Here is a 288,358-nt window from a genome sequence, read left to right as displayed (position 1 = left end):
AAAGAATCGGGTTTCGACAAAAATCGTGGAATAAATGTTTCTCTTTGAGAAGGATGTTTATCACTTTTGCAGAGATTAAAACGATATTTTTTCGATAGAATGCTAAAGCTCGTTGTCAAATCATAAAGGCGCGGGAAATATGGGATAAATGATAGGTCTCTTAAGAAAATCTATGCAGCTACTGGGGCTTCCGTTGATTGGCATAAAAGGAAATCTTTACCGGAAGGGGAAAGTCACAAAACTTGACAACTTTTAAAGACGATTCATTTTTGTATGACTGAAGGACGAATGAAGTCATACGTACAGACAATAAAGCCAGTATAAGCTGATATTCACAGCACTCTCTATCGTTAATATTAGTAACAACATAACAGAAGGACAGTCCTTTGCTGGCGTTTGAGACTGAGTCTAAAAATAATCTCATCAATTAAAAATCTCAACAGAATTGAAATTAATACACTTCAGGGTTTTTTCTGGCTTACACAATGTTTTTTACCTCGATTGATAAATTTGTACACCTTGACAAAGTTCTAAAATGCATAGTTCTTTCCTAACAGTCTTAGAGCAATGGTAGAATAAACACTTCTACCACAGCAGGTAAGACGTAGAATATAAATTCCCGGTTTAAGATCCACGTATTTTTCATTCCCATATATGGTAATATAACTTTCCATTCCACACCAATCTCAGTCTCCCTCTATCCGGTAATCGATTCCCAAGCTTGCCGTCCTCTCACCACAATTTGTGTTATTGCTGTGCATGTCCCGTAACTTGTCACGTGTGCGTTACGTCATCAAAACTGTTATAAGCATTCATTGTTTAAAGGGAGGCAGTCGTCGGAACTGCGCTCAAAGGTCGCTAAGGGACCCCTATGACTGATGTAAATACTGTATCCAAGGTACGATGGCGATTGATGAAAGTTATAACATGTTTGTCATAATGTACATCATAAAATTTAGATGTTGCAGCTATGTTGACATGATGCATCTATATTGCATGAAATACATTGTTTGTGAACAAGAAAATCGCACATGCGCAGTTCCGACGACCGTGCTCTGCATCATTGTGTAAACTCAGGGTTATCATCTGATCTTTATCTTTATTAATACTTTTGAAGTTCCAATCATGATTAATGCATCTCTGGAAATGTTTTAAATATGTGTTTTCTATGATCAACGGCAGGTTCTTTGTCCTCCCCATACATAATAGAGAAATAACCAGTATTTGGTGTGTCAACACAGTTTGTATATCCGTAACTTGATATTGACGATCTGTTTAGATTCTAAGAGTACTTACAGTGCACGTCACATCCATATGCACACTCTATGCTCAGTGTTTCAACGTGGAGTAAAGCAAGAAAATGTGGTAGAAACAAGACGAATATACGACCAAAAGCCAAAGTCACGTGACTTGAGCCGCAATTTACTTCTAACTGAAGTGTTCTGCTTTCAAATACACCAAGATCAAATTTTTGTCACTTTGTATTACGATTACTATGTGGAATTCACGTCACCCAGAAAAAATACGCCATGTCTTTTATCTGATAGGTTAATTGTTTAGGATACCCAGAAAAAATACGCCATGTCTTTTATCTGATAGGTTAATTGTTTAGGATGCCACTTCAGTAGCAAACTTTAAGCAAAACAACAAGAGTCTGTCAGAGTATGAGAAAGTTTCAGCGACTTGTGTGCATTGTTTTGATATTTTTTCATGACGAAGTTGACACGTTTTTAATGGAACACTTGGGTAACCATGTGACTGATCGATAAAAATATTTTGTTTCTCATCTGACGTATCTTGTTTGCCTGTAGATAGCCGAAGCTGAGGCTTGTCACCATGGAAACGGCACCTTGTCCTGCAGTGCGTGTATCTGCAACGACTTCAGATACGGTAGTAACTGTCAATGCAGCAGAGATGATGACGGCCCAGAAGATTTGTCTGTCTGCATACTGTAAGTTTGATGGAAATACTGTATTCATGTCCCACCAACAACGGTATCTTGACAGCCGGGTGATTAATGTACTTTCTCACTCTCACACAAACACATGTACTTACACATGCGTGCGCGCGCGCACACACACACACACGCACACACACACATACACACACACATACACACACGAATACACTCATATCAACTACATGTCTATATTGAAGTTTTCAAAACACAAAGAAATGTATTGAACATTTCATACGAATTGCTTGGTCATCGCTCGTTATTCTTTTCTACAAGGGGCAACACGACGGGAACCCAAGGCCTTGTGTGTTCAGGACGCGGCAGATGTTTATGCGGGGAATGTGTCTGTGGACCCGGGGTGAGTCAGATTAAAATTTTTTGTCGGGGGATAGGTCTCTTTACTTGAGTTTACCCTCTTGAATTTTTTTCAGAACAAATGAAAGGATGAATACATATTTTATCTTTCAAGAAACTTTAATTCTGGTATATACTTACACACGGGCGTAGTAGGTACAGGTATGGTGCGAATGTATGTATGTATGTATGTATGTATGTATGTATGTATGTATGTATGTGCCTACGCATACATGTATGCATGGATGGATGGATGTAACTGCATCTTTTCACTCTTTTCTTCCAATTGTCCTACCATCAATCTACGTTACTTGCCTTTCAGCCGAGAGATCAGATATTCTCCGGACCATTCTGTGAATGTGACGACACATCCTGTGACAGATCTGGTGGCTTAGTCTGTGGAGGTAATTTATGTCAATTAAAATTCCCCAATTTTTGCTACAACGCATAAACTCATCCTTGGAATTTCAGGCCAACTTACGATCAATTGTTGTGTCTTCCCGACACGTCTTTCGTATACGTACACACACAAAAAAGACCGACTTGATTTCTAGTGAGTACATTTTTACTTGGATATGTGTCTCAAAGCACGGTAACTCTACCCCTAGGGTTGAGTAACCGTGCTCAAAGGTAACGAATTCATTAATTCCGTGTACGTTGGTCCTTTCGAAAGGTCCTAGCCGTGGTGAATGTATATGCGACGAGATTCTCCACAAGAGCGTATGTCGATGTCGAGACGGTTGGATAGGGGCGGCTTGTGACTGCCCGGCGACCAATATAGCCTGCATCGCGTCAACCGGGGTAAGTAATGATGCGCGTACAGTACCGCGAATATACTCTTATCCATATCAAATGATAAAAAGTGTGAATACTTTGTGGGATCACTCAGTCAAATTTCTACATATATAGAAACACAAGATGTGAGCAGTATTCAAATTTCTTGACATGCCATTTGCAAATTTTTACTGCATTCTCCAGTCACGTGTCCATGATTTGGCCAACGAGCAAAAAGGATTACAAGCGACCATGTCGATTCTTCTCATCGTTTTTATATCATATCTTTCTTTCTTCCCCCTTCTCCCAAATGTAAATTCATCCGGTAGATAGCCGATTTAAAATTTCTACGATCTTCTCACAGGAGGAATGTAATGGTGTCGGATATTGTGATTGCGGTCTCTGCAAATGCAACTCCTCGATATCATTGTACTTTGGACCGACCTGCGAAGACTGCCCGATCGAAAAGGTCAGTGATCACGTGATTTGCATCAATTTTTGCAGTGTGGGGAATTCTTGGTTTTCTTCCCTTTCTGTACTCATAATTTAGACATATTTTAGTCTTGTAAGCTCGCAAATAGGGAAAAATGTTTCATGTAATATGTATGCTGAATGACGGGACGGATGGCGTAGAGCGCCCTCAAACCCAACTTTCTGCTCAGTTCTGGTGTAAACTGGGTAGTCACAAGACCATTCATCATAAGAAAACAGAATGACTTTCATATGATCAGGTGTGTAAAACTTCACAATTCCTTTTTCCAAGCTTTGAAAGTTGACGACATGCTTATTTTGCTGTTGTTTTTTTTAATTTTTCATCCCTGGAAACTTCTTTGGATGGCGTTCTAGGCTAAGGAAGGAGTCTGCGAGGTGAACAGATGTAAAAACAGCAAAGCTTGCGTGCAGTGCAAAGCATACGAGTCCGGGAATTTGACCAGAGAAGAGTGCGACGAATGTCCTTATCCCGTCATTATGGTCGAAGAAATTGAAAGGGGTAAGTGTTAATCGAGAAGGCGACCCACTTTCACCATTGTTATTTATTCTTGTTTTGGAAACACTTTTACATTCAATTAGAGAAAACCAGCAAATTATAGGTATCAAAATTGCAAGCTTGGAGATAAAAGAATCTGCATTTGCTGATGACATGACATGTTTTCTCAGTGATGAAACTTCGGTACATATTCTTTTTGTCATCCTAAAAGTTTTCATAGGGTTTCTGGTTTAAAGTTAATATTGATAAGACTGAAGCTGTTTGGCTTGGAAAATGGAGACATAGAACGGATAGGGCGTTTGGGGTCAAATGGCCCACCTCCACTATCAAGATTGTTGGGATTCATTTTTCAAATGATGAAAAATTAGCACAGCATCAGAATGTAGAAACTCCCATTGCGAACCTGAAGAGTACCTTAAATATCTGGAAAGGAAGGAATTTGACTATCATTGGGAAGATTCAGGTGATTAAGTCTTTAGCAATTTCTAAACTGATGTATGTCCTTTCACATGGAATCTTTCCCAGTGAAGCTATAAATAGAGTTCATAGAATAATTTACAATTTCCTTTGGAATGGGCATGATAGAGTTGGGAGGAATATAATGGTAGGGGAGGTGGCCAGGGAGGCCTACTAAAATGCCTGATTTATCAGTGATGAAAAAAGTACATAGAATTTTATTGATTAAACGCTTGCTAAATGTGGAGTTTAAACACCCTTGGAAACATTTTGTCTTTAAAAATCTAGAAAAATCGGAGGAAATCTTTTATTTAAGTGTAATTTCTGTACTAATCTTTTACCAGTTAGATTGTCCAGTTTTGTGAAAGAATGTCTGGATATTTGGTCAGAAGTCAATCACACTTCAGACAATGCCGATCAGATAATATGGAATAACAGAAACATTCTGATAGGAGGTCATTCTGTTTATTACAAAGACCTCTCGGTAGTTGGTATAAATTATATTTCAGACCTGTTTACAGGTTATATGCGAGTGCCGTGGATGGAACTCCATCGGAGAGGTCTGAATTTAAATCATAAATTAAAGTGGTTGGGTTTGACACTTTCAATTCCTGATGATCTCAAAAATCGAAATGTTTCTCAATCTTCTAATGAAGTCTGTATTTCTGTAAATAACAATACTTTCATTTTGGAATCCTTGACAAAAAAGTGTTTGAAGAAAAACATTATTGATGTAATTGTTGATGTACCAAAAAGTCAGGCAACTTTAGAAAAAGCTACAAACATGCTTGACTTAAAGTGGAAAAAAATGTATGAGCTTATATATAAATTAGCGATTGATAGTAAGTCTAGAGCTTTCCAATTTAAGTTACTCCACAATATTCTGTATACAAATCAACAGTTGAATAAGTTTAATCCACAGAAGTTCACAACTCCATATTGTACTTTGTGTGATGATGAAATAGAGTCTCTTGAACATTTATTTTATTCTTGTAAATGTACTATTGCCCTCTGGAGAGATTTACTTTTATTTTTGGGAGACCGCTTAAACTAAAGCAACCATCTTCTAAACTGTGCATGATTTTTGGTGATCCTAAAGAAAAAAATTATTGTCAATTTCATTGCTTTGCAAGTGCGTATCTAGATATACAGATGTAAGTTAAATAACCTGTCTTTAGACATCACAAGTTTTATTATACAGCTTAAAAATGTACACGAAATAGAAAGAAAGATTGCAACAGCGAACGATAAAATTGCTGTACATATTGGTAAATGGTCATCCCTAATACCTTATGTAACAAAATGATGCTTCCTAAATATTTTGTACTGGAAATGTTGAAATGTGTAATTGTCCTTTGTATTTAATGTATTTGATTGTTGTTGTTCTATCCAAATAAAAATTTTGAAAAAAAAAAAAAAGTGTTAATCGAGAAAACAAAATGGACTCGGAGACGTTTCTTTAAAGTGGGATCTTTTATTGCCGCGTGAGAACACTTAAGAGCATACTGTCAATAAAATACTCGAAATCTTCATTCTATAGGCATAGTGTTCTCTTGTAATAACATTCACAAGCTGTGTTCGAACGTCCATCACTGATTACAATGTCGATATAGATTTACGACATGAACCGCGAAGTGTACCATTCACTTCTCACATTATTATCTGCCTAGACTGACCGCTGAAATATCATTTAACATTGTTTTGAAAATAACTTTGGTGAAGTAAAAGACAACAATTGAAATAACTAATCCTCCAGTGCATCTTACGTAATCAACATTGACATTGACTTAGGTATATGTTCTGAATTGTCCTTTTGCAGAAAATATCGAGGTATGTCGTTACCAGGACGACGATGACTGTATATTCGAATTCATTCACTGGCAACTGGAGAACGGTTCTCACGTCCTTTATGTAGACGAAGACAAAGGTAGGCCATCTTTGGTGTCTTATCCGCAGAGTAACAGTGCGAAGCACGCGTACAACTGTGTCCTCCTATTAATTGACGCATAACAGATTGTGAAGTACTGTAAGTTCAAAAAAATTGAAATCTTCCCAGTGCCTTTGTGGCTAATTCGGCGCCAACGTGTGGTTAATTTTAGAACAATTTAGGTTCTATTGAATCTTGATTGTGACTCTCGATAAAAGAACGTGAAAGTTAGAAAATAGAATTAAAATTAACATTAACAAGAAAATATCATAAATGACAAAATTTTGACGCGTCCACTTTTTATCGTTTGATATTTCAGTGTGTCCAGTGGCTGTAAATCCGTTGTTCATCGTTCTCGGTGTCATATTGGGCATTTTATTCATCGGGTTGGCTCTGCTCCTGATCTGGAAGATACTGACTACGATTCACGACAGCCGAGAATTTGCCAAGTTTGAACAGGAGAAGATGGAAGCCAAGTGGGATGCGGTGAGTATTTAAACGCATGCGCAGTAAGCTCTTGCCTTTTGGTGGAAATAGTCCGGAGTTAGTAAAGGGCTTTTAACTTTTCCCCTGTTGATTTGACGGCATTTCACGAGAATTCCACGAAGGACGTTGAAGTACATGGACATCATGAGAATAGATCAGAAATTTCTTGTTCAGAACACTTTCTTGAGCCCTGGTTACGCTTTTACTCGCTAAAAGCTGTACGTGCCTAGTATGCTTAATCGAGCTTGGTCAGGAGATCTGATCAGACTGATCACACATTGAATGCCCAACTCCGTTAATATCTATACACGGGCGATTTTTCAAATTTCTGATATGCAATTTTACCATACTCATTAATGTAGAATGCCGCTCGGGGACAGATATTCGGACTCTAAATTTACAATTCTTTTCTGATCTGCCACTTGTGAGGCTCATTTTAAAGCTCTTGGAGTGAGAAACATTTTTGTCCTTTTAGGTTTTAGAAAAAAAAAATTTACCTTTCCCTATAAAATTAACAAAGGTATCGTGGCTATAACTATGAACTGATTTTTATTGTTGATTTGGTAAGAGAATTCTTGAAAGTTCCATTCAGGAAAGTTTGAGCAAAAGTTTAAGTCTTTCGATGAGCGTACTACCTTAAACACCAAAACATTACAACTTGTTGATTGTGTACCTTTATTTTAACAGTCACTAACAGCAGAAAACACTCATATTTGAACACAGAAATAAATTGATAACAGAATAAATAAGCTAGTCAAAAAAGATAGAAAATATTAAATAAAGTTTGATCTATTCTAGCAAAATTCAGACTACATTCGAGAAGTTAAAGAAATACTGCTATGTGATGAGTGACGTGGTGCATTGTTTTTGACACCATGAAATATATTCGATGTTAGAACTAATTATCCCTTCCACTGCTTCAATTTCAGGAAGAAAATCCGATTTACAAGCATGCAACATCAACATTTAAGAATCCAACATACACGGGGTCGTTATTCGCATCTGGGGCAGGGGGAGATGGGTTCGTTGGGGGTGCTGGTGGTGGCGGTAGTGGTAAAATTGGTTTAAGTAGTGCTGGTGGTGGTAGTGCTGGGTATGGAGGAGCTGGCGGGTATGGAGGTAGTGGTGGGTACGGAGGAGGTGGTGGTGGTGGTGGTGGCGGAACCGTCAGCCGTAGCTACGCTTACAGCAGTAGTACCATGGCCGATGGTTATGGCGGCGGTTACGGCGGAGGGGGTACAGTCGGCCGCAGTTATGGAGGAGGAGGCGGCGGCGGTGGCGGCGGCGGCGGCGGTGGTGGTATTATGGTCGATGGAAGTTACGGAGGTGGTACAGTTGGTCGCGGCTACGGGGGCGGCAGCGTTGGTGATGGGTACAGCAGCACGACTGTTACTCATAACTATGGCGGAGGAGGAGGAGGCGGCGGCGGTGGATCAGTTGGGGAGAGCTACTCCTACAACACGGTTAGCAGTAGCTATGGTGGCGGTGGCATGAGCCCGGGCCAGGGAGGTGGCACTCTAACCCGCAGTCCCGGAGGGGGCACACTGACCCGCAGTGCAGGAGGCGGATCGGTTGGTCACGGAGGCGGAACGCTGAGCCGCGGTCAGGGAGGAGGAACTCTCAGCCGGAGTCACGGAACCGGTACTCTTGGTCGCACTTACGCACCCGGCACCGTCGGAGAGAGCTACATGCACACCATGTCCGGTCACGGAGGGGCCGACGGAACAGGCTGCGCTGAATGTGCTGCCGCTGCGGCCGGCACTGGCGGGGGACAGCCTTACTCACAAACCACAACGTACACCTACAACGATGGAAATACAACATACACGCAGTACTCGACTAATTACGTGCAACATTTCGATTAAGCAGTATCTGCGACATCTATAACAGTTCAAGTTCATTCTAAAAGACGCATGTGGCAATGATGTGAAAGCAAAGATACCGTCTACAACAAAATACGCCATATGTGATGCGTTGAAGTTCAATGGCGTCATTCTTTGGACATTTCATATGAAAACAAAACTGCCAATAATGTGACTTCCAACTGTTTTGAAAATACTCTGTCTAGCTGCTAGTGTTCAGATTAAAGTAACTTTGTTCCGAAGGACATTGACATTTTAGAGTTAAACATCAAATCGATATGGCGAATCTTGATTCAGCGTAAAACGATAAGGGTCAAATGTTTCGATTGCAACAGACGTTGCAGCAGACAAAAAAAATCAGATAGGCGTAAGGTATAGAATTTTAAAATAAAAGCCGTGAAAATTCTAAACTTGTAAATACTGTAAGATTATCACAACGTGCACCATCTTCTGGCTAGAAATAACTTTAGATTAAGTCAGAAAGAGACTAAAACATAGCTATCTCGGTAACCAATATAATGAATCGAACACTGGGCACTACCGTTCTCACCAAGTTAACTCCAGTAACTATGAATGTATTTATCGTGCATATTTTTTAAAAACAGTTTCGTACGGGACGGACCATAAGATATCGGAAGTGGTCAGAATATCGAATTTTGCGTTCAAAACTTTGACAATATTTTTCACTTCGTTTGCATGACATTTATATCCCCCCTTCCCTCCCCCGTTTCCACCGAAAAGAAATATCCATATCTTTAGGCGATTTTAATGTCAAAAAAGCTACCGAGCTACCTGGATGCAAATGTTTTAGTAACTCTTTTCTGCATTTTTTAACTTGTTGGCCCACCTATTCCACGGATTCAATGGTCGACCACTAATCATAAATATACCGTGAAACCTATATACTTCTGTTAACTCGGTACCTTAAATCAATGAATGGTACTACGTGTTAGAATTATTTAGACCCCCACTCCCCCTCCTTCGGGTAGAATGCGCCTCCGGTACAGACATTCGACTCTCAAATTTGTACAATTCATTTTCTGGTCTATCACGTGTGGGGGATTCATTTTAAAGCCCTTGAAGTAAGAAATACATTTCCCCTCTTAGTTTTCCGAAAATGGAAAATTTTATTTTCCCATAGAGTTAACACAGGGATGGCGGACATTTTAAATTTGAAATATAGGTAAATGCCATATAATTTGTTTCTTTAGCACACGGTCCCTAAGTACCTTGAGACCCCTGATTTTTATTCTTGATTTTGGTAAGAGTATGGTTGAATGTTTCATCAGGAAAACACAAGTTTAAGTCACTTTCGAGACCCGTACTACCGTAAGGGGACTTACCGAGAAGGTCGAGGAAAACTCAACCTAGGTTTCCCTGATTTCAGGGGGCATGCTCTCTTGACAGACAACCTGTCAAAAGACGTGGCATTTTTCATACGTGCCCACGGGCTCGTAAGAGGATAAATCCAAATTTTCAGCCTGTCACCATGAAATAAGGATTATCCTTCATGTACATTTAAAGTTAGTCTAATCACCTAGGTATTGATGTATAATATCGTTTTCAAAAAACTTTTCACACTTAGTGTTATGTATTTGTAGTGTTTCGGAAAACGTTGTATATGACTTCATAACGAGAAAATTTTGATACTGCTTTGAACACTTTTTCACTTTTGTATCTCATAATAACACATATCTTTATACCGGAGAAATAACTTTCTTGATTTTACGGATGTTTACGGCATTTAACTTTCAATCCGTTACATTAATTCATAACAGAGCACGAATACTAAAAAGACAGATTTCATTTTTTTTTTATATTTTCATTTTTACCAAATTTTTCGATATATATTTTATTCCCGGTGCAGCATTCGTCGTTTAACGCAAGCCTCGAATTGAAAAATGCTATTTGTAACTGTCACAGCGTGGCTAGTTTTGCCATGGTTACGCCATGCAAAATATCAAGAGAGATTCATGCCATGTGACGACAAATCGTATTTGAAATTAACAATAAAATAAATTCACTCGTCACAATAAATCTACAATCGCAAACGTGTTGCGATGACACATAAGTGTTTACATAATACAAAGATAAGATCTAAAAGTGTTACAGATTTTTGCTATAAAACATCAGACACTATAAAACATCGAAAATAAATGGAGAAATTAATGAATGTCGTCTGATAAATAATTTGCAAGGCATAGCATGACCAGTTGTCTTTTTCCTTTATAAGTATGTGTATTTTCTATGATTTCTTCACACCGTGGTTCAGAATGCGCAGCAGTCATGCGTGCCTCAGTTTCACAGAAATGTATTTTAGCTTAATTTTTCCCGATAATTTCACCACGCCTATGTCCATTCAAATTTTGTTAATTCATATATTTTTCTAAGTAATAGTTGTTGGCATTGAAGACAAATACGATCCTACATACATGTACTTTGATTAATGGTGAAGCTAATTAAGATGCATTAAGTTTTGCTCAAGTAGCTTAGATCATGTTTTATAAAAGAATCAGATTAGGTTATAAATATTTAAATGTAAGATATTTCAACATTCGTTCACTTTTAAGTGGAATGTTGAGTTTGTATCTGTTCTGTAAGTTAGTGAGTCGTTTAAAGGTAATTTCAAATTGCACATGAAGTATTTAACTTACTGATAACTGATTTTATGGTTCGAACAGAACGCTAAGACAATTTATAATTTTATGGGTGATATAGTTGTGTCATAAAAATCTTAAGAACAATAGGATTTTGTGATTTATTGTTCCAGGTATAGTGTATTAAAAGTCTGAACCTGTCACACTTTGATGTTATTTATGCCAAAATCTTTTGCGAGAGATTGTGAGAGCGTTTTATTGTGGTCATTAATTTGAAGATTAAGGATTCCCTAGCCTGCTCTCGGTATATGTAATGGTCTGCAATAGAAATGACGGTATGGATAACGTTGAAATGTTCCCAAATTAGCGGTACGGGCAGGGGTTGTGTCGCGTGGAGTAGGAACAAATTTGTAAGATGACGTAGGTGTGGTCTGTGGAATTGAAGGGCAGACTAAATCAAGGGCAGAAGACATCGATGCCATTCATTCTTTGTCATATTAATTAGTATAGAATTATCACAAGGAAAGTACAGCTTCTTTATTACACTTAAGCTTGTCACTAATTTTTTCTCGAAGGTATCATTTCTGCTTTAAAATTTACATACTGTTGTAATTTGCTTTGTAACCTTTTTATGGTGCTGTGTTGGTTACAAAATAGTAAAACATGTCACTCTTCCCTAACTCATGACGTAACTCCTTTTTTGATAATCATTTAACATTTTATGTTAATAAAAGTAATACGCTCTCATAAATCGCTATCTGTCTGTCGGTCTATCTGTCTGTTTGTCGATATGATCGCGATGTGGTTTGCCAATAAAGCTACATTCTCATCACATAGAAATATGAACGTTAGCTTATAAAACGACGGAACCAATTTCCATTTTTTTGTCTTTTTCGCTGAGGTGAACTTTACCATGTCGAAATCACTGCGTACTGAGCACCATTGGTAAGCCCGGCGCATATGTCGCGGCAGATCACGCAAACACTATGCCTCAACTCGGGAGCCTCTTAGCAACCTCTATAAGCCGTAGAACAAATTAGCATAACATTTGATACTTTCGATCGCTGAACAGATTGAGGTGGACGATATTTGGTCTCTTTTATTTCTTTGAACATTGGATCGTACAGAGAAAACAGATGGTGTAGATTTACTTTATGTCATTATGACATCAATTTTGGATTAATCTGATTGACCAAAGGCGTAACTACTGTCGCTTTCAGCGTTGCAAGAGTTTTTTAATGGCATTGAACCAACACAGTGATATTGGTGAGATGAAATAACTAACTGGATAGCGTGGAGGAGCAGACACCATATAGTCATCATGTATACGCCAATCATAGGTTACGGAAACCCGGTAACATGTTGGAAGATATATTTTGCATGTTTGTGACATGGACTATAGAAGTAAGTGTATTGAGTCGTGGAAATGAATGTTTTGAAAAGGGAGTTATTCGACTTTTGAAAACGGTATTACGAAAGGACGCCAAATGCTTTTGTCCTCATCGTATATCCAGAGTTCCATAAAAAAGACTACACAAATATCACAACAGTTTGACACGCGTCACTGTAGCACAGTGGCAGTGTCCGATGTTGTCATGTATCTATAGCAGTATAAGCGTACTGAGTACTTTTGTGAAAATGCTTTCGTCGTTCTGAAGAAGTGTCGTCTGTTTAAGCCTATGCACGAAAATTGCTAACAGTGGCCTGCCAGAATATAAAGAAGACCCGATGAACCCCAAATATGTACTTTTCATCTCTCCTTTGATTGTGTACTGAAGTGGGAAGGAAATCTTCGGTGTGCATTTGTTAATTTGATTGCGTCGACTTGCAGAGGAACATCGAAACCATGACCCTCGCTCCCTCAGATGTGGCGGAATCTGCATGTGGCGTGCCCGTCGACCAAGAAATGAGATATCAGTGTGTGATGTGCGACATATTGCGAGGTGGGTTTTTAACTTCGGCGAAAATCGCGTCCGGTCGTGCACAAATGAATGATTCTGTGCTTGTTGGTATAATACGCCTGTCAGTTGACTAGACATCACCATGCCGGAATTATCTGGATCAGACAAACGGAATTATTTCAACAACAGTTCCTCAATCAACTTAACGTTCGATTGATTTTTGCGGCCGAGTATGCAGGTGTTGCATTTTGTCAAAATTTTTCTTAAAACAACATTTCAAAAAAAAGACATCTATTTGTATCTTTTCAGGAAAAGACGCATAATCGAGTCAACAGTTAGGGAAGATTTCAGAACGCATTGAATCACGCGAAAGGATTAATTGCGATAATTTTGTCCGACGTACCAATCGTGTCACACATCGCAACTTGCCAAGAATGGTTCCTTTCGCGATATTTTTTTACTCGACCCGAAGTTCACCCAGCGACACCACAGGAGAGCCACGCAAGGAAATATACAACGCCTGTTGACGAACACGCGACAAAGGTATCACCATTGCATACAATAGAGAAAGAGAAACAATTACATCAGCACAAACGCAGTATAACTAACCTGTCACCGCGATTTCAAGTGAGTCACCAATCCGTCCGAATCTAATCAATCTGTCCTCACACGTCAAACCGTTAGGATATGGATGGATTGGCGGCGACAGATTTCATGCCCTCACAATAATGCATGTCCGCCCATGTGGTGTTGTTTTACAGTTGCATCGTAGCGTAGCAATAGATTGATTGATCGCCAGCCCCATATGTTGCACCTAGCTGACAAAAGACTTCTTATCGGAGCAACAAATACTAATCTGTCTGGTAAATTTGCCAAACATATTTCTATTGATCAATTTTCTGTTGCCAGAATTTTTAGACGTCATAATTTCGTAGTCCAAGGGAGAAATTGACGATGGATGGTTGTTGCACTACGTTGGTTGGGTTCTAGAAGACAATGTTGCCGGCTCGGCTCGTAAGAGGCTTCAAATTGTTTCTTTTACTTTGTATTTCTTCACTGTTTCTTGTCCTTTTCTCGGAAGTGGTTAGCAAGAAGACGACACTAAATCAGAGACAACTGACCTTATTGGATATTGACAATAATTACGCCGAGTTTGTCACCGTAAGGGACGCGTTGCAGAATAAAAGCAGCGTTTTTGAAAAGAGAGCAGCTGCGGTGTCGGCACCCATGTTGGCCAACACGACTGAAAAGCGGCAGTTTCCATACAAATATTTCGTGAATTGTTCACAGAAATGCCGCGATTTCCGTGAAAACGAGATTCTTCTCATGGTTGTAGTCACGTCAGCCGTTGGAAATGCGCTCCTCAGGCAAGCAATCAGAGAGACCTGGGCGTCAGACTCAACTATCAGCGGTTACAGGGTCCTGACGGTGTTCCTATTGGCCCGGAGTAATGACACTGACCTTGAAAAATCAGTCGCCTTGGAAACCCACCAGTACAATGACGTCATCATTGGAGACTTTGTGGACAGCTACAGAAATCTGACCATAAAGACACTTATGATCTTCAAATGGATCATCGAGTTCTGTCCTCAGACAACCTTCGTCATGAAGGCGGACGACAACAGTTACGTCAATTTGAAAAACGTCGCCCGGTATCTTCTCGGAGGACGCAGAAAGAACTTCGTCAGCGGACTGATCAAAGTTCAAGGCTCTGTCGATCGGAAGCCCAGCAGCAAATGGTACCTACCAAAAGAGTTATACCCAGAGAAAAACTACCCTCCGTATCCGGACGGTCCCGGCTACGTCATGTCGACAGACGTTGCCAGGAGATTGTACAATATTTCTTTTTATGTTGATTATTTGCCAATAGAGGACATATACGTCGGCATCTGCTTGAAGAAGCTTGGCATTAATCCTATCATGGACAGAAATGTCTTCAACGCATACTCCCCTCGATCGTACGCGAAGCTCAGCGAGCTTACGATTAAACATCCCGTCAGAGTCCATGAAATGTACATCATATGGGAATATCTGAAAAAACTTCAACGCTAAACAATACGGGTTTTTCAATTGGGTTCGAACTCACAACATATGGCAGCCAGTCACCTGGCGGAGAAGCAACAGACAGAACCACTCGGCCATATCCCGACTCTCTCAAAAAAGTGGTTCAATAACCGAGCTAAGTTATTCAATTTTTCTGACTGCGACCATTATTCAACACCGCTGTAGAGTGCGTGCAACACTCGCATTTACACACTCGCTATCACACATCGCACACAAACTTTATTGCAACAAGCATTGCTCACGATCTAAATTTTTAGTGAAAACAGAATCGCAACACTGTCTCTGTAAAAAGGTTAATAATTGAGCAGGTTACCAAGTGTATTGAGCAAGTTCACTTTCAACGACCGACAAAGTAGGTTTTTATGTGTGCCATAATTTTATAAGAAGCACAAAAGCCGAAAAAAATATGTACTTTACGAGAGGAGGAAAGTGAGAGCGGTATGACCACACACACACACACACACACACACACAACACAACGCACACACACACACACACACACACACACTCTCTCTCTCTCTCTCTCTCTCTCTCTCTCTCTCTCTCTCTCTCTCTCTCTCTCTCTCTCTCTCTCTCTCTCTCTCCCCCCAGGTGCACAGTTGTAATTTGTGAATTTCAAGGCGCGAATTGTCTTTACAGACATTCGTAGAGGTGCTAAATTTTATGCCTTATTTTGAGAACTACATAAGTGACTTTGATGCTAATTGTTGAGGAGAACTTTAAATGCATTTTCTTGCAAAAGCAATGTTCAATTTTGCCTGTTTCTGATTTTTTGAAATGTAACACCCACCGAGTTACCGTTGCTTGTTTGATACCAGTAATTACATCATAATGTCCAACCAATGTAATAATCTTGGCATTTTATTGATGATAAACACGAATAAGGTCCACTGTGGGGCTGAAGCGTTTGTATATCAGTTCTGAGACATCCCATAACAACTGTATTTCAAACTTGGCAAAAGAAACAGAAATTTTGTATTTATACATACATTGACGGAAGTTCTTGTTGGATAACGCACGAAGCTGAATAAAATTTTTGTTATATTTCTCAATGAACGATGTAGAGGAAGGACAATCTAGCTTAGATTTATGCGTGACTGTAGGCTGATAAAAATGATGGGCACTTCTGATTTAGGAAAGTTGACTTATGTCATATTGAAACATTCATTGAGTAGATATACATATCAAGAAAGACGGACATGCCGACAGGTAATCGGTCAAACAAAGAAAAAGCTGACAGAAACACCTAGACATTTCTAGATGATGATGATGATGATGATGATGATGATGATGATGATGATGATGACGACGACGACGATGGTGGTAGTAGTGGCTGTGATATCCATAGTGTTAATCATTCTGATGAACCGTAAATGGTTAATTAAATTTTAAAACAGTGGCACAACAAAATGAGAAACTTGAGAGAATTGCGATGCACAAAGAGACCGATACCCCACTCCACCTCTTTCAGATAAGAGCACCTATATTTTACAATCACCCTCAGTTTTTTTATATGTTGCTGCAGTAATATTCACTTTTCTGCTGACCTGACGAGCAAGCTGGAGGTATGTGTCTTCGTAAACGCCACAATGGTGATTCGGGTTTTTTTTTAATATTCATCTGTTTGCAACTTTTTTTTCTAGTATTAAACCGTTAACTCATCGGTTTCGCTGTTCTGTCTGCCACAGGCGCTGACATATTTCTGTTACGGTGATATGGTTTTGATCGCAAGATGTTTGGTATTATTTTATTCAAACACGATTGGAACTAATTTGGGATAATTAGATTTTCATATTATTCAAATTTCTTAAAATTGTCAGGTGCCCTATAACTGAATGTCTCAATATTACAAATTACTCATAAAACCAAGTGCGTAACGTAAAAAGAAAAGCAGATGAGCTTACATTTGTAGATTTTAAAGACATTACTTCATCATCCAATTATCCCAAATTAGTTCCAATCGTGCTTTCAACAAAAGATTTTTTAATAATCGAGCAATGGCAAACACTCGGATTGACAATTGGAATCCAGTCAACGTAAGTGACAACATGGTCCAGGCTTAACACAAATACGTACGTATCAACACCTGATCTGAATTTTGATTCTTTTATTGCCGTCAACAATGAATTTATAACCACAGAAAAATGCATAATGTAATTGCATTGCTGCAGCAATGATTAATAAAGGCAATTTGGAACTAAGAAAATACCTACAATAGGCAGCAAATCAAGTCTGCCTCTATTAATTTATACTTAAATTGTTTGTTAACACCTTGTAGCGTTCAATGACAGGTATGCCATTTATGTAAATGGTTTACAATTCACTTCGTAAACTAATGTCTCCTTTATCAAAGGCACTTATTTGATGAGGTAATCTTGAAAACATTCATTGTAAATAAAACATCATCCTAGTAGAGAGCCAAACAACTATATTCTGTGTGTGAGATTCGAGGTATGGTAAGTCAACCAATCTCTTTCGTAAGGTTTCACGATAATGACTATTACAGTAGGCTTCTCAAATGACAAAAAGAATGCGATTTTGTTATGTCCACTATACCCATACCTTCATCATAATCCGTATTGATTCAATTCTCAACGATGGATCGAAACACGTGTATGTTAAAAGTACATGCACCAGGACCCTTGTAAAACACTGGAAATACTAGTACCTGCAACGCCCTCAATAAGGGTTGAGGAAATGAGTTTCTTCGCACCAGCTCTCACGCAACAAACTGAATAATGGACCTATCTTGTCTTCTGACGCGCCAACCGTAGCCCGCGGCTGGCAACTGACGTCATCACATTGTCCATGATGTCACTGATATACATATAAAGGGATAACCCTGCAGATATTTGCATTAGAGAAATAAATTACTTAAAGTGGTATATGGCATGTGAAATTCAAAATGGCCCCGGCTCCTGCATACCTATGGAACAATAAGTTATTTTGATTCTAGTGAAATTTGCAACTTTTAACACGAGTCCACAGAAACCCTTTACCACAAGAGAAACAAAAAACGATTTACGAAAATCTGTTCCATAGATCATTGTGCCTTAATTTTTGCATTTGTCGACATCACACTTGAACCACAAACATTGATAATATTTGAAGACGGAACTCGTACAGTTTGCTTTCATGAAATTAAGGTTATATCGCCCTCTGTGGACGCTTCAGGGAAATTACTTTACTCAGAAGCTTTTCTGCAGACTGGCACCAGCACAGGGAACCCAAAAATCTGGTGGTTGTTTGTATTGTTGTTTATGTTTATATTAGTCGTGTTGTTGTTGTTGTTGACCAATAAAATTCAACGAACATATCTATCGTGTTATTGTTGTTGTTTCAAACGTAATGTAGATGTCATAAGAAACAATCTAAGGGCGCTATCATTATTGACCCAATGCAACTCTCTCCAAACGTACACTGCTCTGTCTAATTGTAGGCAGAGTGTGTACTAATATAACATTAACTACGATACAAACAACAACATCCAGACTTCTGGGTTTCCTCTGGCACCATTTGCATTCATTTTCACTTTGAATTAATCTTTGAAAGATTTCTGCCTCGTCCATGATAACCTCGATACTTTTCTGAGCTCCGTGGCCTTCTGCCACTCTATAAAGCAATTAGCATTTTTATCTGCATAATGTATCAAAAACCACACACCTGAGCGGGCCTGATTGTGTGCCGTCTGTTTACGAGCTCATCAACGAGGACGCTAACAGCTACAACGTCACAATAAGGTTTTACTCATGCTTCAGATTTTTATGCGTTTTCACTGATTCTTCTCTACCACAGAGTCGTCCAGAATTTCAGGGAAATTTCCCATGCAACTTTTCTATTTACAATTTTTAAATTATTCACATTGATACACTGGGAGTTCTGGATATAAGCATGTGTACAAATTATTTTTTATTGATGATAATATCCGCTAATATGCAAAAACTGACAGATTCCACTGTGAGACACTCTCTCGATCTCCACACATACAAATTTATTTTTCAGCCTATAAGATGCCCACGACTATGACATAAGCATCACATTGAAAACTTTATTTTCCATGGGTATTAACAACAGAAATGTAAAATTCACTGAAGTCTCTCAAATCTATATGGCTGTACAAATATTTCAAATTGCAAAGTATTTATAATAACATGACCCTTTAGTGACTTTTTTAAAACATCTTATTTTAATACCTATTGTGAATATTTAACAATTCAATGTGCAGGTAGCACAGAAATCAAATAAAAGTTGGCGGGCTTTTCAAAGAAGTTGGCTATTCAAAGGTCTGCTGAATTTTCTAGTTTGAAACTGGAGTAGCATCAGTATCACTCAGCTAGGGAGTCAAGAAACTAATCAGCACACACATTTTGCATACCTTGTTTCTTTCGGACTACCTAGAATTGACACAATAACAAGGGAAAAAGTCATGAACTTGGGTTTCTGAAGGTGAAATTCAGAAGCTACCACATTTTTATCAGTTTCATACAATCTGCACATAGTAGAGTGGTCACATATTGACTATTGGCATTACGGTAGAAAATGCCTCGGGACAGATATTCAGACTCTCAAACTTTTACGATTCTTTTCTGATCTACCACTTGCGAGGGTTCATTTTAAAGCTCTTGGTGTAAGAAAACTTTTCACCGGCTTAGTTTTTCGAAAGTTGAAAATTTTATTTTGTTCAACAGAGTTTAAACAGGAAAGAGGCCATTTTGAATTTTAAATATCAGTAGATCGTGGATAATTTGTTTCTCTAGTACCAAAATTTGCATGGTGACCCCTGATTTTTGTTCTTGATTTGGAAGAGAATTGTTGAAATATTCCTTGAGGAAAGTTTGAACAAAAGTTGAAGTCTTTCACTTTTGAGGCACATTCTAGTATGCGCCTCAAAAGTGAAAGATGTCAGCTCAAACTTTCCTCAAGGAATATTTCAACCATTCTCTTGCCACAGAGAGAATAAACATGATGGGTACTAGAGAAAAAAAATTGCTAAATATTTACCAAAATTGGAAATTCAAAACGGCCACCATTCCTGTGTTACTCGTAATGGGAAAATAAAATTTTTCTCACTCCAAGAGCTTTAAAATGAGTCCTCACAAGTGGTAGAGTCTACCTTAACCCTTTCATCACCATGGTTTATCCCAAAACCATTGTAATCAATGGTGAGTGTGGACCCGTTTACAGGGAATTGGGGGTGAACAGGTTAAAATAAGACCAGAAATGTCTTGAAAAATATTTGGGTCAAAATATCTGTCTCTGAGGCACATCCTACCTTTAAAATAAGACTTTCAAAATGTTACAAAAAAATACCGCAATTATACGGTGTCGCTCAAATTTGATCAGAATTGGTACATACCAAAGATCAACAATAAGTGTTATTTCTATCTGTTCAGTGCAGGAAAATTATACGTTGATGTTATGACAATTTCTGTACAGTACAACCAGAAAAAAGACAAGAAATATTTAAACCAGAAAATTAAGAATGACAAAAGTAAATAAGGTCTGAACCTTAAGGTACTGAAGGTCAACTTTAGCAACATGCATAGCAGAGAATCTTTCTACCATGGATGTACAAAAATAGACATCCATGGTTTCAGCAGATCTGTTAATATGTCACAGTTCATAAACAATGACAGGAAATGACCAATTAGCTGTTTCAGTTACTGCTACCACTCCCAAACATAATAGGTACCCTACATACAAATAGGTTAAAGGTCAAAATCCTCTTATTCAGATGTGTGGGCTGATTCAGTTCACTGCCACCACTCCTGCACACTTGCAGTATTTCCCTTTTTCCTACCTCATTTGCACATTTTTGACACTGATGTGTTCATTTGAACAAATTCACATCTCAACCCCTACATCTACCTGTACACCAAATACTGAGACGGTAGCTTTGGCGGTATGGGAGCCTTTGTGTGTGACGGACATACATCCCCACATACATACCCACAAATATACAGACATACAGACGCCACTCAGACTCATCATATAAGCTCTTTTTTGTTTTTATATATAAAACCAAATGTGAGCTAAATAGTAACGCTGATAAGATGACGTAAAGCACAAAAGTATCATCGTTTATTCTTGCTAATTTTTTTTATGAATATTCTGATAAAGATATGGATATGAAAGCTGAAATGAAATATTTGCAAAAAATGTAAGGTCATGACCAAAGAAGTACAAAACAATTAAATCATATCCAAAGATCATTTCATGATTCAAATACTAAATTCAATTTCAACGCAATATACAGATATTTATTTATCAGTCTGAATAGCGATTAAAATCCGGATTTCAAGAACTTATACTTCTCCATAGACCCTTGAGGTGTCTATGACTTGTCTTGTGACTTGGGTATTTTGTCATTTTAACAAGCTCACCACGACCATAATTTGGCACATTCCATGAGGTTCAATGGGGGTGGACTGCACTACTGGGGTACATTCCATTGGGTTCAATGGGGTAGGACTGCACTATGTACAGGCAAAGGGGGAGGGGGAAGGGTTAAGTTTGAACAATTATGAGATTTTGTTGTGATATCGTGGAAAGATTTGTACAGTTTTGAAGTAACAATGGCAGACTGAAGAGGAGAAAATGGACAATATGAGAAAAACCTTGAAGACATCTCTGCTTTCCTTACAGAAAAGACCATATTCTTATCATTCTATATAGAGATGGTTCTCAAAAATGTTAGAAGTATTATTTCATTGTTTCTTTGCATTAGAATTCAAAATCACACTTGAAATCAGCAGGAATAATCATTTTTTGAATAAACAGATGAAAAACGGCTAAAAGAAATGTTTAGTTTTCAATATGTCACTGCATTTGTAAGATTTTGAAAGCATAACTTGCAGATGGAATTAATTTACAACTGTGGTGACAGAACTTGTCGACTTTGTCGTGATTTTTGATGTCCTATGACAAATTTACAGAGAGAATGACACCAAAAGCACATAGTTGTGTGATGAAACCTGTCTGAACAAAGAAAAACCTGGATACACTCAATAACTGCTTACGTTGAACGCTTTCCAAGTCTTTGTAACCTGAACACTGCGTAAAAAAACAGAATTTGCGGTTTCATACAGGCTTTGCCGTATGATAGCAAGAAATTGAATATTCACAGAGTTTCTTGTTTGTACTACACTGTAGTATTCCTGAAAAATGCAGTGTAAATCTTTGATTCTAACCAGCTGCCATGTGCCCCAATGTGGTTTTAGGCAAAATACTGACATTAAACGATATTTATGCTGTCTTTAAGAAGTGTCTGTTCATAAGATTTCTAGAATGCACAGAGGAGGATCCAATATACAATGTACAGGTAGAAGCTGACTGTGTAAAGTTAGTCTCTGTGAAGACTATTCAACATTGACTGTATTCGTGAAAGGTTCTTGATTTTGCACAGTTTTCTTGTGTAACCCTTTCTCACCACAATGGTTTGGCCCAAACCTATTGTTATCAATGGTGGTTGTGGACCAGTTTACAGGGAATCGGGGGGTGGATGCTGTGCAAAAAAATCTGAAGCTGACGGGGTTAGGTCGTGTGACCATCTGGTGTTGTCAAAAAAATCTAGACCACTTTTCAATGTAGTTACTGCAATAACGGTAAGTATGATACCTCTTCTGTCGTTTTCTTATCAACTTTAAAAACCTGTTGGTACTATTTTGGACACATGATGTGCTTTTTCGATGCAATATCTCTCCATATTCGGTACATTTCGTTGGGCGTGACCATGTGAGCGGTCATGATCCGGCGATATCGACAAAACTGATACATCTTTTTCCAGTTGTGGAATTCCGGATGTTTGACAGGGAGCACTCCGATCTGCTCCCAGCATGTTCCCATATATACATCCTCAAGGTATATGAATGGTGTATACTGAGATATCTCGTAAGTATCTTTAATTACGTCCATCGACATTACATACCCTGTTCCCGAAAGAAATGGCGGATACCTGTTTCCTGGATAGGTCTCTCGTGGCATGTACCATTTACTTTTGGGGTCTCTGATTGGTGCCCCGTTGATCAGATAACCCACCGCGAGTTTCCTGTCCGGTGCATCAATGAGAAACTTGACGATATTTTGATAGCTGACATACATGTCGTCATCAGTTTTCATGCCGAACCGTGCATGCGAGCAATAAGTTGACGCCCACTTTAACCCCATTATTGACTTCAAGGTCAAGTTTTTGTACGTGTCATCAAAGTTCTCCATGAGAATATCACCGTGCTTGTCGTTTTCCTGTTTGACCAGCGCTTGCAGATTGTCATCGTGGACGTTGGCCAGCAGGAAGACGGTTATGATTCTTTGGCCATTTATCATCGTGGGGCTGCCCCACGTATCGCGAATCGCTTGTCTCTGCTCAAAGTTTTTATGGACTGAGCTTATGAATACTAAAAGAAAAACTTCAGCCTTCGTGGTGTCAGGGTTAAAGCATTTACCAGGGTGATTAATGACAAATTTGTAATTGTGGGGCATTACAATTTTTTTGGGTTTGGTTACATTGTTGCCCATTTCCTTGTCAGGCTGAGCTAGGTTTTTGTTCGCGAACTGATCTGCGTTGGCTGGCAGTCCATTCGGATTGGCTGGCTGTCCATTCTCATTAGCATTCTGTCCATTCTGATTGGCTGGCTGTCCGCCTTCCTTGGGTGGTTGGTCACCCTGGTTGGGAGGTAGCTGTTTTTGATCCGCATCTTTGCCCTGGTTGTTGTTATTCACAGGTTGGTTTTGATTCCCTCCTGCCGAGGATTTGTCAGTCTCATTTGCATGCCTTTTAACACCTGCACTTCCTCCTTGTAATTTTGAAATCTCTATCTTTGGACGATTTGTACTCAACGTCCTGACATTCAACAGGGTTGGGTGGGTGTAATACACGTAAACAAGTATATTAATCATAGCTAAGGTACTCAGCAACATAAAGTTTGTCACAAATCTTCTTGATGGCGCCATATCAAAGGGAGTTCAGTAGATTTTTGAATGAGGATGGTTGTAAGGGGTGCAGGCGTCTCAGAAGAGAAACTTCTATAGTATAACTTCAGCGACAGAGGAGTTTGAATGACGGTGCTTCCGCTATCCTAGATCACATGATTCCGTCATGAATCCTGCAACTGTACCTGGAATGAAGAAATGGAAAACTGTCAATGCATGCACATTACATGAACCAGGACATGAGCCCCAAAAGCCAATGGTTAATTTGATCGGCTTTAGACTCGCAGGAGTTCTCTTTGTCTTAAGACCATTCTACATATTACATATATACGTACACATGTGATGTATATGACTGATGCAAAAAAAAATTCTAGAAATTCTTAAATTGCCTGATATTGTAAGACAACACACTGATTAGAAATGAATCTGAATCTGTACAATGTGGGGTCTTCCTCTACAATGCACAGTGCAAGTTAGAATTTCGCTTTCAAGAAAAATACCTGCCAAAGTTGAACGCGGTGCTAGTCAATATTTAGCAACTGACACCACGCCAAATGGTTGTGTATTCTCACTGCAACATTATCGCTCACAAAGATTTTCACAACTTCAGACTAAATACAGTATTTTTCAAGTGTTTTAAAATCTGCAAGCCAAAAGAACCGTGATACCCTGAGCAAAAGTCAGCCTTGAACTACATGTACAGTACCTACGTGGACATGTGCCATCCAATGACTAGCCCTGTAAGAAAGCTCATCTCAATGTGTACTTGGTCTACAATAACAAGGTCAATTTTTATATTGTATACTGGCATACAGTTTTATCCAGCGTCAACATACTGTGGTGAACACCTGTCTACAAGTTCTGGGTGGGCCAACCTCTATTTTTTCAAGCAATATATTCATATGTTAATAACTATACAAAAGAAGACATTTTCATAACAAGTCATCGTTGATGACACAGTCCCCGCTTGTCCATTTTGTTATAATCTTTGGTGTCTAGGTAGCTGTGGTCTAGGTCGCTGTGGAATGACATTGATGCAACGGGTGCATCAGGCCTGTGACTTGCATAATAAAGTAATCTGAGGAACGTTCAATAAATGACTCATCTCTGCCGGTAATGACCACTGAAGGAACTTTTGATTACATCACACATAACGATGCCCTCACTGCCTCTAGTGTCATGACGGCACATACTATACACATGGTTTGGTGGAATTTTCGAAATGCTATGGGATTGGGTATGTTGTTGTAATCAGCCATCAGCCATTTCGGATCATATAATGAAACAATTTAATGTGCACAAGAATGCAGCCATAGTATTTTATCTTCGTATCACGTTTGAACAAAATCAGTCCATCGAGGGACAGTGACCTATGTTTATGTTTCAAAGACATAAAAAAATCACACCAAAATTGAAATCAAATGGCTGTCTATTGACCATATGGATCATAGCACAAAATTAGTAGACATGCATATGTATGCCATAGTACTTTATCTTTGTACCAAGTCTCAACAACATTGGTTAAGGAATATTTGCATATGATTAAGCCTCAAAGACATGAAAAATCCAAAAAGACCATCGGGCAGAGATATTGGAAAAAATTTACAATCTGGCAGCCATATTGGAACATGTCACGAAGTAAATTGACATGTATGCCATAGTGCTTGATCTTTGTGCCAAGTTTGGACAAAATGGGTGTAATGACCTTTGAATTATGCTTCAAAGACATGCAAAATTCCAACAAAATGGCAGTTCTGCAGCCATATTGGATCCTATCGCAAGGTTAATTGATACATGTATATGCATGCCATAGTACGTGCTTTGCCTTTGTGCCAAGTTTGAACAAAATCGGTTCAAGGATGTTTGAGTTACGGTTCAAAGACATGAAAAAATCGCAAAAAAATGGCCACCTGTCAGCCATATTGGATCATTTCACAAAATAAATTGGTGTTCATATGAAGGGCATACTGTTTTGCTTTTGTGCCAAATTTGAACAGAATCGGTTCAAGAATGTCTGAGTTATGGTCCATAGACATGAAAAATCGCAACAAAATGGCCGCCTCACGCCCATATTGGATCGTATCGCAATATAATTTGACATGCATGTGTAGGCCATAGTGTTATGCCTTTGTGCCAAGTTTGAACAGAATCAGTTCGAGGATGTTTGAGTTATGGTTCAAAGACACGAAAAATCGCAAACAAAATGGCCGCCTCGCAGCCATATTGGATCGTATCGCAAACTAATTTGACATGCACATGTAGGACATAGTGTTATGCCTTTGTGCCAAGTTTGAACAGAATCTGTTCAAGGATGTCTGAGTTATGGTCCAAAGACATGAAAAATCGCAACAAAATGGCCGCCTCGCGCCCATATTGGATTATATCGCAAAATTATTTGACATGGATATGAAAGCCATAGTGTTTTGCCTTTGTGCCAAGTTTGAACATAATCTGCTCAAGGATGTCTGAGTTATGGTCCAAAGACATGAAAAATCGCAACAAAATGGCCGCCTCGCGGCCAAATTCGATCGTATCACAAAATAAATCGACGTGCATCTGTAGGTCATAGTGCTATGCCTTTGTGCCAAGTTTCAACGAAATTGGTTAAGCAGTGTCTGAGAAACTGTTGATGACGGACGGACGGACAGACGGACGGACGGACGGACGCACAGACGGGACCCAATCTATAAGTCCCGCCGGGGACTAACAAAATAATATGAAAATTATGTATGTAAATTAACCCATCCATCTTTTTTTTTCTCTGGAGAACACTGAAGTTCAATTGTAACCTTGGACAGAGCACTCTTCGAAATTGAGATGAACAACATCACAGACTGCACAGATGAAATCTGCTTCAGCACCATATACATGTGTGTAATGCGTTCAAGTGAAACTAGACTATTAATTGGAAAAAACAAAAGTGACAGATGGTAAAGGTCAGACAAGGTCATCTGGTATGACTAGTGGAGAAGATAAAAACAGTTCATGGCACCATTCCAAGATCATATCAGCTGTTTTTCATTAACTGGAAGTCCTCAACGACCTTGAAAGATCTCCTCATCATATGAATCTAGACATCAGTGGTAATACATAATAGGTCTTTCTGATGAAGTGTACAAGACACTGATTTTGAATAAATTTCTTATGGGAGTATGACCGATCACAAAATAACCACCAGCACCCAAACGTCTTTCTAACTTGTCTGAAACTATACGTTTAAATCTTGACATTTAAGCCTTGTATAATTAACAATGTGTTGTAAATTTTCAAAAGCTCGTGTGTGGGCAAAGCGGATATTGCTGTCGATGTCACTTATAAATTTTCAGTTCTCGTGTTCAGTAAATAGTTTGGATTCTAATTTGTGGGTGGCTGCAAATCAGTAGTATGCATTTATAAATGTCATGTGAAATCAACAAATGACAAGCAACTCTTACAAGTGCATGACTGCGGTGGTACTGTATAATAAACATGCCAATCAACACATCAATTCACAAAGTGGATTTATGATAATGTTGACACTACAGTCCACTTTTTAAATCAAATTGTCATTCCTGCTTAATACAATGAACCAACTTTGAAAACGAATTCTGGGAGGTTTTGGCATAAATTTTCATTCCATCAAACTTACTGTAACCTGTCCATCCCTTAGTTATTCACCGTAAACACAGGCCTACAATCGACCATTGATGATCATAGATTTGGGCCAAACCACAGCAGCGAAAGGGCTCAGACAACTAGTTACACTGTAATCAGCTCTCATGAAAAGTAACTACATGTACACCAGTTCTTTGAGTGCTTGGTCAACGAATTTGAAAACGACCTGAATCAAAGTTACAATGAAACGTTACAATCTAGGGGTTGAAAATTACTGACACATGTGCTTATCATGTGATGTGGTGATAATAATCTATGACAAATTTTCTGAACAATTCATATCTGTTTTTTCACAATTGACACCGTACTGTGGGTAATTCCTGGAATTTTACAGTCAATGGCAATTTGCAATTGACATAATGTTACTCTATGTTAAATAATTAAAACCTAGGGTTTCCCATGAGGAGATTTGCAGGGGGTTGGCCACCCCTCTGTTTTTTGGAGCAGTCTATCCATATGCTAATAACCACACAAAAGAATGCATTCAAGACAAAAATATGTGCAAATTATGTATTGTTATGTAAATTGGCCGCCCCTCTGTTTTTCCAAGCTGTGGAGAACACTGACACCATATGAATCACATCAATTAATTATTAACGTATAATTTTCTTTCACAATTGTTGTTCTTTGTCTCGTAATGGTGACATTCACCAGAGAAACATGGACATGATATCTTTCAGCAGATAGGACTGAAATTCTAGCCTGATCATTTGATACATCAGAATGAAATATATTGAATAGAAGCACAATGATAGCATCAAGATGTACATTTCCTATTGTTATCTTTCAATGACTCAGTGAAGTATATTGTCCAGGTTATTGACACACGGCACCACAGCACACACTGTACATCAATGTTGTCCTTATCAGCATCAGACTGACAGCCCATGACACACAGAGCATAACTGTGCAAAGGTTTGAATAACAAAGGTAGGAATACTACATGATATGCAGATTACCAAGGGGTGACCAAATTTCAATGAAAAGGTAATTTTGAAAGAATTCTCTGGATTTAATTTGTAGCATGTCAGTATTAATCATCTACAAAATAATTTCTAAAAAAATGCAATGTATGTCGCACACTGCTTAAGGCACTGATTGGTCGCCATAGTTCCCACGCATTCTGATGGAGTAAACGTAATATGTGGTGAAATAAATGAATTGCATTTCAACAGTGGTTGTCATGGCTACATCATGGTTGCCACATTCCGCCTTGGTTAGTCTAATCAAGTGTAGGAGTTGTACCTGTAGGCATATGGCAGTCTATCAGAATGCCACATCTACACAATTACAAACACATCATGAAATGCATGATAAGTGAACTCCTCAACACAAGCTACAAAGTCATGCCTTATTCAAATATGTGTTATTCATGAAACATTTGAACACATAGGCTTACAGGGACACACAATCATGACTTTAATCCTTTGAGTGCCACAGTCAATTTCGTTGCCAATATAAAATGTAACCAAGACAACATTTCAATCCATACAATTTTTCTTCAGATTTTTTTCCCAAAATTTTGATCAACACTGTGGTAAATGTAAAGTTAATTTCCATTTGGTTCAAAATTATCAAAAAATTACAGAAAAATTTCATAGAAATCTGTAAAGTGTTGCACACAAATTGTGGTAGGGGAAAATTAAAGCACTCAATATGTTAAGTAGTTCAGGCCCATCTCTACAATACCCATACAGGTACATGTGCCCAGATGTGCTCCCACAGTTAAAGACATTTCCAGATTAAATCAAATTCTTTGAAAGCTCCCTTTATCATTTGTGAACAACTTGCCTGTTATGCTGTGACTGTGGAACACGGACTTGAATCATACACAGTAGCTCTGCTGCCTCAAGTATGCTTGAATTATCGACATTTTGCATTTACCTGATAACAGACGGTTTGTATCAGGGCAGGAGATTTTACAGCTACAAGCCATATGGCTATTTCACAAACATATTACCCAATAGGTTTATCATTATTGCAGACATATTATCATATTGCAGGGGATACATATTACAAACCATCTTTTCACAATATTGTCAAATCAAACTCTCAGATTGTCGCATAAGTTCAAGAAACGAAATTCCTTTGTTTACATCAAAACCCCCTCCCCCTAGACAAAAGTTCAAAAGTGCGAAATGTTGATGCCTGTCTGAGAGTACAATGTAGCATATTGCTATAGCTACTGAAGAATATGTTTCCCCTGACCGCATAACATCGCCAAGTATTAATCAATCAAATTTGAGTACTGACCATAGCATGACACGAACGAGCTTGGAAACAGTTACAGCAAAATTTGTAAGGACAAGTGTGCAGTTTTTCTTTATTTTCGCATATGATGTAAAGAGAGCTTGTGTTCACAAAATAAAAGTGCGAAAGTGTAGTTCACTGATTGAATGGAGGTAAAAACCCCTTCGCCTTAAGGTAGAACGCACCTCGGGGACAGAAATTCGGGCTTTCAAATTTTATCAATTTTCATCTGACCTACCACTTGTGGGGGCTCATTTTGAAGCTCTCGGTGAAAGAAAAGTTTTCACAGTCTTAGTTTTTCGAAAATCGAAAACTTTATTTTTTTCCATAGAGTTAACACAGGGATGGTGGCCATTTTGGATTTCAAATATCGAGAAATCGCAAGTTATTTGTCTCTCTAGTACCAAAGTTTGCACGGTGACCCCTGATTTTTATTCTTGCTTTGGTAAGAGAATGGTTGAAAGTTTCACTGAAGAAAGTTTGAGCAAAAGTTTAAGTCTTTCACTTTCGAGGTGCATATTACCTTAAATGAACAAATTTCGCTTTATGCGACATGTGAGACGGTCCCTTAGCTCCATTAGTGTTATCTACAACTGAGACAAGTGATGGTAGCTGATAGACTTCTCGATTTTTTTGGCAAGAAAACTGGATGAGGTGTATTACAGAATACATATTGACTAGCCATACAACAGCATATGCTTGTATTCCCTTAGCCTGTGTGAGTCGCCCAAGTTTCTCTTGACCTACAGTCATCACATGTGACCTTTTGCAATCATTTCAAGTCATCTGTGACTGTAACATGTGTACGCATCAGACACATGAAATCCATCTCTATCTATAGACACATGTCTTTTTAATGGACTTTAAACAGTACAGAATTGTCCTGGACATTTACACATGGCGGTTTTCACATTTGTCTACCAATTACGGGCGACCACTGTAGCCCTATAGCAAGAGACAATCTTTTGTTGGTATACTACATGTATACATGTAGTATTCACAATTCATGGCTTCACTATGGATACAATGGGAAACCTTGATTACCAACGTTCACCACACAACTTTTATTTTAATTAGGTGCTTAATCATACATCCTGGGAGGGCCTATGGCTTGATGAAGGACAATAAGCTTGCTGAAACAAAGGCAAAGACAATCACTTTTGAAAACAGACTTAGTAGATGGGATTACCCATAATGCAACAGGATTTTTGACTCGCCCACCTTGCTTCACCAACTCTGACAGATTTCCATGTACACGTACAGAAATTCAGGAGTTAACTTCCTAACTTTTGTCAATGTAAAAGTGGGCGCCCATTTTCTCTTGTTTTTAACTCTGAATGCACTGGCAAATATTTTTTTACTCAGAAAGAAATCAGTGAACTATTCAACAACCTTGTTGACAGGTTTACAGCCCAGTAGTTCAAGGCCAGACTTTACTTTCTATGACTGGTTCACCAGATCTTGTCCTGCAACATAGCCTAGTGGTCCTGTATTTATCAAACATGGCGTAAAGTTGCAGTACCTAGCATATGTCAGTCAACTGAACCATCAGAATGTTAAATTTGCAGGTCTGGATATGAAAAGTGCTGAGGTAGTCCTTTGCCTTGAAATAAATTGATTTTCTTGTATTCTTTGTATTCCTCATTTATTGAAGGAGTTCTATTCATAACAGTCAGTTGAGACTACCATTTGCTTTGCAGTGAGCACACCACTGTATTCTGTGAACGTAGAATGTAACTTGGGATACATATTTGGACAAAAATATTTGCAATACTTTTGTGATCTACTGCTTGTACAGGCTCGTTTTGAAGCTTTTGGGGCAAATTTTCACCGTCTTACTTTTGTGAAAATGGAAAATTTAATTTTTTTGCTCTGAGAGTTAGTTAGCACAAGGGTGGCAGCCATTTTGAAGTTCAAATATTGGTAAATTTAAGGTACTGTGTTCATCAGTGCCCAAAATTCGGAATCCCAGTTTTTATTCTTGATTTTGACAGAGAATGGTTGAACGCTTTCTTGAAAGAATTTGAGCAAAAGTTCAAGTCTTTCACTTCCGAGATGCGTAAGTAAGCAGTGAACTAGTATAGACAAGTTGATTATTTCCAAAAACAGACTGGTAATATTACGTTACTGATTTTGGAACATCTCTTTTTTAAAATTCACTCAACACACAAGAAATAATCAGGCCAGAAATACATGAGAAACAGAAAGGTTAAATATTGAAATATATCAATGAATAAATAAGCTGAAGGCAAACTTTTGAAATGTGTACAGTAGGCGTGACATTCAAAAGACACTGTATGCAGACACAGGTCAATATGTGTATTGTGTAGCCAGATGCAGAGACGTGGCTGTGCCCCGTTCTACATGTTATTGATATGCTGAAGACAGCCATATGTTGCTAGATTACTTAGTTGGAGGGAAATATGGATACAGTATCCTCCCCCAGGATTTTCTGGTAGAGTGGTGGTTAATTTACATAACAATAAATATAGTTGTTATGGTAATGATTTCTATTGTTTACCAAAAATTAAATAATGGGGGCCCACCACTCTATAATTGCTCTGGGGAGAACACTGGGATAACTTGACTGCTACGTGCTATGTAATGATTGACCATTAAACATTTAGATTGAGAAAACAAAATTAGTTAAATTTTAATAAAAACCTTTACGTGTCTGGCTTTCAACTGCTATTAGGTCAAGCTGTTAATATTATTGTATCATGAAAGCCTAACATATCCCATACAACTTGCCAGATGTCCTTTCTAAGCTTTGTTTTATTAACCCTTTTCCTGCCAGGTTCATATTTCACTATCAGGTCAAGTTGGTTAAAACTACAAAACAAGTCCCATATGGTGCATTTTAACCTTGAAGATTTGAAGGACCCTGAAGACACAGACACTGTAAACATGATTTTTACAGACTACATTTTTTTGTAAAGCTGCCATAACATACCAAGCCAAGTGGTTGAAAATATGAATTTGGGTCAATACCGCTTTTCACAGACTTGGCAGATGGGGAAGTGATACTGTCTGGCAGGTAAAGGGTTAATAATCCAAGCAAACCTCTACACACCTGTCTAACCTTTAGACCACCTCGTATCTGTATCAATATTTCTAAATACTCACCTATCAACATGTGCATGAGCAGTTTTAATGAATTGCTACTTTCCCATCTAAATACTGATCTTTTCAGTAATCAAGCTCGGTTTAAAACTGACATTAGACATTTCATTTTTAGTAGTTTACCTACTTAATTTTATTTTCTTGTGTATTTTTCAGATACATTGTATAGACCTCCCTTTTTCTATGCAACTTTTCCTATGACTGTATCTATCTGTAATTGCAGTTTTGTGCTATGAGTTTGTTTTTGCAACCTCTAAATGGGACTAGATCTGGTAGGCTTTCCCAGTAAATGAATAAAAATAAATAAACATACAACTACTTTAGCAGACCTCACTATTGATATGACTCCTAAAACCACATGTACTTTCTCTGCCGTGCCTTGCGAACTTGTAAGAGTAGACAAAACATAATGATGGCAAACAAGACCTGATAATGAAAGCCTCAATTAATGTTAAAAGTCTGTGCGTCAAAGTGATCTCCTTAATACCTAGCTTTCTATATTAATTTTCAATGAATTAAACTCTTTGCAACAGTGAAGGGAACTACAGCAGCTCCTACATATATGTTCTCAATGGTGCAAACAGTCCCAGAAATCACCAGGAAGTCTCTCTGGTTTGTCTCACGGCACATTATTAATATCTTTCAAACAACATTTTCCAATCTTAACTTCATCATGAAGTTGAAACGTGCAAATTATCTTTTCACAGCATCCAGTAAAGGTAATGTTTCGAAACTGGAGTAACTGCATCAACTTTGTCACTAATGGCCATAAAATCAAGCTTGTGGGTAGTACAAATGTCATGTCTTTTAGAGACAAGCAATGACCCACTGAGTGGTCATCCTTTACTGAACTGTTCATTCTTGTATGTCCCTTGAAAGAATTAATATTTTGTGTTTGCTAAACCAAGTGTCCCTAACTGACCTATTTTCCTACAAATTATTTGGTACATGCAACTCTACAACTCTACAATTTTTTGAACATTTTCCAAACTCGCCACTTCCTTCTCAAGCAAGTGTAATTTTTTGAACAATTCAAAGTGCGAAATGAGAAGACACGTTGCTGGAAGAGGACAATTTTCAATTCACCTAACAAGTCTTTGCGTTTTTCTAAAGATGGGAGACCTGCGTAACTCAATTCTGGAATCTCTGATTGTACAAATCAGAGTGAATGAAGGGGTATCTCCGGTATTATGATACAGTTGAGCCCTAGTACCACAATGATGCTAAATAAATATACATGTACATATACACTGTACATTATACATAGGACATGTATATAGCATCATGACAATAGGATCCCTCCACAGAAGAATCTGAGAGTGAAAGAGGAAATTTTTTATCAATTTATTCATATGTAGACTGTGACAATGTTCTTTATATTTGCCTTTGAGACAGCTATATGGTGAGTGCCACATGTGGTGTTAGAGTACCCTTTCAAAATATTTGATCTCAGTTCTCGGTTGTTTTACTGGAGGGCCACATATCTTTCTTTCAAGACTTTGACTGTGTTATGCGTAACAGTACTTTGTTCATAGTCTTGCTGTGTTGTACTGTGTATGTCCTCCACAATAACTGTGTATTAGGACTTTTGATTTTTGATTTTTGGATAATGGATGAGTATGATTGCTATTAATTCATTTCTGTTGGGGGATTCTACATAACCCTTTTCTATATATGTAATACATGTACACATGTCAAGGCTGATTTGGCGGGCAGGCTGATGTTTTTCAGTTGACTTAACCACATAACAGCTGGCATTTAAATTTGACCTCTGCTAAGGGGATGATTCAACTATCCTAAAAATAGGTATGGTTTCCAACATAGACAACTGCTGGCTGCTTTGATAAAACCAAATATGCACTTGTGCTTTGTTGAGGAATTGGAATTATTTTTTGAACTTGCCCCCAAGGAAATTCCCCTCAATGAATGTAAGGCTGTTGGAATTATCAAGGCCTGGAGTACAGCTGTGCAGCAAGATACAATAAACAAACTCATTGACAAAAGTAAAACACAGAACAACAAAACTGATCTCCTGTACCAACAGTGATGTTCTGTAGCACCATGGAGCTACCAAAAGAGTAGCTCCATGGCAGCATTAAAGTAGACTTATGATAATCTTCATGGACTACAATAAACCATGGCCCATGGGGTAAACACCTTTCCTCAGCCAGTAAAATTTGGAACAGAATGCCTCAGTTCTGAAATATTATAAGACCATTCTCATCTCATATACTCTGTGGAAATTCACAAAAAAAAACTTTCCGGACGAGTTTAACCACACTCACTGTGGTTTAGATATTAAAACCATGTGAAGAAATTTTGACGGACACGATCACAGCGAGGAATAAATCGTTGACCTCGTTTGTGCTATAAATACCAAGGTCACTTTAGTTCATACACTGTGTAGCATCTCTCAAATGATCTACCGGTATACAGCTTTGCCAAGGCATGACACGTCATTAATCAGGCAGTGGAGCGAGCGACGAGTCGTTTTAATGAAAGTCAAGCTCTGGACCAAGGTGTGCGTTCACTCTGCAGTACTACGCCGGATAACAGTCCCTCCACGCTATATTTTACTTCCATTTCCTTATGATACTTGTATAGACAGTACTTGAAGAGATCCGTAAAACATCTAGCGATAACAAAAACAAGCTATGAGATCGATGGATTGAGAGCTCGAGAGATTCGCCACTCTTCTAGCTACGAAGCTGGATTATGAATATTTTATTAACGTGAACATCGATTGACAATGACAACTGTAATAGCCGACTATGACTATGACTAAGTCAGTAAAGGACAACTCGACCGCTGCCAACTCATTGCTGAGCGACGCGGAAGCCTTTAGGTATTGGCATATGAAGGTCTTTGAAAGCTAGAGCATGTGTAAGACCTAACGAGAGCACCAAGACTGTGATTTATTTATATATTTAAAATACAAGTTTACCGCTGTTTTACCCAGACAGTGCCAAACGCAACTCCAAGACTACAGAGGTACAAATGTACAAGACCTCGATGCTAAGATACACAGGGAAAACGTCGACAACTGTACGAACAAGCACAACTTTGTGTCGTTTCTTGCCAGGAGAACGTTGAAGAAAGCTATCTATGTGGTCAGTCGGGTTATTACTTCATGTTAATATTGAGATAAACACGCCGCGAAAGGTAACATTATATGCTCACCTACCTGTAAAATTGTTGTGGGTCGCTCGCCAGTTCATTTGCTTTATTAACCTCACGCAGTGTCGGCCATTTTGTCTGTATGTAAATTTATGTGGTTTCCAGCGCCCTCAACTTCTGTATTGGGTTGTGATTTCTTTCTCAAGTATTATCATAATTCATACTCAGATAGATATACCATGAGATATATCTTGCTAGTAACAATAAATGTGGAAAGTGATTTCGAATAATTTCATTTCTAGCATTTTTCATGCTAGAAAATGGGAACTAGATGTGCAACAAAAGTCAAAATTAAGGACGTATTGTATTTTTAAAAAGGAATACGGAAAAGAAATGTATTTGACAGGTTGTATGTCTCGTGCGAAGCGGTCTCTCATGGCCCAGTTTAGGACGGGCATACTCCCACTTAAAATAGAAACTGGGAGATTCAGTAATCTTGCAGTTGAACAGAGGTTATGCGAATTCTGTCCTTTTCATGTTGAAGATGAATTTCATTTTTTGTTTCAATGTACTCTGTATAAAGATTACCGTAAGTCACTTTTAGACAAGATATTGACTGATATGCCAGATTTTAATGACTTAAGCAACGATAACAAGTTATGTATACTTATGACAAAATTCTGTAATGATGTAGCAGACTACATTTATAGGGCATTTTCGAGAAGGAAAAGCACACTTTACAAATAATGTATCCTTTTTTGTCTTCAATGTGGTATTCAACGTGTCTTATAAGCCCAGCGGGCTGGATGTGGCAATAGAAAACATTCCATTGTAATTTATTTAAATGGTGAATAAGTCCACATAGGACACTTAAATAAATAAAATACAACAACAACAACAACATCACTAGAACCGATAATTTCGATCCTGAGAAAACACCGAGAAACAAAACAACGGCAAAGTCACTTGACAATCCGGACCCAGGGTGGAATTTGACAATACGGCCGGATTTTCTTAGCGGTGTTGAATATCTGATTTTATACTATAAAAGAGCGTCTACTTTTTGGACTAATTGGTCGAAATCGACAACATTTGGGTCTCATTCAATTTATGGGTATTCATAAGAAAAATATTACTATGCAATACCAACAAGTCACACAACTTTTAGCCCAAAGTTATTTTTTGGGGAAAAAAAGGTATTTAAAAATGGAGCTTCGGGAGCCTCATTGGTTCAATACTGAGTGATGCTGGCTATGATCAAGGCGAACAGTATCTTATTAAATGGAAATAAGATCAGTATTTTTCAAGAACGATCAAAGGCTGTAGGAACTACGGCATAAAAAATCGACTGCGCGGACTGAAATCGAGATCGGTGTCGCTTTGTGCGTTTTATGATCATAGGCCAGTGTTGGGACAAAGGAGAGAATTTCAGAGAAATGTTCGGACTTCCAGCATTTCCCCAGGGCTTCTTACAAGTTCTGTACAACTCACAATAGTGTGAAAATAAGCAAACGATTCAACGACTTGTTTGTCAATATTGTTGACTTTGGTGCCTGAACATTGAGGGTGTAGCATGCTATCGCAGACATGCATCGATTATCGATATCATGTTTGTGCAGATCGCAGATTGACAAATATGGGACAGAGAAAGGGACCTGTCCAAATCAAATTTGTTCTAACCACAGCCAACCGATTTTATTGAGGAAAGTATTGAAAATAGCATGTACTTTCAGTACTGCATTCACATGTCTCGCTTCACGGCCTGAAAGTGATTATTCACCACTCCAACACATTGCTTCAGTAGCCGTGGAACGTCAACAGAGAGGGCGCAATTCACAACCAACCACCCCTTTGGCCAAAATTCCGTTACCTGATCACACCATTTTTTACAATGTGACGCAGGCTCCTAGTTTTTTTTTACTTAAAGGCCTGTGTTGGCACCAGGTTGTCGCATCAGAAAATTTACCCACCAGATTACAATTTCAATGGAAAACAAAAGGCTATCACACCTCAATAATCCTCTTACAGACTAGAACAAAAACGATCCCAGGGATCATGAACAGTGCCTTTAATACTCACTTGATGGTATGGTGGCGAAATGTGAAGATGTGGATCCCAGGGTCGATTTGCTACTGTTGATCAAAATTTCACTCAACTATACAGGGAAAAAAGTCGTCGGAACTGCGCCTGTGCTAGTTTCTTGTTTACAAACAATGTCGTGCACGATATCTAGATGCACCTCATCATCATAGCAGCAACACTTAAATTGTACGATGTAGATTATGACAGAAATGTTTTAACTTGCATCAATCACAATCGTATCTTGGATACAGTGTTTACATTGGTCGTATGGGTCCCATACGTATCCCTTTAATATCCTATGGAAATTATACATATATATCATCAATATATAAAGTAGTATCATTGACAGTTTGTCTTTTACTTTTATCAAGGGTAGAAGGTAAGCGTGAATGAGCCGTTGGCGCTTTTTGAAGAAGTAATACTGTATTAAGTTACCAGAGAAATTTGTAGGATATTATTAAAATGTGTCAAATTATTGCCGAAGACACGTCTGAATGATTTATAGAAAGTTTAGCGTCAACGAGGAAAACGGGTATTTTTTGTCAAAATAGCTGATGATGATGATAAAGTGAAGTGACACTATGACAAATACAGCTGATCAGTGGACGTATCTGTGCACCGTTACCAGTTTTAATTTCTCAAAACTAACCAACCAGCAAGGTATGCACACTCCAAACAGTCACGGTGGCGGGACTCTCACTGCCGTTTCACTTCTGGGGCAGTCTGATCGATCAACCATATTAGGAGTTGTTTATTTGCATAAAAATCTACATAAATCAGTATTCAGAAGTACTTCAGCCAATCACACCACAGGATCTACGCGTCAATCGACTAATTTCCCACCCTTTGTTATGAAAATCATGACCTTTCTTTTCAAATACGGATTAGGGAACGAGCACAATTAACGGCAGGGGGGCTGGAAGAGAAAATATGTGGTGCATATATTTTTTACAGCCCCCCCCCCTAACACCAGCAAAAAGTTTAGTGGCCACCCATCACCGGCAACAAAATTGTTGTGGCCCCCCCTCCCCAAAAAAGAAAGATTACATAGGTACAAAGTTGTACACATATATATAATCCTTATAACTTTTAATATGCTTTAGTGAAAACAACATTCTTGCATTCTTGAAATAAATAATAAACAAATAAATATATAAGTAATAAACAAACAAAATAAGATATGTTCAAGCTTTACTACTTGTAACACCTACAGCTACTTTTCAGTATTGTGTTGTGCTATTTTAATCTCAAAGAATGATGAAATTACCAAATACCTTATAAACATCTACAAGTTCATTCAGTGCTGTTATAGTTGTTATAGTTGAAGCATTGATTTAGACATGAATTATTTTTAATGATGACAGTGTTCACTGCACATCTCCAAGTTAGTCTAACAAGCTCAATATTGTGCATTTCATCATACTCTGAGTAAAATAAGAACTTCAAGTGAAACACCCATGGTATATAGAATGAATGCATTGTCTTTTTAATTTCCAAAGTATGATACAGCAAAGAGTAAGAATTTTGGGACAATTTTGTCACTGAGAAGACTGAACTGAACTGCATAATTATTTTTGAGTCTGTTTGCTGGTATGCATGTTTAGCATTTCATACGGTATGTCTATGCTTTACTTCAACTGAGTATCTGTATGATGTTTTCAGATGTTGGGGAAAAATGTATAACATGACCATTGTGATTTCAATGCACTTTCCACAACCCAGTGTCTGCCTTTCTATGACTACCCATGGACTACCCACGATATTCAATGTTACTCCACTGTAATGACAGTCTGCCATTGGAATAGTCCTTCATGGGCTAACTATAAAAGACCCATTAATGCCATTTTTTCTCCTTTTTTTCAGTATTTTTTTCCTGTGTGTCCACTACGTATTCTAGTTCTTCCTATAGCATGATGAAATAACCAGTTTCAACCTAGCCTCTGTATCATTACCAACCATTATTATTGTTGACAAATGAAGTCAATTTTCAATAATAATATTGCTCATTTTACACATAACAACTGCATTGTGAGGTTTAAGACTTGGTATTTCATCATGCTACAAGAAGTTTAACAAGGAACTCCAGCTTCAACAAGGAACAAAAATGCTGAAAAATATTCTCTGTCTGTCATGGTGTAAAAAATTTTGGTGGCCCAACCCTTACCTTCCCTGGAATTTTCATGGCCCACCCCAAGAACACTCATTTTTTTTCGTGCCCCCCCCCCAATTTTCTCTTCCGGCCCCCTGCCGTTAATTGTGCTCGGTCCCTTAGAATTCCTTATCCACACCGCTGCGGTGCGAATAACATATAATATTTATATCGAATACATGACGCAAACAATGGTACAAATGCACGTCCTATTACCCCTACAAGCAGTTTTACGTCTCAAATACGCACCATGGATCGGGAAAAGAGGAATAAGAAATTTAGATTCCTTATCCGCACCGCTGCGGTGCGAATAACATCTTCCTTAAAGCGCAGTGGTCGTCGCGCTGCGCATGCTCCTGAAGGGGTCCCCCTTGTTGACAACATATCCGAGAATGCCGCATGAGGTTACGGGTTGATTATTTTGTTTGCGATATTGCCGCTGATATGGCGGCTGATTTGTCACAACCATACCAACTTATCAAATCGAACACGCAATAAAAGGTCAATTAATCTAAGTTAAATATCTGCTGAATATTGAACTGTAATTACACGCTGGATTGAGATCACATTTGATCATGATTTTCTTGAATCAGTTGAATGGGGCTAGCTCGAGCCATAGGAGCTAAACACTTACCCGTACGCGTGTATATGCCAATAGACTATCAATGACCGGGCTCTGGTCTACGACATCGCTAGCAAGGACGAGAACTTTTATTTCAAGAGGCCCAACAGGAGTACAATTGACAAAAACGCAAGCTACAGAAATCTACAGGTCGCAGAGCAATGCCCGCTGCAGCAAAAAGCATCTCTTCCGTGGTCTTCATGAACATCGGTGCCGGTGTCAAGAGATCCGGGTATGTGGCGCGCTACACTCGGCTGTGGAGAATCCAACTTCACTACGAAGTTTACCGCGTTTGGGAGTGCAAACGAGAATTCCGAGTACAGGTATCAAGTCAAGTGAAGGACCTTTCATAGGTATTCTTGTTATGTGGGGGTTAACTCATTTGAAAGAGGATTCAGACCTACCCGGCAATCAGGAGGTACAACAACGAAGTTTGCGTAGCACCGGTAGGCCTTTTATATAGCCCTGCGTACAGGTCTGTGTGTTCTCCCGACGTTATACGGCCTCCACCACAGGCCGTATAACGCCGGGAACACACAGCCCTGTACGCAGGGCTTACGGTAGGCCTACACTAGCTGGCCGTTGGATCTCTGCCATGACCGTGCACAGGATCTCTCAATACGTGCATATGTGTAGCCGTGCAATTTTCCTGCCAAATGCTGCGAAAACCCGCTCGTTTTGTCTATTGTGTCCTGTCATTTGACTATTTCTTGCCACGTATTACTAAAAGAAGTAAGAAATGGTGATCAATAGTGGGTCGTGGGCCAAGTCGTCGCGGGCCGATACGTTGTGCAGGTTGTTGTGGGACCGGATTCTTGTATATCCGTGTACGTCAACGCGGTGACCTTCTCCCTTATTGAAGCAACAGCATCTCCCGTGTCCTGCTCTGGCTTGCCGATCATGGTCTTGAGTGTAATTTTTGTGTTAGGCATTGTGCTTGTTGCTGGTCTAATATATATACAATGTTGATCATTTTAGTGATGTATTTTTACTGTGCTGTACATAGCATTGTGTACAACCAGCGTGACCACGCGCGATCAAACCCATTTGTTCACTCTTACTGCATGCAGTAAACTCAGCGACATAATGTGCAGAGTGTCTCCATGTTCGAAGCCTTACATGAGTTTATAGATAGAAATAAACCGTACTGAAGTTCGTTTCCGATCTTAATATTTTACTATTGCAAGATGTTGAGTCTTACAAGGGCATTAACAAAGTGAGGGACCGCTCCCACCTCACCCCGATTGAAGTTGAGAAGACTTATGTTTACAAACACTTATGTTTATCAACAACAAAATCGCGCACGCGCAGCGCGACGACCACTGCGCTTTAAATATTATGAGGTTATTACGAAATACCGCAAAGGATGCACGAGGACATTGGCGCAGCGTATCGCCCGACGCGAAGCGGAGGGCGATGCGCGGCGCCAATGTCCGAGTGCATCCTTTGCGGTATTTTCGTAATAACCTTATTATTATACATCTTACATTCCTGATCGGGGCATCAAAATGTCGGAGTAGTGACCGTTTTCGTGCAATGTCAACAATTTTTCTTCCGATTTTATCGCGCCAGTGTGGAACGCTACCTCGGACGCGCTTCTGCAAGTTTTGGAGTGTGTGCACTACACACATTAGTCTGGCAGAGACCCTGCGATTCGCGTTCTCCCCTGTTGGAACACGCGCGCCCTTCAGAGACGCGACGCGAATCCCAGGGTCTGGACGTTCTTGCAAGCGACCGGTCGGATTTCTGCCTGATCCGGGTACTTTATAGAACTCCACATTTCCGTTAATCAAAAAAAAATGACAAGTACCATAGCCAAATAAAATTAAAAATAAAAAATAAAAACATACCACGTATATATACGGTGGCCCAAAAACTACCTGTTCTCCGCATTCAAAGTCTGCGTCGCAATCAAATGTTTTCTCTCACATATGTCTCTGCATTCAAAGTCAGCGTCGCAATCAAATGTTTTTCTCTCACATATGTCTCTGCATTCAAAGTCTGCGTCGCAATCAATTGTTTTTCTCTCACATATGTCTCCGCATTCAAAGTCTGCGTCGCAATCAAATGTTTTTCTCTCACATAAGCTTATGTCTCCGCATTCAAAGTCTGCGTCGCAATCAATTGTTTTTCTCTCACATATGTCTCCGCATTCAAGTCTGCGTCGCAATCAAATGTTTTTCTCTCACATATGTCTCCGCATTCAAAGTCTGCGTCGCATTCAATTGTTTTTCTCTCACATATGTCTCCGCATTCAAAGTCTGCGTCGCAATCAAATGTTTTTCTCTCACATAAGCTTATGTCTCCGCATTCAAAGTCTGCGTCGCAATCAAATGTTTTTCTCTCACATATGTCTCCGCATTCAAAGTCTGCGTCGCAATCAAATGTTTTTCTCTCACATATGTCTCCGCATTCCAAGTCTGCGTCGCATTCAATTGTTTTCTCTCACATATGTCTCCGAGGTATGCCTCAGTGTACGTTATTCCGCGAAGCATAATTTCTATCGAACAGCGCTATTGACAACGACGAACATTGTATCAAGTTATTTTCAATAGATTATCGATCGAAAATTTGTTTGGACGGGCCGGGCGCTCGTGTGTTGAGGTCACGTCATAAACATTTCACAATAACCCATATATTGACTTATACACTTAAATATCAACATTGAAGGTATCCGTTGGTTTCCTGTACTGAAATTAAATCGACGACAATTTTTTTAGTTTTGGTGATACTTTTACGTACGTTTCGGCACATTTTGGCGCACCTCGGCGTAGTTTGGCGCCATAAATTGTGAACGGGGGGGGGGGGGGGCGACTACACGCGAGTGAGCGAGACAACAATGTATCAATTTCGGACAAAAGGATATCGATCGATAACGTTCACTGCACGATTACAGTGGAGACTCTACGCCCGTTCGCCTCTGTTCTGTGTTATTCTTGCAGTTTACTGGGATTTTCATAGTTAATATTCGCCAAAATTTGGTATAAATTACAACAACCTGACTGGTATTTGGTCTGTATAATTTAAGAGACGCTAACCGATTAAAATGGGTCAATATTAGACCCTGATTCTGCATATGCAAACGCTGTAAGATCGCCATTTTATTGAGGGCAAGAGCAAAAATTCAGCGATCGGAAAAATAAAATGCAACTAAAACAAGTTTCGTCGAGAAATTCAAAAAACTAAAACGACAGCAATTTTGTATATATATCAAGGAAACACCGTGCCACTTTTCACTATAATTGGTTCAGAATTGAGAAATTTGAACGAGCGATAGTTGTACGGTCTGTTCTGTACATTAAACGCAATTGTTTTCTATGGGAAATCGAGCAGAGTAGACACATCGTAAAATGAAAAATACATCTGAAAAAAACCGTTGGTTTAACTTTTTCATTTCGCTGTTATTTTTTATAATATTTGGTATGACACATATCATGAAGGGTAACTAAAACTCTATGGTTTTATTTTTTTAGTTTCCCTCTTTTTTTATGAAATGACGAGTTGAAGATCGTTTTGCTGTTGACTGTGTTTTTACTGATTTTGCATATGTCTCTTATCGCTTACGTATTTTTGGAATTTCCTTGTGAAATTCTTCCCAAAATATTATAATTGTAAGGGCAGCATATACGGGAAATAGGACCTGTTGCTCTTTCATTAATATTTAGATGTGCAGCAAGGAAATACGGCGAAATTTTCAACATGACGCGGGAGGTGAAATTGACTCTCCGAACGCGCACTCCACGTATGTGTGGCAAAAATTCGGGACGCTATATACCGTACAAAATGGGGCGCCTTTGGGCCGTAGTGCACTACGTGGAGTGCGCGTTCGGAGAGTCAATTTCACCTCCCGCGTCATGTTGAAAATTTCGCCGTATTTCCTTGCTGCACATCTAAATATTAATGAAAGAGCAACAGGTCCTATTTCCCGTATATGCTGCCCTTACAATTATAATATTTTGGGAAGAATTTCACAAGGAAATTCCAAAAATACGTAAGCGATAAGAGACATATGCAAAATCAAGTAAAAACACAGTCAACAGCAAAACGATCTTCAACTCGTCATTTCATAAAAAAAGAGGGAAACTAAAAAAAAAAAACCATAGAGTTTTAGTTACCCTTCATGATATGTGTCATACCAAATATTATAAAAAATAACAGCGAAATGAAAAAGTTAAACCAACGGTTTTTTTCAGATGTATTTTTCATTTTACGATGTGTCTACTCTGCTCGATTTCCCATAGAAAACAATTGCGTTTAATGTACAGAACAGACCGTACAACTATCGCTCGTTCAAATTTCTCAATTCTGAACCAATTATAGTGAAAAGTGGCACGGTGTTTCCTTGATATATATACAAAATTGCTGTCGTTTTAGTTTTTTGAATTTCTCGACGAAACTTGTTTTAGTTGCATTTTATTTTTCCGATCGCTGAATTTTTGCTCTTGCCCTCAATAAAATGGCGATCTTACAGCGTTTGCATATGCAGAATCAGGGTCTAATATTGACCCATTTTAATCGGTTAGCGTCTCTTAAATTATACAGACCAAATACCAGTCAGGTTGTTGTAATTTATACCAAATTTTGGCGAATATTAACTATGAAAATCCCAGTAAACTGCAAGAATAACACAGAACAGAGGCGAACGGGCGTAGAGTCTCCACTGTAATCGTGCAGTGAACGTTATCGATCGATATCCTTTTGTCCGAAATTGATACATTGTTGTCTCGCTCACTCGCGTGTAGTCCCCCCCCCCCCCCCCCCCCCCCCCCCCCCCCCCCCCCCCCCCCCCCCCCCCCCCCCCCCCCCCCCCCCCCCCCCCCCCCCCCCCCCCCCCCCCCCCCCCCCCCGTTCACAATGGCGCCAAACTACGCCGAGGTGCGCCAAAATGTGCCGAAACGTACGTAAAAGTATCACCAAAACTAAAAAAATTGTCGTCGATTTAATTTCAGTACAGGAAACCAACGGATACCTTCAATGTTGATATTTAAGTGTATAAGTCAATATATGGGTTATTGTGGAAATGTTTATGACGTGACCTCAACACACGAGCGCCCGGCCCGTCCAAACAAATTTTCGATCGATAATCTATTGAAAATAACTTGATACAATGTTCGTCGTTGTCAATAGCGCTGTTCGATAGAAATTATGCTTCGCGGAATAACGTACACTGAGGCATACCTCGGAGACATATGTGAGAGAAAAACAATTGAATGCGACGCAGACTTGGAATGCGGAGACATATGTGAGAGAAAAACATTTGATTGCGACGCAGACTTTGAATGCGGAGACATATGTGAGAGAAAAACATTTGATTGCGACGCAGACTTTGAATGCGGAGACATAAGCTTATGTGAGAGAAAAACATTTGATTGCGACGCAGACTTTGAATGCGGAGACATATGTGAGGAGAAAAACAATTGAATGCGACGCAGACTTTGAATGCGGAGACATATGTGAGAGAAAAACATTTGATTGCGACGCAGACTTTGAATGCGGAGACATATGTGAGAGAAAAACATTTGATTGCGACGCAGACTTTGAATGCGGAGAAATATGTGAGAGAAAAACAATTGATTGCGACGCAGACTTTGAATGCGGAGACATAAGCTTATGTGAGAGAAAAACATTTGATTGCGACGCAGACTTTGAATGCGGAGACATATGTGAGAGAAAAACAATTGATTGCGACGCAGACGACTTGAATGCAGAGACATATGTGAGAGAAAAACATTTGATTGCGACGCAGACTTTGAATGCAGAGACATATGTGAGAGAAAAACATTTGATTGCGACGCAGACTTTGAATGCGGAGAACAGGTAGTTTTGGGCCACCGTATATATAGGTCTACCGGCTACTAGTATATATTCTCTCCGCCCCGTTAGATAGGTGTTTCTTTTGAGGTCACTACCCTTATGAATATTCATATACTTGCAAAAACGGACAGTCGCTGTGTCTGGCAGCGCGTGCTCACAGCTGCACAGCGTAGTCTTCGAATGCAGGCCCATCGTGGGCGCGCACAAAACAAGGCACAGCGACTGTGGAGAGTCTATACACACATACGTACGTACAGAGCGCGCGCGAGACTTGTTCTGGCACTCGTCCAAGGTGTCCCTTGACAGTGGCGACGCACATAGTCGGAACGCACCAAATCGAACTTCTCTACGTGGGGGGTATGGAACGAAAAAATTCAAATTTATATCGCCGCATTCTGCAATTGAAACCATGGAGATGTTTCGCTTAGGGTCTGTCTACCCGTGTTCCGTGTGCCGTAAAAACTAAATACTATGGAAGATATCAACGTAACCTATAGGGTGGAACAGACATTTGACACAAAATTGTCCATTTTGTGAAAAAATATGGTGAAAAACAAAGTCGTCGCGTGCGTTCCTACCCTCAAAATTACTCAAACCGCCCTAAATTTTATCGTTTTACTCCGTCACCCTGTCGTCCCCAAGTTAGATTTGGCCAGTGATCGATAGCGCAGATACTAAGTTTTGAGACTACGTATTCGGTTTTTGTATTAAAGCCGTGAGACGGAAATGTTAACTTAAAATGTGCCTAAAACACCATCGACCATGACCTAGCGAGTAAATAAAGCCGCCCTCTACCGATGACCTTTGCCATCTCTGTTGTTTTTTTAGAATTTCATTTTTCATCATCATTGCCTTTTTGTTCAGAAATAATGCTTCGTATCCATTTTGTAACTTGTTATAAATGATTTTTTTCCTTTCTTTTAACAAAGTAAGCCTACGTCTGATCATTGTAACACAACCTACATGCTTTTTTTTAGGAACAAGGTGTTTTGTTTTAAGGCACATTAGCTGTATTTTAGGATGATTTTTAAATATGAAAAAAAAGTGACTAAAGCCAAAGTTCTTCCCAAAATGTGATAAAAAAGTTTCCAAATTTGGTGAAGAATGTACAACTTAGATTTTTAACAATACAAAAATTTTTGGCTTCCAAATATGGATTCGAGTAATGACAGGGAATGCAAAAGCTATCTTTGAAAATCAGATAATATATTTTGGAGAGCATTGCAAAGTGCATGTGTAGAAAAGATACAGCTAATGGGGCTTTACTGTATATTTCAGGTATTATTTGCTCTTATGTCTAGGCGCACATCCAGACATATATGGCCTTCAAAAATGATTGCAGGACTGCTGAGACTTTGGTTTAGTCATCTTGGTATTCATTTCAGATAGAATAAAATATTTCTGTGTCATGCATTTTGTAATTTATCAAAGGGTACTACACCCAGACAATTTTTGAAACACATTCAACACTTATTCCAAGCTTCCATATTGCCACAACTAAATAAAATTGCCAGACAGTCAGGAATATTGTTAAGGTCAACATTTTATTGCAAAATTAAATCAAAAAAATCAAAACATTCTTCCTGCACTTTCTGTGTCAGTTCTTTCACTGTATAGATGTTCCGTGATCTGAAAGTAGAAAACAAATGTAATGACAATACATTAAATGGGAATTATAAATAACATTTTAAGGTATGTATCCAATTAAAAAAAATACACCTTGAGCCTTCTTAATGTACATGCATAGATCACATAGAGCTCTCACATCATCAGCTGTTCCAACACCTAGTCATTTACTCTGGGGGCTGAAGGAATCGCGATTATAATCTTATTTTTTTCAGATCCCCCTTCAATACCCTAAATAATATTCAAATGCCCCCCTCTATATGATCAAAATTTTTAAAGTTCCCCCAACTATCACAATCCCACATATTTGTAAAGGATGTGTATGCAGAAAAAATCACGTATTGCGGCGTTCCGCTCACAGGTGTTCAACACTACCTGCTATTAGCACTTTGTAAAGTCATATTCCTGAGACAAGTTCTTAAATTGATTCATCTTAAAGGCATCAGTGAACTTTTTGTTTATCGGTCTAAGCCATCTTGAGTTCATCCAACTCTGTCCAGGTCAATTGTTGCTGCCATAGAGCACAAAAAAATGATGATCATCAGAGAGTAGGAAAGTTGTGAATTCTGGCTCATTGCCATGTTGTCAAAAACTGAGCACAATGACTTACCAAAAATTTGTTTCAAAAGTCCAAGACATATATGAAGTAGATGCTACTCGAAATGGACAATACTGGATGGCTAAAAAGTTCTATCAAATAAATGTTTTAATCTCTGAAATTTTGGGTGTAATAATGGCAAATTTGGTTAAAAAATAAATAAAGCCATTAGTCACATATTTTTTTCATTTAGTCCTCACTGTTCAAAGTTTTACTTTCGTATTGTTTTATGACAAGAATATGAAAATATAGAAAATCAAGCATGGTGACCTCATCTTTTTCTTTAATATTTGATTTATTCTCATATGCCACAATTCAAAAATTCACGATAACTTTTCAAGTCTCCTGGTCTTCCATATGTTGCTCCCTGGCCTATATGTTTCACTGTCATGATCGTCATTTGACCGAAACCCTTCTTCAACTACCGTGTACATCAGAGTCATAACTATCTCTGCACTGCTCAGGTATGCAGTAACAGTGAAAACTGCAGTAGCAGGGCAGAATCTGATAGTGATACTTTGATAATTTTGACAATATTTTTGTTCAGTTTATACAACTGAGTTCTTGTTCTACTCCCTACAGCATCTTGAACTGTCCAATATTCAGATTGCTATCACAGCCTGTGTATGTGTACCATGCATTTGTATCACTGACTGTCAGTCTGAACTCTAATTAAATTGTCACCAAATACATATTTGTATATACAGGTTTTGTCGACAAACTGAATATTGTGTGTTTGAGCATGCTGTAGGGAGACAGCAAGAAACTGTAGTTGATATATTACATAGAAATATTGCAGAAATCATCAACATTTGCAGCTTCTGCCCTGTGTAACTAGGCTCATTTGGCTTTTTACGACAAATCACACATGTTTAGATTTGTTTGAAATAAATGTCATGAAATGTAACAAAAATGGTTCTAGATTTTGTTAAAATATTACTAACATTACAACAATTCCATGACATAAAAATTGTATTCATTTTTCATTGAATTACCTACAAAAACTTTGAATTTGAAAATGTAAAACATAAAAGGGAACCAAAAAATGTTCAAGTTCCCCCTACAGGTGGAGCAAAATTTTCAAGTCCCCCTCCCCTCTACTACCCAGAAATTTTCGAATCCCCCCTGAATTCCTCCAGCCCCCTTAACCGTTTTTTGTGAAGGCAGCCTTACGAGTTTATGGATGTACATATTATTGACACAAGTATTTTTATCCTACACATAAACAGATGCTTTTTATATTTTAGAATGCAGCTTTTAGCATATCAAACAGAGAGCTTGTCATCAGATCTGTGTATATATTTTTTTGATGAAAAGGGAAGAAATATTATTTCTCTACACAGAATGTTGCGATGGAAACTAATGAAACTGTCAGATACGGAGGAAGATTTTTCGCTCATCCCAAAGAGATGTTCTGCAAAATAACAGTTCCGTTAAACCCTGCAATATTATTTTAGTTGCAATCGATTACCGGACATGTTGTACGGCCTCCTTGGCTCACTTCCGGTTTGTACATAGCTGAAAATAAATCGCTCTCAGAATGCCATCTGATCTTCCCCAAGTCCGATTTTGCTCCAGCACATTAAATGATGAGTAAGGATAATAAATTTACCAAAACTTTACAAATTAAACCCATGAGACGGAAATGTTAACTTCTCAAACGACGGTATTAATTTCGCAAGTTTCTGCCAGATATGTCACAACCCACCCACAGTTGACATTGAAAGTTTTTGCCGTATTTCCGAAGAAAATGTCAAATATTTGGGGAAAAGCCATCAAAACAACTGTCGGACCATCAATCTACTAGAACCAACGCACTTAAAACATATTTATCTAATTTAACGGTCAAAATTTAATGAAATTTGGAGAGCTCAGCTTACCTGATGTGTCGCCCTGTCAGTCAGCTTCGACTCGGTGGCGCCCGTCGTCTCGCCTTAGCGACGACAGAATCTGGAATAGACACGCCTAGCAACAACGGAAAAATCGCCTATGTGCGTCCGCACTGTGAAACCGTTCTACAGTGAACGCGCAGATACAGCCGCAGGGAATGGGGCGCCTTGAAACCGTGCCGTATGGAACGGGCGCGAGTTCCGTACGGCTTTTTTAGCGCACGCTAAATTCTATTGTTCTCGATGGTAGATGTATAATAATATATTTATCATGAAAATGGTCTGAAGGCAGGCTCAATAGGTCACACCAGTACCGCTGCCCCTACCCCTGGGGAAGGACATTTGTGCGACGCCCTATGGTAGAAATGGGGTATAGGGCCGACCAGATTATCGAGTATGATAGCTCTCCGCTATCTCCGTTTCAGGGTAGTAGTCGGCAGAGCAACCAAATACGATTGAATTTTTCAGTTTAAAAACTGCGAGGACTCGTCATATCAGTGACATTTCACAACAATGCTGTAAAACTGGAACTTCGATCACAAATTGATTTAGAAAGATGACAACCTTCTGAAGAATTAGAAGCAGTCAATCAAAGTTTAGATTTATAACATGAAGTTTCTGAGCTGATAGTTTCCCCAGCTGACATCTATTTCCAAAGTTTCTTTCAACCTTAACCCTTTGACCTAGCGCTGTAATTTTCTCCCGCCAAAATTTTAGTGCAAAATGTTACCAACTTTTGTGAGTTTTTCTGTAATTTTTTTATAATTTTGGACCAAATGGACATCACATTTTATTTGCTACACTTTCTTCTCAAAATTTCGGCAAAAATCTGAGAAAAATTTACTGGGGTGTATTTTATAAAGAGGACAAAAATAGACTTTGGCGCTTAAAGGGTTAAACACGAATGTTTCGAAGTCGCCATTGCCTTCAGTATAAATATCGCATAATCGTGATAGTTTCCAGTCAGCTGATATATATATTTACATTTTAAAAAAAGAACTCAAAGTTGGTCTTATGTCGATTTTTTCCCTGCTCACTCTAACAAAGAAAAATTTCACATCTTACGAAGGATTTTCTATCTTAAATTACGCTCGTATGTTAAGACATGGGACTGAGAATTTAAACATTTTTGGGTAGGCAACGTACGATCAAGTTTTAGAAAGTTCTAATCGAAATTACTTTAAAGTCGGCAAAATTGTATTTCTCAGAGTGTATTAACATAATTTTTGCAAATATTTAGATTTTGACCAAGTCACGTGACTAACAGGTAATATTTTCCTGATAAAATCACATATTGGTTGTAATGAGATATTTCAACTTCAAGACAAAAATTTATTCAAACTAAATTGCCAGTAGATATAAAGAAGCATGAAATTTAATAAAAAAACACTGAATAATTCAAAATAATTAACTTTTCCCAGCTGAAATCTTTTTCCCAAGTTTCTTTCGACCCTGATGCGAATTTTTCGAAGTCGTCATTGTCTTCAATTCGATTAAACTTGTAAACTTTTCGCAATTTTTTTCTTCAAAAACCAAAAAAATTGAGCAATATTTTTATTTCACGGACATTTTGAAATATTTAATAGATATGTCAAATTATTTTATTCAGGTCATGGTGTCTGTTATGTGTAGTGATAACTACTCTTTCAGAATATGCAGAAAAACTGACAAAAATGGGTTTACAAGTTGAAACTTTACCTTTTGTTAGTGTATGAATTTTGGCAGAAAAATGTCAACTTTCAGTCACGTGACTGTGTCTGTCAACATTTATCACAGAGTATCTGTTAAAGTATAAGAAAACAAAGAAGATGACCATATTTCAGTCAATTCGGACCATATCCCTTGAAATAATGCAGTCCGGTATGTTTTCTATCTCAAAATTAGGACCAAATGAAGTGTTATTAACTACAGAGAACTGTCATAAATCATGTCTATTTTACGCCCATTAAAGTGCCAAGAAGACATACATATATATATATGTACGGACTCTCGAATTTTTATACTACTTTACTAGTCTACCGTTCAGCTCTACAGACAGCATGGAGGTAGAGTCGCTTGTTCCTGTATGGAATTAGTAAAGTTTCAACGCTTTATTTTTGCGAAAAGCCTAAATTTAGTTTTCCCGATAGAGTTAACACGGGGATTGCGGCCATTTTGAATATTGAAGCCCCAATAGCTGTGAATTTTATGCATTATTTTCATAATTTTATGTTCAAACCAAAGTTGGTTAATGTAAATATGCTAACTGAAGGACGTGTATAGAAGTATCACTGCTCGCTGATTTGGAATGCCCACGCGTTTTGAACAGGTCAAATAATAAACAGGTGCTGCACTCGTAAAATGGCGGCCCACGGAAAATTACCAAAAAATTGTAGTATTTCGTGCACATACACATCGTGATCATCCATGATGCCATTTACTTGAATCATGGAGGGACCGTGCTTGAATGCACAACACATGATGACAAAAATTTTGTTGTCGTAAACTTTATTTTCTCTATAACGTGACTAGTTTTTGACAATTGCGGGAAATCTAAAATAATGTTAAAACTTTTGAATTTACATGCCACTTTCGACATTTATGACAGTGCTCTACTGTAACACTTTTTCAGTCTTTAATGGGTCTTATTCAAAGAAACCTCTTGGAAAACTTAGGGTACTTTGAGATCCGTTTATTACACATTCGCAGCTATTGTGGCTTAAAATATCCATACACTACGGCCCAAAGGCGCCCCATTTTGTACGGTAATAGCGTCCCGAATTTTCGCCACACATACGTGGAGTGCGCGTTCAGAGAGTCAATTTCACCTCCCGCGTCATGTTGAAAATTTCGCCGTATTTCCTCGCTGCACATCTAAATATTAATGAAAGAGCAACAGGTCCTGTTTCCTGTATATGCTGCCCTTACAATTACAATATTTTGGGAAGAATTTCACAAGGGAATTCCAAAAATACATAAGCGATAAGAGACATATTCAAAATCAAGTAAAAACACAGTCAACAGCAAAACGATCTTCAACTCGTCATTTCATAAAAATAAGAGGGAAACTCAAAAAAATAAAACCATAGAGTTTTAGTTACCCTTCATGATATATGTCATACCAAATATTATAAAAAATAACAGCGAAATGACAAAGTTAAACCAACGGTTTTTTCAGATGTATTTTTCATTTTACGATGTGTCTAATCTGCTCGATTTCCCATAGAAAACAATGGCGTTTAACGTACTGAACAGACCGTAAAACTATCGCTCGTTCAAATTTCTCAATTCTGAACCAATATTAGTGAAAAGTGGCACGGTGTTTCCTTGATATATATACAAAATTGCTGTCGTTTTAATTTTTTGAATTTCTCGACGAAACTTGTTTTAGTTGCATTTTATTTTTCCTATCGCAGAATTTTTGCTCTTGCCCTCAATAAAATGGCCATCTTACGGCGTTTGCATATGCAGAATCAGGGTCTAATATTGACCCATTTTAATCGGTTAGCGTCTCTTAAACTGTACAGACCAAATACCCGTCAGGTTGTTGTAATTAATACCAAATTTTGGCGAATATAAACTATGAAACTTCCAGTAAACTGCAAAAATAACACAGAACAGAGGCGAACGGGCGTAGAGTCTCCACTGTAATCGTGCAGTGAACGTTATCGATCGATATCCTTTTGTCCGAAATTGATACATTGTTGTCTCGCTCACTCGCGTGTAGTCCCCCGTTCACAATGGCGCCAAACTACGCCGAGGTGCGCCAAAATGTGCTGAAACGTACGTAAAAGTATCACCAAAACTGACAAAATTGTCGTCGATTTAATTTCAGTACAGGAAACCAACGGATACCTTGATGTTAAAGTGTATGAGTCAATATATGGGTTATTGTGGAAATGTTTATGACGTGACCTCAACACACGAGCGCCCGGCACAAGCGGCGCCCAAACAGATTTTCGATCGATAATCTATTGAAAATAAATTGATACAATGTTCGCCGTTGTCAATAGCGACCGGCTGAGAGCGCTGTTCGATAGAAATTATGCTTCGCGGAATACCGTACACTGACGCATACTTTTGGGCCGTAGTGATAAATTTGAGGTAATTTTTCGCCAGGTGTCAAAATTTACACGGCGGGCGTGACCCTCAATTTTTAGTTTGATTTTGAAAGAGAAGGGTTGAATGTTTCGCCACAGTCCCTCTATCGCTGAGGAAAGTTTTAGCAAAAGATAAAATCTTTCAGTTTCTTGGCGCTAACTGTGTAACCTTACTGTAGTTCTTGCAAGGGTCATATTGTTGTCTTTAGTCTGCTATTGTTATTCAGTGTGAGAAGAAAGTGTGAGAGAACATGTTAATGAGTTGCTGTTGATTTGGATTCCCTTTCTATGTTCATTTACATAACATGTAATATGAATATAATATGCATATCAATGATACGGTATTTGCATATCAATGTATTTCTAATGAGGATTATGGTATGTTTTCTTCCGAATAACGCAAATTTCAAAAGCAAGCGTTATGAGACACTTGACTGACGAGATTATGACATGATACTCTTAATTGTTTCGATAAAAGACGGCCTGACAAACTTTACCCTCAACCGATATCTACTTGGCTCGTTATTCCAGTTTTCCCTATTTTACTCTCACTGTTTGTAAAGTTTGTGAATTAGGAGTGATCCATAAAAAGGCACAAAATTCATAAGGTAATTGTGGAAGTACATTGTACTAACCTGGGAGCTCCAAGGGCATTTAAAAGCCAGGGACAGGGGCCTAGGGGTTGACCCGTTATCTCTTTGGAAATAACTCACTTGTAGGTCTTAGACTGAGGTGAGCCTCTATAGAGTGTGTGGCGCTTAGGATCCGGTCCTCCCCTCCCTTACCGTGTCTGAACAAGGCAGCGTTCGTTCACAACACCCCCTTCCCTCACACGGGACTTGGTTTTTACCCATTTTACCTTTGGATAATAAAAACAAAGGTTTCGTCAACATTTTTGAAAGAGGGCGCTAGGACAATTTTTTTAAATACTGCCTGCAGAGGACGCTATCCATAAACCAACGTGCCTGTGCAGTATAATCAGCTGATTCAGAAGTCGTCCGTAACTCTGTAAGCAAATTTTCCTACCTCACGTTATAAGGAAATTGAAGGTCAGGTTGGGCAGATTACGTTTTAAACTTTTAATAGATTTACAACAGTTTTCACCTTTTACAAATGAGATCAAACCAAGAGAGCGCACTCCAAGGGCATTTAAAAACCAGGAGTGGGTCGGTGGTAACTCACGGAAACCGGGTAGGTAGCCCTGCCTGCGTGCCTTGCTGTGTGTTCCTGGCGTCCTGCCACCACAGTGGCGTTACGCTGTGTATAACGCCGGAAACAGACAGCACGGTAGGCAGTGCTGGGTAGGTATCTTTGAGGTGGACCGTGGTGAGCCCCTTATGTGGTGCTAATAGGGTCCAGCCTCCGCATGTTATCACAATAGCAATGCCAGGGGGCAGCTAGGCGCTTCTATCGTCGCTTTGAGAAGACTCTGCTACTTCATTTTTTGTACATCCATAGTTACTTGTAGTGAAGTGTAAATGCATAATGCCATGCCATATGCATATGTCGTATAGCATTATACGTCATATTGCATTAATTTCTTCTGAGATGAGAATGTCTGAGTTGGAGCATGGATATACAAAAATAGAGTCTATTTTTTGTACATCCGTGGTTTGAGAGTGCCAGGAGCATGAGTGAGACCAGTGTGCTCTAACATGGATAATATTGTCAATCTTATTCGGATAATATCAGATAAAACGGTCCAGCTGCTTGTTATGGTCAATAGCTTCTAATATTGAAGTTGGACGATATTATCGCGTGTCAGGCATCAGCCACTTCCCAGCACTTCCTATATTAGACTGGAAATTAGAAGTTTGACGATATTACTGATATTATCCAGTAAAACGGCATTTTGGTCATTAGCCACTTCCCAAACTTACCACCATGTATTAGACTCTCAATTAGAAATTAGACTGTATTGTGTATTTTATCCAATATTATCTAATAAAACACCATGTTGGGCATCAGCCACTTCCCAACCCTTCTCTTAAAGTAACTTGGTAGTTAGACAACAATATTGATTTTATCCGATTTTATCTGATGTCGAGCATTAACGAGTTCCTGACCCTCCTATTAGACAGCATACTAGTAGACTTCTTCTAAGCATTGTTTGCAAATGTGTAATAGGAAAGTGTGATAAGTGATATACTTTCAGTCAGAAAATTTTGCCTTTATTCACAAGTTTCTCTTTTTTATTCTGCAGGATGTTGTTGCTAATAAGATACAGACTGGAACTAAACGAAATATAAGTAACCTGGTTAACGGAACCCAAATTGATGGACAAAAACTGTAACTTTTGATTATGATTTCATTAGTCCACGAAGAATAATTAGCCAATCTGGAATTCTTTTCAAAAAATTCCAGCAGATAGTTCTTTGTAATTATATTTACAGTTTTAAAAAGGATAAAATATGGGGTACAAGAAAAGGCACAAATTTTATGTTATGATATGAAAATGATGGCCTGGTAAACATGTAAGTATGCCAAGAACTTATTGTGGTCGAACAAGTCAGCAATATTCTTTTTGCCATAATTCCTGTAACGCAGAGCGAATTGCTTTCGGTAGAACATTTCGACTGAATCACTCAGCCTTCATCAGCTGTTGTGTCATTGTGAATTAGAACGATGATGTAACCGGTCCACTGACCACAGAACGGCATTGAAATCTCCTTGAATTTCCATCCCCTCATCCCTGTCTACCGAAAGCAATTCGCTGTGAGTTCCAGGAATACGGCAAAAAGGATATGATTCCAGAACAAGGAAAAAATATTTTATTCGTAGGTCAGCAGAAGTTCTACTCCGGAATGAAAAGGACACATGGTGCTCTGCAGACTCATGAGTACTCCCAAAAGATCGCATGATGTTGGAGTGATATTTGTCATGCATTTTAGCCATCAGTCTGTAAGTGTGTCATTTGTTTGTATATGTTTTGTCTCAATGTTTACTCGTATAATAGTCAGCTAGCAGCTTTAATTAGTCAATGAGATGTTATCATTTTGATAGGTTTTTGTGTTTATTGTGTTAGATAACATGTCATGGGTTGTTAGCCCTCATCATGTGTGCATACTAGACACCATATCGGTGAGGTCGTGTGAAATCAGCTGTATGTGCAGTACAGGCAACAGTGTTATCCACTTTCTTGTTGACATTTACCTTTATCACAGATACACTCATTTGAATGCCTTTCAAATAATTTTAATGTTGTTGCAATAAGGGCATTGAATAAAGCTACATGGGCAATCTATTTACAACTTTTGGTTATGTCTATGGTATGTGTGTGCCCATAGTTCAGATAATGTGTCATTGCTTTCTGTTGCGAATGCATGAACAGTTCAAAATAACTGTGGCTAGACTTGTGTTGACTGTTTATACCATACAATCAAAATCAGTTTTCTAACAGAATGAAGAACAGAATGAATGCTGGGGAAGTGCATTGATACCATGTCTGTACGGTCAGGACATAAAACACCAGTGAGGAACTTCAGTGTATAAATTACCATAGACAGTAGAGAGTACAGACAAAAGAGACTGAATAAAATAGCTTGAAAGCTATTTTGCATCTGTATAGAATATGAACCACATAGAGTGTCGGTGTCTGTGTTTGTGGGGAAGTGTGTTGCTTTTAACGGGAAAAAAGCGCAGCTTTGGGTCGAATTTTTTTTACACCATGATCTAGGGAGGCCAACTGAAATTTTGAAATGGTCAATCTGCATTTTAATTAATGTAGTTTTTTAGATTTCAATGAGAGAAGCTAAACATTTTTTTAATTTTCGAAATTGGATGAACGGTTACAATTTTATAGCTTTTTAAAAACATTCACTTTTACTCTTTCTGTAGAAAGACAATACATATAATAACAATGGGAACAATGGGACAAAAATGAAGGAGTTTTAGCTGAAATTTACAGTAAATTTGCTGTATCTTTGTTAATAAAACATCTTTTTGTACGAAATTTGGCATGGAGATAGATTTAAATGGCACACACAAATGTATCCTAAAATTACGCGATTACGATGGTGGCCATATTGGATTTATCCATGGCAACGGATGAACGACACTTAACGAGAAATGACAAAATGAAAATATTAAGCTCAAATGGCATAAGTGATATATCAAATTGAAGGTCTTTTTGAGCTGATGACACTTTTGAATAGCTCTACTGCATTAAAACTACCTACAAAAAGTATTTTATCCAAATAAAGGCTTTCAAAACATCACCACTGGGGCCATGTGGAGTTTTGACATTATTTGGTAAAGGCTTCTTCAATTTTATCAGTTTCTGAACAATTTGAAACTTAGAATTTAATTTAAGGATTATTGGTTAAAACTATGTTCCAAAATTATTGATCATCTTTAAAATTCAGGAGTAAATTGAATGAGAAGTCGATGTTTGGAGGTGCTAAAAATTGCATACTTGTCATGGTAAAGTTATCAGCAACTAAGATGGTCTCATCATACCACCTGTCAGACATGCAAATTTCCTTTGTTACAAACATTTAAAAAAATCAATACCCTTTCTTTTGCCAACACAGATGCAACTTATTCCCTTAGTTTCCTTGAAAATATTGTGTATGGCTGTCAAATATCTATGTCGACAAAATCACAAAATTGCTATCTCCTCTGTGCAAAAGGAATTGATCTTCTCATTATTCACCGTGAGAAATTAGAGAATTATGATTATCAAAACTATGGTCCCAGAATTTTGATATATGGACCGAGCTGTTCTGTGTACAGAAGAAATTTGCTCCAGTTCAATGAGTGATCTCCGTGTGTACGGATCATGGAGAATTGTGGGTAGCCTCACTTACTGTGAAGCGTGGTCAATATCTTCGTCAATAAATACGTGAGCTGTTCAAAATTTCTCATTTTTCTTGCAAAAATTCAAAGAAATAATGATAAACTGCGTACTAGAGGACGTTTCACTGAGAGTTGGTCGGGTTAGTCTCGGAAAAATCGCTCTCAATTTTTTGTCTCGGATTTGGTCATATACACTGCCCTATGTTGGTGAAGAACCTTATATCGCGAAAAGAGCGAGATCTGGGCTTTCAAATGAGTATTCGATGTAAGGGATGTTTTGATTGGCTCACCTTCAAAAATGCGTTTCAAAATCAGTGATGTAAATATTAGGTGCTGCCATGTTTCAGATCGCTTTTCCCGGTACCGTTTCTAGCTCAATTTTGCAGTTTATTCAAAAAGTAAGTAGTTCATATAAAGAAATAAAAAACATATGAGAGAATAGCTGCATTTTTAATCTCTAGCCTCATGTATTTTTTTCCACAATTTTCTTTCCGTTATCGATGTTTTTCAATTTTGAACATGACTAAGTCACTGGTGATGAGTGTCAATTCAGCACGTCCTGGGCGACCTGCTGGCCTCCCTACATGATCATTTGATAAGGTGTTCAATATCTAAATCTTCTAGCTCCCATTGGCTGTAAATACATAGCATGGGAAGAATGGAATATAGGGATTGGTTGATTTATATTATGTAAGAATTATGCATCTGGTACACCTGTGCAGATATATGTTTGTATGTACATGTAGATATATTTATGTAGGTAGGTATGCATATATGTTTATGTATTTCATGCCTCGTATATCGAACGTTGCACGCTTCATACAATTCAACGGTATGGTGACTCATTGATGACACGATGGGCCACATAGTCATCATTTTACTAAATGGTAAACCAGAACTATTTTCTTGACAACTTTAGCATGTGAAAATGATCAAATTACATGTGTTACATAGGAATTCTGGCTTTTAGACTCAATTATGCATGAAAATTTGATAAACTCATAACAGTGATTGAAATATATAAATGCGCCATGACTATGAAAATCAAACTATTTTTATAAGATATTTGTCTAATATGGAATTATATCATACGGTTGTCATTTGCAAGTAATCCAAACATTTGGAGTTAAAACTATTCAAGAGGCATGTAATGATAAAGTATATCCCTAACAAGGGACTATGTATACCCTTTACGTAGGAGACCATGTGCCCTCCTGACATAGAGCACATGGTCACCTCAGTACCCTTGGGCATATAGTCCTTTGTTTGGGATATATTTAAATAATAAAACATGACAGGGAGGGCAATGTCATGATTTGTGGCCTGCCCAAGGGATGATGATCCTGACCCAAATATTGATGATGCCCGGGCCACAGGTTAGGGTATCATCAATATTATCATAGAAATATCATCAATATTATCATAGAAATATCATGAATATTATCATAGAAATAACATAGGGATGTCAACCATTTTGAATCTCATGTTTCGGTAATTTTGTCTCTACACTCAATGTCTCTAATTTTACTTGGTGACCCCTAATTTTTATTTTAAAACAGGAATGGCAAAGTTGCCTTACGGAAAGTTTGAGCAAGAGTTGAAAGTCTTTCAATTTCAAGCCATGTATGTACTACCTTAACGCAATCAGATGGAGTGAACTTAAGTATGACGTTGTGTACTAGGGCATGCAACCACTTTGTTTGTTTTGAGAAAATTTGTTGAGAGGTGTTTTTACATGTAAATATACTTTCCTTGGATATTTTGAACAAAACTAAAATTTCAAGTGAACGAACAGTGAAAGCTATCTTAAAGTGTCGTCTTTCTGTGTTTAAAAATCCTCACTTTCATTAGCCTGTCTGCTCATTGAAACTCACCACTGGCCCTCTTCGATGCAATCATATTCATCCCCACCCCACCCCACTTTTCACCCTCCTCATCACATCATTTTACTCTCCCAAACGATATCTGCAACATCTGAATCCTACTCTGCTCTCTGAGCAAAGGTAGAAAATTTACCCCAATACCAGTATGATAAAACTTACCACACTTCAATGAAGAAACTGCTTACGAATAACTTACGTTAATAAAATGTTTTGTTGGATGCCCGTGTGTATGACCCTTTGGCTTTATGTCACACTGCAACTATGTGAAATCTGGACGACTTGGGTGGAGAGCGCACTGGTGGCGTCGGTTGTTTTGACTAGATTCAGAGAGATTTTTATCAATATTTGTCATTCAAAATGGCTGCCATATCTATGTTATAACAGGAACAGCAATTTCTGATTTTCACACAAGAGATGTCAGAAACTTTATATCCCACTGTAACTTCATTTAAACTGGATGATTTCTGTGGAGAGAAAACTTGTGGCATGGGTGGTTTTGACCAGATTCTGAGAGAACTTCACCGATCTTTGTTATTCAAAATGCCCGCCATATCCACTTCACCTCTACAAGGCAAATTTCTGAGTTTCACAAAAAGATGGCGAAAACTTAATTTGCTCACACCAGTTTAAAAATGACTTTGAACATGAAAAAGATTGTTGAAGTATTGTAAAAATTAGTCTGAAAATATGTCTCCCATGTGAATAATTCTATTTTAAAAATTAAAGTCTGAAAATATGCCTCCTATGTGAATTCTATCTTTGAGTAGAATTCCAATAGAGATGTACAGCACAATTTATACCACAAATACCACATTCATACCACAAATAATCGAAATGAAAATTCAAGTTCTTTCAGTGTAATAGATATATTTATTATAAAATAAAAGTGTTACAACAGCAACTGTCTATCTCTATGGTGATATCTTCAATGTTAACATCCGTTTGATTAGATATTGCCTGATTGGTCCAGTTAAAGATATATTTAGTGCTCTATACTGAGACATGACAAAACCATGATAAGAGTGGCTCTCACTTTGCCTTGTCAAGAATTTTGTTGCTATCTTGAGATACCAGTACATTGACAACGGTCTAATGAGTATGGAATGACAGTTTGTAATTTCAACATCTGTACCTAGTGGAAGACTATGTCAGGAGCTGAGACGTGTATTTCAACCCATTCCCCCATAGTCCAACTTTGCCGTTGAAAAAACAGCAGGGTTTTCACCACGGTCAGGACAGGGCTAAAACACATACAAGATATTTGTGTAAAACATTAAACAGATCTGCTTTTATGTTCAAATTGTCTCACTACGTTTATATTTGATGAATAATGAAGAATAATGGATATTATTAAATGAAATGTAAGTCTGGAACTGTACATATACGGTAATTGTCAGTTAATATGTCACTTGGCACGACGGCACAATCTGTTAATCACGCCACCGTAGAATACAAATGACGACGAGACAGCAATTGCCATTTCTCTGCCACACAGATTTGAAATGTACTCACTGATAGGTTTGACTCTATGCTGAAATTGTATGTGATTGACAGAATTATTCCTTCTAAGCCTGGCTTTGTATTGGTTGAACCTCAATGCAGTTGCAATTTGGCCATAGTCGGGGTGCGATGAAATGACCTCAGCAAATCTAGCAAATCTCAAAACATCTAGACTTTCATCAGCAGTCATATTGCGCTGAACTAAAACTGAAAATGCATTCCAAACACGCTGGAAAAAACATGTCTTAAACATATAAAATATCTTCACGTTTATGCTCTGAAATACAGACACAAAATGTCATTGAAAGAGTTCCAGAATAAGATGTTATCAGTAATGTATCTATTCTATGGGCCTAATTCTCACACAGTCTATCGCCAACTTTAGACCTAGATCTGTCACACAACAAGATGAAGTTTTACAATTCTAACTTAAAATTTCCCTTTATCATCGCTAAATTTCCTCAGCTTCTCCGTATATTTAGAGTCTTTATCTGGAGCCAAATATATACACAAAATGTGGATATTCTCTCCCCATTGGCTATTTCCAAAATATCTGAATGGCAAATCTTAACTTTCATCTATTCATCGATAAAAAAAAAAATGTTTGTGAAAGGAACGTCACTTCTATTTCAGAAAGAGATGAAAATGTTTGACTGGAAGCAAATGTCATCATAGACAAATTGTCTGAAGTTTTGCACTTTGATTATTCTCAATTTTTAATATTTTGACCTAGCTTACTTAACTTTTACAGAAAGGAATGTTCTAAAATTTGTACAAAAGTTATACATAATAAGAATCAAGCACCTATAAATTCAAATCTCGATAGACAATCGAATAATCTTTGATGAGCAAAGGGTCAAAATAAATGATTGAAATTTTATATATTATATGGTGTGATGTAATCAATCTTGGTTTTGTTAAGAAATGATGAATTGGTCCGAGCATTTCTGAAGACGATAGGATTCACTATCTGATGGTAATCTAGGTTTTGATAACACTGGATAAATGGTTTATTGTGACATAACTGTCTTCACAAAATCTGGAAAAAAACAGAAAACAAATGATGTAATTTTAGATTTCCAGTGAATGATTACAATCAGTTGTAATGGAATGCTGATCTTTCTGAAAAGAATGTCCTTATATCTGAACAGCCTTCTGGAAATTCTGCAACACAAATGAGGTTACAACCTACAATATTAAGTCACTTTATTATTGGTTGCCACGGGCAGCATCTCTCATCGTCATTGGTTGCTATGGACGATACTATCACGCGCTACTTGTTGTTTCTGAGAACAGCATTAGCTGAGAAGGCTACAGGTTGCTATGGCTCATGAGTAGCATCCCATCTTAAATGGGCAAACATAATCCAACGGCAATATTGGTTGGTTTGGACATGGTCATCTCAGAACACAATTCATTGCCACAAAAACAATCACCTTAAAGCCTGATACATGACCAGCTATCATATATATGTTTAAATGCATTTCGAGGCCTCCAGCCCCATTTCTTGTGTAATGTAACTCTTTGCAATGGGGCCAGAGGCCTTGAAATGCTATAAAACATATATATGATAGCTGATACATGACAGTCAAGTTCAAAGATAGGAACCCAGTACTGACCTTCGTAAACAATTTGACCTTGTGAATCTTCAAGACCAGACAACAGCTGTTCTACTTCATCGTCAGATAATCTCTCACCTGTCAAATGACAAGATACAAAATGTCAACGGAGGCTTGACAGGCAACTGTCCTTTGCAAGAATTTCACTTCAAACCAATGTTTTTTTTATCCCCAGTACTGGGGGTGGCTACAACTGGTACATCCAAGAGAATGTTGGCCTACAGGTCACAACGGTACAAAAGGTGTTATATAACATTGTAACAAAGTACTTGTAAATAAAATCAGACTGTTTTGTCTGCTGGCATGAATGCATAAATAAAACTTGAGAGCACTGCCATCACAAAATGCTGGCTAAATTGCAGAGAAATAACATTAACATAACTACTGGTCAATTCCATGATCGGGAAAAATCATTGCGTTTTCTATATTAACCCTTCGAGTGCTGTAATTTTTCCCACCAAAATTTTTGTGCATCAGTTTCCCAATTGTATGAATTTTTCTGTAAATTTTTAGATAATTTTGGATCAAATGGACACAACTTTCCATTGGCTACAGTTTTTGATCAAAATTTTTGGGAAAATCTGAAAAAAATTTTCAAGACCTGAAAAAAATTGTGTCACATTTTAGAAATGTGACAAAAATTGACTTTGGCACTTTTAATCAAGATGACCATTCTTTTGTTATGCTCTCAGTTTGAGATATCCAATTGACTAGCCATAGCTTTGTCAAGCAACTAGACCCCCTAGGATTATGTTCATTTGTAAAATTTCTTCAGCACTGGCCCAGTGTTCTCCAGTCTTAAGATTTTTCACAAATCTGTACTTACCAAGAGTTGTGAGCACGTGACGAAGCTCAGCTGAATTAATGGTCCCGTTGCCATCCTTGTCAAATACACGCAATCCTTCCACAAATTCTTCAAAGCGGTGTTGGTCCTGAGGTGCCTTGGCAGCAAATTTCTGTACTATGGGCAGGAATTCTTCAAACGAGATGCGCTTATCTGTAACGAAAAAATACAGAGTTTGAGCACAGACTTGACACATTTAAAAACAGTGATTCCCAGATTCACTCTGTTGGTATGTTGGATCATATGTAAGTTAAAGCGACTGAAACATAGAACGTTTGTTTCAATCTGTGCTCTTTTTATCAAGTTGTCTAAAATAAATATACTGACTAATTTTGTCCAACAAATTCCTGACTCCTGGGCTGGCCCACTTCATATTATCAAAGGTCTTTATGCTGGATGCAAATATGTTGCATCACAAACATACTTGTATTATTGCCATAATTGAGCAAGCATTGACGAAAGAACGCTACGCTTTTGAAAGTGAAAAATTCACCTTCAGACAAACAAAATAACTTTTAAAATGTAGCTGGAAAGTGATAATTCCAAAGCAGCCCCAAAACACAACAAAAACACTTTCAAAAAAAATTTTGGTCATACTTGGCACCATCGTTCAAACATTGTTACAGAAAAACAAAACTTCATTTTTGTCAGGAAGTGAAAAGAATATCATAAATTTGTCAGTTATAATTTAAACTCCAACAGCCCTACCTCTTCCACCGAAGCTGTCGATCAATTTCTTGACCTCGGATTGTAGAGGGTTGTATCCTAGAGCACGGATCACTTCACCAACAGAGGGCGCTTCAATCTTGCCATCTCCTTTCTTGTCAAAGATGGAGAAAGTATCTCTCATTTCTGCGAAAAAAAGAGAAAGGAGAAATTTATTATTTATGTTTGTTGTTCCCTAGAGCAGAGCTTTACTCCTTATTTCAACAAAATGTATACACAGAGTTGGTAACACTTTCTGGTGTAAGGGTATTTTGCGGGAGCTATGTGAACTCTTTTGGGGAAACTACTTCATCAAATGTTGCATGAAATAGAAATTTGCAGAATTTGTAAAAAATTGCGATTTCCATACAAGTATGTTGTGAGGTATCATTTTCAGCACACATCACAATGCCAAAATTTCCTCTTTCATAAACTAAACTTCTAGGGCCCTTTGCAGCGTTAAGCCCACACACTAAAATGATCAGTGGGTAAAACAAGGTGATTATGTGTATGCTATATGACTGCTGTGAAATGTATGCTAAATATGTACTCAATTCTCCATTATACCTCTGCATGAGGGTGAACTTAAAAGGATCACTTGACAGCTGAAAGTCTAACACTGGCTTTTTCTTCACTGGTTTGCACCGGTCAACATTAATCTTCTCTCTCTCAAGAGAGCGAATTTGAAATATTTTCAGTGTCTTAGGCACAGTCAAGCACCAAACTACATTCCTAATGACCATAAGAGGATTAATCATAGGCCACCATAATGTTTTTTGCAAAGACTGGAGTAAAATTAAAATCCAGAGATGGTGCATGAAAGAAGAAATAAAATACCTGTTCCATCATTTTTATTGACCGATGTAATCCACAATGAAATCTAAATGACAATCTAACATCGGCATACACCAGGGTATAGAACAGACAGTGTCTGTACTCTGACACAGCACTCATGCACTGCATACTGTAGCCTCCTGGCCCTGTTAATTCCGATGTAGCTAATTACATGTCAAATGCACTGTGTGCTGAGATACATGGATATTTACAGTATATGTGGTTATTCTATGAGATAAAGACAGTGACAACACTATTCTCTGTTGCTCTGTACTAACATGGACTAACCTTGTTCACGCTGGAATTTTTATCCAGAGAGATTAATTTGATGAAGAGAAATAAGAGGTGTCATTTTATATTTTAATCAATTATTACTGTTTGGTTTCAATTTTCTGAATATGATAATTTTTTTTCTTTGAGATGTAAATCATTGATTGTCTCCCTGGAGATAATGCCAAGTTTAAATACACTACAGTAGTATATGAAACACAGTCCCTCTACTTATTGGTGTGTGGAGGGACTGTGATGACACTCATAATACAATCCACATTTTTTGGGGTGTTGAAACTATGCAATACCTGGCCCTACACGCTCACTAAAGTATCTCAATGTATAATTTTCCCATCTGTTCTGTATAGTACAGGAGTGTGTCTATGGACACAGGCAATGTTAGTGGGGTTCATGGAGGTAACTTTCCTACTTCAATGAGATGGGCTCTATGTCAGTCTTTAGTTGAGTTCCCTAACTGACTGCTATTGTAAATGCATTTTTACATTTTTGTGTCAAAGAAGTGTCAAAAGTGAGATTAACCAAAAAGACTGCTCTGTGACTTCAAAAGAGGGATGCAAATATGGCTTGTTTTCAACATTTTTGACAGAATATCAGTTTTCCTACATAATTTTATACCAATTTAATCCAACCTTTGAAATGAGATATGGACATAAAATTTTTACAGCCTATTAACAAGGTTACAGATAAGATTTGTACAGCACAATTTTCCTGTATTTGAAGTACTTTTTGAAAAATCACATTTTGAAATTTGAAAGAATTTTTAATAATTTTTTGATATGTAAACCCATGTAAAATCATAAAAACAAATTTATTTACAAATCATGCCGTACAAATCTTACAATTAATAGTGTCAACAAATTTGTAACTAATTTGGTAATATTAATACTATCCAATTACTATTAAATTCAAATATGTATAAAAAATATGAAAAATTAAATTTTAATATTGATTGGTGTCATATTTTATAATCATGGCTACAAATATGCAATTTTTATATTCTTTGGAGAAAGTATTATTAACTAATTTGAACTTAATATCTTGATTCTAACACTTGAAACTTGACATTTACTCTGTGAAAAGAATTGGTGCAAAAACAGCCTTTACCGCTACATTAATACAGTAAGTTAGTCGAGGCTGGCACATGTGAGGATGAGAAACATTTTTTTTCCTTTTCCCTTGCCAAAACTAGTTTGCAAAATTAATCTTCACTCATGCATTTGTAACTCAAGTTTACATTCATGACACAGAACCAAGTATATCAACCTTGCTTGAAGTATCCGTGATATACTGAAAGTAATGTTAAATGAAATATTTACTTCAAACAAATGTCGTCAGTTCCTTTGTATTTGATACTGACGTAATTGAGTCCTTGGTATGTCTTAAATTCAAACAGTTCCATTAATACCCACAGTGTTTTCATTCCATTTACTGATGCCTTTGTTCAAAGTTTACAGTGTGTGTAATTGTGGGCCTGTAATATGACACCACTGTTTGGAACTCCTGAGGAAATCACTGCAGTGTTCCCTTCGATGACCTGGCATACCCTAACCTGTTCATCCCCAAAACTCTGCAAAAAAGGTCCAAACTTATCATTGGTAACAATGGGTTTGGGTCAAACCATTGTGGTGAAAGGGGTAACCCTTTACTCACCAGACTTTGGTACATCCCTATTGTTTTTTCAATAGGGTGGCTAGACCAACTTACACAAAAAAAAGAGGGCAAAAAAAGGGTTAAAGCAAGGTGTGCCGAGGCTTAAAATTTGCACCTTAATTTTGCAGGAATGAAAATTCCAGAACTTGGCACAAGTCAAGCTGAGTACCGTTGATACAAGTCTGATCAACAAAAGTAAAACATAAATCATGTAAAAAAATTCCCGAAATCAGGTGTTTCTATTCAGACATTTTGAACTGGACACAACCATATTTTACTGACATATAGTTCACAGATGAAGAATGCTATTGGAATAAACATTGGTAAAGTGTAAAACTGATCCGCATTCTTATGGATATAAAGAATTTGTTGTGTTCTGATCATTGCCTGATGACAAATGTGTAATTAATCACTTGGTTGCATATAAGAACTTTGGGCACAGTGGGGCAAGTGTACTAAAATGGAATGAAACTGGAGTCAAATCTAAATAGACTGCAATCTGACTCTTACAAGAGGATAACAGTTCTGGTTCCTGCTCAGATGTATTTTATCTTGAGAAATAGTTTACGCTTTTGGCTCCACAGTGGTTGTCGATAACCCCAGCTTTGCACTCTGTATCATGGTTAGCTGATAAAATAACACTTTTCATGCATTGTGATTATTAAAGGAATAAAATGCTAACTAGCCATTCACGTTCACAAAATCATTTAACATATTCTTGACTTTGCAAGTTAGTTCACCCGATGAATTATGCATTTTAATAGTTGTATATACGACACATAATGAACCAACAAATTATTCAAAGCTGAGCAAATGTGGCAGCCATAGAGATATTGACCGACTGACAGCTATGATTTGACCCTGTTTGTTTCAAAGGGCACTGGTGGAGGTAAGAGTGTGATATATAAATGTGACTCTGAAACAATGAAAATTATTTCTGAACCGATTCTATGGCCTTCATTGCCTTTTTGTTTATTACTGCTGTGCTCCAATGTTTTCTAATAAATCATATTTTTGTCCTTTTATATCTAATATTATACGTTTATTGTCAGTCTATATTTATGATGCATCAAAGTTACTGCACACTGTAGCTGTATTATGACTATTTGATTAGTTTGTTTACACTAAATTTAAATGATTATAAGTTTACAAATTTACAAAAGTCAGTTTCGCTTTGGGTACGAAAGCGCAGTGTATCGAAAGCTGAAGAAATTACCAGAGGAAGTCAAAACAGCATGAGACGAATATGCCAAAGTCTACCCCGTCCTTATATAGACGAGGATCTCGTGCTGCTGGAGCTGTGGGGTGACATCAATGCAATGTAAACATCTCAAATGGCTGCCTGCACTACCGTCCAGCTACTAATAGTTGTATGCACACTACCGACAGCATTGGTTTCTGCAGGGCTTCACCGCATATCCTGCTACAACTTCCTCGCGCACAGATGGATAAATTCGGGGGATGAGATAACGCGCTTCCTTTCTGTCTGACTGATCCAATAAGCATTACAGCTTGCGGGTGGATGGCAAGCATGTGTAAGAAAGGCCATTGGGCACTCCCAGTGCTATGAGAATTGAATAAGAGGCGAATTGTTTAGAGTTGACGCTCTCAGTCTCTGAGTCACATATGCTGAGTTGACCTTCGCGAGCTGTTCTGTCGGTGTAGATATAACGGATGAAAAGCTGTGTCGGACCAGACACAAGTACTAGAAAGTTATCAGAAATTCGCAAACAAGGTGAAAATCCAAATGCCGTCGAAACTCGAATAGTCATTTTAGCGGGTAATGACATGAATAACGACCCAGCCCAGAAACTGGAGTGTGTGTATACCGAGCACTTACCGCTGATCGAGTCTTCACTGAAGTGCGACTGTAATAGGAACGAGAAACAAGACAGAATTAATCGTCATGATTTTACTTCAGATACAAATTTTCAATCAAGAGACTGAATAGTAAATACTTACCATTTTGACAGCGTTCTGTGGCGAAGAAGTTGTGGACTACTGACTGCCTTGCTGGGATGGTCTCCGTTTAAGTTACTTCCGGAAAATGACTGAATGGTAGTTTGTTGGTTATTTTCTCAAGGATGCCACACCCGTTACGCCCTCTATAGACCATCTTATCGTATTTTTTGTTTTTTTAACCTGACACTAGTAACGTGACTCATACTGATATTAAACATTGCTGGAAAAAATGATTTCTATTCTTTAAACTTACTCTTAAATACTCAAATATACCCAAGTCGAAAGAAACTTGATTCATTGGACTGTTCAAATTTTGCTGTCCCAACTTTTGACCATCAAAGTTCTACCCAGATAAAATCAAAATTGACGAAGACTTCTGTTATACTTGGTGGTAAAAATTATTAATACAATGTAAAGCGTACGATTTTTCGCGACGATAGTGCAAATTTTTTTGATTATTTTTTATTTGGGTCAAAGCTGAAAATATAACAGGAAGGCAAATTTAACAGAACAGCTGTTCTGATAATTCGATAAAATTACTTTCCCAAAAAAATGTTGAACAAACATAGAATGAACATGGACAGAAGCCAAGGGGGCAAAATTTACGTGAGGAATATATAGGTAAAGAGAGCAGCTGTCAGGGAAGCAGTTTTGAAGAGAGTAGTTCTTTTTAAGATAGTATGCGCCTTGAAAGTGAAAGACTTAAACTTTTGTTCAAACTTTCCTGAATGAAACTTTCAACTATTCTCTTATCAAATCAACGATAAAAATCGGGGTACTTCGTGCAAAGTTTGGAGCTGGCGTAACAAATTACCCGACATTTTGCGATATTTTGAAATTCAAAATGGCCGCCATTCCTGTGTTAACTCTATGAGAGGAAAGTTAAATTTTACATTTTCGAAAAGTAAGCAAATGAAAGTGTTTCTTTCTCCAAGAGCTTTAAAATGAACCCTAACAAGTGGTAGATTAGAAAAGAATTGTAAAAAAAAGAGTTTGACTATATCTTTCCCCGAGGCGCATTCCACCTTATATATAAAAAGAAGACCACAATCAATGGAGAAAAAACAGCAGACGCCAGAATATTTTGTCATTTATCCATAAAACATCAATGTCGTGTATGGCATTATATAACGTGGCGACCCCGATACTTTCCATTCGGTAACACTGACAAAAAACAAAAAATCACCCCTCTTCATATCTCTTCATATCCACCTTACATCTATCTCTTCTTCAAAATAATCAAAAAGTGACCACACTCGATTTGAACTAAAAGAAAGCGGTTTTATTTTTTATCGAAAGTAAAATGAAACACGGACACAAAAGGAGGATTTCTTGGAAAGTGCAACTTTTTACAGATTAACAATGCACAGAAACACATTGTTTTTTTTTTGTGACAGTAGCCAAGGTCCCTGTCACGTGACTACAGTTGCCATGGGAACATGAACCATTTTTTTAAATTCAGAAGTGCCTTCAGGCCAATGAGGACGAGTGATGTTATTTTGAGTGGGTCCTGGAAGGGAAATAAAATCTAAGAAAACAGAAGACAAGGAAAGAAAAGAAAAAGACTAGAAATGATGAACAAAAGGAAGTAACAGTATGCAAGATCTGAGATAAGTGACTGAGATTAAAGAATAGAAGAGAATAGAGAAATGAAGGAAAAAGATTGAAAAAAGATATTTTCTGGACGTTTTTGGTTGTCATTTCGAAAGATCAAAGAAATTGTTCTTGTTCTCATAGGCAACAAGGGCAGGTAATACCTCAGAGTACCAACGCTTTCTGTCTGTTCAAAATACAGATGTTGTGAAGTAAAGTGATAGTTCTGAAAAAAATGATACAAATCTTCTACCAGCTACTGTCAAACGTTAAATACAAAATACAAGTCACATGATGCTGTGCTCTGGTCACATGATCACATGTTTTTTGGGGGGAGCATATGATAATGAAGTGGGTTCAAAGTTCACATTGAACATCTGCTGGGCAGACACCTGTGCTTGTGAAGCAGTCAAATTGCAACTTGAAATACACTACACCTCAATCAAAGTGGTATATTGGAAGATACATAGGAAGAAATGCTATATTTCACCTTGCTTGCTAAAACCTTTTCTCAGTTGATCTTAAACATGACAGTTCAAAGGTCATCTGATATGAGTTTTCCAGACTGAGTAAGACTGTGTATTTTGTATGCAACATATTCTGCTACAGTTTTTCAGTCTAGTCAAAACTCCTAGAAATCCATGTATGATTTTTGTACACTTTCTTTCTTTGTTTTTTTATGTCACTTCACTTGCATATAAATAAAAACAAATACACATTGAGTTTTTAACGGTGAGGATGTAAAACTTGTTTTCTGGTTGCCAATGGTAAGAACTGTTGCTATGGAAACAGAGGCTTTCTTGCCATTGCTGAGGGTGTGTGTTGTTGTTGTTGTTGTTGTTGAGAATGTGGAATCCCGGAGAACTTAATTGTAGGTAGGGAGAGTCATAACGTGGTTGCACCAATCTGCGAAAACAAAGAAACAAGAAATATCCTTAGTCTGTGCCTTTAAGTGACCCAAATGCCGATTTCATCGTGCTCAATTTCCGAAAACTCAATGTGTTTTGAAACAAACATCAGATAGAATCTCACTGACTTATCTGTTTGCCTGATTGTCTTGAAGACTGGGTGAAGTAGTCAATTTCATATTTGAACTGGAGGACTTTATCATGAGAAATGAACACAATAAATGGAATTTACTATCCGTATCAAAAGGCGACGACAACACTACAGGGTTTCCAAGGATGCCTCTGCTGGTGAAAATGCAATGACGTAGGTGGTGTACATCAATGTACAAATACATTTTAAATGAGTAAAAACCTGAGGATAACTTCACCTACAGGGGAAGTATAATTTATACAAAACATGAAACTAAAATGAATCATTCAGAATGCTTTGAAGATTACATCATCAAACATCATTATTATAGCAACTGGAACTGCAGATAGTTTTAGTATCTTGTTGATAAACTTGGGGCATGAGGGGCTAGAGAAATTTGCAAATTCTTGGGTGCTTGAGTGATAAAATTGGCATATGGGTCAAAGAAGAGTATTGTAGTAAAGCATAGGTTAGAAATGTTATGACATCTGGTTGAGAAAGAGAGAGAGATGATACATATTGGTCAATAAATAAACAAATAAAATGGCACATAAATAAATCAATAAATAAGTTTAAAAACACACATAAGAGTGATGATATTTTTCAAGTGGCGGCTCCTGAAGATGACTTGTGAAGAAAAATGTTAACATAGTGGTAGAATGGCTCATGAAATAAGTGCACACAACTATACAGGATCTGTGAGTGGGTTGACCTCCGTGACCTCTGAACTATAACCTTTGCACTGACACTCAGGAAGTTTATACTGCGGCTCAGAGTGAATCCAACTGAGTAAATATCTCAGACCTAAAGTGAAATATTTTGTGCATGAAATGTACTCCGTTTTGATAAATCAAAGTTACATAAAACGACAATAAAATGGAAAAAACGATATTATTGTGAAATTGAAAAGTTAGAAAAAGAAACAACAGGTAAATATGTCATTGAGATGAACACTGGAACATCGTTTGATTAAAGAAAAGAAGATTAGTTTTAACAAAGCATGCAAAATTGTATACGTAGAAAAATATGTAAATTTTTGACGAAAATAGAAGAGAGTGTGAATCTGATTAGAGTAGTAATTTGGATGAAAAATGTGTTTAAACTGGACAAAAATTACCACTTTTTAATCATCATATGATTGTGCTTTCATGACGTGTTTTAGCCACTCTGTAAATGAAAAAAGAATTACACAGCATTGTACGTTATGATTGTAAAAAAAAAACACTAGACTCCTCACTAGGTCCCTGAAATCTGGAGAAAGGAACCAGAAACAGGGAATCTCTACAACAAAACAATTTCTACCAGTATCATTACTCTGCAAATTATTCATGGAATTCTGATAATCCTCAAAAAATATATAAAATATACGATAAAAATAATCTGATTGGCCTTACAAAGCTGTTGCATGTTAAAATATGTCAATATAATCCCAAAAGTAACAAATATGATACTAAACTAGTTTTACTAAATTCTTGAGTTTATCTGAGTTTAAAGAAAAAAAAGACATCCCAAATGGGGACAAAGTATGGATCAATAAAGCTAAGTAAGCTAGTAAACTCTGCGCCAGTGATTGATTGCTGAAAAACGTTTTACAAATAAAGTGATAGAATTCTTAACATCTTGTTTCTCATTCCTTCAATTTGAATGACAGAAAGCAACAAACACAACCTCAAACAAAGGTCGAGCAGTGTCTGAGAAGAATATTTTCTTTGAACAAAATATCGTCAAAAGTACACAATCAGTGAGTGCAATATATATGAATGAACTCAACCCTAGCAACATATGAAATATATTTCAAACTGATTTTGAAACTGACAAGATTTGACCAAACAAATATCTTGAGCAAGTTCAAGTCAATTGCTAAATTCACGATGATTTTGAACACGTCGCCTTGAAGCTACGTATGAAATATGATGCGAATGAGACAAGAGTATATTTTTGTGAAAGAGCTGTGAGCCAAAGAAATGAGAGGTATGACAAATAGCCATTCACAAAATGTAAGCATTTCTTAAGCGGAGCATCATTAATAGTCAATTTATATCAAGGTATACTTTCTGATGGAAGTCTTGGATCATATGCATGTGGTACAACATCATAATGACTGATTTATACAGAACTAGCGATATTTGCATCATTTGTTACTTTTTCACAATGGCAACAGAATATTAAAGTCAGGAAAATTGACGACCACACATATTGTTTTATGTTGTCACTTAAATTGCCTGAAATATTTATTCCATCCCTAAATGAAGCGATATTGAAGGGTTCCTAAAACAAACTAAAAAAGTTAGCGAACCAAACTGTAAAGAGTGACATATCACCAGATTTGTATTATTTGTATTATTCAGTACGTACCTTCGTAATTGACATTGCCAGCTGCATCCTCAAAGCCAGCCAACACAGCCTCGACTTCATCTTCTGTCAACCTTTCACCTGAAATCAAACGGAGAATGAGCGCCAATGATTTAATCTTTCATCAAAATACGTTATTTCTCAACTTTTGCCTTATTAATGGGATAGAAATGCGTTTAGCTTGTGCAGTGATTTATCAATTCCCTGCCTTTTCAACCTTGCTAAAGACTGTAGAGCACATTAATGCATCAATGGGCAGCGCCCCCAACGTACGTTTACTGCAGCTGTGGCAGAGGAACAAAGTTAGTGCTGGGGCTGTATGAGGGTGTACAATCTTACCCAGAGTGGTAAGTACATGTCTCAACTCAGCTGAGCTAATTTCACCGTTGTTTTCCTTGTCGAAGACTTTCAAACCCTCAAGATAGTCGTCGATTGTACCCTGATCTTTGCTCTTCGCTGCATCGTTGTACATCGGGATGAACTGTTCACAGGTAAATCGATGATCTGAGAAACGATTAAAAAAAATCAAGAATAAATATCGTCGTTCGTAACTTATCATGGTTGTCTAACGTTGAGGAAGGAAGACATGGGGGATATTTATACTCAATGGAGCAAATGTACGGTTTCATCGTTAAGGACTAGTGACCAGTCGAGGAACCACCAGGATCTCGTGAGCACAAATGATCTTGTACCAGGACAAAAAATGTAAGTGTTTATATTTTGGGCAGTAGTTAGTTGGAATAATCGTATACAAAGTCGAATTGTTCTAAATTGCTGCTTCATAAACTCTCTCTCTCTCTCTCTCTCTCTCTCTCTCTCTCTCTCTCTCTCTCTCTCTCTCTCGTTACCTTACCTCTTGGTTTGTCTTCCGTGACTTTTTTAATAGTGTCCAGGGTTGGGTTAAGATTGCAGGCGCGAAGAATGTCTCCTACTTGCTCGCATGCTACTTTATTATCTCCCTTTCTGTCGAACAAGGAGAAGGTGTCTTTTATATCTGTGATTGGGGAAAAAAGAGAACAATATGCTGATTAATCTCTAGTGATGGCGCCCTTTACGTCACGATTGTGTCAACTGACTGTCGGCAACTTTACCACTAAAAGTCCTTCTCAAAGCAACCGAATTACATAGAATAATGCCATTGTATAACGTTAATTCTCAAACATCAGGCAGCAATGTATATATAATTTGCTTGGTAAGGTTCAAAAATTCTCGTAGAAAACGATGACCACGCGGACCATTTTTCTGTGCCCAACAAATCAAAACTTGTCAAAAAAGATAAAAACGTTCATTTTGCGGGATTTTCGATTATTTTACTACAAAGATGGATCAGAACACCCAAAGACCTTGAAACCTTGGTATCAATCAGTGAAGTTACTGGCGAGATTTCAATCGAGACAAGAATATATTGCAAGACATGACCGATACGTGTATGCCACATCGCAATATTGCCCCACCGCTTCTCACTACGAGGTATTGCATAAAGTACTTCATGCAGTCCATCGCTCCCATGACTGGGATCTGATCCCATCCCATTGTGTAGACAGTTTAAGAAAGGATAAAGAAATAGCGACGAAGTCACGATTAGTTCTCTGGTATCGGAATTATTTGCTACGGAGCGTACAGGTACTAGTGATATTTTCGCAGAGAGTGTGGCAAAGCTGTGCCTGATATTCGCAATACCTCGAGATAACATTAGCCTAGCTCTGCGTGGCAGGGCTGTGTGTTACCGGTGTGGTGGGAGACCGTGCAACGCCGGTAACACACAGCCCTGCCATGCAGAGCTAGGGAGATAGACCTGCGCTGCAAGGCTTTGTGTTACTGGCGATGTGGTGGGAGGCGTGGCCGGTAACACACAGCCCAGCCATAGGCCAACCTGATATTAATAGTCTAAAATACGATATTATTTTCATAATCACTAAAAATGATAAATCGTAATTATGAAATATTAATATTGATATTGATATCATGGGCTGCCGGTCGGGCGTCCGATATACTAGGAGTATATAAATACTCCCAGTATATTGGACGCCCCGACCGGCCGCACATGTCATACATAATTCATACACATATAACCAGCGATTTTATCGAGTGCTGCTCCGCAGAAAGGAAGCTCATGCAGTCCTGATGAAATACTAACTCGGATATGTGATATCAATATTTCATAATTACCATTTATTATTGTTAATAATTATGAAATGATATCATATTTTAGACTATTTATTTACGGTTGGCCTGTGGCCCAACAACACACAGCTGGTGTTATTTAGAAAGTATTTGTTTTTTATTTCTTGATATTAAAAGAAGTGCCAAAACATCGATTTTACCCTCTGAAGGAGTTCTTGCGGCGCTTTGATGTCAACATTATGACGTTTCCATACTATACGGCACGGTTTAGGATGCGAATTTGGGGAAAATTAAAATTGTGAATAGTAAAACTGAACGACCGAAATCGAAGACACGGTATTCATTTCAAGATGGCGACTCCGATCCTTACAGCAAAAGACATGACACCAGCTCCAGACATGCAGCTTGGAAATATTCAGATAACAAACATCTGAGGAATGTGGATAATCGTTTGCGCAGAATCCCTCGTGAGAGGCGTTTTATACAGTCGATTCCTGTTTTATTTTCCCAATAACGAAAGGATGAAATACATGCACTTAATAATCACTCATATGTCCGGCTTTTAGTATGAAGTATAAGAGAAGCCCCTGAACAATTGCCGATATGTGAATGAAGACACCAGGCAACCTTCGAAAATTCTCAATGACAAATTCAAGTAACTTCTCTTTTAGATTTTCAAGCAGACAATTTCTATTACTTTTCAATTCGTGGGTTCAAGATAAAATTTATGGGTACGGAAAATACATCATCAAGTTTAAAGTGCCAGGCAAATAAGTGACCTTGCCGATTATGTATCTTTCAACGCACTTGAATGACTTTGAAGTCGGCATATCTCAATATTCTGGTACGGTGTGTCCTGGCTATGGCAGACATACATAGGTTGAAGGTTAACGGTTACTTCAAAGGTTAGTTAATCGAAACTTGTCTGGTTTTCGCCGGTGAAAGACTATCCTTTTGGAAAACTAGACCACTAGAGTTAGACCAAGGACTGAGGTCAAAAATGTCGGTGGACTTTCTCCAGCTGAATCGTCAGTCTAAACATCGTTTCTACACGATAAATTAAACTTGGAGTTTACGCTTTATCCAATTTCAACAAAAATGGCTGCTAAAATAATCTATTAAGAGTGGCAACTGATAACCTTATCGTCGACGATAAGTCACAATTAATATGTTTAAACGCATTAAATTGACCTGAATTACGATGGAAAATTTTCATCTTTATATAATTTCCCCCTGATATCTTTACATTTTGTTTAGGAATTTAAGCTTATTGATATTATTTGGAGCGCGCTTTTTTCAAGAATCAATCACACGCATCTTAGTTGAAGTTAAGATTTTGCGGTATTGAATTACAACAGTAACGAGACCACTAACCAATCATCAGTAATTTCTAGATGTGAAATGGTTGGTTTCCTGATGTCACGATACAAATTTTGGTGTTATTAGAAATTCATTGGTAATTTGGTATTATTTAGACGGCCTATTCTTATGACACTGTTTGAACTTCTTGAAATGGGATCTACCGAGGAGAGTGGATTATCATGGACATATTTGGGCATAAGTAAGAGGAGAGGCTATCTGGTCGCCAGGCCACCTAGCTCAGTGAACATTGTCAAGGTTCAGCGGCATCCCAAGTATTGGATGCCATCCAACATGGATCAAAGAGTGGAGGGGGGCTCAAATTTCAGAGAATGAAATTTTGTGTGTACAAGTAATAACCATTTACAGATGGACTACGAACATAGGTTCTGATTTACGGCCATTACGCATCAGCAATCTACAAAAACACCAAAAAATAAGGACAATAAGTTAACTACTCTTTAACCAAAATCTAGTGTGTTGCATTTAGTCCGTCTTAAGGCTACTTGCTAAGATTTATGAAGCTGATATGCTAAATAAAGACTTATGTATATTCGTATTGCTTGACATCATTATGGTGTGTTTGTGTTTTTCGGAGCCGCGCCTTTCCAGACATAGATAGTTTCGGGAAAGATGCGTTCATCGATATGTGCAAAAGTCGGGTGGGGTTATTTTCGCAGCAGATCCAACTCGTCAAAGTGGTTCTGGAGACCAGGCATCGACTTGAAAAAAGGCCAGCACGTATCAGCTGCACGGTGACAGATCGACGCATACCACGAATAGCTATCCCGAACCCGTTGTTGGAGGAAAGCTTGTCCTACTTGCACTCACATTGGGAAGCAACTCCAAAAATATTTATAATTCCAGATTCTTGACGGACAGGGTTTTGCTGGTCCATGGATGATGGTTTATCCAACAGTTTGTAGCGCGAGGGCCGAATAATAGAGGTCACAGCCAGGGTCGCTAACCTAAAAGTGAAGCCAAGAAGAGTTGTACTCAAGACTTACCGTCAAGTTCTTCAGGAGAGAGCTGAGTTGCCTGAAATATATAAAAAAAAGAAAGAATAACGCGAATGTTGGCTCATTGACTTTTTAGCAACCAGATACAAATTGTTATCGGAAAAGTAGTACTGGTGATGATATTTTTTTCTTACCATTTTTGCTGTGTGATGAGAGATCCTTCGTTCTCTGGCGGGCTAAGAGGAGTCTGCGCAAAGGATGTTGGGTTGAAATGAATTAAATGCCTGCCAAGGAATGTCTGGCATTCGTAGTGGACTCGCGTAGCCTCGTTCTGAAAAGATGAAGGAGCTGGCGGCGACACCGCAAAGCATCACGGGAGAGAGGGTTAAGCATATTCAGGCAAGTGTGCGTGTGTGTAACTCGTGCACGGCACATTGCTCACGATCCTGAGATGCAGATTAACATAGTTCCACGCGTGACGAAGATAGGCAATGGTCGTTACTGAATGAAAGTGACATTTTGTCAAGTGATATTTAGATTTTTCGGGGCATCTGTGATGAAGGTGCCTGAAAAACGCTTATCAAATGTGATCTTCATTTCAAAAAAAAGTTAAACTGAAAATATTATAATCTTATATAGACCTAATCATCATCCTAATATATCATCATCATCATCGTCATCATCATCATCATCATCATCATCATTATTGTTATCAACATCATCATCATTGTCGTCGTCAGCGTCATAATCGTCATCATCAACATATCACGGGTAGAAAAAAAACAACTTTATCAGTTTGTAAGTTTCAATACTTTGTCCTGTAAGCACTTTGCCTTTATTGTTGTACATAGGGTAAAATACACATAGTTTGTCTTTAGCGAGCACTCCAACAGTGACCGCACAACTAAAGATATTCTGTGAAAGAAGTGCATTTAAGGAGAACCAAACAGCACTCAATACTAGTATCCGTAATGGGCCTGACACAGACACTTGTATATCCATTTCAATAGTGCGGTTGTATATCTGTGACGTCACAAGTATTGCCATATGTCAGCAAATTGTCTATTCGGACAAGCGAAGGTCTCGATGGCGACAGCCTGGGTCATCTTAAAAACATCCCGGTCCTTGGAATTTTGTGCTCGTGTGTCAAAAAAAAATGGAAGGCACGATTTACTTTCTGTTATTTCTTAATTCGTGGATAAGCGTGCCCTGACAGGTGTTTTCACTGTGCCTCTGCAGAAAACTGCCTAAATTTCTGGTTGCATTTGCCGTTATGAATAAAGATAAATTGCAATACAATTTCCGCCTGTCACGTGCATGCTACTTGTCGTCCTGTAAAGTGGAGGGGACAAAGCGTTTGTTTTCATATTACAGATGAAAACCAGTTTGAAGAGCGAAAGGATGCTTTGATCAGGAAGGCTCGCTGACAGGGAGCGAATGACAAGTTTCCGAGTGTCGAAAAAGACCCCCCTCCCGTAACATTCTCACTGTTGAGACCATGCATGGCATTGCAAAAATGCAGCACAACTGGCACATGTCAGGTCATTGCCAACATCAGCGTGTAAAGATTGAATCGTTTCATTTTGATGGAAGGGGATTGCAGAATTCCCTAGAAAATGTGCCTGTGTGTGTCACTTTAGTTCAAGATTTATTCTCGGTAAGAAGATTTATCTATAGGTCTAAAGTCAGATTATGAATAATGCGCCCTTTCAGAAGAAAAAAAGACAGTATGTTCTCAAAGTCGGCGGGGAATGGAGTGGTGTTTCGAATGTGAAAAAACATAATGATATTGAGTTCCTAAATAAATGTTATTATTAATGTAAATTATATGCATGACTATTGTTTGAGAATATAAGTCAACCGATAATAAGTCATCAACGAAGGATATTCACTGTTCATAAAATCGTATACAGTATCTATGGAAACACACGTTGAGTCTAGTTGTATCTAGCAGCATGCATCTTTGATATATAACTAAAATTCTTTCAATACCGAGGAAGAAGCACAGAGATATAATTTGACAGATGTCTAACCTAACACAAACTTCAAATCCATATCTTCTTACCATGCCACATTTGCTAACACTGTTTCGACGTTTCGGCTCTTTGAAGAAAATTCTTTGTTTGCCGTCCGCGTGCTGGTAGGTTTTCAGAGAAAATTAAGAAAACAAACACAATATTAAGGCCGCGTTCAAAAAAAGTGGGGGGGGGCTGGAGGAATTCAGGGGGGATTCGAAAATTTTGGGGGTAGTCGAGGGGGGACTTGAAAGTTTTGCTCTGCCTATAGGGGGGGGACCTGAAAATATTTTGACTCCCAACATTTTGATGTCGTCCAATGGTTCAAATGTTAGTAATAATTAAACAAAATCTAAAACCGTTTTGTCATATTTTATGTCTTTAATCTTGAAAAAGTTTAAAAATGTATGAATGCCATTAAATTTTCGTAGAACAAGTTGGCCTTGTAATGGGGCAGGAGCTACAACTGTTGATAATTTTTCAATATTTCTATGCAATGTATCAAACACAGTTTCTTGGTGTCTCTCTACAGCATGCTGCTGAAAAACACAATATTCAGTTTGTCAACAAAGCCTGTTTGTCTAAATATTGGTGATAATTGAATGATGCAAATGCACGGTACACGTAGGCTGTGTTGGCAAGCTGAATACTGGATAGCTCAACATTCTGTAGGGAGTAGAACAAGAACACAATTGTATAAACTGAACAAAAATATTGTCAAAATAAAAAGTTAATACAACTACTGCCCTGCTACTACATACTGGCAGTGACAGTGATACATGTAGCTCTGACTCTGATGTAGTTTAAGAAGAGTTTCGGTCATAGGACACTCAATTGATAGTGAAACATACATCTACTTGTACACAAGATCCAGCCAGAGAGCAACACATAGAAGACTAGGGGACTAACAGTTACCATGGACTTTTGAATTCTGGCATATGAGAACAATCAAATATTAGAGAAAAAAGATGGGGTCACCATACTTGATCTTACACAAATGTACGATGAAAAGTCAGTTTTTCTAAAATCACTTAAAATCAATATATAAAACCATTCATTTCAAGTTCATGCAGTGAATAAAATTTTCACATCTCATTGTACCAATAACACAAAAGTAAAACTTTGAACAGTAAAGACTCTAATTTAAATGGAAAAATGTGTGACTAAATGGAATTTTTATTTTTTATCAAATTTGCCATTATTACAACCAAAATTTCTGAGATTAAAACATTAATTTCATGGAATATTTTAACCTTCCAGTATTGTCAATTTTGTAAAACATTTTATAAGTGGCATCTAAGTTGTATATGTCTTGTACTTTTGAAAAAAAAAATTTCGGTAGGTCACTGCATGTGCTCATTTTTTCACAATTTGGTTAAACGTAGCTAGGAATACACAATTTTCATACTCTCTCATGATTGTCATTTTGTGTGCTTTTCAGCTGGTGCCATTGAACTGGCCACAGTTGGATAAACTCAAGTCGGCTTAGACTGAAAAATCCAAAAATTTCACTGATGCATTTAAAAATGAATCAATTTAAGAACTTGCCCTAGGTATATGGCTCTACAACCTGCTGATAAGAGGTAGTGTTGAACATTTGCGTGCAGAACGACACATTACATGTTTTTTTTTACTCTGCGTGCATTCCTAATAAATATGCGGCTATATGGTAATTTGGGGGGGGGACTTGAAAATTTTTGAGGGTATTGAGGGGGGGACTTGAAAATTTTTGAGGGTATTGAGGGGGGATCTGAAAAAAAATAAGATTTCAATCGCGATTCCTCCAGCCCCCCCCCCCCCTCACCATTTTTTTTGAACGCGGCCTAACACTATTACAAATAAAAGTATTATTTTTCCACAAGAACCCAAATAAAAATTGCGCTTATGTTAATACACTTGTGTTTTTTCTGTGTTTGTTTTAATTCCCTGGCTGGCCAGTAGGTTTTTCAAAAATCCAAGGACAGCAAACAAAGAATTTCCTTCAAATGGCCTTTCTTGCTGATACACGAGTTTATTGTCCTCCCACGTGCCACGTTTGTTTCCATTATCGATCAGAATCATTCCATCGGCACGTGCCGTGCGCCAGCCACGGTCACACCGACATCGCAAAAGTACGAGCTATACCATGACATGCGAGGCCACTCAATCTGTGTAGCAAGTGCCGTGTGCCTGCAATTTGATGGGAGCGCTGACGTCACCACTCTTAAGGAGTTCATATATAGTTTGTGGCGAGCAAGATTTTTAGGAACATTAACAACAAGCATCCATATAAAACGCTGTAAAAGGTTACGAGTCGTTAGCGTACGACTAATGTGAAACTTGCTTAGTTCACCTAAACTTGCTTGAAGAAACTTTGGACCAATCCCACATAAAATTACGAGAAGGGTATCAAAATGGTACATACCGGTACTACATAGTACAACTTGCATAAATATTTATCACATTCTTATGGATATCGTGTTTTGTTTATTCCTGAGGCAAAGTCAGCTGAAACTTTCGCTGTACCTATACCGTCTACATAGCACAAACAAATGCCAAACAATAAATAAGTAGATACTTTATACTGCGCTATATCTCCTAAAAGTTCACAGTGCTGAGGATATGTAGGCTTGTAGTGTTAAAGTAGAATGCGCGGCATCGGGGACAGATATCTGGCCTTTTACGTGTTTTCAATTATTTTCTGGTCTACCACTTGTTGGCGCTCACCTTATAGCTCTTGGTGTAAGAGGAATTTTCAGTGGCTTATTTTTTTCGAAATGGATTTTTCTCCCACAGAGTTAATATATGGACGGCGTCCATTTGGAGTCAAATATCGGTATTTTTAAGGTAGTATGTGCCTCGGAAGTGAAAGATTTAAACTTTTGCCCAAACCTTCCTTAAGAATCTTTCAACCATTCTTTTTAAAAATCAATAATAAAAGTCGGGGGTCACCGTGTACATTTTGGTACTAGAGAAACAAATAACCAAAGATTTACCGATATTTAAAATTCAAAATGGCCCCATCCCTGTGTTTACTCTATAGAAAAAAAATATAATTTTCGAATTTCGAAAAACTAAACCGGTAAAAAGTTTTCTTACATCAAGAGCTTCAAAATGAACCCCAACAAGTGGTATATCAGAAAAGAATTGTAAACGTTTGAGAGTCCGAATATCTGTTCCCGATGCGCGTTCTACCTTAAGGTCATCCGTTAGTCTGCACCTAAAATTTGCACGTCGACCCCTGAGTTTTATTCTTACTAGTAGTTTGGTAAGAGCTAGAATGATCGAAAGTGTCACTCTTGGAAAGTTTGAGCAAATATTTGAGTCTATCACTTTCGAGGCGCATCAGGACGACAAAGACAATTATAATAAACGTTGACGTTGAGGTCTCAATGTCTTATACACTCAAGGGATAAAGACCCAGTCTTTCGAAGCTACTTGTGGCAACTATATCGTTTGGGAAGTACGATTTGTTGGTTGAAAACACAGTCTTCAATGTAACTTCGAGCAAGCTTAGAGAAGAAGGGAGGAAGAAGAAAGTCGACAATTTCTTAAATCCACGAACTAACCGCTGCCCTCGCAAACTGCACACTGCTCAGCAGAGTTTTGTTTCAAATTGACACTAATCTTTTGCCTACATTTGAGAGAGTTTTTCATGATGACACCAGAACGGGTTTGAGTGGAAAATGTCAGACTGGCAGAAAAATGTTTGTAGGATTATACAGTCGATACGTCTTCGTGGTCACTCTTATAGAGCGGTCACTTCCCTAGAACAGTAACAGTCCGGTAACATTTTACATGTTAAAGGCCCTCAACAGAACAGCTATCCCTCTTATGTAGTCAGTAACCTCATGTAATTGCTCCAAGTTGGTACAAAACCTTGTATAATGGTCAGCATATGCGACTCCGAATGACCTCTGTCCAAAAATGCTCAGACCCAATGAGTCTATTTGACAAATTTTACATCTGCATTACAAGCAGAAACTGAATGGATGTATTCTGATATTCAACAGACTTATGTTAGCGTTATTATTATAACAGTGTTATATTTTCCTCAATTCACCATTCAACACACCATCTACACTCCAAGTAATGCCACACCCAACCTCTGTAGTAAGGCTACCTGCATATAGTGGTCATTTTTTCTTGGTCCCTCGAGTGATCACCATACACAAGTTGGACTGTATATGTATGTTAAAATCACCGTGCCGCCGCTTTCAAATTTTCAGTCTCTATTTCTGTCGTTACTTAGCTCTCGTAAGCGGAAAAACAAATACACGAGGAAAATTGAGAAAAAATAAAATATCGCGTTAACTGCAACAGACTTTGGACGAGGCTATATAATTGTTTTTCCCAAGTTTAAGTCATACTTTATTTTTCTGTTGACAGACTTTCCCACCCATATGTCTCTCTTTTTCCACACTACAGTACCTCAAAGGACTATGGTTTGTAAAATTACTCAATTACTTCTTAAACTGGACGATCCTTAGATCGAGGGTTCGTTTTGCAGGTTTTTCTTTTTTTCCTGGAAGGTAAGTTCCTTCAATTGACCAGTAACGCACGTGTACGTGCGGCCAAGCAATTTTTTTTGCATGGCGTCATAGAGAGGGATCATAGGGCGCACTCGTGCGACAAATACATCAAGCGATACATTCGTGAATTTTGTGAAAGTGGTTCTATTTGATTACTCAAAATTCCACAGCATTCCTTAACCTTTTCAGCCATGGCCCAGTGTAGAAATCCAACTTTGCATTATAAAACGATGAAAAAAGGAACCAAAATAAATAATCAAAAGTTACAGCCTCTTGCCCTTCAATAGGCCACAGTAACCTGCCTCTTGCTCCAAACTGGGTGATAACTTCAGCGCTATTGGAATGGATCATTTTTTGTGCCAACCGCAGGCATATAAATAAACCTGTACACTTCCATAATAATTATTGTAGAGTTTGGTTTTAACGGCCACTGTTGGCGGACGTGGACCTTGTGGTTTGAACTTGATATTTGATCTTCCAGGGCTCGAAATTAGCGGTAGTCCTGCGTCCATAGACTACCAACTTTTCTCTGGGGCTACCAAAATCCATGAAATGGTAGCCCACACGGACTACCAAAGCCTGGGACCTGAAATTCAGTCAGTACTTGCCATGCCATGTCTGGTCTGTCACTTTGGGACCAGCTAATGCAGTCAAACCCAGCTTGACACAGAAAGGCCAGACTACGACTTTGTTATGCAAATTACGAAGACGACCGTGCGGCGGAACTTTGCAACAAAGTTTGGTTTCTATATCTAAACTGCCGTACTTGAATGACAGACACAGGAAATAATAGCCAATGAACGAAAATAGATATCCCTGAACTAAAATATGCAGGGGCTACCAACCATTGTCACTGGGCTCCCAACTTCAGGAAATGGTAGCCCAAGTGGACTACCTGGGAAAAAAAGTTAATTTCGAACCCCGTTGACTGTTCATGTTAGCGGTTGCGAGAGAGAGCCCTCCCGCGGATGACCAGCCATAGAGCTTTGCAAGCAGGCTCAATTCTTAATGTTAATGCATTTCACTGTGAAAATCGACACAAAAACAAACATGTTACCAAAATACTCCACAAGACTTTTGATGAATCGTGTTTCTTCTTTGCCTGACATTTTGCTCTACAGAAAAGGGGGGATCAGATCTCTCTATCATTATTGGGCAATCAATTTGCAAGGTCATGTGTATGTAGTTGTCCTAGTATGTGGAAGAACATGTGGTGCCCAAGTTCAGGAACAGACCATTTTCATCCTTGACCCAAGACGGCTTGTAGGTCAGGGCCACTGCAATGCCCACCGTAGGCTCTCTCTGTGAACATTCAATATGAACATGATGAAGAAATAACAAGAAAGGGTTTTAGCAATAGGCATGTGGACGTTGATGAAGAAGTATAAAGTGAACTTTTATTTCCTACAATAAGGCAATGGAGGATGTGTTCGGGTACGTCTGCATAACAATGCACGTTCATAGATGGTATTTTATAGGTGATATGCTCTTTCTGAACTGAAGTTCTGGCTCAGTATGACTATCACATATTTAGAAAAATCAACAGAAAGACTACTTTTTTCAGTCCATAATAATTTAATTCATTTATACATTGCACACAAAATAAATTCATGGGTATTTCCTCAGACATTCTGATGGGGAACACAGACCCTGTATGACTATTTTGCCGGTACCCTACCAGCTACTAAAACTACAGCTACTCTAAGCCACCCTACTAATTCAACGGTTTCGCAAGGTATACTTGAGGTCATTTGCAGGTCGTCTGTGGGGACTTTGGGGCGAGGTTCACATGGAAGATAGTGTTGAAAACCTGTTACATGAGTAACAGCGCCCTCAACCAGATATAAAGACGTCTAATTCACGGTCCAGTTAGGAATTTCAGTCTGGACAAAGGAGGGCGCTAATACAAAGAACAATAGCACTGAATAAATCTTATTTGTATATTAACTGGTAAATATCATTATTTTTCTTATATTTCAACATTTTGTAATTTAATGAATTTAACATCATGAAAAATGTCTGTACAAGGCAAGACTTGTCAGAGAGATTAAAAGGATGATTTAGTATTGAAAAATTTGCCTCCGCTATTACAAATAGCGCCCTCTTGAGTTCAGACTTTGATTTCCATGAGTGCATTATGGGATAGCTGGAATTCAAAGGACAAACTAACGCTCTTCAGCTCTGAGAGAAACACCCAGAAACATGAAACTAAGGACAGCGCCCTCGAGGATATTTGCATATGTATCAACTACAAGATTTTTTTTTCTGATCACAAAATTTGTACTTGCTTGCAAAAATAATCCATCCTTCAGAGTTTTAAAAATCTTTCTTTAAAGTTGTTTTTACGCTACCAAATTACAAGCTGGGAAAAATCTTGTTAATTTTGTTTGCCGTGTTTGCATACAATTGGTTTCTGGAAGTTTTCACGTACAAAGGGCTTTATTTTTCTTGACAGTACAGGAAAAAAAGAAGGACTGGTGACAGTGGTCGAAAAAAGGAATGGCACTTGACAATGAAATGTTACTTGCAACATACAAATATGCAATTAATATACATTTAACGAGCTATAGTCACTTAGAAGCCTGGTGAGTATTAATTTTTTTTTTCTTTTCACCTTCTGAGAAGATTACAAATCGACATTTCTCTAAAATACTGAAGACAAGTAAATAATTTTGAAATGCAATGGTTTTTGTGTGACAGGATACCAAAAATGTGAACAATAAAAGAAATGCTGTTAGCAATTGAATATACATATTTTCTGGGAAACCAAACAGTAATTTTTTTTTCTGACTTTCTTTTCTTTTTTTTTGGCACACACTGTACAAAACGTGAAGCAAGACCATGAAGTCAGTTGATCTGACCACACCCACTGGCAGTGTTTGTCAATTGAAAATGAAGGAAAAAAAACGGGAAAAAAAAATTATAATGGTAAAATGGTATAATTGCTGACGATATGGGACAGGACACACAACACAATAAAAATAATGTACTCTCAGTCCAAACACATTGTGACATCTACAACTGCACTGTGCCACTGTACATTCTAAGTTCTAGATACACCTACAGATACTGGCACCAGACTTCGAGATAGTCGGCTGCTGAAAATATCTGTGCAGTGATCTTTCAACCCAGGGCAAATGCTTTGGGGTCTTCACCATGGGTTGTTGCCATGGCAACTATTCTTCAAAGGCCATCACCATGGAAACCTTCCCAAATCATTTTACAATCGTGCCATGGAATTCTAATGCTAGATACATGTCAGATCAAAACACCAGCTCAGCTGGTACAAAAATGGCAGTCTATAACTCACGTAAGGTCGAATGTCGTGACCCGATGCAAAAGGTCATGACCTGGGTTCTGAAAGGTCACCGCACAGATAATAACCACCTACTACAAAATCACCACCAACACCTTTCCAATGCTCTGAAGGTTAATTAGTGTCCCACCTTCAGATTGTTGTTAGTAACAGAATGAGTGATTGCCTATTATTTGTTACCTAGATCTGTCCGATTACTTGAACAAGGAAGTTGTGAAAAAAAACAATTAAGTAGTACTTGAAAACGAATGTCAATATGACTCTTACCTTGGTTGGAATCTGAATACGAGGAATATATTCCTCTGAAGTAGGGTATATCTATCTGATTTGGGTTTGTCTGTTTCAGTTGAGGGGCGTTGGAGAGGGGAGAGAAGTTGAGGGAGGCTGGGGCAAATGAGGCATGCTTTGGCACATGTATTTTTTTGTAAGTACAGAATCAGGAATTTCATGCGTAAAGTGCTTTTCAAAAGTATAAATTCTTGTATGAATCAAAGAGCTCCCGGTATAGAACAGTGTGTGTTGAAGGTAACATAATGTAGTACGGCTGGAAAATAATGATTTTCCTTGAAGCATTGAAGATATTGGGTGGGCTCTTTGGCTAAAAATCACACATTATCAGATAAAACCTCTAAGATTTTTCACTATCGTACATCATTGGACATTTTTCGTACACCATTTGACATTTCCAGAGAGGCTCGTTTTATAGATATATGCAACTTTACAAGTCGGGTTTGTATTAAGAGCCACACAAGAAATCTTGGCTCACTGACAACATCAACACATGAAATAACTTACAGTCAAGACTGTTACTTGCTTAGAAATCACAAGCTAGGGAGCCTTCATGAATTTCATGCAACATGGGGGGTCTTTTACAGATACCTCTCCACCTAGGGAGTCATATTGACATTCTCTATCTGTTCTACCACATTTATGATATTGACTTAGTCTAAAAAACCGACAAATTGTACAAGATATTCCTTCACCGGTACCGCAACCATTTCCTAAACAATTTAACAGTGAACATGATGTGGAAGATTCCATCCCGCTTTTGAAACCCTATTAATACTTTAAAATGATATCAGTTGAATGTCTCTTTTTTGTCGCCTACGTTCCGATACTCCCCTGTATCCTGTCCAGTTGATATGTGTTCTATGTACTCATACCACCTAAGTTTACAAAGATTCTACAAACACTTGACAGTTGTCTCCCCACTATCTCTGCTATTGTCAAATAAATCAATGCTCTAAAATACTTTTTTCCCCTTCATGGGAGAGAGATATCTCTGATGAGTTTGAATGCTCAAAACACCACTGCAATAGAAATTTAATCCTACACTTCTATACTAGTTACACTGCACTTTTTTTAATAATATATCTGTGTAAACTATCACATCTTTCGTCAGGTGACAGAATTTTAAGATTTCTGAATTGTATGAACAAAATGGCCGAATAAGTCCTTCTAGAATATTGTCAATGACAGAGTTGTAGACCTTTATATTTTCAAAGCAATATTTACCAAGACTTGTTTTTTCCTTTTCTGGCAGTTTCTTGTCAGTCATTTTGCTCAAAATCTGACAACAATTTCTCATTTTTTGGACACAAACTCATTAGAGATACTTTTCCCTTGAAGGTAAACAGCTGCAGTCAGTCAGTTCCCAACATTTTACCATTTTTATTAATTTACAGGTTTTTTCCTTTGAATTCGGAAGATAAAAGAGAGGCTGGGGTTCATTGAGAGTATCAATTTGACAGGAGCGATAGAAACCGAAGAATTTTAGAAAAAAGTTTATATGAAAGAGCACAATTGGCTGAGAGAAAAACGTACCAATTTCTGTCCCGCCACGACGATTTTTATGTTTTTAGAGATTTTACCATAAGGTACAGCGTGAACGAGTGAAACGAAACCAGCAAGCCCCTTGGTTTTGTGCCGTTGCCTTTGTTTTGCAATATCTTGAAGTGAGTTGTGTATGACTTTACAGGATCAGATTAAGAAGAGACAAAAAACAAGAAATGATTTTTTTTGGATCTAACTTCAGAACAAGCAGTAATGTTCAGTGGGGAAAAAGTGTTCTCCGATCATGAGTTAAGTTTTTGTCCTGACACAGCACAACTAACACGTTGCACGATTTTTTGTAAAGTCCGTTCACTTTTTCACTTTTTTTTCTAAATCCCACCTCAAATGTTCTCTTCTTTTCCCCCGTTTTATGAATTAAATTATTCTGCTGTATAAAAATATCAGCCTATGAGGACAAGTAGGAAGGAGTCGTCCCTCGGTAATCCAACTGCTTTTCCGACAAGCGTAATGCAAATTTTGCATTGGTGTGGAGACTGCCCACTGCATTCTGGGCTGCGTCCGAAGACTCAAATATTGCCACTATGGTGTAACTTGACGTTTTGTCATCCTGGGTTTCCTCGCCGGATTTGGCTTCCTCGGATCCCTCATTGGGAATCCATCGGATCTCCGCACCTGCCTTCACCAGATCAGAAAACAAAGTCTCAGTGTCTTGTCTTGTTGTGCCTTCTGGAATGTTGTAAATTTCTATTGTGTTCCCTGTACCTGAAATGGATTTGTGGTGAAATGAACATTCAGTGCCATGCAAAGAAAACAAATGGGACAATCTATTGTGTCTTGTACAACAATACTGATGTATGAAAACAACTGAAACATCTTATATGTCCTTTTGCAAGTATAAATGTTCTTTTTAGGATGAATTGGGACCAGGAAACAAAAATAAAAGTAAATCATAGTTCATATCAAATTGAATACAACATAAACAGTGAAAAGTTAGGTATAGAGGTCACCGAAGGGACCAATAAAAAAGTGACAAATACACAGAGGTAGCCTTAAGTTTTTGGTAGAAGAATAGTTGAAGTGAATATTGGCTATGTTTTTTGGAAGGTGATACCCTTAATGTGGAGTTTGTGATAAGACTTGGCTTTTACAAAACTTCAATATCAGAAGCCTGGTAAAACCAGTATTATATCATACCAGTACATTGGCGGTGCAAATACAGTGATCTGATTGGTCGAGATGCGAAAAGAACCATGGTATATTTGCGACATACCACAGCTGGCATACCAACGAGCTCTAAGCAAGAGCAAAAATCCTTTTTTGACGTTCCATATGCTTGAATTTCAATATACTGTTATGATATAATAGTAACAAGTCATCGCTGATGACACAGTCCCCGTTCATACCATTAATTGACATGCACATACACATTACAATACAATGTCTGTGTGCCAAGTTTGCACAAAATCTGTTCAGGGATAGTTGAGTTATGATTCAAAAACATGAAAAAAACGCAAAAAAATAGCCGCCCAGTGGCAATATTGGATGGTATCGCAAAATAAATTGACGTGTATATATATGCTATAATACGTTATCTGTGTACCAACATTGAATAAAATCGGTTCAGGGATAGTGGAGTTATGATTCAAAAACATGAAAAATTGCGACAAAATGGCCGCCTGGTGGCCATATTGGATTTTATCGCGAAATAAATTGACGCGCATATGTATGTCACAGTACTTTATCCTTGCACAAAATTTGAAAAAACTCGGCTACAGAGAAACGGCTGCTGATGGACAGACGGATGGACAGACAGACGGACGGACAGATGGACAGACGGACAGACGGGCGGGACCCAATCTATAAGTCCCCGCTGGACTGCGTCCGCGGGAACTAATAAATAACACCCAGCGATGATATACCACTCAGTTTTGACAAGTTCACTTCATATATGCACTGGCTATTGCTCATGCATATATGTCGTGATCTGGTCAAAATTTTGCTATATACCATCACTGGGTGTGCTTTATTGTTTAAATATTTCAAATTGGGAACACAATTCATATAGCAATGCAAGAAACCGGTCACTATATGGATCTTGTGTTTTGCTTTCAGTATTAATATTCCTTTTCATTCAAAAGTCAGCATTGTTGACCACCATGTACAGGTATTGCTATCAAAGTAGAGCAACTAAGGCAGCTTGGACTTACTTTCAGAAGCACATATCTCTTGTAAAGCCATACTGTCCAGTGGCTGTCCTTTCCGTAGTTTTTTCGGGGCCTTTTGTGTTTTGCTTTTAGGCTGCTGCATAAGCTGTGTCTGCCTAGGACCTATCAGTCAAACACAAGACATCAATTTTGATCAGTTCAGATGGAGAAAACCCCTCACATCACATTCATTTCAACACAACACCCCCACTGCCTGTGAACTGCTCTTCAATAACCATCGATAACAATGGGTTTGGGTTAAACCATGGTTGTGAGAGGGTTGAATGAGAATGTATAACTGTAAGGATTTGAAATGCTATGAGACTGTCCACACAACTTGAAAATGGCTGAATCAAATTTCAGGATTGTAACTTTTGACAGAGGAAAACCATGTATGCCAAAGACCCTGTATGCCAAAAATGTTCTGAAACATAGCAGAACAGACACAACTTGTGGTATACTGTTTACAACTGTCTGAATTTTGCTTGTCAATTATGTGACACAAACAGACATCTACACAAAGAATGTTCTCTGTAAGAAGGTGATAATTATAGATGCTGCAAAAAAAAAGAGTGATGTTGGATAGAAAACCTTCAAGATTTGAGTTTGGGGTAGGAATTTTCTGACCCGAATATTGTCCCATCTGACAAAAACTTTTACAACAGTGAAGTAAAAATTCATAGTAAAAATACCCTAAATCAATATTAGTAGATTAAAATTTAATTCAGTCTGACTCAAAGGCACTGAAATATTTGGCAGCACATTTGGTGATTTCGTTTTTTTTATCATGTGCTGACCTTCTGTTCTCTGTTTAAAATTGCGAAGGCTCTAAAATGTTGTTAAATTCTATCGATATCAGTATCTGTTCTGGAAGGAAATAGCACTGTCTCTTTACCTTTACCCTGCTGTTGGTTGCTTCTAAGTGAAGTTTGTTGTATGCTGCCAGGACTGGGACTCTGTATAGGTGACCCTCCAGGACTGTGTTGATGGTCACCGCTGCCCATCTTGGAAATATAAACTTCTGGATTATACAGTTCCGTTGATTTTGGCGGTCGCTGGTCGACCGGGTAGTATTTCCTCTGGTGATGTTGCAGAGCTGACTGATGCTGTTGCTGCTGCTGCTGTTGTTGTTGCGGCTGTGGTGGAGTTGTAGACATGTTTGATTGGTAGGGGAGTTTGATGACGCCCTGCGGTGACTGAGCTCGTGGCTGTGCGTAGACGTAGCCAAAGCCAGGCTGGTGCTGGCTGCCGACGGCCTGCGGAGGCGTCACGGGCCGCGTCATGCTGCTGTCCTGCGGCATGTGCGGAAAGCCCGCCATGATTTGCGCAGAGTTTGGTTGCATGGGTTGGTAGTACACAGGCATCGGCACCTGAGGAGGTTGCTGGGACCCTGCTTGTTGCTGTTGCTGCTGCTGCTGCTGCTGCTGCTGTTGCGCGGCCACCGCTGCGACAGCATGTGCTGCGGCTGCAGCAGCCTGCTGTTGAGTTGATTCAAACGAGGGCTGCGGCATCATGGCCGGGTGCTGGTGCTGCTGCTGCTGCGGCGGCATCATGGGGATGCCCTGGTAAGTGTGGCCGTACTGGGACGCCGGCGGGTACGGCTGCGTGGGGCTGACCAGCTGTTGACCTTGACCTTGAGCCTGGCCTGGGTAGAGCACCGGCATCCCCGGCTGCTGCATCAGCTGCTGCGGGTTCATGTGCTGTTGCTGCATGGGTTGTGTTCCTTGGGGCTGAGTTGGTTGCTGTTGCAAGTACTGAGTTGGTGTCGCTGGACGATAGACCGGCTGTTGCATCATCATCTGTCCCTGCGGTACAGAGTACATGGTCTGCAACGTGAGAAAAGTCACAAAAACGGGAGAAGACAGAAATGAATGGAAAAGCAAAGAGAGAAATGTGACAGACTGGCAAAGCAGTTTTTCCCAATACCCTAGGCAAGATTTAGACCGAAAACCCTGAAGGCAGGAAGAAATTAGAGAGACAGTGGGACCTGGTACAAGCCACGTTAAAGTTACAGAAAGAGACTGTTGATGGGCAAAAGTTACTGATAGTAGCAAGCTTTTGAGGCACACCAGTTGAAGGGTGAGATGATGACATGCCAACAGAGCATAGGATTGGAGAAATGACAGACGTTGAAAGGAGACAACATGTAGGAAAATGTAGCAAAAGAGAGGAATTGTAAAGAATTTTACATTGAAAATTTATATGGAAAAAGTTCGGGAAAGATAGATCTTACAAAGTGTCGCACAAGAATGAAAGACAGACAGAAAGAAAAGAACGGAAGAATGACAGATAGGGACAATAAAAACACAGAAATTCTTGGTGATAAAATGCAGTTGTTTCGACTGTGCCCTCCACCTAACATATTTTTGACTTCTGAATCAATTTGAGAATTTTTTGAAATTTCCTTCGTACCAAATGTGTGATGCACTGAGAAATTATCAGTCAATAAGACAAAAACAGCTTTTGTATCCGTGTTGGATCAGAGTGGTTTGGAAAGCACACTAGTTGTGTCGTTTGTAACCTTGGTTTGAATGTGAGACTCTGAAGTGAGGGGAGTGACATTAACCTGTGGACTTGGTTGCATGTAAGGCTGCTGTGGTATCATTTGTTGTTGATGAGGAGGGTTGAACCCGGACGTCATGACGCCGCCGGGGCTCGGCCGCACGTAGGAGCCCATGTACGGCTGCTGGGACATCACCTGCTGTTGTTGGGATACCATGTCACCACTGCTCTCGGCTGACGACTCGCGACTCAAGCTCATGGTGTGCATCTGTGAGGTAATATCTGGAATACCACTGCCTTGAGAATCCTGTGTGTGTGGAAACACAGATATCACAAAGTCATTTTTTGTCTCTTCTATAAATTTAGCGAGGTGAATTTCTTTCAGATCCAGACATTTCTTTCAATTTTTGCCAAAATTTTAAACAAAAAACTGTAGCCCATGAAAAGTGATGTCAATGTGATCCAAAATTACTAAAAAATTACAGAAAAATTCATAAAAATTGGTCAAATGTTGCACTGAAATTTTGGTGGGAAAACTTATAGCACTCAAAGGTTTACAGTTTTCATTAGACATTTATTACTTACTCCTGAATAAGATCGTTGCATCTGAGCTACAAGCATACTGGAGAGCTGCTGCTGCTGTTGTTGTTGTTGTTGTTGTTGTTGTTGCTGCTGTTGCTGTTGTTGTGGCGAGTACTGTGAATACGTAGGCATAGATGTTTGTTGTGGCATCGGTTGAGTTGGAGACTGTACTGGCAGTTGATTGCTAATTGGCGGCCCCGGCTGATACACCACAGGGGTGCCATCAGGATTAAGATACGGTGTCCCTGTACAAACAAAACATAGGCACGTGATATATATAAACATGATCAATGTTTATTTTTTGAATGCCCACAAAAAAAACCTTAAAATCTATGAGTTATTTACCAACCATCATCATACAAGTCAGCTGATACGTGACAATTTTCAACATCACTTTGTCTCCATTTGTACAGACTGCAAAAGATCAATGACACTGCTACTAGGCTGTGGTATGTCCCTATTCTTTTCAATGGGGTAGGTGGACCTATTTTCAAGGGAATGGGGGTGAATGGCTTAAGAAATACACCAGTGATTCACTAAACATGATCCGTGCAATGTCACTGAAGTGCTAAATTCAGACAACTCTATTATAATAATAATTATGCATGATTGATTGAAATACAGATCCCTCACTGTGTAGCTGTGTGTCGTAGTGATGATTACAATACACCCATACAACATAGATTAACGTGATTCTGGTACAGTTGACGATTAAAATAAATGGGTCATCCATTGGGAAATACCAAAAGCTATTTTTTTAGCTGGGGCACAACACACACTGAGGCATGCTGTCTCAGAATGTCAAATATTGGGTTGTGGGCAAGATTATGTATTTCTTTAAGAAGTCACGGTTTCTTTGTGCGAAACATAGTAACCAACCCTTGACAAACAAGTTCACTTATAGGTTTGGAAACATTGGGTCACAACTACTGGGTACACTCTGAAAGCAACACGGGGTTGTTACTTTTCGGCAAAGGTCAGGGGTCAAATTTTTAATGTCAAGATCAAAGGTCAAATTCCACTTACGCAGCAAAAGACAGCTATAAAGAAATGCCGCTATGCCGTTTGAAAACAGAAGTGAAAGAATACCATCAATGACTGAAGTTTCTTCAGTGATGACATTATTCATAAATATGTCTTCAGAAAAATGTGTGAGTTAGAGTAATGTTAAACACTCAGAAACTTATTTGAGAATGTTCATTTTGGCACAAAAACATTAGGGGACGTTTCCATCTAAAAAACAGTGCATATTCAATGCACATTCACCCCTTGAAATAGGGGTTTGAAGGGGTATGGAGCTCCTAATTAAAGTAATTTGCCATCTCGTAAGCTGTTTGCAATATGTGATTAGAGAGAGCGATTAAGTGGGTGTACAGGGAAGACATCTCTGCCTTGCACACTTCACTCATACAGATAATCGTTCGCCTTGAACTTCTTTGAACATTGTACCCTAATTTTCACAGAATAGGACCTATAAATATACTACAAGCCATATGTTAGTTCAAATTAATAAAAGTAGGAACAAATTCCGATGTCCTGAAATGATAATACTGTTGTCAAGGTTTACACGAGACTGAGTTTGTGCCGCTTCACTGTACAATACCTTGGCATAAAGTAGTACCGGCCAAGCTATTGGTATCTGAAGTTGTTGACTAAGCGTTATGTAATGTCTGATTATATCTGATATAACTACTTTAGATTGCATATTATCAGTGCAGAAAGAGCCCAAAAAAGTGCACTGTTTTTTAGATGCGAGCATCCCGTCATGAGAACTTTTTTTGCCCAAACAACACACAAATAAATTAACTTTAATATGTCGAAGCTGGGGAAAAAAATCCTGTCATGATGAAAAAAACTTTTTGAACCCTTCTCCTCCTGCCACCACTGTTTTGAATATCAAACGTTTCTCACTCAATTGTGAATGTAAAACATAATAATGGATGCTCACGATGATTAAGTCAGTTCCTGACACAAAAATGAAAGAGAAAACTTTTGCTCAAACTATCCTCAAGCAATTTTCAGCTAATCTCTTTCAAAATCAAGAATAAAAATCAGAAGTCACTGTGCAAAATTTGGTACAAGAGAGACAAATTACTCAACATTTACCGATATTTGAAATTCAAAATGGCCGCCGTCCTTGCATTAACTCGATGGGGAAAAATAAATAATTCTATTTCCAAAAACTAAGACAATGAACATTTTTCTTACCCCAAGAGCTTTAAAATGAGCACTCACAAGTGGTAGATTGAAAAAGAATTGTAAAAGTTTGATAGTCCTAATATTTGTCCCCGAGCTGCACTCATACCATCTGTGCATTATGCAATACAGGACAAGAACAGAGGTAGTACCATGCTACAGTGATAGAACTTGTAATTTTACTTTTCATCACAATGAAATTTCAAACATTTATATTTCATCATGATCACTGAGCAACTTTGTCTATACTCTCTAAACTTGACCTTTCATTTCTTTAACAGAAAAATACAGGCTGCAATGCTTCAGGACAGAATGGAGGCAAAAGTGGATGAAAAGCTGGTGTTCTCTACATTGAGTTGGCTTTGTTTGTTACATCAGACAATTTTGGAGTCAGTACCCTGTGATATGGCATCTGCTGACACTGTCTATGAATGAACTCTGCCTGAAATATTGATTTTGGATATCCTCAGAGTCTTTTCAAATCCCATCTGCTCTGCAAAAGGGCTGTATCCTTCTGCATGTACATGCGCCCTCAACATGTAGGCAGAGTGTAAACTACTAAGGTGTGCTTGTTTTGCCAGCTAAGTGTTCCATTCGATGCCTAGCTTGCTGTGGAAGCCTCACTTGACTCGGCCGTTGAGGGCGCACTGGTGTGCAGCAGAGAAAAAAGAGCTTTGCAAGTGAAATGAAGGGCTGAGAAAAAGTTTAGTACGCTCTGTAAAGTGAAGTATCATTAGAAAGCCAAGTTTTCTTTATGTACACAAGTATGTTGTAAATGACATACCTGTGCCTGGATTGATTAGTATGCTGCCAGGCGGTACAGACTCTATGTTGGGAGCCGCGTACAGCACTGGGCCGCTTTGTGGGACAGCGCTGGAACTGCTGACTCCCGTTGCCATGGAAACACTCTGGGCACTTGTCCACGTGACTTGGCTGACGGGCTGAGAACTCTGATAAGTAGATTGCTGTAAAGGTTGGCCGTAGGGCTGACTAGCTTGTGGAGGGGCGGGTGCTGGGGGTGGTGGTGGAGGCGCCGGCGCCGAAATCGACGGCTGTTGCTGGATGACGGGTAGTGGACGAAATGACGGACTACCAGCACTGCGTTCTGAAGAGTCTAACCAGAGTAGAATGAAAGCAGAATGATTGGTGAATATTTGAATATTTTTTTTTGATTTCTGTTGAATCGTTCTAATTAATTGAGATTCAACAAGACTAATCAAACTTACACGCTATTGTGATGGCAAAGTCTATGAAAAGCACCTTGCCATCCATCAAGCGATGGACAATCAAACCAGTCCATGACAAGCAAAGTTCTTTCAGAGGGAAGCCTTAACCCTCGTTTCAAAATCAAATGCAACATCACACCAAATTATATGCTACAGAGTGAAACGTGCCAAAATCGCGGTGCATGTACCTTTGAGCACCATACCTCCACTTTAGTGACAAGTTTGGTTCATCCCCATTGTGTTCTATGGAGTGAATGGATTAATACACATGGAAATAGGGGTGGATGTACTAATTCCATGTACTTGCCATGGCAAGTACATGGAATTTTGTTGTTCTCCTCTGTCGTTTGGTCAAAATGGATGGACTAAGCGTTTACTCCTATAGACTGACTACAGGCAGGGAGTGCTCGAATTTTCTATGATACTCCGTACTTGAACACTTTTAGGAAGGACAAAGACAGAGAAGGTGGTTTGTGGTCATCTACAGTGCGTTTCACTTGTCATAGGCATGACTTCATGGACCGTCATACCCTTCTTGTAACCTGCTTTGGAAGTTCCCATAATGGTAAATTACCACAAGATCTTGAAGTGGCACTTAGAAGAAGAAAAGACTCTTTAATAAAAGGCATTCATTGTATCTTGTCTCATGATATCACCATGAGATTAAAGGATGTTGATACAAGCATGCTTTTGGCAAACAAATTTATGATTGTTAAGATCAGCTGAGGTACAGTGTGAATGCCGTGGTGCGGCATGCTGTAGAAAACGGTGTAATATGGTGGAGTCAGCCATTTCTCTGAAAAGAGATGATCATGCAGATAAACGCTCCATGAATACTCAGGCACAGCTCATCAAACCACAAAATGAGGAAAGAGAAAGAATCTTGTGATCGGCGACCCTAAAACACTTGATACCTCATTCATAAAAGAACATTTATCATACACTGTGATCTGAACCAAATACAGTGTTCGTACCTGTGAAAACATACACACTTCGCTTACAAGGAGAAATGCTTTTTTGACATGACACAACCCTACATAACCAAACCCACTGACACACAACCCTACATGTTGGCATCACCACTCCATCACTAGACGCATTGACAGAACTGCACATACTGACATCACCAGACCCACTGACACAACCCCATGTACTGACTTAACTATATCCATTGATACAACCACATATACTGCCATCATCAGACCCACTGACACAACCCCACATACTGACATCACCAGACCCATTAACACAACCCAACATACCAACATCACCATCTCCCCATTAAAACAACCACACATTCTAACATTAGCAGAACCTGTGATATAACCAGACATACGAACCCACCAGATTCATAGACACAACCACAAATGGTAATGTAACAGTTATGTAACAGACAAAGCCATTACTGCTGTGTTTTCTGTTGCATTATAATTAAGAAATGGTAAGTAGCAAATTGATCCTGACATTGAAATGTGGGTTCAATGTCATGGTTCATCTTCACTTATCCTCAATACACCACTATCATTGATACACTTTCACAATTATGATTAAGTGGAAATAAAGCTACACAAATATTGTGACCAAAAGAAAAATTTGCAGCTGTAAGAATAAAACGGCAACGAGAACAAACCATTCCAGTGCTAAATTCTGTAAAACTCAAAGAGCATCCCCAACCCAACCAAGAATAGAACAAAGTATATGAGTCAAGGTGTGTCCATACCCTACATGCAGCATATCAAATTAATTCCCAAAAGTTTTTGTGCTTTTCCAGATTAAATTTTCATAACGCAAGCAAAGATTTTTTTGGCATGCAAATGAAAATGCATGTGCAGAGAGTCAAATTTTAGATCTTCATCAAAAGTTCTACTTATCCTCCAGAGATTTTTTTCCTACCACAGTCAAAAACTTCATTCACTTAGGGTGTCTGTCTTCGGTTGGGCCCTTTAAGTGTGTGTGTGTTTGAAAAGAACTGCCCGTATTACCTGGGTGCTTACCAAGTTTGGTAAGTTTACTAAAGCTACCGGAACTTCCGCGACTACCGCTACTCCGACTACTGCTGCTGCTGTCCCCTCGCATTAATACTGACGAGATGCCAGTCCCGGCGAAGCTGCTAGCTTTGGTGACGGCAGGCACGGATGGACGCTCAGACCCGCTAGAATCCACGCTGCTCCACGGCCGGGGCTCGGGGCGCCAGCTGTAACACTCTTCCGAATTACTACTTCTACGACTTGACGTGCGTGTACTTTGACTACTCCTGTGGGGTTTTTTTAGAATGAAAAAGAAGCATGAGAGAGCTGAAACTAAACTGAAACAAATAATTGAGTCATCTGTTTATTATTTTCAAAAAAAATATATCTATATAAAATATATTTATATATAATCCCATGGTATTTTTCTCTGTTTGACGTCATCGTATACGAGTGTTTTTTCGCGGAGACATACAACTTCGAGCCGAAGGCGAGAAGTTGTGCGGCTCCGCGAAAAACAAGAGTATATGATGACGTCAAACAGAGAAAAAGTCCATGGGATTATATATTTAGCACATGAACAGTCTTCTTATTTTTCTTTGATGTGGATGGATCAAAAATTATTGTAACAAATTGCATGATTTTTATCGCGATTTTTTGTCTTATTTACGCGCATTACTTTCATTTAATGAGTAAAGCCGCCGGTCACCCAGGAGATGTGCAAATGTTTACAGGTATACTTTTATTCATAAATCCCATTAAGCCTAAATTTTGATACACCGAATGGTATCTCCACCAATCAGACATACGGATTTGGTCACGTGCGTGTGTCAATCATCGTCTCACGCTGAAGCGATGCCAAGGCAAGTCTGCAATCGGCGGACATAGCTTTCACCGCGCTAGCAACGGATACCATAGTATTTTGAGTTATTTAGAATATTTACAATTATAGTTATGAAGTTAATGCAACGATACGATCGAAACAGTAGTTATCATTCTTAGAGATGCTGTGGCTTTTAAAGTATCACAAGTTTACGACCTTGGCGAGCCCAAAAGATTCAGATCAATGACACACAAATTGTAAGCTTATACGCTTGTAGTGGGCACTGTCGTCACTGGTATCCGCCAGTAGCCATCTCGGTCGTCAATGCTTTCGTCTTACGGACTTTGATGTTTGCTGTGACACATATATCGCCCGTAGGTACATCCCAATTTTGTTACTTGATGGGAACTCTGTTCTGTTGTGAGTGTTGTACAAGTCAACTTTCGAAATACATCGGATTCTACAGCGCTGCACTGCGGAGTTAAGGCTAAGCTTCAAGCTCGACAGCTTACATGTATGTCTTCAATACAGCCTTACGCTGCAGGTTTGATTCCGCGGTCGAGAAAGAATGGAATAATTTGTGTGATGAAGGAAATTTATCGTTGTTTGTCGAATGACTTTATGCTTGTGCCTTCTATGTCGCTTTCCCAAAGATTATACGGTACTTATTTATTAAGTTGAACTTTCATTAAGGTGTATATTTCGGGTTTATCGCCAACCGGGATTGCCAGGTACGACGTCACTTGGTGATCGCCAGGTAGGACGACGTCCACATTGAGCCTTACGACTGGAGCTGTGATGTTACTGAGCCATTAAAACGATCATTGGTATCCTCATTCGATTCTTGGGAATAGCTAAAGCTTTAGTGACTCAAAATTTCGTTGGACATGCCTTCTATGTTTCCATATCTTGATTTATCGGGTCACCTTTTGTCAAAATGCCATGAGAGCACGGCATTGATCACGACAAGTCGGTCTGTATGGCGACGTGCATGTAAGAACGGTACCATTGCAGGAAAAATAGTTCCGGTTGATGACGTACAACAGCGGTAGTTTACAAACACTATATTCTAGTTTTTAAAGGGATACAGTCATCGGAACTGTGCCCAAAGGTCGTATGGAACCCATACGACCAATGGCAACACTGTATCCAAGGTACAATGGTGATTGATGAAAGTTAAAACATGTCTGTCATAATCTACATCGTATAATTTAAATGTTACAGCTATAATGATGTGTATCTAGATATCTAGACTTTGTTTGTAAACAAGAAACTCGCACAGGCACAGTTCCAACGACTGTTTCCCTATTACAAATTCAGAGTTTGAGATCATCTTATATGACTCTCGAAGTTAAAATGCAGAGGCTGTCACTGTATTTTTAAAAATCCTACAGGGAGGTACTTATTCATTCAACCAATTTTTTCTGGTGTGTTTATACATGTGCATGAGCTATGGCTGTCAGGAGATAAATACACTGTGTTTACACAAGAAGATATTCAAAATAGCAGATAATTCAGGATGAACGTATTTCCATTATACGAGGTACAGTATTCAGTTTACCATGAGTCCACTGTTGAATTGTTCTTGTCTGCATCATGATAATGGCATACTGAAACACTGATTAGTTAGGCTGAATTGAGTGGTAATGCACAAGCAGATGCAAATAGCACCGTTATGGCAGAGTACAGTTTCTGTCTTAACTTTGCAACAATATTTTGACAGACATAGGTTGGTATGGTAAATTAGAAACAGAGCGCCCTCGTTTGCCAAACTGGATCTCACACTTTGATTTTATACGATGGAATAGTAGATAGTTTTCTTGTATTTAAAAGTTTAAAGGGACAAAGTCGGCCATTTTTCATGAATTTTGTTTGATATGAGATACTACTTATATTGTTTGACATGTTGAAAGATACTGAATGAGTGGGTAACCATGCATATATTTGACCCAGGTTTTAGACACGATACATGAGACCATCACGAAAATGAATTAATGGTCATGACCATTAATGCATTTTCGCATGGTTTCATTTAATTTGTCTAAAACCGGGGTAGAATATATGCATGGTCACCCATTTATGCAGTATCTTTCAACATGGCAAACAATATAAGTAGTATCTTGCATTTAAATTCATTAAAAATGGCCGACTTTGTCCCTTTAATGTTTCAAGTTGCATGCCATATCAATGGTCACACAATTGATTTGTATGCGCAGTTTTCCCTTGTACACACACACTGATGAAAATTGAAAATATAATATAAATTTCTTGTACCTACCTAAGTGGTGATTCAATGGATAAGTTACTACCAGTACCCTCTTGAGATGATATTGACTGGAATAAAAATACAAAACCAGAAATCCACGATTAAAACTTTCATGCTTAACTTCAACTGTAAACGGACTCAGTTACTCATTGTATGCACTGGACTAATCATGAATGGGTGTTATGAGGGTCTGTGTGCGTGTCTTTGATTGGATTGTGCTATAAAAACTTGCACTGTCTGGAAACAATACGGTATCATCAGTGAGCGATACCCTTCCGTTGAGCTGAGCGATGTCACTGAATGGATACATTGCATAAAATCAGTCTCAGTGACTGGCTCAGTAACCTGTAACCTATAGATAACATGTGTATCTGGGTCATAATAAATGCTTTCTACTTTGATAGGATGTCTGATTATCTTTCAATACTGGATTTCAAAATAGCTAACTTAACGGGCCAGTGGCTGTATCTTTTGGTGATTTTTTCACTATTTTTGTTTTGTATGTCAACTCCTAAGTTCCTTGCTACTCCCAAAAGCATATTGAAATGCATGTTATTTAGCTTGTCAACACAGCATTTATACATGTAAAGTGCACAATTATTGCTTACTCTAGAATTGTTGTCCAGACAAGAATTCACTTGTCAACTTTTACAATGCAGTTTATGGCTGTACAGGCTGAGTAGCTAAATACTGTGTATCTCATCATGCTTTGGGGTATGGCATAAGAAACTAAAGTTGATGTACAAAAACAAAACCAGAGAAAACAATAATCAAAAGTTACAGCCACTGGCCCTTTAATTTCATTAGACAGGAAACTTATATGAATACGCCTTTGCTGGCTAATGATTTTGATTATGAGGGAATTTTTGCATACATAGACTGGAAATAGTCTGTGAACAATTTTAAGGTAGTAAGCACCTCAAAAGTGAAAGACTTAAACTTTTGCTCAAACTTTTCTCTGGGAATATTTCAACCATTATCTTTCAAAATCAAGAATAAAAATCAGGGATCACCATGCAAATTTTGGGTACTTGAGAAACAAACTACTCAATCATACCAATATTTGAAATATTCAAAATGGCTGCCGTCCCTGTGTTAACTCTACGGAGAAAAATAAATTTTCGGCTTTTCGAAAAACTAAGACAGTAGAAGTTTTTTCTTACACCCAGGGCTTTAAAATGAATCCCCACAAGTGGTAGACCAGAAAAGAATTGCAAAAGTTTGAGAGTCCAAATATCTGTCACCAAGCTTAAGGTGCATTCTGCCTTAAAACAAGGATATGTATGTATAGAGATCAACGTTGCAATCTTACATCTTGATTAAATATTCTAGCTCTCGCTTTCTCATATTCTTCTTCCCGTTCTTCGATTGATTTGCTACGCTTGTCTTCCTTCAGTCCACTCCGGTCAGGGCTCTTTCCCTGGAAAAACAGACACATGGATCAATGCTGATTACTTCTTAGTGGTTCCATAATAAACTTCAGTGCAACTGAAATATGTCTTTGAAGCTCTTGCATCCCCATTCTCTGAATACAGGTCAAACAACGCCATTGAAAACAGTGGGCTGTACCAAAATCATGATTTTATACAGATCTACCAACCCTTTCCCATCCAGCTTGATAATGACCCCTATTTCTTTTCTGAAGCAAAGCTTGATACATGCAATGGAAAATAGAGATGGACTAAAACCCCTGTCATCACCATTATTTTGCCCAAATCTATTGTTATCAAAGGTGAGTGTGGAACTGTCTACTAGTAAACTGGGGATGAACAGGTTAATAGTCATGCTGAGCTGATTTGAAAAACATACTAATGAAATTCACATGCTAACTTTTCTCAGAGAACAATCTCTTCAATTTGTTGTAATCTCTTTCAAAAAATATGGCACGATTTGTAGTACCTACAGAATGTGACTTTTATGGTTATTTAATGATTATTTAGAATTTTTTGCTTAAATATCAAAACATACATTTTACCAGATATTATTAAACAATTATTTAGATGCTTCGCATTATTGCTTGTATGTACAGCAGACACAGTTACAAGAAAAATGACCTTAATTGGTACAAATCAAATAGAATTATGGGTAATTTACTGTGCTGTGTGCCTGTAAACACTGTCTCATCCTAAACATCATCTGTCGTTTTCTTAAAGCCATTGCAAAAGCAATACAAATGAAGCTTGACAAACTACCAGCACATGTCACGACTACTGTCGACCGTAACTCATTCCATTTGCACTAAAATCTAATTGCTACATTACTGCAGCACGATGAAATCGAAGGACGCCCAATCTAAAAACTTTCACACACTTGCATGACAACAATATTGTTAAATATATCAGTACATTACAAGAATCTTCAGCTGAATTCGAGACACGAAATGTGGACGATTTTATTTCTTTGAATTTCTCTGAATTTTACGCTTACTTTTTAGAAACAGAGGAAACGCAAAAATTTGTAACACTGCTTTGTCACGAAATGTCTAGCCCTGATTCACAGATATCAAGGAAGTGGCTTCATTCATGAAATTTAACCAGACATAGCAATACCAGTGAATCCACATGCAAACAGTTCATTCAGGGGCCGGCAGGATCCCCCACAACTGCACTGTGAGGTCAATGGACTTTCTGAGTACTTTTTTTATCATCATTCAATGTTACTTGGCTGACATCAGCGCAATTACACCCTGGGGTGTCTGTTGATGATAACCCACGTTCAGACTCCTACCTCCTTGTCTTCCAGGCTGGCGCTCTCCCGTTTCAGGATCATCCTGGGTTCTTCCGGCCTTTGTTCGTGTCGTATGTGTTCCTTGAATCTCTGTTCCGGACTGGATCCCGGAAAAAAAACAAGAAAACAGAAAGAATCTTGATGCAACAGTTCATGATAAATCCAGAGGATTTATATGTCTCTCTGTCATTCAAATCTTTCGACAGAAATTGCAGACTTAATTTACCATCATAATTACAATGCCAAGCTACATGCAGATATCTACAGGCTGTGTTGAATAAAGTTGGTATTTAAACCCTTTGAGCCCCAAAGTCTATTTTTGTCCCCTTTATAAAATAAACCCCAGTTAATTTTTCTCAGATTTTTGCCAAAATTTTGAGAAAAAACTGTAGCAAATGAAATAAGATGTCCATTTGGTCCAAAATTATCGAAAAATTACGGAAAGATTCATGAAAATTGGTAAAATTTTGCACTAAAATTTTGGCAGGAGAAAATTACAGTGTTCAAAGGGGGTTTTTAGGATGGAGAAAGAAGAAAATAATGCTGAAATACAGAACAAAAGCACGGAAAGAAATTGTTGAAAAAATGTTGGTCGCTTCTAGGGAAGTGCTGAAGGAGTGTATACAACAATCAGTGTGAAATATTTGATCTCAGGTATTGACTGTAAGTTTTAGCATCCAATTCAAACTTCTCATCTGATGATAATTACAGAAATTAAACCAAGGTCTCGATAGAGAGCACATACTGTCAAACAAAGACCCTCTGTTGTTAGAATCACTGTTAAATTATTGGGTCATTGGTTGGTTGACGTGGAAATGACATGAACGTTCGGACGACTGGACTTACATTCTTGTGTTCGGTGTCTTGTTGATAACTACAGCTTTACCCGTCTGGTCGATGTTGTGATCCATGCCGAAGTATGCGGCCACCCGGTGAACTATCATCCTGTGGTACGACGTCATTGGTGGAAATTTCAACGTATGTTGACTGGAACAGACAAATAATGAAAATGACGAACTACCGCAAAGGGAGACGGAACTGACTTGCACATTTCAAAACATTTATCTTGTGGTTTTAATTTAGTACTTTTGTCGACAGAAGTAGCTGCTTAGGAGCAGCTATCATTACATACTATCAAACCTGTGTTTAACTATAACCACTAAAGGGCAAAGTGTTCACCCTTATCCTGCCAAGTTCATGTGTCACCATCAGGTCAAGTTGGTTTATTAAAACCATTGAGGCACACAACATGTTGTATTTTAAAAAAGACATCAATATTTGAAGGGCCCTAAGACTATAGATACTGTAAAATGATTTTTTACTGACTTAAAACTACTGTACTATACCATGCCAAGAAGGTGAAAATATGTGCAGGTACTGGCTCAAAATAATGCTTGTCAGTACTGACTTGGCAGTTTGAAAGGTTTGGCAAGATAAAGGTTACTGACCATGATACAAGTAATCTGACCAGACTCAAGGCATCGGCTCTTGAAGCAGCTGTTCATTATCGCTATTGGATGCATATTTTCAATATAACTTTCCTTGTTAGTTCTTTTTCTACCATTTTTTTTCTTTTTCTACCAATTTTTGTCATGCTATTTGCCAAAGAAGAATGAGTGTTTGCCGACAGATGGACAGCAATCAGGACACGAGACACAAATCCGTGCCATTCAAAGTTTTCATATCCTAGATTGAAAGACTCATTGCTTGAAGGTATTTACCATGGACAGCGCCCTCAAGCATCGAATCCTCAGTTTACCCATCTCCACATCAACAGCATACATCTGTATTCAAAGTCTAAACTATTTCAAATTACAGACTGCTACGAATGTTCCAATCACTGAGTGTAAAATCATAAATCCTCTTTCTCTTTTTTTAAATTTTCATCATAAGGTACACTGTCTATGACTTACAGAGAAATTCTATTGAAATGGTTTTGCATTCAAATTTTCCAGATCAGGTTTGCACACAGATTGGAATACCTGCAATGTACGATTCCCAATCCACATGCATTCTGCTGGCAAGCTACCGAATATTTTATTTAAGACTCAATTCCATCCCTAACAAATTTTGAGTGGGCTTTGGAATATTATATAATTGAGCTGGTCATAGACCTCTGATCAGTATTCCACTCCATTTTCGTAAGCAACATCTTTGGTAATAAAATTTGAGAAAGTTGGTACAGAAACAGCACACTCCATAGTTATGCAAATTACGTGTGTTGACCTCTCACCTTTGATCTTGTACAAAGTTCATTAAATCGTGTTCTAATTTGAACAGCATCATTCTATCCCTGGAATTTTGTAAAGTTTGAATGATAAACTCATGAACATCAACACCCGTAAAATCTGTGTATTCTTTCTCTTGACTTGATTCTGTTGAAGGTAAGAAAAAAAACAACAGACATTATTTTGGAGTCAAAGATACATGTGAATTAAGAGTCAAATGAAAAGTTGACAAGACTACCTTAACCCTTTCACCGCAATGGTTTGATCCAAACCCATTCATGTCAATGGTGAGTGCGGACCTGTTTACTGGTAATTGGGGTGAACAGGTTAAGACCCCCTCAATTTAGGGGAGTTCCCCAATAGGGTACAGATATTCATATTCTCAAATTTTTACAATTCTTTTCTGATCTACCACTTGTGGAGCTCATTTTAAAGCTCTTAGTGTAAGAAAAATTTTAACCATCTTAATTTTTTTTAAATCAAAAATTTTATTTTTCCCCATAGACTTAACACAGGGATGGCAGACAGTTGAATTTCACATATCAGTAAATGTTAGGTAATTTATTTCTCTAGTATCAAACTTTGCACGATGACCCATGATTTTAATTCTTAAGAGAATGGTTGAAAATTTCACTGAGAATATTTGAGCAAAATGTTTTAAGTCTTATACTTTCAAGGCGCGAACCACCTTAAATCACATAATCATGTTTAAAAAGTGTATTTTTTATCAACTATATCTGTCAGTATATTTCTACAGTTGATTATCAATGGTACAAACAAGACAGCAACGCCTAGTAACTCATCACCTGAGGCAAGCTTTATCCTTTGGGATTGAAAAATGTGTATTTAAGGTAGTGTGGCGCCTTGGGGAGAGATATTAAACTCTCAAATTTTTACAATATTTTTCTAGTCTACTGATTGTGTGGGTTCATTTTAAAGCCTTTGGAGTACATGCAGTCTTCACCATCATTTTTTTGAAAATTGAAAATTGAACTTTTTCCTGCAGAGTTAAAGGAGGGATGGCAGCCATTTTGAATTTCAAGTGTCGGTAAATATGAGGTAATTTGTTTCTCTAATACCTGAAATTTCACAGTAACCCCAGATTTTTACTCTTGATTTTGAAAGAGAATAGTTGAAAGTTTCTTAACAAAAATTTGAACAAAAATTTGCGTCAAAGTTTCAAGGCGTATACAACTTTAACCCTTTGACTGCTGTCATTTTTCCCACCAAAATTTCAATGAAATATTTTACCAATTTCTGTGAACTTTTTTCTAAGTTTTTTCATAATTTTGGACCAAATGGATATCACATTTCATCAGCAACAGTTTTTTATCAAAATTTGGCAAAAATCAGAAAAAAACTGACTGTGGTATATTTTATGAACTTGACAATAATAGACTTTGGTGCTCAAAGGGTTAACACTGCTCAATTTCATGCTATGGTGCTTGACCTGAAGTGCGTACATTCACTCTCTCAATGCTGTGATTGACTTTGACTTGACCTAGATCTCACTGAATCAGGTTCTTTGAAGTTGGCAGATGTTTAATTGTATAAATTGTGTGTGTGCTGCAATGCCATTTTGGCTTGTTCCTCCCCAAGGGGTGACATCACTCTGACCTAAAAAGGTGAAAGTCAAGTCTCTTCCTCAATTTCATATGAGAACTGACATGCTCTATTTCGCTATTCTGTGTAAAAGTTTAGTCAACATATAGTGATCTTAAACACTGACTTACAATGATTTTATATTAAAGCACTTCTGAGAGTGCAATTTTTGTTCTGAGAGTGAAGTGCTGGCGGCTGTAGTTTTTGGAATTTTAAACAATTTATTTAAAGACAGATGTTTGCAGTTCTATTTAATATGTGGATAATAGATGTCCATTTAACTAGTGCTGTATTGTACCACACTTTTGAGATGGTATCGATAGATTCAAAATTGATAAAGAATAAGAGGTGATGGGAATATTGGCGATGCACTACTATGACAAAGCAATCACCAGCAATGTACAGGTAGTGATCACGGATTGTATGTATTGTTATCATTATAAAATCATCTGCCCTGTATTACTCTTATAGATCTTCCGCTATAGCCTGCAACCAGTCTGCCTTCTCACTGAAAATATTTCTCAACGCTTTGAGAAAACTGTGATTTGAAATTTTCGTGAGTGACGGAATTTCCCTGAGTACAGAACGCTAGCCGCCACTTTTGATAGTATTTCAACTTTTCCTCTAGAACATGGGAACATTTTCATTTCTTCTTCTGCCTGAAGCATATCTTGCAATGCAAGGCACTAGTCTTGAAAACACAATGCACTGTATACAACATATGTCAGTTGACAACTCAAGTCAAATCTACACTACAATTCAAACACCGACCACTATGCATATACAAGGCATTTCAACATAATTTCTGGAGAGGGTCAATGAACCATTTTTTTACAAACAGGAAAAAAAATTAAGGGGCATATATCAAAAGTTACATTCAGTACAGCTTAACATCAAGGGTATATTGAATTTACTCTATGGGGACACACTCCTTGAAATCATATTCAAATCATCTAATATGGGGTGTTCACAGTATAAGTAGCCTGTTCTGGAAAAGACTGTTTTCCGACTGCTTTTAAAGTTTTCTCTGTCTAACAGTTTTAATTTCCTTCATGATTTAGTGTTTTTATAGTTTTTTATAGTTTATCAGTCCCCCTTTTTTTCTGTATGTTTTTGGTGTATGAGCTGGTTCTCGAAATATATAAATAAATAAATAAATAAATAAATAAAAATAAATAATGACTGCCAAGACTGAATAACACTGGGCCTACACCCCACTACATTACAATCAACACTATCCTAAGGGAGCATTTGGATTTTATTCCTGTAAAAGGCACCCTTAGGAAAGCACTGATTAACACCATAGGGAAGACAGGCCCGGTACAGAAAGATCCCCTGCATTTATTACAAGCATCATTGCTATGAGCTTTAATTTGTGTATATCTACAAACCTCTGGAGAGAGCGGGTTCACTCTTTGGTGTAGCTTCTCCGCTAAGTTGTGCTTGAGCTATGTTCAGAGGTGGATTGTCTCCACTCAGTTGATGTTTCAATGTGGCAGTGGCTGTACCATCGCTTGACGTGTTAAGCTGTTGACAGAGAAAAACAAAAATACGCTAGCTTCAGAAATCACTTCTCGTGACCCATCCTGAAAAACAATCCATTGACAATCAACGTACCTTTGTACAGTCAGTCATAACTTAAAAACTCTGTAAAATATGTATCAGGCGATGAAAACATGATAGAAAGTTGGTTATATACAGTGGTGTATATTCTATATAGAACACGACCAAACGTTTGGAAAGAGATACAAATCAGCCTCAAAGGATATTGCCAGGAAGTGATGACAGTATTTTTGAGAGAAGTGAGCAAACCCTGTTCCATTCCAGCATCAGGCATGACACAACCTATTGTCACAATGCAATCTCTGTTCTTCCGTCTGGATCAACATCATTTCTCATTCAATCATCGCTTGTCTGTCCAATATTTTTCATTTTAACTTTTATTTCTCACTTAAACTTTTATTTCTCTTTAAGACCGTGGCTTGATGGTGCTGATGGCTACTGTCATCTTCACATCAAGAAATAATTTGCTAAAGCTTGTTGTAACTTTGGGACAGTAGCTGCAACTTTTGATAATTTTTTCAAAGCTTTGGTTTTGAACGCCCAGCACAGTTTCTTGTTCTACTTGCAAAGCATGTTGAGATACACAGTATTCAGCTTGTCAACTCAGCCTGTACATGCATAGATTGAATTGTTATTGTTGACAAGTGAATTCTAGTCTGGACTTGAATTCAAATGTAAATAACAACAGTGCATTCTACACATATAGACGCTGTGTGGACAAGCTAAATACCGGTAGTGGGTGTTTCAATGCACCTTCCGGAGTAGAACAAGAACTTGCAACTGACATACAAAACAAAAATAGCAAAATACTCATCAAAAGTTACAGCTACTGTCCCTTTAAAGTGAAAAAGTCGGCCATTTTTCATGAATTTTGTTTGATACGAGATACTACTTATATTGTTTGAGATGTTGAAATATACTGAATGAATGGGTGACCATGCATATATTCGATCCCGGTTTTAGAAACGATACATGAAACCATGGCAAAAATGAATTAATGATCATGACCATTAATTCATTTTTGTGATGGTTTCATTTAATTTGTCTAAAACCGGGGTCAAATATTTGCATGGTCACCCATTTATTCAGTATCTTTCAACATGTCAAATAATATAAGTGGTATCTCGTATCAAACAAATTCATGAAAATGGCCGACTTTGTCCTTTAAAGTGAAACTTGTGATGTTCTTTCTATTACTTATGTTCTGTTTGCAAAATGTATTTTCTTGTTCTGTTTAATATGATGAATGTCTACTTTTCATTTGTCATTAGAGCCAGTGTGCATGTTAATGTCAATGTTACTGTTGATGTCTGAATTTTGGACTTTACAAAAATTTGTTTGAACTTGTTAATGTTGTTCTGCTGACTGAAACATGTCAAATTGTCAATCATCAGAGCTCTACTCACACTGTATGTATATATATAACATTAATATAAGTTGATGAAATAATTTTTGGTATGTACCATAAATTATCTTATTGAAGCATTCATTGTTATATTTGCAAGCAGGGAGGGAGTTGTGATCTGACAATTTAGTGTGTTTTCAGCGAGCAGAACAACATTGATAGTTGCTCAAATGAAACAAAAATAAAAGAAGTGATTTGAAAAGGTGAGCGACTGTGTCCCATTAAGAGATTTGCTTGCCACTAATCAGAACCTCAGCAGGTGAAAGATACTTGCTAGATTATGAAAAATTCAAAACCATTTGTACAGGAGTGCACATGGCCACTAGCTAGTCTGGCCTTTTTACCGTATCTTTAAATGAATTATGTCCCCTTTTTGGAAAGGGAAGCTCAGAAATCCAGGGATTTGTCAGAAGTGTGTCAATGGTCTGTTGCCACGGTTACAGCTCCACAACGACTCAACAAGACCGAACTACCATATTCATGGGTATCTTGTTTCAACTTCTCCGGCAATCAACCAGAAACTGATTTTCCATAATATGTCATTTCCAGGGGAAAAATTACGACATATAACAACCATGAAGTCATTTGCAAATAATCAAACAACACGCCTCGATATCTTATTCAGAAATTTGCTAGAGAAATATTGATGGTGAAAACGAGGACGTCGTGACATGATTCTTAAAAAGATGTCACATATCCCCTTTCTTCAAGTGACAGTCCAGCATTTATAACACTATTGAATAACCCACAGACCCTACGGCTGAACAGATTAACAGGAAATCTAAATGATTACGGATACGGTAGACTTGTCAATGCACGACAGACACGAGTTCCGCCGACATACATTGACAGTGTGAAAACTGTCTGGAAAGTGCCATGTGACACACTATCACATTTCTACACTCTATACACCTACATGTGCTTGCTTGAACTTTTTCACCAATATTTTGATGTCCTGCAAGTCAGTGCAACAAATGTTGTTATAGAGAGAGTGTGATGGATCAGAAGCCTGTACAATTCTTTTACAACAGATCAAAATAAATGGTGTACGAGGGGTATGGAAGGTTCATCAAGGTGTCTGGGAGTTTGAAACAGAGTACAGCTTTTCTGAAAAGTTTACAGTTTACTTTTGTAGTATTTTTGTGCAGAACTTTTTCTAAAGTGTTCATGGTGAATCAATTTATAGAGACCGTAAAATATAGAATGGTCACTCACATGACATGTACGAGTTTACATACAGTCAGAACACACACACACACACACACACACACACACACACACACACACACACACACACACACACACATTTTTGCACCTACCCACCCACCTGTCCATCCATCAATACAGAATGCCATTCATGATGCTAACATATACACATACATCTACACACACTGTACACAGAAAGCAAGAAATTCACAGGCAAATTACGCAATTTCTATACCAGGCCCAGAACATTCAAGATACGTGAGGCAGCTCTTCACAGAAGTTGTAATCCCAGTTAGATTTAAAAGGCTGTGTTCACAGACTTGTTGCAGGTCTGTCCGCACACAGTCATGTAATTTCTGGCTGTATCCATCGCCACAGATCTGAAACATGGCTGTACAGACAGACCTAATTCTGGTGTTCTATTTCAAGGCCTGATACAGGGTCTACATACTCGTATGATTACTGGGTGTTGATTGGCTCAACATGCTGACTCAATAATTTCCTTGACATGATACATGTATTGTGAATAATTCTGATTGTGTGTTAGCCGTTCATTTAGGAATACCATGGCAAAGTATTTTGTTGAACACACCTTTGAAGAAAAGAAGCGATGAGACGACTATCTGTCAAAGTGATGGGCATGGTGACCAAGGGGGCTGAGAAACATTAATCTGATATCTTATTTGGCCTTACGAGCAGGTCCAAGACACTGCAATGTCTTCATCGCAATGCCTTCAAGAACTCTGTTATACATTTTACATTTTATTAACCTGGAAAGCTGTGTTGTCGATAGAAGATCACTTTCCCTTCACTGTCAATGATTCAAGAAAAACTGTCACGTCAACAGGTGGGCATATTCAATGACTGTTATGCATGGAATAAATGACACAGCTGTTAAACTGTCACCAGGGGGTAACTCAAAGTCACACAAGGTCATATTACTTAACTTTGCACTTTAAATGACAGTCTGTAGTAATTAAGGAAATTAGACAAGCGTAACTCACTGTCCCTATAATTAACAATATGTTGTATTCATCGCTCTGTTTGATTTCATATGACATAGTCACGTTTCGGTTTGTACCCTTAGAGGACTGAAGGACTGTAAACACAGCATTTCTGCTATAATTGTAATAATTCATACGCCAAGACAATTTCTATATACAAGGTAATTACCGAAGTTGGTGTCTGTTCAGAAGGTGTGTTGCCATGACAGTTCTTGCTTATATAAATATCACTGCCGCGTAATATTGGACATGATCAATTTGGATTACCGGAAAGCGCTATGCATCAGCAGTTACCATTATGGAGAGCGCAAGATTATGTTTGTTTGTTGTGGTCCGAGTAACGTGCCCTTCCCTGAAAACTGGCAGTAATCTTGTTTATTGATCATGCAGTCATATTGGATTTTAAGTGATGGGAAGAATAAATGATGCGTAGTTTATGAAATGCCGGAATGAGTTTTCCGTTGGATGGTGTCCGTGTGAGGCTAGTTTGGATGTCACTGCCCTTTTGCACATTTGTCTAGACGTACAGTGTGTGTGCATGAGAACACGGCAACTTTACACGCAAATGGAATTCTAATAAGTAGAATGTGAATTTAACATCGACATGCTCAGCTGTGTGTACAGGCCTACCTTTATAACATACGGTATATCTTCAATGTGTGATATTTGCTTTTGAAAAGAATGATCAATTCATGTACACAATACATTGAAATCAAAGGTTGTTATCTTTTTTGTTTTTTAAATAATTGTGCGAACATTTCACAAATGTCACATGGGCTTTGAGTTTGCATCAACAAATTTCCAATTCTCCATCTCAAACACTTCATTCAATTCCCACCCATACAAAAAGGGTGCCGGCCATTTTCTTATTCAAACACCTACCCTGTGGAAGTTGACAAACCTTTCATGATACCGTGTGTTTGCCTGAGTACACAGGAAAGGAGGCAACAACAGAGAAGGGGGGGGTAGTGAAATAAGACAGACTTACTTGCTCTTCTCATGTCTGGTAGCAAGTGAAGGTGAGAGCAATTTACGCGGCATTGTCACACGTTGCAGGTGTTTGAAAGCAGCAATATCAGGTGTGTGCGCGGAAACAAAGAACAACGTAAACCACTCACCGATGACAATAAAGGTAAATCTGGAACTGGAGGTGGCGACGATGCATCGCGGACAGCATGACTCCGTACTAGTATTTTAAACTTAGAGTGCGATTGCGACTTCCCATTTGCTTCGTTTTCATCTAGACTACCGCCGTCACGGCTGCCTTCACGACTGCCACCGTCACGACTACCATCGCGACTGCCCTCCCTACAAGGCACGTCTCCATCATCACGTGATTCTTCCAAACGTTTGCTCTTTGATAAAAGTTTCTTTCCTTGAAATCGCGGAGGAGTTTGTTCTTTTCTGTAGTCCTTTCTACTTTCAGATTTGTCTTTGGATTTTTCCCGCCGAAATTCTTGCCTTTCTTTTCTGTGATCTAGCTTATCCTTCTCCCTTCCTTTTTCGAGCCTTTCCTTTTTATCACTGGCAGATGATGGAGATTCCTTCTTCGGTTCCGTCTTTTTCACCTCTGGTTTTGGTTTTTCCTTTTTTGTTGCACTGCTGGTACCTGATTTTTCCATGATTTAGGATCTTCTATGGTGATCGAATCAGAGAATAACTGCAATGGAAAAAAGAGGAGACGCAAGTCAGTGGCGGCCATCTTTGTCCTTCGGGCAATACCCACAATGCATCACTGACCGTTCTGCTACATGGGAATTCAAGTATTGGTATACTAATTAAATATTCATTACAGAATGAAAACTTTGGGAAAAAAGGCTTTCAGAAATACAGTTTATGCTGTATACAAATCTGCTCACCAAAAAAAAAGAAATCAAGATGACATTCATGGCATGTCGTTTTTGAAAAACTACAGGCCAACTGTAGAATGACAGTATCTTTGTCAGAATATGGCGTATCAAAGTTTCAGATGATAGCTACATCTAATGAAATTTATCATCATTACAAAAAAACAGCTTGCAACAGACATTTCAGGCCATTGCAACCAGTTTAATTGGTTCTTCAATATGAAAATGTATACAAGATGTAGAGTCATTGTTATCATAAATTGGTTTGTTCCGTATATGTACTATTAGAACCAACTTACAGTTTCTTTACGTCACACAAACACACAAACGACACACCCAGCGACTGCATGTACCACAACTAAAAGTGTCACTTCAAACAATAGCACCTGTTTGTCCATGGCTATTTTACATTTGTGGCATACATGAATCGACAGTATTGCAAAGTGTGATCTCTTTGGTCACAATCTTGTGGTACCACTGAACATCTTCTCACATTGCTCATCTTAGATATCATCCCTATTCCTGACACAACACCTGTATTTCTAACACAAGGTATCTGCTACGACTACATGGTGAAGATCAAATAACTTACACACAGTCTTAAGTCTGTCATTAGTGAAGTACCTACCATTAAGGTATTTCAGCCCTTATAAGTGAAAGACTTAAATCATTAAACATATTTCAATCATTCTATTTCAAAATCAAGAATAATGTCGGTACCAGAGAAACAAATTACACGATATTTACCGATATTTGAAATTCAGTATCGCTGCTATCCCTGCATTGTCTCGATGGGAAAAAATATGATTCTTAATTTTCAAAAAACTAAGCCGTTGAAAACTTTTTGTTTTTCATAAGCTTCAAAATGAGCTCCCATAAGTGGTATGCTGAAAGAATATTGTAAAAGTTTGAGAGTCTGAATATCTGTCCCCGACGTGCATTCTACCTTAGCTATCACGCTTGAGTTCTTTGAAATCAAACCACAGCCATTGGGCACCAACCTTCAACCCCTGCACTGCCATGGTTTGGCCCAAACCAATTGTTACCAATGGTGACTATGGACCAATTCACAGGGAATTGGGGGTGAACGGGTGAAAAGTTCAGGTAAATGCTGAATACATTTGTGGTATACCAGAGTCCCTAAAAATCTGTGGTGGCAATAGGGTTAAAATAAAATTTGCATATACTACCACTCAACGTGTGCTTGCCAATTTGCCACATCCAAAGCGCCACACAAACCTAACAAGGTGGCATACATTTAATAAGCCCAGCACACCTTTTATACAAACTGTACACATCAGGAAGTCATTGACATTTCCACAAACGTCATCATTATGCATGAAATGATGGGAAACTAGAACAAGTTACACCATTGATCCGGACAGAGCTCATCAGAGTGGGGAAGACAAGTGCTCACATAAAAATGTTTCATTCAACGCCTCCAAAGATCTTTTCATCAATGACAATTGATGAATAAAACAAGCTCATTATCATTTCGTTTCCTGTTTCGATAATCAATTACAATTGCCCAAGAATCCATATCGGAAGTTTCCCTTTAAAATGTCAAATAGTCCATTGTGTTCCAGACACGATGAAATCCACAGTGTACGCCCACCACAGGCTTCTGATGTTGCATCACACAAGTGCGTACAGGTTTCTCGGTTCCTCCGGATGACTTCATTCTGGTTTGTACAAGCGATGATGAAATTTGCATATTGTTGATCACAAATAAATGTCTTCTCTGAAATTGCCTCACCATCAGTGTGCCTCTAACTAACAGGATTAAAAACAAGTCATCGTTGATGACACAGTCCCCACTTGTTAATGGGTGCTTTGATTACAGGTCCTCAGAGAGGATAGAGTCCTCTTCATTAGGTCTGTGATAAAAATACTTTTGAATAAATTCACTTGATACATGTCTGAGTTGTAGTTCAGGACATGAAAATATCGTAATAAAATGGTCACATGGTGGCCATATTGGATCGAATCACAAAACAAATCAATGTGCATATGTATGACATAGGTCAATGTCCTTGTACCAACTTTGATTAAAATTGGTTGAAATATGCCTGAGTTATGGCTTTGTACATGAAAAAATCATAACAAAATGGCCGCACAGCAGCCATATTGGATCGTATCACAAAACAAATTTACATGCATATGTATGACATTGGTCAATCTCCTTGTACCAACTTTGAATAAATTTGCTTGATACCTGTCTGAGTTATGGTTCTGGACATGAAAAAACGTAATAAAATGGCCACACGGCGGCCATATTGGATTGTATCACAAAACAAGTCAATGTGCATGTGTATGACATAGGTCGATGTCCTTGTACCAAGTTTGAATAAAATTGGTTGAGATATGCCTGAGTTATGGCTCTGTCCATGAAAAAATCGTAACAAAATGGCCACGCGGCGGCCATATTGGATCGTATCACCAAACAAATTGATGTGCATAGCTATGACATTGGTCAATGTCCTTGTATCAACTTTGAATAAAATCTGTAGAAACATGCCTGAGTAATGGCTCTGTACATGAAAAAATCGTAATAAAATGGCCGCCTGGCAGCCATATTGGATCGTATCACAAAACAAATCGACGTGCATATGTATGACATAAGTCAATGTCCTTGTACCAATTTTGAATAAAATCGGTTGAGATATGCCTGAGTTATGGCTCTGTACATGGAAAAATCGTAACAAAATGGCCGCACGGCGGCCATATTGGATCGTATCACAAAAAGAATTGACGTGCATATCTATGAGATTGGTCAATGTCCTTGTACCAACTTTGAATAAAATCAGTTGAAACATGCCTGAATTATGGCTCTGTACATGAAAAAATCGTAATAAAAATGGCCGCCTGGCAGCCATATTGGATCGTATCACAAAACAAATCGACGTGCATCTGTATGACATATGAAGTAATCCTTGTACCAAGTTTGAATGAAATCGCTTCAGGCATCTCTGAGATATCTGCGTGAACGGACGGACGGACGCACGCACGCACGGACGGACGCACGCACGGACGCACGCACACACGCACGGACATGACCAAACCTATAAGTCCCCCCGGACGGTGTCCGTGGGGACTAAAAACTTTTGAGTGAATTTGAAAATTTGCTAATTTTTCTTGAGTCACCATGTATTATTTCCTATTCAACTCAAAATTTTCTTGCGTCACAGAGAATTTTTTTTCTGTCGTGGCGCATCATATTGGCTTAGAGGGCACACTGCTCACCACCCTATGGTGCTGGAAGGGTTACTGGACAAACGGAACTGATCACCATAACAGTGTGCAGAGAATCAATGTGTGTGTGTGTGTGTGTGTGTGTGTGTGTGTGTGTGCATGACCACATCTGTGAGTACTATGATATGAAGCTATGTGTGATCCACTGTGGCAATATGTGAAGGATGTATTCAGTACATCAACACAATAGTATTTCTTTCTGTCATGCTATGGATGTTTTATGTCAAAGTTGCTCTCGCATTGAAGAAAATGGCAGCTGAAAGCATATCTACAGATCACTGAAAAATGCACCATACATTTCTATCCAAATGGTCATTCAATTAACCCTCCTCATAGCAGCAATGGCTGTCACTGGCTCCCCCTACACACATGAAAATAAACATCAAATAACTGTTGGGACACCATGTGACCTGGTAAGGTTGAGCTGACCACTGAAGAGACAATATGCCACAATGTGGCTGGTGAAATGCAAAGTGCATGTAAACAGTTGTCAATGCCTAGAGTACAAGCTGTTTGATGATATATATTGTGCACACAGTGGGTGTGAATGTACAATTTTTATGTAAAACCTTTCTATGGATTTTGTCATGCCATAAGAAAAACACAGAACAAAGCCTGACTGCTTTACATTTTGGCATTTCTCACATTTTTTTTGCTGCATTCAGTGAGTGATACCCCTGTGTGAAAACTCTCAACACTGTTACCATGGTAACAGATGTTCCTGAAAAACCATTTCATTTCTGCTGAGATGCACAAATGTTGTTTTCTCAGGCAGTGAACCCATCTCTTAAAGAATTCTCCAGAGCAGCGACCACACAGCAGTGATGGAATCCAACACCATCACAGCTAACTGACAGCGTAGCTGACACAACAAAGATATCAAAACGCTAGCCATAAACAAACCAAAAACACTATGAAGCTTTTACAATACTGAAGTAGTCTGCACAGCTAGCCATTAAGTGTTTGCATATTTCTTTACTTGTCAAACACACTCATCTACTTGTATTTTCTGAATTGACAAAATTTATGCACTTTTCATATTTCGCTCATTAATACACAATTTATGTTATTTCCTGAATTAATTTCTAAATATTGGCAACTGTCAGATAATATTTTTCTTGGTATTTCTGTTCCATGTATCGGACATGTTTTCTTGCTTGCTTCCAATAGTATGCTGTAGTGTCACCTACAATTCTCGCCACTGCAAACAGCTTTTGACTTGTGTTGATGGGGCAAACTACAGGAAATGCATTGTGGGTAAAAAGTTGATTTCTCATCAAAGCAAGATTTTGAGATAGTGATCTTATAAGTACTTTTTGCACAAATGGCAATTATTTTCGTGGCAGAAAATTCTATTTGTTCGTGAAACTAGACAAACTCATTCATCTTTTCATCTTTTTAAGCATTTCTGGCATGAAAGTCACGTATGACCTAAAACTTTACTTTTGTTTCTGTAGTTTGATGCGTTTCACCTGTAAAAATCTGCCATATTGAAAATACTGTCTACCACTTGAAACTTTTATGACTTGCTTAGGTGGCACAATAGTATTAGGGTATGGAAAATCAAACACATTGATGCATATATACTAGCAGTTTTTTTATATCTACAAAGTACATGGCATGGTGCTTTGATGAAAATTTGAGCAAGATCGTGGCACAACTCAAAATGTTAAATTACACCAGATATTACAGGTCATCTCCTAGGAAGTAACAAATGAATAAATAATAAATAAATATTGTACCTTACTTAATATCCAATCACAGCAGAGATGGGCCAAAGGTCAGAGGTCAAAGATCACAGGTCAGGTCATTGATGGTTGAGGTCATCTTGGTTACAGTCAGCTGATGCAGAAGTTTACCCAGAAATAAGTCTCCCTGGAAATTTACTAATTTCTACCATTCTGCAATGAAACGGAGAAAAAAACATACATGAAATAATCATTCAATTTATTTTAATCATAGTGTCCTCTTCCGATTACAAGTCGCCATTCATTTCCTTCATTACCTAGCTGTATTTGAAAAGATTTATTTCCTATTATCCCTTGTAAAACTTCTAATCTTCTCGGAGTGATGTGAGTAAATAGAATGTGATACACCCAAGCAAGCTGAATGTTAAAAGCATTGAAAGTTGTCCTCCAAACGATAGCCTGTACTTCCTTCTTTCACGGTGATTTAATTCATGGAATGCTGTTCAAATTCGACACTAAATTATTTCATTAGGTTAGTGGCACTGTGTCAATTGTGCTGTAATTACCAACAAGTCATTTGCTATAACATTTATCTGATTATCTTTAAAGTAGGTAGTCTGAAGAAAGAGCGCATCCCAAAAACACTTTTTTAATGCGCTTCATCTTTATAACCCTTATCCTGACAAGTTCACAGGCCCATCATCGGGTCAAGTTGGTTAAAATCAGTGAGTCAGTTAGTCAAAACGTTTCCCGTATGTTGCATTTTAACAAAGACCTGAACATTTGACAGCCCCTGAACACCTTAGAGACTGTAAATTTGATTTTTAGTGGCCAACCTGCTGTAAGATACCATGCCAAGTATGTGAAAATACATTGAAATTTGGCTAAATATCGCTCTGCTTGCCCACTGGGTAACAACATACAGTAAATGTACCAGATGATGCAAATGTTGAAATTGGTTACAAAAAAGCCACAGATCGATTATTTGTAAAATGAAAATTACTTTTATAAGTAACAAATACACTATGGAAGTGTAAACTTGTCGCTTAAACAAAAATTTGAGAAAAAAACCGTCAAGGTGACTTTGCAAGTTGAGAATCTTGAACAGATCTAATTATTGAAACAATTATTTCACATCAGCGATGGTATGGAAGCATGACGCCAGCTCCATTACCTGACGCAATTGTTAATGGACTTGCTTCACCCGTGACATTTTCCTCAACAAGGTTCGCAAAATGTCAACACGGACGCAAAAAAAACCACTGAGTGTGTTAATTCCAAAGAAATCACGCTAATCTGTTTTCCACAAGACCTGATTACACGCTTAAATGCCAACTTTGATAGTGAACTTCTCTTCTCTTTGATTTTGAACCTGATATTTTGTCGGTAGATTGGTTTCACATATCTGTCTTGTCACACATTTTAATCTGAGTTCTTCTCATGCTTTTTAACAAGCATACGCTACTGCTGCAAGTGACCAGTCAATCTGGACAGTTTCCTGATACTTTTGTTTCCTCACAGCTTTTCGTTAATTTTTTTTTTTTTTTTGAGATTAAGTTGAATCCACTAATCCTGTAAATAAGTATTTTAAAAATACTACGCTATAACATGTTGAGAAATTGTTGGACACAATTTTATGAAGAAAACACAGTATCAATTATCTTAATTTAATTATGTTCTAAATGTTTTTTATAAAATTTCATATTTGTAACAATATTCACGACAACCTCATGAGTATTTCTTTTCCAAAGAGATATCCCAGAATGCATTGTTTAAGGAAGATTTCTTGTAGTACTTGTACCAATTTTTTTCTTAAAATTGTTTAAAAAATTTGTTTGTAACTTAATAAGAATGGTGATGAATTTATGAATCTTCGATGTGAAGTGTCATTTTTTTCCTATTTTTCTATTGCCTTTTGTGAATCACTACATTTTGGTGTAATTATTCTCCGGCAAGAATTTGTAGTACACCTTTAGACGAATTAAATTTGTAAACATATCAATACATGTATTCAGTCAAATGCTTGACACTGAACAGGTAACTTATCAGATAAAACAGAATGTGGGAAAATATTTTGATCTGCTAAAAGATTTTGAACACTTTCAACTTAAGTCAGTCTACACAGTGTGACCTTTAACCCCTAGGACGAAGAAGATAATTGCAGAGTACAAAGAAATAACTGTGTCAGTATAGCTGATGTAACCGACCGAGTTATCATTGGAACCCTGGATTGCAATACTTCATTGCAATTGTGTAATTATTAATCTGAACACTCCTTTCACTAACGAGAGTATGTACTTTATTCTGTGTTGCAACAACAATATAAGCGCCAGAAACAGTTCCCCGAGGGTGGCAATTCTTTTGTGGGAAATCTGGAGAGCGCTGAAAACAGTTCAGTTGACCCCATCACCATGGAGATAATTACTCGTCTCCTTTTGTGAGGATGTGTGCGCGACCCTTGAAAATCAAATTTTGCTGTTTGCTGATTGAAACGGCATGCTTTCAATAAACGCATGTATGTCACTTGAGAAAGGGTCAAATATTGATTGATGTTCTGAGCGGTTACCTGTACAGTAACTACCGATCAAAGGCAGCCATGGCCACAACCCTTGATAAAATTCTCACTACCCTTGGTTCTTGAACAAACACTACGACACTTTCTTCTTTTTCCCACAGTATATTGTAATACAGAGGATAAGTGTCGCACATATACCCTATTGCATACACTTTGCATTATTGATATTGACAGATACATTTAGTCCCAACTATAATGCACATATCCACAATAACTGACACAATACTCGTACACAGGCTGTCCTCTCAAGTTGAAGACTATGCACTTCTGATATACAGAAGAACAAATAAAGTATATTTTAAAAGTAAACAAAATTTATGGAAAAATTGTAGCTATCGTCTCTTCAGAATAGACTAAATTCACTATTGTTACCCTGTGGACAGAATTTACCACTTTTGGAAGTGCATATGACCTCTGTGGATGACCTAGAATATGAAAATTGACCTTGTTAATGGTTTTGTCCATCAATATTAAAATTGATAAACTGCATTCAATAGCACATTTTTTTTAAGAAAAGTACATCGGGGAAGAGAAATACGTTTGCATTTTCCGTAAGTCATAACATATATGCTGTAAATTTCTACACCGACATTGAGTTATGTTGCTGTCATACAGTGGAACCAAGAAAATCAGATGTTGACAAAAATTATTGTTTACTTTTCGTTCGCTGGAGAACTACACCTGAGCTTGTATTACATATCTGCTTTGATTAAAACACTGAACGGTACCGATATCATTTTTCTCAAAACGTCCCTGTGACCTACATTATATAATTGGAAAGCGGAGCTACAATCAAGTTTGTTCAGCTGTGTCACCATGGAAACAGGGTGATATCATAACGTAACACTAAAGAGCCTTTCTGTGATTGTACAGATTCCGCTGTGCTAACACCCAATCAGAATCTATTTTCAATGCGGCGTGTCACAGAGTCTGGAAAAGCTGGCACAGAGTCAGCTTGCCCATCTCAGGAGGTGCTGTGACCTGCTTGTAATCAATACACAAAAACACACTGAGAGGGAACTAGGTTTCTGGAACGGAACGGAATGAAGAAAAAAATGCATCCACATATATATCTGCTATCCCAGAGGCAGTTTAATATGAAGTAAATATCAGAATACACATTAGAAGTAAATACCAGAAAATACCAGCTTTTTGTTTACTTATGCTTGAAATCTTTGACAGAGAGCAATTTTGGAATATAACGGGACCCGCTTGTATACTTTCTTTGCCATGAATACAAAAAAAAATTTACTTCTTTATTTCTCAAAATCAATCATTCAATATGAAATCAGTGTTGTATGATTGTCATGTCTACTTCAGATATATATACTTATGTTTTTCTTGGGTCTACCAGCCTTCACAATATTCCAATTTATAGAAACAGCAATTTCTGAAATTCATACACTGTAAATGATCAAATCTATTCTTTTACAGACAAAAGTCAAATTTCTAGTCTTAATAATGCTGCATGAAATCAGATAGGCTCACTTGAAATGCTACCATCTGCAGGAAGCTGTTGAGTGACCTGGAATGACCTTTGCCTGGTTTGACCTTGTTTGACCTGGCAACTGTGAAAGGCTGCCCAATCCAGCTGCTTGCCAACCAAAGCATTGATTGAAAGCTACCGGCTGTTGCCGGTGTGAAGTTCGTAAAAAAAATTGAAAGTCCAAACCACAGAGATAGAGCGCAGGTGGAAATGACACTTTTAAAACCTAGAGTGGCAGGCAGTATCTGTGTTACACTTACAGAAGCTACAACTGTGTGAAACAACCTAAGAGAATGACACAGGAGCTAAAATACTGTACAGTGTCACAAGTTCTCGACAAAGGGTTACAGCAGCAATTAACTTGTTAACACACCCCCTCTTCAAGCACCCCCCCCCCAAATTATCTGTTCACCCTGTAAACAGGTCCACACTCATCATAGATAACAATGGATTTGGGTTAAACCATGATGGTGAAAGGGTTAAAATGTGGCAGACACTGAAATAATGGTTATTAAATTCATTGCACTGATTTGCAGACCTCAAAAGTCACTCAGAATATCAGGCTACAAGTTTAAAGGACCAGCTCTAAGTTACGATGATTTTTTTTCACTATTTTTGTTTTATATGTCAACTGTAAGTTCTCGTTCTACTCACGTGTTGAAGCACGAAGTATTTAGCTAAGTAACACAGTGTGTATATATGTAAAGTGCGCTGTTATTGTTTACATGTGAATCTTAGTCGAACTAAATTCCCTTGTCAACAATAACAATGCAGTCTGTACATATACAGGCTAAGTTGACAAGCTGTGTATCTCAACATGCTTTGGGGAGTAGAACAAGAAACTGTAGTAAACATTAGAAAAAAGTTGTGAAAATAACACCTAATGTTACAGCTTCTGTCCTCAAAGACCTCCAAGGTTAATCAATATTTAGTCTTCATCACAAAAAATGTTTGTATTTTTCAATTTACAATGATTTTAAATCTAAACATTTCTTTTTGAAATCACTGCTGCAATGACCACTAGTCTGCATCTTTGCAATTCAGAGAATGTTAAACCTGAGTTGGTAAAAAATGGTGTAAAAATTCACTTGTTTTGGTTTGTTTATCAATCGGCGTTCACCTTGCAGTACTTATTTACTGTTTAGGAACGGGCAAATGATTTGGGAACGATGATAAAATTACCACTAGATGCAAGATCAAAATTATCACTAGATACAAGATCTAGAAAAAAGTATTCTGTTATAATAATGCCAAGAGGAAGCTCTGTTAAAAATGACCCAGCATTTCTGGTAAGATTTTCAGGAAATGAGCTGTAATAACCCAGCCATTTGTAAAATGAAGAGAGTACGATGTTGGCGTTTGAATGTAGTTCACCTGCGGTCTACCCATTTTTGCACAGAGAGAAATGCTACATGATTGGTCGATTACAAACTGTTTACAGTTCAAATTACATGTTTGTGACTGGCTAATTATGCATTTTCAATTTTTTTTTTATGTTTAATAAAGTTAAGGAATTTCTAATTTCTTAAAGTAAACTTTCTACAAATGCTATGCTTGGCTGATTTGCCAACACCAATTTTTACTTAAATTTGAAAAAAAAGATGTCCTCTGGTTCTTGGTTACACTGTATCAGTTGTGATTGGTTGTCTGTTTAATGGTTTAAACTCACTAAATTGATCCAGAGGTGGGTTTAAATTCAGATGAAGGCTGGCAAGGCAGCAAGAAATAACAACTCTGTCTAATTTGCCAATCAATAACAGTTTAAATTTAAATTATACGTCATTCAGTCTCAAGCCTTTCTTTATATAATTAACAGCATAATCTCTTTGAAAATCCGAATAGTTCATATACTGGTAGCATTGCCTTGGTTCATATATTTAAATTTTCACACAATGCAAAAAATTTTTGGGTTTCGGATTTTTCATAAAATAGAGAGTTTTGCTTCACAGGTCAGGATAGCCCTAAATGCGCACAGAATCCGCCCCCACATTCTTGAAAAGTTCAAACATGTACTGCCAAGTCAGCACACCTGGCTCCCCTCCCACTCATTCACTATATTACCCTAAGTTTCCCCGTCACCGCCTACTCACTAACTTTCGCCTTCCTTTCTTCCTGGCTCTGCTACACCTCTGGAGATGTCTCGGAATTGGCTGATTATACACTTTTGACACTTCTCACCAGAGAGACGGCCCGCGATTGGCCGCCCTCTCACTTTATATATTCCAACAAAGGCAAGCTGGAAATGTCAACCGATCCATTGCGTCTCATCACTAATTGGTTCCAGCGTTATGAGAACACCTCAAAACATTTCTGAATGCTTGATCAACTGGTTTAACCTTTATGGAAGGGCATTTTCAGTATCTTGCACAGATAATACAAATGTCAAGGAGTGGGCGGTGTGTCCTCTCTCTCTCTCTCTCTCTCTCTCTCTCTCTCTCTCTCTCTCTCTGTTGCTCTCTGTCACAATGGTAGTACATGTATCTGTAAATTTGCAATTGTAAGGAAAGCTTTGTCTGTCTGTCTGTCTCTCACTCTCTAACGCGTACACATACACTCTCTACCACAATGATGGAATCTGTACAAATGTGAAGGTCAAAGAAAATGTCTGTTTGTCGCTCTGACTGTCTCTGCATGTGTCTCTGTCTGTCTCCCTATCCCCATCACAATGATGGCACCTTTACATTTACGAATGTAACGGAGGCTCTCTCTATGTCTTTTTGTCTCTTTGTTTACGTCACAATGATGGCATCAGTACAAATGTAAAGGTCAAAGGGAAACTATCTTTTTGTCTTGGTCGCTGTGTCTCTGTCTGTCTCTGTTTGTCTATCTGTCTGTCCACCTCTACCCCCCCTCTCTCTCTCTCTCTCTCTCTCTCTCTCTCTCTCTCTCTCTCTCTCTCTCTCTTCTCTCTCTCTCTCATGCACACAGACAGAGAAACACATAATGCAAGCATTTGTAGAATGTTTCAAATTCTACATTGGATTTGAAGTCAGGCCATTCCAGTACATACAGCATATATGTGTAGAATCAATGAAGAGTAATTTTCTGTTTAGATTTTTATAAGAAACATTGATCAGCTGTATCTGGCAACTTCAATGTTATTATCAGAGGGTGGGGAAAAATCTTTAAATGTCTAAAATTGGATAAAAACCAATTTCTCTGACTTCTCTGATCATGTTCAAAGTTGATCCACAAGTGTTCTCTTTGAATCTGCAAAATTCAAGATTGAGTTCATGACAATCCAAAATTGAAATCTTGTGTGTTAAAATCCACACTGGACAAACTTCAAGTTAGTGAACATCATTATCATTAACCTGTTCACCCCCAATTCCCAGTAAACAGGTCCACAGTCACTATTGACGACAATGGATTTGGGCCAAACCATGGTGGTGAAAGGGTTACAACTCAAAGTGATGCCTCATCATCGCAATATTACATGTACCATCTTTACTTACTTGTAATCTTTACCTTCCTGCTTCCCCCTACCACATGTACTAAGATATTTCAGTATTCCAGTGTTTCATCTAGACAGGGGGATGGGGGGTTCCCCCTCTGTTGACATGTTGGCACCCCCTAGTAATTTGTCAAGGGGGAACCAGCCTCCCATGAAATGCTGCCATTCACACCTTAGAGACACAAGTAGAACACATGAACTAGTGAAATCCCCCTAAATTTTCAGGTAAAGGGGGAAAATCCCCCCTGTTGATGACATACTGGAAGAAAAACTTGTATTTATGTTATCATCTTGTCAAAAACAAGAGCTTTCTATAGTTACTGCAACATAACCATGATTCTGAACAATTTAACTAAAAACTTGCAATGTGGGTCTTTCAGGTAAAGGAAGGTAAATATCAGCACAAACATGATGGCAGTTTAGTCTTCTGCATCTTTTCAGTGAAAACACAAAGCTTATTGGTTGATATTCAAATCGAGTCTTTTACTGCACCAATCAGGACATTCCTTACTGAACTCAGCTGGAAAGCCAGCAGCATGACCGTGAGTGAGTGGTCAGTTTTTGCGGTGTAATAACAATCAAGACAAAAGTGCCCAAAAGTGAACGAATGACATGTGAAACATTTGTGAAAGTAGGTCTACAGTTCAGTGCACTTCCACAGAAGTAACACAAGCTCATAATTATGACAGAAAATTACACAGCACTTGAAAGTTTTCAGATTGAGTTCACCCATTTGTGTCGCCGTAACTACTGAGGTCGCATAACTGCTGCCAACTTTCTAAATATACACACAATAAACTCTAGTGTCATGAACCTAAGGTAAATGTACTTTATATCTAGAATATTTAATACCACGGTTACAATGAGAAGCAGACATTTTTCCTGGACTATCATGTATATCATGTATACAGTGAAACCTGTCTAAACTGGTCCCTGTCTAAACTGGAAACCTGTCTATATTGAACACCTTTTCTCGTCCCTTCCACATAGAATGCCATGTTTAAGGAACCTCTATAAACCAAACACCTCTGTAAACCGAAGTTTTCTCAACACTTTGGTGTTCGGTTTAGGCAGCTTTCACTGTACTTTAGAAAAAACAAGAAAGTGCCAGCAATGTTTGATGAATATGACTTTTCCATAGCTTGTAGTTTTAATGATTGACAATGAAGCATTGATACATTGTAACAGTATGTTGGTTACAGTGTTGTTTCCTGCAGGCATTATTTTGTTACATTGTTGATGGGATGTAACCATGGTTGGTACATGGTGTTAACATGTGAAAACCATGGTAGCTACATGGTCATAACGTATCGTAACCGTTGCTGGTAAAACTACCGTTTACTACATGTAAATATCACCACAAATATTGCAGCACTCAAACGATGTACAAATGTTGAGCTCCCACCAGAATACCATGGCAACAAGAATTACCCATGGTAACCAAAATATGGATGTTGTAGTACACATGGCAACTATAGCAGTTTTAATAACCATGGTGACGTGAAGCTACACCATATTCCAGGCAAACCTTAAAGGTATGGAAATCGATCCCAGGGCCTAGGAGTGGCACATGTAAAACAGTGTGTATCTTTGCGTCAGAGGCGGAATAAATTTATTTATCCAGGGAATCTTAATCCCGACTGCTATGTTTGTACGCACATAGAGCCAGTCGACGTTAGGGACACAAAAAACAACACGAGGAACAAACAGGCAGTGGTTTTGAACAAAATCAATGTACCCGGTACTTCACCGATGTCTGTAACTCAGTCCATGAAAATATTCGTAGTTTGACGCACTTTGAACATAGCTCGTAACATTAGGGACAGTGGAAAGCCCATAGAACTACGTGTACAACTATAACAGCCACTCATGTAGTTGGTGCTCAGTGAAGATTTTTCCGATCAACAACTTTGACGGATGATGGACTGACCTTTTCTACCGCAATTGTTATCTCCCTCGATTCAGCACAACATTTTCGTATGGACTATTGATGCGATGTTTACAGTTGTGGGGGTAAATCCTAGTCGTATTTACGACTGCTGCGTAAACAGTCACTGAGTAAACTTTGCACGCATTTACGAGCACTGGATATTACTACCGTTTTTAATCGAAAACCGTCCGTATATGCGTATGACGGTTGTGGCAAAAACAACACAAGGAATCTGGCGTACATTGTTACTGCATTACTTTGACCAAAAAATCACCCAAATGCCGAACGGTGATCATACAGAACTCTGCTGCAGGTTTCTGGACTAAACGACCCCAAACCGACCGGGTCCCAGTCAACTGTGCCGGGCTCGACGTCTACTCTATCAGCGTCAACTCAAACTTTCACTCCAGAAAACTTTACCCCACAAACTGGGAATATACTAAATTTTACCTTGAAAAAATTTCAAACTGTGTATCGTATTGAAAAAATCTTACCGGGGCCACGGAGCAAATTAAAAAGCCAACAAACCCAACAGAAACAGTGGAAACTGTATTATATGTCAGGGTAAAAAAAAATCTAGCTTTGAAATTTCTGGACGGTACAAACGGCGGGGCAGAATTAGACAAGATTACGACCGATGTGTTACTGCCGATGGTACATAACGTACTGTTAATTGCAGGTAGTTCGTTGTCCAGTGAGAACATGATTCAGAATATATCACGGCTGTTGATTTGAGCTGCCTCCGATCGAAAATTTTCAACAAAAAGACATGATATCAATAATTTTGCGAGATTATAAGTACCCGCTGTCTTCTCGCCAAATAGCTGCGATCAAGATCATTATGATAGAAGCAATTGACCGCCGAACACCTGCTTGCTGTTCTTATACACAACGTGTAAAAACTTATTATTCCTGCTGAGAAATACGACAGCAAATATTGCAATGTGAATTTCTTACTATCTTCCTCGCAATGGTTTTGCATCTGTGTTTATTTTATCACGGTCACTGGACCATTTCTGACGATTTTTTACTAACAAAGAATCAGTTCACACTCATCGTGGGAACACATTGCAAAGACGTTCACAAAATTTTCATCACATGAAAGATTACCGTAATCCCCGTTTCAAAGACGTAGGAAATGTATAATGATTTGTTTATCTTGAAAAATCCCGAACTGAAGCCTCTAAATACAAAATGATTTTTCTTCTGAACAACTTCCCGACAATCACACTCTGGTCATCACATGGCGGTTGTAACCGTACATGTGCTGCTGCCAATGGGGAATCAAAAGACTTCAAATCAACAGTCAAAACGTATGGAATATCAATATCCAAGCAATGTAAAACAGAGTAATTTTGATAAGGTCAATTTATTGTATATTATAAAAAATCTCCAGACCACTCGGAACAGCGTAAGATTATGATCTCACTCATTCGAATACTACACTCACACGGTAGGGTAAAAATGGGAACTCAGATTGTTACATACTGTTTCTGTCAAGCGATTCCTCTTATCTAAAGACGGCAAAAAATGGTAAAAAAGACGGTAAAATGACCATAATTATTATTGCTTGTCTCTGTAAATTTTGCCAACTATTCGTTACTAGTTGTCGAATTTCTTGAGTTTGTCCGAAAACTATTTCAGTGAATGACGTAAGTTTCAAGACACCCGAGTGCGAACGCAATATCGATATGGGATAGCAAAATCAGTCACAGACAACCGAGGAAAAACATAAGAGTCTATTAATCTGCGATTTAATTCATCCTAGGTTACCATGAAAGTAAAAAAGGTAATGTTGTGCCCTGGTTGGGAAAGAAAAGTTGATTAAGTTTTCAAAAAAACGTCAGATAATACTCGAACAATTTAGTAAAAAACAAGCTCAGAAAAACGTATAGAGAAGAACGACATCACCGATCACGGCGATCTTCAGACCTTTTATCATGTTTCAGTCTGAACGGTCAACATTTGATGCTATAATCTATGTCAAGTGTCTCTTTTTGGTCAAATCCGACAGAGATGAGTCAATCGCGATTTACTTTCATCGCCCCGACCCGGTCGACCCGACAGGAAATAATGAAGCTCATGGGCACCTGTATACATGTAATCGTGGAGGTATGTAAGGGTAGCTCAAACCCCCAACTGGGACCGCCAACTGGGACTCCCAGTTGGCTTAAAATGCACTCTGGGACCGGTCCCAGTTCACTTCTGGGACCGGTCCCAGAAGCGAACTGGGACCGGTCCCAGTTGGCCTCCAGGACTGGTCCCAGAAGCGTACTAGCTCGACGTAACTGGGACCATTATGATTGTGGGGAAACACACTTGTATCAAATGAACTGTACCATGGAGGTAAGGTACCTCCATGCTGTAATGACGAAACCATAATATTAATGGGAAAGAAGTTTCCCATCCCACTATATGCCTTTTGTAGCAATTGTATGCACTTGTTTTATTCATATTCTCTGTACTGTTGTGAAAATTATGTATGTTTTTTGTGTGGGAAAGCTAACATCTCCCAGTTTCATTCAAGGACAGTCAGGTCTCATTTCAATTCTGGGACTCGTAGCTCCATAGAGCTATGACAGACATACAGACTGAAATAGAAAACACTGAGACAGCATATACTACATTATAGTACATATAGCTACTAGCTGTCAATGAAGTTTTGAAGCAGTGCATGTTGTTGACTTGTATATTCAAAACCCTTTGTCTTAAAATGTAATGGGACTATTATCACCTCATTGATGTCTATTTTTTCCTCGCATCACAATGAAATGATTCTGCTGTAACAGTACATGCATGCACTAATGGTTGCCCCTCTCCATTTGTGTCTATCTGTTCAGAAATATAACTACCGGTATAGGTCCAAATTAATTAAGATATCAGTCATATACTGCAAGTGAATTGCAATTCTATTAAAACACAGCAGGTTTTCGTTAAATATTTTGTTTGCTGTTTTTAATGTAATGAAAGCCTTGATGAGTTAATTGCTAGTCTTGCATAGTTATTTTCATCTCCTTTTTCATCTGATTCAGTACACAGTCTCTCTATCAACGTGATCCGTGCAGTAAGATTTCAACACACACCATAGCACAGGACTTACTAGTGCTAAGAATGAGTACATCGCAGTAAGACCAAAGTAATCAAATTCTTTGTTTAGCGCGCCCACTCAAATGTTTCGAAACATGAGCGGGAAGGCAGTACTAAAACACATACAAGAAAATCAAAACACACCTTATATTTTCTTGATTATTTCCATGTAACAACATAAGTGTCTATACAAAAATCATCAGAAACTTCCTTTCATCGTGATCATCATAAGTTATACTACAAGATGTGAAATTTTGTAATCAGGAAAGCTAAGTAAAATCCTATTCAAACCATTGGCAGTAGAAAAAACCCTAGTATGTGCACACAGACAAAACAAAGAATTAAATTACTTTGGCCTTTAATAGTTGGGATCTATTAAATGTCGCGTATACCTACGATTATGGCAGAGTAAAAAATGAAAACATTAACAGATTGTTAGTATTAGTACCAGTAACTGGGTTTTTTCATAGTGGTCCCAGTTCACAAATTGGATGTGTCCCTGAAGTGTACTGGAACTGATCCTGGAGGCCAACTAGGACCGCGGCCGTGGTCCTAGAGTTAATTTTGAAGCCAACTGGGACTGGTCCTGGAAGCCAACTGGGACCGGTCCCAGAGGCCAACTGGGACCAGTCCCAGTTCGCTTCTGGGACCGGTCCCAGAAGTGAACTGGGACCGGTCCCAAGAGTGGACCTTAAGTCATTTTAAGCCAACTGGGAGTCCCAGTTGGCGGTCCCAGTTAGGGTTTGAGCTACCCTTACATACCTGAATCGTGGCATGAACGTATCCAATGCCCGTCCCACTGCATGAGCCATTGACCGTGCATCGCGAGCAAACAACGGTTTTGGACGTCACGAGAGCATTTTTTTTCGCAGTCTGTGAGCGGTTGAGTGGTTTGGGTAGGCTGCATACATGTAGATCGGAATCGAGTTGATTTCGGCCGAAAACAGTTAGAAAAGTAGTTTTTCGTGCTCCGTCCAAATTGGATCCGCATGTTGCCGGTTTTGTCCATGGTAATCAGCAGAGCTGTGATGGGAGGCCGTATAACGCCGGGAATACACGTCATCGTACGCAGGGCTAGGCCACAACATACTTCCGAAAGCGATCTATCGTAAAATGTCGTACTGCAGGTCAACACACACATCACCCATTCATAGGCCTACAGGTACACACATCAACGAACAAAAAGGGAGAGGCAATCTGCTTGAAACCATGAAGTAGTCCGTTTGTGTCTGAATTCATTGAGGCGCGTGTTCAGTAACCGTTGGTCAAGTTTTTTGTTCAGTAGTAAGAATCGTTTGTTCATTGCTGACATCGTAATCTATCCGATGTACGGTACACAACAAATGTTTGATCGTTTGCACCTTTGCGCGTCCCCTCGTGATTGGCAGCTGTTTGAATGCTTTCATCTATTGTTTGTTGGACGCTTCGAACACAGCATCGAAGCAGTTTTGGCATAAAAAAATCAACTTAAAATGGAAAAAATGAGAGAATTTTGTCAACAGGGTGATGCCACAAGTATTCACAAAACGTAATATGTTGGAACAGTGCTTTAATTTACACCATGGTTGTTCAAAGATCCAGATTTTCGGAAGCATTCGTTGACGTTGTTACCATGTGCCACTCATGTTGGATTATGAATGTCCAGGGAGATAGGGGGTATTTATAGGCTCCCCCTGCAGTGTGCCCTCTAAGGGGAGGTGAAAAAAATTTTTTTTGAGTCAAACTGAAGAAAACTTGACTTGGTGTGCGCCACCGCATGCATGAAAATGGTTATAAATAAAAGTCAGTAGTTGTAAGTGTAGCGCCCTCTATGGTGGTAGTGTGTCTTTCTCGATTCCTGGTATTCTCGTGTGAGTCAGTGAGAAGACAATGAAAACAACAATGGCTGCCTCCTTCCCCATCGATCGATCGGCAAGACAAGTGTACAATCGGCACGTAGTATCACTGCAGAGACTCATAGAAATGACATATTCAGCTACTTTTTCGCCCAAAAACTACAAGGAAACATGTTATCTGTGAAAATTATGAATCTGCTTAGCATTTCTAGTAATTGGCAGGCTTTTTACAGCTGCGTCAGTGACGCGTCAGATTTCTTGTAATTTCAGTGCGTCAGGTGGATTTGCTGTGCGTCATGACGCGTCAAATTGGCTTAGCGGGCACACTGTCCCCCTGCCTTTAACTGACAGATCTACAAACAAGACAACTTTTTTTAGAACCGCTCCAGTGCATGTACGTAGATGACACTATGACCATGATGAAAATAACCATGGCAGAGCAGCTAGAATCATGGTGACAATGAGATCTACTACAAGTACTGTCCATGAAGCAACCATGGTTGTAACCACATAAACCACTGACATCCTTGTACCATCATGGAGTCGTCTATAGGGTTACCCTTTGTCTGAATTGGAAAATGAAAGTGGTTCGGTCCGACATCACTTTGATCAAATTTAGCCATTGTCAGCATTTTAAGGATCAGTAGCATACAGGGACCAGCAGAACTAAAGCGGCCTCTCATTCTAAACTTTTCAACCAGAATGTGCCTTGGGGACAGATATTTGGATTTCAGTGTGTACAATACTTTCCTACCGGTAGTATACTGGCTGTGTGGACTAGTTTTGAAGATTGTGGAGTATTAAAATGAAATTGTGTCTCGAAACCACACGCGACTCTGTTTTCAATCGGCTATGGGTGGTCATTTTGTACTGTCGTGTGATGTCAACGCTCGCCCTTTTGTAAAAAAGACATGGGGAAAATCACTTTCTCCAGTGAGTAATTTTCCTTGTGAGGCAAAATAATATCAAACATGTCTAATATTTTGCTCGACAGCACAGAAGGAAAAACTCACTAAAATATGCCTGCACACCAGAGTAAAATGACTGAGCAAACAGCGTCGAATGAAATTTTGCTTGGCTAATTTCTCTCGTGTACGCCAGGCTTCTCACAATGTAAGGAAATATGACATACTATAATATGTTTACGTTTGCATTTTTGGGGTAGTTCTGCCATATAAATGAAACATGGATTTACATCAGTGTATTTTTTGTCATGGATGAAACTGTTACCATGGTCACATGTAATAAATATTAAATCAAAATTAAGAGTAGATAAACTTGGTTACTTCATGAACTTCACAAGACTACTACATAGCATTTCCATGCTCTGACTTGTCTTGAAACTTTGCATGAAACTATTCGAAATTTGCTCATGGCACGATAGACCAATTACTAAAACTATACACAAAGGTGCCTGTTTTCTCAAAACAGCTCCTTATATTTTCTACCACTGTCTTTATATTAATTATACTATCAAAACTTAGTATACCAGTACTCTATCTCTGACATATATCAAATAGAAATTCAGAAATCCCTTTCTAAAGAATGTCAATATTTTTTTTGAAATGATCAGAATTTTTGATTTCCAACACCTAGCAAACTGAAGATGTCATGTGCAAGAAATCACTGGCTGGATGTATGGAAAGATGAAATATTATTCATTTTAAAAAATGATATAGTTGAGGAAATTGAGCATTTAATTGTTTGAATGCAAAATATTGATTAAGATAGGAATAAGCAATGAGGGGTAGATTTCAAATTGAATTTATACATGGATCAAGCCAGAACATCAGCAAATATCCGACTAAAAGAACTCCTAGAAGTCACAAATAATTCTGAGTGTAAATTTAAATGATTTTCTGGCATACATGGAGAATATTGGATCCAATCTTTATACAAGCACAATCACATTTTCTTGGGGGGCCTTCCTACCTCGAAGAAGCCACTTTACCCCTTAGGATTGTTGTGAATTGTAAAATTATTCAGCATGGGGTTCGTCTTCTTCAGTCTAGCCAATTCTTCTGAGTCATAGCAACATGGCTTTTATTTACATTATGGGTTTACAACAGTCTTGTCTGTGAGAATTCACCTTTTAATTAATTTCTTTCCAAAAACAAAAATATTCCACAAAATAATCTACAAACAAGACCACACGGTGAGAACTAAAGCTTTATTCTATATCCTTACGACATTCAAAGCGTGTGGAAAGCTAAGAGATGATGACATCAAACGAGCAGTGATTTTATTTCTTATTCGACTACAACCCCTCATCATAATTCTTCTATCGGAAAGGTCACAACCCTACCGAGTGTAAACAGTTGAGTCTTAGCGACCTGAAGGAATAATACGGCTGGAAAAGGAGCATTTATGTTGAAAAAAAAAAGATATGATTACTGGAAAAAGATACAATTACTTCAATTCATGGAATTATTAATACAAGAAAAAGGAATTTTTACAATCTCCTTACACTTAACAATTGCTTGAATGGTAATACTGATAATAATGAACTCATTATTACAAGTGCATATCAGACATTGCTGGTACATTTTTTTTTGTTTTTTTTAATCAAAAACAATAATTATCTACATGTTCTTTATTAAGAGTTCTTTTCTCTGAGCTTACATTCCCATTCAGCTCTGTGCAATATTTACAATGCACTGCCATACTAGATGTAAGGCTTTTCCCTAATTGAAAAGAAAAATTGAGAGAAAAAAAAATTGATCGTAGATTTAGTAGCTAAATGCGCGGCGCATTATTTCAGCAAATTGAAACACTGCTGTCTTATGCAATTTAATAATGAATTTTCATATCAGGGGCAGCGAGAGACAATTCAAAGACAAGGTATCCTGCAATTTTCAACAGATAAAGGACGACTTGACCCTTTCTGCCATGCAAATTAGGCCAGTTGCCATGGTGACAGTTTCACTCCAGTGTTTGTTTGTTGACACACCATAATGAGGAAGTGCTATACTCAACAAAGTAGGCCATTTTACAACATGCAAAACGGCTTTTCATCCACACTGTGAATTTCGTCAGTATTTTGGCATTTAATTTTTTATTTTCATGGACAGGATAAAGGATAATTTTTTTTTACAAAAATGTGAAAAATCCGTATGCAAATAGCCTTTGACAGGCAAAATAAATTTTAGAATCAATAATACTAGAAGAGTAAATTCCGTTCAATTTTTTAATCTTGATAAATTTATTTTTTTATATATCTGTAATTGTTGAATGTAAATAACATACTGGTATAATTTGATAAGTATGACCATTTCATATACATACTCATGAAAATTCTTGTTGCTGTGCTGACACAAAAATCTATGGCAATCAACATGTCCAAGTGTAAGTGAGTTGAACAAACAAAAATCTGTGTATGATTTAGTGAAATTTATCATTTCCATCAACCTGGAATGAAGCGCAAATGATCCTGATGGGTATGTGGGAAATCACAAATATACAGAGGCACCACTGCCAAAATCATCCATAGATTGTGAATGTTCGTGTCACCTGGAAAAGTCCATTCAAACCTCAACACGTAATGCTCCCAAATGTGCATTCTCTGGTGAAATTTACATAAGCTTAGTGAATGAAGAGACTTCAAGGCCACAAACAACATACGAAATCACCACCGACACATATCAAACCACCATCAAATCTGAGCCACACTGATCTGCCCTAAAAACACAGCACGATTAAAAAAAAAAACTGACACAAATCTCGAAATATTAGGGAAGTGTTTTTCGCGTGTAAGACACAATCAGAACTGTGCTCTGAATGAAAATGAGACGATTTACCTGATCTGGAACGGGAAGACCTGGAATCCATGTGACAGACATGCCAGACCTTTGTGTATCCAGAGTATGGATACTGAGATAACAAGCCAGCCGCGTATATAGGACACTGCCAGTGAATATCCGTCTATTTCCACTGTCAGCTGTTCTGGTGTATCAATTTATATAAACACGGTCTTTATTATTTATCTCTTTATCAGGTCAAATAAGGACACTGACCTCTATGCAAATGAGATGATAATCTTATTCTAATGCGATCAAAATTTCATTTTAATTGGGCCGGGAAGGCATCATGGGATAGCAGAGAGACCCCCCACAATGAATGAGACATTGTGAGAATTATTTATAAGGGGGAGAACGGAGTGAAGAAATGTCAGAAATCCCGCATGATTTAATCATTTCAAAGGCACATGGAAACCTGTGTGACTTATTTATCGACTTTGAATCACTATGTTCGGAAATATTTATATGTGATATCAAACACATATATTGCTAGAGATAGTCTGTATTGAAATAGGTGACTGACAAATAAAGATAAGATACAACTAACAGGACAAGCTGAAAAATTAAACGGCCCAAAAGACATTTTTAGTTTACTGCATTGCATATTCTTACTGGTTAACAGGACTTATTTCCGGTGATGTTTATCTTGAGGAGACAATGAGTTAATTTTTTTTGAAATTTGACTGCTTCACTGGAATAGATAATAAAAAATAGTTGATAACGTGTACATACATACAAGACTCTTATCAATAATTATTGTACCTCGCCGAAAGATAGCACAGTTTATTAGCAGAGTGTCTCTAAATGCAAATTAATCATGAATTTCAACTGGCCATCGGCCATGACACATGAACTCAACCCTTTGACAGCAAATGGTTTTGCCCAATCACATTGTTTGATATGGCCAAGTTGGGCCTCTACACGGGGAAACGGAGGTGAAAGGGGAAACAAACACAGGACATAGTGCATCACAGGTAGCTGTCTCAATATGATGCTGATATAATGTAGCACAGCAAACAATGCGCAACGTGCCCGGAAAACAAATAATTTGATTTTGCCAACTCTCAGATTTTAAACAATTCCGGACAACCACGGAGATAACGTTGGGGCAACTGCGAATTTTTGCAAATGAAAACTATTTCATTTTTTCCTCCGTCAGTTCTGTGATGAGAGAGTACCAAATCTGTGAAAACTATTTTTTTTTTGTTTCAGTTTTTGAAATAAGTATACAATGATTGTAATATTTTGAATATTTTGAATATGAAAAGATTGGAAGATGATACGACTTCGATTCTTTTTTCCAGCAGAAGTCTTCTTAAGTTTAGATATGCAGATACAATGTACATTGAAACACAGGGGTATCATATTTCTGTAGTTTGGTGAAAGAGAGGGCGACACTTTTCTCTTTGGTTGATACTGTACATCATATTCTTCCAATAAAATTTCTGTTCCTGTTAGAAAGCTTTACACATTGCAAATGAAGTCTGAAACTTTTGAACATATCCGTTAGTTCATTTAGGAACAAATTTGCCTATCTCTTTTATAATCCCGGGCAAAACACATGAGACCATCTTGTAACAAATTCCTTCCAATTTTGACACTGGCATATCCGTTGAAATTGCCGTCTTTCCTGCAACATTTCTCCGATGGGAAATAATTAAATTTCAATTTTCATAAAAAACTGGCCAGTGAAAAGTTAATTTTGCACAAAGGTTTCAAAATGACTCCACACAATCGACAAGCAATTGTAAAATTTTTGGAGTGCGAAATCAGTCCCTGAGCTATATTCTGCCTTCAACCGAGGTTTGTTTGTTGCTTATTTGTTTTTGTATCATAATATGCAAATTGGAAGACTTGAAAGCTCACACTCACATGGACTGGTTACACCTTTTTCACACACAGTTTTATTTACCTCCTCATGATTAATAAATAAACAAACAAACAAAAAAATACATAAATACATATAGTCAGATACATAAATCTGACTATAATGGAAAAGAATTATTAAAATTGCGTGAAGAATTGAAAACATTCAGTTTCTAAAAGAAATGTGGTGAAAAACATCTGCAGGCTGTACTGCAACCAAGGAAATAGAAAAATACCCCTAGCTAACTCTTCAGAAATTATTAATGGTGTACTACATACAGAGAACAACTGATATGTCACTTACGAATACTTCATTGGGGAAAAGTGATCTACTTTTACAAATAAACATTAATTCTTTCCATCAGAGCTGAAACTTTTGAAATGTCACAAACATTTTTTTTTACTTTGCAATCTAAATCTCACAATCTACGTATCTCAGACAACTCTATCTGATTGCTCTACGCAAACTTATCATTAATGATAAACACATGTAATGTCTGAGTGGTACAAATATACCTACATCAGCATCAAGAGATTTCCTTTTTTTACTAAAATTAGCTGCCCATAACAAAGACGGCAAATCGCCCCGAGAACTTCCCATCCACAAACTGTTGACATTTTTTACTATCTGACAACGTCCCTTAATAAGACCATTACGTACGTCATAGCTCCATGAAATACGTCATCACTGTACACAGCACCGTCTCTCTGATGCCGTAAATAGTTCCCCCTTACTTGCGAGTTGCCTGTGACGGTAACTATGAAAAGGGCAATATCTAAACTCAATCGCCACCGCAGTCTCATTGCTAGCATGTTTCCTGTACAGAAAGATCTTACCCTATCAGTGTTGCTTTTGGTGTTTGGCCGTCAAGCACACTGACAGCCGTTCAATTAGCTTGACTTTTAACGTGCGCATTTGAATTCAATAATACATCCGCAGATGTAGAATTTTTTTTTTTTCCCCTCCCCCCCTTTTTTTTCACTTTCTGTGAATGCCCTACCAATTTTATAGGATGTTTATTTCCATTTTCTCTGCAAGTGTAGTTAAAGGATTTCAATTTCAGAAAAAAGGTGCATATGATTAACATGATGAGCAGTTCACAAATGTTTTCTCAAGATTTTTTTATGGGGGAAATGTCCCCCTCTGAATTTTGGGGTGGGAGGTTTGGCTATGATTTGGGGAGACTATTATATAATATATGCAAATTTAAGTTTTGCAAATTAAGAATTTTCAAGGTATTAGCAAATTACAGTTATAGAATGGATCAAATATTAATAAAACTCAGTCCCCAGTTTCTTGCTCTTACCAATCAGCATTGAAGTTTTGAATTTATTAGAAGCCAACACAAATCATTCATACTTTTATTAATAGAAGTTCAAACACAATTCTGTAATGTGGACTTTGTTCAAATAGGTGGGGATTCACACACTCTGGAGAAAAACACTATATTGATATGTAAAATAGCCATTGCATCATGAGAAATTCTGGGATAAAAGGGCACATGTAATCAGCATAATTATGACTTCAAATTGATATGCAAAACAGCCATTGCATAATGAAAATTTTAAGGAAGAAACTATCCATATCCTTAGCATAATTATTGCACATTGATATGCAAAATAGCCATTGCATCATGAGAAATCCTGGGATATTAGGGCACATATAATCAGCATAATTATGACTTCAAATTGATATGCAAAACAGCCATTGCATAATGAAAATTTTAAGGAAGAAACTATGCATATCCTTAGCATAATTATTGCACATTGATATGCAAAATAGCCATTGCATCATGAAAATTTTAAGGAAGAAACTATGCATATCCTTAGCATAATTATTGCACATTGATATGCAAATTAGCCATTGCATCACGAGAAATTCAGGGATACAGCACTGTACTTTAACTCTCCTCTTTCACCAAAAATGACAAGTTCTTTGAATTTTCAACTCTTCAAAGGGTCAAAATCAAAACATTCTGCCATCTTGATTCAAATCAGAGGAGTCATCCCTTGCCACAATTTACGAAAACTGTTCCATTCTTTCCACTCATAAAATTGTGGATAATCTGGCAAATTATTGGGAATGAGAAATGCAAGATTTCAGGATAGATTAGTGAGATTGCAACACCCACACACCAGAGTGACAGCATGGCAGGGCTGAGTTGCAGTTATTGGCGGAGTTTTGAACTTCACAGTTTCTTGCCTTGAGGTGAAAGCACGCCTTGTGAATGAATGGTAGTCCACCTCATGCTGGGATACAAAGGAGCCTCTCTCATTCAAAAGTAACGAGAAAACAGCCACCATCTTGCCAGTGTCTTTCACCAATAAATGAAATGTAACAATATTGGAAAGTTATCGAAACAGCAGCCACGCTCAATGCATAAACGTCTCGGAACTTTCTTTAATTTCTGAACAAAAGCCCATACCATGTCTATTTTAGTTTTAAAATGAATCTATAGTACAGTGTACATAAATGAGAGGTGTGGAAAGGCACAGAACGATGAGATTTTGCAAACTTTATGAAAAAATCCATTATGACTTTGTTATCTTCTTAGATAAACATCATGTGGGAGGGCTACAATTTCTATTTTTGGTAGATGGTTTTGTATCTCAGGTGTTGTGTCGTCACACAAATATCAAAGAAGACGTCAAACCGTATTAGTGATAAACTTTGATGGTTGAATATCCAGATTGAGAATAAAGAAATAATTTTTACTTGACAATGTTGGGATGATGCGGTTGCCAGAGAGTCATGGAGTAGTTGTGTTCGTCGACTCAAGTGCTGAGATATATCGAATAAAATTGCCAGTATTGGTAATGGACTGATTTCTGCTCATGACGAGCTAACATTCAATACAGTACTAGTACCATGTGTTACAAGTCAAGCTTTGAATAATGGTTTTGAATCAACACATCCTCACTACAACTTAGTAACTTTTGAACGGATAGACATGATGATATCCCATAGACTGAAACTACAGCATTGAAGCCTCAAAAGGTGGTTAATAGATGAGTAAAGTAAAGAGATAAACAAACAAACAAATGTACAGATAATTTAATAAATAAATAAATAATCAATGACACTGATGATTTGCACAACTGTTGACAGTAGAACATCTGTGTCTTTGCTACAATTTGATGACATTTACTCTGTTTTCCTTGGATGTTATGTGTTTTATATCATTACAAGTTTCTTTTCTACTTTCTACCTTCCATGGCTGACAGCTTTCTATATGAACTTAGGATAATTAGCTGATGATTATTTATAGGTCAAAAGATGGTCTTCCATGCATTTTGATCTTTTGGGCGACAGGGACATAGTTAGGCATTGGTTCATGAGGTAAAGTACGTACAGGTACATGTACACGTACAGGTGATCACTATTGATAAGGTGCAAACGGCAATCTGAATTGGCCAACAAAGCAAGCCACATTGGATTGTATTACACAACAAATTGAACAATATGACAGGCATGCTATGTAGCACAGCCAACATCATCCTCAATTCGAAGACATTAGAGCAATATCTTTCATGGCTCTGAGAACGGCGGCCGTAAGACTTTCAACAGCGATCGAGGTTCGACACCAACACTTGTCCACAAGTACACATCTACATTTTTAGCCTAACACTGGTGTCTTTGCTCAACAACACACTAAAACAATAAGATTCACACAAATTTGGAAAATACTCAATTGATATTTTGCACATTAATAAGTTCCCCTCCAACAAAAACTAAAAGTAAAAGAAGATTATACCAGTATGTAGTTGGCAGCCATCTTGGAATACAAGATCACAAGTTGAACATTGGATGAGAGCCACATACTTTCTTATCTGGAGATGTGATGATTATTTTGATCTGTCCAATGGACAACAATGGAAAGACAAATATTTTGTGAATGCAATCAGCCATGTTGGATCATTTCACAATGGACAAAGCTTTCCTCGATGACACATTCACACCCCTTCACACACACAGACTCTCTCTCACACACACACACACACACACACACACTCTCTCTCTCTCTCTCTCTCTCTCTCTCTCTCTCTCTCTCTCTCTCTCTCTCTCTCTCTCTCTCTCTCTCATGTATGTCAAGCCTTCAGAAAACAAATAATGAGAATAATGGGGCAAATATGCAGAACTATTTTGAACAACATAGCATTTCCATTATTTTTCATTAAAAGTCAAATATCACGAAAATCAGATCAAAAATGGTAATTTCAAGTATATGTATTCACAGACATTGCACCCATGATGCAAAATATGAAACAGCTCCGAGATAATCTGATAATTTCTATCCCTGAGACATAGAGAGTATCTGGAGATTTCGAGCAAACTCACTACCTACAAAACACATCCCACTTCCTTTTTCACACATGACAGAGAAAGGTCAGTTTAAAGCAAACATTATCATGGGATTCACGGTTTGACTTCACTCCGTTTGTAATCAGTTTTGCTCCCATTACAAACAACCCCACTTGGACATGATCAAAGGAAATCTATGTGACACTCCTACACGGTTCTCGCTCACTGTGTCTCTGCTCTAAACAAATTCCAAATGTCAAATGTAAAACACTTATGCACAATATCAACGTACAACTCAGCTTGCATTTCCAGTCCGCACGTTTAGGTAGAAAATTCATGTTATGCATGTATTACTTCAAAGCATAAAGCACTGAGGAAATTTTGACAAGCGTTGTATGAAACAAAATCTTGAAACTAATGGACATGATAAAACCACTGTTGGTCATAGCCATATCAATGTTGATTCTTCAATATTTTGGTTTTTTCTGACATATGTAAGTACAGCATACCAGTAATTTGGTAAATCTATTAATCACTCCCTGTGTACTACCTGAATAAAGTACCTGTAATAATTTATCATTATAACTCAAATCTTGTCTATTTTTGGATCGTACTTGTGTTCAAATACAATCACTGACAAATGAACACCATTTCTCACCAGACATTAAAGTGTCTGCTCATTAGCAATTTCAGCAAAGTCAGGCTACGTAATTCACAATTCCATTATATGACAAAGATTGATTAAGTATGAAAGCGTAATATTTGTAAATTTACAGAAATCCAATGACAAAGTGTGAAGCCGCCACTACCATTATCCACCCTAACAAAAGTAATTCTGGTCGATCATTTTAGCATGAGTGATCTCACAGATACTTGCTGATTATGAATCTCGGTGAGTTCTTTCTTATGTAAATTCCCCTTGAAATACTGGTACCTCTAGGAACTTACAAACCAAACAGTTCAAGAGGAAAATATTTTTGAAGAAAATCGAGGAAATTTGAGAGAAAAATTGAAAAATTTGAATATTTAAAGATTTTTGCTAATTTTCATATCCCTCAATCAGGGTATCCCTAAGAAGTTAAACTGTCAAACAAGTGGTATCAGAGAAAATGATGTTTGACAACAATCGAAAAAATACACCAAAAACAATTTGAGTATGCAAAATGTCTCATCATATGAACCAATCGACGTCCAATCATCCTGAGTGACTTGTACATCAAATATGTTTTCTGAGCAGTGGTTTTGGAAAAGTGCAAAGTGGGTGACAGACGAAGGTCCCACAGTTAACCAACCTGTCTCTATGGCTCCATGTCTCTGAAAGCGGGAGCTAAAAACGAGAACAACTACAAATCTATATTGCTTTTTGAACGGAAACGCTGAAAGGCTGGGCAGGAGATTGGTGCTTGAAACAATGGATGAGCAGGAGAGAACTGCTTAGGGCTAAACTCCTCTGTAATCGTAAAGCAACTGCCAATTGTGTTCCGAAGGGTCAAATATGAAGATCCTTTTGAGGATAATGGTCAATTCTACAATACTTACAGAGAAACAACCTGAGAGTTTCTGAGGAAGAAATCTTTTGTTTAATCAACTACATGTATCACCTTGTTTAACAGGATGAAAATTCAAAGCCAGATCAAATGTACAAGTGTAGTCCTGCCCATCAATAAAACTCTTTTTTACCCTTTGAGTGCTGTCATTTTTCCCACCAAAATTTTACTGCGCAGCCACATTTTGCCAATCTTTTATGAAATTTTCTGAAATTTTTTGATAACTTTGGACCAAATGGACATCACATTTCATTGGCTACAGTTTGTTAGCAAAATTTTGACAAGAAACTGAAAAAAATTGACTGGAGTACCGGTATATTTTCTAAAGGTGGCAAATATTGACTTTGGTGCTCAAAAGGGTTAAACGAAAGAACGAAACCATGGTCATCTCCCATATACTACGTTCGTGACAGGCTGAAGTGAAATGTCTTGGAGAAATTCTATTTATATAAATAGCTCAGGGAAGATAGGTGACAGAACGCTCTTGATCCATCTTTGGTTCAGTCATTGCGTCTAGGGACATGCTTCCAACAATGGGTACGGTTGCTGGGCTAGGTCTACCAACAATGATCACTTCAAACAGAAGTTCACCTCTGAATAGAATTGGATACATGTGTTGACATTTAGCCGATATTTTGTGTGAATGTAAAAACGTTTCATGCCACAGCTGTCAGCTGCTATCCTCTTTGAACTTTCGTAGTATTCAGCGGTAAAAACTAAAAGTCACTTTCAATGACTGCTGGTTGAATCAAATTTGAATATATGGCTCTTGACTGGATAAAATTGTGTACCAATTAGCCTGGCCATCTCCCAGCCAGAATTATTCATATCATGAAATAAAATGATGCAAACATGCAGTATGTATCTGTGAATGCAAACTATGATATTCAAAACTACGTTCTCACTATACCGGTATGTCACCTCTAAATGGGTCTTGGTTTAAGTTCACCAGAATAAACTATTGTTTAAACGATATATCAACTGTCATGCTAATTTATATTGGGCCTGAGGGAAGGGTTTCGAGTACATGTAAAATTTGTAACCAGGCACAAATCATGAGTATCTAGGCCAGCCCTGAGTCCAGTTAGGGCCCTTACAGTTGACCGAGAGTTGGTCCAATTTCTCAGAACAAAATATTCCCACCAGTCAAGGCTTTGAATGCATTACAAAATGGTTCTATTGACAGTGTTGTAGTGATGGCGTGTTTGCAATCAACGCACTCATATATCTTTCACCAAGACTTCACTCTCTTGATAGTCAAAGTTTTAATAGTTACGGTATCGGGGATCAAACCAGTTTTGCTCTGTTTCTGTGTATACCAACTCTTGAACACTATCTGTACATGCACAGACTGCATTGTTATTGTTGACATGTTACCTTTAAGGGTGGACCAGAATTTAACCCTTTCAGTGCTGTCCTTTTTCCCACCAAAATGTAAGTGCAACATTATACCAATTTTTATGAATTTTTCTATACTTTTTTGATAATTTTGGACCAAATGCCATCACATTTCATTAATTACAGTTTTTTTTATCAAAATTTTGGCCAAAATCTGAACGATACTAACTAGGGTATATTTTATGAAGGTGAAAAAATTGACTTTGGCGCTCAAAGGGTTAAATATAGTGCAATTTTGTATACGCTGTGTTGATAAGCTGAATAGTGGGTATTTCAACATGCTTTGGGGAGTAGAACAAGAACTTTCTGTTGACATCTAAAATATAAATAGTGAAAAAATCATCAAATGTTACAGTGTGCAGTTTGTAACATAAACAAAATTACACATATATTATATCACAAATTGACATTACTTTTGAATGATTGAACTCTTAAACATAATTTGCACAGTCATTCTTTCCTGATGACACATTGTGGCACACTGGGAAGGACTGGCCTCTCTGTCAGAGGATGGTGAATTTGAGACCTGGGCTAGGTCCAGAGTAATGGACTTGCAATTGGAGGATGGCGAGTTCGAGACAAAAAATGCATGTTGTTGTGCCCTATCACAAGGCACCTTACTCCTCGTTACATCAGCAGGTATCAGTAGAGGGTAGTGTTACAAACAGACTACATGATTCTAAATTGTGCAGAATTTGCATGTAAAAAAGCTGAAAAATCCTTTAAATTACTAGCAAGTAATAAATATTAATGCATTAGTTGACAAAATGACTGAACTAGAGAACTTCTGCCCTTACATCGACATGTGTGACTAGACATGAGACTCAATCTTCATCATAACAGAAATGCCATACATCCTGTTTCTGGTTAAATATTACACCAAGTTCATCATATATGAATATAAATATAAACGTAAAATATTACACAAACCTCAAAAACAATCCGTGATCCTGTGTGAGTGAGGAATTTTGTTCCTTTCTTGAATATTTGTTTTCTAAATTGTACAATTTATCATCTTTTGAAAATTCATATTTCTTTACACTGCGTTCTTATTTGTCTGTAGGTCTATGAATTTATTTAATAACTTGTTAGTTTATTTAATTATCTATTTATTTGTTTGATTTTTTGTTTATTTGTTTGTTTATTTGTTCATTTGGGACGAATATATGTAGTAATGTTACCATTAAACATCTATTTGAGAAAAAACGTTCCTGATAAGAGCAAATTTTGATGTGATTTTTCGACAAAACAGAAGTTTTGATTGATTACAGAGATTAGCTACGTAAATGACATACCTTATACACTGATTGAATACAGATGGTTATAACCTAGACAGGTTTTAGAAACCAGTGATCAACAAAGTTGAAAAAAAATGAAGTAAAGACTTTGTTATGCAATTTGAAGACGATATACCGAAAGACATTTTTAAAGACAAGACACGAGATGTACTTTGTCCCATGAAAGCAAAAATTGGAAAAGTTGCTCAAATAAATGATTTTTTAAATTTACATCCGATTCATTTTAATAACATCCTGATATCAACAAGTGATCTGGGTGTGGTTTTCGTTTAAACCTACATGTAATGATACTGAAACCAACATACTTGAGAAAAATAGGAGTGTCCACACACTATTCACCTGTTAACCCCCAATTCTCTGTAAACAGGTCCACAATCAAAATCGATAACCATGGATTTGGGCCAAACCATGGTAGTAAAAGGGTTAATGATACAAGCTAAAATGTGTTACTTCAAGTTTTTTCTCCTTTCCTCAAAATATTATGATGTGCAACAAGTCTAACATGTCCTACCGTCTAGTGCAAAGAATTGCAAACAATTTAGCATAGGATCATCCTTTAACACATTCTGGACAGCATACCTGCTCTTGAACTTGATGTTTAGTTTTGCGGCAAATTATCTTTGAAATGGGAGTGCGGCATGGATTATAATAATTGAAATGCATCCTCCATGTTGATTTGGTTTTCATTTTCGGTTTGCATCCATCCACATTGATGTACAAATGTACATTTTATGAAATTTTAGCGTGTACACATCCATTTTTATAAATCATTTTCATCACAGTAAATGCCATGATCATATTGTTATCAAGACTGAACGCCCTGATCAGTATCATTATAATCACCAATGCTATCACCTTCATCATTATCAAGATGGTGTCATGTGATCGTCACTGCCATTATGCTATGATCGGCATTATCATAATAATCATGCCATCATCATCGCCAAATATGAAAAAAAAAGGTAGGAAAAAATATGACAGCTATATCAAAACTCACCAGAATTCCAGGTGTTTAGTTATTTTCAGGTAGCATCACACATCAGCCACTGAGTGTTGACATGCTCAGATCGAGAGATTTCGTCTCTGTGAGCTTGCAAACAATCGTGTAAAGGGGAGAGAACCACGACAACAAGTCCTGATGACACTGACAACTTTTTGTCTCCTCTCCAAGGCTCAGCGTCGAGAAATCAAAGAAACACGAATGCACAGAATCACTGCACCTGTCAGATTTTTTTTTTCACCCTTCCTTCAAAAAACATGGATCAGAAACCGCTCAGTGACAGGGGGAAAAAACTTCCAGACACAGAGAGAAAAAATGTCAATTTTTTCTCCTGAAGCAGGAAGAAAGATGAGAAGCACATACAGCAGTACACGGAGATCCATGGAATACTGGCTGGTAGAAGGAGGCAGCCTCGGCTACACCCACACACACACAGTCACCTATCCATACAACGGACCAATACATGTTGAAATGTCAAAGGTGAGAGTTTTTGTGCGGCAGGACAGCAGAGGGAGAGAAAAAACAGCTCAGATTACTTCATCCTAGCATTATGTCCTCCTTGATTCTCAAAGTCAGCAACGGCAAAACCATTGCCATTTACCAGGTAATGTTGACAAAAGGTCAGTTGATGGGCATGAGCCCACACAGGCAGAGATTGCAAGTAAACACCGTAGAACTGTCATCTGAACGAACCAAAAAACCACACATCAAAACCCCTTTGTTTCATCTAATCTCATGGTCACGAACGGAAAAAAATTAAAATGAAGGAAAATCAGAATGAACGAATTTTTGACCTAGAAATTTAAAATCTGTACATCTGTGACAGATTTATTAGCTGGAACTAACATAGATGTTTTTTTTTAATTCTTCCTTGAGAAACCCTCACAACTGAAGACATCATAGCATCTTGATAAAGTTATCATCCACTGGACCTCTTTTAACAGCGAATTAATCACAAAATATTTGAATTTTTCAGAAAATGACGTTTCATTTACGGATCTTGCAATACAATTAATGAACCAACCTTGGCCTTTAAATATCTGACAATCAGCCACTTGACTTTGATCTGTCTATTCAAAGGTTTTCACCGAGAGATCTTTCCAAATTATTGTATAAAGCTTCAGTGTCGTAAGTCCCAGTAGTTGAAATAATTGTGTAATTGTTTATTAAATGTTGCTGAATTCATGGCAGTGTAAATCATAGATGTATCTCTACTTTTTTCAATTGCAATATCATACTCACGATAACAATTGTATTTGAAGCACAGAAACTGTTTTTTAACACAAATGTTTGCTTTCACATATTCATCCACGTACTATTCACAAATTGACACACACATGCCTATAGTTACACAATAATACACAATTTAGTTAGGTATACAATGTAACTTGGTTAATAAATTGTCGTCAAAATTAACCACTTTTATAAAACACACGGTGAAGTTCTAACCTGTGAAAAGCTCATATCAAAAATAAGCAAATTGCAAACAAAGAGCGGAGGAAATTCAAAAGCCCCTCATTATAATATGATTTACGTCTTCAGAGCTGTGGCTGTTGTTTTCGGGTGAGTTGCACAGCAAGTAGTTAAAAATCCTACTTTTGACACATGAAGACCCTTCATTGTTGACAACAATTGTATTTTCCTCTTTATTTGTGAGAAATACATACTGGACACATTTTCCATCTCATAAATTTGTTTTATCACAACATTTTAATGCTTCCATTTTCACTGTTACTGGCAAAGCTAAACTACCTGTTGGAATCTGACACTGCAGCAGATTAATTAATTAAACGACAACTTGATTAATTATTATTCATTGTCTGACCGGATATTTCTTATACACTATCCAAACTCGGAGAGAAAGCCGTTGAGTCGAGACGCAAACTGGCACAGCAAAATAGTCTTCTGCGATTACACAATTCCATGGATAGAATTAGATCAGATGAAGTGGGCAGGAAGAGGTCAATTAACTTGAATCATAAAGACACTCATTGAATAAACTTTAAATCAAGAGTAAAATATCTATTTTATTTTCAATATTTTTACTCCATATGTATTCATATTGACATTATTAGTAAATTAAATTATTATTTAACCCTTTCACCACCATGGTTTGTCCCAAATCCATTGTATTCTATGGTAAAGTTGGACCTGTACACAGGGAACTGGGGGTGAAAGGGTTAAAGGGAGAGTAGCTGTAACTTTTGATGATTTTTTTTCACAATATTTGTCTTGTATTTCAACTACACTTTCTTGTTTGGCTCCCAAAAGCATGTTGAGATACATAGTATTCAGCTTGTCAACTCAGCCTCTATATATATGAACCATACTGCTATTGTTGATAAGTGAATTTTAGTACGGACTAAAATTTAAATGTAAACAATAACAGTGCACTTGGCACATACAGGATACACGCTAAGCTGGCAAGTTGAACGGTGGGTGTTTTTAATATGGTTTGGGATGTAAAGTGAGACCTTTTGACATAACAACAACAGAAATAGTGAAACAAATTAAAAACTTGCAGTTAATAGGTACTGACCCTGTATGAATCAGTACCATATTTACAAGAACATGTAGCGGTTCTTGTATGACCAGTTGCATTCAATAAAGTCAAATATCTTGGTCTGAGAAACACTGTTGAATGAATACAAGTATTTTGAACAACAGATATGTGATGCACGCTCAAAGAACCATCAACTGGGAAGAAATCGCTGAAATTCTTCCAATTTACACTATTATTTAAGATATTTCATGGATCGTTTCAGATATTATATAAACCTGCCACAAGGCAGTAACGTTATATGGGCACAATGTTCACTATAAATAAGAACACATGACAAATCATCTTCAATTCAAACTGTATTCACTATCCTGTTCACCCCTTTCTTCCCTGTAAAGAGATCCACACTCGCCATTGATAACAATGGGTTTGGGTCAAACCACGGTGGTGAAAGGGGTTTGGTCTCTGTGTGAGTCTCCTATGGTCACAAGTACCGGTAGTAACGCTCAAATCAAAACTTGTAACCATTCTCGGCAAGACTATTTCAAAGGTTTTTTGGTAATTTTTGGCGTTCTTGGGCAAAATATATTTCAATGTAAAAGTTTTGAAACAGATTTTGCTGATTGTTATATAATTAACACTGCAGGCACACTTTATACTCACAGAAATCCTATCGTACTGCTCCACGTACTTTTTCATTTCAACTTCCTGAAGGTTTGTTTTTGAACTAGGAACCCCTGAATAGCTGTGTACAACTGACCCCATTTTCCAAGAATTGTAACCCTTGTCTTCCACTTCAAAGGCAAGATTTTATTTTCATGGAAGATACTATCCAGTTTCTGCATGCCTAGGTGGTTTTAAAACAAAATGGCTTCCCCAAAATTTCAAAAAAATTTCCCCTGCATGCAAATCAAGGAGTTCTTAGAAATTAGACTGACTTGTACTATGTTTATGCACAAAACGTCTGAGTCATCATTACACGGCACACGTCTTTGGGAATGTTGACAAAAGGTCAATGTTCCATAAAAACATTATTGTTTGATTTTAGGGTGGAGAGACAAAAGTAATTCTCCGAATGAAATGATTACATTTGTCATAATATCCATAGTGTCAACGCTCTATTAAGCACTCCCCAGATCAATTCGCTGTTTAAGCTCTATACGCTGCATCTTTTTGCAACCAATTTTCGAAAAAAATACAATCCAATCTTTAGAGAAATGTTTTTGATTCCTGTTATTAAGCCATATGGTCTTTGAAAATGTCAGTATTCCAATCCTTGATGCTTGATTTGGTCCATTTAATTCACACACCTTACACGAATTTTAGCCGTTCAAATTTAAGTTGTGCATTCGTTCATCGCCGATGTTTGAACAATGCTCTACGGTCACACTTTGGTAAGCACTTGGACATAAGCTGCATTTGATTTCACACCATCTATTTGAAAAAAGAACGCAAAAAGATACAGTCCATGGGCCTTCAAGAGACCGAATTGCAAGGTAAGATAGAGTGTAGCAGGTGGGAGTCAAATCTTACCACACTAATACTGTAACTTTGTCCTGAATTTGAACTTTTGATGTTGTGGCTGCACTGATACCTTTATGTCATTGATATGTTGGATAGAGTCATTTTTTAAAACTCTTTTTGATCTGAATGAAGTTTTAAGTAAAACCTAACTCAACACAAGTCCACATTTGTGATTGAAAAAACTTACGCAGTAACAATATTCAATAAATAAGCATGGAACGCAAACAAATATTCTACGATCAATAACTAGGATATCGAGATAATGAAGAGATTGCATAAATATTCATTTAATTTGACAATAGGTTTTTTCCTTTAATACAAATCACTAATTCTCACTGTAAAATTTTCATTCTTTACAACACAGTGTTTTGTATAAGTACCAGGTACTATGAAGTCTATTTTTACACGCAGGCTGACACAGGTGAAATTTTATCGGATCCGGTAAATTTGAAACGAAACAAGCTTTTAACGGCTTCACTTATGCAAAAAATCTGCGGAGTTCATTCACTGTGGCACAGAAATTAATTATTGATGGAACATACAGGATCTGAACTGCAGTGGAAAGTCTCTTACCATTTATTGTGCCCACACCAATCTCGGCCCACATATCTTGCAAATATCACCGATTATTGCCACGGTATAGATCGCAGAAATGCATGCAATACTTATCTTAAGCCCTACCTAGCAACAGGCTCAATATATTCATAAGGTTGCCATTTGGGCCCCGACTACACCTACCTATTCTCGGAAATGAGGGACAACTATAAACACCAATGTGACTTTTAAAATAATTTTTCCCCCTCTCAGATATTTTGATTCGCCCGCAGGGGGAAAAAACAGATCTTTGATTTTCCATGCTGATGACATTCAACAGAAAGTTTAAACGATGCGACTCAGGTTCAAAGGTCAATTTTAGCAATTTTTTTTTTATTTCAAATTTCGAACCACTGACACGGGTCTTTCTTTTGGGGAAAGGTGTTGGGTCACATCGTACCGGGAAATTCCTGAAATATTACTAAAATGGCAAACTATCAGCTACACCGCGTGCCATTATTTCCCTTTTGTCTTAACGGTCGCGGATTACCGACCACGATATCTTTGATAAACACGCAGAGATTATGTATAGGCTTTGCGGTATAGTGCGCATGCGCTAGCTTCAACGTTAGGCTCAGCGTTTTGAACTCCGCATGTATCGGTACGGCAAACACGTCGAGCAGACCAAAGCCGGCGCTCGCGCTCCGTACCGTCGAAAAAGCAAGCGAGGTCCACAAAAGCGGACCTGAAAAAGACGGCAACGTGCGCAAAGGTCGATTTAAATGTAAAACAGTCCGACTTTGGCTCATACTCCCTGCAATAACGATCAAGAATGCAGTGAAGAGTCAGATTTGGCCGAGGACGCAGACGATAACGGAGACAACTATGAAAGTATTTGACACGCTGCTTTTCGAACATATTAGGCTATGCTGATTGCATACCCGAGTCCAAAAATTAGCCTGAGCGAGATGAAACTTCTGTTAGTTGCGATAATTTTATCACTCTTGCTGTACATGCTTGGTGTTAGTATCGTGTTCTTTTATATTTTTAAACTCGAGTTTTCTATCGTGCAGTCTTTTCGTGTCTGCTGAGAAACCTTGCACAACACCGTACCCGACAACAAGTGACATTTATGTCAAGGAGTTTCCCAAGCCAGTGCAGGAGTTCATACACACATAATGTAGATTCACAAGAGCAAGTTCACCGATCTGCTAATTTTTCGAAACGAAATGGAAATATTTTTTTATTTCATGCCTTTTCTTTCTTTAAAGGGCCATTATTTGTAACTTTTGACCATTTTTTACCTCGGAAAATTCCATGTTGGAGGCTCATATTTGTTGCAAAATGTTGTTTTACGAAGAAACAAACATGATTAGTGATGTTATAGCCACATAAAACTGCTAATTTTTGTTCAAACGTGTTGCCCTTCCGAGCTCGTTTGTTGACGTCTGGCATGCTCAGCGTGCTGAGGAGAACGCAGATATGGTGACGCCACGATCACGCCAGATGTACAAGTTCACGTTTATTGCAGGATCAAAACAACATTGCGTCGTGGATTGCCAGACATCTGGCTACGCAACGTGCTCGGACAATGGACTACGACGTAAGTGCCGGGCATAAGTAATGAATATTTATTTTGAAATTGCTGTAAATGGCTCTCGCAGGTGCAGAAGAATGCCTACGTTGCAATCCGCGTGTCAACAGAGTTTGTATTTCTGTCCGGAGAAAAATTGAAATTTTCGTCGTAAAATCACATGTTATTTAGTTGTAGGGCACGTAATGTTTCCGAATAATATGCGATTCTCTGTTATTTGACAGGCTATTCAACATGACCCAGTGATCATTTCAATCAAAACTAACGGAAAAAATCGCAAGAAGATACAGCTAATGGAACTTTAAATATAACCCAAAATTAAATTACGTCAAACGTGAATTGCGAGGGTTCACAAATGATTATTGTGTGCGACGGTGTTGTCTAAACTTATCAATTACCCGCAGACTCCACAGCTGCTAGCTGGACCTCACACACTGAACGTAAAACAAACCCAGCTCAACTTCTAGAAGTGCTGAAACTAGCAATTTTTGCTATATGAGGTCAGTCATCAAAAGTTTGACTAAAAGTAAAAATCTCCGAAATAATAATGTGTGCGCTGGTATTGCGCAAGTCGAGTGACTCCACTAGCTGTGTAGACTAGTCGATACTCTGTCTCTCGGAACACGCTGTCGATGACAGCCTGCACTGTTCTACGCTACGGCGTGATTATTATTAGTTTGATAAAATCGGTACAAGAACACATATAAATAAAGTTTGAAAAATAACACGAGTCAATCTCTCCCGTCGTAACGAAGGGCGACAAGTTTGCAGTGCGGTGCAAAAGCTAAGAAAATACGACAGACATTTTATGTTGTCAAGAGTTACATGTGTTCGTCTCATCTTGAGGTAGGAAAACTAGCAAGTGACGTCCCGTTCGCACAGTGTCGGCGCTAACATGAACTTGACAATCATTTTTCACAGAGAACATGCATAAATTGCCGATCGCGAGACAGGAAGTAGACAACTTGAGTCAAGAACAAGTGAATGCCCGACGCGATCGCGCGACGACAGCACACAGGTCTCGATCTGATAGACTTTTTACACAAGTTTCGACGTCTTCGTCTTGACTGTGAGCACCGGTAACCAGATTGTAACCGTTGAGTTAACAGTATACAGTTAATATGCTAGTTAAACGTTCCAAAAATGGATTAAATCGCTAAGTACCCCTCTGTGTTTGTTTTGTAAATACCACCCACTGCTGGCACTAAGCATTTGCCAGTTTAGTGTATAATTTCTTTCTATTTTCACACGATCTGCAATCCTAAACATATTCAAAATTCCCAAAACTGACTCTAAATATTTCAACTTAATGCTGGTATAAGAAATTCGCAGAAATAGTGCGCGAGTCGGACTTCTTGGTCACAATGTGTGACGCATAGGTCGTTTACACAAATCGTCGATTTTCTCAGTTCCGTTTTTGGCAGTGCGTACATTATTCAAATAAGTATAAGTCGGCGGCGCCTGGACAGACTAGCCTGATTTTTCACCTGTGGACAGTGAATGAATATATCTGAAAGAACGTGTCTCAGATTTCCGATAAAGGGCCTGGAAGTGAAGATATCCTGACAAACGTGAACAAAGGCCGATAATTTATGCAAAAAACGTCAAGTTGACACTTTGAAGGTGCATTGTGCAAAAACAAAAGCGAATTTCAAAAATCCGGGACACGGTTTTTTGCCCAGTATACCCAGCCGTCGATTGCCGTAAACAGATCACCAAGGCCGATTGGAGATTTGTACTTACACTTTTTTGAGTAAAAAAACTAAAAAACACGTGTTTTTGAGTAAAACAGCCGTATGCGCACTGTTTTTGAAAAACTAACAAATTTTCTGAACTCTTCGGTGACCGAGCAGATAAAAAAAGTACCACATGTCGGGTGTGTGACCACGTCTTCTTTGTGAAAATGAGGATTGAAAATAAGTGACAATGAAACTGAGTCGCTACCTTAAGTAATGTTATCAAACAGTGAGTGACATTCAAAGGAAAACCAGTGGCTTTTAGGGATTTTTCTTGGGTTTTGACTCATGACAGTTGTCTGAGAAAAGACCTGATGTCAAAATTCAAAGAACTGGTTTCACTCAACGTAAGCTTGTTATTTTATTGCAAGCACAGGTGCTTTTAATTCTTTCGAATTAAATTTGCACTTTCTGGATAGTTTTGGAAGCTCTACACACATTTTTTCTACAATACTATCATCATTGACAATTAAATAGAGATAAGTTATGGTTGTGGATTGTAGTAATCTTGCTCCATAATAGATTTTATCCAATATGAAGACAAAATTTGAAAAAAGATAAAATTTTTGATGTTGAATCCATGTCAAAGCTCCAGTAACTTATAATCAGAGTTTCATCACTCAGAATTTTCATTGCATTTTCCAGTGTTTTTTCTGTCCCATCTGTAGGAAACCGTTTCTTGTTTTGTTCCTAACTCACGTTAAAATGTCTACGCTGTCCAAATTGTAAACAATATACATTTTATCTTATTTCAAACATTTCTCCCTTTAGATGTAAACTTTGATTGTCAACGGACACTTGTGCCTTTTTTTTTGCCTTTTGAATTAACTCAGTATCAGTGCGATATTCACGACAAGTGCTTGGGAGTGCTTTACTCATCCAAGATCCTAGTACCGGCATTGTAACCCAGGAGTTTGACATCTGGCATGCATGAATCCCCCTTGGAACAACCAATTATGTCCATAGAAACACAATGAGCTACTGTCAACAGCCTGACTAACAGATATTATTGAGGAACAATATATTGATTACCAGAGTATTGGAACATACTTCAGTACACATGTACCGTATTATCTTCGCCTTATGTTCAGTAAAGTGATCCAAGTATTTAACTGTGTGTACACATCAGTTTAAATGCTAATGATCAGAGTAGACTTTTGGAGGATTCAAACCTTTGCACATCATGTCACTGTATGCTGAACTCCCCCATTATGCATTGGTTTGGCCCTTACTTGGTTCACATTATGGTGCTTTCCCTTGTGTATCAGTTACAACCGACAGTAATAAACTTGGCAATAGCTTTACCTTTTGATGAAATTTTATTATTTTTGTTATAAAAGACAAGTTTCAGCTAATTAGTAATAGCAATGGAACAATTAATCTCTATGAATCTCAAAAAAATTTTAAGGCCAAATCCTCTGTATTGTTTAATTTACATGGTCCTAGGGTGACTTTCATAGTAAATCAATGGAAATGTACCCCATAGGATGATACTGTTTTGCAATATGGTAGTACCGGTAGTGTCAATCTATTAATTTCTTCACTCATGCAGAAAATCTGCATGTTTGCAACACACAGGTGGTTGAAAGTCACTGAAAAGTATGTGTGTGGTGTAAATCGAAACAGACCATTAAGACAGCGAAACAATCCTGGAAAAGCTGTTCAACCCCTTTTCTTGATAATGGAATGAACCATTGTCAACTGAGGTCAGGTTGAATTTATATCAAAATAAATTGAGGTGAATGGGATATTCCATCTGATAATTGCGTCGAGCAGTAAACATTTAAAAATGCGGCTTCTCCGCTGGGCTGTCACTGATCTGAATATTAGGACAAGTCCACAGGGTAAAACATGAACATGCAATCCGTTTCAGGTATCACAGCGGAAACGGTCCTCTGCGAACCTCTTGAAAACAAAGAAACTCGAAGAAGGTCTCTTGTCGATGCATGCAATCTTTGGAAATACACCAAACACAGACTAGATGCACCAGCATTTCTGGGAATTCTACGTTTGAATGAATCAAATTTGAAAAAGTGTAACATGACAAATATATGAGTGAAAATACCCCAACGACATATTTAAATTTACATAGGTCAGGCTAGTTTTGTCACGATGGAAGTTCGACTTCTTGGAATTTCTGCATCTCCATATACTGCAGTAACTGATTCTTTCATGTAGTGCCAATTTCTGCGTGTACATATATTTCTCCATCATGGCTGACCTGTTCATTTATGTAATCTTCACTGCCAGGGTAATTTCCAGGAATTTGATATTCTCCTGAACTGGGCTAATATCCCAAAATCAATGCATTCCTTTGTGTTTGGCTCATACCTGGGAAATATACGTTCTCTTCCATGGAAGTAAAAAGCCAAAAATTCATACCCTTCTCTGTACATCTCGCACCTCTTTGCTCTACACATATATTCTTCCAAGTCTGGATAATATCCAAGAATTTATGCATTCCTTCGCAGTAGACTAGTATGTAGGAATTTCCCTGGATACTGAGTTGGCCGGTATCTGGGAACTGACACATTCCTTTGCCCGCCTGAAATATTTGGGTACTCAACTGTTCCTTTTTACCTGGGTTAAAATCCCAGTGAGCAGATATTCCTACTCTGAGCATGAGTAAGACTAAAATGTATACACACTCATTCCTCGTGCTTCGGTCACTATTGGATATGTACACGCATGTACCGGTAGGTTCGATCTTTTCTTTAACTACACATATCTCAATGATTCCTCCAAATTTGGCTCACATCCCGATCTGGGTGTTCTGTCATCTCTTGCGATAAATCACTGGCCCTGTTGGCAACAATAGCTAGAAATCTTACCACAATTCTTCTTTTATTTATTTATTTATTTATTTATTTATTCATTTACTTATCATGCTGTGTTTACTTGGTGATGCATATCAAGAGATCAAAGGTCAATGGCAACCGATGTTTTTGGTCATATCAAAGAATTTTGTGATTCTGTTGGTCACTGGAGTAGGAAATTGTTCTGTAGCTGTATATGACCATGGAAGATATTTGTAGCACCCATGTGCACTAATGACAAACTGTTGTTAATGTTGATTAAGGTAGAAGGTGCTTCGGGGACAGATATTCTAGCTTTCAATTCTATTCTGATCTACCACTTGTGGAGGTTCATTTTAAAGCTCTTGGTGTAAGAAAACTTTTCACCATCTTACATGTAGTTTTTCGAAAATCAAAAATTTTATTTTTCTCCTTAGAGTTAACACAGGGGTGGCGGCCATTTTTAATATATTCAACCCCGGTTCAAGACATGATACATGAAGCCATCGCAATAATGAATTAATGGTCATGACCATTAATTCTTTTTCGCGATGATTTTATTTAATTTGTCTAAAACCGGGGTCAAACATATGCATGGTCACCCATTCATTCATATCTTTCAACATGTCAAACAAGATAACACAAGATAAATAGTGTCTCCTATCAAACAAAATTCATGAAAAATGGCCGACTTTGTCCCTTTAACCCTTTGAGTGCCAAAGTCAATTTCTGTCGCCTTGATAAAATATAACCAATGAATTTTTGTTCAGATTTTACCACATTTTGATCAAAAACTGTAGCCAATAAAAAGTGATGTGTATTTGGTCCAAAATTATCAAAAAACTTACAGAAAAAATCACAAAAATTGGTAAAATGTTGCACTAAAATTTTGGAGGGAAAAATTACAGCACTCACAGGGTTAAGCACCTCAGGGGCGTGATGAAAACACTTGTATCCAAAAACGGAATGACGTAAAACCTCAATACAGGTAGGACCGCTAGTGTTGAAACTCTGAATCAAGTCCTGTAGACCTGTATTCAGTAAATGCCATATATTGGTCAGAATTTTCTTTTTGTTTTAAATAAAAATTGTCATCTTGTAAGAACATGTGGTATGAATCACTAATGCAGATAGGTAATAATTAACAACATTTACTACACAAATATAAATTCAAATTTCATCTGTCTCTCGTCACATCATGAGTGATCTTTAATTTATATAGCCCAAGGGCAAACTTGCGTGCATCAGATATGGATAATTAAGTAATTACATTAATAGCTATTGGCCTGTTCATTTTAATTGGCTCCAAATCCAAGTATCATTTAAGTTGAATTAGACAAAAGTGAAATCTCATTCACCTTTTCCTGGAAGTTTTGAGTGAAAACACACAATGGAATAACCAAAAAATAATGTAAAAGGACTGGAACACTATTGGTTATAAATTTTCTTCGGGCAAATTATGACATGAATGTACCCACACACAACATTTCATAAGTTTGAAAAGCTGTTTAATTTTTAATGCGTAACAAAGTGAGTGGGGGGGAACGTAGTTCTTTCACCTACACAAACAGAATCACAATGAAGGAATCGTGATCTGTCGGCAGTGGTAGCTGGCTACTTAAGTTACAAAACCTGTCAGTTATCAACTGTTCCGACATTTACTTGGTGATACCCCCCAACAGAATGCAGAGGCAAAATCGACGGCAAACGCTGAAGCTTTTGAAATATCAAATAAAATTGATCTAATTATCGGACAATTTTGTTTAAAACTCAACCTCACGAGAAATATAAAATTCTGGGAATATCTGTCACACTGCAAGAGGTAGAAATCATTATTTCTATTGGGGATATAAAAATAAAGCTGTTAGTTGCCATGGAGAGAAATTTGATCTCGGGAAGTTATCAAGTTTTTCCAGGAATATCTGCTGCTGATTGTAAACAATTGATCACCTTTTTATAAACTTTGAAGTATGTATCTCATCAACATCGACCAGACTGAAGAATGCGGCCAATACTGACTGAGTTTACAAATTAGTGTAATCCTAGAGGGTCATGTTGCTTCAATAAGCTAGAGAGGCCCCCTAAGAAAACCGAATTGGTCAATTTTTTTGGAGAAACTGCAGTTTAATTTATCATCAACAAACTTCATTTTATTTTGATGTGTTGCATATTCAATGCTTACAAGACTACATATTGGTGTTTATTATTGAACGACTAGAATGACACAATCAATCAGTATTAAAATGTTGCTGTTTTGAACTTGAATTTATCACAACTTTTGAGATGTCATATTATCCTCAAATGAAACCGTCCACAAAATTCAACCTGGAACAACAAACAATTCACAAAAGTTGAAAAGTATGGAACTGATCATGAACTCTTTTAAAACCGAACTATCGATACTTCAAGACATTACACAATTTTGAAATCAAAGATTTTAGTCAATACTTTATGGCATCTGATTTTTAACTTTTCAACCTATCAACTAAATCACATTGTTCATAGGTCAACGATCACATCACAAGCAATGGGGATGTACCATATTATGGTTGTGAACAGGTAACTCGTCCTGTTCTGTCTTATAAAATGTCTATATATTGCCTTTATGCATTCACAGTTGTCTGTTGAATTGACAAAATACAGTGTACGCCTCCACAATCTTAAAGTTCAAGGTCGTTAACTGAGAACATCAAGGAAGTATTTGCACCTGCCCTGGTGTCAAGTTTATCTTCTTCTCTGGGGAAAATGAAAGAACATGAACGTTGTATACTGGGCAGAAGAAATCTTAGAAGTATCATTTTCACACTGTTGGTACATGGTGGACTGTCAAGGAAATCTTATTTCCTGGTAAATACGTGGTAAGGTCATGTGATCATTCTGATGTATCATGTGACTACGCCAGATAATCTATAGTGTATTACTGATACTCCAAGCAGTGGCGATGCTCTGGCAAGGCTAACATGGCCTCAACTACGTATGAATGTTTATATCAGCAATGAGAGGTCAGGTCAGGTCAGGTCACTTATAGCAACCTTAAATTCTAGATTTTTGTCCATACATTTTAATTCATACATTTTAATTCATAGATTTTTATTTATGTTTTCCAATTTAAAGGTTTTCATACATTTTTTCAGCTGTCAGTTACCCTTATCTTACTGCAAGCAGGCGAAATGAAACCTCATGGGAGAAATGGCAAACCCAAACATTTTCATCTCATGTTACCTGGTAAACAAGCATTATAAAATATAGGTCCACAAATTTTGGCCAAAATTTTACACATACTTTTACTGAACTCTTCTACAAACATATTGATTTGCCATATTCTTTGATGATCAATACAGGTGCACTAACCAAGCGATTTTGATAACAACACTCTAGAGGTCTTGTTTGTTCTGCGAAAATGTCATGAATCACAACGTATCAGGCAAGTTGCAGCAGTGGTGTCAGTTTTTCGTACAGCTTTCCATGCAGCGCCACCACTGCTAGAAATATGTGAATCCGTGTATCCTAGTGACACTCAACTCACAGATATCTGATTGATCCTTACAGCCCCAGAGGATAGAGTCTTGAGAATAAATTAAATCTGAAATTTTGCTCTCTGCTGGGAAATCTTTCACCACCAAAAAATCGGTAAATCCCATTTTCTCTTGTAAACTGGATTTTAACAAAGGGAAATAAGGGGTACAGAGTTTGGAAGTACCAATCTGCCCCATGTACTGGTCAGATCAAGTTTGAAACTGTCAATAAAATTCAGTTAGGGAAATCAAGGTGAGATGATAAGAGAACCATGGAAACTTTTCTTCATTACCAACATTGTGACAAAATCATACCAATTGAATATACACCAGCACAGCAAACCAACACAGCCAAAAATTCATACAGAAGTTTATAAATTTCATTTTGAAAAATATCAAGTTGAGCCTGAGATCCTAGAAGAGCATAAGCAGCAATGGGGTGGTTCGTAAGTCACCATATATAATTATTCAGCTTAACAACAACATGCTAAAATACATTTTGGTAGATTGTATAGTGTATAGAACCCTGTGTGGTATTTCAAACATCTGAACTCCGCTTGGAATACAGGCAATATACACGTACATCTATTCTGTTGCTTCGGACACACTCATTTACATGTACAATGACCACTGTACATGGACAAGCTCCAGGGACAAATCACTCACTGGGATTATCCGTCTTCAGAGAGTGGCAAGAGAAACTACAAGGTGATGGATAATAACTATTATCAACCGTGGCCATGAATGATGTCTAAAAGGGATAGAAGATGTAACATTTGATGATTTTTTTCACTACTTCCGTTTTCAACGTCAGCTACAGTTTCTTGTTCCACTCCCCAAAGCATGTTGAGATACACAGCTTGTCAACTCAGCCTGTATATGTACAGACTGCATTGTTATTGTTGACGAGGGAATTTTAGTCCAAGACTAGAATTCAAATGTAAACAATAACAGTGCACTATGCTGTATGGACAAGCTAAATAGCAGGCATTTCAACATACCTTTGGGAGTAGATCAAAAACTTTTCAAATGACTTACAAAACTAAGAGTGTGCACAAATCAGAAGTTACAGCTACTGTCTCATTTAAATTCCACAGCATGTGAAGAACATTAAATTTATAATATAGCTTTACAGTAAAAGTTAAATCAGAGAAATTTTTAGTTGATTGGAAACCTATCACAATGTGTATCATTATATGCATAAATTTGAAGATCTGAAGATCTCAAACAATTATGAAATAACATGCACTCCTACCCAAAAATAACGATGAGAATTTTTGTAAATTATTTTTTTTACACTTAATGCTTTTATCAACTTCATATTTTGATTTGATTCTATTGGATTCTATTTTATTTAATTTTGATCATTTCCGATATCAGAGTACTGGCATCAGTATCTAAAACTACCTGGCACCAGGCTTACAATGCTTAGCAAATCAATTGGAAAAACAGGAAAAAAAATTATGCTTAACAAGTATTAGGGGTTGGATTTCAGTCTTATTGATGACTTCCATTCATAAATCCTACACAGGAAGGCAGATTCATTTACGGTTATTAGAACACGCTGTCGTCCCGGCAACCGCATCCTCTGAGTATCAGTTGCTCTCATCATCCCGAGTACTCTGAGAGTAAATGGTTTTATTTCAGAGGATGAACAATCCGGGGTTGGCAAGAAGATCTCATAATCAGGTCATGAAAGAAATTTATACACATGTACAACATTTCAGGTAGAATGCTGGCTGTATTAGCAAAGATTTCACCTCAAAGTTGAAACTATAAATTTGAAAAAAAAAAAATTAATGTGTAGAAATGGTGGTAATAAATATTGTGAATGGATGGTGTGTAGTAATATTTCTGTCAGATAACAATAATGTTTGGTAAACACTCGTGAGTGGATCATTGTACGTAGTAATATTTCTGTCACATTAGAATTGGCGACTTTAACACACAGTGTAAAGTGGGCATTTGCCAAGCAGAGAAGTTAGCACCCAAACTTACATGTACTTTGTCACTGACCAACTTCATAAACAACAATTCATATACACTAAGGCAATATTTTTCCAAAATTCAGGAGTTGCTTGTGAAATCGTTAACATTGCTGATGTTTGCAAAGTAAAAGAGTCTGACATGAATATATTGGTATGTTGAAAGTTCTGTCATGGTTAACTCTTTGAGCGCTGTAATTTTCTCCCACCAAAATTTTAGTGCAAAATTTTACCAATTTTTATGAATTTTCTGTAATTTTTTGATAATTTTGGACCAAATGGTCATCACATTTCATTGGCTACAGTTTTTTCTCAAAATTTTGGCAAAAGTCTGAGAAAAATTGACCGGGGTTTATTTTGAAAAGGGGACAAAAGTAGACTTTGACACTCAAAGGGTTAAACATGAACAGCACAAATCATATGCCGATTTGTTTTCTTGGTGATAATTATTAGTAATTCTGAAGATTAACCCTTTCAATTCTCTCCTTCTGGTAGCATACCTGAATTACCCATAGATATAGGGGTTCAGGTCTCAGAGAGTTGAAAAGGAATATGAGAATACGCATGTGAAAATCTCATATAAGTTTGAGTTGGAAGTAGGGTTCAGAAGTGAGGGAGTTTTAAACCCTAATGACTTTATGTGACAGAAATGATTGTATCCTGGGAAGAAAGCCAACATATCAACTGAAAACTTATCATAAGTTTTAAATGACATTGGGAATTAGGGGAATATTTAATGTACGAACTTTTAAAATTCAATATTATTGATTAATAGACTCTCTTTATAATTCATCACCATGAACTGTATTTTTGTTGCTTTACACTAAGTTTTTAGTATTATGAAGAAATATCTGAAACACGCAATGTTTATGACCATGATTAAAATCTATGAAAGGAATCTTTTTAATTTTGAACACAAATTTTAAGGGTCTATGATTGAAACGCTTCCCTTCACCAACATTTAAAAGGCAAGGAAGCCTTTTTTTTTTGCAAGCAGTGTTTTCAAAAGAACGATGGAAAGTCACACAAAATATTTCAGGTATGTGTATGAAAACTCTTTTATCAGTCTATTATTTAAGATTGAAGATGGTCTGCTGGTATAAGACTGTCACCCCTCTTGCAAAATGTACTGGCCTAATGATACCATTGACAACAACAGGGTTGAACCAAAGTTTGGCGATGACAGAAGGTTACGATGTCCATATATATTTTCACTGTGATGGGTGCATCTCATGTCTGTTTTACTGAGACGTGATGCCTCAGCCTGTCTAAAACTAAAAGTTAACATTTGCTCACTAATCTTAGTATAAAATCTTGACGTAGAGTGCTCCTCAGAGTCACAGATACATATTCAAACTCTCAAATTTTTTAATAGTTTTCTGGTCTACCACTTGAAGGACTCATCTTAGAACTCTTACAGAAAGAAATATTTCCACTGTATTTGTTTTTTCAAAAATCGAAAATTTCACCACAGACTTAACACAGAGATGACGACCATTTTGAATTTCAACTATCCGTAAATGTTAGGCAATTTTTTTTCTCTAGTTTCAAACTTTGCACAGCGACCACTGATTTCTGTTCTTGATTTTGCAAATGAATGATTGAAAGATTCATTGAGGAAAGTTCTGCAAAAGTCAGTCTTTCAGTCAATATTACTGAGTAAAATGCAAATTATACATTATTATGTAAATTGGTCTTTCATCTGTTTTTGCAAGCTGAGGAGAACACCGACAATTAGTCATTTGCATATCACCCTGTGATATGAAATGAAGTCAGGTACTAGTACTTTTAATTTTGGTTTATGGTAGCCATGGTAACAGCTTTACCATAGTAATTGTGACAATATGGACATCGTAAATGCATGCATTTCATTGCACTTACACAGACTGTTGTTGTTTGTTTGGTGAAAGTCCAGCATATGTAAATGAATTTCAAAACAGCAAGGAAGAACTTCCCTAAAATTCATTTAACCCGTTCAGGCCGGACTAACTTAAGCTAGGGTCTAAAGGCCTGAAAGTGTTAAACAATAAACATGTAGTATGCTTGCCTGACTGTAGTGCATCTACACATGGCCACAAAATTGCACAGAGCAGTTCAAAGTTGATGTAGAGCCAGTCCACCAGGTCAAGACAAGATTTTGCTACGTCCCCTTTGTAGAGAAAATGGATCCATGTATATGGAAATGGCGTGAATGGCCTGCATTAACCTTTAACCTGCCAAGTTGTTCTATCACCATCAGAGAAAGTTGGTTCAACCCTTTCACCACCATGGTTTGGCCCAAACCCATTGTTATCAATGATGATTGTGGACCTGCTTACAGGGAATAGGGGTGAACAGGTTAAACTACTGATACATTACATGTCCTAAAAGTTGCATTTGTGTAAAAAGTTTTATATTTGAAAGCACATGAATACGTCAATGCTGTACACGTGATTTTCACTGACTAAATCTGGTACTGCTGATACATACAATCCTTAGTACGTAAAATATATAAGGATTTGACTCATACAGCTTTTCACTGGCTCGGCAGATGACAGGGCTCGAAATTCCCGGTAGCCCCGCGTCCACAGACTACCAACTTTGCCCCCAGGCTACCAAGGTGACGTGAGTGGTAGCCCGACCGGGCTACCAAGTTTTGAATGAAACTATGACAGCCTTTCACCTAACATGTAGCTACATTTTACGTTCATGTTATTGTCCATGCACGTGATAGTCACAAGAAGCTGCCAGTCAAGGTGCACTGGATTGTAAAATCATCCGAATGTGTTGACTGTCATTTCTGGAATTTGTATAGTTTTTTTGTGTAACAAACATTGTAACATTTTTTCAAACGTACCGATATATTGCGACTGATTATTTTGAGCTTTATTCATTTTACACACGTACGCACTGACTTGCTGGTCAACTCAAGAACGATTCAGTTCAACTTGAAACCATGAGCCTTCTGAATTATTTCCGAAAAAATCAAAATGATACCAGTGGCAGTACTCATTCGAAATTTGATGCACAAGATGAGGAAAACAAACAAGCTATAGTGCCGTCGACATCACAGGATGATGAGCCATCGCCGTCAAAGAAGGTAAAAACTGGACGTGAGCGAACCTTTCAAACTTCATGGCTTCAAGGCAGGGAATCGTGGCTTCGATATGACAAAAGTAAACGAGCTATGTTTTGTAAAATATGTCCATCTGGAACGTCGGCCTTTACCGGAACTGGATGCATTAATTTTCGGATCGATTCATTGAGAAAACACGAGTCGAGTAAGCCCCACAGAGCATCAGTGGACAGAAAAATAATCGAAAGTAGCGCCGTCCCACGTCCCATTGTTACATCGGTAATGAATATGGACAAACTGCAGTACGAACGATTGACTGTGCTCTTCAATACTGCATACTATATAGCGAAAAATGAAAAGCCATTCAGTGATTTCGCCGGTTTGTTGGCATTACAAGAACAGAACCGTGTCAAAGTTGGCAATTCATATAGAAATGACAAGCAAGCAGCTTATTTCATCTCTTTCATGGCCGAAGCACTTCGCGAGGATTTAGTGAAGGAAATAACCGAAAGTAAGCTTTACTCTGTGCTCAACGATTCATCTACGGACAGATCGACTGTCGAGGAGGAGATAGTGTACGTACGCATACTTCGCGATGGTCGCCCAGTCACCAAGTTTCTAAGCTTGCAGCCGATGCCACGGGGTAATGCGGAGTCAATAATCAATGCCATAGACAGAGCTTTTTGTGCTGAACTGACCATCGAACCTAATCAATGGAAACAAAACCTAGTCGGAATGGCATCAGATGGCGCTTCTGTAATGATCGGAGCACGAGGAGGCGTAACAACACGAGTTCGTCAAGACGTTCAACATTTAGTAAATGTCCATTGTACAGCTCACCGATTGGAGTTGTGTTTGAAATCGGCTTTAAAGGAGTTTGCCATGTATCGAAACATAGAAGATTTTCTAATCAACATTTTCAAATTTTATACGAACTCCCTCGCAATTATGCAGCACTCCGGGAGTCAGGAAATGCTACGGGAGTAACTGTGTTAAAACCGGGCAACGTTCTCGGTACGCGGTGGATTGAACACCATAAGCGCGCCCTGAAGCCCTAGATCGTGATTGGTTGCCGATGACGATGCATATGCAGGATATCGTGACGCAGGAAGCGATCACACCAATGACTCTAAAAGTAAAGCTCGAGGATTTTTGCAGAAATTGACGCAGTTTAAATTCATGGAACGTGTATTTGTCTTATTAGACATATACCGAGTTTTGAGCCGCCTTTCATTACTGTTCCAGAGAAATGATACTTCGATCGAATCAGTTAAATATGGACTTTCTCAGGCAGTCGACAACTTGCAGTTACTTGCCCGCGAACCGGGTCAGAGTGAGCGTCATTTTCATGAAAGTACTGTCGATGGCATTTTCCGAGGTGATATTCAATTAACTGATGATCATGGTCGTAATGCCGACGAGACCTCGAAAGCGGATTTGATCAATGCTTGCATTAGACAGATAAATGATAGGTTTAGATCGTTTGACGACGACCCCATACTTTCTGCCATGCGAGTTTTTGACCCATCAAATTGGCCATGCGATGATTTACAAAATTACGGGCGAGAACAGATCACCATCCTCACGCGTCATTTCCTGGTCTTGCTACAGCGACAAGAGCATTTTGACGAACACGATGTCCTGCTTGAGTGGACCGGGTTGAAATCGGTGGTCAGGGATATCACGGCTGAAAATCCCCAACTTCGGTATCTTGACGTATGGCAGAGAATTCTCCGCCAAAATCTGCATGAGTATCGCAGTATTTTATGGCTTGTGAAAATCACCCTGTTGATACCGATCCATACGTCAGAATGCGAGCGAGGCTTTTCGTTGATGGGTCGCATAAAATCTGATTGGAGGGCCGCTCTAAATACGGAAACCATGAGTCATCTGATGAGGGTCGTCCTCGATGGGCCTCGTATGGGCGAGTTTGACGCAAGGCGGCCGATTGAAATGTGGTATGAAGGAGGACAATACACACGTCGTCCTAACATAGAGCCATACGGGCCTAGAAATGTGAATGAAGACTCCGGTCATGACGATCATTAGTACTGTTTTAGTCCCCGAACTGAAATTCTTTCAGCAGTCGCGTATCGGACATCGACATGCACGGTATATCACGAGTGTGTAAACACATTGAAAGGTCATGACCCTGCCTCCGTCTCGTCTCCACGACAGCACAGCCATCGGCAGAAATGGGGCAGGGAACCGGACTACATGCAGCTACCTTTGACTCGTTGAGCTTTATTGTTGTATTGAACCAGATGTTCTAAAACTTTCAAACTCTGCATTCATCAAACTTTGTTACTTCTGCAATTTCTGATATGACAATGGATAAACTGGGCCAAATTCATATTGTGTAAAATCTTTCTGGAGTAATTTTTTCTACCTCCCATAGTGTAACACATGCTATCTGAATGACAGACTTTGTTCTAACAATCTTCGTTTTGCAATAAACAAAAACATGTAAAAGAGTGAAGAGTCAATACTCATTACATAAATAATATTTATTGGTAATATTTTATTCAAGCACTGATATGTCCACACTAAAACATGTTATAATTAGCAATGTACACATTTGGGCTACCAGTCTTTCCCCTGGGGCTACCAAATTTTGATACTAGTAGCCCATGCGGGCTACCAAGAAAAAAAACGAATTTCGAGCCCTGGATGAAGACATTATACCGTCTGGCAGGATTAGGGGTTAAGCATGACATTGTTTCCCTGAAAACAGGTCGAAAGAGTTGATGATTGATAAGCTAATCAATATTGCCATCTTTTAATTGGAAAATTCAAAACTTACAGAGTTGGCAGTCTATGGCTTACGCGGTCATGTCTTTTTAAAAGTCAAACAGAAAAAATGCTGAAGCAAAATTAACTTTTTCATTTATTTCCTAATCCACTACGGGATGGTTATCCCACGAAAAAATTATCAAAAATAACAAGACAGAGAAACAACCAACAGTATGGTCAAACATGAGAAAAAAACTGTATGAATTATTTGTCTAGACAAGAAAACAAACACGACAAATTCTGATTCACAATAGATGTACTGTTGAAATGAAGAAAATTTATAATATAAAATTTCTTATTGTTGGTTTCTTGGTTGTTGTAATCCCTATCTCACACATAAAATACTACTCATCTGAATTTCAGACACCGAAATTTTGTGGTTTGATTTTCATATTACAAAACGAAAATTTGTCAATCTCTTTAATTTGTACTGAATATCTAACAATTATCTTAGCCACAAATGTATGCTGAAATATCAATTATAATCATTTACTCATGTAAACATGGAAAACATTCAAGTGCCTATATTGTCATTATATCTGATCATATTAAAACCATTTTCACCAAATTAATATTTCTCGTGACCCACTTATTTTTAATTGAAATTGGAAACAAATATTTCTAATAATGGTTTCATGTAGCGCTACTAGCACCACCCATTAATGGTCAACATTAACCTACAAGCAGCATTTGATGTTATCACTGTTGACTTGTGGAAACTAAAAAAAACAGGCCTCCGGGAAAGACTTCTGTCAGGGAAAAAAAAACGATATCTCCACACTGTGTATTGATACACAGTTGATCGTCTCTGGAGGCTGGCTCGATGGGGAGAACGAAGCGCCCTACGAAAAAAACACAACGGTACGATAACCGAGGTATGTGAGGATCACTCACCTACTGACAAGTCAACATTCTACATACTGCGAGGTCATCCACTGTCCCTCCTGACAAGAGATGATTTAGTCAGCTGGCAATAAAACCACGTCGTTGATGATCCTCACAGCCAAACAAAACAGCTATGACAGCCAAACAGCGCCCTCTATTGACTGTTTCACACAGTTGCCATGGCAATAACAGTGGGATCAGTTTTTCAATTGTCATGCGTCAGCTTATTTCAGTAGTCTTGCAAAAGAAATAAGTATATCTGCAATAAAACTTCCTTGAGAATAGATAGATCTTCAGGAATTATTGCAATCATTAAAGACAAAATATAGCAAAAGGTTTCCTACATGACGATGCTCATTGTACCCGTGTAGGTGGGTTTTAGTTTCCAAATAAAAAGCCGCCACATGCTTTGAAGGGACAGCTGTTCATGAACTTCAAGGTGAAGTTTAAAGCATCATTTTAAACAGAAAGTTCCAGTGTGAAATGTGAATCAATCAAGGCACAACACCTCATTGCTATGGCAACAGCTCGAGACCAACTTGTCCCATTGAAACGGGAAGCAAACTGAACTCTCAGGAAGAGGAATTCACAGACAGGGTGATTGAACACATCATTTATCAAGGATATTCCACTCACAATTTGTAAAACAATCAAAATATCGTTCCTCCACCTAAATCGCTTTAGTATCTCAGTAGAGAGAATTTGGGAATCTAGGGCTGTATCCTCATTAAGAATATTATTTTTTCTAATCTCATTTCGGTTTCTGACTCTTTCTGTAGCAGTCTACTGAGTAAATGTTTTGTACAACAGCCCAGTGTGTACAGTAATCAATGTGGATGCAAAGTTCCCACCTCTCCCCAACTCCACTAATTATCTAACCCTTTCACCGACATGGTTTGGCCCAAACCCATTGTTATCAATGGTGATTGTGGACCTGTTTACAGGGCATTGGGGTGGACAGGTTAATTTAGGGTACAAGCCAAGGCAAGTATTACAGTAATATAAAGGTATGAAGCACAAATTGCTTGCTATACTTTATATAGCAATTTGTAACATATGGTATGACCCTGTCACCACAAGGTCTTGGCTTAACCCTATTGTTTTCTATGATGGCATTGGACCTCTGCACTGGCAAGCAGGGGTGACAGGATTACAGGTCAACCATTCCCATAGTCGAAACCATTTTGTCATCTACTATCTCTATTACTTGCTAATATACATCTACATTCAAACATTTCTTTTTCAGCGGTAGTATGAACCAGTGAAATGAGATAGATTTTTGATCACATAATATTATGATATGAACAAGTTACATTGCTAAAATGTCCTGGGGAGTTTTGAGTCTAAATTCCAACAAAAATTCACACAGAAACACAGATGGTGATGTTTCTATGGTATGTTATCTTCAAAAAACATTCTGTTACCAAAACTAATGTTGCAGAGGACATTGCCTAAAAATTCACCCATCCATTATTTCTCTGTTTTTTCGAGAACCACAGTTTGACAAATAAGCATCAATGATTGTGTCACTTTAATTTGCTCAGTATGGACATTATAATGCACATCTGGGTACGATTTGCAACAATTTTACCGAACAATTTTACATTTTGTTTGACAGCATTCAAATAAATGTTGTTTAAATGTTGACATTTTTACGCATAGATTTGGTGTTGATATTTCATTCAATTGTACCCAATACCGTGGTAAAATTGGAAATGTGATGTCTAAATCTCTGAATGGCATATACCCTTGACCTGTTTGACCCAATTCCCTGTCAACAGGCACATAATCACCATTGATAACGATGGATTTGATCCAAACTATGATGGTGGTGAGTAGTTTACCCTTTTTCAACCATACTTTGGACTTCCAGTAAATCTAAATTATTTTAAACAGGATGGTCAGAATGCAGACAGGGCGATCCATCGCTTAGGGGTTACTCCTTTTAACCTCTCCTGTTAAGAGGGTAGAGGTGTAGCAGGGGGGTAGAGGGAGTAATAGGGGAATGCAATAAGTGCCCTCAAATAACAGATATTCCAGTCCCGATACTACGACCTTCACACTGGGAGAATGAGGTGAAGGTGAACTGCACCTTTCAAATTTACAGAATGCACTTAGCTCAAGAACAGCATTAGGGCCTTATTACAGACACGCACGTAAAATCATTAAACAGAAAGCGACAATGTGGTAGCTTTTATTGGGGACTGAATTTCAAAGGACTTTAGGATTAAATTCCAAAACACGGTGAGTTTTTGAAGCCGCATATCCATCGCCAAGAAATGCGATACCAGTTGCCTCAGGTGGCGTTCTAAATTTATCTTGAAGAAACTTGTTGTCTTTATACCGGTACAACACGTCTTGCTTACATCACTCTGTTACTATGGCACCTCACATGTAATAGCATAAAAATCCACTTGAGTTCATCCTGTTCTTCACTCTACCTATAGAGGGCACCATACATCTGAGACACCCAATCCATAGTACCACAGCTTTTCCACAGAAAAGGAGTAGAGTTATTATCTTTTACGTTTTCACTGAATGGTATAATTAGTCCCCCGGATGAAGTCTGTGGGGACAAATGGATAGGGATTTTTCCATCCATGAGTCCCCTCCATCCATCCATTTGTCTGCAACCATTATTTAGTCATATCCTAAATTTAGGAATATCTTGAAGTAGCCTTGTGACAGCCTTAAACCAATGCATGTTATGTATATACACAGAAAATATTTCCTGATTGAGTTGTACTTCAAAATAGCCTGGCACACTGTTACATGGCAGTGTCCATACACAGTGTCCCAGAAACCTATTTACATAACAATAGTTAATTTGCATTGTCTTTTGTTGTGAAAATGTACCCTTTTTATATGGTAATTAGCATATGAATAGATTGCTTGAAAGACAGAGGGGTAGCCCAACGCAGGTAGAAAGATTCAGTGGTGTACCTGTATGGGTGTCTACCACTGCCAACTCAGATGATGACTGACAGCGCAGTAATAGGCTACCACGGTGAATTCAGAGAAATGAAGTACCGCCCACAATTGACCTAAGACACACAAAATGAAGTTTTAGCCCAATTTAAGCAGTATCAAACTCGGTTACATGATAACAAGGAGTGGCATCATTCACTGTGGGAGCAATGTCGGCAGTCTTCTTAACCCAATATGCTGTCAATCAACTAAATCATACAATGTGATTGGATTCAACAAGATTTTGTTGATGAACAGATATTCACAACTGTGCTTTCAGCCGTTGTTTGGGTTGGACTTTGCAGAGTCCCCATACACGATGGAATCTTTCAGTCTGAGGGGTGGCCCATCCGTCGAATCCCCTCATGGAAAACCCCGTAAAAACTGCTATGGATATTCCCGACTCCTTTCAAAATGTGGCCAAGAAACTGGAATTGGGAAAATACAATTTTTCTTCCTGCTCCTTGTCCAAAGTTGGAGGAAACAAAAACTTAAAAAGACAGGATGTTCATAAACACGTGTTTGTAATCTTAGTAGCCTGTGGAGACACATGTTTCACAGTAACAACTGTAACATCCACTAGTTGTCATGACGATGAAATTCTGAAATCATCAATCATCGAGCGGTCTACGTGCGGTTCATGCTTGCCTGGAAAGATTTCATATCGAAGGTACAAGCAAGTATGAAATCTGAGAAGGCATTTCCTGAACAACCAAGAGAAAGAGTCGGAAAATGTACGCCTTTGAAAGCTGTCTACGGGAGCAGGAAATCTCGTATACCTATGCGAACAATTTTGCTTTCAAGTTGTCAGAAGTTGAAATCTTTTTTAACGATGAAAACTGACGATTTTCTTAAATTCCAGATGAATAGGAAAAATGTGAACGTAGAGAAAAGGTAGGCATTTGTTGAAGATTTTATTAGCTTCACATAATTGAAATTGAAAAAATACCTTATGATGGACAATCCGTAGACCTACACGAAAGTAAATGCACTAATAACCTTCAGCTTGCAATGAGTTTGAAGGCTGGTATGCATGACCTTGACAGTGAACTCAAATTTTTCTTGTAATGATACAACATTGATTCAGTTTCCTGAGATCAAACTAGTAAAACAGACTGACCAGAGCTGGGGCGGTGGTATTTGATAACAAATGGGGTCTGTAATCTCCTGAGCTGTCATTCGTAGTTTGGTTTTGCTTTGTATATAAAATCACAGGTTGAATAAAGATTCTGTTGAGTGACGGATGGATGATTTGCATATATGAATATTCATCACACATTATGAGGCATCATCAATCAATTTGCATAAATGAAAATTCATCACACATTATGAGGCATCATCAATCGATTTGCATCTGTAAACAATCTTCTTGGATACATAAATGTACATAATTATGCAGTGCTTTACACATGATTAACTTAAACTTTTTTTTCTCAGCCAAAACAATTCAGAGATGCAGACAAAGATAGCATTTTCATGAATTCATTGATGAGAGCATGAAAATAATACCCTTCACATCTTCCTCATTCCATTACGCATTTATGGAAATTTCACAGACCTGTTTCCGTGAAATACCAGTAATTGATGAAATTTTATAGGCAGTTTTTCCCGGGAAGTACGACAAAGAAAAAATCTTCCCGTCAATAATATTGCAATCACAATATTGTAGAGGGTTGAAGTTTTCATTTCACAAAAGGAAGACATCAGGAGAAATCCCTTGGCTTCATTATTCATCAATATTTTACGAAAATTCATCATCACAATCTGAGTTGTAATCACTATGTGCTCTCCACAGCAGAAGCACATTGTTCGCCCTCAATGTCATTTCTGACTGGAGACATTCATGCAAAATTGAGGTTGACATGAACTGAAAAGTACGCATAAAATAAATAGGACTTCTTGTGTTCGTCGAGAGGTATTTTTCCTTCGCTGACTAAGCATCATCAAGTTCGCAATCATCTGACCTACATCAGGTTGTCTTGGCAACTGCATTCAATATTTCTCATCACGTTATACAATTTTGATTGAATTTGACTGCAGTATGTGCAAATCATTTTCTCCCTTTTTTTTTTTTTTTTTTGTCTCGCATTAGCTGGCAGCTTCCTCAAAATCATCAGCTGGGAGTGAGTTTCCGCAAAATAGTATTGATTTTACCAACACGCTGACAGACAATCAATTAAACAGAGAATTTAAATTGCGGTGTTATCGATTTTTGTTTGCTTTTCTTCACCGTCTCTAAAAATACTCTTCATAAAAAAGCCCTCGCTACAAATTACATCAGAGCACTGGGTATTGCTTATCTTTTCCCCAGATTATGTCTCACTTATTACAAGGGAATTGATAGCAGTGTTTAAAATTCTGCTGTATGTCACGAGGACTGTCTATATTTTGTTTGAACGATACCTTCCCCATGGATCACCCTGTTGACATAATATATGTACGTTGTCTTTTGACAATGTATTCCTTATGTTTAACCCTTTGTGTACCTAAGTCATTTTTTGTCGCCTTTTTTAAAATATAACCACAACAATTTTTTCAGGGCCAAATATTTTTTTCAGATTTTTCCGAAAAATTTGATCAAAAGTTATACCCTATAAAAAGTGCTGCCGATTTAGTTCAAAATTACCAAAAGAATCACCGAAAAAAATCATAAAAAGTGGTAAAATGTTATACAAGAATTTTGGTAGGAAAAATTACAGCACTCAAACGATTACTGTTGACACCTTGATAAAGCAAGGAAAGTTTTCAAAGGCAACAGAAAAAAGTAACCTTTGATTAAAAAGGTCAAAGAGACAGGACGTATTTTTAGGGAACTGAGGGAACAACCTCGTATTCGTCAACAGAAAAAATGAAAAAAAAGAACATCTTTGCCATTATATTTTTCCCCTCTATCCACAACAGCTACAATAATAAGATTACATTTGATGAAAACTTGAATCAGGGAATATTTGTCAATATATATATCATGAAAATTCCCGAGTCATCTCACAAGACAACCGATTACCCCCCCCCCCCCCCACCCCCCCCTCTGCTGTCAGTCGCCTAGATTTTGAAACGTACTGCTGAGAACAAAGTAGAGTAGGGCGCCATCAAATGCACTGGTTATATTTACATTTTCCGCGTTCCTTTGGTGAAGAACCACCAGGTCAATTTTGAGAAATTTTTTTTTGTTAACAGTGACAATGTGCTTCTAGCAGACTGACTCTGACAAAGTGTCTTTGAAGAAATGAACTTGTACTTTTAGTCCTATTGGTATCAAATTAGTACATCAATAGTGATAAAATTCTTTGCTAACTGCGACAATGTACCTTTGTAACCTGACATGGGTTGATGTGATATAGTTGTACCCGGAAGATGGGTACCACTACTGAAGCACAGCAAGTGCTCTCCCATTTGCTGCCCTAAAATAGTACATTTAAAATTATGCAATAATGTACCTTTCTGGGACCGTAATGGATGAAAAGAAACTATGTACAACATACATGTACTGTATGAGGCAAAGTTGAGTCCATTATGTAGAAGAAAGTTTCCCCAAGTCCATTACGGGCTGGAAGGGTGTTCATTGTTGTTTTGGCAATGCCAGTGTATTTGTAGATGTAGAAAATATCCGGGCCCTCAATACTGGATAACTAGATGCATTATCAGGAATAATCTGGGGAATGACATCACAAGATTCACTGGTATCAACAAAGCCGTAATATAACATCGGATAAATGAAGGGTTTTTGTGCAACTTGGAAAATCACCCAATATTTTCTGCTGATATGCAGCATGCTAATAGGGTTATCTCTGATTGGTCCATTGTCACTATTCACAGCGACTTAGGGAGTCCAGTTGTATTGTTTTAATTATATTGGTAAGCTTCAGCTACCCAGCTGGATGACAGCTTCTTAGATGCTGCACATTAGCTCAATATTTTGATACGTGGGGAGGTACAATGCAAGTGTAAATTCATGTGTTAAATGCAAATGTACACTTCATTTTACTTCTGACAGTGAAAGTCAATGATGATTATCATATGAGACTGGCACAAAAAAACATTCTCTGAAAATCCCTAACCCTAACACTTCAACAGATGATGGAAGAAGCAAAGAATGGTTTTCAAAACTTTCAAACTGTTTTACTAAGATGATCAATAGGGAAGAAGAATGAGAATAATTCTATTTTACTGATGGCATGAAGCAAATTTTTTCCAATGATTCACTGATGAAGATAATTTGTTCTTTTGCATATAGAGCAAAGATATGCTGAATTGAATGTTTTCAGTGAATATGGTAAAAATTTCCTCAAAGATTTGTTCCAAGTGACTTTGGTGTATCTCCTGTCATTATTGTGCAGTTTATTAGCCGTGTTAACATATCTATTTGTAAAATATCGGTCAAATGTACATAATTATTGTGATTCATTCTTTAGGATCCATACTATGAAACTTTCCTTGCAACGACAAAATCACAGAAGTTTAAAAATAAGGTAGAGTACAAGCTTTCTCAATCAGAACGTATCACAAAATTCTTGACACAAAAGGGGCCATGTACCAAAAGATACCGCTGTAAGGTATCTGTAAATATCAGTTACTGATGACTGTGTCAATACTGACAGCTCGACTGATATGTTATATTCGGGGATTTTGTAAAATAATAAATTTTGTATATATTGCATTTGCATTGGCAGGCTAATATTTTGTATAGTATTATATTTCAACAAAATTCACAGAGTAGAATAAGGACAAGTGTTTGTCGAATGGAAGTATTACCAAAAGTTTCAGGTATTGTCGCTGTGATGCACAGTGGGTGATGAAATTACTGTGACACAAATTAATTTAAAACACTACAATGACATATGGATGTCTGATTTGTACTTGTAAGCTGACATTGTACGTTCTCTATCAAGAAGCAACCAGAATCGTGCAATTGAAAAAATTGATTCAAAGCGACGACAAGCTCCATCTATACTGAGAAAGGTTTGCCATGGAAGAGGTCGGAAAGAATTACAGAGAAACCTACACACACGTCTGACAAAGTGCTCGGCTACGACAGTCTAAATGTTACCTTTCATTCATGCTATTTCCAATCAAAGCCGATATCAGAACACCGAAAGTCATATATCATGCCAGTAAAAATATAGAGCTGTAAATTATGTACGATGGGGTCAACCACAGAATTTAATCATCAAATCTCCAATTTTTAACAATGTTTGAACAATACGTGGGAAGTAAGCACTCGTTTTCATGTGTCAAGGTCAACATGCAAATGAACAGCCAAGAGTTATTTCTCTACTTATCCCAAGGGTTATGACGGGATTATTTTGTGCAGTGGTCTTGAAATATTAAACAGCGAGGCTAGATGCTTTCATTACCCTGCGTGTTTGTTTTAATGGAGAAGGGCCGATATGCAGTGTCTGGTTGCCATGGAAACTTGCTATCAGATTTTTCTGAAGAGTGCACAGAGGGATGAGTGGCTTGGGTACCATCTAGTGGAATCGTGGGTTGGGGGTCACTCTGAACTGTGTACTGTATCTGTGGCTATATGCGACTTCACGAGTGTTGGACTGCTATATATGTGTTTGTGTACGTGTACTCGTACATGAGTGCATTTACAATTAAAATCTAAAACTTACTTTGCGATGAAAGGTAAAGTAAGCACATTGGTCAACAACGTTCATTACTCATTGCGTTTGACAGTCCTGCAGAACAGTACGACAAATATTCAATTTAGATGTTGAAAGTAAGAGTGCGCTGAAATTTCACACGAAAAAAATTCCGAAAATAACGAAACCTAACGGTGTTCAGAAATTTTGCAGGAAAATAAAATTTATCAAGCTGAAATTGAAATCTACTCTTTCTAAAAGATAATACCAATGCGTTACTTCACTGCATCCTCTAAAACAGCCAACTTTGAGAGAATTTTGATAGATACATTTGCTTTGTATTTCGCTGAGATTTTTTCTCTGGCTTGCCACAAATGATGCAATTTCAACAAAGAAAGAGTAAACTTATTGTATTATTGTGAACTTGTATGTGTATACATCAAAGAAAACATTGCAAGAACACACTTTAAATACGAAACGGTGACTGCGCAACTTGACATACTCAAATTCATATGATGAATTACATTTAGTTATATTCAAGAAATTATTCGACATGCTCCATTTCCAACAAAACAGCTTGTTGTTGTAATATTTGATTTTCATTAATTGTGTTTTACTAAGAAAACAGACAGGCCTGACTTCATCCTGATGGCTTTTATTTACCCAATGACCTTCAACCTTTGACCTGCATCTTCTGTTGTTATTTTCTCAATATTGATGTAAAATATATGCTTCACATTACAGTCACAAATATTTCAATATTAAACAAAGGTCAAAATTTTTTAATGTTACACAACTTAACTGTTTTTAAGTTATAGGTACTAATGATAAAAAAGCTTCAATTTTTTTCCTTTTTTTCTTTTATTCTTCTGTGTGCAATTTCTGATTTTTGTTTTTCCTTTCTTGTACTCTCTGCAAAATTTGAAAGTCCCCGATGAAATTTTTCATCACGAGAGCAAACAGCAGCGGTGAAAAGCTGAAAGTGAAAAGAAGTTATTCACACTACAATCAGTGAGTAAACATTTTAAGACACACAGCTGTGAGAAATCCCCGGCAAACTCCACAATTGTTGCCTACAATAATACATACATGTAGACAGCACTCTGGGGCCATGACAAGGCCTTCCTACAAGTAGCCAAGTAACGACATACAGAGGCACCGGCCACGAATACACCATCTTAATGTCCCTGCCTTCACAACTACATTTCGTTCCTGGATTTCAAATTCAGACTACCGAAAATCATTAATCTTCCCCTTTTTATTGACAAAAGATTTACGTTTTTTTTAAATTTTTTCAAGACAATTCTACCACAGCTAAAATTGAAAGTGATTTACAAATGATGATTTGGTTGTTCTATATAAATTAAAGATTTCAAAATTATTCTGATCTCACTAGAATTCACTGAAGATATTTTTTACTCAATTTCTGCTGTCTCTTCTCATTGTTTGTTTTTTATAATCACAAAATGTAAATATGTAAAATAAACAAAAAGTATTACACAGAATTATAATATCTACAAGAGATATATAAGGATGTAATACGGAACACAGATTTTTCTTAGTTATGGTAAATCTAGTTCACTTTGTAAGTTAGAAAATTATGAGACAAAACACTCATTTCTACATGTATCTTATTTTTACCAGACTCTATTTTGGATTTTCCGGAATCCACTATGTTCTAGTTGATGACATGATTTCGTGGGTGTGTGGAGTATTTCATTCATGGAAACTGTAATCAGGGAAACGTGTGTACATGTACATGTACTTCCATATTGATCTGCTATGATGCACGGCCACCGACATCAACTCGTACGTTAATTTTCTTTTGTCGTTCCATTTGCGCAGAACGGGAAATTCAGAAATATCAAAATTGAATATCGTAGACGATGTGGCAAAAAATTTCATGATTTGAAGATATTGGCCGTGTAAAATGACCTGGACACCAACAAGAGCGGACGTTAATGATCAAAAATTATTGATAATGTTGTCATCACCCTTCATATCAATTCAAGAAGATTTAAGAATTTTTTCAAGAGTGTAGCGGTCATATCTTTAAGTCACATGAGTTGCCATGGCAACAGGCGTATATCTTTAAAGCAGCAATCCCAACGTACCCTGCACTTGTAATTCTTATTTCTTGCTATTTACTTTCATTACACACCCTGCATCAAACGCCACAGTCTCCAGCTACGAGTCTGCGATTATGAGCACGCTCCAAAAGGTTACGGGGGTCAAACATGGTTTCCTTGGCTGTCACCAAGGAAACAGGACAGGAAAAAGGGCAGTGACAACGGAAAGAATGGAAAACCTGAAAATGTCTTCTACAGGTGTATGATGACATATTGTAGTGAGTTTAGACAAGCGTAAAAGCTTTTCCGTTTCAATTATAAAAATATTGTACTATTCAAGATCATATCATTTTTCCTCACGATGTTCTTCTTATCATTCTTATCTTGAAAAATTGAGAAAAAAATTTCCTTTTCAATTTCTAATATTCATAAATATTTCGTGACAAAAATTAATAGGCCGATAAAATTTGATTTGACAAGATTTATTAGCACAGCCTGGAGTCAACAGATGATACCTATTCGCATCACCTGTCTTCAAGCAGTGAATCAGTTCAATGTAATTGGAAAGACAATTATATATTAAACTGGTAATGGCCAAACACAAAGCTCCCTCCCACCAAGTGAAAGACCACCATCAAATATTTCTTTGGATGGCTACTGTCTGCTGGGCTATGAAAAACAATATGAACTGAGCTGTTCAGGTCAGGGCATTTTCTGGGTCAAGTGAAGACACCCGAATCAAATGTAGTCTTGAATGACAAATCAAATTCACTGGTGAAGGTCATATCAACCGCACGCTGAGCTCTGACACACACCATCTTGACACTGCATGATGTGAGGGTACAAATACCAGTAGCTCACACATCGTCTACTGTACTGAGAGAGAGAGAGAGAGAGACGTCCCTGTGCTCACCGCTGGTATTTCGCAAGTCGCATTCTCGCCTGCGACATCTGGGTCACTTGGGAGACAGAAAAACAAACCTTACAACTCATTTGCAAATTGACGACTCGGTCAGCTGGGAACGAGAGCAGAATGAGATGTATGAATTCATAGATGTGGAGGCAATACACTGAACAAATCAATGGCCAGATGACAACGCATATCATACTCTATGTACACACACACAATGCCTAAGTATTGTGTGTTCTTTAAGAAACATAATCAGTAGCATAGACAGAGAGGGAATCTCAGACACTGCATGATGGATATTAGAACCTGGGTTTGGTTCTTGAGCACAAAGTGGCTTTCACAAATAGCAAAGCCACTTCTAAATCCATTCTCACGATTGTGATATTGACACTGTCTCAAAATCTGATGTTGTTTCAATGCATGTGCAATCTGGGGATGGGGGATCATTACTACATTTATCGTATTACGATTGGGGTATATCTTTTCACAGATAAATAAATTATAAATCAAATTTACATGTGAAGGTTACTCCAGACAGTGTGCCTGCCGAGACATTTTGAAACAAAACTGACAAGAGCTTGTTCTCTTTGAAAGCATAAAAAATTCTACACTGACACTACCTCATATACTGGTACAGAGCTGACCCACAAAAAATTCAAGAAATTCTAACAATTGACCAAAAGGAATATTCAAAAATGCACGTGGAGGGCATACTAATTTTCAGACTCCGGTAAAAACTTCTTCTTTCTTCTATATGACTAAGTTAATAGGCAATGAGAACCCTTATCAGTAGCTTACGGACCTAATACAGCACTGCACAATCCAGCAAAAATATTTTCCTCAACAGCACTGAAAATGACAATGTACATTTTTTACACATAAACATCACTACTCGTCTATTAAAGGGACAACATCGCCAACTTTTGACATTATTTCGGTTACGTTTCATTTCAAGTGAGCAACTGTTCATGTCGTTCCGCTCACTGAAAACATGCTACATTGTCAATCGTCAGATCTCCACTCCCTCCCTGCTCGTAGACATAACAACAAATGCTTCAATGACATAAATTTATGATGCATACAAGAAATTATGTCATTGGCATGTTTACATGTTATGTGTATGTAGGTGTGAGTTCAGCTCTGATGATTGACAGTGCAAGATGTTTCAGTAGGCAGAACAACGTTACCATGTGACTTCTCACATGAAACAAAAACAACCGCAATAACTTAAAAAGATGATGACTTTGTCCCTTTTTGAATGCTAGCCTTGTTTGTAGGAACAACTACGACGCGCCTACATTAGCAAATACTATGTTTATATCCTGTGACATCCCCATATGTACATTTCATTACTTTGGTTGTTACAAGTGCATTGTGGGTATTCTAGCTGGAGGTGTCGAGTACTGAACTCGCACTGTATCTCTCTCTTTCTCTGTTAAGAGTGATAGCTATGTAATATTCAAGCAACAATCAGGAGATTACTGTAAATCTATGATTTTAAATCAAACACTTTGGCGTGATTTTCAGGAAACAGTTTGAAAGTCCAAGTTTGACGCATCGCTTCCCGAACTTTTTGCTTTCAAAAGGTAACTTTTAAAATCCAGTTGAAACTTTTCCTGAATGTCATGATAAGTATTGAAGTACAGAAAATTTGTTTGTTGTTGTGAGATAAGAGTCACTCCATCAATTAACCCTTTCACCACAATGGTTTGACCCAGACCTATTGTTATCAATGGTGGGCAAGGACCTGTTTACTGGGCATTGGGGATGAACAGGTTGAATTCAAATATCTTTGATTATTCAAAATATCTGTAACTATAAAGCTAATTTTCATTGCGCCTTTCAAACCACTGTGGTTCTGAAGACTGTTAGAATGACCTAACCGTGTAAATACAATTACATAATTAGCCAGCTGACTGGAAATCCCTGAATGGTACGCCTAAATGATGAAGCGATCATGGAATGTGAAGGTAACACAAAACCGTGCATCTCTGCAAATCACAAACCCATCCACGTTATTAAGAAGTATGATATCGCATCGTCGTACTCACAGTTACAGTATCTGGGCACAACACCTCAGCTGTGGCATGGAGACGTTCATGACACTCGCTGAAATTCATGTAAACATGACAGAGATTATTGTATGTGGATACACCTATGTTTCCATTATTGGATGGACAGATCATAACCCATCACTGTCGATCTCATGTGTACATATATACAAAGTGTAACACTGTTGTCTGTACAGGTGACGAGCTGCAAATGGTCAAGAAATATTAAATCCGTTATCGCTATTTATTAATAATAGCATGTACTGGTATGTAATATATTAATTGTTAAATGTTGGCATAACATTAACATTATCAAGGATGAAATACATGCCTCCTCTTTCATAGAAATCTTTGTCATGGTTTTGTGCACGACTTTTGAAAGCTCAAATTCCGGCAAAGATGAAATCATGCAACACTCACTGAATTCAAATAATACGATTTTCATAGCAGATCGTTTACAAACAATCTAATTTCGTTACATCTTATGGTGTGTATACCATTTACTGAACATAGACATAAAGGTTTGGACAGAGAATACGATGTACCCACTGTACGGTACATGAATAATTCTATGAAACCTTTACCACTGTGAGCTGTGTGTTAGAAAAACACATGAAGGACTGCAACTTCAGAATTTTACAAATGCGCGCCAAGTGTGACCTCTTCATCCGAATGTATTGTACAAACATATGACTTCATCAGTTTTACTGAGAAAAATACTTCAAAAACTCATCAAAAATTAAAGGTGCTTGTATTATTTTGACAATTGACCACCCCCCACCTCCTCTTGTACAATCGTAAGAAGCCATATCAAGAATAAGAGCCAGCCACACATGTACTTTACGGGCGTTAATTCTAAAAATACTACGTAAAGTACATGTCGTGACTGAAGTAGCACACTGTACAATTTCTTGGCACCAAGAACACATAATAGAACTAGATTCTCTCTAACGCCGTGTGCAAACGTGGAAAGGGCAAGAAAATCAAAACATACATAATTACCGTCGCCGCTACAAATTTATGGTTTGCCAAGACAACCTGGGGAGTACAATTAATGTGCATTTTGTGTCAGGGTACAGTCAAACCGCCGTATAATATAATAATATTTGTAATTCAATTACATTGGGAATGAGTCTATTGTCTTCATACTCAATCACAGAGAAGGTCATCATGTTCAAAAAATAGGGTGATTTTCATTTTGGAACTAAAGCAGCTGGAAATTTTGAAGAATTTTACATCTTTTTTGTTTTATTTGTAAAAACATTTTTTTTTCCTTTTGTACTCCTGAAATCATGTTGGAATGCCTTGTTTTTAACTTGTCAACACAGCATTATATATGTGTGTGTACGTGTGTGTGTGTGATAACCAAAAATCATTGTTGAAAACTGAATTTTCGTGTTGACTAAAATTACATGTAATTTGTCACAAATTACACCACAGTGAAGACATATGACCATTGCTAAGTTGATGATTATGAAAAATAGTAACATCAAGGCCAAATCTCTGTGAAGGGGTCAAATTTCAACGGTAAAAAGTATTCTCACTCAGTCTCTTTCCTTACCCAAAACTATCAATAATGTAGAAAATAGATCTAGATCTTGATAGCCAATGGCTGCCATTATTTTGACACAGGTTTTTACCGTCAAGCCAACGCTGGCATTTCCCAGGTCAAAGGTCAGGTGCTGTCAAGATGTGATTTCACTGGTTGAATTCCATGGGCCAAAGGTACAACATCAGTTAACATGACACAGAAGGACATGACCTGGGTCAAAGGTTATCTTTGACCAAGGTCAACATTACATAGAGATACTGGATGAAAATCATGTGTATCCTTTCATGATTAGACCATTATAGTTGACCAAGTTCAAACATATGTAGTCCTCTATCTGACTCGAAGACTCCGTAAATTGCTGTTTTCAAAATTTGACATTCACCAGAAAATCTGGTTATCACAATGTTGATAACACTTATAGTAATACAAAGTAAACCAGAAAACTAATATTCTCAGTGATATAGTGAGAGTCCCTAAGTTTACCACACATGTCCCTGTTTGCAAAATTTGAGAACCAGGGATTGACTACTGGGCCTTTAAAAAAACCATGAAAAAGTAATATACAGGACAGGTGAATTAATTGATTGGGAAGTCCTTAACTGACACCTTTGTGTACAGATCATTAAATTAAAGGGGAAATGTTTTGTCTTCCTTGATTTGTTTTTGCATAATTTTACTCACTTTGACACTTTATGCCTCGGCACACATAATATACAGATTTAATCTGGAATAAAGTTTTCAGGTAATACCTTTTGAAATCCCAATTTTCGATGAGAAGGATATGTAAGACTGATATTCTGCATTCTGAACATATAGGAGAAATTGTAAATAAAAAAGAATTGGCATATCTTCAGCATCCGTGTTCTTTACAAAAATTTTCAATTTTTGGTCCATGGAGGTGCTTGTACCTAAATGATTGGATCAACTTGAACCCCAAGTCAGTAATCCCTTTAATATCATACACACAGTTACACTTTACAGGCCAAGAACAAAGTTCTTTTAAAAACTATTCAATGGTAATTTTATAACGTACAGCAATATGCAGCACAATGTGAAACCTTTCCAAACCAAGAGAATTAGGCAGGACAGTGGTTGAATGTTGTCAATAACTCTCCAGGGCTGGTTTCTAAAATTAGCAAGGTTATGTAATCCAGACTGGCAGAGAAGCTATTTATAATGTGGTACCAAGTCAGGCCCAGAGACCTTCCCCTATTTATTTGAAGGCATACCGAAACTGCAGATATCAGATACCGAAAGCGGATTTTTCTTTATAGCCATTCTAGATTTCCCAGTCACACATAGCACTGAGATTGTTCTCTGTACCAATTAAATACACCATCTACATCTTTCCATGTCTTGACGTTAATTAATGGCGAAGAAATTGAAAATAATGTGGCACAATGGCTAAGTACGGGTACATTCAATCAATATGACTGTTAATATCCATTTCTTGTACACCTACACATATCGGTAAATATTTCTGAGACCCATTTTATTTTAGCATAGTGTTACACAAATTACCAACTACCACTCAGTGAAATTTTGATATCAAAATCTTTATCACCTGAGAGACTTTACTTTGACATACATATACACATCCATGACCTTGGCAGAGAATGCAGGGGTCAAAAACTTCATGTAGGAGAAAGATAGGTCAATGTAGTGGATTTTCTTCTATTTCCCTGCGTGATTAATTTTCATAACAGATTTGCAAAAAAGTGACATTTTTGACAATGCGGAGGACGAAGTACAACTGTGGCTCATCTGTCGTTGATGTAAAAGGACTGTGACTGGACAAACAACCAAATACAAATAACCTGTGTTTCCCTTTGCAACAAATATCACGGTATCAAGACAGAATTTGCCCTAATCCACGCCATCTATTCATAAACACTGACTATGCTTAAGGTAGTATGCACCTCAAAAGTGAAAGACTTACACTTTTGCTCAAACTTTCCTTAATGAAACTTTCAGCCATCCTCTTTCAAAATCAAGAATAAAAATCGGGGGTCACCATGCAAATTTTGGTACTAGAGCAACAAATAACCCAAGATATCCCGATATTCGAAATTAAAAATGGCCACCATCCCTGTGTTAACTCAGTGGAGAAAAAATAAAATTTTCTATTTTCGAAAAACTAAGCCAATGAAAGGTATTCTTACACCAAGAGATTTAAAATGAACCCCACAAGTGGTATATCAGAAAAGAATTGTAAAAGTTTGAGAGTCCGACTATCTGCCTCGAGGCATGTTCTACCTTAACTGAGATACCCATCCAATAGTGGTTCCTCATCCACCTTCTTGCAAACAGATCTCATCTAATGTACAACCAAAAGAGAATACATCAAATTATTTATCTTTGTCTTCAAAGGGACAGTAGCTGTAACTTTTAATGATTTTTTTACAATTTTTTTTTGTATGTTAACTGCAAGTTCTTCTAATCCCAAAAGCTATGGAAACAGAGAATTCAACACTGCTTGTACATGTATTTATATGTGTGAAGTGCGCTGTTTTTGGTTACATTTCAATTTTAGTCCAGACTAGAATCCACTCGTCAACAATAACAATTCAGTTTACCCATGTACAGGCTGAGTTGACAAGCTAAATACTGTGTATCTCAACATGCTTCAGGGAGTAGAACAAGAAACTGTGGTTGACATTGAAAAAAAAAAGACAGTAAAAATATTATCAAAAGTCGCAGCTACTGTCCTTTCAACTTTCATACCTTTGGTCAGCCCACATGCTTTTCATTTGCATAGATATGGACCTGTCCACTAGGAAAGAGGGCAGTCAAATATTCCCGGAATACCACAAGATCATGGGAAAACAGACAGAAGCCAACCAACATATACATGTAATTAGCAAAATAAACACAATGAGATGAATGTCCACACTCCCTGTACTGCGTCCCAATCATCTGGTCCCGTATCTCAAACATGGAAGCACCCTTCCGTACGCCTCCATCTGACAAAGAAGATATATTCTTGTAAACACGGATTCAAAATGTCAGCATTTCTCAGAATAAATAAGACGTCAGGGAAATAGCAATGGCGTAATATATCACATTAATATATACGACAGGAAATGTGTAAGTACATGGATGTCTATTTGATTATTTGGAAACTTAAAGAGATTGAGAAACACCAGGCATTTACCGGTCTTTTAAAGTTATTAGCTCAGAGTTTCCTATTGTAGAGGGAACAAAATGTAACAGCATCCCAATCTGTCTCTGTTCCAAAAGTTTACGCCGACCATATTAAGTTCTGATGATTATATTTTTTATAATTTTATCGTTCTTTTTTGTTCTCCACAGAACATGTTGAAATACAAAGCATCAGTAAACACCTGATGAGCAATGTTATTGTTGACAAACAAATTCAGGTCTGGACTACAATTCAGTCGTCAACAACAACATTGAATCATGCGCATACAGGCTGTGTTGACAAGTTGAAAATTCAGCATTCTGACATAATTCTGGGATCAGGGAGTTGTGAAAGGAAAGTGCATTCTTTCAACTGGAATAAAAATGACGGAATATACCACAAAAGTTGCAGGTAGGGGAAGCTTTCATTCTGTCTATAGTATCAGAAGCTGTAATTTTCAGAAATTGAACAGGGTAGGCAGTTGGGGAGGGGCAAGGGTTTATCACAGTGTTCGTCATATAACATCAAAGACTTGAGTCGGTAATCTCAAACCAGCCTCACATGGTCAAATTACAACACTATGATTATCTCAGCAAGACTCTGATTTACCATTTACTGGGTTCAATGGTGATAAAGGAACTATACACAGTGTCAATGAACTCTCAGAAAACAAAGCCACTCTGAATGGATAATTCCCTGCTCGCCCCTGTTTTACCTATGAAGAGGTCCAACTGTACCATAGAAAACAATAACATTGGGGCAAACCATGGTGGTGAAAGGATTAAAAGCCATTACAATCTGCAACTTTTGACAATTTTTTTCAGTAACTTTGATATACTTTTAAATTACTGACATTTTCTTGGTCTCCTCTCCACTGCACAGCAGGTGGAGATACCCAGTATCTGTCCCATAAACACATCATGCACATCTGTTAGGTGCACTGTTATTGCTGACAATGTGTCATTTCTGTCCAGACATGAATTTCATTGTCAATATTGCACAATGACAACACACTTCACTTATGTGTACATTGTTGACAAGTAAAATCACTGACAGGAAGTCCAGCACACAAAGTAAATATTATTAATACCGACATCACAAAAAAACAAAGTCGAGTTCCTGACATTTCACTCTTTTTGCCACCTGGTTCATCTTTCAATATCAGGTCAAGTTGAGGTAAACAGTTGAGTATAAACTACACAACCTATTCCAATACAGTCTGTATTTCAATAGACATTATCACTTGATAACTCCTCAAAACATTCAATAAACATGATCTTTACAGACTGGGTTTGCTACCACACACATCAACATGTTAATTTTCGCTAACCAGACTTGACACTGAGAGTATATGTCACAGTGATGTGGTATGTGTAAAACTGATCTTCTGGCCAGCTTGAATTTTTTCACTGATTTTGAATGATTCAATGCGAAGGTTTATCGCTCTCTACATCACACATGTGAAAAATAGTACTGTAAAATTAGCACAAATTTCTTGACCCTCTTTCTCAATTACAACGTGGTCTGACTGAATATTGAGAGACCGTGGATTCCGTAATCTGTGAAAATAAACCTATCCTACATGTATATCACACTGGCTGCAAGTTACAATATTAATTGTTCTGGTAAATTTTTTCAGGCCATTTGTTTTGGAAATTCATAATATGCCAACTATACCCCGGAAGCACAGTGCCAGTGTGTGTGAGGTATGCCCCCCGGTAGAACTGACCCTGGAAAAATTTCCTTAGCAAGAAATGGCTAGGTGGTATTTTGACCACTTTTCTCCTGTCATCGTCTCGTCATATGATTTCTGAATGGCGGTCACAGACGACATCCCGCCATTATGCCAGGCATGGTCACTTAGTATTCATTCAATCTACAAGCTTACACCAATTACATCTCATCAAACGTATATTTTTTGTGATTCTACTTCATCAACAGTGGCTCCATCGAGCGCCTCTTCAAAAACAATCCTCCTTATTTTTTCAGCGATGATTTCACAGCCAGCGTCAACGACTCACAATATTACAACAGTCTCAGAAATTCATCAACAAATATCGCAATCAGATGACAGATGTATGGTCCGGCACTCTGGCAAAGCAATGATTCCAGAGGAACGATTCCGGATCATCAGTGACAACAATTACATCTCACATATGGGTACATATGCTGAGTGCAAGTGTTTCCAGCTGTTTAGGACTGTCAGTTAACAAACAGCCCTGTGTATATTTTCACTACAGTGGTATGATCAAAAGCTATAATAAAACAAACACTATCTGTCCTTCTCCCAGAAATGGGCCTTCTTCTTGGCATGGATTTTTTTTATCTCTAACACATTCAGAGTCGACCCCTTTTGACCAGCGAGCTTGGTTTGATCTCACTGTTTTCAACAATATGGTTGTCACTATCTAAAAGGGAAAAGGGGGTCAACAGGTCAACAGAGAGCGGAGAACACAAGTGTTTTGAAATTTCTCGTTTACATAGGCAGCACATGCACAGATTGTGTAAAATAAGATTTTGACAATTTTCATCTATATTGATATTGTCAGTAAGAATCAAAACTTTTTTTTATATGCAGAAAGGAAATTACAAAATTTAGGGACTGTATAACCCGATGATGTGTTTGATGAAGGGTAATCAAACTTCTTTAATGGCACATTAAAAACCTGAGGTTTTGAACAACATGACACTGAAGTCTCAGCACATGCTGAACTTGGAATGCCATATTCACCTTTTGGGAAAGCAATTACTGTCCAAAATACTGCCCCAAAGTACAAATAAACAAAATATAAATAAAACCAAGAAGTATATAAACACTGGAAGTTTTTATCGGAGAGGCAACAAAGTGACTGATGTTAAGTGTTCATTGTACTCTGGCTATTGCAAGTCCAATTGAATAATGAGGAATTGAAATACACACTACTGACAGGATATCTCATTTGCATTTTGCCACAATGTCTGACACATATGCTAATTATTACAGCTGAAAACGGAACTTTTCACATCTTTGAGAAAAATCACAGTATCAGTTTGGATCACAATCTGGTCCCTTTTGCTTGAAATATTTAGAGATTATTCCATGTAGATCACAGTAATATCTACTCTACAGACAACAATGCAATGGACTATGGTCTCTCCATTATCACTGGGGAGGGGGAGGAGGCTATACACAAACATCTTGTGGAGTGCAACACTTTTCAGGGTTCAAAAATCATTCAAAAGTAATCGTATCGCAGATTTGATGTCAGTTACGCTACAAGAAATGTAGTTTTCAAAGCGTTCCACCTTATAAATCAATCCTGCCAAGTTCATGATTCACCATCAGATCAAGTTGGATAAAACCCAGTAAGGGTCCCCATATGCTTGTACCGCTGATCGGTATATCACCAAAGACTTGAACTTTTGATGGCCCCGGTGTGTAAACACAGATACCCTAAACTTGATTTTTACTGAATAAACTGCTATAGCATACCATGCCAAGTAGGCGGAAATACTGCTTTTTACTGACTCGGCAGATGGGGAAGTAACAAGTCTGGCAGGACACAGGTTAAATCTTGTGCAAGTTAGTTCTTTCCTCCAGTGTTTTCAACAGTTATTTTTATGGGCACACTTTCAAAGTGGTCAGAGGTATAGATTACATATATGTATATTGTCATTGAGCATCACAATTGAAAACAAGCATCCCTCTCTTTAGTATGGATTGATCTATCAGAGAACATTGGACGGAATTATTCTGCATTGGAGTCAGGATGTACATGACAGTGTTCAAAATTAAACAGAATTCTTTGACATCCAGACATGAAATGAATGTGGAATACAATAGGGTACAGATATTTGGGGACATCCTGTTATCCACAAACTACCACAAAATAGTCCAGAAATGGTGGGTAAATTAAAGAATTTAGCTTGTTACTGCTCAATTATGTACAAACCTCCATCTCTTTTGAACACAATGACAGATCACCTACAAGATTGACAGCAAAAAGGGGAACCTGTGGGATCCCTGGTTCCCTGTAAACAGGTCCATAATCATCATTGGTAGCAAGGGGTCTGGACCAAACCATTGTGGCAAAAGGGTTAAATCATATCACAGCTGTGATTGTCAGTACAGTTCTTAAATAAACAATCAGTATTTACTCATGATTTCATTTTCTGAGTAACAATATGATGTGACGCAATATCCATAATTAACTTTTTGCATCCCCCATCCCTAAAGCTGTTATTTTACATAAAGCGACATTCCAAATAAAAAATAATTACTCAACCATACATTTTTTGAAATTAAAATATAATAGGTACCAGCTGCATCATACAATGCCATCAAGTTTTATCAAATTCATTATCTGCTGATGATGTATTCCTTAATAAGCTCTCTTGCAAATCATTTTTTTCCACATTTTTTTATCATTTCAAAAGCAAAATAAACCAGTGTTCTCAACAGCTTTGGAAAACAAAGGAACTACTGATTTACATAACAATGTATGATTTGCATATTCTGATGTTATGTAAATGAATGCTATTTCATAGTTAGCATATCAATAGAATCGCTCAAAAACACAGGAGTGGCCTACCCCATAAAATCCCCCAGCAGACAATGCTGAACCATCAATAGAATATCAGGGATGCCTATTATGACTTGAACCACAATAAAAAATTAATATTTCAAATGCGAAGAAACAATGGTATAGAATACTGCTCGTGTACAATAATGTATGAATAAATAAAAAAATCATAATTCAATGTATAATTTTTTTTTTTTTAAAGAGTGGGTGCTATTATAATGTTTCAAAATTACTGATAAATATAGTACAATTTTTAAGAATTAGTATATATAAGTGTGTTCAGTCATTCACAACTGAGTAAGTATTACAAATCTGGGACTACCATCAACTGTGAGCAATGCAGTTGTTGACCAAAAAAAATCACAAAAAATCTTCAATATTTCATACTGCAATCAGTTTTCATGTTGCCATTCTTATACTTCGAAAGATATAGTCAGATGTTTTCCATGATAATAAATAGCTTGAAGTGAAGAAAGTATGGGCCAATTAACAAATCATATTACTCTAAATTTACAATTACCCGTTACTATTCACAATATTATTTTTCCTCGAGTTTCACAACCCATCAAAGGTGTTCTGACAAACCAGCAGCCGAGTTACGAAAATGAATCAAGGAATAACATGATGTTAGCATTTCTAAATAGTGTTACATTAATTAAAACAATCCATAATTCTTGTCATTCACTTGTTATTATGCTATTTGATATTTGTCATTCTCCTGAGAAAAAAGTCAGCAGCCTCCCTGACTATACATCGCATGAACCTTCTCATGAGAGAACGAAAACATCAACTGGGGCGTCGGTGAGAATAACCGTACTGAAGACACCAACAAGTATTGTGGAACACGTTCAGAGAATCTTGGATCTAATGTCAGTCAAACATGTAAAATTAATTAATTCTGAGAACTCCGCAGACAAGATTGCGAAATAGATAACGGACTTAAAAATTTACTGAATGCAAAACACACGGAAATTGTGTTAAGATCTGAAAGCAGTGAGCTGTGGAATTATGAATATTTAGTGAGTCCACCATGTTGTGTTGTATACAATCATTATCAGGTGTAGTCTACTGTGTTTATAATCAGTCAGCTCAGATGGTGAATTTTCCATCATGTGCGCGGAGGCAGATAGTCTTTTAAAAAGACGCGGACTTGGCGCTTCCAGCTGCAATGTTTCGCATCGTGGTGGCTTGCCACGGCTACGAGCTAGCGGGCGATCGAAGATGTGTGGTGGTGGCAAGAAAGACGGCAGAAATTACGGAATACAACGACTGACAATAGTGGGAGTTAAAACTGAAAGGATACACACATAGTACACACGATGGCCTACCTACAGTCATCGGCGTGTTCTGCTTCTGTCTGCCCCTCTTCGGATCACCCTACGCTGGCACGAAGATTACGGAATAAAACGCGACCAGATTATCATAGCACCGATTTAAAAAGATACGGAGAGCACAGGCCTGGAAAATCTGTGATCACGATTAAAATTTAGCGAGGAACACTGAAAAGAAATAAAAAATGATTATACAGAGATGCAATTCCATCAACCGGTGCATCGCTGTGACGTTTCAATTTTTGTTGCTTCCCACTTTCTGTGACGTCACTTCCTCTTTTGGATAGCAGAAGAACCCGGTGAAGTCTTCAGCTGTTCAGAGGGCGATCAAAAGCTGTTGGTTGACTCTCCCTGCTCACTAACACGTACAGTCAATCGTCGATTGTATATCAATAGACGTTTCATCAAACTTGAAGTTGATACTTGTATGACGAACGCCCGAAAGAACCTTACAGAGACCACGGTCCCTCTCCCGTGCGTAGACTCTTTCTTTGGGCTAGTAATTTATTTGGACGCACCATGTAATGGAGGTACAAACCCAGAACAGAGGTCCGGCCGGCCTAGGCGACAAAGGGAGCGTTCAGTTATTATGGCCGGGGGCGGGTCGGCAAATTCTTCATTTGCATCAGTCAAAATAAATGAACCCCCTACCATTGCCCCCTAAAATTGATTACCCCCTTTTTAGCCTAATGACAAAAATTTCATAGACCCCCCATTGCTTGAGTATAGGCCTACAAGTAACTGTAGCCTAAGTAAGCCTTATTGAATGATAGTAGTAGTACTGGTCATTACCGGTGCATAGATACAGTACAGGTCTAACATCAGTGGAAACGATATTTTTTCCAAGATCCTGCTCATCTTTCAGTACTTGTTTACACTGTATGCCTATACCGTGTCTCGCAAGGTTCAAAAAGTTCATCATCACTTGTGCTGCTGCCAATAACACCATCATCCTCTTCCTCGACTAAAACCTCTGAGTCTGACATGTCACTGTCATTGTCACTGTCTGTATTTTGAACAGTTTCTAAACAATTTATTATCTTTCTCTGAGTTTCCATTTTTTTTCTGTCATCTCCTGAGTACATCACAGGTAACTGCTTTGATTTTGTCTCCTTTGCTCCCTTTGGTTGACAGATTAGACTGCCCCCCCCCCCTAGTCACTTGGCTTTTCTCTGCAGCAGTTACTGGCTGGTGTGAACCATCGCGTTTTAATAAACCACGATACACGTATACTTCTCGACAGGCATTGAACCAATGGCCGATGGCCACCTCAACGATCCCTTCTTGGACCACACATCCTGGTATTCTTTTGATATACCAGTAGGCCTACGTCAACCAGGTTGATTGAAAAATCTGTAACATTCGACCACATTTTCACCAGGTTTCACTTCCAACTTGAAGAGAAATTGTGCATTTTTAACTAAGATGCATTTTCTCTGAGGAAAATGCTGCATTTTAAATTCCCTTGTATCACCAAGAATGCCAGGATACAAGGCAATGAAGGGGTCAAATAGCCGTGACAGGCCAAGGTACCCGCCGCTCCTGGGGTATAGAAGAAGCAAAATGAGCTACGGTAAAAGTGATTGATCAAGAACATGCTCCCTGGTGGAATACTCTGGCCACAATACCATAATAGTAAAAATATAATAATAATTTAGTTATAACAAGGCAGTATTGCTGAAGGCAATGAGTACTTGGGCCGTGATAGAGTAATTTTGAGGACAATATATACTACTATTCAAATATGGTCTTGAATTTCCTCCTGTCAATTAGGCATTTGACTAACTGGTTATTAAACGAAGCAATGGCATGACAACGGCAAAATATGTCTAGCAACTTTTGTGGAGTTTGAGGCAGGGGTTCTTTATTTATAGTGAAAATTGCTTAAACTCCTTAAATATTCAAATTACAGCAAATTTCTTTTGTTCTCGATGGTAGATGTCTAATATTTAGATGGGCATATTTAGATTTCTACCCTATAGTTATCCGTATATACCAAAAATCGGACATCCAGCTCTATTGGCTTGCTCAGAATTAGATATGCGCATAATTAATGAGGTACAATATGTGGTGTCATAAGGTGTCCCATCATACCAAATATGAAGGGTATAGCACTTGTGGTTACTGAGTTGTGGACAAATATATATATTTGGGGTCAAAGGTCATTGAGGTCACGTGACATTTTGTCAAAATAATTGTATTGCTAAGTTATTCCTATATACCAAAAATCAGCACTGCATGAAAACACAATAATTCAGATAAATTCACATTAATGAGTTGCCTGTATTATAGTAAAATACACGTGAGTTCACACGAATCCGCATGAATACAGGCTTGCTGAATACAAAAAATGGATTCTTGACTGTATTCTTCTGTATATGCACTCTTCAGCTAAAATACAGGCAATAATCCATGTTAATACAGTAAGTATTATAGGGTTTTTATGCAGTGCAGACCTCTAGCTCTATTGGCTCGCTCGCTTGAAAACAATCTCATAAACCTGGCCATATGGGCAACTGTGTATGGGCAGCTGGATACTTGACTTCCCGGAGAAGGCAAGCTGTCACGTTCAAGCTCAGGATTATTTGTCGATCAAATTTCAGTAAATTTACCTTACCTAGATGAAATTTTGTCTATAGGCTGAAATTTCGCCGAATTTTGACGAAATTGCATCGATTTTTCAGGTTCATATCCGACATTTTTGAGTGCAGACAGAAATAAGCTTTGAGGCAACATGGCTGCGACCCCATGTTGACCGCGGTATCTGCTAAGGTGCGGGTTGCGGGCTGCGGGCTGCGGGTTTTTAGAATTATGGCTAGATTTCTAATATATGTAATATGGCATATAGTATATAAGAAATAAAACCGTTAGAATGTGTCTATTATCAATAATCATGATCAGGTCTATCGTACAGTATCCCTTTTCCTGCGAAGTCCATATTTCACCATCAGGTCAAGACGGTTAAAATTAATGAAACACTACTATATGGTGTATTTTAACGTAATACTGTATATTTGAAGGCTGTTGAAAACATCAATGCTGTAAACTTGATTTTTTGGACTAGAGATGCTATAACAGACCAAACCAAATGGGTGAAAATACGTCATGTTTCTGAAAAAAATCAAAATCTGCTAAACTAAAAGCGGCGATTCCGAGGACCAATTTATTTATTCCAAGCTGCCTGGCCATTACAAATAATTAGGGATCTGAATCACTTTTCTTTCTTGCCATGGATGTGAGTGAGAAATATACGTAATACCAGACTGACCAAAAAAAAAATCGCGCCTCGGAAATGTCGCCACTTATCGCGGAATGAAAATTGTTACATTTCTAGTATCAGGCCATACGAAGTAAATTCTTTGTAATGCATCCATTCACAATTCGGTTCCAGGGCAACTCATACAGAAAATTAAACAATGCCTAGTTAAATGCAATGCATAAGGAAAGATTTGACTTAAAAAAGCGTAAAAGTGATGTGTATTGTAAATGCCGTGTATTTTTCATGAAATCTTTAAAAGAAAAAGACGTACAACAAAGGACTTAGTTTACTTTGCCGTTTCGGTTCAAGCGAGGTCGCGACCTCAGAGAACGACATTCTGCTAACATTTTACGCGAGAATTTCAGCGGGAAAAACACGCCGGTGCGTTGCCTTATTTAGGAATCGATCCAATAGGAATATTTTTGGATGAGTTTGTGTTCTGCAGCTCTCAATAATTTATCTCCTAATATCATGAACGTATGACTTGCACCTGCAGTATGATAGTCGCTCCATGCCGGTATGCCCCCTTCAAGCATTTGATCCAGCGTGACTTTGAAAAGTTTCCTAGGACTATAATCGTGTTCACCACAATAAAATTATTTGAAACGGCGTTGAAAACGATTTTGAAAATTGTGCTTTTATCGGCGGTTGAACTAATCTGAAGTGTGAGAAGGGCGAAAATGATATCAAAAAACACACATTTTTTCATGCCCGCAACCCGCAGCCCGCAACCCGCAACCCGCAAAATAGCGCATCCGGTTGACCCCTAGCCCTGCGTACGATGCTATGTGCTACAGCTAACACACAGCATCGTACGCAGGGCTAGCGAGAGAGTTGCCGACATCGACGGTTATTTACGAGAAGTGAATAAAAGACTGTCATTTTTGGAAGCGATCGAGTAGCTGAGGTAGGCTGGGATACGACTTGGGCCCAAGAACGCTGAATTTCGGCAGTAATTTGGCTTTTTACGTGAAGTCCCAAAATGGATTTGAAGTCACCGACCCTACGTACGGGTCTTTGCAGGGCTGTGGTGTGCGGGGCGATTAGCTGTAGCGGAACACACAGCATCGTACGCAGGGCTAGTTGACCCCAAGTGAAAATGTGTTCGCGATCAAATCTTCCTATATTTTTTTCAGAATTTTCGACAAAATCATTGCTTCTTAAATCTTTTGTAAAATATACAATACTAAAATAAAAATGCGATGTGCCATGTCTCCAGATTTCTAAAACATCGTTCGTTGACCGTTCGACGGAATACTCATTTGCAAACTTGTGACGCAGTTGAAATTCAATACTGACCGCCAAATAATCTTAATGAGACGAGATCATTCTAGACCCCGGTTCTAGACATCCTCCAAATTATCCAACCATTCGCGTTAGAGTTCAGCTCGCTTATAGTATCATAACATTCTTCGGCCTTCGTTTAGATCGACCCTAATCTCTCCCATTTAGGAAATAAATACACAAGCTACCTCGACAAAACTTCGTGCACCATCCAGGACCAAACGCACTACAAATCTGTCTTGACGTCATCATCTCCTTACATGGTAATCGGCATACCGTATTTTTTAGCAAAGGAGACACAGAATACGTCGGAGTATTCAGTTTCAAAACGTATTACAATGTGTGATGTTGTCAAAAAAAGGTAATGTTACTGCAGTGGTATAAATTACAAAACACAAAAGTTCAAATCAGTTTATTTTGGACTGGCTTTACCCAACATTTCATATTGTTTCTTATGCCAGATTTGACCACGTACTTACTGGCGACCCCTTTACATGCAAATTTTGTGTCAAATGGTGTGTTCTCCTGGAAAAACAAACGTACGATTTCTATATGAAGGAGGCGAAATTTGCCCTCAAAACTCGAAACCACCCCTATGGGGTGTACCTAGCTATTTTGAACGAGCTTCTCGAATCTGCAGATCTATTTCGAAATGATGGTCTGGTTTTCTCAGCTCAAGGATAAGTGTTCTCCATCGCTGTGGGCATTACTATTCTCAACTGGGGGTACAGTTTCCAGCCGTAATGTTTTTCATTGTGTCCGGGATATAAAACCTTTCCTTTTCAAACTTTCACTGTGATTAACACTAGTCCACATCTTGTCAGTGATTAAACATGTTTCAAGTTTAAATGTTAAATTCTGGTCTCGAGCCCTCCTGTTCGACCAAACTGAAATTACCCCTCCCACTTTGGCTCGTCCAGTGGGTGTAGCAAGGGTCGTGCCATCGCTTAGGAAACGGAGGGTGCATTAATTGTTGCATTTCGATGCACATTTTGATTATATTCAGAATATTTTGTGGCAAAAACTCAGATAGAGAAGCATTTATATTCACATCTCACTTATTCATGACTGCCTGAGAGCAGCACTTTTTTAAGTTAGCATCATTACGCCATTTATTATGCCAAGAAAGATGAAGCCAAGACATTTTGCCCTCCCTTGTCTCAGCCAGAAATGGTTATACCTTACAGAGTTTTTTCCCACGGAATGAAAACAAATGTACTTGGGCTGAGGCCCAAGTACAATAATAGTAATAATGCTACCTGAAGGCAGAGGATACTTTACCAAATAATGGTATATACAGATATTTTATCTTTATTTTAAGAGTTACGATACAAAAAAAGGTATATTTAGGCCTATGTATTTCTTCCTTATTGCTAATTGATATAAAAAACAAAGTCATTGAAACTTTTCATTGATATTCCAGCCTTTGTGTTTATTTATCCAGATAAGTTCTGTGCATCTCTTTCCTGAAAACTGGTCAGATATCAACAAAACAGAACAAGGGGAACTTTCAATGTATACCAGGTTTCGTAGCTTGCACCTAATCATTGCCTTACCTCGGCCAAGGCTGATAGGGATTGTTCATTGCCCTTAGCAAGCTCGATTTACAAGAAGACAAGGCTGTATAGAGTTGCCAAGGCAAGATGTTCATGTGACAGATAATGCATAATACTTTTATTCTGGTTTAAAGTGAAATTATTTCAGAGAATGAAATCATGCGGATAATCATTTTCATTTCCAAGAATATTTTTGAACACTTAAACTGCTTTTCGGTGGGATGGATACTTATGAAAATCAAGTGACCCCTCTGTGCTGTTTGAAAAATACATGACCCCCTTGTAGTTTTCAAATTTAAGGTGACCCCCTTAGGACTTTGCCGGCCCACCCCCGGCCGTAATAACTGAATGCTCCCTAAAAAGAAGTAACCGTGATCACGGAGGCAGAAGACGAGCATACCCTTATGCCGTGGTCGATCTAGACATCTTTTGGCTTATGCAATGTTCACAAACACCTTTTTGGGGTCGTTCGGAAGATTCGGGGTGAGGGGTATGAAAATAAATAGAGTAGACTTACATCGGGAGAGGGAGCTAGGAAATACTTTAAGACTGACAGGGGGATGGAAAAAATATTGCTTCTGATTGGCAGAATCACAGTGTCCCAATATTGAACAAGTAGGCCTATAGATATAAAGTTTACAAAAACTTTCACCTCTGTTTATTTATTATACACGTATACAAAAAAAACTTACTCTCACTCACACAAGACTAGGCATAAATCGAATGAAACTGCTCCAGCCACTTTGTTTTGTCAAGAGTAAGTTGCTTGTTTGTGAGTGGTGATCGTGCCACGTTGGACCCCTTCATATAGCCTATATCCACGCTGGGCGACAGTAACTTTGAAGTGGAACTGTATATGCGCATATATATTGACTGGCTACGAGGTGGTAGCGGAACATATGTCTGAGTCACCAAACAATTCTAAAGATCTCAAGAAATGGATGGTTTTTTGTGAGACTGACATTGACAGGCCAAAGGCGAATAAGACTTTATACTGTTATGCCCAAATATAACCGGTGATATATACAGGGTATGTTTTTGACATGGTATTCCAGCACGATCATTTTTATCCGGCAACCGGTTAAATTGACCGGCTATTAATTATATTTTCCCGGCCATTTTCAGGACTGTATATCACTTGGTTATAATACTTCATTACAATCAAGTTCTGCAAACCCCTGCACTACAGTCAGACGGAAGTACATGTGATGTTTTATGTGTTTTTGGTCTCCAGTATTTCCTATTATTCCTTCATTCCTGTTGGAAAATATGGTGGTCAGTCTATTCACCTTGGACTGTATTTCTATGTCCATGATCATTATCAGAACAAAAAAAGTTGTCTTTCTCAGTTTTCCAGGAACGTGAATGCACGAAATTGCTTCAAATATGTTCAATTTAAAACAAAATCTAACTCAGAGGGGGTATCCGCCCTCCCCTCCTCTTATCTCTCTTTGCCCCGTACACGCAATATTCTTGAAAAACTCCATTCAAATATCATGTTTGATGTCGTTTTCAGCACACAATCACCATATACACTTTTTCCGACAGGTGACGGGCCCGAGAAGTCACTTAGCTGCCCAGTTTTCCAGCGATCAGTTTTGCCTTTTTTAAAAGAAAAGTGACACTTGTTCTGTCATGTGTATTTTGAAGCACACATTCCACTATCGCCTATGTGGACCGAAGATATAATCTATATTAGGGCAAGGACTTGAAAATAATCATGAGTAGAAGGAGTACTTGAATCTTTTACGAGGTTGTTTGGAGGTACTTAAAAAATCAAAGAAAATGTGCTTGATTCTCCCGCCCACTACTCCTCCTCTAGAGGTGTCTGTGAACGCAGGCTCGTCACAAAACATCGACATCCTACTCGTAAAACTTCCTTTAATTTCACAAGCTAAGTCCTTTCCTTCTTTATTTTCCATTCATTGAAAGGACGAGATATTTCTTTGTTGACTTTGTTCTTTATCGTTTTAGGCCCCACCTCTCTATCATAGGCCCCCACCTCTCTATCATAGGCATAACGAGGGAATGATCGATTTTACTAGCACTTAGGACAACAGCTATTTCACAGTACTTCTATTTTTAAACTATTTTTACCAATTAGTCTTTGATCAGTTTCCTTTTGTATCTTCGCCCGGCCATAGACGTCAGTATTATCATGGAGGTAATAAAGAGACAAAAGACCTCCACGGTACTATCAGTAGGCCAACAACATTTGATTCTCGCAAAACAGGAAATGATTTTGGTCCCTAATTCCGGAAACGGCCCATTCCTTTGAGGGTAAGTAACGTGTTCATTTTAAGCGCTACTGACATGAATAACGGAAGTGTCACCTATAAGAAATGGCAGCGGTATTGAATTCTCGTTTAAGGACGGTAAGCCAGATAAAGGCAAGGATAAGGTTAAATATTGAGGTATAGTATTACACACCTTCAAATGAAAATTATAGGTTGGACCAAAAGGCGTTTTCGCAAATAATAATTTTTTTTCTGTCAGCGAACTGCTCCAAAAGAAACTCTGATGTATGTTTCATTCGAAGTATTGTCTAGTCGACTGCCTTGGGAACCCTTTGAATGTTATATACATCATCGTATTGTTGTGGTCGCAAATTCTTGCAAGTCAACAGAATGGCAGCTGATTATATTTGATTTGTTGTCGAAAGTCTTCCGTTTCTGTAAACATTGACTTGTAAATTCCCCAGAATAAAAGCACGAAAGCAACACTACTGGTCAGTTCAAGCATCGACCTAAATAAAAAAGGGCCATGGTTCAAAGGGAAGCTGTGAACAATACAGCGCCATCATGACAACAATGTAGCCAACAACGTTTACGTCATAATATATATTTTTGGCAAATGTTCATTACTTAAGTTACCTTTAATCACTTAATTTGTAATTCACTAAACAAGGCCAAACGAAAGACGTGTTTCATTTCCGTGTTAAAAAAACCCTGCGCGATCGATGAACAGTTGCCGAGAAGTCGCGAGTGGGCGTTTAACACAGTTGAGTGTCTCCGCCTTTGCGAAGTCAATAAGTGTCGTTATCACTCGACACAGGAAGTCTTTCACACCTTCGGTAACTTCCAACTAACGCGTGCCTTCAAGATGTGTTGTTTACCGCTGTATTGCAGAAAGCAGAATATCTTTTTTCATAACTTCCAACTAACGCGTGCCTTCAAGATGTGTTGTTTACCGCTGTATTGCAGAAAGCAGAATATCTTTTTTCATCTGTCTATATGCTTCTAAATGTTTCCTGCAGTTCCGAAGCAGTTATTGGCCATAGAACTGCTGCGATGCTTTTTCAAGTCTTTGGTTCGAGATAAGGAAAATGAGTTGTGGGTACAAAGTCGCTGTGTATCTATGATATACAGAGGACTGAGATCTGCAGAGAAGCAAAATCCATATGGCACATAAAAACCACGAAATTGACATTTGTCTCGCTTTGTATGTATCGATAGGGCAGGGAGTCACTATGGCCGCCCGTTATAGCACAGTATGATGCGAGGAACACAAGTGTTTTGCGTAGATATTACACTTTCGGACAAATTAAAGGACATAAGGCCGCGTTCAAAAAAAGTGGTGAGGGGGGGGGGCTGGAGGAATTCAGGGGGGGATTCGAAAATTTTTGGGGTAGTCGAGGGGGGGGACTTGAAAGTTTTGCTCTGCCTATAGGGGGGGGGGCCTGAAAATATTGTGACTCCCAACATTTTGATGTCGTCCAATGGTTCTAATGTTAGTAATAATTAAACAAAATCTAGAACCGTTTTGTCATATTTTATGTCTTTAATCTCAAAAAAGTCTAAAACTGTATGAATGCCATTAAATTTTCGTAGAACAAGTTTGCCTTGTAATGGGGCAGGAGCTACAACTGTTTATAATTTTTCAATATTTCTATGCAATGTATCAAACACAGTTTCTTGGTGTCTCTCTACAGCATGCTGAAAAACACAATATTCAGTTAGTCAACAAAGCCCGTTTGTCTAAATATTGGTGATAATTGAATGATGCAAATGCACAGTACACGTAGGCTGTGTTGGCAAGCTGAATACTGGATACCTCAACATTCTGTAGGGAATAGAACAAGAACACAATTGTATAAACTGAACAAAAATGTTGTCAAAATAAAAGTTAATACAACTACTGCCCTACTACTACATACTGGCAGTGAGAGTGATACATGTAGCTCTGACTCTGATGTAGTTTAAAAAGAGTTTCGGTCATAGGACACTCAATTGACAGTGAAACATACATCTACTTGTACACAAGATCCAGCCAGAGAGCAACACATAGAAGACTAGGGGACTAACAGTTACCATGGATTTTTGAATTCTGGCATATGAGAACAATAAAATATTAGAGAAAAAAGATGGGGTCACCATAATTGATCTTATACAAATATACGATGAAAAGTCAGTTTTTCTAAAATCACCTAAAATCAATATAAAAAACCATTCATTTCAAGTTTATGCAGTGAATGAAATTTTCACATCTCATTGTACCAATAACACAAAAGTAAAACTTTGAATAGTAAAGACTCTAATTTAAATGGAAAAATGTGTGACTAAATGGAATCTTTTATTTTTTATCAAATTTGTCATTATTACACCCAAAATTTCTGAGATTAAAACATTAATTTCATGGAATATTTTAACCGTCCAATCCAGTATTGTCAATTTTGTAAAACATTTTATAAGTGGCATCTAAGTTGTATATGTCTTGTACTTTTGAAAAAAAAAATTTGGTAGGTCACTGTGCTCATTTTTTCACAATTTGGTTAAACGTAGCTAGGAATACATAATTTTCATACTCTCTCATGATTGTCATTTTGTGTGCTTTTCAGCTGGTGCCATTGAACTGGCCAGAGTTGGATAAACTCAAGTGGGCTTAGTCTGAGAAATCCAAAAAGTTCACTGATTTATTTAAAAATGAATCAATTTAAGAACTTGCCCTAGGTATATGGCTCTACAACCTGCTGATAAGAGATAGTGTTGAACATTTGCGTGCAGAACGACACATTACATGTTTATTTTTACTCTGCGTGCATTCCTAATAAATATGCGGCTATATGGTAATGTGGGGGACTTGAAAATTTTTGAGGGTATTGAGGGGGGGACTTGAAAATTTTTGAGGGTATTGAGGGGGATCTGAAAAAAAATAAGATTTCAATCGCGATTCCTCCAGCCCCCCCCCCTCACCATTTTTTTTGAACGCGGCCTAAATAAGCTGTAACTTGTGGCAAGTTTTTCAGTATTCTGCTTCTGTATATAAACTACCATGTCTGACCCTAATCCGTTTGTTATGCTGAAATTTCGAGTATTCTTTTTGTCAACACAGCTTGTATGTGTGTAGTGATCATTGTTTATTGTTTACAAATGAATTCTAGTCCGGACTTTAATACAAAATCAACAATAACAATGTAGATTATACTCATATAGGTTGTGTTGATATGCTAAATACTTGGCATTAAATTACAGTTTAGGGATTCAATGCAGAAAGTGTAGAGAAACCACAAAACAAAAGTTCTGAAAAAAAAGCCAAAAGATACAGCTTATATGGGGCTTTAAAGCTATTAAACAACTATGACTGTCAACAAATAAGAGAGATGTCTGGTGGGGATTCTTGTAAGTTTCTACAACCGATATTTGTTTGACGTGGGTGGAACGTTTAAGGAGCAGGTTGAAGAAGTTGTGATTTAATATAGGAGAGTATCGCTTGGTAGGGGGGGGGGGGCTGGCCAGACGAGACGGAAAAATGTCCCTGAAATAGAAGAAAAAGTGCTTAAAGAAGAAGTGTTAACATTTGCGTGATGCATTTAAACCAACTGTCGAAGGGAGACCACACGTGACTTAAGTTGTCTCTGAGCGGAATATGTGGTCAAGTCCTTTGGTTTATAACGTATATGATAGATTAGAGAAATATAGTCACACAGTGTTACACAATACACTACAGCTTGTGCCACTTGGAATGTTGCATTGTCAAGTTTATAAAAAGGGATGAATTAATTATGTCTATTGCCGGCACACCTCAATTATTGAGGGTAACAAAAAATTATTTTAATACCTTCATAAACGTTAAGTTACTCGTAATATTTCCTGTGGGATTGGCTTTACTTTTGCAAACGTGATGATGTGAAATCAGCGTGTTCAGTTTTTGCTGGCTGTCAGCCAATTTTTTAGGACTGTTTCACCTTCAATGGAAAATTTATAGCCATAACTTCTTGTTCAAAATGCAGCGGGTGTTTTCATGTTTTGCGATCCCTACACTACTCTATAATCGGACCGAACTACATGTGATGTGTTGTTTTCAGACTCCCATACTTTCTCAATTTGTACTATCATAGTGGTGGATAGAATGCCGTAATCCCGATGAAACTTCTTGCCTATTAATACGTTGAGAAAGTAAAGTTCAAGTTTGGGAGTACAATTTTGCGAACTTGAAAGTGATGACGAGGAGACAATACAAACTAATGGGACAGGCGAACTTGTATTAGACTGTGGTGAGTAGACTAGACCTCAGAGAATGAAACACTTGGTGTCAGAATCCCTTCGACATTCCGAAATACCTTTGTACCCTGAAACAAGACTGGGTGGATATTATGGTTTTGAACCCTCTTCTGTGCTGTGTGAATAAGAACCTGACTTGTCCCATTCAGTATTTTTCAAATTTTAGATGACCCCCCCCCCCCGTACGCCCACTCTGGATTTTGCTGATCCACTCCGATCACAATAACTAATAATGTCCCTTATGCAAGACAGACTTCTACTCTCAACCCTCTTTTCGAATAAGAAGATCAGTTCGTGAACAATTTATTGAGTTGAGACTAAGTTATTAAGAGGAGTTTTAGAATGTATACTGGCGTGGAACCAGAGGCGACCATAAATTACTGGATCTCGATTGCGGTGCATTTGTATTTTGACCATGTGCGTCACATACTGTGTATGGGTAAGTCTACCTACATGTGGAAAGGTTTAATTATATGAGGTAGCTATAGAGTGTGTACCTTTATGTCAAGAAGCAAATGTATGAGCAATGAGACAGTGGTCGCCAGATGACAATCATAATATTTGTCATTGGTGGGGTGAGGCAAACAGCTACACGGGATGGGAACTTTGCCTACATAAAGCCAGTTGAAGTTCAGATCACGAGTGAATCCACAGTCACCTGTGGTCTATTCCGCTCTGCGTCTATGCGCCCCATAGACGCGTGTACATATGACTGAGAAGAAGACATACGTCTACGGGACGCATAGAGGCAGAGTGGGATAGACCAGATCACAGGTGACTGTGGTGAATTGTTGACCTTGGAGGGTATGGTTACAATATTCCATACTAAATCGGGCAGCAGGCACAAATCTGACACCAGAGAGAGAGAGAGAGAGAGAGAGAGAGGAGAGAGAGAGAGAGAGAGAGAGAGAGAGAGAGAGAGAGAGAGAGAGAGGAGAGGGAGAGAGAGAGAGAGAGAGAGAGAGAGAGAGAGAGAGAGAGAGAGAGTGTGTGTGTGTGTGTGTGTGTGTGTGTGGTGTGTGTGGGGGGGGGTATGTGTGTGAACATTTCATATGATGTCGTTGCTGTTAGTCGTGATGGCGATAACGGCGACGATGAGGATGATAGTGATGATGAAGATTATAGCGATGATGACAGTGTTAATGATGTAATTAGCGGATGGGGTGATACTATGCCTGTACAAGCATGGGTAATCTAGAGCAATTTATATGCGGATGATCGATAATTTTTTTTCCCCGAACCTTTTTCTCGACGTTTCATCGCAGTTTTGATAACCTAGTTGCATTCACGATCAGCACAAGTAAAAGTGCAGGATTTCACCTCAAAACATAGCTTATTATCATCCGCACCCGGGCGTACAGTGCTGCAGTGGTGCACATTACCTACGTTGATGCACTGGTTACAGCGCCCCCAGCCATCATTTACTCGGCCAATACGTTGTGCTCCTGAACTTGTCGATAGAGAAATTACCTGCCTCTTTTAAGCTGTTTGGTAAGATAATAAGTGAACATCGGAGGATTCACCAATTCGAAAAGATTTTCAAGTGTCCAGTTACTTGATTAAAACAACATAGGCATGAATTTTCATTTCGATTTCTTGAAATATCAAGAAGAGATAAAGCCTCTTTGTTCAGTTGGTTCGATTTTCTCAGAGTCAGCTATGACAAGACTGCTACTGACGTGAAATGACCTCACATGACTTCCTGCCGAGAAAAAGCATTTGCAGTAACCATGGCAACACCAATAATAGCAACGTCATTGACAAGGATAGGGAGAATGGCTTACCACAAACGAACTTCGTCACGACGACTGTCGAAAAACTGGGGCTTCATGTATTCACGTGCATTTAATTGTGTGACGACAAAGCGCACCGCTGAATCCGGTGAAAGAAAGACGTTTTTTAAAGTAAGATTTAGGCAAGAGGAGAACGAAAATACTGATTCACAAAATAATGATGAAAGTGAGAGGCATGATTAGCCAAACGATCGCAACAAATGTTCGTAACTTCGAGTGTAACGGCCCGTGGAAGTTATTTCGGTGATGACTGCAAGAGCGGATTTGATTCGAAGTTCATACGATTAGTACGTCTACAGTTGATGGACAAAATGAAGACGGGATGATGAGCAGATGTAACAGTGGGTGATTAAGTGTGGGTGAGTGAGTGAGTGAGTGAGAAAAAGGCGAATTATAGAAACGACTGTTTGAGGGAAGCATACGGGGGGAGAGAGAAAGGGAAAGAGACGGACGGACAGCGAGAGCCAGACAAACAGACAGAGACAGCCTGAGCCAGACAATGTGACAGAAGGACAGAGGCACCGTGACTTAAACTTGGAAGAAAGACAGATATATGCATAGAGGTAGCAGGAAATAATATATTGGAAAGACACGAAATGAGTGATCTTAGAAAGAAGAGCTTTAAAAATGATCAAGAAAAGAGGCAATGAAGTATTAGTGTAAATCAAAATGTTCATGAAGAATTGAAAGGAAACATTTACTGTAGACAAAGAGAAAAAGAGATTTGATTACTGCGGCGATGACAACGAATATCCGGAATGAGAATAATTGTATCGTAGGTCTACACATTATAGATTTGATAGACCACCATCTGGTTAAGGAACCCTTACAACTTTCTGGGATATCAGCCCGGGGATATCAGTCGCTCTGCATGACAGGGCGTAGAACGCCGGTAAAGCCCTGCTATGCAGAGCTAGGATATCAGTGGAAAGGCTGACAGGCATCGTGGACGTCGACAAAGAAGTTGACGCAAATGCAAAGAGAAATTGTCAAAACATTTTTACAACAGTAATACGAGAATATTAACGAGACGTGCTCTGATTCAAATGAGTCCGTTCGGATCCAATAAAGGAATTAAAGAGACGGCCACGTGGATTACCAATTTTTGCTCAAGGTATGCCAGAGTCAAATAATCAAGAGTACCATAGTATGAGGACATCCTTCGTTTCCATGATTGTCGCTTGGTTGGTACGAAGTGAACGAGACTCGGCGAAAATCCCGTCGGATGAGCAACGGCTTGCCAAGAGTTTATCGCTTTTCACACATAGTTATTTGAATGAAGGTTTTGGAACAACCTGCCACGCAGCAGAAGTTGAACACAGCATCGGCAAGCTTGCCGCCTTCACGCGCCATCGGTCCGTTCCCAATCCAGAAGCCTATCCCCACGTACAAGTCCATAAGTTCGATCATCTCTTGCTTCACCCCTGCACCAGCCTGCTTCTCTCGGTTGACTGGCGCGTCGCAAGCCCTGCTGAAACTTTTCAGCAGCTCAGCGCCGCATCTTTTGACCCTCGGGTCGACCTCCATCTCTCCTCCGTGGAAGTGCTCTGCCTCTTGACGATAAAAGATGGAACACGTCGTTACCTGTAGCATCGAGAGAAGGACGAAACTGGCGAGGACAAGCATCTCTCGATGGACAACGCGCATCATTTCCACTCCTCTCTCTGAAACGAAGGAGATGAGCAAAGTGTATTGAGCGTTTAAGTCAAATTTGTAAACAGCTCCACGATCAGTTTTCGAAATACGCCGACATTTCTCCACTTTCAACCTCATGGAGAGAGCTTAACAGACGTGAAAATTTTGCACAGAAAAATAATTTCTTTATTTGATTTTCCAGGTCGAAAAACCAGGATGATACGAGTCTACGTAAATGCAACAGACTGCCTTGCTAAAAAGTTAATACCAGTAAACGGAATTGAGTAGGAGACTGCGCGCGCAAATTTTCTTATAACAAGAATGAACTCCGATATACAATATGTCCTTTTCTTCACTGATTCAAGAGAGACTCACAATCGATAATTACGAAAAAAAACTCTACTGATCATTTTCACTCTTCTGATCATTTTCACTACAATTTCCGTTCTCACCTAATCTCTCCCTATGAACGTGAAGAAAAAGTGTCCGTTACTGAACTGACCGAGCTCTCAGCTTGATTTGTTGTCTTTGGAAGACTTCGACAGTTCTGTTTTGTCGCCAAGGGTTAATTTTTGGTCACAAAGGGCCGATTTTGACAAAACGATGCTTCTGGCCATGGCTGCTTTAGTAAACTGTACTCGTAACACTCAGAGAAAGTAAATCTATGGGCGCCACCTTACACAGAAAATTCAACAGACTTTGCCTTTAGGCCATGTTCAAAATGTTTCCGGTAACCCGGCCTACCCTGTTTAAAACCTCCTAAACTCTTTTTCGCATTTTTAAATCACGCGTCATTTTGTCAAATTTGGCTGTTTTGATGGGTCATATCCGAATAGAAATAAAATATCAAACTAGTTCCTACTGAACAGACCTATTTCCTGAAGGCATGTTAACGGAAAGAGACGATATTTTTATGCCTTACCTCTACCGAGAAATTGTTCAACTTTGCAGCAGGACTATAGGTAGGCAACACTTCGATTTGTGAGATTTCTTAGTCAACCTGCATGCCGCTTGACTGTCGCTTTGTTTAGTCGAAATCCTTCAAATTTCCAGTCTAAAGTGATAAGATTATCTATTGTTGTTATATAGCACTTGGAAGATTTTTATTGGCCCGTTTCCCCCATGTGACTATCTGCCCCTTCTCAGAATCGTACAATGCTTTTATCAGAATTTGTCTTTGCAGACGTCTGCACCTGTCTGCGGGTAAGACGAAACGTCCTATCACCACCAAGGCGTGTTTTATGTCAAAATTCGGACGGTCGCAGATTGTCATAACTTATCATGTTACAGTTCGAACCATTTTCATGGCATTTTATAAATGTTTTCGGTTGAAAGGATAAGCATTTCATAAGGTAATCAAACCAGTTACGGGGGGAAAATGCACGCGAAGTTATGTCATTTGATATGAAGTGAGACGGAACAATAGTAACTACAGAGTCCTCTTTTTCAAAACGAACTGACAATGATTCTGTTCAATGTACTCCCTGCTTCCTTGAAGGCTGTCATTTGTCACGCAGCCATGTGACCGGAGAGTGACATGTATTTCTGTGCGTTGTATATCGAAAAGTTGATGGGAACGCTTCTTGTTTCTCATCATATTTCCTGTCCTCTAAATTGCTGCCTACAACACGTGCAATTTCAACGGAAATTACAGTTGTCTTACTTCTGGTCATCAACCTTAACGTCATACACATCCCATTATCAGGAAACATCCCATATACAGCATTTGATCACGCGTCGAGTTGAACTCACTGAAACACTCCGAGGACGCACGCGCCTCGAAACTGAAAGACTTGACATTTTGCTCAGATTTTCCCCTGCAAGAACACTTTTAAACATTCTCTCCTACAATCAAGAATAAAAATCGTGCAATTTTTGTACCAGGGAAAACAAATTACCTTATTTCATTTTAATATTGATGTTTGGTATGTTCAACATGGACAAAATCCCTGTGTTAACTTTGGAGTGGGGGATTACATTTTCGAGTTTTATTTTCCAAAATAAGACTGTGACAGTTACTCAAAAAGTTTCAAAATGAGCCCAAACAAGCGGGAGATCAGAAAAGTATTGTAAAAATTTGAGAGTCTGAGCATCTGTCCCAGAGGCGCATTCAACCTCACCCTATGAATGCTGTGACTTTTCCCACCAAAATTTTAGTGCAACATTTCCCTAATTTTTATGAATTTTTCTGCATGTTTAAAAATAATTTTGGACCAAATGGATATCACATGGCATTGATAACAGTTGTTTATCAAAATTTTGGTAAAAATCTGAAAAATTTACTGGGGTATATTTTATAAAGGTGACAGAAATTTACTTTGGCGCTCAAAAAGATAAGGTATTGTGCGCCTTAGACTTGTCCCAAGTCTGTGGGCATATAAATATCAAACAGAATAAATTGAACTTGAAGGAATGGACATCAGCAGACTGTCAGGCTAGGTGGTAGGCTGGTACTGAGATCGTGGCGTGAATGCACAGGCGCTCCTCAGCTGGGTAGTCTGCTAAGTAGATCGATTTTCGGCTCGATTTATCGATCCCGTAGTCGATATGCCCGCCACTGCAACCTAAATTAGGTTACAGTGGCCGGCATATCGACTACGGATCGATAAATCGAGCCGAAAATCGATCTACTTACTGGCAGACTACCCAGCTAAGGAGCTCGTGGCGTGAATGCCTTGCCGGACAGTAACTGCACTAGCCAGACAAGCCAAGCGACTGGGGGCCAGTCTATATGCGCCTTTAAAGTGAAAGACTTTCCTCAGTAAAACTTTCAGCCATTCTTATACTAAACCAAGAATGAAAATTAGGGGTCACCGTGCAATATTGGTAATAGAGAAACAAATTACCTAATATTTATCGATATTTGAAATTCAAAATGGCTTCCATCGTTGTAAGCTTATTAACTCTATGGGGGAAATACAATTTCGATTTTCAAAAAACTAAGGAAGTGAAAATTGTTCTTACTCCAAGGGCTTTAAAGTGAGCCCCAACAAGTGGTAGATCAGAAAAGAATTGTAGAAATTTGATTCCGAATATCTGTCCCTGAGGCTCATCCTACCTTAACAATCAAAACGGTACGATGTCGTGATTGTGTCTCTACTTTGTGAAATGGAGAGAAAATAATGACGAATTCATATTGCAGTAAAGAGTTTGATGGTCCTTACTGTGACATTTATAAACCTTTAATGAGGACAGCCGAGGAGGTTACTGTTTTGGGTGTCACATGATGAAGATAATTATTGTTGAGCAAGCTTCCGAGGAGATCAGCAACCTCCGGAATCTTCGTGTAATTACAGCATTGTGAATCACTCTCAACAAATTTTGCGAAAAATTCACCTGACCTGAGTACAAATACGTTTCCTGTTTTATACTGAAATTTCATCCATATTTGTCTCTATCATTAGATAGATACTTATTCTACTCCACAGCAAATATTATCTGCATAACAATATACTTTGCTTGTGAACAGATATCATTAAAGCCCCACTATGAGCTGCATCTTTTTTTAACTGTTTACAAAACATTCAATTCACGGTTCTCCATCTCAGGATTTGAGGGGTGTACCATCCCTGTGTTTTCCCATAGACAGTTTCTCTACTGTCTATGGTTTTCCCGGCAACCCACTCATATGTTAATCACCATACAAAAGAATATGCAAATCATACATTGTTATGTAAATTGGCCACCCCTTTTTACCCAGCTGAGAAGGCTGCAATTTTACTCTCACTTTCTTTAATTGTGATCTCTTTCAACCAATATGAGCGGTATCAGTATTGGTATGGTATGCCTGTGTAGACTCAGATGACCTCTGACCTGTGGTGTGGGGTCAGAGGTCGCACTGTGCCTGCACACGCCCGAATCTTTCATCTTTCAGTCTAACCTCAGAGCAGTACTGGTGCCAAAAACATTGGTTTCTACCAGATTTCTAATTCTGTCACATTCTATTTCAAGGGTATTGCCTTGCAGTTTTGTTCAAAAACACTTTCCCACTGTACTGTTCATGAAGATAGATGGGTCAGTTTATCCAACATAATTAAGTGTTGTTTTCAGTAATCGTACGCAGTATGTCTGTGGATTTGGACGTCAACGAGTGACTGCCTGAGCCTCAAAGTCAGCATTTTTCTTGTGTTCTATAGAAACTAATAAAGGAAATTGAAATGTCTGTTTTATATAAAAAAAAATGTACTTTACTTCCATTGAGAAGAACAAAAGATACATTCCTGTATTTGATAAAAAAGAGAAATGTTTGGTACCAGTGAAATTTCTACCAACTTTGTGCAGATAGTGTTTATGGAAACCATGGGTATTTTAGTCAACCTTGTCTTTGAATTCATCACAGAATAGAACAGTGCATGGTGATGAAGGAGATGCCACATTCAAAGACTGATTTCACATCACTGCGAAACTTTTATCGTTTCACCCCATGTTCCTGTACAGTGTCCCAAATTTAAAAGGGTTGAGGCGAAGGTTTGACGGTGAAAGGGATAATCCTCATTCTACAACACAGTTTGGGTCACACTGTGAAGAGAACTTTTCTGAAAGTGGGGGCAAATGTTCATTGATACCGGAGACCGAATGACAGTAAAATTTGATCAGTTCTGATACGTCATCAATTTATCCATCTTGCTTGTACTACTATCCCTGAATTAGGTAGCCGTGTCCGAAGCCCTAATATGACACTAACTAAACTGTTTTGAATTTGTCAATATTTTTGATGAATGCCTCAAACATAGAAACACGGACAGGTGTCTGACTAGACTATGGTGCAACCTGGAAAGCGGTAAAAATATTTCAGAACAAGGGAAGACATAATTAAGGGTATTCCAGCGTTGAAAATTCTTCTCAGAATAACTTCAGCTACAATGTCCACTTGTCTATGTATACCAAACATTGGCAAACTTCAAAATTAATTTTCAAAAGCCTAACAATCAGATGGATATCTAAATTCAAAGTGTCACATGTAATTTTATGAATGATTGCTTAGGGAAGGATGTATCTTCTGCAATGAAAGGTAAACTTGTTTGGCATTCCCGAAGTGTTACCGAAGTCATATTGCTGTGGAGGAAGTTATTCACAGCTTCTGCTTGTCCTTTTCATTGAATACAATATGTAGCTTGCATTGGTTGTCAAGTTCAATATAGCACTGTAATGTGATATCACAGCTTACACAAAAATTTTACACTGTTCACAGTGAAACAGATCCAACCGAACAATGTAGCTCACGAAAACAGCAAAATTTTGACATTTGCGAATATTTCTCTGATGCGAGAGTATTGAAGCACAAATATCACACCCCAAGAAGTGTTAATGCTTCAGGCAGGTGAGGAAGGGAGGAATCTGCACAAGCATTCAGTTAAATGATTTTTCCATGGCGAGAGCTACCATTCCCTCAGAGCGAAATAACCGGAATGAAGTACTGGAGTGACATGTCCTCATGGATCAAAAAGAACTGAATGGTTCGGTTGTGAACGATATCTGAAATGAAACACAGACATACACAGCTTCTCAATATAGAGTTGTCAATGGAATGATCTTAGACTTGTTCATACTGTTAGTGATACAATATGCCAGATGATTGTCAGATACTTGTATTGGTACGGCTATATCATTAATATTGCATAGGTTTACACAAATGCTGAACTACTGACATGTGATGGCATTTGTACGCGGACAAAGCTACTGTCAAACGATTGAAGCTCCTATGCATTATTCACTGTCTTTGCCCTGTTCATCCCCAAGTTTTTGTGAACAGGTCTGCAATCACCATTGATGACAATGGTTTTGGGCCAAACCACATTGGTGAAAGGGTTGATAATGCAAACCAGGTGCTCAGCTGATCAATATTTGATTTCTGTAAAATAGCATAAAGACTCCTGTACTGACTGGCATCTATTCCTAGGTTAGAGCAACTCAAAAGTGTGAATAAATACCATGTGACAGACCGGCAAGCCTATAAATTGCCTTCCTTTGCTGGCAAGATGCTGTTGGACCTGGAACATGCATACTGGTATAAGAGATGGAAGATAATTGTGATACATGGTGTGGGGCCTGCCACTGACCAACTGATGAGAAATCATTGGTCCTTTTAATGTGTCAAATGAAGTGTCTGGACCAATGAAAGTTTTGTAGAATTTAATTTCGCTCCTGACTGTGTCCAAAGTATTGACAATGTGGTTCTCTTGAAAGTGATTCATTTATTCAAGGACAATAATTCTTGATACTTACTACAGATAACCCTAGTAGGGTTGATTTGCTGGCCCATCAGAAAGTTGGAAAATTTCTTAATGTCAATTCTGGCTGAAGAAAATTCTGTGTCCTGGGCTTGGCTTTGACTTTGAATCTGACTTGACTGATCAGCTACGTCACCATCATTACCTGAAAGAGGAAGAGATAATGGACTTGGATGGTGAGTAAAAATGTTGGAGAACTCAGAGAAAAACAAATTTACCAAACGTGAAAGTATTCAAAATCAATCGTCAAAACCAGGTAAATAAATAGAAGGTAGATAGGGTAAAATGCTCATAGCACACATTTGCTCTGCTTGTTCACCACCTTATTTTGGTATGCAAGTTAGTAATAAATCATGATTTCAAAAAGCAACAGTATGCAAGTTTTTCATTGCTTGGTGATATATTGTGCCTGGGTCCAGTACTAGGTGGCCTATGTATATACCAGTACCCAAGGGTTACTGCGCCCTCAACAGTGGAACTCACCATGAACCATGATGTAACTGTACACAGTCAAAAAGAGGCTGCTGTGGAATCACAGCTGTAAACAGTGTATAACATAGTGTGAGTGGGTGACCTTGTGACAGCCTCTTTTTGACTGTGTACCATGACGTCATGGTTTTTTGCCGAATTCGACTGAGTTGCTGAGTACTGGGGGCCTGGGCGAGATACAGCACCAAGCAATGAAAAACACGCACACTAATGCTTTTTAAAATAATGATTTATGAATCATTTAATACCAAAATATGGGACTATTGATCTTTTTTTCTTGCCATTTACAAAGTCCTGTGATTATATTGTCACAAGGTACAGTACAAAGGTGAATTTTGTGGGCTTGAAACCAAATCTGACAATCCTGCTTTTGTAGTGGTTTCAGACACTTGCACTCAAAAACTGGGCTCAAATCATAACCCAAGTATACTTGGTGGTATATAGTATATGATTAAACATTTGCAGTGCTGGAAAAAATGCAATTTTTTTGCTTCAGTACGTTCAAGTTACATTAGCGATGCAGAACAGCATTCAGGGGATATGATTTGGTTGACTGTTACAGCGGGTTCAGCCAGACTGGCAGGATTCCTTCCCACAAAAGTACCAGCATGTAAGGTCATGTGAGTCTTATGAATCTGGTCATTTGCTAATCTGTTGCTCTCAGACAAGAATTGTTTTGTGCAGTCCTGTTAACTACTTGATTTATGATGCCTATGTTAATGTACATGTGTATACTCACCCCATGTTGGATTTGACAGATCTCTGAAGTGGGTGGTACATGTCACCATGTCTGTTTCCACTTTCAGCGTCATTTCTCCACTCTGATTGGCTGATAGTATCTAAATTTGACCAATAAAAATGTGTGTTATATTGCAAAACGAAACAGTAAACAGCCTAGTCCAGGCTTGTGAGACTATGCCATAAAATGGCTATCACAGACAATGAAAAATGTTTTAAAAAGCCTATGACAAACGTGTTTCTCCTAGCAGCCATGTTCCTGTTCATGTGAGGGTGGACAACTGAATTTTTTACCAGCTGTTATAGTGTACAAACACAAATGATCCAAGTGCTTCTCTACTCAGTTTAGGAAAGGACGTTCCAAAGGAGATGGTGAAACTGTTGAGAAGCGCGGTGAAAATGTGAAAAGCAGCAAGAACTTCAACATGTTTCAATTACATATCTTGTGAACAATACGTATTTCCTATTGTTATGAACGTTTTAGAGAAATTAGCACAAGGTCACTATATACAATTTCTTTCTTTCCAGGATTCTGTTATGAGACAAGTCTTGAACAAGTCACCCTTCAAAACACATGCCATTTTTTTTTTGCACTTAAAATCACAAGCAGTGACCAACCACCCCATGATACATCGCCCTCTAGAGAGAAAGATAAGCTATAGGTGTATCAGCCTGTTCAAAGCACGGTCCCTTCACAAACTTGTTCAGAGTCATAAATAAAATGCAGCATAATTTCATAACACAATAGATTACATTGTCTCTGTGACCTTGCATCAACAACAAACACTGTATTGTATTGTGTTATGAAATTAGGCTACAGTTATTTTTATGACTCTGAACAAGTTTCTGAAGGGGCTGTTTTCTAAGCAGGCTGATACACCCGTAAATTATTAACTTCCTACAACATGAACAGAGTAACTGATAAGGTATCTTTCCCAAGTATGATGAGATTTATCCAACTTACCACATAGCTGCTAAGGTTCTTCATCCTCTCAATCACATTGCGGACAACTTTTAGCGGTGGCATGTAAATACTGACCTACAAACAACACAACAATTGGGTGTTTACTGTGACATGGGTTGATGAGGAACAAAGTCACTGATAGAGAGGCTATTGTTTGGTGTGATAAGCAGAAGTGTAGTAAGCTTGTAGAGGTATTATCTAGCTGTCGCTAATAAAAAACTTCCTGGCAACTTAGACAGTCAATATATAAGGTCTACGTGTACGGTTTTCTCGCTTATAGCCACAAATATATCTGAAATCGCTGTTATGTACAGAGTTTGGGCTTGAAAGGGTTTAGGCAACAAAATGCCGTGACACAAGTCAAATTAATTACCATGCTATAGTTTTACAAGAGTTTTCCTGAGTTTACCCCTTCATGTTGTCACATTGCTGTGCAGCTGGGAAAATGAACTTCTGCCTGTTTAACCTTCAACCACAACATTTTGGTATAGCCCAACTGTTTCCCCTGGCAAAGATGGACCTTTGCACAGGCGATAGGCTTATCAAAAGCATATCTTTAGTCATTGTTTTCACACACAATAATATTGTAGTTTTTATCAGACACTTTGTACTGCTTGAAGACGTGAGTGTTGTGAGGTTATTAAGTGTAGTGAGGTGTAATGTCAAAGAAGTCACAGAATTCTAATCTGGAGTTGACATGTAAACAATGTCTACATCTTAGAAAACCATAAATAATACGAGTGTAAACAAAATTTACTGTATTTTGTTTGATTTTGCATGTGATTACACAATGTAAATATTTGTTCCTCAATGGAATCTGGGTGTGGTATTACCCTGTAATAATTTTGTGACTGTATTTGTGCAACATTGCACAACATAGATCAAACTTCAAGGTTTTAAATCCAAATCAAAATATGACTTATTTTTTATGAAATTCATGACCCATATCATCATAATCTGATGGCCAGTGTGCAAAGAAACTTCCAAGATTTCTGAACTTTTCAAATCCATTGAGGAATTTCTTTAAGATTTCCTACAGTCAGCCTATTCTAAGGTAAATAACATGTAAAATTTTCTCGAAAGGACAAGAATACTCCTCAGAGTCTGGTACATCAAATTGGTTAAGCTGCCACACTAGATGGCTACCGTATTTTGGTACTTTTGATACAGCTCTGCTCAACTATTGCTAGAATATGAAGCCTTTTTAATTCTACTTCTACCACTGAGCACTGTCAGCTGGATGAGAGATACTTTGAAATGTCCGCATGTTGGACTTGTTCACAAATTTCATTCTTGTTCACATTCTTGTTCACAAATTTCATTCTTTTCCCACACTGCAGTATGAATTCACTCATTTTCAACAAATATCTTGTCCCTTGACTATACAGTGTTTGAAAACAATTCACATGATGACGTTGGCATTGAACTATACATTATTTGTGTGAAGTCAGCCTTATCAGCATGAACATTTGGCAGCATGTATCAGATGACAAATCTGCTTTAGACAATGATTTAGATACCGGGGTGACTGTGAAAAGAAGGCAAGGTGGATAATGAGATTGTGAGTATGGCTAAAATAAGGATGGTGGCAGTACCCTACTAAAATCCCTCTGGGAAAACAATGATATATGTAGTTTCTTCATTTTCAATTTTGTCTGTAATAGATTCATATCTTATATTTCATATTTTGACTTATCTGTCTGTAAGTGGCTGCCAGCTGGCACTGTTGACGAGAATTAAAAAAAAATAAAATACAATAAAATTTTGATAACATTTCATAGAATACTTACATCAAAGTCTGGCATGGGTGGTTCCTCATAGTCTCCCCACAGACGCTGTGGTATTACGTTGACTGGCACGTCATGAACCACATTACGACTATGAGCTGTCATGGATGGCTGGGGAAGAAAATCAAAATGTTACACAATTCGCATCTCAACAAATGCTTCAACAGTTGTGCAAAACCAATGTGATTTTTCAAGGTTATTCGGGCTATCAATTGTACTGAAACACATTAAAGTTTAAAAAAAGGTATTTTAGTCTACAGTGGGAGACTCATTTCAAAACTTTATGGGCCATAGAAATATGTCTCCATACGCATTTATTTGTACACACTGTTTTGTACGTAACAACATAAAGTGATCTCTTGGGCATACTGAGTCTATAGAAACTGTACGTCCTTTTTATTCCAGAGTACGGACCCTTTACACTGAAGGATTCACTGTTTTGTACAAATGTAGCAAATAAGGGAATACGTTCATCACATCTTGCAAAGTCATGTTTGCTACAACTGAGAGCATATATATCTTTTCTTGATTTAAATAGCCTTTAAGACCAGCGTTAGATTATTTTAGTCAGGATTATGACTTGTGTGGGTAAAGGCTCAGTAAATGGTTTTGCTTTGAAATCTAACTACTTCAACATTCAAAATTTGTTCACAATTTTTAATGAGTTTTTCTTAAAAGCAAGCCACTGTGAAATTGAACACACTTGGGAAATGCACTTGCTTGGGGTTTTTTGCACACTTTGTGAACTTGGTGTTCACAATGCACTTTTGATCAGATTACTGTTAAAAGCGCAATATAAATGAATAAATTATTATTATTAATGCTCTCATCAAATCTAGGTGAATGCACCCTTGCTTCCTGGGAAGTTATAAATCATTCAATATGCAATTATTTCATTGTTCCTCATTTGGCATAAATCTCAATACAGTACAGAAGACATTTCATAAATTTGCCATATAGCATGACACAAATATTTAACAAAGATAGCAAAGACAGATAAATATATTGCAAGACAAAGAATGAAAAGGCAATGAAAATTCTTTCTAATAGATAAGTGAACATAAACCTCTTTCTTCATATACAGTGGCATTTGCCTTATCTCAACATTAAAAACAGGTGTTTAAAGATTGCTTCAGCTGTATGTAAACCTTGTCTCTCAGGCAAAAACAAATGCAATATGGGTGGTTCTTATGGCAATAAAATGAAAAATAGGGTTAGTTAGTGGCTGGATGTAAAGGGGTGTACTCTTTTCCTCAACTTTTTAATTTTTACCTCAACTATGATTTCTCCAAATCACATTAACATTTTAAACTTCTGTCAAATTTCAGTGTCTATTTCACGACAAGATATCCACAATAGCCAAACAAATCAATTAAACCGATATCTGCAGCAGTATAACCAAGTATTTCAATGGGTTTAGCACTTTGTAAGTTTGGTCTGCATGCTATATCATTGTCAGAGAGTAGCATGTACAGACCTAGACACTCTAGCATCCATGGCATGGTGAAGATTGTGGAAACTGATGACAGCCACATGTATGGGAAGTAAAGTAAGGGTCAGACGCCAAAAGAATCAGCACAGACAAGGTTATCAGAATCGTTCCCTTGTGTAATTTTGAAAGGCTGTGCTAAAAATGTTAGTCCTCTTGCTAAATTGACAATCAATCACAACAAGGGAAGTATTAGGGCAATATTACACTGACAGTGAATAATAACTATTCTACAGTTATTCAAAAAGATACCCAGAAGTCATCAATGTTTATCATTCACAGATGACCCTCTCACCTCCTATATTCCCTGTAAACAGGTCCACATACCCCATTGATAGCAATTGGTTTGGGCTAAACCATGCTTGTGCTAGGGCTAAACAATGCAAACCAGGATAACGAGTTGATCTCTGAGCCCTCTGAGTCAATATGAGACATACAAGCCATTAATGAAGAAGTTCAAGAAAATGCGCCATAAGGTAGAATGCGCCTTGGAGACAGATATTTGGACTCTAAAAGTTTTATAATTCTTTTTGGTCTACCATTTGTGGGGGTACCATTTTGAATCTAACGGACTGAATAAAAGTTTTCCATATGGTTATTTTTGTAAAAGTCAAAAATTTTATTTTTCCCATTTGAGTTAACACATGGATTGTGGCCATTTTGAATTTCAATTCTCAGTAAATATTGGGTAATTTGTTTCTCTAGTACCAAATTTTGCAAAGTGACCGCCAATTTTCATTCCTGATTTCCAAAGGAAATGGTTTAATGTTTCTTTATGAAAAGTTTGAGCAAATTTATGACTTTCAATTTTGAGGCGTGTACGCGTGTACTACCTTTAGGACAAAATTTTGACCTGACAATTTTTGCAAGTTCACAGCTTGTGTAAATTCTTAGGGAGAAAGTTGTCATCTTTTTACACTTGACCATGTATTCATGTTGATTATCAGACTTTAATGCCTCAACCCCTATCTTCAAGTGTGCAGGCTAGCGAATCATATGGAAAACAAAATGGTTTCACCAAAACATGACGGAAAAGAGGTAAGATAGTCAGATAACCCTGAAGTAAACTATAACATCAACTAAACTCTAATATTTGTTTTTGAAATAAACGGACTGTGAAATCGAAATTCATCTGCATATGTATATATAAATATTTGAATATCACTTACCAATTCAATGTCAAATGTGAGACATGGTGTGTGTTTCTTGGTGAGTTTTATCTTCAGTGACTTCGCACTCTGCGCTGACTTCAACGCTCTCACCACATTATCCAGCGTGACATCTAAGAATATCTCATTATCAGTTGCTGACACACCATCCATGTTGTATTCATCAAAAAAATTGGCCTGAAACCAGCAAACAGATTTTTTCATCTTGTCATCACTTCAGGCACTTCAGGCATTAAATTCCTGTACAACCTACAACTTTACTTTGGCTCCCGTCGTCTTGTGTTTTTACCCGTAGGAATCTGCTGTGCTCTCCCTGGCCTTTCGAAATTGTTAGTAAATTTACGAATTCGGTTCAAAAAATATTAGTAAGCACAAATTATATAATGCTGAGCCCGCCCATTTTCAACAAACACTTTTGGTACTCAATAAATGATTTTAAGGGGATAGAAATGATAAATGATTTCATTATAGATAAAGGAAAATGAAAAATTCATTTTTAGTTTTTTTTGACAATTAACACATATTTTGATACGCATTTTCAAAAGATCCATTGAATAACACTGTACATCATGGGTCATGAATGCTTTTAACATTGAAATTTCTTCCTTGTTTCAATAAAGTGTGTCATTTTGGTCAACCGGCCCATGAATGTTATTCAATTAATCGATCTTTATTACACAACATAACATTTTCAAGTATATTGTGACACAAATCGTGACTCCCTTTGTGTGTGTAGTCAGTGGTTGATGATTATATATATTAATATATGAAGTGGTCATTAATATTATCAGTGTTTGCACAAGTTTTAGATGCTAGAAAATATGTTCCCTGTTTTACATACTGGAAATCTCTGTTACCTTGAAAGTATGTACGTCATCCATGGGTACTAGGTGGTGCCTCTATAAGCTGGAGTCATTATGCCATGTTCATCTCTAAAATTCTTTTAAGACAACCACTGATCAGAACATTTGGCAGTCTGTGGTTTCGCACGAATTTTGTCTCATTATAACTGGAAATTTAAGTACACAAACTGAGACTGGTGATCCTGCTAATGTTTTCTAGAGACAGTTATACTTTTAAAACACTGCAGATGATCGTCATTTATTTTTTGTCTGGATAAACGTTTTCGTCTTGGGGCTGTGCACAGCATTGTTTCTTGATCATCAAAGAAAACTATATAACATTTACTGAGACAGTTTCTTGTAAAACATTTTGAAGGAAACCTATAAAAAATTGGCAAGTTCACTGAAAAAATTCAATCTGCAGATTGTCAAATGACAAATCTGAGACAACTAAGATTTCCGGCTAAGATTTCCAGCTCGCTTTCACCTCCATGCACAGACAAATGCTTTGCGGTACATCGTTCAACCATGCGCGGTCCGGACAGTAGTTCGACTGTCAGGCTGACTGTTCTTGATCTCTTCTAGGCGGTTTCATTGTTTCGTATTTTTTTCATATCAGTTGCCCTTTTTTATGCTTTTTATGCTTCGATACGCTTATGATATAGTGGCAGAGTAATTTTTGAAAGACGAGATATGACAGTATTTCCCCGGAATTCATAATCTTGACCGAAAATCAGGCTTCAAAAATAACAAAATTGTTCGTAAATGGCCGATCGAGCATTTATTTTTTTTCGTAAATTTTCATTTTTGTTCGTAATTTACGAACGTTACAAGCGACAGCGAGAGCACAGAATCTGCGATATTGAAAATATGGTTGACTGCCTGAGACTTTTATAACTCCCTTAGGTGGCAAAATTGTATTCACAGGCCAAGAATTAGAGTTCCACAGCTACAAGGCATAGTTAGACCTCTGTGTCCACACCTGAAAAACACTGGGCCAAATTTTCCATACAAACAACAATGGCGGTTTCTTAGGAGTCTTCCTCCAATGGCTTTTTTGAACCAACTGAACCCCCTGGGTTGATGTTGATTTGTAAGATTGTTAAGAGTGGGCCCAATATTCTTCGGTCATACCCCTTTGTGATAATGCAAAGGGTTGCTGACCATAGATGCAGTGCATGTGAGATGCGTTATAATCACTGTTCTTGACAAAGAGATTTGTAAAGGTGGACCAGCCCCTCTGGTTTTCCAGCAATCTTTTCATATATGTAAATAACAATACAAAAGAACACATTCTCATGACAAACAAATATGCAAATTTTGTATTGTTATGTACATGTCCGTATCTATGTTTCTCCAAAGCTGTGGAAAACACTGATACAACACTAGTTCTGGAAATTGATTTTGTGTTTCAAGGAAGTACTAAAATGCTCAAAATAATCAACCTGGGTAGAAAAGAATAAAGTATTACTTAGTTTCATGAACTGTAACTTTTTATGTATTTTCCCATGATTTGTGCTCTATTTGTCAAATGTTATTGTTGTGACAGACCTTTAGTCTGGACTAACGTCATCTATCATCAAACATTGCATATTTTTACCACAAAGAGTTTTGCCAGCAGAGTCAATACTTTGCGCTTCAACATGCTTTAGTGAGAAGAAGAGGAGGCAATTGATTTCTTGAAATAATAAAACCGTCAATGACGCTGTACCTTCTCTAATGTGTGGCCAGGTCAGGTAATTGGTTGTTGGCATGGAGTTGTTGGTAAATAGTTGATGATGTAGGGGCATGAGGTGGGATATGGACCCAAAGAACCCAAAAGATGATTAAATACATCAATCAAAAAAATTCTAAGCTACAGTATAAACTGCCTAAAGATAGTTCAATGTGGAAAAAATTAAACAATTCAGAAATAAGAATTAACAGTCCAAAATAGTAATACGCACTTCCTTACTGACCTGAGTGCATGTGAAATACACAACCTGGCATCTGTAAATTAAATGTATACCAAGTGATCATTTCCAGTCACTTTTAACTGTTTTTAATGGATTTTCCAAAGAGTCCTGTGGAAATGATGAAAAACGCTTATCTGGTCTTGTGTTTGTATAACCTCATGGCTGATAATTGTCATAGTATTGAAAAAAAATTGAAAGTGAGAAATTACTGTTTTTAATAGGCATATTTTCCTTGAAATACATGACCGTGTAAAGAATATATGCTAAAAGTGTTTAAGAGTAAATTTCTTTTCAAAAAATAATTTAATTTGTGACCAAAGGATTTTTATTCTTTGAGTTTACAAATTCAAACATTGCAATTTGTTCAATCATCTTGTGCAGTGCAAATTTATAAAATGACTGAAAAACAAAAAAAATTGGCAGAATTACAGTCTTTGTGATGTAAAATTATGGGTTGACATCACGATAACTGTTAATCTGTTTGAAGTACTAATATACTATAATTTAAAAAAGAAAAATTCATGGAGAAACGGTAAAATATATTGTCAGCAATGTAGTGTTAATTTTACTTTACATCAAAATATGCCTTTGCTGGATACCAAATATATAGGGCGAAATATCAGCCATGTTCAGCAAAATCCACACAACAGCATTGATCCTTTTCTAATTTGATTTGATTTGCTTATGTTATCCTTGTATGACAGTCAGTACAATATGGAACTTGAACACAACACAGTGAATAAGTATGCTGTAAATGAAATGGTGTGGCTGCATCCACATGCAGCAATAGGAGTGCCTTTGTCTCTCACCCCTCATTTCCAACCTGTCCCATCCCTGAAAAAATAGTTTGGTCTTATATTTATAATGTTAATAATTTCTGTATTTGTTAAAATGTGCGCATCTCAAAAACTTTTGATCATAAACATTTTCATTGTTTTTTATAGCTGACCAATCAGTTAACCTGTTTATTTTGAATATTTGCGCATTTTTCCTCAGTATTTGACATTTTCTGAATACCTTCTTATTCAGTTTGTCATTTTCTAAAAGTTAAATGCTCCATTGTGTGGTCAAGCTTTCCACAAGCATCAAATGTGGTACTTCATATAGTCTGGTTCCCTGACCCATTTCCCCGGTAGAGGGCGTGGGGAAATATAGGGTCAGGTACCGGGTAGCCATCTTGAACAGAATTTTGTTCAAGATGGCGGAGGTTAGTCACCTGACAGAACATGCTACAACAAATATGGCTGCTACCATGAAAACGCCGGTCAAAATTCGACTGGATCAGAATTATGTTCGAACACTGGTATCCGAACCAAAAACATTGGCACACGAGACGGGAAACATAAACTGAAAGGATTAATCCAGAAGTACGGGGAAATAGAGGTGATTGAAGGCTGGCTATGATATCGCTGCAGTACTTGTTGCGTGTATCGAACGCGCTAGGGTCATTGAGGTCATCGCCGACTGTGGCGTGACCCCTATGACATGAGCACGTTCGATACACGCCACAAGTACTGCTGCGATATCACAGCTAATTGAAAGCAAACTTTGTTGGAACTGTGAACGACGATTGATTTCGATGGATAGAATGGTGTCCGAATTTCGTGAAAAATGCCAGGCATCATGTCGACGTTCTAAAAGTATTAAGAGGTGTGCTAAATCACAGTGGCTAAATCATGGAGGTAGAAAGTATTTCTTTCTACCTCCACGGCTTTGTGGTACAAACAAGAAGTTGGTGTCAAGTGAGTCTGAAAGTGCGAAACCAAAGAAAGACGAGAAAAAGTTACAAGTGTTACTTTCATCCAATCACAGCTTGTTTTATTTTAACCCAATAGCGTCCATGTTTACATTAGCCGGTACCTGACCCTATATTTCCCCACGCCCTCTACCGGGGAAATGGGTCAGGGAACCAGACTAACTTCATATAGGAGGGTCTGCCTCTAGAGGGCGGGCATCATGAACAGTGTTTGTTGGTTAATCCTCCACTTAAACTTCTGATTGTACTGTAAACATTGAACATGGCCGACGTCCGATTTTCCTGTCTAAAACTTTCACTCATTTTCGTTCATATGACTCTGAAACTCCAGGAAACGATTGGGAAGAAAGGGTTATCTTGAAATATTGAGGTACTCGCCGATATTTTGCAAAATTAAATGAGAAAAATGCAAGGAAAATGCCGACAGGCTTACACAATGACAGTTTCAGACTCGGAGGCATATGATCATCTCTGCAGATTATGCAACAGGCCCAGATCACGTGAGGCCATGAGGGGATATCCACGAAACTCAGTACCAAACACTAGCGCTCACAGAGTGAGAGCAAACACAAAGTGAGTACCCCTAACGTCAGCTCAGTAGTCTGTAATAGATTGTAGTCAACTAAGAAACCTTGGAGAAAGGCTTAACACTGTGGCTATGCCGCTGAGTCCCTTTTGATTTTTGTCATAGCTCAAAATCGTTCTCCCACACCTCAACCTGAGCCATGAACACCCCCACCAGTTTATGATATGACCCATCACAATGGCATGCCGTCAACGGATCTTGACAGACGGAAGTCTTGACAGACGGAAGTTCTTGACAGCAGCATATTGGTTTTCAACTCTAATACCTTCTCTGTCTATAAATAGACACGAGAAGGTAATAAAACTATTATTAAAAGTCACAAACATTGTCCCTTTTTAATGTTGTTATACTGTGACACAGTGTGCATGTATATTACTAGTAGTCACACAAAGTAAGCCTTCACCAGCCCTAAACTGAAGGATTCTGTTATGTGTGGGTATTCTATTAACTCCCAACTAGCATACTAAACATACATCTCCACTAACCTGTACAAGTTCACACCAAATGCCCGCCCCGGCATTAGCAATGCTGTCGCTCACGATAAAATACAGTTTATTCTGGGTAATCTTCAGTACACAATTCTTGGCAAGCTTTGCAATGGTACCAACCATCCCTGTAATGAGCAAAACAACTTTCATTATATTCAACGTACAGACTTAAAGTAAGAGAAATAGGGATTGTGGCTTCCTAAGTTTTTACAGCGACCCTATCAAACGTACCATCAAGTAGTAATTAAGATAAACAAGGTATTGGAACTTCGACCACACTGGTCTTTTCGTCTTTTCCCCTGGTTCTGTGCTGTAAACTGGCTCAGCTATGCAGAGCAAATTAGTGCCCATGGATTCCCACTGCAGGAAGTAAGGGTCGCGATAATGCCGCACTTGATCAACACGCTTTTACCGGTGCACACCTGTCACTGTCCAGAAACAATGGCTAGTATCCATGATACTGGAAAAACAGAGGTGAGCGTGAGGACAATCTTCCATTTTCTTTCACTGGATGCTTTATCTACCTATGCAATATTAATTTCTCACTGAAATAATTTGGAAACTGTAAGTGCACCGTTCACTGGTCTCATCATTGTACAGTAAGTCATTTTTTAACCATTTTAACCATATCGGGTACGATTTTTGGTCACACTGTCTCAGTATCCCTCATCATAATATTCTCAGGGAAAGAATTTGGAAACTTTGCCTTTCCAGAGGCTGCAATGTTGTAATTATCCTAATTAGGTCAATTATTTCTCCAGATTTGGACTTTATACAAACACCTTCAACAGGTGCCTTGGCGAAAGATTTCAGTTTTAAAAATCGTCCAGTCACCCTACTGCATGACAGGGCAGTATATGATGTGGTGGGAGGCGTTGCCATTATACCTGGCAGAGCTACATACAGCCCTGCAATGCAGAGCAACACACAGCCTTGCCAGGCACAGCTACATACAGCTGCAGCACTGTAGCTCAAGGTAATAACTGCAATTAGGAATAATTGTAGCCTTAGTGGGCTTGGCCACAGGCATGCTGTTGGCCGGATAGTTTTAATAGTGTAGAGTTTATGCTGTGAGTTTATGATACATCCTGACGATTTCATATGCAGACTATCCGCCGTCCGCACATAGAAAGTGGTGAATCTCCATTTGAGGATGTTGATGGCATTACTCATGGACCAATTAGCGATGAAGATGGTGTTCCATTATGGCAATGAGTTGCATTATTACAACAGTGGACACCAGAAACGCAAAGTTTGTCAAAACGCCGCGCTGTAGATTTCTTCTATTATTATAAAGTTTTCATTTTATCGTGACATGAATGTGTCTTTTGGAAAGTAGAGTCTTCCGCATCAAACGAGGTAACTGAATGTAGGATTTGTGTTTATTTTCGACTAGAAAGGGCAATTTTCTTTGCAGGCTGGATAAGTCCGTTTCAAACCTTTGAGGGTAGTCTATGTATGAGAACGTCGGAACGTAGCATAAACTCACAGAGCAAAAAGCTCTACACTATTAAAACTACGCTTGTGGGCTGGGCCGTGTGGCTTACCGCACGATAGAAGCCCAAGCCGCACGGCCCAGCCCACCAAGGCTACAATTATTGCAGCTACTCGAGGTTTTGCCTGGGTATTGGTTGGGCTGCTGGATCACAGTCACTCGTGAGCTATTCAGCTCTGGGACTATTCGCCCCATAGACGTGTGTATATAAGGGTTTTTTCTCGCTTATGTACACACGTCTATGAGGCTGAATAGCTCACGAGTGACTGTGGCTGGATTTGCCGTCCAACCCAAAATTACCCAGGCAAAACCTCCAGTTACATTACACTGCAGCTAGCTCTGCAAGGCAGGGCTGTGTGTTCCCGGCGTTATGGCCTCGGCCTCCCACCACATATAACGCCGGTAACACACAGGAGTGCCATGCAGAGCTACACTGTAGCTGCAAAATTGTAGCGCTACGGTGAGGCGGTCGGTGATTTTTGGTTTTTGCGACTTCGCTCACCAGTAGCGCTACAAGGCCGATGGCCCTGGGGAGTATCATATAAGCGCGTCGTACTCGACCAGGCGTTTTTGATGTGGAATGCAACATATTTACTGCATTTGGTCGTACCGATTTATCACTACTGAAGACTAAACAGTATACTGCACTAACTTTGTCATTTATGGGGTTTGGAATTTGTTCAAACACGACGATCGTGTTCTGAAAACATTGAGCGGGGGCGTCGGTGTTTGTGGGAGCCGCCATTACCGGAAGTTGGTAATGACGGCTCCCAGAAATGTTCGGAACGCGATCGTCGTGTTTGAACAAATTCCAAACCCCATAAATACAAAGTAGTGCAGTAGAATGTTTAGTTTCAGTACACTCAGTGTGACGTTTTTGGACAGGGTATAAATTTCGCCCAAAGTCGTTTCGTAAATGACCAGCAATACGAAATCTTATAACCATACCTTTCGAAACTTTATTGTGGTTATCCTCAAACTCAGTTGACACGACGGGAGTGATATTTCGGGGTCAAAGTTGCCCAAAGTTTTGACCCCATGTCGACGGCGTAGTAATCGGACTGCAATCCCAGAAATCGGACGTCGTGTTTGGAAGGTGATTAGGAGCTAATATTGATAATTTGAAACGTCAAACCACCGATTTTTAATTTCGATGTGTTATAGAAAACTGTACATAAGAATATTTCATGATAATTAGTTATGTTAATCCATGGACGACTCAACTATATTTCGACGTGTATAGCGCTTAGATATCGGACACGGGCTGTCTCTGTGTGTGTTGCTTTCGGCACCTTGTATCGTACGGTGTGGCTAACTTCGCTAAGTTTGTTCAGTGAGTATTACTTATAATTGTTTCCATTGCATATTTGTTTGTATTAGAATCAGCATAGGCATTATTTAATAAAAATAGCGAGTATATTTCATCGTTGGAATTATTTACCTGTCAAGTTTTTACGCGTAAGTCACTTACTACATTCACATGATTATGCTAAATATTTTCTGTCCGAAAACTTGTACACTTCTTACGTTCATTAAATGTACTTTTTTCTCGAAACAACTGCGCAGTTTTCGTTAAAACTACATGCAATCGTAGCGAACAATGGAAAGAATATTTTCAACATCATTATTCTCCCCCACATTCAAAATTCAATGCTAAATCAGGACTTTAGTCAAAATTGCAGTTACTTTGACCTGACGGCAGTATGTTGACAGTATCACTGACGCAGTGTCAGACGACAATTTGTTACCGCCGCTCGTAGTGCCCTCAATAGCTTCTACCAAAAAAACTATCGAAAACGGGACAACAATGTCACCTGACCTAATATGAGGTCACATGACCTTGAAAACGCTATCGATACGGAGCGAAGTGAGTGTAACTAACAGCATATCACTAAATGTCCGAAAACTGAGGTCGTCCGAAAACTGTCACACTGAGTGTAGTGATAAATCGGTACGACCAAATGCAGTAAATATGTTGCATTCCACATCAAAACGCCTGTCCAGTACGACGCGCTTATTGAACTCCCAGGCCATCGGCCTTGTAGCGCTACTGGTGAGCGAAGTCGCAAAAACCAAAATCACCGACCGCCTCACCGTAGCGCTACAATTTTGCAGCTAAGCTACACTGCAGCTATATTCTCACTGGTATGTCTCAGGTCTCCAAATGGTGGATGAGTGCTCGATGTGACGAGTTTCATGTACTTACGAGTGAAATGTTGGATGCATCCTATAACTTCGATTTTCCCTCGAAACCTCATTGTATATGCTGTCTGTCTTACATATAAAATGTTGGATTGTTATTGTTTATCTTTTCCATGTACACACGATCATATTTGGCGCGGCCATATTTGAGCAAGATCGCGCGAGATTCACGAGATGTGGCGTTGAAGCAGGTGAGGGCGCTTTAACTACTGTTGGTGGAAGTGCTGCGTATCAGTGCAACGCAATCATCCTCATTTTTAACACTTTTCCCAGCAAAGGCACATACCTTACCGTCAGAGCAACAGTCATGAAGGCCGAACGCTGTCTTCCACGACACCGATATTGTGCATAGGGGTCTTTCAGTTTCAAATCTAACACTTCCACTAGAAAGGGGGCCATGGCGCGGTGGCCTAGTGGATAAGGCGTTGGCCTCCGGAGCCAAAGATCGGGGGTTCAAATCCCCCTCGCGTCGGTGATATCTTTTACCATCGACGACAATGCACCAAACGTTCGATGATACGAGACTGACCTCGTTTCTAAATTGTAAGCACGACATGCCATGGAAAACCTTGCATAGCTCAGCATTCTTCTCGAGATAGTTCGATGACCCCTACGTAGGTAGCGAGCAGCAAGAGATTGTGAAGATACCGTTGGCGAAGAGAGATAGTAATGGAAATGAAAACCCCAGAAAGAGTTTCATGGGGGATTGTACTACACGACGAAGGATGCGAGGTTGTAGAGAAAGCAATTTCCGCGGTTTCGCAGAGAAATCTTACAAGTTGCTGGGATAAGAAATGCTAATGAACATCTTTCTTACAGCATTTTCGCTTTTTTTCCCCCAACAATTTCATGTCGTCAGGTAAGCTTACACATCAAGTGCATCCCGTTCATCTCTTAGCCTGATCTCCCAATGATACCAGAATATGTAATGTCTAGTCCGATGCACTTTAACACTTCCAGAGAAGATGCGAGCCTGCCTTGTCGGCGTACCGGTATTGTTGAGATCGGAACATTTTGAATGGAAACTTGAGGCACTGTGTTCGTTGAGAAAAGGGCTACATTTTTCTTAAACCTTTCCCCATAGTGTGTTGAAACGTAGAGTCAGTAGCCTTGTCACATCCAATGCATAATTGTAAACAAGTGAATTCTGGTCCGGACCAGAATCCAGTTGTCAACAATAACAATGGATATTACACCAAATGTATCGACAAATTAAAACTATGGCTAGGTTTGATAAGATTTTAGTGGTGGAACAAGCAACTGCATTTTTACCAACGAAACCAAAAATAATACAGAAATGTACATGAAATAGAGCTTCCTTTCCAAGAATCTTGCAGGTTTCTTTGAAAAATGCAGAAAGATATAGATAATTCTTTTATAGATTTTCTATTATTCGATCTTGAGCTATACGAACCAGGAGACACCATGACCATAAGTTGCCATTCGTTTCCCCACTCAAATGTACATTTATGAATACCGTACCCAGGTAGTAGTAGGATCATCATAATTCAAACTACAACCGATGATATGCACTCAAGATAGTTCACGCCACGACATTGAAAAGTTTGCTCAAACTTTCCGTAAGGAAAGCATCCCCTTAGGAAATAAAAAGTAAAAATCTGCAAAAATTTGGTACTGTACCAGAGAAACAAATTACTCAATACTTTTACCGAGATTTGAAATTCAAAATGGTGGCATTCATGTGTTCGCTGTATGAGGCCATGAAAAATTATGTTCGATTTTCACAAAATAAGCCCGTAAAAACTCTAGATAATCCATGAGCTTAAAAATAGATCCCTGTAAGTGGTAGACTAAAAAAATTATTGTAAAACTTTGAGTCTGAATCTGTCCTCAAGACGCATTCTACCTGAACTTTCATTTCAACTTCCGATTTTCATGACAAAAATTCATGGCGCGAATACCATCTTCCTTATCCCAACCCTCTTTAAACATTTTATACAATGTGATAATGAGTGATCTTCGATTGGTCTTCCTGGAAAATATTCGATACTTGATATTCAAAGTCCTCCTGAAGCCAAGTTGATTTATACATCGAAGCGACATTTTCCAAAACCAAAACACTAAACAAATGCACCTTGTGGAATATTATATGCAATTTTGTTGGTTTGTTGCGAATAGTTTATTTCTATTCTGTTTAAGATAGTTTGTGAATAAATTAAATAAAATATAATCAGCTGTAATATTTCGTAAAAACAAAAAATTTTTCAAGTAATTTTCGTAAAAGCTTAACATAAATTGGTGCTTGAATTTGCACGGTAATTTTTGGCGAAATTGTTTCTGGTACACGCTCTTGGAACAACAATACTTGAATTAAGTTAGTACGCGCCGCGAAATGGAAATGGAAAGGATTAAACTTTTGCTCGAACTTTCCTTAAGGAAACTTTAAGTCATTCCCTTTGGAAATCAGAGAAATAAATCACCCAATATTTACCAACTCTTTAATTTCAAAATCGGCCGCCATCCCTTTGGTAACTGCATGTGGAAAATAATTTTTTCGATTTTCGCAAAGCCAAGACGGTGAAAACTTTAATTCAATCCATGAGCTTCAAAATGAGCCCCCACAAGTGGTAGACCAAACCAGTTTTGTAAGGCCCGGTTTGAGAGTCCGAATATCTCTCCCTGAGGCGCGCTCTACCTTTCTGAACTGTCCATGAGAATCTTCAGTAAGATTTGCCAAATTTTCAACGGAGGTCTTTTTTCTTTATTCCTCCAACAAGCATTTTACAGTTTTGTCGATGCCTTTGAGCTTCTCATAAAAATATTCTTCATAAATTCACAGACATTTTTGCAAATGTACAGGCCAAAGTGTGTTTTGTAAATGACAAACTCCCCACATGCTCAAGTCAAGTGGAACTTCCTTCTATACAATGCAATATTTCCAAGGTATGGTAAAATTACGGTGTCCGCATAAGAAATTCCCGACGAAAGAGCGAGTGGGTGTAACTCTACAGGTAATCGAACAGAAGTCATTCGGAAACAAACAAACACGTTCTTATTTTCGCACACCGACATTACTCCAGTCAGTTTTCTTAATAAAATATATCTTCAGGGATATATCCAGAGGATGTCAGCTGTATAGCAGCCTTACTATCTATGCTAACTAATGATATTATGAATAACTTGTTCTATATTTTCTATTTTTCTCGTCTATGTATTTTCGACAACTCCGGACACCCTTAAATTTGGATAGTTTAAATATCCGTAGAAATATGAAATAACTTGATACCCCTCGTTTTGACAGATTTTACGAGGAAAATTTTACTCTGAACCATGCGCGAATACATTCGCCATAAATCGGTTAATTTGATTTATAGTCGACCCTCCAAATTCCGTCGTTTTCGTCGCTCTGGAAGTAATATAGGTATTCGTGTCTCTATCTAGATTCGATGTATATATATTACATCATAGTATAACGATTTCATGGTGCGTCTTGGAAGAGGTCAAAGTTCAAAAAGCATTACTGATTTTACCACATGTTGTAGCATTTAATGGCTTAACCTTACATTAAAGCTCTGTTTGGCCAGACAAAATAAACAAATTGTTCCTCGAAATTGCGGCTTGTACGCATGCTGATTTTAAATATTTTAGTAAAATAGCTGCAACTTCTTCTGCATCGTTTCCTTCATTTATTTCAGAGAAATTTTATTCGGCCTCTTTCTCACCAACCGCGTGATTTTCACAATATAATATGGCAAGCTACGACTTGCATGAGTCATAAGGGCAAGACTTACAACAGAGCAAGAACTGCTTATGCTGTTCCTATTATCAAGTACAAGACAGTCTCTAAAACACTCAAACAATATCGAAGTGTGCATCTTTATTCCTATAAATCGAAAGCTTCACTAAAACTGTGTTCTTGTTCTACACAATTTAGAAATCAATGTTTTTCGGGAAAATAAACACAGCACTGAAAAAAAAGGAACATTTTTTTAGCTCACGTGTGTCACACACGTGGACTTATGGTTTAACGATGTCTGTGTGTGTGTCTGTCTGTCTGTAAACACGATATCTCAAGAACAGCTTGACAGATTTCAACCAAATTTGGTACACAGGTTCAGATATCAAATGGCAAGAACTGATTAGATTTTGGTGGGCGTGGTCTGCATATTAATGATGTTATCACAGTTTTAATCTTTTCTGTTACATGGTTGTCTATGGGAAGCATGATGACCATAGTGTCATATACTAGTACCAAGATTTACTGCACCAAATATCATGAAACTTACCATATAAGCTATTATCTCAATAATTAGAAAGTGTGACAAGCAACATGTCAAATGAATGCTAATTTGCATTTTAATGAACTTTTGTAATTAGTGACATAGTTTTAAAACTACTGCATCAAATTTGATGGAAGGTTGCCTAGATATTGATCTGACAGAAACCTTACTGAAGCATGTATAAAGTGAGACATTTAGCAGTACCATGTTAATTAACAGCTAATTTGAATATTTAACGAATTTAAGCAATTAGCATTGTAAATCAAGAACTCTTGCTCCAAACTCCATGAAACTTGCTTGAGATATTGGTTGTGCACATGTTAAACTGTGTCAAGACACTTCTCACAGTTATTGATCAACAACCAGCTAATTTGCGTATTAATCAAATTTAAACAAAATGATAATTTCTATTTTGATAAACCACACACACGTGAACATATTCACTTCATATCTGGTGTTTATGCGCTATGACGGAAGGAAACCCCGACAGGTGGAAAAAAAGGTGAATGCATATACAGCCACGCTTAAGTTGATAGTGGGAGGAAAATTTTGGGTCGAGGTGTAAAATAGAGTAGGTCGGTCTACCGGAAATACATTCATGCATTTTTCTCGGTTCAAGGTTATAGGCGCCTCGAAACAGAAAGGTTACCATTTGAGCTGATACTGTCCTGCAGGAAACATATATCATCATAAACAAAATTTGCACGATGACCCCTGGATCTTGTTCTTGATTTGGTAAGAGGGTGATTGAAAGTTTCACAGAGGAATTCGGAGTTTGAGCAAACGTTTAAATTTTTCACTTTCAAGGCGCGTGCTACATTCAAGTTCCGCGGCTCGGGGGGTGGGGTGGTGGGGTGGGGGTGGTGACGTAGCAGTTCGATTTTCCGAAACTTGAACATAAAATCGCTAAAGTAAGGTCATTAAACGAAAAATCACGATCCCTCCATAAGGAACCGCGGAAAAATGTATGTTTCATTGAACCGATCTGCTTCGTTCTAATTTGCCAACACTGAACTATATTTGCTCGATGTTTAAAAAAAATTCCCGCGAGATTTAGGGAAAAGTTTAAAATCACACGTGATTTCAATGAAGTCAAACAATAAAAACTACTATTCCACACAGTACAGTAGCATGTCTTCGTTAATATGTAAAAATTAAACACCTCCCCGGTCTAATTTCTGTTTTTATGCTGCGATGAGTGACCGTGTTGGAAACCCAAAGTACCAGTACCCAAAGCCAACCCAAATATAGTCTTGACCAATACACAAACGTTACTGATTAAGTAAGGCTCTACAAAGAAGTATTTATTAATTTAGCTGTCAGCTTCTTCTTCATTTATTTATTTATCTATTTATTCACTTTATTGTTGTTTGTTTGTTTCTTTATGAAACTCCCACTTACACTTTGACGGCAAGCACACATTTTCAAAAAAATAGGAGACTTAGGGTAACATTTTTCCGGTAACCTTTTCAACTCGGGTCGTGTCAGCGAATGAAAAGTTACCTGTAGACCTGGACAATTGCACCATTGTTTGCGGCCGTTCATGCATTTCTGAGGATGACTTTGCTCGTTAAAGCTCTACACCTACCGGTATATTGACGACGTCCTCTGCCGAAAACCTGTGACTTCAAAATCAGGGTTAAACCACCGTCGTTGGAGGGACGGTGGACTTACAACCTGCACAATAAGCTTTTCATCCATTTTGTTGACGTGTGTAACTGGTTGATCTGCCGGTGAATGGGCGATTTCCATATATTACGCAGTCTCTGTTTACTCCATAGCTGCATCGGGGAATGGTGTGTCGTCACATGGTGCTTGGCCAAATTCTGCACTGTACACGCCTACAGAGTTCGAAGTTCACATTGCCGAGCCTGGTGGTTTCTTCAGGCCTGGTTGTAACTTGTACGTAGCTATTACTTTAGCAGGAAGGTGGCGGCATCGACCGTAAATCACATTGCTGATCGACGAACAGTGGTGTAGGACGAGTCTACGAGCCACGTAGTCTGAAGCTGGCAAAGAAATGAAAGAGGAAGATATGGCTGACACTTAAAAATAGTCTAGACCTGCTTTTTCTGCGTGACGGAGAAGTGCCGAATGAAACCTTGGGTGGGTGTGTTGGACGCACTGTGAAGGAACAAGTGTACAGTTGTTTATGTCTTCCTGGTAAAACTACTTCCTGTTAAGAGTGGACGGGCAGAGCAAAAAAGTTTGAAATTGCTTTCAGTTTGCTTGTACAGGAATTGGAAGTAACCAGGCTGTACTTTAATGGGGCTCTAGCGGCAGGAATACCACACAAACGTTTATTTTGACTTGTTGGATTGCAATATGCCCGTCGAGGACACGACGTACAGCCAGCTAGCTATCCAATATTATTAAGACACAGAGAGAGTATGGAAGATATGGAAGCTGAGCCCGGTCTGTGTAGGCGAATCATGTGTTGTGGCTGTTTTAGACAAACGAAAAAGACAACATATTACGTCGAACCAAGCCAAGCAGACGAAAGAACTGCATTGCTGAGGTAAGTGGGCGTAGAACCTGTAACATTTAGTATGCACAATTAAACAATAGTAGATGACAATACTATTGTATTTTAAGTTCTGCCGTTACGTAGATAAGCCAATAGTGGAATAAAAACCGGCGAGGAACCGCTCTGAATATAGCCGTACAAATGTCTATTGATTTCTATTTACACAATCGGAAGTTTTATTTTCGCCATGAACCCATTTTTCAAATAAAATACTTTATATTTCCAGTACTTATGTACATGAGACCGTCACTTGCTTACTGTGCCTGCACTGTCTGACAGGAATGCCCGGCTGGACTTTGTCATAACATGGTTTCGTTTGAACCCCGTCCGTGTAATTGTGTTGACAATTGTTTGCTTTGTGTTCAAGGCGAGAAACGTTCCAATGATATCCAGCATTTTACATGTAACTGAATGCAAAGACCCTTTCTTTGTACATCAGGATTAAAAAAAACGTGCTAGTGAACCTACGCAAATAGTCACCGGGTACTTGGTGAATACTTTTAGCTCCGTTCGTTGCTCAGTCTACCCCTCAAATCGCAACGGTCGAAACAAAGGTCGTTACCAAGTTCAAAGTCTGCAAGAAGGGATAATGACGCCAGAAATAAACATAAATAATCGTCAAATTCTAACAAGGTTTGCTGCCCCTGTTACTATAGAAAGCTCCAGGGCAAGCTTATTTTAAGTGTTTCAGAAGGCCCCTTTTGGTCATTTCTAAAGGATTGCTTCTAGCACAGGGTGGAGGGACTGTGGTTCTAGGCTTTGTAATAGGCCTTGTGTTCCGCAGTGTTTTAATAGCGGACAAAATGAATATCGTTCATCATTGACTGCAAATACTGAGAAAAATTCTGCGACCTTACGTTGTTAATTGTTTCACAATTTGTTTTACTAAAGGGCGTGTAACTCATAATATTTTGACCGTTTGTCTGTCATTTTTGTTCTGTGCAGTAACGAAATTGTTTTTGTCTCCCCAGTATGTTTAAAGACCTGTAGAATTCCGCTTGTCAATAATATTCGTGTACAGTTCAATTGACTAGTGCATTGTCAGAAATGACAGCTAATGTTTTGTAAGGACTTCAATGCGATTGTCAACACTGGTATGCACGTCACGAATGTGTCCGCTGTGTAGACAACTGAATAAATGTAGCATCGAGTAGCATGGTTTGTACGATTTTAGCTTAATCAATATTCTCCATTTTATAATGACTCTTTATAATTTGATCTACACGCTAACGATGCTCATAAATACACTACCTTTGCATGAAGTATGCATACGTTTGTTTTGAAAATGGGGCATTTCATGTTCTCTAGTAGGGACTACAGGCCAATTGTCTTAAGTCTATAAACGGAACAAAAATACCGAGAAAATGTGAAAAATTACAATTATACACAGGCCCTATGTCACAATAAAGATTTTTTCCAGATAAAATAATTTGTATAATCGATGCAAAAATAATGCAAGTCATGTCATATGTATTAATAGGAAATGCCGTGTACTTATTCCAGTAATATTGGCAACCATGCCGGTAATTGTTGCAAAGATTGGCAAACATAGATTACTGTTAAAAGTTATAAAAAGTTGACTCTTGCCGACGTAATGCGGACTGCATACTTGAAAACTCGGGTCGCTGCCCATGGCAACAATGTCAACGTAAAATGTTAGAGCGTATAAATTTCACGAACTGTATGTATGTATGTATGTATGTATGTATGTATGTATGTATGTATGTATGTATGTATGTATGTATGTATGTATGTATGTATGTATGTATGTATGTATGTATGTGTGTGTGTCTGCCTGTCTATCTGTCTGTCTGTCCTGTATGTATTTATGTATGTATGCATGTATGTCTACTCTGTGTATGTATGTTTTTATGTATGTGGGATTGTTACGTACATCATGCATACTACACTATACTGATAACTGTACTTATTGTTATCTCACATAGACTTATCGTATTATTGTAATTATTTACAGGACTATTTAAGGCGACATAATAATTGCATTTCAAGTGTAATCACTTTGTACATTTCACACTAAGTATATTTGGCCTCGACAGCTGTCACTTAACACTCATCATAGCTAATTATTACTTCTCTTTTTAAATAGGAGCTCATTTAAGTTTGTGTAAAATGACTATTTTGTGTGTTTAAGATCTGGGTACATAGTTTCAATCCTTCAGTATATACGTGGACCACGCTTCACCAATCTGAGCTCCAGGGGCACTTTGGTTTACGCCTCCTGAACTTTCAACACTAGAATTGCAGGACGTGAGATCCAACACGCAATGTTCAACCATCCCCTCCCAAACATATCTTGCTTGTCAGAACTCTGGTCTTAAAGTACGCAAATTCAGTTCGGTCAATGAGACACTCGAGTAGATAAGCGCACTCAGTACTGAATCAATATTTTGTCCTGGCACACGTCACATGCTCAAGTATTGCAGGCATGCGAAGTCACACGTTTACACAAAAATATTGACATTTATTTATAACCACATCGACTATCAAATGTGGAATTTTTGCTAGTCTGCATTGGTATCACGAAGAAACTTTACATTCAAATACCTACAGAGATATTCAGGTCACAGACATATTTATGTATCTATTTTCTTTTCTCGTCCTACTGCTGTTCCTGTCGATACGATCATCGATACGTTGAATGGCCTGCACGGTACTTTGATGACGCTTGGTGCGGTAAACGTCGTCTTCTCCGCTACCTTGGTCCTATATGTAACCTCAACACCATCACTATCATTGTCATTGTCATTGTCGCCATCATCAATATCTTAATTTTCACTCACCATCGACTACCATTCCCCAACGAAACCATTCTATTGATAATCATTGTTATCATAACCATCACCACCATGACACCGACAACACTATTTAAACCGGTGGTAGCCATGGCAACAAGGTGAACGGAGCGTGAGTAATTATTAAGATATTGTAAATTCATCTATTTTCAGAAAAAAAAACAGGTATTATAATTATAAATAAAAAAGGGATACAGTTAAGCTCAATAAGTATTACCATTAACTGTCATATAAAAGTTTGTCTCGATATGTATAGTATCATATTTAAGGTTTATACTATCCCATATTAATTACATTAATTGGATGGCCATTTTCCAACATTTAATATACTAGTCATCGTGATGGTTTTCAAATTTGACAGTGTTATCCAACTCCGCATTCAACCGATTCTGCATTTGGCTTTCAGAAACGAGTTTGTACAGTTTTCTTGAATTTAAACCGCATACTTTCATCACATAGTTTGTAACACACATACAAAGGCGAGAGAAATACTTAAAAAAGTATTTCTTATTTTTTTGCAACCTGACAATTTGCAGTAGTTACCCTCCTCCCATGACAGTGCCTCAACTTTCCAACGGCTCATCGAATGGACTTGAGTACTCGGATGAAAGGAATCACTGGAACGAGCCGTTTGATCCGAGCCACACCGAGTGTGAAGAAGATATGACACTCTTCAAACTTCTACAGAAACAGCAGAACGCGCACCCTGGTTCACCGGTAGGTCAAAGGTCAATTCGATCTCATGCGCGCACATACAACAGACAACGTCTTCAGCATATTCTCGCTGATATAGGGGGTTTCTATGGAGGTATGCTGCGTAGCGCTTATATATACTAATGGACCGGGATATATTCGACCCTCTGTAGACAGAAATGCACTGACAAAGTTCTGCAGATATGCGTTCCGATCGATAAAGCCGGTCACAGCCCCGGGCCATAGCCACCTGTTAATCTTTATTTAATGCCGTAACTATAACCACCGACAAATTTTTCGTGGACTTCGCACCTTCAAACGATGTACCAAAGATCTTACCCATAGCCATAAAACAATTATTATTTTATAAAATATTTACTGTAAGACTAAGTGAAATGTAAGGAGCATTTTTGCTAAATATAGTCGATACTGTCAATTTTACCGCCTTGCATATGAAAGCTTCAAAGACCTTCCTGACACGCGTACGGCGCGGCAGACGCAAGGTATCTGCTAAAGCGTCGCAGCGCTCGCACGTGTTATAGGCCTACGTTTGAGCACAATTATGGGATGATCGCTCTCAGTGAAACTTATTGTTTACTTTACTTATTTTGTCGAGTTTTTGTTTTACTTTGTTTACACTTTTTGTTCACTCTCCGTGGTTGTTTCAGGAGTGGATGCAGTGCAACTTAGAAATAAACCAAATACGACAACGAAGGATGGACGTGCAGGAAAGGTGGAAAGTCGTTCTCCGAGGACTTGGTAAGTGTCACTGCTGTGTCTCGCCAAAGGCGAACATCGTTCAATATCGGGTCAAAGGTCAAGGATAGCCAGATTATTGCAATCGGGTTAAAGTTGAACTATCTTGAAAACGTTTATTTACAGAAGACATTACGATTATGTTGCGAGTTATGTCATAAAATACAGCAATGACAAACACTGTGCGGTGTGGCACTTCATTGTCGTAAACTATAACACCCTCTTTTACGACAACTGCATGCGTAAGGGATAAACTATTGGATTTTTAGAGGGAAAAGTCAAAATAATTACAAAAATTCGGAATCAAAATTGCTTCAGCTTAGCTGCTTTTGCACACAAATATACATTCACGTGACTTCAAATTGATAAATAATGTGAATAATGTGGAGAAATGTTCCACTGCATAAAAACCCTATAATACTTACTGTATTAACATGGATTATTGCCTGTATTTTAGCTGAAGAGTGCATATACAGAAGAATACAGTCAAGAATCCATTTTTTGTATTCAGCAAGCCTGTATTCATAGCGGATTCGTGTGAACTCACGTGTATTTACTATAATACAGGCAACTCCATTATGTGAATTTATCTGAATTATTGTGTTTCATGCAGTGTTCGTAAGTCTTTGCTCTTTCGAAAAGTTCTGTGAAGGCAGAAAAAATTGCATGTCACGTGAGAGGCGTTGTCGATCAATATCATTAACCCTTTGACCTACCCAACAGAGAACTTTATTACACGTTATCTTGCTTTTCAGGATTGAGTATCTTTGCCCATAGTACTAGTGTACTGAATTTTGAAAATCTTGGCGACGAAAGCGCCACTACAACAAAAAACAGTTTAGGCTGCCACGACATACCACGTGCTTATAACTGCAATGATAACTTTTGAAGCACTGATTTGACATCATCGCAATGTTTAAATGAACGTCTTTTTTGTTATGCAGGTTTTATCGATGAGGTGGAGTCTGGTATTATGAGTCCGATATCAGAGTTTTCAAAGTCTCTCAGGAGGGTATCTGTGCCAAGCGAGACCAGGTTAAAGACACAGGAGCTTTTGGACAAACTGACCAAAGAAAGTGCAATATTTGCCGGTCATCGTGTGCAGGCACAGTCTACGCGTTACCTTATCATGATGGTAAGAACGTCACGTGATCATGGCTTGACAAAAATATTTCCTGATGGCCTAATTCATAATTACCCGTTTGAAACAGACTAGGTACAAACATGATAATATGATTGCTGAGACAGCATGAAAAATTTTTTTAATAATAAGTACTGGTGTAGCCAAACGAAATTGCGCAAGGTTTATGTGAAAATTGGCCAGCACGAATGACCACAATTTGATGCGGCCCTTACGGCTGTCAAACCTCATGGTTGCCGTAGGTGTCTGTCTACTAGTTTGTAGTCATCAAGAAATGTGTATCAAATGAAAATCGACAATTCAGATAATTTGTCAGAATATGAAGTGTTGAGGACGTATTTAGAATTGTCGGAGCAATATAACAGGGTTGCTAATGTATCATTGATACTGGCAAGATTAAGCCCTATCTGTATGTGGTTTTGTCCGCCTGCCCGTCTGCCTATCAGCAGGGGCCTGTGAGCAGATGCATTATTCTTTTCGGCGTACACCGACTGTTGTCGACATAGGCCAAAGCCTCCGGTCCTGCTGTACTTTATTTTTGCAAAACCCTGTACTTATTCTCTCTCATAAGGTGTCTAAGTATTCACAGATTTGTCAAACCAGTTCAACCAGTTCAAATCCAGCAAAAAACAAACAAACAAAAACAACAAAATGCGCGGCTCTGAACCACATAATCTGAATATCTCTGCTTTGTGCACCTATCTGCCTTTATGCCTACCTTTGCCTAAACCTTTGCTCAAATTTTCTTCAATGAAACTTTCAGCCATATTCTCACCAAATCAAGAATAAAAATCAGGGTCAGTCACCGTGTAAAGTTTGGAACTAGAGAAACAAATTACCTCACATTTACCGATATTTGAAATTCAAAATGGCCGCCATCCCTGTGTTTACTCTATGGGCAAAAATGAAATTTTCGATTTCGAAGAGCTAAGACGGTAAGGTTTTTTCAGACTCCAAAAGCTTTAAAATGAGCCTCAACAAGTGGAAGATCAGAAAAGAATGGTAAAAAAATTTAGAGTCCGAAATGTCTGTCCCCAGGTGCATCTCCATATTGTAATACACACGATAACGTATGTCTTTGCAGGAACGTTTGACCGACCTAAGGACCGCCGAAGATTTTGTGGAAGCAGCGATCGAGTTGTATCCGCAGGATGGTAAAAAATCAGAGACAGACGACGAATGGGGATGACCTTTGACCCGTTTAAACGACCGAAACGTCCACATATATAAATATAACCATTCCATACTCAGCATTTACACATATTGGAACTTTCGTTTTTTTGCGGGAATTGTGACCAGTAAACAAAGAGAATACATTCGATGCAAATCTATTTTAACCATTGGTGCCTTAATCACATACAAGAAAATCCTTGCAATGTCGCTATTAACAACGGTGCTATTTATTCAATTCCTGTTCTGAAGTCGATCACTCTTCTTCCTTGTTGCTGGTTCAATGACAATTTTCAAATTTTACCTCCCATTAATGAAAACTGGGAGGATATTTTGGCAATAACAAGCTTTAAGGATATCGCTTTCCGTTCACCATAGTGTTTGTGATTGATTACAACGAAACTTGTGCGTCGAACTGAGTCCCCCTGTGCCTGACAAGCTCGGTTATTATATACAATCATTGACACGGCTGTAAAATTCTTAACTGGCATGATAAATTCAAGCTTTCACAAACAAATTCGTAAGTGACACAAAAGCGGTTTCCATGCAACGCTGACTGACCAGATTGTAGTACTTCAGATATAACACTTGTTATTTTTAACTCCACTTCCACCAAAGACGCTGGCATGTGTCTTCCACGTGTTTAAGATGTATTTTAAGTCATTATATCTTATCGGGGAACTAGGATCGGATATGTCTTGTTGCGAGGAAAACGCGACTTGACGTGCCGGTGAGTATTTTTGGGAAGTTTGAGTTGTCAGGTGGCCGGATGCATCGGTGAATTTTCGAAGTGTAGGGACTGTGTTCGAATATACCAGTTTAGTTCTGAGCAAACACATGTTTGTTCCTGTTCTGAAGTCGCTCTCTTCCTTGTTGATGAATGAACACGTTGTGTATACAATGACAAATGTCCTTTCAGTTCGACAATTAGCGGCATACACTGACTGTAGGTTTGTTGCTAAATCTAGCGTCACGCGCTGCGCACAACAATGTAAATTTTGCCTTTTTACATCCGTGTTTGTTCTGCAGTTTGTAGTCAAATCCCTTCACATTACATACTTGTCATTGTAACATCTGTGGTCGCAAGGTAAGCATGTCGCCATTCCTTTGATCGCGTTATGTCCGAATGTCATGTCCAAAATTTTGATAAAATTTCCATATTTACATAATTACGATGGGACAGTGACCCCATCAGAAATAAGCCCCATTTATCAAACTGGTGCTTGACGAGTTAAAACCCAAAATGCGGAAGTTACGGATCCTAGATCCTACGAATACAGAACTTCGATGATTTAATAATGGTTTCAAGAATGCACGTGGACGGATGTATGCCGTCCTACAATTGAGAAGAGCTGTATTTCCTCGCAAGTGAGCGACCCGTTTTATATGCTATATAGCGTAAGTCGGGTCGTGGACTTTTTTAGGGGCGGAAGGTTTTTTATCAGAATTATTTTCAAACAAATATTGTTTGTAACAAGAAACTCGCACGGGCGCAGTTCCGACCACGGTTTCCTTTTAATAGTCAGTGTCCAATTAACGCGAAAATCAGGGTTGAGAACTGCCGCTTTAATTAAGTAGACTTTTGTGAAGTCGCTTTTATAACTGGCGCATTTCGGAATCCCTATGGGATCCTCAAATGCCCGAAGCGCAGTGTATTTTGATAATCAGTATTATCACATTGACGCTTGGTCAAAAATCAAATCTACTTGACATTTGATGGTAAGCACAAAGCGTCCAAGCGGTCTATATGCAATACATTATTATTCCCAGTGCTTATTTTAATGTAGGGATGGCCGTTAGATCTTAGTTAAGGCGTGGGCGGGATTCTTACATGCACTTTTGCAATGTTCACATTTTTGACAATATTTTTTCCCTAATCTACTTGAACCTACGTTCATGAACCTTTGCGAAAATTCTTGCTGTGTAGAGATTTTCGATTTTTGACCCCCCCCCCGCCTTTTTGAGATGTGATCCACCCCTTAGGTTTTATACGCTAACGTTTTTGCAACACCTTAGTTTACGTTAACTTCAGCATTTAGTTTATTGCACCAGATGTTAACTTATCTTGTCACTAACAAACATGCAGTGTGGAACTGAATTTGGACCAGACTTTATTCATTCCAAATAATGGCAATGCATTCAATATTATTCAGCTAACCTTTGCCCCGAAAGTCGCGACACACTGAACATTTTCACAAAAGCTATCAGACACAAAAAGCAAGCAAGGATACTGCAATAGAGACAAACTTATTCGAGGTAAAAAGGAATTTATTTTATTTCAGAAAAAAAACTCGTATAAACGGCATGACACACACGTCAAAATTTGTTAGTTAGAATATCACGAATTTTAAGAGTACTGCAAGCGTTGAAGGACACCTATTATTGCAAAACAAAATCACACATTTCCCTGCTGTATCCTAAGTATAAAAAGCTGAACACAACACACAGAAAAGGCACTATTCAATAAGACATTTTACGCCCTCAACGTTGATTCTTTTGATCTTTTGTAAATTAATATACCCATTTTCAAGATACACGATGTTAACCGTACCTTACGATTAAATATTGTATTTATATTGATCTTACATATATAATAAAATTCTGATGTTATAATTCAATATACAGATGTTATAAAATATATTTTGATTATTAATTCGATATGATTAATAAATATCGTACGATGTTACAAGGTTTGATGGTATGCTTTTTCTTGAACAATCATCGGTGGCGGGAATTTTCTAAACGTTTCTTGATTTTTGTTTATGATGTACTGATGTCCTCTCTCTGAAACCGCTCGTCGCCAAGAAGGCAGCCCTTGCCAGCCAATCAGTGGTCAATGGTAAAGATTCCCTGGTTCTCCTGGGTTGTCTTGGTTTTCGCAGAGGACCTGCAGTAAATGAAATGTAAAAGACAATTTCGAAAACACGGTCACCATATTCTTTGTAGTTTGGTCAGCCAAAGTTGTTGTTGTTGTTATATTTTATTTATTAAGTGTCCTATGTGGACTTATACACCATATAAATAAATTACAATGAAGTGTTTTCTATTGCCACATCCAGCCCGCTGGGCTTATAAGACACGTTAATAATAATGAATACCACATTGAAGGACAAAAAAAAGGATACATTATTGTAAAGTGTGCTTTTCCTTCTCGAAAATGCCTCATAAATGCCTCATGTAGTCTGCTACATTATTACAGAATTTGTAATAAGTATACACACTAATCTTTGCTTACGCAAAATTTTGCCAAAAAGATGTCGAATGACCTGCCGTATTTCTGGACTGAAAGAGCCGTCGCTCGACGACGCTCTCTACGGTTGAACGTAGAGAGCGTCCTCTAGCGGATCTTTCATTCTACCATATTTCTTGAAGGCATTGTTGGGTCTTTATGAGCGTACCGTCACTCAACAAACCTTTGAAATGTAAATCTTCGAATTGCCGAATACCTTGATTACAAATTCACACGTCAGCTGCCACACTGAGTGCCGCCATAATTTTGACCCTCTCAAAACTACATAAAACCTACATATACTTTTACACAGTGGTATTTTTGTCGCATGCTGTTGAAAATTAAACCGTGTCAAGTAATATGGAAACAGCTTTTTTCTTCTAAAAAGGGAGTTATAATGCAATTTCGGTAAGGAATTCACAGATTGACTAACTTGGTCTGATAGAGTTTTGAAGTCAAACTTATGGATTCATAACGACGAAAATACCAGGATGTAAATGCATGTTTGCTCCCATTCAGATGATCAAAAAAGAAATGCCAGATTTGGTGTACAATCCAACGGCTGTCATACAAAAGTGGTCTTGAAGTGATATTTGCACAGATTTTCAAGCGTGTTTCTCCGAAGCAGACTTTGAAAACAGAATTTTCAGAAGTAAAGGAAATAGAATTGTTAGCGGTGATGATTGTACAATATGACTTCTTGATGAAGGAAAAGATGAAGTTTAAATTGTAACTTACGTCTTCCTTCAGGTTTTCTTAAATTGTATTTCGGAGACACTTTCTTGCGTTTCAAGACACAGGGCACGTTTGGCGAATCAAGTTTCTTCTTCTGACCTTGCGCAGTACCTGCATTGGAAAAATCGTGACTGTCATGAGTGGTGTTAACAGCGAGAGTTGTCTTCACCCTATGCTCTGTGGAACCCATAAATGAAAGTAAGGGTAAAACTTGACATTTATTTTTCAACTCCGAGGTTATCTGCATTTTTTCACCGCCCATTGTCAGCTAGCATGCCACTTGCCTGATCCTCTTTATTTTTGATGAGCGACCGTTATTACTGTGATGCACATATGAACTTTAAAAAAAGTGATGCCGAATATCGGAATGTTTTATAAGAATTCTCTCTAATGATGCGGGCCTGTTCGAGAATCTGATTCAGTTTTCTGCATCAACGACGACAGACTATACATAGGGAGCAGACTGTTTTGACAGAGGATTGAAAAACTTCAGTTACCCACACAACAATGGACTGACACCAACAACACCGTTCTCCATAATATACCACATACCTTTCTGGAATTTAATCTTGCTGGCATCGATGGATGAAATAGTTGTAGGGACCGCCGTTGTTTGACGAGAGAGTTTCTCAAGCTCCGACGACTCTGAAGCAGGGCAGGAATTTTCATCTTTCGAAGTTTTATCTTCTGTTTGTTTAGCCGTCACTATAGTAACAGTGTCGCTTCTCTTCTTCAATGAGAAGTCCCTCGATGTTTGCTTTCCGGCATTCTTCGCGTTCTCCGTTAGGACTTTCTCGGTTTCGTTGCCGTGCCTGCTGTCAGAATCGTTGCTGAGCTCATCGTGAGAGTCGTCGCTGAAGGCAGAATCTTTCAGGAACTCGCTGCTGGCGCCGCTCGTTTGACTCTCTTGCGTGGGCGACTTTTGCGGCGCCTTCACCACATGTCGGTCCGGAGTGTCAAATCCGAAGCTCTGCAGCCTCGTGCGGAGGGATTGCTCGTCGCTAGGGGGCGCTTCGAACACGTCGTCTTCGTAATCGTCATCTTCGGAGTCTGTCGCGGTCATGGAGATCATTTTTGGGGTATCTTTATGCCAAGCCTGGTAGTGACAGTTTTTGAACTCTTCTTTGTCTAGATGCGTGAATGTGTCGTCGTGCATCGTTCCCAGCATTTCACTCAGGGTACGGAAACCTCTCTCAGTCAGAACAGAATCTCTGCCCTCGCCACGTTCTTGCACCTCGCCATCATCTTCCTCCACATCCTCGATTTTGTCGCGCTTGCTAAGTTTTCTCCTCCAGTTCTGTTCTCGCAACTGGTACACCGCGAACATCGGCGTTGGTGGCGCTATTTTCTTCAGTGGTCGATCACGGAGGTACTCGTGTAGTTGGTTGCGGCGCTTGGAGGTCTGATTATCACGATTGGTGAGCCCGGTATATTTTGTTGTCTCAGACAGATACTGAAGTTCGAGGTCAGGGTTATATTTGATGTTTTCATATTTGTTTTTCAGCGAAATGGGTACCATTTCCTCCTCGTCCTCGGTGTTGTCTTTGTCTGGTTGGTGTATTGAACTTTCATCCCGGCTTTCATCATTCCCCTCCTGGTTGGATTTCTGGGTCGAGGTTTCAAACCTGGGAGACACCGTTCCCGAATCGGGACTCAATGAGGATGGCGGCACCTTCCAGATCATACCGCCAGGTAGATCTCCAACTGTTGGCGACAGTGGCTTCTGCCTGTAAGTGATTGTATTGGAGGGAACAAACTGCAAGAAACGGAACAAAAAACCACTCCAGATGATGGGAAACTAAAACAGTAATCGACACCTTCAATATCGCAGCTTATATACATATATATATCTCCAGCTTCTGAACAGCTTTCCATAAACAGATGTACAAGCTCCCTGTTGACAAGGCGCAAAAAACACGGGAGTTTTAAAAACTCATCTTGTCCATGTTGCCTTTAGACCCTTTGATCACTTTCTTCCCTCTTACGATTTTTGAAAGAAAATGACTGTGTGAGAGAGAGTTCTTACAAATATATGCTCGAGGAAGTTGCGTTCTGCGGTTTATTATAGAGAACACGACAACTTTAAGAAGGTGGCACAATTTTACAAGTGCTATACCCACAAACTGATGACGCCAAATCGCCGTACACAAAACACAGAGGCACTGTGTTTTGTGTACGGCGATTTGACGTCATCAGTTTGTGTCTATACCACTTGTAAAAATGGTGCTAATACATTATGATTGGGAAGCTCGAGCTATACTTTGTTTCACGGTTACCTGAAATTGGTTTGACAAGTAGGGTGCTGGTCCATTGACAGCCAATAGCTGTTGACCACCGGCTGGCATCAATACGGATTGCTGATTGGTCGACAGTTGTTGGCCAGGTGTGAAGATGTATTGGGGATGCTGAATAACTTGTACCGGTTGCGGGACCAGATACTGTGGTCTGTCGCCACCTGCACACGACGGTCCCGGTTGTTGGATCACGTAGGTTGCTGGGAACTGTTGCAATTGCGCACCTGGAGAGACAATTCGGGGAAGAAACACCGTGGTGAATATGGTCGAGTGGAGTTTCTCTTCTATTACACTGAAATGGGCCCCGTGAGGAGATTAACTGATTAAAGCAACGAAATCCTGTCGGATTTTCACAAGATTTTAACAGAAAGCTCGTCAAAGTTTGAGGTTCAAACGTAACTACCTTGAATGAGAACGTAGACATTTTTGTCGTTTTATATGATAGCAGTGGTCTTCTGATGGAAACTCTTGTTAAACGACTTTGGAAGTATGGTAAAAATTACAAATTTCACATCGCTAAGGTAAAATACGTCATTACAACTTTTCTAAAGTTGTATATGGTTCTGGTTCTGCAAGCAAACAGTGCCCTCACTTTCAATGATTTGAGATCATTCTGCAGATTTTACTTTAATTACAGTTTGAGACCCTCTCAAACTCAAAGTCACTCAAAATTGTTGAGGGGTTACCATACCTGATACATACTGGTACTGCTGATACGGTTGAGAACCCATTGGAATAATGGTCAGCGGTACCTGCTGGCCTTGTGGCTGTCCCGTATTCATGCCGAATTGGGTGTTCTGTAAACTGTCGGGCTGAGCCTGGCTTTGACTCGCTGGCATCAGCAGAAAGTGTTGTGGGTTGCCCGTCGGCTGGGTCATGCTGCTTTAATCTTTATTCAAATGAAAAAGAGGAGTTTGTTTCGTGAAAAATACTCAATGTCCCTGAATGGCGTCTGAAATCTATGTGCGGTCAGTGGTTGATATTTTCAGGTATCGTTGGACTTATATCAGAGAAAAGATTCCGAAAGAAAGTGGTCGAGTCATTGGAATGGCTAAATTGTATCGTCAGTTCAACGTAACATTTTGAAGGTATATCTTATGGAACCTAGAAAATAATACAGAACTTCCTTCGACACCACTTAGCAATGTTACAGAAAGTCAAAAACACCTACCCGGTTTTTCGTTAGCCCGCTAATTTTTCTTTTTTTCAAAGGAAGTGCAAACAATGAGGTGGCTGTGCTGGTGTTGAAAACTTCTCCACTCTTCCTGCGACGCTCCGCGCTCAGAATGCAATCCAATGCAGTGCTCTAACAATGAACGAACCATGAGCCTTTGAGACTTGAACTTTCACACCACACCTGTTTCGTTTGTGAACTCGATATCTGATTGGGTGCCTCTCTTCGGAATTCTCGCCGCATAAAATATGGCGTTCGTTACGTCACACATTTTTCACATGTAAATAAATCTCAAGGCGGGAAACGTGAAATGACCCGAGTATTCACTTTTGAAGGCTGACTTTGGCGTAAACAGAGAACGATCGTAACATCTCTCTTCACAACTTAGAGGGACTTTAATAAGATTAGTCTTATGGCCAATCTAGTAATGAGTGATGAATTTTTAACCACCCTCTCCATAAAAGTTAAATAAACTATACTTTTCCTGTTTCACGACGAAGTTTCACACTGCTGTACAATTCTAAATCAAAACTTATTGATTTGCATTTGCCAACTGATTAAAATAAGAAAAAAGTGTACGTTAAGATTTAAGATGATTTTGAATTTCTTGTCAGTACTATCGTTAGCTCTTGTATTAAAGGAGAAGCCTAGCGATTTTTAGCAAAATTATTTCGGCAATGGACATTGAGTGTCAAGTCTACATAACTGTAAATATGCAAAACAAACAAATAAAAGTACAAAGAATATGTCCATAAAGACCAACTGAGTGTGGGAGACGAAAAATCTAGTCAGTAATATTATTTCATTGTAAAATATATTCAAGACGCATCCTTCACCTTCAAGTCTCACAAGCTTGCAAACTTGGTCGTAAAATAATCGACTCTTTCATCATATTATAAATAAAGTACAAATTTTTCATCAAGCATAACAAATAGCATTTCAGTTGCATTTTATTTCAGTTGTTAGGAGAAGCTCAGCCAGTGAGAGAAACTGAAGGTCCCGAACTGCGTTTTGCTTGTCGAGATAGGCATAGCGCCTCCAGCGGTGTGTTTATTGAATTCTTGATACGGGGAGTCCAACAACAGCGCCTCCTGTGAGCAGTGTTGGCGATGGCGATTGCTTTATCTATTTCGTTTACCTTGTGTTCAGTTGAACCGATTGCAAATTTGTTTACCTAATTACGTTTCCACTGAAACGAAATAAAATAAAACGAAAGCCTTGTCACGATTTTCAGTCCGAAATTTCATGTTTTTATCGTGTTATTATCCCAAGTGATCTAAAACTATCGTCATGTTAAATGGCATAGCAGACCAGGACTTGCTAAAGATGTGCGATACGTTCGCAATGGGCTTCGATATTGATGCAATAGTAGGGTCTCCATCTTAGGGACGGACCATTAGATCTTGGAGAGGGGGTGGTCAAAAACAGAAAAAAAAAAATTTCAGAGCAAAAGTTAGGAAAAAAAAATCTTCAAACTAGTTTGCAAAATAAAAAAAAAATAAATCAGAAGACAAAGGCGTAAAAAAAAATCTGCAAAAGTCTTTAAAATTTTGAATTTTTTTTAGATTTTACCGACAGAAAGCAACTTTCTGTATTTTTTAGTACATCCTCCAGGCACATTTTTAATTTTAATTTATACATTTAGAGTGACTGTATCCCTTATACTGGAAGTTGTGATTATCTTATCTTTTCAGGACTTTTGTATTCTGATCACTTGAAAATTATGAAATTATAGAGCCTGTTTTCTACTTGTTTCCTGCGTACAAACCAAGCAGGTACACTAGGTAAAACATTGAAACTATGGTATGGTTGTCAAGACAGAAAGTTGTATTTGCCTTTTAAGATCAAGGTAAACAGATGCAGGCCACATCAGTTTCATTTTTTTCACAGCATTTTATTGCAATGATGAATGCAAGAATGGGTGAACAAGTAGAAACACGTCAATAGATAAAAAAAACATATCAAGTCATTGTATTATTTTGCTTTTAAAAAGGCATTTTCAATTCTTTTTTCTCAAAAAACAGCCTCAAAAAACAACAGCAACACATGTTTTAACATTCAACAATACACTACGTAGAATGCCATCTATCCAACAAATCCGAACACAAAAACACACAAAAGGGTTGAACTTTGAAAGTTTCTCGATAGAAAATACTGAATAAATCTGCATGAATAATCGTTTTTGTGTAGCAAATTTCAAAGAATTGGACAAGCCCTTTCAGAGAATACAGATTTTTTGACCATGAATGGCATAAATTGCCCTAAAAAGACAAATATTGAAATTTCAACACATCTATACACATCCAATCAATTTGGACATGCTGCTACAGCGAATTAGATGTTTTGATCAAAAAAGTCCACAATTGCTCTAAAAACACAAATATGCAAAGTTTAACTATATTATTTAGCTTATTTTAGCTTCTCAGCTTGTCAAAATCAATTGTAAATCATGAGATATGCATGATGTTTGGTGGGGTGAATGTAGCATTTCACCACGCAGTAGAAAGGGAAGCCAGGAAACCAAAATAGTCAATTTTCAAAACTTATAGGGAGCAAGAAGACCATGTTTCAGAGGAAGATGTGTATCCGAAAAAAATGCTCCCAAAGTGCCACCAAATAACACCATTTTTATCTCTATTTTTCAAAAGCTCCAACAGCAGGAGGGGGGACACCCCCTCCTGACCTCCCCCCGCAAAAGTACTCCCCAAGTGCCACCAAATAACACCATTTTAATCTCTATTTTTCAAAAGCTCCAATAGCAGGAGGGTGAAACCCCCTCCTGACCTCCCCCCGCCAAAATACTCCCCAAGTGCCACCAAATAACACCATTTTATCTCTATTTTTCAAAAGCTCCAACAGCAGGAGGGGGACACCCCCCTCCTGACCTCCCCCCACCAAAATACTCCCCAAGTGCCACCAAATAACACCATTTTAATCTCTATTTTTCAAAAGCTCCAACAGCAGGAGGGGGACACCCCCTCCTGACCACCCCCCGCAAAAATACTCCCCAAGTGCCACCAAATAACACCATTTTAATCTTTATTTTCAAAAGCTCCAACGGCAGCAGGGGGACACCCTCTCCTGACCTCCCCCCCCCCCCGTGACCGCTTCGTGGCCGCTTGTGGTGCTTGGCACCACATCTTTGCCCTCTTTATCTTCAGACAGCGACGAACTAAAAAAAAATTATAAATCTGAAAATTTACTCTGAAAAAAAAAATTTGCACAGCTAATCTCAATTGGAAAAAAAAAATTCAGAAATTTACAATAGTAAAAAAAAAATTTTCACAATTTCATTGTGACCACCCCCCCCCCCAAGGTCTAATGGTCCATCCCTTAACAGAAAAGGTATATCACCTGGGTGGTGGAGGTGGGTCAAGCGACGAGTCGAAATAATTGAAACAAAGTTCCGTGATGGAGGGACTGTGATTGAAACCTTGGGGGACAGGAAGTACAGAGGCAAACGAAAAGAGTAAGAATGCTACGTCTGTTCTCGCCGAAAGCTAGAACTAAAAGCGGAACAGAGAGCATAAGCCATAAGAGAAAGAACCGCACTTATTAAAATAAATGCATACTTTGATTCTAGGATCAGGCAAGCTTTGTTCGCATTGCAAATTTCGAGCTATCTTTACAACATCCGTCACCACCCCGCGGGATACTCCCCGGCATGCTTCATCATCATGTCGGATTGATTGTGACCCGAAGATGAGATTATGGAAATGCAATCTTCTACTTCAATTGAAATCCACAGATACTGGCACCGGACACAATCTAAATCTGAATACAGCCCCAAGCAAGGCATCTAATTAAGTTCAAGATTGACTCGATGAATACACTGCTAATCGAGGCAAATTTTGTAACTTTATCCAATATATTTAATTGCAACGATCGGCTTTAACGAACAACGCCCGGGGGTATTTCGCATTACTATGTGCGTGGCATTAATGACTATGAACTTGAAGGTTTCAGTATAACAGCCCTCTGTTAACTGTAACATTTAACACCAATTTGAGTGTTTTCTTGAATTGTCTTGGTTCATAAGACGATCAGACAGACAGGGAAACAGACAGACAATCAGACAGACAGACAAACAAACAGATATTACCAGACAGGTTAGCATTTTAGAGACGAACTGGTGGACTGGCGGACAGCGAAATCGAAAAGATTTCAGGTGCATATCGCTGATTGAACAGAAAATAAAGCGATGGGATAAATGCAAAATATGACAAAGTTTTCGAGAAGAGGTACACAGTTTGCATAGGGGTACACACATTTCACTAATTGCTATGGTGCCGTCATTCAACTTCAGACAACAAACCCTTTGATTCAACGCGTACGGTTTTTGGATGTCAGGCAAGGAAACACGGTCTGAGCAGTATAGCGCATGCGGTTAAATAAGTTTTAGCGTGGAATCCTCATTCCAGTTTCTTAGATCCAAAAATGTGCGGAAGAACAGTAAAATTCACAAAAATGCACAAATCAAAAGTTGGTGTTGTGCAAGCTGATCGCATCCCCAGAACTAAAGGTTGCAAATATGATTGCATTTAGGCGCCCTCACCGACAGCAGGGCACCAGCCTCGCCTATGACTGTCTTGTTAAACCGTTTCCTTATAGTCTTGTGCTTCTTCTCAACGCTACAAAATTTGGGTGAGTCAGAGAGAATTTTCAGTTGCTGTTAAGCGAATTCTATATACCAGTTAACTCCCTAAAAGTTGCTTTATGAGACTATAGGAATGTTTCGAATGATTTTGTTCGACAACATTTTGGGTAAGATGTGTGATTAAAAAAGAGGTTTTGAAAGCTGACGAGACTATCCAACTGGAGGGAAACTGTGAAAGTTTCAATTTCGAATACATTGACAGCCGACAAATTCAGGTTTTGAAAAGTTAGAAATGTACGCTTGCATATATATCGGCAGGCGCAGTCGGTCTGGCGGATATCGGTGTTGTAAATTTCGTTTTTGACACGGCTGGACTTGACTGTTGAAATTGTTTGGTTCTCGACAACGCCAGCACGCGTCCATGAACATGACAACAAACGCCACAGCCAGCGCGTGTGAACTCAACAGCGTTGCCTCGAACCCTGAACGACTCGCTAAGACCTTAATACCTAAATCATGAAGTCACAAAAACTCAGGTGAGACACCAGATGTGTCGCACCGTGGGATTGGCAAAAGCTAACAAACACAAACGCGACCGACAGACACCGTGTTCATGGATTAACACGGAGTGCTTCCAGATGCACAACAAACACAGAAACCGCTCTTCAATTCTCCGTTGCTGCAAAGCTAATCGTCTTGCTCCTCTTGAATTTGGCAGTAATTATCAAATCACCTGTCATTCCGATAATCGCTCACTTCCAGATGTGCCGCTAAATTTTAATGTAGTGTACCCTTCGTACCGAATGTCAACAAGCCTTGTTGTGTTTTTCTGGCCCGCTGTCTGGAAGACGGCGTGGGTTTTTTTAATGGCCGAAAGTTTGAAATTTTATGTGGTTTTTATTCAACGGGTACACATAAGTCCAGACAGAGAGATCACAAGGTCACAACACGATCAGTACTTTCATATAGGCGAGGTAACAATTTAACCCTAGGAGAGTGTTACTCAAAGATTATCACCATATGACTTGTTGACTTCACTGAAGCTGTTTTTAAGCCGCAAGTCCTTGACGCCTCATAGCCTTTAAGTGTCTCCAATCGCCGATGTCTACGGGAATTCATAACATGAAAAGAAAAACACCCGTCAACGAAAACTCTCAAAAATTATCCGCTTTTAGAAATTAAAGCTATAGTTATTTCCTTATCGCAACGGTGGATTGTCGAACATAGTGCTCAAGCTATGTTTAGCTTATCGTGTACGGAATGTTGAGTACGGACGCCCTCGGATGTCGATTGGGTTTTTTTGACGATCGCCGCGCACGCTTACCACCGACCTCGTCACTGACTCCTCAAACTTCATTAGCTACAACTAGGTAATGAAAAAAACGAAACGTTTCAGCTCCAGTTGATAAGTGGTTTGAATTTCACGAAAGAATTTTCGGAAAAGAAAACACTACGTACGACTTATGCCTATACGATGTGGCTATCTGTTGCTCAAATTTCATTAGCTGGGAAATGTGAAACATGAATATGTTTGAGATTTGGAAAAAAATGAAACTGTGCGAGAAATATTATCAAACGATGTAATCTCTGAGCTACTTTCCTTCTATTACTGATAACAGTCAGCAGTTGTCATGGTTTCTGTCTATTAATACGCTTTAGTGAGAGATAAGACTCTCGCTACGCATCCAACTGATGACGATGCGAAAACACAGCTGGTAATACGAACTGAACAGGGAAATTACTCCACAGGGATGATAAAGGCACGAATAACCATTTAATAGTAGGGCTTGCGAGACAATCGCGCGCGTCTATCACGAAGTAGATCACTATTTACCCAGCGTACCGCCTGTAAATTGCCATCATATCCCCTTCTTAAGTTAGTTTTGATATTGTCAAAACCTTTCTTTCCTGGCAAACAAGGCCGCCCGTCCATAGCGATGAATTATTAACAGATTTTCACACACACCTGGAAAAAGAAGTTATAACTTCTCAGTTTGTTCACAATGGGTGTACATTAAAATTCCAACCCTGTGTTAATCAAGAAGTCGGTTGTCTTTATGCGTGATATTGTTTGCATCAACGGTTAGGTGGCGAGGGGAGCCCGCTTTAATTAAATTTACCGTGCAAAGACCCTATTGTACTGATCAGTGTTTGATGGTTGCTAAATTACCGAAGAAAACGTGCTAATGTGTAAGGTCAAACATTCCAGTTAAATGTACACTCTCAGTCTCTGCTGTGCTGTGCTCTATCGTGACAAAAATCCCGGTAGATGGTCATTGTGTTGTCTCCTCGATTCCTTGAGTCTGCATCAACCACAAACGGAACGATCGTGAACGTGAACTGACATGACGGGACTTCTAATCGGCAAAACTTTGAAATTTTTACATCAGTAGCGCTGATCTCACCAACGAAACGCTCTTATTTCATGTGAGCATTTTTCTAGCACCTCTTTGCCGGGCGACGCCAGTGCTTTACCTTTTGTGAGAGATGCATCTCCTTGTGTACGCCTGCGCTCTGAATTAATAGAATCGAACACATAACCTACCGGGAGCGGGGTTGAATCGCCGTGTTGAAACCTGGCACCGAAAAGTTAAAATATTTTTACCATGCTGAAGAAATGCAACTTTAAAATCGTCGAAAGCTGTGTGATAGTATTGCTCTTTAACCGTACCGAGCTAGGGATATTGTCATTGAAAAGTTGTATTTATTTAGTCACCTTGCTGTTTTCTAGCACTTTTTACAACAGATAATGATACACATTTACCCAAGTTGCATCGCGAAGACAAGCTCAAACTAAAATACATCCATTGATACATCGATTTTGACAGAACCTTCGTTCTTTGATGGAGCTACATAGGAGACGGCGGCTAAAGATTTCCACAAATTGGTTAAAGGGTCAGTACTATCACTTTTGGTGATTTTCCCACCGATTTTCTATGTCAATTGCAAGCTGTTGTTATGCTTCCTAAAGCATGTTGAAATACCTTCTTTCTATCTTGTCACAGTGTCCTTAAATGTAAACTGCACCGTTATTGTTTACACTTGAATTCTAGTCCGGGCCTAAATTTAGTTGTCAACAAGTACAATGCAGTCTACATATGGACGGGCTGAGTTGACAAGCTGAATACTGTGTACCTCACCATGTTTTGGGGAGTAGAACAAAAGTAGTGCAAAATCATCAAAAGTGACAGCTCTGTCATAAAGTAGTTTAAATCTGACAGCGCAGGCAACAGGAATGCAACATTTCCGCACTCATGTGGTACACTATTCGCTAATGCAATTTTAGCATAGTGACGTCAAAAAATATAAAATGCCTATTTCCCAACACAATTCTGATATTTCACATTCGTTTGATCTTGTATATGCAATTTTCCTCATTTGACGGCCTCGTATAGAGGCAACCTTGAATATTATTAATGTCAGTAAATGATTAAAAAACTTTGTCAATAAAACATGAACACAATAACGCATACTTTTTACGGCAAATGTCGCTATTAAGTTGGTTTTACGACATGTGTCGCATTTGTTTAATTTACTGTGCGCGCTTTCATTTTGCACTTAAGAGTATCAATTTTCTATCGAAGATAAAAACAAGGGGATGGAACGATGCCGAAGTAGACTATTCATTTCTTCCTCATATCTCCTGATAAGTTGATCAGGGCTCCTATGCCAAATATAATTCGGCTTGTTTGTTTTTTCAGTGGTGTTACTCTTAGAGCATCTCAACTACAAACGAGAGAGAGAGAGAGAGAGAGAGAGAGAGAGAGAGAGAGAGAGAGAGAGAGAGAGAGAGAGAGAGAGAGAGAGAGAGAGAGAGAGAGAGAGAGAGAGAGAGAGAGAGAAAGACAGAGACAGAGACAGAGACAGAGACAGGGAGACAGAGACGGAGAGAGAGATAGAGTCAGACAGACAGACAGACAGAGAAAGAGAGACAGAGAGACAGAGACAGACAGACAGACAGACAGACAGACAGACAGACAGACAGAGACAGACAGAGACAGACAGTCTGACAGACAGACATACAGAGAGAGACAGAGACAGAGACAGAGAGACGGAGAGAGAGAGTAATCATCACATTTCTCTGACTCAAAAGATAAAGAAAAAGTTGTGTTTTGGGGTTTTTTTGGTAATAGCATGCAGTTAGTTCACCGTGGTAAATAAGAAAAGTGATGATGAACATGGGGACAGGGAAACTTGAATAACTAGATATGGTTCGAGTGGAGATAACCGTCAAAGTTTACTTTGTGTTTGATTGACCCGTGACATATACGCCTCTCAATTATTCTTGATTTTCCCTGGTAACAGTAAAGAATTCAATGTTTATCTACACATATCAGCCAGAAACGCAAAACCAGTATCAAGTGCTGAATAGAATCTTGTGATAAAACAGTTGATTACGTCGTTTCTCTAAAATGCGCCACAAAAATAGGCGTGATAGTATTTGAGGGTGTTTCAAATACAGGAAATCTTGACGTGACATAGTAGCGATAACGATGACAAGTGGTTAAAATCTGAGGCCATACTTCGGAATTAAAAATGACGACATTATTAAAAAATGGTAGCTGGTGAAGAGCTTCACAAGAAATCGGGTGCGTGTTAATTTCATGGATGTGAAGAGTTCGGTCGAAATGGACAAGAAAGGGACATGTACGTTGCGTGATAACACCTCTCCCTGTCAGAGTTAGTAAACGCAGACATGAGTCCAGCCTGGCCGTGTCGTTCTGTCTCTCACGAAATTCAAGTGACACTTTCGTCGTTCATCATAAAAGCTAATCAGTACTGGCACAAAGTGGCAAGCTGCGAGTCCTTTGGTTTACCGACACCCGGTTAGGTGTAATTCATCATTGCCCAAGGCTGCGTCACCGGTATGTCACTCACTCGGCCGAGAAGATTAACATCGAAATTTTTTTTGTCGGAGTACACTTGGAACACGTTCGTCATTCCGACTCTTATCGGGCTTAGATAATGTAACATCTTCTGGTCGCTAATCCAAGATCCTTAGTGTACACTCATCCAGATATTTTTTTTTAAAAACCGAAAAACCTGCCAAGTTTGCGGGGTTTTTTTGCCTGATAACGTTTGAAAGGAAAATGTTTGAATTACTAGCATGTGGTCACCCATCGAAACACCGCAGAGCCTATTTTTATCTCCTCTTTGCGAGAGAAAAATGCCGAGTCACGCTTGAATTAAGAATAATAAGCTGTCTCGTCAACATTTCAAAATTTTTTCGATTTTATCTTATCAATAATATCATACAGCTCCACACAGTCGGCCAGAGTTTGAAAGTATCTTTATTTCTCAATATATCTGAAAGAATTATATTGTGTCTCATTATATCGAGATAGTTGAGTGCTTGTGAAAGTCGCCGGTTTTATGGCTTATAGCCGTGACAAACTCAAATACAGTAAGGACAACGATTGGCACACGAAAGAGGACTACAATGCGAAAGTATGAAGTAGTTCTTAAGATTTGTTTTAGTGATGGTAACAACGGGTAAGTGATTTGTGTGCGATCATAATGGCCGCGATATACACCGTGACCATCCAGGCTTTTATGACAGCTATTAATTAAACGGAACAATAAGATAATTGCCCTGAATTAAAAACATTGAAGTGGATTATTATTTCACTACTGTGAATACATGTGGAGTGTGTTTAGACAGAAAAAACGTAATGAAAATCCAAACTCATAATTATTTTGTCAGTATTAAGAGTGCTACGAATTTGCATAGCAACGTTCTTTACCACTTCCAGAGGAAGTTACAACGCGTTGATGTAAGGCCTGAATTACCAACAAGGTTACACGTACCTTAAGGTCATGTTTGCTATACAAGGAAACATTTCTCGAAACATTACTTTTTTCAGCCACACTGTAAAATTGTAACAGCCTCTATTGTGCTGTTTTGAAAACTCAAAAGATAATAACGTATTCACCGTCTAGATTTCTTTTCACTCTTCGATTTCTTCTTCTCATGAAGCTGAGAGTTATGGCCTTATTGATAGCCATTTTGAATTTCAAAATTTGAAATTTGACATTGAATTTTCGCGATGTCACGTTTCGGTTCATCAAACGCTTTTCTCTCAATTATCTTTCACCATTTTTTCAGTTTCGTGGATTTTTTGACCGGAACAAAGTCCCAGGAATGAAGTTACAGCATGTCCCCATCAAGGTCCAGATTAAATCGACATGTCATTTTCCATTCTGCATCATAAATAACAGTAAAAGTACATAATCGTGGCATAGCTGGCTTCCTGGCCTCACAGTGCATTTAATCACAAGTGTTCTACCCCCAATGGTGATCACTAAAAATGTGTCAAAACTCTTTACAAACCGCAGGATCAAAACAATTAATTGGACAGCACAGTGGGATAAAAGATATCCAGACAAAACGTTTAACGTAAAAAGTGTTCATAGAAGGGTCCCCACTTGTGTTTGCTCACGCCTGGTAGAAATGAAAGAAAGTTAATAATTCACGTATCTTTGCTTCACACCCAGTAGAAAGCTAATGTTGGCATTATCTTCATATTGTGCGTGGATTCCTCAATTTGGATAAAAGGAATCTTGAATTGAGCCACCCACCTATTTTTCCTGCATGAAATATTAAGGTATTAAAACGATTGAACTGTTAGAGTTGATGGCTATATATGAGTCAGGCACGTGACAAACTGCCTCCTGATCATTTGCCATAACACGATCACTCAGAAACTGACATCACAGCGTTGATTGTGAAATCTGTGCACGCTTTAAAGCTAAGTAAACTTATGCTTAATTGGCTGCCTTCATCTTCTTCATTAGAGAGCTGATATTTTCATAACTGTTTAATTAAGTAGATATCTAAAGGATTCCTGTGTTGATACACAAAGGCACCTGAAATGAACACAGGTGGCGTAAGACAGGCGCTCATCACGGAGCTCTTTGGAAATTACCGTCATTAGTTTCAGATTTGGGTGGTTCGTGTTTTGATAGACCCTCGCATAAATAAACTAATTACCCGCTGGAAATTTACTGTTATTGGACTGCACATTGTTACAGCTGCAAAACACAAGTCCGTCACTGCGAATTTAGCGAATTGTCTGGTAAAAACCCCGTGATTGTCATGATGATTTCTGATATTGTCATATTCCTAAGTAAAGACTAAAGCACGCAGTACCTGAAACTGTGTATTTGGGACAAGGTACGAATATTGGAGAAAACACTCTTTGGGAACAGGAGAAGAATATATATATATATATATATATATATATATATATATATATATATATATATATATATATATATATATATATATATATATATATAATTATATTATATATATAATTATTTCAAATACAATGTAATTATATATGTGTATGTCTGAAGATTGCTAGATGCATGAAACTTAAGCGTGAAAGTTAAGTAACAGATATAATTACTTTGTACTTGAAATAATGTGTTATTATTTATAACGCCCTGCTTTTAGCATCGAGTACTGTAATTTCCTACAAGGACATCTATACTTGGATGTATATATATATATATATATATATATATATATATATATATATATATATATATATATATATATTTTTTTTTTTTTTTTTCTTTTTTTCTTCTAAGTACAGGTCAACTTATATCAACGTATACAGTAACCCTAAGGAAAAACTAGAGATTTTGATACAAATACATACTGCGGCTGTCTTTCAAAGTGTGTCAATTCAGTTTTGCTGCGGGTAAGAATTGTTCATTTTCGAATCTTAGTTCTGAAACCTCTCGTTTAAAAGGTAACTCAGAACTCGACAAACTGTTAACACAACAACGTTTTTACAGAGCGGTCAAAAAGTAAAGTGTATCGCCAACTTTGAAGTGAAAAAACATAAAAAGAACGCGAAACATTTGAAGGTTTGTCAAGCTGCAACAGTCAGTAATGTTGGTGCTTTTTTCTGAAAACGACTTGTCAGTAAGATTTATGGCTGGTAGATTACTCGGATCAGGAATGGAATGACGAAAAGACAATTTGAACAATATCGGAGACAAGATTCCGTCATAAATCCTTTTGATTTGACTTCTTGGGATTTCATTAAACACACTTCAGTGCGATAGGAGAAAAAAGTCCCATTTGACGGGAAGTTTATGACGCGCGCGATAATGTCCTAAACGTGTTGGCTCAATCGTCCCTGTACTAGTGTGCGCAGGCCTCGTACGGTAAACACGGGGCATGCTTGCTTCTCTTTGGGTGGGAATTTAATTATGGTGGCATGATTCCGGATCGATGTTTCAGAGCCGGTAATAAACGGTGTGTGTAACCTCATAACACCGATTGAAAACGGCAAACAGTGATTATTGCCGGGACAATTGTGACAACTTCATCTTACAAATAAATGTCTCTCCCGCGAGAGGTTAATTTCTCCGCGTCGCGAGGTCAGGTCCCCGAACATTAATCTCCTGTTTAAGGCTGTAAGCTAGATTAAAGCGAGTTGGGAAGATAGGGGATACCTTAATTAAGGGGACAATGTAATTTTCAAATTGTCCGCCGATTGAATTGTTTCGGTACGGGCCGATGAACTTGTAATAGCAACGTACACACACTTCATCGATCCATTATTCTCTCTTATTCAACACGGCGCTTTCGTTCCGAGGCAAGCCCCCGTCACTGCTGTTTTCCGCCAGCAGATCTGTCTTTCTTAGCGGCGTTCGCTCTCCGTAAAGCCGTCGTCCCGGTGAATGTACTTTATCGAGAGTGTCTCTCCTGCTTGATGGTAAATGAGAGCCAGCGACGTCAAGAGCCCTTACAAATCTAGACAATTCAATGATAAAATCGCTTCTAAACTTTTAATGGTTGAAATTTTCATACCTGCATATTCCATTACAGGCAAAGTCTCCGTTTTTTCCATTAAAGCGATTCATGTCAAACATTTATCGACCAATGCGCAGTCCCGACATCGAACTTCAAAACCGATTCGGACTTTTTTATGTTCTCTCATTCTAGTCAAAATAAATTTCAAAGGAAATGGTTAATATTGTTTGGCCTTTTTTTCCCAGAAATTAAATTGTTAATTTCCAATAATGATACATTTCAGATGATAATAAGGTGTATGAGCCTCTGAGTTTAATACAGAGCTATACATAGCAGAGGAATGTATGGTGAAATATAGCGTCACGAATCAAATGTACAGGCGACACAGTGGCTTATAATATAAAACATAAAGTAAAACAGCCGAATATAAAACAACGACAAAAACCGGGAAGTGCACACTATTGAATTTCAATATTAAAGTTCAAAGAATATGGAATTATAACCGTTCCATATATACGTTTAGAAGGAATACTCTGCAAAACGTTAATAGATTCGCAATCTGAACAAGTGATTGGTGACGTCACTCTAAAAAGGTTACTGTTTTCATTTCTTGCCATTTTAAAAGTTGTCGTTTTCATTCAGTGACTGTAAGCTTAGAAATGTGGAGGTAAACGTGGAAATTATGCGTATCATTTCCTCGTATCTCAACCTGTCTGTCGCACTGCCGATGAGAATGTTTTGCAGTGGTTTTCATAGTTCGGTGGCAATACTCGAGTCGTCTAGATTATCCCTCGCTGTGGTACTAGTACTGATTGTCAGGGTGATAAACTGACAGCGGGAGGCCGAGGCATAAAAACGCATGTGGAAAATAATGCAGTAGACGATTTTATAGAGTGTTCTGTCAGAAAGCAGGAAAAACGAAATTCGTCAGAAGTGTCGACAGTCACCCGGCAGTTACATAAAATAGCGTCGAAGATATTTGGGCGACTCAGACAGTCGAGAGCGCTTGAAAAATGTTCTGTCAACCAAAGTCAAGGACAAAATGTCGACGACGAGTGCGGTCCGATATAAAAGTATACAATTCTGCGAGGCCTAGCATAAAGGTTTTGACAGGTTTAATTAATTACAAAGTTTATCTGTGTTCAACTTTATCTGTGTGTCTCGTTTCCCTCCTTAAAAACAATAACCGAACTTCCCATCTGACCACTTCGCCGTCCGTGTCAAAGGTCATTGCATTGTGCGGCCCATTCTCTGCTGTTCTCTGGCTTCAAGTTTGCATCGCATGCTGTCAGATGATGACGTCAAGATTTATCGTTGCGATATTGGGGCAAATTAATCCAAGATATGAGTATTATTTTATTTTGACAATGAAGATTTGCAACTGTAGCTATCTCAGTTTTATGGAATAGTTTTTGATAGCATTAGCTGGTCAGGTATGGACATATAACGGGCAAACTTATGAAGCGTTCTTTTAGCCTTCATCATACCATATTTGGCAAACTTCAAGGGGCGAAATGTACAACAGACTGGTGGCGCGTGACTTCGTATAATTGGACCAAATCACGGAATTTAATTTGCTAGAAAAACACAATTGATTAGTTATTCATTTCCGATTCTGTGAACTGAGGCGTGAGAGTGGAAAAGCGATTCGAGGACGCCGCTGGAACAGCTCTGGAGCGGTGATTAAGTGACGGGACTTGGGCATGCATTACGGGGACGAGCCAAGGAGCCTGGCCAAGCGTTGCATAGCGTATGGCCATCATGTTAATTGAATTGCCCACTTATTTAAAAACTATGATCAACCACACTCGACGGTAACTAATTGAGATGGTGAACAAATCTGTTGTCATAGAAACAACATCCGTCATCCTCTGGCTTATTTCTTGCGCAGGGACATTTGGAAATTTCTCGAGTGTCTCACCAGCCGTTACGGGCAAAAGCAGAGGTACAAAACGGGAGCGCGACCGCACCTCCCGACAACAGCTGTGAACAGAATTACTTACGTCCTCGTGAAATGAACGCATGCATAACATTTGACACAAACACGCTTTCAGGAAAATTAAAAGTGCCCCGTCTGCCAAATATTTTGATTAAAAGACAAAATGATGACGAAAATTCCGAGGCAAATGCACATTAAGCCTGTAATTTTATAAATGACCATAAATCATAGTTGGAAATATACATGACCATGGGAAATAAAATCACCCCAAGACAGGACGGCGAAATGAATCAAAGAGACATCACGTGACTTCAGATTTTAAAAGTTCCTATAATATGAATCAATGGCGGCGTTACCGTGTGGATACCGTATAAACTGTATTATTAGTAGTAAAATTTTCACCTATCTAAGGGGATGTCCATTGTACATAAATACAAACTTACACAGTGAGACTCAGTATAGACTCAGATATGAAAACTCAGTAACATCTCGTAGCGCCGTCTTGATTAAACAGACGATGTGCAAGCCATCGGTGATTGTTTCATGAATAATTTTAAATGAATTGTGGTTACTATATCTTTAATGATTTCCAGCCGTGACTGCTGTATAATCAAGGACAAATTTTGCATTTGAAATTAGACATATTTCAAGCAGTTTTTTTATTTATTTCAGACATGCGCAGAGGGGATTTTGAAATCGAAGAGATGTCTAGCCCGCCGTTTATTTGCAGTTAACGGCAGCAGATTTCTGTTTTTGAGCACTTTATCATGTTGTTTACTTCGTAATTGACGGGACTTTTAACTCAATAAATTATGCTTTAATCGAATTATGACTTATCATTGGCCGGTTGTGATGAATGCCGTGCAGATTGCCCCCGGGCATTATCCAGTCTGACACTGCGATTTATCGATGTTGTTTACACGATAATTGACGAGAATTTTAACTTGACTAATTAGGCCACCTTAATTTTTTTTAATTATCGGGGTTCAGTTGAAGAGTGGTTCGTGCATAGGATTAATGGCATCTTAAGAAGCATTAAACAGCAAAAAAAGTCTTAAAATAAATAGCATCAAGTCGGTTCTTGTTCAACCTGGCCCGTGTTCGGCAAGGTATAGTCAAATTACGTCATGGTGTGTGTGTTAGCTGATGTTTATGAACATACTTTTAGGTGTCGGAGTTAAACATCTCTATAAGTCACGGCAAAAGCATCGCATTCAGGAAACTTTACTGAAATAAAAGATAACAAAGACTGGAAAATTCTGATTATGTTAAACGACGGAAAAATGTAACCAGTCATGATTTAATATATTTATTTTGTGGTAAATTTTTACCCGCATGATTTTTTGTAAAGAGTAGCGGCATTAGATAGCATCGTAATCAGATAATCAACAGTTCAGGCACATTTTACGTTTTTTATTTATTTTAAACAAACTTCATGTACATACCATGTTAGTTTTGCAAAAAAGAACTAGGTCATAATAAATGCAGAGATCTGAAGATTACAGCACCATAAATGTGCCCCTTTTTAGAACCATTTAACAGTCTAACGACCTGTCAGAGACTCTAGACAACCTCTTGATAAAAGCAAAATAAAGGTTGCTCATTACCAGCAGCAGTAAATTTTATCGGGTCCATACTCAACCAGATGTGTTGCACTGCCGAAGTTTGTTTTCACATCATCATATGCAACGACCGGGATGGCCAAGAAGAATGTTCCAGGAGGAACAATGTAGCTTTTGTGTCACACTTTATGATCTCTTTGGCACCGGTTTCTTTGATTTTTGCCTTGTTTTTGCGATCGGCAAGCTTGAGTGGCCGGATGGAGATAATTGTAGGGGCGTCAATCGTGGCTTTGTGTGCCTTGGGTGAGAATTCCTCGCGGGTCTGCGTCGAGAGTGTGGCATGCAGCGTCAGTTGTAAATATCGATTACTGGGCCGTTATCTTCAGCCCGGTTCACATAACCCGTAAACATCCATAACACCTGGTCACACGACTGTAGAAGAAATGATGACTTGTTAAAAAAACAATGATGGACGGAACTTCCTAGACGGAAATTAGTAGAGGTCAGAAATTTTAGTGAAAATTTTTCCGACGTGATTTCTAAGGAATCTCGGAAAGAGGTGGCATGATTTCTCAAAACACAGTCACCTGTGGTCTATTCCGCTCTGCGTTTTATATATGCGCCCCATAGACGTGTGTACATATGCCTGAGAAGCAGAGGCATATGAACACACGTCTATGGGGCGCATATACAGACGCAGAGCGGAATAGACCACAGGTAACTGTCCTCATAGCCTTTGATGCTGCATGGGTATAAATATTAATGCACGTTTCTAACATGGCACAATAACATACTTCCCAAACTGTACTGTAAACACGCATCACCCGTACAACAGTTTCCCGAAGAACTTCGTAGTACTGTTAACGATAGTGAATGCTTAGTGAATAAAATCTTTCTCGTTTAAAGTGGAAACTGATCGGGGATCTCCTAGCCTAGCCGAGTGGTCGAGTACAGTATTGAATCATCGGTGTGTGTACCCCATGTCAATTTGAAATGAGCATTTTCCAGTCCAAACTTATTAAATAACGAATTTACAGACAAGTCAATCTAGTTGTGCGGAACTCTGTATTTGAACTTGATTGGTCCAAAAGGTCGAATGATTACGGGAATTTCGATTTGTACAATTAGAAGATCAGTCGTTAAACCGTTTATCAACGATTTTCCCGTGATTTAATAAAATCTCTAGCGGTCGCTGTTCATTCCTAAAACACTTATCTAATATTGATGATCATGACTCGCTGAAGCTCAGTCCAGGAGATGGTTAAAATTGAAAATGGGTTTTGCCAATCGCGATATAACGGGAACGCATGGCAAGAAAATTTCCGATTGGTACCGCAATGTTTCGTTGACCAGTTTTATGAAAGTTCAAAGTAGAAATATACACACACATGCGCACAAACTTCTCCCCACCCTATACGTTCTGTACGTCTGCGTCTGTATGGTGAAATCATTCTGTGTCTGTGTGTCCCTTGCTGTCTGGCGGCATTGATCTTGTCCTTTGAAAAACGCCGACAAGACAACCATATTGATTAATTGTCCTCGTTTTTAAGTTGTTAATTGTTGAAACTGATACCCCTTTACTTGAAATCGATCAAATGAGAATGTAAAGCGGGCTAGGCAGAGTGTGAAAATGGAATTGACATCAAGTGCAATCCAGCGAAGCATAAACTCTCATTTGGAATCAAATTTATTTCGGATTTAGATATAGAATATTATTTTACACCTAAATTCTCATCGGTTGTATGTTGGAATGTTTTTCATCAGCTGATATTAATATCATTTCAATCTTATCACAGAATCGTGTGCACAGTCAGGCAATGAGTTTTATGAAGACAAAAGCATCATTATGTTTAACGTACAATATCCGGACTCGCATGAACATGTTCTGGGAAAATGGTCGGGATTTCTCTTTGCGTTTGAAATAGTTGTAAATATTTTGTTTGTATTTCAGCGATAGCTTATCAATGGTTTCAGGTATGACAAATCAGTCCTATAATAATTTTGCCGAAACCGATGTGACCACGCGCACATCACACACCAAAAGACATCACATCTTTTATCTAAAATTCACTCACGAATTCAAAATATTTATATGCAGAACCTCTCACAGAATCGAACGCATCCACAAGAATTAAATCACAACGAACTACGGTACCGATAAATGTTGGTCCGAAAACGTTATCAAAACAAACTGACCAAACTTCACCAATATTTACAATTCGAAATAGCCACTATTTTCTCTGTGTCAACTATCAAGGGAAAAATTTCGATTCTCACAAAAACAAGACGATGAAAATTAATTTAGCCCGCAGGCTTCAAAACGAGTCAACATAGGTTGGGGACCATCTGCCCCGATGTGCATTCTATCTTAAAAGGTTGATCCGAACATGTTATTAAGCTAATGATTATTTTTAACTATATTTGTTCTGTGTGTCAATTTCAAGTTCTTATTCTACTCTCCAGAGCATGCTGAATCCTTTACTACAATACTTAAGCTTGTCAATACATTGCCAATGCGTGCAAAATGCACTGTAATTGATTACATTTGAATTCTAATCCGGACCAAAAAATCACTTGTCAACAATAACAATGCAGTCTACTCATGTACAGTCTGAGTTGACAAGCTGAAAATCGTTTATATTGTTTACTTTGAGGAATGGAGAAAGAAATTGAAGTTGGCATTAACCCTTTGAGTGCTGTATTTTTTCCCATCAAAATTTTAGTGCAATATTTTACCAATTTTTATGAACTTTTCTGTAACTTTTTTTGATAATTTTGGATCAAATGGACACAACATTTCATTGGCCATTGGTTTTTATCAAAATTTTGGCAAAAACCTGACAAATATTGACAGGTATAATTTATAATGGCAATAAAAAATTGACTTTGGCGCTCAACGGGTTAAATATCATAAAAAATAGAAGAAAACATCAAAGGTACAGCTACTAGAACGGAAAGAACATTGTTGCAATTGAGGACGATCTCGAATCTTTTGATGATGAAAAATGTTCCGTTTTTGCACTAATGACCTGTCGAATGTAAAAAATGTCAAATATGTGAGATAAAACTTGAAATAACGGTTATTAAATCATAGGTCGCCTGTCGTATTCCGTGCCGCGCATAGCATACGAGATTTGAAAAGCGATAGGTGGTAACTTATGAAGTGGTGTAGACTTATTACATGGCATACTAGCAGTAGCCGAGTTTTCAAGTGTCCCAGCTCATCGTCCCTGCGTAAGCTCACACACACTTTAAGTGGTAGTTTAGATGCAAATTAAGGGTTAGTAGACCTGGCATCGCTATGGTAACTCGAGTGGTTTTAATTCACCGCGCACCTGGTGAAGAGCCGGCGTAAGGTTACGTTATGAGCGCAATATACGCTTTCTGAGTTCAATTAGGTGCGGTGTGGCGCGGTTGACACATTAAAGTGGCTAACTTATGACACAATCTATGACACGGGGGTAGAGCAGGACATCTGTCATTCACCACGGTTGAAACGATCCGTTGCGGGAACCGCTCGAGACTAAAACGTAAAGTAGAAGCGAAATAAAGTACCTGTTGATTTTCTGTGCTGTCCTTCAGTTGATTTTGACACAATTGTTTCCCGATGACCGTGTTTTCGTCGGACCTTCTCGCTAATTTGCGCTCGCGTACATTTCTTTCATATTTGATAGCTGGCGCTTTTGAACTCGTTCGTCCCAGTTGCGCCTTGTAAAAACCCGGTTTACTCTTTTGAAACCTTTGGGTACTCATACCAATGTGTTTTAAACAGAAATAGACCTATTCTAAAAAAACGGATTTTATCAAGTCAAATTCAACACAGGCCATCTTGAACTATCTTATTGAAACGAGTATAAAATGTACTACGGTTACTTGACAAAAAGACCAATCGTTCGAAGAATAACACTTATGTCGTTAAGTGCTTCATAAAATCACAGACCGAGCTCTGCAGCGTTTGAGTCAGTTTCCATATGCTCTGGTGTCTTCCAAACTTACGGCCGACGCGGAAATCGCCCGCTGTAACTTTTTCTTGACAATCTATAGATATCTATATTAGAGTATTTATTGGATTTCCTAAACGGTTTAATTAATCTATTGGCCGTCTATAATCGGCCGACAATGAGCTGGGTCACTATGACTCCCCAAATCTGTTTCAAATTGCATTCACAATTGTCACCATCACGCATGCCTTGGTCGAATGAAACCCATTCAACCGGCTCTTGTGAAGTGGGGTATTTTCTCCGATCGCATTCAGCCTCGGCTGATAAACCCTCCGACGGGCGGATGTGATTTGCGCCCTACAAAGTCAGCGTCGTCAATGATTAACCCGGTCATTACACGCTCGGGCCCACGTTTCTATGTTTAAATTATGTCGCGGAATTTCCATCAAGTATACAGGTGTTCGCCAACGCGGCGCCAAAATCCTTTGATGTTGCCGGCATTTTGTATATATTTTAGGGGTCGTCTATAAGATTCGCATTTAGCAGACTGCGAAATTCCCTTTCCTCGTCGCCTTGTTATCTTCCCAAACATTTTTGGTACCATATCACGTTGGAGAGTTGTTCCCTAACTTCAAATCCTATTTCGCCATGGTTTTCGATCGCACGTGGTACGGCAGCGCATAAATTGTCTTCTTTTGAAAGTGCTAGTCATTTAACAAGCAATGCATATATCTGGTCACTTGCTACAAAATCTCGGGTGCACCAAATTCTAGAGAAATTGAGTTTCCTTTTCATCACTATAGAAACCAGACTTGCGTTTTATCATTTGACTTATAGCTAAATAGTACGAGACTATGCATATGGATTCAAATTGTAGGTGTAAACATGACTGCATGTCTACGGGTCGCTCCTTGTCGTGTCTACGGGCCGTTTCCCTCGGCACATATGGTAGGTTCAACCCGGGGTCTCCAAACGTGTCAAAGTAGAGATATATCATACCTTCAGTCAATTACTCGGGTAATTACGAAGCAATACAAACACAGCGTCTGTGTGCAATCCTCTGTTCGATCCCCACACCTGTGTAAACTCAGACTGGCCTGTTATAGAACAATTATGTACAAATCTCCGCTAATCGCCACAATAAATAAAAATATCTATTATTCACGGATTACTGGGTACTTCGTGAACGGCGGACAGTTTTGAAGGTGTGAAAAACTACATTTTGGGTGGGGCGTCCGTCGTGTAGAGTGTGGGTCTTTGCCGAGTTTGATTGAAGACTATTGGATTGTGGTTTTTGCGTTTCTTTGGGTGTGTGTACAGGGACAATGGTCTTCACACGGACCAAGAGGAGTTTGATTAATTACGCGTCCGGTAATACGATAATGTCCTTTTCACGGCGTGTTTTGGTCGCTCGGTTGAAAATGACATTACCTGTGACTAGACGGCCCGAATCTCAGGTGTGAACTGGAAAAAATCGATTCGAATTGTTCGGAAATAGCGGAAACAACACTGAGCGGCGTGGCCAACGAAACGACGCTGAAACGTGCCCGAAGTCACTAACGATACCGTTTCCCTTCCGTTCTGGATCAAACAACCGCGAACCGTGTTCGATTGTGGCCCTTTTCACACCTCTGTGCTATTTCAAGTTGTTTGCTTGTTTCATTTGCAGAAGAGCACAAATCGGTAGGTGACAAAACGAGATATTGGGTAATTTTGCTATCTGACAAACACCAAATAGATGCCCCGTCAAAGAGCTAATTGAACTCACTGCTTACTCTATCAAACTGAGCCAGTTAAAACACAATGTCCCCAAAACAGATTGTCATTGTGACAAACGTCAACAATCGCGAAGGGACGGTCCTTTACTGACAGTCAAGTCTTATTTGATGTTACTTCGATAACCTTTCACCGAGTGAGCTTTCTGCTTTAGGAATAAAATAGAGAAATATCCCAAACAAATGATTTAAGACAGAATTGAAAATCGACAAAAATTTTACTTGTTTAATATTTCGATTGATACTATTTAGGTTCGGCTATCTCCAGTTTGGTTACAAAATTTCCCATATTTTAATAAACACTCCGATGACACTCCGATTTCGTCAATGTCTCTAGGAATAGACAGAGAGATATATACGATGGGACGACTTGTAAGATTTCAGGTGCATTCAGATTTAATGCTGCAAACAGTCATATGCAGGACCAGCTTGCCACCTTTTCAATCTTGAAGTACAAGAATAAACTAGTCCACCAATTCTTGACTTGGCGGTGATTTCAGTTCAAGCACCAGTCGCAGTCTTCAGTCAATGAAAATCACGTGATCCGCATCAGTATGTCTTGCTTTCAACCGATGCTCAGTTTTGTTTTAGAAATGACATGATAATGAACTCATCTAAAAACCGCAGAAAAGAATGTTTCGTATTTACTCTGAGAAACATTCACCGCGATAGAGAACTTTGAAAAAGAGAACTTCACCGTGACGATAGAAAACATCCCAATTGTCCCATGATGCATCATCGCGCGGACTCGTCGAGCTCTATGATTCAACAAAAAATATAATTTTCAAGTCGTTATCGGTGACGTCATGTAGAGACCGTCTTATCTATCAAGGGATTCCTAAACGTTATGTGAATGAATTATTCTAACGACTGCTGTCTTTAAAACTCTCATCTCCGATGCATTTTGAAAACGGCCTAGATGGGAACTCCATGTACGCAGTGATTTTTTTTCTCCCCCACAAAGTTAATTTGCAATTATTTGACTGAGCTATCTCGGGTACATAACACCATCGTCCCCCGACATCCTAGAAAACTTTAACAGATACCGTCACGAGGAAGCTCCAAAACGATAATTTATTCTCGACATCTTCGAAAAAAAAATTATATATATAGCAAAAAAATATGTTTGTGTTGTATTTGGAATTATTGACGGAATCCCGGGATTACAAATGTCAGGTGGAATGCAGGATTGATGGAAAGATGGTTATAGTTTCAGTCATTTATAAAGATAACGCAGATCAAACGTGACTCGAAATTGAAAAAAAAAGTACAAAGTGTTGCCGGATGATGACCTCAGACTGTTTCTCAGAGAGGATCATGGTTACATCCTTCCCCTTCAGCAACTTGGAAAACGACTACGTCTTAAAGGGAGTGAAGAAGAATGTTCAAAGTCTTGACGAGGCCATCAATGCAAGAATCACGTGTACGGTCTACAAACCGAGGTGGGAGAAAGGCATATTCACCGTATGTGCTATGATCGTTCTAGTTTTTATTGAATGTTTTGGCAACTTTAACTCAGTATGTTTAATAAAATAACGTATATGATCAATACATGTATGAGAGATGATTTATTTTACATGTAATTTGGGATACATTGGAATAGGTGCAGCTAAAATGTGTTAATCCTTGCATCGCGGTTTAAGTACTAAGTTGGTCGCCTATACTATTCTGGTAGTACTATAGATCAGCGAGTGGACATGTTGCCAATACAGATGGGCGTCTACGCCATGGCCCCATCCCGCAGTCAGCCTTCCTCCATCACATAGCTGATGACGTAACACATACAATCCCTACATACCTGTCGAAGCCACAGCCCCTGATAGCTGATACCGTGTGCTACCTCCATGCTGATTGATAGTACAGCCAGCGATGGTGGATAGTGGTGGCCACTCTATGCGAGGCTCCGTCAAGTGCGCTTCCAATCCAATCTTCGTATGAGTCACATAGCAACAAATGGCCATTAAACTCACACATCGTACTCGTTAAGGGATTAAGCTTCTTGACTTAATTGTGGTAATAACCGTGCAGGAGGACATGAAATGGTGCCGGGGTTAGAGTTCATCGACTGTGTATACCCTGCCCCGGATATCAGTTTGATACGACCTCTAGTATCGACGCGGGTGTCATAAAGAGCGGTACTGATAGCGACCTTATCACACACATTCACACCTCGCCTATTGTCGGGTCAGTGCTTCAACAATCTTCGACTAATAGTTTTGTAATCGTCGGTCTGATAAATTAGCCCAATACTGTGTACTCCCTCACTAAGCCTATTCAAACAGGCGAATATCACTCATTTTTATCTGTATTGGCCAGGGTCCAGGAGATAGGGTTAATCCGACAAATCACTGCGTACCAGGCCAGAAATTTCAAGCATCGGCTGTGCCTGCCACCGATGTTCATATGATACACCCGAACATGCTTCCGAATCTTACTCTACAAACGGTATGTGATATTTCACTTTGAGGGACGCCACAAAGACACGGGACAATAACGCTTATCAGAACAGTTTTGGCGGTGTGTTCACCGCGGTTAAAATCACGTCAGGTCTCAGATTGAGCTCGCGTTTTGGTGTCGGCTGTGGGCTCTGAGCAACTCTCCGGGAACAGTAGTCGTGGTAGGACGCACAGAAAAAAACAGTCTCCACACCTCGGCACAACAACCGCCCGTGCATTGCTCTCCCGTCTCTGTATAGTCGGGGATAGTCATACTGTACTTTTTTTGCAGACGGAAACCGGGCAATAAATCAACATCTTAAAATTTTCGACTGTGGTTGTCTTGAGTCAAATTGGACATGGGTTAATCCCGCAGGTCACTAAGTATTAGTGGAACATCACAATTTGTCAGATTGAGTAATGGCAGAGATTAGCTTAATCGTTTTATTGATCTATATTAGCGAAGCAACAAGTTTCTAAATAGAGTTCCACTCACACAGACGCTCGCAGGCAGCGAGTCCATCTTCGCGGGTTGTTTTGTTTTGAGTTGTTGTCTGCTGTGAGTGTGCAACGGAGAATGCGGCGAAGGCGACTGACAAGTCTCTGTACACGGAAGAGCAGGTGATGAGCCGTGATCACACTTAGTGTATACTATAGATCAGAGAGAGATAATCGTTGTCACCATGGGAACAAGCCAGGCCGAATGCTGTTGATAATGAAAGTAATAGAGATATGATAGGACCACAAACGGTTGGTGGTAACGCGGATACCGATGAACCAGGTGTCGTCGGAAGCGACCCTGATCGCGAAATGTACATCTTGTACATGACAACTGGCCTGCACGGAAACACAACAGGCAATATAAAGCTTACAAACAAACGATAATGCTGGACGAGCAAATGTGAGTTTGTTGTTAGTGAATGAGTCGCCAAGATTTTCTAAACGCTAGATCGACGAAATATGGCTCGACTAAGAATATCGGTGAAATGCACCGGACTCAGTGTGTGATAAAGAAACTATACTAAAAGCGATAAAGTATGAGCCCCATGTATAGTTTGGGGATGGCTTTTATCAAAATATTGGGAATTGATAGAGACGTTGAAACTAAAATAGATTTGTCCAAACACAACTAGAGATAAAAATGACAAATGAGGTGGTTGTGTTTGAAAAAGGATCGTTCCGAAAGATGTGACAAAAAATGCAAATGATCGACGTTGCAATACCGCCAAAATGTTTTCAACTATTACTTCGCTCAAATTACCAATTCATGCAAACTTGGAATCGTCTGGAAAAAAGAATATTTCGACAGGTAAAAAGCACGCAAGTTTACAAGGCTTTTAATATTGGGCTCAAAAAATACTGAATTCAATACACTGTAAGTGCGAAGATAAATTCCAACATTGTTCGTGAGCACGGTGGTCCAATCATTGTAAACGTTTTTGAGATGTTAGGTTTTGTACGTTTTTATTTAAAAAAATAATCTGGAAAAAAAAGACTACAAAAAAAGTGGTTATTTCAAGGTTTTCACAATGATTTCTAATATTCAAATATTGAGGAACCTGATCGGCGCTGTCGAACTAATAACGGGTTCTGGTTGGTGGAAACGCGGTGATTTTTCGTCGCAGTATCACGGCTGTCCGCATGAGCGGAATGCTATCGATCCCTTGAAAATGACGATTTAACGTGACAGCTCTAACCATATCTCGGATTTTAGGTTTTGACAAGGACAGATGACAAAAGTTTAATCACATACGCTGGATATCAAAAACGAGAGAGAGAGAGAGAGAGAGAGAGAGAGAGAGAGAGAGAGAGAGAGAGAGAGAGAGAGAGAGAGAGAGAGAGAGAGAGAGAGAGAGAGAGAGAGAGAGAGAGAGAGAGAGAGCAGGTAGGTTACAGTGTGTGGGAACAAGATATCATCTATACCTACATCGTTCAGTCAAGGATGTTATCTTGATCCATAAACATAGAATATACAGTACAGTATACGTTTAATAGTTTCAACAAAAAAATCAAAAATGAAAAAAAAACATTGCGAAATTTCACGAGAAAAGGCCTTGTGGTAATTTATAAACTACGGAAAGATTGAAACAAAGTGATTTGATTTTTTCGATTCGAAACCTTTCGAGATCAGAAAACTGTACAAGAGAATCCAAAGAATAATTAATACCATTAATACTATATCATCAATCTTCACAGGGCGCATGTCAAAATTAACCACAATATTAAAATGAAGTTATGCGTAAACAATCATCCCAAGTCGTGAAAATTCACTGGAATTTTGATTACGTTAAAAAATAAATTTCCCGCTCCAGGAATCTAAAAAGGTAAGTCAAATTTCAGCGGTCGCAGGTGCACGAGCCAAAATAATCAAGCAAAATGCCTGTAAAGTTGTAAAATGTCGATTTTGTCGGGAATTACGGTCATCTGCGGTAGTTAAGTATCGGTCGGGCTGTAATTATTATTAGTCAAATTGTCGATTCATGGGCCATACCTGAACATTTATCAATGCTGGATAGCAAAGTCGGTTGCATACTCGCATGAAAGCGATTGCTAATCTGTGGCGGGCTTGCCATGACGACTGGCCAGCTGGATGGTAAGGCTTGAATTGTCTTCCTCGAACATGCCTGGGTCGTCCTGACACCCCGCTCGCGTGAACAAACCCCAAGACTGACAAAAGACAACCCGCCTCACCAACAGCTCATTGAAAGCTGTGTCGCCAATTCATTATCTTTGATCGCCCATGCTTTGAGTATAATTCGAGCGACAAACAAGGGGCCTCCAGAATTTAATAAAGATGACTGCACAACGGCGGAATTTGATTTGTTTTCGGATTCTAAATCGGATGGAGATGACAAAAGTGGGATTTTTTCGTATCACTGTTTTATTTCAAAGGGTGGTCGTAACATATGGGCGCATTATAAGTTTGTTTTTTTATTGCAATTTTGCTTGGATAT

General features: G+C 38.3%; 10 protein-coding genes, 2 long non-coding RNA genes and 1 other non-coding gene across 33 annotated transcripts in view; 6 read left to right on the top strand and 7 right to left on the bottom strand.

The window, feature by feature from the left end:
* LOC139116861 (integrin beta-1-like) overlaps positions 1-12,152 on the top strand; it is a 24,244-nt gene extending 12,092 nt beyond the window's left edge. The window contains exons 16-24 of the mRNA XM_070679593.1: positions 1,812-1,951; positions 2,234-2,315; positions 2,634-2,715; positions 2,985-3,112; positions 3,450-3,554; positions 3,932-4,076; positions 6,349-6,456; positions 6,776-6,942; positions 7,872-12,152. Coding sequence (XP_070535694.1) covers positions 1,812-1,951; positions 2,234-2,315; positions 2,634-2,715; positions 2,985-3,112; positions 3,450-3,554; positions 3,932-4,076; positions 6,349-6,456; positions 6,776-6,942; positions 7,872-8,807 — 1,893 coding nt within the window. The 3' untranslated portion in view covers positions 8,808-12,152. The remainder of the gene's footprint in view (positions 1-1,811; positions 1,952-2,233; positions 2,316-2,633; positions 2,716-2,984; positions 3,113-3,449; positions 3,555-3,931; positions 4,077-6,348; positions 6,457-6,775; positions 6,943-7,871) is intronic.
* A 529-nt stretch (positions 12,153-12,681) lies between these two features.
* Positions 12,682-16,579, top strand: LOC139116862 (beta-1,3-galactosyltransferase 1-like). The gene has a single exon (XM_070679594.1). It carries the CDS (start codon positions 14,299-14,301, stop codon positions 15,352-15,354), a length of 1,056 nt encoding a protein of 351 aa, XP_070535695.1. The 5' UTR covers positions 12,682-14,298; the 3' UTR covers positions 15,355-16,579.
* Positions 16,580-22,145: 5,566 nt separating this feature from the next.
* On the bottom strand, positions 22,146-36,592 carry LOC139116860 (beta-1,3-galactosyltransferase 1-like). 2 transcript variants are annotated; one of them, XM_070679591.1, is made up of 2 exons: positions 36,506-36,592; positions 22,146-24,479 (listed from the first exon to the last, which is right to left on the bottom strand). In XM_070679591.1, the coding sequence occupies exon 2, from the start codon at positions 24,313-24,315 to the stop codon at positions 23,026-23,028; it is 1,290 nt and encodes a 429-aa protein (XP_070535692.1). In that variant the 5' UTR covers positions 24,316-24,479; positions 36,506-36,592; the 3' UTR covers positions 22,146-23,025. The 2 variants fall into 2 exon arrangements, with proteins under 2 accessions (XP_070535692.1, XP_070535693.1); XM_070679592.1 differs by having other exon boundaries at positions 36,502-36,580.
* Positions 36,593-62,824: 26,232 nt separating this feature from the next.
* LOC139116859 (myosin-2 essential light chain-like) lies at positions 62,825-71,497 on the bottom strand. The gene is made up of 6 exons (XM_070679589.1): positions 71,383-71,497; positions 71,261-71,288; positions 66,649-66,792; positions 65,923-66,093; positions 65,097-65,174; positions 62,825-64,516 (listed from the first exon to the last, which is right to left on the bottom strand). Exons 1-6 carry the CDS (start codon positions 71,383-71,385, stop codon positions 64,488-64,490), a joined length of 453 nt encoding a protein of 150 aa, XP_070535690.1. The 5' UTR covers positions 71,386-71,497; the 3' UTR covers positions 62,825-64,487.
* A 1,145-nt stretch (positions 71,498-72,642) lies between these two features.
* On the bottom strand, positions 72,643-81,140 carry LOC139116858 (myosin light chain 3, skeletal muscle isoform-like). 2 transcript variants are annotated; one of them, XM_070679587.1, is made up of 7 exons: positions 81,002-81,140; positions 80,856-80,886; positions 77,219-77,359; positions 76,705-76,869; positions 76,369-76,446; positions 75,131-75,180; positions 72,643-73,881 (listed from the first exon to the last, which is right to left on the bottom strand). In XM_070679587.1, the coding sequence occupies exons 1-6, from the start codon at positions 81,002-81,004 to the stop codon at positions 75,137-75,139; spliced, it is 462 nt and encodes a 153-aa protein (XP_070535688.1). In that variant the 5' UTR covers positions 81,005-81,140; the 3' UTR covers positions 72,643-73,881; positions 75,131-75,136. The 2 variants fall into 2 exon arrangements, with proteins under 2 accessions (XP_070535688.1, XP_070535689.1); XM_070679588.1 differs by lacking the exon at positions 75,131-75,180.
* An 8,613-nt stretch (positions 81,141-89,753) lies between these two features.
* LOC139116856 (cAMP-regulated phosphoprotein 21-like) lies at positions 89,754-201,623 on the bottom strand. 18 transcript variants are annotated; one of them, XM_070679569.1, is made up of 16 exons: positions 201,394-201,623; positions 124,786-124,944; positions 119,063-119,604; positions 114,158-114,293; positions 111,170-111,311; positions 109,783-109,923; positions 108,937-109,036; positions 107,522-107,629; positions 106,222-106,277; positions 103,136-103,407; positions 100,712-101,041; positions 97,735-97,976; positions 97,214-97,456; positions 95,543-96,473; positions 94,651-94,770; positions 89,754-93,205 (listed from the first exon to the last, which is right to left on the bottom strand). In XM_070679569.1, the coding sequence occupies exons 3-16, from the start codon at positions 119,564-119,566 to the stop codon at positions 92,889-92,891; spliced, it is 3,642 nt and encodes a 1,213-aa protein (XP_070535670.1). In that variant the 5' UTR covers positions 119,567-119,604; positions 124,786-124,944; positions 201,394-201,623; the 3' UTR covers positions 89,754-92,888. The 18 variants fall into 18 exon arrangements, with proteins under 18 accessions (XP_070535670.1, XP_070535669.1, XP_070535682.1 ...); XM_070679568.1 differs by having other exon boundaries at positions 201,390-201,621; XM_070679581.1 differs by having other exon boundaries at positions 95,543-96,452; positions 201,390-201,621.
* On the top strand, positions 173,426-175,594 carry LOC139117584 (zinc finger protein 862-like). Its single transcript, XM_070680827.1, has 2 exons — positions 173,426-174,301; positions 175,157-175,594. Exons 1-2 carry the CDS (start codon positions 173,426-173,428, stop codon positions 175,592-175,594), a joined length of 1,314 nt encoding a protein of 437 aa, XP_070536928.1.
* On the top strand, positions 195,066-197,782 carry LOC139117797 (uncharacterized). Its single transcript, XR_011548583.1, has 3 exons — positions 195,066-195,444; positions 195,670-195,910; positions 197,489-197,782. It is a non-coding gene; the product is annotated as an uncharacterized lncRNA (long non-coding RNA).
* A 15,144-nt stretch (positions 201,624-216,767) lies between the features above and the next one.
* On the bottom strand, positions 216,768-218,466 carry LOC139117796 (uncharacterized). Its single transcript, XR_011548582.1, has 2 exons — positions 218,342-218,466; positions 216,768-217,448 (listed from the first exon to the last, which is right to left on the bottom strand). It is a non-coding gene; the product is annotated as an uncharacterized lncRNA (long non-coding RNA).
* Positions 218,467-221,592: 3,126 nt separating this feature from the next.
* LOC139116855 (checkpoint protein HUS1-like) lies at positions 221,593-239,774 on the bottom strand. Its single transcript, XM_070679567.1, has 8 exons — positions 239,614-239,774; positions 235,910-236,037; positions 230,286-230,462; positions 227,631-227,738; positions 225,841-225,915; positions 224,878-224,977; positions 223,645-223,794; positions 221,593-222,894 (listed from the first exon to the last, which is right to left on the bottom strand). The coding sequence occupies exons 1-8, from the start codon at positions 239,663-239,665 to the stop codon at positions 222,809-222,811; spliced, it is 876 nt and encodes a 291-aa protein (XP_070535668.1). The 5' UTR covers positions 239,666-239,774; the 3' UTR covers positions 221,593-222,808.
* Positions 239,775-240,008: 234 nt separating this feature from the next.
* Positions 240,009-240,081, top strand: Trnar-ccg (transfer RNA arginine (anticodon CCG)). The gene has a single exon. It is a non-coding gene; the product is annotated as a tRNA-Arg (tRNA).
* Positions 240,082-245,357: 5,276 nt separating this feature from the next.
* LOC139116854 (melanoregulin-like) lies at positions 245,358-253,784 on the top strand. 2 transcript variants are annotated; one of them, XM_070679563.1, is made up of 6 exons: positions 245,358-246,368; positions 249,279-249,302; positions 249,727-249,907; positions 250,552-250,642; positions 251,584-251,774; positions 252,865-253,784. In XM_070679563.1, exons 1-6 carry the CDS (start codon positions 246,241-246,243, stop codon positions 252,967-252,969), a joined length of 720 nt encoding a protein of 239 aa, XP_070535664.1. In that variant the 5' UTR covers positions 245,358-246,240; the 3' UTR covers positions 252,970-253,784. The 2 variants fall into 2 exon arrangements, with proteins under 2 accessions (XP_070535664.1, XP_070535665.1); XM_070679564.1 differs by lacking the exon at positions 249,279-249,302 and having other exon boundaries at positions 245,361-246,368.
* Positions 253,785-255,197: 1,413 nt separating this feature from the next.
* LOC139116853 (uncharacterized) lies at positions 255,198-260,571 on the bottom strand. The gene is made up of 6 exons (XM_070679562.1): positions 260,380-260,571; positions 259,900-260,097; positions 259,191-259,432; positions 257,467-258,670; positions 256,918-257,025; positions 255,198-255,837 (listed from the first exon to the last, which is right to left on the bottom strand). The coding sequence occupies exons 2-6, from the start codon at positions 260,084-260,086 to the stop codon at positions 255,689-255,691; spliced, it is 1,890 nt and encodes a 629-aa protein (XP_070535663.1). The 5' UTR covers positions 260,087-260,097; positions 260,380-260,571; the 3' UTR covers positions 255,198-255,688.
* Between the last annotated feature and the right edge of the window lie 27,787 nt (positions 260,572-288,358).

This window comes from Ptychodera flava, chromosome 18 (genome assembly GCF_041260155.1).
Source record: "Ptychodera flava strain L36383 chromosome 18, AS_Pfla_20210202, whole genome shotgun sequence".
NCBI lineage: Eukaryota > Metazoa > Hemichordata > Enteropneusta > Ptychoderidae > Ptychodera > Ptychodera flava.
The sequence above is the reverse complement of the archived record's forward strand: the minus strand, read 5'-3'. Positions and strand labels throughout refer to the sequence as shown.

Coding starts and splice junctions, on each gene's coding strand:
- LOC139116862 (XM_070679594.1), top strand. CDS start 14,299: ATGTTGCCGGCTCGGCTCGTAAGAGGCTTCAAATTGTTTCTTTTACTT.
- LOC139116860 (XM_070679591.1), bottom strand. CDS start 24,315: ATGGCGCCATCAAGAAGATTTGTGACAAACTTTATGTTGCTGAGTACC.
- LOC139116859 (XM_070679589.1), bottom strand. Junction 66,793..71,260: donor CAGTGAAGACTCGATCAGCG/GTAAGTGCTCGG, acceptor TTTTTTTCGCAG/AAATGAGAGATACTTTCTCC. Junction 64,517..65,096: donor AGGTCAAATTGTTTACGAAG/GTCAGTACTGGG, acceptor GTTTTTTTCCAG/ATTTTGTGAAGACAGTTATG.
- LOC139116858 (XM_070679587.1), bottom strand. Junction 76,447..76,704: donor ACATGTACTTACCACTCTGG/GTAAGATTGTAC, acceptor GTTTGATTTCAG/GTGAAAGGTTGACAGAAGAT. Junction 75,181..76,368: donor TGGCAATGTCAATTACGAAG/GTACGTACTGAA, acceptor TTTCATTTACAG/AGTGGCTAAAACACGTCATG.
- LOC139116856 (XM_070679569.1), bottom strand. CDS start 119,566: ATGGAAAAATCAGGTACCAGCAGTGCAACAAAAAAGGAAAAACCAAAA. Junction 109,924..111,169: donor AACTTTGTACAAGATCAAAG/GTGAGAGGTCAA, acceptor TGTCTGTTCCAG/TCAACATACGTTGAAATTTC. Junction 101,042..103,135: donor CAAACTTGGTAAGCACCCAG/GTAATACGGGCA, acceptor TACTCTGGTTAG/ACTCTTCAGAACGCAGTGCT.
- LOC139117584 (XM_070680827.1), top strand. CDS start 173,426: ATGAGCCTTCTGAATTATTTCCGAAAAAATCAAAATGATACCAGTGGC. Junction 174,302..175,156: donor TGGCATCAGATGGCGCTTCT/GTAATGATCGGA, acceptor GTCTTGCTACAG/CGACAAGAGCATTTTGACGA.
- LOC139116855 (XM_070679567.1), bottom strand. CDS start 239,665: ATGAGGTTTCGAGGGAAAATCGAAGTTATAGGATGCATCCAACATTTC. Junction 225,916..227,630: donor CACCCATGCCAGACTTTGAT/GTAAGTATTCTA, acceptor TGTTGTTTGTAG/GTCAGTATTTACATGCCACC. Junction 224,978..225,840: donor AGAACCTTAGCAGCTATGTG/GTAAGTTGGATA, acceptor GGTCAAATTTAG/ATACTATCAGCCAATCAGAG.
- LOC139116854 (XM_070679563.1), top strand. CDS start 246,241: ATGGAAGATATGGAAGCTGAGCCCGGTCTGTGTAGGCGAATCATGTGT. Junction 249,303..249,726: donor GGCAACAAGGTGAACGGAGC/GTGAGTAATTAT, acceptor GACAATTTGCAG/TAGTTACCCTCCTCCCATGA. Junction 251,775..252,864: donor CGCGTTACCTTATCATGATG/GTAAGAACGTCA, acceptor ATGTCTTTGCAG/GAACGTTTGACCGACCTAAG.
- LOC139116853 (XM_070679562.1), bottom strand. CDS start 260,086: ATGACCCAGCCGACGGGCAACCCACAACACTTTCTGCTGATGCCAGCG. Junction 257,026..257,466: donor CAAGATTAAATTCCAGAAAG/GTATGTGGTATA, acceptor TTTCCAATGCAG/GTACTGCGCAAGGTCAGAAG. Junction 255,838..256,917: donor AAGAAAACCTGAAGGAAGAC/GTAAGTTACAAT, acceptor CATTTACTGCAG/GTCCTCTGCGAAAACCAAGA.